General features: G+C 40.8%; 3 protein-coding genes across 12 annotated transcripts; 1 reads left to right on the forward strand and 2 right to left on the reverse strand.

The window, feature by feature from the left end:
* Positions 1-4,267: 4,267 nt before the first annotated feature.
* MANSC1 (MANSC domain containing 1) lies at positions 4,268-24,402 on the reverse strand. Its single transcript, XM_047065955.1, has 4 exons — positions 24,320-24,402; positions 18,079-18,400; positions 14,033-14,173; positions 4,268-6,691 (listed from the first exon to the last, which is right to left on the reverse strand). The coding sequence occupies exons 2-4, from the start codon at positions 18,299-18,301 to the stop codon at positions 5,730-5,732; spliced, it is 1,326 nt and encodes a 441-aa protein (XP_046921911.1). The 5' UTR covers positions 18,302-18,400; positions 24,320-24,402; the 3' UTR covers positions 4,268-5,729.
* An 8,395-nt stretch (positions 24,403-32,797) lies between these two features.
* Positions 32,798-132,634, forward strand: BORCS5 (BLOC-1 related complex subunit 5). Of its 3 annotated transcripts, none has more exons than XM_047066337.1 (4): positions 32,798-32,854; positions 35,698-35,841; positions 106,822-106,979; positions 131,910-132,634. In XM_047066337.1, coding segments are annotated over exons 1-4 (534 nt in total). In that variant the 5' UTR covers positions 32,798-32,853; the 3' UTR covers positions 132,141-132,634. The 3 variants fall into 3 exon arrangements, with proteins under 3 accessions (XP_046922293.1, XP_046922292.1, XP_046922291.1); XM_047066336.1 differs by lacking the exon at positions 32,798-32,854 and adding an exon at positions 32,862-33,247 and having other exon boundaries at positions 35,713-35,841; XM_047066335.1 differs by lacking the exon at positions 32,798-32,854 and adding an exon at positions 32,864-33,247.
* A 6,196-nt stretch (positions 132,635-138,830) lies between these two features.
* DUSP16 (dual specificity phosphatase 16) lies at positions 138,831-228,648 on the reverse strand. 8 transcript variants are annotated; one of them, XM_047067040.1, is made up of 10 exons: positions 227,988-228,648; positions 221,319-221,447; positions 217,254-217,310; positions 184,563-184,604; positions 184,011-184,361; positions 182,926-183,064; positions 165,431-165,594; positions 152,692-152,851; positions 144,391-144,514; positions 138,831-142,580 (listed from the first exon to the last, which is right to left on the reverse strand). In XM_047067040.1, the coding sequence occupies exons 5-10, from the start codon at positions 184,236-184,238 to the stop codon at positions 141,404-141,406; spliced, it is 1,992 nt and encodes a 663-aa protein (XP_046922996.1). In that variant the 5' UTR covers positions 184,239-184,361; positions 184,563-184,604; positions 217,254-217,310; positions 221,319-221,447; positions 227,988-228,648; the 3' UTR covers positions 138,831-141,403. The 8 variants fall into 8 exon arrangements, with proteins under 8 accessions (XP_046922996.1, XP_046922995.1, XP_046922993.1 ...); XM_047067039.1 differs by lacking the exon at positions 217,254-217,310; XM_047067037.1 differs by lacking the exons at positions 217,254-217,310; positions 227,988-228,648 and adding exons at positions 226,386-226,511; positions 226,602-227,578 and having other exon boundaries at positions 184,011-184,604.
* Positions 228,649-256,403: the final 27,755 nt, after the last annotated feature.

A 256,403-nucleotide genomic window follows, 5' to 3' on the forward strand; every position in this document is an offset into this window, starting at 1 on the left:
CTGTCTCTCTCTGTCCCAAAAATAAATAAATGTTGAAAAAAAAATTAAAAAAAAAAAAAGAATAAAATCTTTAGGGGAGCCGGGGTAGCTCAGTCGGTTAAATGTCTGACTCTTGATTTCAGCTCAGGTAATGATCTCACAATTTGTGAGCCCTGTGTTGGGCTGACAGCTCACAGCCTGGGCCCTGCTTTGGATTCTCTTTCCTCGCTCTCTGCCCCTCTCCTGCCCCTCCCCTGCTTGTGTGCTCTCTCTCTCTCTCTCTCTCTCTCAAAAATAGTAAACTGTAGGGGCGCCTGGGTGGCTCAGTTGGTTAAGCGTCTGACTTCGGCTCAGGTCGTGATCTCACAGTCTGTGAGTTTGAGCCCCACATCAGGCTCTGTGCTGACAGCTCAGAGCCTGGAGCCTGCTTCGGATTCTGTGTCTCCGTCTCACTCTGACCCTCCCCTATTCATGCTCTGTCTCTCTCTGTCTCAAAATAAATAAACGTTAAAAAAAAAACTTTTAAAAAAAATAGTAAACTGTAAAAAATAAAATCTTTTTTTAATGTTTATCTTTTATTTTTAATTTTTTAGCATTTATTTACTTTTGAGAGACAAAGGGAGGCAGAGCATGAGCAGGGGAGGGGCAGAGAGAGAGAGAGAGAGAGAGAGAGAGAGAATCTGAAGCAGGCTCCAGGCTCTGAGCTGTCAGCACAGAGCCCAGTGTGGGGCTGGAACCCATGAACCGCAAGATCATGACCTGCGCCGAAGTCAGATGCTTAACCGACCGAGCCACCGGGGCATCCCTAAAAAAAAATCTTAAAAAAAAAATTGGAACCCTCCCCTCCCCTAACGTCCGGGTGGGTGTTAGACTAGTTGCATTATTTCTATGGGGACACACCAGTGCCGACAGTAGTGCAGGGAGGTGGAGAGAATATGGAATCAGAAGGCTCTTGGTTTCAGCTTTGACTCTTGCTAATCACCATTGTAATCTGGGGACAGATAACTTAGATTCTGAGCCTGATTTTGGCCGTCAAAGCACTCTAAAAGTTACCTTTCAACTTACCCAAAAATATAAGAGCACAAACAAAAACAAATTCTGTCAGCTCACCCTCTCTACGGTCTAAGTAAACTGTACTACCTCAATTCTAAAGAGAGACATAAACAAAATCTCAATGCTGATCCTCAGCACATGGTCTTAGTTAAAATAAAAGTATACACTTCAGTACTGTGTACCTGGATTGTATCCCATTCTCCTAAAAAGTGTTTGGAAGTGGGGTGTTGACTGGGTTGTCTCCTCATGACATAGAAGCTGTTGCATGTACAGCTGATCACCTTACTGTCCATTGCTGAAAGGAATGAACTGTAACGAACAGGCTTTAAAATTCACGCGTGATCATTTATCGTGGGTCTACCATGTGCCAGGCACACTCTTAAGGGTGGGGGAATCAGAATAACATTGCTGTCTAACGAATCAGTCTAGCAGTGGAATGTATAAACCGATACGTTAGAAGATACCATGCGAGTGTCTCGCTAATGGTATAAATCCACAGCCATTCCAGAAATCTGGGAGGAATAATACTCACCTGGGAGACTCTGGGAAGACTGGGGCGGAGGTGATGTTTGAGCCGAATCTTGAGAGGTGAGTGGAAATTTGCCAGGTGAAGAAAGAGAAGGGTGTTTACGAGCAGAGGGAATAGCATAGCTCATGAAAGTGCCTGGCACGTTTGAGAAATGGTGAAGAGAGAGATTTTGTGAGGGGGGAAGGTAGACGGATGGATAGCTTGGGGCTAGCACATGGGGAGGCTTCTTAGGCCACATGAATGGCTAATCACCCCTTCAGGTAATGGGGGGTGGGGGGGGCACAGGTAGTGTGGGATGTATTGTGTGTTATGCTTTGTTTTTAAAATTTTTTTTTGTATTTTTTTTTAATTTTTTAAAATGTTTATTTTTATTTTTGAGAGCGAGAGACAGAGACAGAGACAGAGAGAGAGAGAGAGAGAGAGATCGCGCATGAGCAGGGGAAGGGCAGAGAGAGAGGGAGACACAGAATCCGAAGCAGGCTCCAGGCTCTGAGCTGTCAGCACAGAGCCCAACGCAGGGCTGGAACCCATGGACTGCAAGATCATGACCTGAGCCGAAGTTGGATCCTCAACTGACTGAACCACCCAGGCACCCCAAGGTTTTATTTTTAAGTAATCTCTACACCCAGTGTGGGACTTGAACTGAGGTCAAGAGTCACATGCTTCACCAACTGAGCCAGCCGGGCGCCCCGTGTGTGTGTGTGTGTGGTGCTTTTAAGGTAATGGGAGGTCATGTGGAGGGAGTATATAACGTGGGAGTAGAGAAAAACAGGTTAGGAGACAAATAGGAGGTGGGAGCGGGAAGGCTGGCTCTGAGAAGCGTTTCTGAAAGAGAAGAGACAGCATGTGGTAAACACTGGTTGTGGAGGCTGAGGGAGAGGCAGAAATGGAGTAGGACTTTGAAGTTGCTCAGTACAAGGGAGACTGGTGGCTGGTGGTACTGTTCATTGAGGTGCAAGAACAAGCAACAAGATGGGTTTTCTGCTCCAGGGTTCTTCTGACTAGAGGGTGACCACTAACATTGGCACAGGTGGTCAGGGACCAAACGAGAAGACAGGATGTCCGCGGCTGAGAAACTGGAGCAAGCCTGCCTCAGAATGAAACCACAGAGGTCAACTGCCACGCTTCGGGCTCAAGGTAAAACACCCTTTAAAAGCTGTTATCTAGAATATGTCCCGTCTACTGCACACCTCTTTTTTGGTTACGCTGTGCACCATCTCCAGTTGAAAGACTGTGGAGTGGGAATGTCAGAGCCAGATTACCCAGGCAAGTGACCTCAGGCAAGGCGCTTAAACCTCCCTCTGCTTCGGCTTCCTCATATGCAAAATAAGAAGTTCTTCACGAGGCTGTTATAAGAATGATATGAGTTCGTATATATAAATGTGTGCCTGGCACAAAGTCAAGTACCTGATAAGCACTTGCTGTCATTATTAATAAGTAACAGAATGCTCAACTACACATGGTACAAATGTTAGAGACTTACTACGGAACGAGATTGGAAGCGGACAGTGCCAGAGCTGGTGCTGTTGCTTGATAACCAAGTTGTCAAGGACCAGACTCTTCCCAAATCCCGTTTTGCCGTGATCAGCTTGTTAGTGATTTCTCACCTCATGGTGGCAGAAAGACTGCAGTAGCTCCAAGTATCAAGTCCTTACTCAACCAACATTCCAAGCAGGAAATAAGGGGTTGGGGTGGGGGGGGGCTTTCTTCTTTGTGTAACCCTCACTTATCAAGGAGGAGAATCTTTCCTAGAAGCCCCTAGTAGGTTTCCTTTCAGCTAGAACCGGGCCACAGGCCCATCCCTAACTTGAAGAGAGGCTAGAAAAGGATGTGACACTTCTAACCTACAACAAATGAGGCAAAAGTGGAATTGGGGTTGGCTGTTGCTTGTATTGCCTGCCACATTCTGAGAACCAAAGAGTTTCAAAGATGCCTCACTCAGGCCAGGGGTAATTGAGAAACAAGGACATAGATGTATTTATTGAGAGTGAGTCAGCCATAGGGTTCACCTTTCAGAGGCCATCAGCTTTTTTGAGAATAGCTTTTTAACCCAGGTGAGTGTCCTATTGGTAAAATATGGAGAAAGGATATTTTTGAGCAAGGGGTCCTTTCTAGTATTCTTGCTTCTTCTAGGCTGTCACTATCCCTAGGAGGGGGCTCATAATTCAGTTCACCTTTATTTAAAAGGTTGCCCAGGCCATTCACTGTTAAAATTACTTACAAGAAAGTACAGGCCAGCTTCCTTCCCTTTCACTGCCCCTTGCAGCAGTCTCTGCCACAATGACAGGTCTAATGGGCAGGGAGAGCTATGTGAGAAGAGCTACTCTTTCCTCCTTAGAAGTTGGTCTTAAATCCAGCTGTTCCCCTGCAATCCACATCCCCACGCTCACTGCCGGAGTTTGGGCCCCAAGCATCTTTCATCCGGGCTCCTGTTCGAGTTTCTCCTTCGCAAGAAAGAAGGCAATGCAGTAAAGTGGAAAGAGAGCTACGAAGGAACCAGAAGAAAACTTCTGTAAGCACCCAGAGAAAGCCTTATTCCCACTGTCCAATTCTGCTAACAAAGACGAGGAGAAAATTTTAAATTCCAAGGCACTTAGTTACTGATCTGATTCTGGCCTGCATGTGGATATTCAATAAATGCTCGTTAAATTAAATTGATTCAAGGTTTTATTTATTCAGCCTACTTAAAGCTTATGTAAACCCCTTGGAGATTTGTGTCAAGCTGTTAAATTGGAAAATATATGAAAGGTAGTATTTTCACTAGACCAGCTTTCCTCTTAATGAGCTTTATGAGCTTAATGTAGATGGGTGTGCGTGTGTGTGTGCGTGTGTGTGTGTGTCCAGGAGAGAAGCAGGAGGAGATGAGGAAGAAACAGGAGAAAAGCCTGTTTCTGTCATTTCCTACATTTGTCTTCATTGCTATACTTATAAACCAGCTACTGCCCTCTAGTGCTCACTGTATAAAGTTCACTCCCAAATTCCATTTGTATCTTTAAAAACCCTGGTGACTCCAGGGACAACCTCTTCTTTTGCAGATAAGCAAACTGAAGTCCAGAGACTCAGATGTCAAACTGACCCAGGCAGCTTCCTGGATTCTTAGTCACCTCACTGTAATTCGTCCGGCAAACTATTTTTATTAAAGGCATTGCTCAGGCATTTCAATAGCTAATCAATAAAAAATTACAGCATACTTATTGTATGCTGAAACTGATATAACACTGTATGTTAACTATACTGGAATTAAAAATAAATGAATTTTTTAAATGCACATAAAAATTACAGCAATCATTTAACAATAATTGTAAGCATTATCCATTGTTTCCAATGTTATTCCATATAAAGCCAAAATTGACTGTTGGCAAAATTTACATAAGGATTTATAAATAACACTGTTATGTTTTCAACTTGGTAAAGTTTAGAATATTCCTGTATTACTTTTTTTTGCGGGGGAGGGGGGCGGGCAGAATAGTTAACTAGAATGGACCCAAAGTAGATTTGGCTGTTGAGCAAAAGTGACTTATCACTGTCTCCATGTAGATAATAATCTTCTGCTAGAATTCTCCCAAAGGAACCTCTTTGCTCACTGATGGGAAAAGGGGGGGGGTGTCACTTTAACTTAGAACACATATTTTCATCATTTAATCATTTTGCTGGTGGGAATAAACTGAAAGTTATCCAGCTGGATGTGTCACTTACAAGAACATTACTGAGTAACAAAAGATTTATTCAAATATTTAATTGGAAGGAAATACATCTGGAATAAGTTTTATTGGAATTCATATAAAAAGGAAAGTAAATCTATTAGAATTAATATCATAAACAGTTGACTTTATCTGGAACCAGAAATGCTAATGAACTGCAGCCTAGAAGTCCTAACCACTTTTCCTTGCAAACAGCCAGTCATTTTTCAATTTATATGCCAATTATACTTTATTACTTTAGGTAGAGCTTTGTTTTCAGCGAATATTTTGGAGATAGATCACTCAAATTACCTAATTCGTTTCCTTTCTCCCATTGTCTTAAAAAAGCAAGCAAAAAGAAAGTGGTAGGGGGCATTTGCTTGTCTTCAAGACACTTCAAAAATCCTGCTAAGATCAGCACGTCAGTAGAAAGTCACTGTGTTTGGACTACCAGGAAGAACATGAATAAGAGACATCTAGTTTCCCCCTTAGATGTCAACATAGATCCCATTGATCAAATAATCAAGTCTTGAATAGCGTCTCCTGCGGAGAGATTCTGAGAACATTCTACCCAAGAGGACAAGGCCTATGGCTAGGAACAGAACACCAAAGAGCAGGGTCCCAATGAGGAGCCATTTTTCAAATGGGAGGCCATGCTGACTTTCTGGAACACTCTTCAGGGGGGAACCACCTGGACTGGCCTTCCCATTTTCCTGAGAAGCACTTTTATTCGGAGCAGAAGAATCCACATTTGACAGAAGTAATGTGGCAGCAGAAGAATCCACAGTTGACAAAGAAAGCGTAGCAGGGTTATAGGCATCCTCTGTGTTCAAAGATAGGTTGGAAATTTCTCTGACCGGCACTGTTTCTGGGGGGGCTTTCCAGTCCGTAGGTGCCTCAAAGATGGTTGTCGTAGTAACGCCAGCTTTGGGTGTAACTTCGGCATGTGTCAACATTGTAGACAAGAGGCTTGTGGGGGGCTGAGACGTGACCACTGCTAGGGGTGGAGCTGAGGTGGCCCCCTCTGGTTCAAAAGTCACAGAAGGTATCACCGGAGCATTGGTGGTGGGGGGAAATGCAGGCTTTGGAGCGGCAGAGGTGATATGCAGAGAGGAAACAGCCTTGGTAGTGGGGAGTGTTGTCACCTTTTCAGGTAGCAGATGAGCTATGTTTTGTTCTGAAGAAAACCGTGAACTCTGAGAATGGCCCTTTTCTTTATCAACAGGGAACCGTGTACTCGCTTGATCAATCTCGAATAGTTTCTCCAAGTGATCTGAGGACCCCAACTTCTGAGAAAAGGTACCTTTCTGTAAGCTGTCAGTGGACTCTGAATAACCTGTCACAGGAGGGGGCGTGGGAGTGATCACCTGCGGAGACTGGCCATGGATGAGAGAACCTTCTTGGGTTAACTCTTGGCTTGGCAAATGAGTTCTAGCCAGAGCTGGAAAGTCTGAAAATGTAGAGAAAAGTTAAAGGGAGACTTAAATATTTCCATGCGAAGGCAGGTTAAAAAAAGACAAACATATCAGCTTGTTCAGTAAATCCCCAAACTGTTGAAACTTGACATTTCATAGAAACTTGCGCAAAATGGAAAAATACAAATTGCTAAATCAGAATCTGATGACACTGCCTCTCTACCAGATGCTGTGGTTTATTTCTAGAGTGGTGGGACAGAGGAGAAATGTGTGGAGGAGGACCAGGCAAATGAAGGAAGAGCTGGGAGGAGCAGAGCAAGGGGGCTAAGAGGAGTTCAGGAGCCGCAGCAAGAGGTTTAGGAAGATGGAGACACTTAGGGGGCCGATGCCAGGGAAGAGGGCTGGGCCAGGGCGACAGGGCTGGAAGACGAGTGGCAGAGAGAAACTCCCTGGGACTGACAAGACAGCTGGGAAGGCAGCAATCACCGAGAGAGATTTCGTAGCAAGGGCACCCGCAGGCAAGAAAGGCAAGGGGGAGCGGAGGCAGAATCCTTGCAATTTGCCTGCAACAGGGTGGAGGCGGAGGGGCCGGGAGGGAAGGTCTGGTCTCCTCCCAGGGCACCGAGGCCACAGCAGCAGCAGAAGGCTGATGACACAGTGTCCAATCAAAAAACAGGTTTCAGCACCACACACAGGGGAGGGAGGCAATTTGGGAGATTTCATTGTGACTCTCAAGGATTAAAATTTCAGAGCCAATGTCTTAGAGTCTGAGGACTGTGGGACCAAATTTGAAATTAGGATGGCCACAGTGCTGATAGAAAGAGCCGAAAATCACACAATTCTGAGTGCTGGCTACGGAGGGACCAGCCTCACATCCTCCTCACGGTGACAGAAAGCTTAGAATTATGCTCTTAGTCTCACACATCATTCATCACAGCTCAAATTGGGAAGGCTTGTGGGAGCCATCAGGGGCAGGGAAGGATCATTTGAATTGCTCTGTATCACTCTGCTACTTGGCTGATCATTTTCACTTAGATCTGAACTGCAGAAAACACAAGGAAGGAAGAAAAGGAATTTCTTAGCATTTCCTTGTTCATTCTTCCCTGTTCTCTTTCCCCCTTTCTTCTTCAACTCCTCTCAGTGCCAGTGTCTGAACTAGATTCCATTCTCTTCTCTGCTAACAAACATCCAGAGGCGACCTCTGATTTGTAATATCTTCCATTAGTCTGTAAGCATCACACCTGGAACAGGTCCTTTAGAACGGTCACTCCTTAATCCGTCTAGGACAGGGGTCAGCAAATTATGGCTCGAGGGCCAAATCTAGCTTGTCACTTCTCTTTGTATGGCTTATGGGCTAACATATACATTTTTAAATGGCTGACAAAAATAAAAAGGAATAATATTTTGTGACACATGAAAATTATATAAAATTCAAATTTCAGTGTCTATAAATAAAGTTTTATTGGCATGTAACCATGCTCATTTATTTATGCACTGTCTGCCTGTACTTCATACTATAAGGACAGAGGTGAATAGATACAACAGATTGCATGTGGCCCATAAAAACTAAAATACTGGTCTGGAGGGGCTCCTGGGGGGCTCAGTCAGTTAAGCATCTGACTTTGGCTCAGGTCATGATCTCACGGTTCGTGGGTTCGAGCCCCATGTCGGGTTCTGTGCTGACAGCTCAGCTCAGAGCCTGGACCCTGCTTCAGATTCTGTGTCTCCCTCTCTCTCTGCCCCTCCCCCACTCATGCTCTGTCTCTCAAAAATAGATAAATGTTAAAAAAAATTAAAAAAAAAAAAACAGACTGGCCTGGAAAGCCTAAAATACTTCTCATTTGGCCCTTGACAGAAAAAGTCTGCAGACACCTGCTCTAGGATATAGTACTTTACCCCAAAATAGAATTCGGATGATTGAAATTCCTCTTTCCTCCAACAATGCTGGAGAAACGAGTTTCTGTTGCAGGTTACATCACGATGATAGATATAACATCACCATGAGATAAACAGCATCTCTATTTTTAGGTAGCATCAGATATTTTTCAAAAAGAACAGGACTCAACATATTCCATTTTAAAGTTAAAAAAAAAAAAAAAACTAAGTAAATGCGATGTGTGTGAACTCAGAACTTAAATAAAGCCATTGACAAGAATGACCAAAACAGCTGCTTTCTTTCTCAAGAATGTCAGTTCATAAGTAAAGCAAAGCAAGGGCTAGTCCCATTTCTTGATAAGATTCATCTACTGGCAAGGATCCTAGAGGCATGCAGAGATCCTGTGCACCTGCTCCCTTCACCTCACCCGCTGATGTTTGCCATTGGGGTGTGGTGCTTTTTCTCACTCTCACAGAGATGAGCCAGCGGGGACTGCAAAACAGCCCTGTGCCCTCAATCTCTCTTTTGAGTTTCATTTTCAAGTGACTTGATGAAATAAAAAACTTAGGGACTGACTATTACTTGGAAACCAGCTGAGCAAACAGACTCCCAATTTATTGTTTCTGAACTCCCCTATTCTAGTCCTCGGTAGAAATGACACACTGCAAAGCTGGGAAAAAAATTAAATAATTCCAAGTTGCAATGGTTTTATAGAATGAACACAGTACACTATCATCTTTCAAGCTTTTGGTCTGTAAATATTAGCCCATCCATTATAGGAAATGGAATTCATCTGGAAACAAACCACCCAACAGATATCTATTAATTTCACTCTAAACAGGAAGCAGATAATTTATTTTTGTGGGGACTCTCAGTCCATCAACATGGGCAGATTCATAAAGAGAATTACAAACACAATTTGTAAACATCCTGTATGTATAAAGCCTGCAGCACATGATGTCCAGGGTCCATGCCACTTTGCTCTTCAACCTGCTCTGGGCTGATGGCGCCCCCTGGTGGCTGCCACCAGAACTGTTTAATTCTAATCCGACTTTATGACCTTCACAGCCTCCCAGTAAAGATTTACACACATGCCAAAGTTCCCTTTTCTCCCATTTCCACTGGAGAGAATCTTTACCTCATATTCCCTCTTTTACACATGGATTATAAAAGCAACAACATTACAGAAGTATATGGAAATTATAAAACAAATTCAACTATGGTTTTTATCATTATGTCTCAGCAACCATTAACATTTCTGTGTGCCTTAGAGTTAAATTTTTTTTCATGTATTTGAAAAACAACCAGGTGTTTTTCACCTGGAATTTTGTTTATTTATATACCTCAAACTTATTTTTTTTTAAGTTTATTTATTATGAGACACAGAGTGGGAGAGAGAGAGAGGGAGAGAGAGAGAATCCCAAGCAGGCTCCACACCGTCAGCACAGAGCCCGATGAGGTGCCCGAACACACGAACCGTGAGATCGTGACCTGAGCCCAAACCAAGAGCGGGACGCTCAACCTCTCTCAAATGGATCCATCATATTTTATTTTATTTTTTTTAATTTTTTTTAACGTTTATTTATTTTTGAGACAGAGAGAGACAGAGCATGAACGGGGGAGGGTCAGAGAGAGGGAGACACAGAATCTGAAACAGGCTCCAGGCTCTGAGCTGTCAGCACAGAGCCCGACACGGGGCTCGAACTCACGGACCACGAGATCATGACCTGAGCCGAAGTCGGACGCTCAACCGACCAAGCCACCCAGGCGCCCCAAGGATCCATCATATTTTGTACCCAACCATTCTCAGGCAACGGGACATTTATGCTGCTCCTAGTTTTTTACTTTTCAAACTAATTTCACAAAAAAAACATGCTTCAAACCAATAGCTTTTTCTTGTTTTGGTCTTGCTTCTTTAAGGTTTTATGAAAGTAGAATTGCTAGATTAAGTTACCTGTAATTTCTTTAATGTTGCGCTTTCGTTATGAAATAGAAGACAGATACAGGGAAGCGCACTGATAGTAGAAGAAGGGGCAGAATGAAGAAGAGGTAGTGAGAAGGGATAACAGAGGCGGAACGTTGCAGTCCAAATTCCACACGATGGGAGTTCCAGAAGAAGAACAAACATTCCGGTTAGTGTCTTGAGCCCTGACCTCTTTGGACACTAAGACTGGAATATCCATTTGCTGCTGAATTACCACCCCTGGCTATCTAACAGGCTCTGCAATGTTCCAGGTGATCCAAGGGGAACAGCAAGAAGTATCACCACCACACTATAGGCTCCCAGATGATTTACACACAGGCACAAAGGGAAGGAGCCATGAAGATCTGGGGGAGCCAGAAGATCTGCCCACTGATGCCCCAAAAGGGCAGCACGAGACAGTGTCCACAGAAAGTAAGGTTTTAAGTGTTTTGAAAGGCTAATTTGTTCTATGCCTAGTGTTTTTTAAAAATCAATATCTAAAAAAAAAAATGTTTATTTATTTTGAGAGAGTGTGGGTGCAAGCAGGATGATGGCCAGAAAGAGAGAGAGAGAAGCAGGTGACGTGGGGCTCAAACTCACGAACCACGAGATCATGACCAAGGTTTTGGCTCAAGGCTGTTCGTGAGTTGAAGCCCCATGTCGCCTGCTTGGGATTCTCTCTCTCCCTCTCTCTCTGCCCCTCGCCCTGCTGGCGCACACACTCTTTCTCAAAATAGATAAACTTTTAAAAATTTTTTAAAAATTGAAAACTGTGATAAAATGTACATACTATTTACCACTTTAACTCTGTAAGTATACAGTTCAGTGGCATTGAGTATATTCACATTCTCTGCAGCTGTCATCCTCATCCATCTCCAGAGCTTTCTTCATCTAGCAAAACCGAAACTTTTGTACCTTATGCCAGTTTTCTTATAGTTGGTTTATATCACTATTTAGGAAGAATTTACACAAATAATTTGTGCTTTATGCTCCTGTTTTAGGGAATGTTTGATACATCTGGTTCATTAACCAAAACTCAGACACAGGGGACAGAGTGGAGTCTGAGCCCAGGCACCCTGGGCAGTATCATTCCCCAAAGCACCTCACACATAAAAGAGTCACAAGACAATCCTTGAGTGCACTCCCCCTCCCAACCCTAAAACCAGTCTCCTTAATCTTCCCCAGCTCAGTAGATGGTACCACCATCCATCTAGACTTTCAAGCCAAAAACTAGGAAACTAGGACTCAATTCCAATACTTCTGTTTCCCATGCCGTCACAACCATCCCACACCATCGGCTCTTCCTCTGAAACAGCTGTATGTTTACTTCTCTACCTCATCTGCCACCTCCCTGGTCCACAATGTCATGGCCTTCCACTTGGATCTTGCCTCTGCCTCCTACCCAGTCTTCCCACTTCCTCTCTTGCTGCCGCATTGTTGTCCCTCCCCAGTAGAGCAGTCACAGTGAGCTTTGAGAAATCACCTTGAAAACACCATGTTACACGCCTACTGAAAACTTCCAACGGCTTCCCATTAGACACCTAAAATAAGAACTTCCTACCTTGGCTTACAAAGCTTTATGTGATCTCTCCGCTTTTCATACTTCTTGCGTTATCACTTTTTTTTTTAAGTTTGTTTCTCTTGAGAGAGAGAGAGAAAGCAGGAGTGAGGGAGGTGAAGAGAGAGAGAGAGAGGGAAAGAGAAGGAGAATCCCAAGCAGGCTTCACACTGTCCGTGCAAAGCCCTATTCAGGGCTCAATCCCATGAACCATGAGATCATGCATGACCTTAGCCGAAGCCAGTCCCTTAACCGGCTGAGACACCCAGGTGCCCCTGTATGTCACTCTTTATATGGTTCACTCTGAGTGAGTCAGCCAGCTGAGACTGAGACTGAAATCATTCTGCCTCAAGATATTGAAACAGGCTATTTTATCTGCCTGAAGGTCTTCCCGGATCTTCTCACATCTGGCTTCTTACCATTCAGATCTCAGTTGAGGTAGGTTACTTCTTCACAGATGCTTCCTCTGATCACCTACTCAAGAGGGTCCACTCAGTGATCATCTATTACATTGTCTTAGCTCAATCATCAGCCTAACACTTGTGATGATATTTTTCTTGATTACTTTTTTTTTGATTACTTATAATATTTTTCTTGATTACTTATTTAGGATGGTTATTGTCTCTCCCTCCTAAAACATAAGTTCCAGAGGTAAAAACCTTGTTTTCCATGTTTCCATTTTTGTGTTCTTGGGGCAGAAAAAGTGTTTGGCACATATAGGAGATGTTAAATAACATTTGTTGTTTATTGAGTAAATGAGCAAATAGAATATTATTAATAGCCAAGGGTATAGTGAAAAAAAACTGTCTAAGACTTAAATAAAAGGACACTTGATACTGAAAACATTTCACCCTGAACATTAGCAAGCCAGGGCGCCTGGGTGGCTCAGTTGGTATAAGCATCTGACTCTTGGTTTCAGCTCAGGTCATGATTTCACAGTTTTGTAAGTTTGAGCCCCACGTCAGGTTCTGAGCTGAGGGTGCAGAGCCTGCTTGGAATTCTCTCTCTCTCTCTCTCTCTCTCTCTCTCTCTCTGTCTCTCTCTCTCCCTCTCTTTCTGCCCCTCCCCTGCTCACGCTGTCTCTGTCTCTCTCAAAACTAAATAAACAAACTTAAAAAATATTAACAAGCCAAAATCTCACCAAGACATATCCAAATTATTATATTATTTTTTAGTTGTTTATTTTCTAAATTCTGAACAAATATGTTCAGAAAGGAGACTGTATTTCCAATGCCTTGCACAGAATTTGGCACATGGTGGACGCTTAGTAAATACTTCTTGAATGAACCTCCTTTCAGGTCTAGGTAATAAAATCCAGGGTGTTTGATTTCACATAATGTGATTATAAAATAATTAGAACCTAAAGACAAATGTACTAGAATTTTATATACTCACATAGATCTTAACCCTTTAAAAAATTTTTTTTATGTTTATTTATTTTTGAGAACGAGAGAGACAGAGCACAAGTGGGGGAGGAGCAGAGAGAGGGGGAGACACAGAATCTGAAGCAGGCTCCTGGCTCTGGGCTGTCAGCACAGAGACCGATGCAGGGCTCGAACCCGTGGACGGTGAGATCATGACCTGAGCCGAAGTTGGACCAGCTGAGCCACCCAGGCAGCCGGGTCTTAACCCTTTTAAAACAGACCGTGGACCACGGAGACCTTATTCCAGTGCCTCTTACATTTTCTAAAGAGGTGTTTCAAAATGTTTTCATGAAAGGTCTGAGTGCCTTTTATCTCAGGAAGGTAGAAACAAAAAGCTAAACAACACAAAATACCATCATTCAGAGATCTTTCATTGGAAAACAGATGTTTGGTTTAATAGACTGAATTTTAAATCATGAGAGATTTCTGGTGTGCCTCTATATTTGTGACTACTTTTGGTAGTTTTACTTAGATTCTTTTGTAGAAAATCTTTCACATGAACCATATCCTTAAATAATCCCAATCACCAAAGAAAAAGAACAATGCTTTTATTACCTCTAATTATCCTGTAACTCATAAGTCCCTTTGCTGGTTTCAGGGGACAGGCTTCCTCACTGGGACAGAAAAATAGGTAGCAGTTGGGCTGTCTAGTTGTTTTTCGAGTGTCGAAGATCATCAGGTTACATGCTTTGTCTCCTGAAATTAAAGGTATCATAAGCATTACACTGAAATAGGATATTCTAAAGATGATGGCAATTATTTTTTCTGCTGTCCAAACAACCTTTGTTCATGTTGTGCATTTGCTTGCTGACCACTAATTCGTTTCCTCTTCCTTAGCACTTAAAGCAATTTGTGAAGACATTGGGTTAAAAAATCTGAATTAAGGTAATTTTGGCAAAACCCACTTTAAATAGTACATTTAATTCTTTTTTAAAAAAAATAATGCATTTAATTCTTTAGATAAGCCTTCCATTTGCTCAAATATCCATCAAAATACACACAGAAATACTGACTTTGCAATCTTTACACAACTCACAACTGAGTTGGAACTTAAGAAATGGATCTAACCTAATGATTTCATGTATCTCTCATATCCCAAAGGCAGACACCTATATCAGACACCTATGAAGCCATGAGTCTGGCTTTCTTGAGTAGAGTCCCTAAATTTAGCATCACACCATCATTGCCCCCTTCCACAAAGGACCTGAGTAGTGTATGGAGGACAAAGTCTATGTTTTACCTTTATCAGTACCATTCTTCTTTTGATTTTTCTTCTTCACATTTCTATTCTTCCTTATTTCTGCTTTTCCATTTTCCTTCCTTTCAAACTTTTTACTCTTAACTTCATTTCTTGCTTCTTTTTCTCTTCCACCTATGCCCAGTAGAAATCATTCTTTCTATTCATCATGGTCTAGAGCTGGCTTTGGTCTCAATCTGGTGCCATCTCACATCTTGGCCTAAGACCCTTGAGGGATCAGTATACCCCTGGTCAGGATAAGGTTTTGTTTTGTTTTTAATGCTTTTTTATTTATTTTTGAGAGAGAGAGAGTGAGCAGCCAAGGGGCAGAGAGAGAGGGAGACACAGAATCTGAAGCAGACTCTAGGCTCTGAGCTGTCAGCACAGAGCCCAACGTGAGGCTCGAACTCACGAACTGTGAGATCATGACCTGAGCCAAAGTCAGACGCTTAACTGACTCAGCCACCCACGTGCCCCAGGATGAAGGTTAAGAGGCACATAGGCTAATTATTAAAAATGCATGCTCTTTCTAAACACACACACACACACACACCCCCATGTATTAACTAACCTTGTTGTAGTAGTCATTTCACAATATATACATGTAACAAATCGTCGCACTGTATATATTTTCACAATGTTACATGCCAAATATATCTCAGTAAAGCCAGCGGAAAATATTCTGCATAGCTGGCCATCAGCACAACTTCTTCAAATCAGGCAATGGTGAGGATCAACCTTGACTCCCGCATTTGGAAAGAAGACTGTTTCTGTAGGGGTTTTATCATGTCATCTCTCTACCAGGCAACAAGAAAGGTACTTTAGTTTTTCCTTTCTCAGCAATGGGATAATTCTGCAATAACATTTTTGGGGGGCATGGAGGTAAAGGGAAAGGTCCATAAGCCCCCCCCCAAGTTGTATGCAAAACTTTGTGTCCTTTGTACTTCTTTTTTCTTAATAATTCCTTTTTTTAAATAATTTTTTTAAATTTAATTTTATTTTTGAGAGCGAGAAAGAGAGATAGAGCAAGCAGGGGAGGGGCAGAGAGAGAGAGGGAGACACAGAATCCAAAGCAGGTTCCAGGCTCCGAGCTGTCAGCACAGAGCCTGATGCGGGGCTCAAACTCACGGACCATGAGATCGTGACCTGAGCTGAAGTTGGTCACTCGACCAACTCAGCCACCCAGGCGCCCCTGGGCATCTTTCTAAAATCTGTGGTTATGAGCAAATTATCAAAGCACTTAAAGACCATTGCTCAATAAATGAAGAAACAGTCTGAGATCCGTTAAAGGAGACCCACAATTATCTCTACTTACCGTAAAGCAGTAACAGTAATTCTGCTTATACAATAAAACAGCAAACCCTCATTTCTCACTAAACACCCATTACGGAGCTGAAAAGAAATGCAAGGTTTCCTGTGTTGCCAGCAAACACCCACACAGCATTCAGTCCTGTTTGCAGATGATTTGCTACTTCACATAAATGTTGATACCAACATTTAAAGAAAAACTGGAAATTTAAACTAAATCTCTGTGATTTCCATAAATTACTCCTATAGAGAATATCAAAGCACACTGCTGAGTTTGAGAAAACCATTGAAAGTTTTTTTTTTCCTCCTGATGTCAAATATGTGGTATCTTTTCCACACTAATACTCCAATTCTCCAGGGCACTGACTCAATGTCTTATGATTCGATTCAATTCTTACACTAACTACCTGGAGTTAGCATCCGATTCCATAGGTTTAAGGGCTCAGTCCTGTAAGACTGTCCTCACTTAGAGGCCAGTCAAAAGTATCAGCTCCCGGGGCGCCTGGGTGGCGCAGTCGGTTAAGCGTCCGACTTCAGCCAGGTCACGATCTCGCGGTCCGTGAGTTCGAGCCCCGCGTCGGGCTCTGGGCTGATGGCTCAGAGCCTGGAGCCTGTTTCCGATTCTGTGTCTCCCTCTCTCTCTGCCCCTCCCCCGTTCATGCTCTGTCTCTCTCTGTCCCAAAAATAAAAATAAAACGTTGAAAAAAAAAAAATTAAAAAAAAAAAAAAAAGTATCAGCTCCCAGGTTACTCACGCTTCTGCCCAACTTGGCCATAAATCCAGGCTCCCACCACCCCTACTTCAGGTTTGATAATTTGCTAGAACTACTCACGGGACTCAGGAAAAGGCTATACTTACTATGATAGTTTATCAGTGAAAACACAAATGAATAGCCAAATGAAGTGTACATAGGGCGAGGTCCAGAAGGGTCCTGAGTGCAGGAGCTTCCGTCCCGGTGTACCTGGAGTGAACAATCCTCTTGCACATGTGGATGTGTTTGCCAATGTGGAAGCTCTCTAAACCTGTGTTTAGGGATTTTTTTATGGAGATTCCCTTATGTGGGCACAGCTGATTAAATCATTGGCCACTGGTGACTGAATTCAATCTCCAGCCCTTCTCTACCTACAGGTGGGGGTGGAGCTGAAAATTCCAAATTTCTAATCAAGGCTGGGTCTTTCTGGTGACAAGTTCCCATCCTGGAGCTACCTAGGGAGCCAACAACAGTCGTAACTCAGGTGTGGTTGAAAGGGGCTCACAATGAATAACGGAAGAAGCTCCTAGGCTCAGGAAACGGCAAGGTTTTTAGGAGCTCTGACAGGAACCAGGAACCAAGATTATATGCATACATTTCTGACTATACCACACCCATTATACAAAGAAGAGAAACCAAAGATATAAGAGAAAACGTATGATTCGGTTGGCCAGTAAGTCAGGTAAGAAGCATTACTCCAGTGTTGACTAGCTCTTCTAGGCTCCTTGATGGCAAGGCCTTGTCCATGTTATTCATTGTTTTGTCTCCAGCATTCAGCAAGGCATTCGGTGCTCAATAAATGTAGTGTGGGTGTTTTTCTGTGGTTGGTTATTTATTTACTTTTCATTTAGGGAATTAGGACAGGGTCATAAACAACTGAAAAATGACCACTGTTTCTCTTGGGTAAATATTTCTCAAGTCTGGAACTTGAAACATGCAAAGGTATGGCTCAGACCTGTGAGCCTCTTTCCTCTGTGTCATGTGACTGGGTCAGTCCAAACAACTTCCCATGTCCCTTAAGGGTTTTTGTTTCCAGCATCTTAGATGCCTATTAGAACATAACACCAGTGGTTCTCAACCTTTTTTCTACCTACACACCTGGGTGATATACACACACACTCATCAGTAACTTTGACCCAGCTTAGGGGAGGGGAGGACACACTTGTGGCACATGTTCCCAGTGAATTTGTTACCCACATTTCAACCCCATTGAGAATCACTAGGATAAACTATGCAGCCAGATCAGCCAGCTACTTATATCACAAAACACTTAAAATGAAGAGTTGCCAAGGGACTATTACTTACCTGTTATGTTTTTCGTTGAACAGCAAGAATTAATGCAGTCTTCCTGAGTTAATGTATGTACAGGTTCATTGCCTCTAATTCCTTTTGAAAGAGAAGACTGGATGTCAATGACAACATCTTCTAGACTCTTCGTGTGGCAGTTCTGACTGGTGGACAGCCTCAGTGTCAGGCAACAAATTACCACAAAAGTGTAACTCAAGCCCCATTCTTCCCTAAAGAACATTTTAAATTTCAATTTAGCCTAGTCTTCCAAGGTCAAGGATAATCCTCCCTCTGGTCTGAGTTTGCTTCAAGAAGATTGTACAGATCATGGAATTTCTCTCTAGAACAAAAATAGAAAATCATCAATGAGTTTTGTTTCTTTTAATAAATCTCACGAAGATACATTTCATTTCCTTCAAGTCAATGTCAACAGCTCATGATTTACAAAACAGAAATAAACAAGCATTTTTTATGTTTCACTTTTAATAGATCAAGACAACCTTCATTAAAAACTTGGTAAAGAACTAATTAGCACAAACATGTATACTATCCCATCAGTGCTTAAAAGCTGACAAATATCTATGAAGGAAGAGATATAAACAAGAGGCCTACCCCCAAAGTTCTAGAATCCTTCCTCTTCTTGCTTCTCCTAACCAAGAGGGGAGAGGACACAAAATCTCTAGCCACTGATAACAGGCTTGGGCAGAGTTTCTTTCTCAGTACTAACAACCAGCATTTTAAAATCACCTACTAGGTGGTAGGCAATGTGCTATGAAATATACATATATTATCCCATTTAATCCTGATAGTAGGTCTGCAAAAAAAAAAAAAGAGCTACTATTTCCCTCATTTTTTATAGATGAGGAAACTGGGGCTGCCTTTCTTGTGGCTGCCTCTCCTTAAGTATCAAATCAGAGACAGGTAACTCTAATAACCTAATTCTAAGAGTTAGCTGGTCAGTAGAGGGAATTCATTCATTTTGAGAATACAAATTGTTCACTGAATCATACTGTAGAGCAGAAATACTTCCTCTTCAATCTCATTCTCCTCCTCCTCCTCCTTCTTCTGTCATGAACCCGAACCCTTTGGTAGTCTGGTGAGGCTTAGGATCTTTTCTGAGAGACAGAAAAGATTTTTTTTTTTTTTTTTTTTTTTTTTAGCTGGTCAACTCAATCTTGGAAGCCAATTTATTTACAAACAATCCATCTACCACCATGAGAATACAACTGTGAAAATCTTAATTAGTACAAAGCTCAGAAACTCCACTTAGGTTCAACAAGCATGGCTATGGTGCTAAGCAAGTCGTCTTTTTCCATAAAGTGAGTAAAAGGTCAGTTTCACAGAGCATAATGATCCTTGAAGCAGCAATCCTCAGATTTCAGTATGGCCCTGTATGTTTTTAAATAAGCAAGGCTAGAATGAGCAATAGAGTTTTTAAGAGTATGTTGAGTGACAGATGCCAATTATATTAAGTGATCTGAACTAATGTGCATAGGTAACCAGATACTTCACATAGGTAGAATATTAATGCCATAACCAACCCAAATGGCCCCCCGTTTGATCAAGACTACTAGATTCTCTAGAGGAGCAAGAAGTGAACTTTCTCAACTTACCCTATTCATAACTTTTTATTGGTGCAATTTCTACTAAAGCTTGTGGTAGAACTACCTACCATCAGGGTAAATGCTGTTGCCTAGAACAGGATTGCAATTAATATTAGAATCAGCACACGGAACTTGACATGAAAAATCTAGGTCAAGAATCTATAGGAGGAGTCTCAGTTCAAAAGTGAATTGTACAGAGACTTAAGTAAAAACCACGTCAAAGAATATGTGAGCCTTAAAGTTAATAATGTCTCGGAGATGTAGCATGTTAAGAATGCACCGACACTACATAAATAGTGAACAAAGAACAGAAAAAGGTTTTTTGACTAAAGCGGGGGAGACAGTAGAAAAATATTTACAAAAAGTATTCAGAATAAGGTAACATTTAAGGAAAACATAAAAATGAGGGGTGCTCAGTCAGCTGAGTGTCCAACTCTTGATTTCAGCTCAGGTCACCATCCCAGGGTAGTGGGATTGAGCCCTGTGTCCAGTTCTGTGCTGGGTGTGGAGCTTGCTTAAGATTCTCTCTTTCTCTCTCTGCCCTTCTCTTTGCCCCTCTCCCCTGCTTTCGCGCACTCTCTTCCTCTAAAAAACAGCAACAAAAAAAAACAAAACAAAAAAAACCTATAAATTCTTTAAAAAATAAATTAATAAAATACATATATACAATGAAAAATGAAATATATTAGGATTATGAAGGAAGTCAGTTATATGAAATATAATTATCAAAGTAGTTTTTAAAGTGTGCCTAGAGGGGCGTCTGGAAGGCTCAGTCAGTCAGGCCTCCAACTTCAACTCAGGTCACGATCTCATGGTTTGTGAGTTTGAGCCCAGTGTCCAGCTCAGTGCTGACAGCTCAGAACCTGGAGCCTGCTTCAGATTCTGTGTGTGTCTCTCTCTGCCCCTCCCCTGCTCACGCTGTGTGTGTCTCTCTCTCTCAAAAATAAATAAACATTAAAAAAAATTTTTTTTAATATGCCTACAAAACGCTGATGTAAAATATCAAAAAACGAAACTAAACTAAATAAATGGAGAGATGGTCCATGTTCATCAATATTAAGATGTCCATTCTTGGGGCGCCTGGGTGGCTCAGTCGGTTAAGCGTCCAACTTCAGCTCAGGTCATGATCTCACGGTCCATGAGTTCGAGCCCCGCGTCGGGCTCTGTGCTGACAGCTCAGAGCCTGGAGCCTGTTTCAGATTCTGTGTCTCCCTCTCTCTCTGCCCCTCCCCTGTTCATGCTCTGTCTCTCTCTGTCTCAAAAATAAATAAACGTTAAAAAAAAAAAAAAGATGTCCATTCTTCTCAACTTGATCTATAGATTCACTGCAAAGTTTTGATTTTAAAGTTTACATGAAACGCAGAAAGGCCCAGAATGGGCAACATGATGCTGAAAAAGAACAAAATTGGAGAACTGACACTACCTAACTTCAATACTTACTGCAAAGTTACAGTAATCAAGACAGTGTAGGGGCACCTGGGTAGCTCAGTCGGTTAAGCGTGGGACTCTTGATTTCAGCTCAGGTCATGATCTCACCATTCATGAGACTGAGCTCTGCATCGGGCTGTGCAATGACAGCGCAGAGCCTGCTTGGGATCCTCTCTCTCTTTCTCTTTCTCTTTCTCTCTCTCTCTCTCTCTCTCTCTCTCTCTCTCTCCCTCTCTCTCTCTCCCTCTGCCCCTACCCTATTTGTGCTCTCTCTCTCAAAATAAATAAACTTAAAAAAAAAAAGAGTGTGCTACTGGCAAAAGAATAGACAAACAGAACGACAGAACAGATTAATAAGCCCAGAAAAAGACCCACACGAATAAACTGCTCTTTAACAAAAGAGCAAAGGCAATTCAACGGACAGAGGATAGTCTTCTTAAAAATGGTGACAGAATAATTGGGCATCCATATGCAAAAAGATAAATCTAGACACAAACCTTCCATCATTTACAAAAACTAACTCAAAATGGATCATAGACTTCAATGTAAAATGCAGAACTCTAAAATTCCTAGAGGGGTGCCTGGCTGGCTCAGTTGGTAAAACATGAGACTCTCGATCTTGGTATTGTGTGTGCAAGCCCCATGTTGGTGTAGAGATTACCTAAAAATAAAATATTTTTAAAAAACATGTTAAAATAGTTTTAATATAGTAAAAATATAACATAGGAGAAAAATCTTTGTGGACTTAGATTAAGCAATGATTTTTTAGATACAATACCAAAAGCACAATCCATGAAAGAAAAAAAATTGATAGGTTGGATTTCATTAAAATTAAAACATCGAAAGAAAAAAAATTGATAGGTTGGATTTCATTAAAATTAAAACATCTGCTGTGCCCAAGACACTATTCAGAGAATAAAAAGATAAGCCACAGACTGGGAGAAATATTTGCAAAACACACATCTGATAAAGGACAGGTAGCTAAAGTATACAGAGAACTTTTAGAACACAACCCAATTAAAAATGAGCAAAGTTGGGGCACCTGGGTGGCTCAACTGGTTAAGTATCTGACTCTTGGATTTGGCTCAGGTCATGGTCTCACAGTTCCTGGGACCAAGCCCCATGTGGATCTCAAAAGAGATATATAGATAACAAATAAGCATAAGAGGAGGTGCTCAACATCATAATCATTTGGGAACTGTAAATTCAAATGACAAGATACCACTATGCACCTATTAGAATGACTAAAATCCAAAAAACTGACAAAACCAAATCCTACCAAAAAAATCTATGTATATATGTTTATAGTAACTTTCTACATCATTGTCAAAAACTGGAGACAACCGAGACATTGTTCAATAGGTGAATGGATAAACAAAATGTGGTACATCCATATAATGGAATACTATTCAGTAGTACAAAGAAATGAGCTATCAAACCACAGAAGTACATAGAGGAACCACAATTGCATAGTGCTAAGTGAAAGAAACCGGTCTGAAAGATATGACTTCTTGTCAACTATACGACATTCTGGAAAAGGCAAAACTACATCAACAGTCAAAATATCAGTGGTTGCCAGGAGGAGGAAGGGAAGGATGCGCAGGTGGAACACAGGATTTTTAGAGTAGTGAAATCATTCTAAATGATACTGTAACGTTGACACATGTCTTCACATCTGCCAAAACCCATAGAACTGTACAACGTAAAGAGTGAAATCTAATATTGGGGCGCCTGGCTGGCTCAGTCCGCAGAGCGTGGAACTCTTGATCTCCAGGTTGTGAGTTCAAGCTCCACATTGGGTGTAGAGATTAGATTACTTACTAATAAAATCTTAAAAAAAAAAAAAAGAGTGATCCCTAATATAAACAGTCTTTAAAACAACAAAATAGTAAAAAACAACAAAAATAGTTAAACAGCAAAAGAAAAAAAGAGTATATATTACCCATATATAGTAACCACACAAATCCAATAGCTTCCTTGCTGTTGTATCCAACTTTTGTAAACAAATAACAAGTAACATTTATGTTTCTCTCATGCCAGTCTCTATGCTAAGCACTTTACATGTGTCATGTCATTTAATCCTTACAAGAATCCTAATGAAATAGATTCCTGATCCTTATGAGATAGATCCTATTATTAACCCCGTTTTCAGTCAAAATAGAAACAATTGTGGGATATCTGTGCTTCTTTATTAACCTATCAAATATCAAGCAGTACATCTAAAAACTGCCATAATTTTGAAGTAGTGTTGAATGAACAGGATACTTGAGATCTGTGTAATCAGTAATATAATGCGAAAACACCTGTGATTTCTACTGATGGCAAATTACAGCTGCGTCTAACTCTACCAAGGCTTTTGATCACATGCCTCTTAGAGGAAATGTTACATTTCAGTGAGAGGCTACTAAAATACATTTTGCCACTGAAGTTCACAGACTTTCAGAGTACTAGCCGTGGCTCTCCAGGTTAAGAATTCTGGCACAAGTGACCCTTTTTCATGTTGCCGCATCTTGCAAGTCTCTTTTCTAGCCCTAAAGAAAACCAGACAGGAGCAAAAAGAGGAAAACCGGGCCAATGTCTTACTTTGCAAGGATTCTGACAGAATCTCTCCTCAAGTTTTTGCAAAGAAACCAGAACTATGAGAGGGGATGGGGCAGGAACTGTGTTTTCTCTAGGCAGAATCTTCATGGCACCTGGACTGCAAGAAGTTACTGAAGAGTTTATCGCGCTAAGGATACTCGACCTCTGTAATTCTTCTAATCGTTATTACTTAGGCCTTAAAGGTCCACAGTCAAGTTGAATTCTGTTGAAAGCGTGAAAAAGATACAGGTGGGAGGAAGCTCAGGAGGCACTGAACTTTGACGCCTGCTTACTATAGCCACTACAACGCACTTGTGCAAAACCGTGTCAGATATTGGAAATCATTTTCTTTCCCTTCCTTTGAGGAAATGCGTGTCGCTCACTGGGCATTCTTCTGTCTCTCCTGATGACGACGCGGAGCCAGGGCCACTTAAGACAGGTGCTGCTACGCGAGCCTGGAGATCCCCTCTGGGGGCCCGCGATCCCACCAAGACCCCGGCCAGCCCTTCCTCGCCCCAACCCGGTCCCTGGCGCTCCCGGAGAGGTGGAGGGGCCTCGCCCCAGGAGTAGGGGGGGGGGGCTGCACTCTCGGCGCTGGAGGCGCAGCCCGCGGCCGGTCTGGGGGGGGAGGGCCGTGACGCCTTTACCTGGAAGCTACACGACCCGGGGGCTCCCGTGTCCCACCCGCGCGAGGGCAGCCCCGACGCGCTCCCGAGGAAGGAGCGGCAGATCCGCGCGAGGGTATCGGCGAGGGCGGCAGGGATGCTCCGCAGCTCCCGGCCGGCCCGGGGGGCGTGTGCTTCGCCAGTTCCTGCTTCCGTTGCGGAGGCAGAAAGTTGGCCGGAGGCGCAGGGGAGGGGGAGGTGGAAGGGCACATTCCTGCCCTGCAACCCGGAGCTGCTTCCCGGCCACTTGGAGCGCGGTCCTCCGGGAGCCCCTCCCCGCGGTGGCTCCAGGCGCCCGGCGATCGCGCACAGCCTGGGAAGCAGCCGGCCGCTGCCACCCCACCCGCCCTGCTGCGGCCCCCGCGAGGGGCGTGGGCGCGACCCGCTGGATTGTCCGCGGGCCTGCAGCGGCGCCCGCTCCTTCCCGAGGCCGCAGGACGCGCGCCCACACCAGAGGAAAGTCAGACGGTGCAAAATGTGTGCCCTGCATTCTGCCTCTGCCTCTGCCTCTGTGTCCCGGACTCGGTCCCCTCCCAGAGGGGCAACCTCTGAGGGCGGTTTCTCCCTTCGGGACTTTACACTGCTTTCTATCCGGGGCCTGGCTGTGAGAATCTGCTTTCGATAATTCCAGGCATGGAGGGTCCTCAATTACAGTTAACAGTTCTGCAGTTAGCCATCACGCGCAGGTCAAGCCTCAACACAGGCATTCGGATTCTGCCCGGATTTACTGTTTATAAGTATAGATAATAATATAATGGTGCCTGCTATAGTTATTAAAATGTATCCCCTGACATTTAGCATAGTACCTGGTACCTAATAAGTACTCAATAAATATTTAACTAAAATATATTTGTCGAGTGAATGAATGGGAAAGAATAGGGCATAGGTTGTAGAAGTGTGTTTCTGAATCAATGCTTGCTCGCCCACACCTCTGTGTAACATGCAAACCTCTGTGTAACATCCAAACCACTGATACTTAACTCGCCAAAGGTTCAGACCTTAGACAACATCTCCACCTGGTCTGTGTGAAGAACTTTCAAACCTAAAGCACTAAGCCATTGTAACTTATTATGCTGGACATAATACAGCCAACAGCTACATCCTGGTTTTAACCAAGAGCTATAGGAGGCTATGTTGACTGAGAATCCCTGTGAACAAAGGTTGCGTGAAACTAACTCTACCGGTTGTATCCAGAGGATGACCTCCTCTGGAATTACAATGATGTTGCAAATACTTGGCTTTAAAGAGCTATCAAAGGAAACTCCACAGTGATTTCCCATTGGAGTCATTTTCCTGTTGTAGCAAAAGACTGGTAAACAATACATTTTATCTCCGCAGATGATGTACTTGAGGGTCTTGCTAGGAAAAGGTCACATTGTTTTAAATCTCCCTTCACAGCATGGTCCTCGGCTAGGCACTAATGAGACCTTTCCTTGATTTAGAAACTTCAGATTTTGGATTTTAAACAATGACCCTGTTATCGTTGAAGTGACATATTATTTTTTCAGTTATGACAGTGAACAGAGGACATTGATGAAAATAATGATTAAAGAAATTTTTTTCCATTGATATGAGTTAGGTGTTTACATTAGAATTAGTATCTCTTTTCATCTCACTGCCTGAAAAGATTCTTGATCCTGTTCTCCTGATACTTAGAAGTTCCATTTATGTGGAGGCAAAATTTTTTTAAAAAGTATTTTATTCAGAAAACATGGATTAAACACCTGCAGGGAAATTAAAGACCAATAAGACGTTGGATCTACCTTCAAGTTGCTCATAGTGGGGAAGACAATCAAATTAGTTATTGTGTAAAGAATAAATGTAGGGGCGCCTGGGTGGCTCAGTCAGTTAAGCGGCCGAAGTCGGCTCAGGTCATGATCTCGCGGTCCGTGAGTTCGAGCTCCGCATCGGGCTCTGTGCTGACAGCTCAGAGCCTGGAGCCTGTTTCGGATTCTGTGTCTCCCTCTCTCTGACCCTCCCCTGTTCATGCTCTGTCTCTCTCTCTGTCTCTCTCTGTCTCAAAAATAAATAAACGTTAAAAAAATTAAAAAAAAAAAGAAAAAATGTAATGATAGAAGATGCTAACTCAGGAAGCTCAGAAAAGGGATGTATAATCTGGACTTCTGGGAGGAGATAAAAAATTCCATCTTTTTTTGTTTGTTTGTTTATTTTGAGAGAGAAAGTATGGGCGGGGGGAGAGGCAGAGAGAGAGAGAGGGAGAGAGAATCCCGAGTAGGCTCTATACTCTCAGCCCAGAGCCCGACATGGGGCTCCATCCCACAAACCGTTAGATCCTGACCTGAGCCGAAATCAAGGGTTGGATGCTTAGCTGACTGAGCCACCCAGGCATGCCTCAGTCTTTTTTTTTTTTTTTCCAAAGACTTTATTTTTTTTTTAGAGCAGTTTTAGGTTCACAGTAAAATTGAGAGGAAGGTTCCCATATACCTCTTGCTCCCACATATGCATAGCCTTCCCCATTATCAACATCCTCTATCAGAGAGTTACATTTCTTACATCTGATGAACCTACACTGACACATCATAAATTACACAAAGTCCATAGCTTGCGTATGCTCACTCTTACTGTATTACACTCTGTGGATTTGGACAAATGTATAATGAGGTGTATCCACCACTATAGTATCATACAAAGTATTTTCCTTGCCCTAACTGTCCTTTGTGCTCAGCCTATTCATCCCTCCCCCTCTTCACACCCCCTGGCAATCACTGGTCTTTTTATTGCCACAGTTTTGCCTTTAATAGAATGTCATATAGTTGGAATCATATAGTATGAAGCCTTTATGGATTGGGACCTTTCAGTTAGTAATATGCATTTAAGTTTCCTCCATGTCCTTTCATGGCTTAATAGCTCATTTCTTTGTTTTGTTTTCATTTTTATTTTAATATTTATTTAATATTTATTTTAATGTTTAATGTTTTTATTTTTTAATGTTTATTTTTAAATGTTTACCAGTATTTATTTAATGGTTAATGTTTATTTTTTAATGTTTTATTTAATGTTTAATGTTTATTTATTTTTGAGAGAGAGAGAAACAGAGCACGAGTAGGGGAGAGGCAGAGAGAGAAGGGGACACAGAATCTGAAACAGGCTCCAGGCTCTACGCTATCAGCACAGAGCCAGACACAGGGCTTGAACTCAAGAGCCGCGAGATCATGACCTGAGCCAAAGTTGGGTGCTTAAACGACTGAGCCACCCTGGAGCCCAAACAGCCCATTTCTTTTTGGCATTGAATAATAAACATTCCATTGTCTGGATGTACTGGTCTGTTTATCCTTTCACATACTGAAAGACATCTTGGTTGCTTCCAAGTTTTGGCAGTCATGAATAAAGCTGCTATAAACATCCATGTGTAGGTTTTGTGTGGACATAAGTTAACCTTGAAGGATGAAGTTAAGTTAGCTAGAGGGAGAGAAAAAGCCTGAATATTCCAGGCAGAAAAAATGACATGAGTATCCAGGGAATTTTATCCTGACTGGCACGAAGTCTCCCTGTGTACATAGAGGAATAGAGAAAAAAGGCTGGGGTCGGAGCAAGAAGGTGTTCATGTGCCAAATTTTAAACTTGATCCTGAAGCCATAGGGAGTTATTGAAGGTTTTTATAGGGCATTGGCAGGTCCAAAGAACTTATTAATATTCTAAAAATTCTGTCTGCCAGCCACATGTAGGATGGATTGACGGAGGTAAAGCCAGAGGCCTCCTGTTTTCCAAGAAATTGAAAAAGGGAGGAGGCCCTGAACAGGGTGTGGAGACAGAAGAGAAACTAAGGAGAGAGGCTCTCCAGACTTGTGACTGGTTGGATGCGGCGGTAGAGGTAAGCAGATTTATGGCGTAGGAAACCGGTTGGAGTGCCAGGCAATATAAAGATATAGGAGGAGCAGTCTGGAATGGATAAAAGCATAATGAGTTTCAGAGAATTTGAATCCTGGTTTCATTACTTATTAGCTTCATGATCAAGAATAACCTCCTTAAAAATAAAAAAATAAAAAAAAACTCCTTAACCTCTGTGTAAAATCAAGAAAGCATTATCTACGTTATAGGCCCATCATACTGGGCCAATATTAGGAAAGTACTTTATAAACCCCAAAAGCCGGTTCAATTGTTATTTATTATGTATATAGGTCACATAGTTGCTGTTCACGTGGAAATGGTTTTCAAGGTGCTAAAAGGCATCAGTCTCAAATGTCTTCTACCTCTAAAGCCCCTCCAGCAGAATCCTTGAAGTATAAATGCCCAAATCATTTTCTTGCCAACAGACTGTAAGCTTCCTAAGGATGGGGACTGGGTCCTGTTGGATCATTTATTACTAGCCTCTAGCAAGTGCCCAGCACATTTATAGGCTACCAATAAATGCTGAGTAAAGGAATAAAGACATTTTATCTTTCTATATCTTTCCTCTGATAACACCTTTATTGAGATATGTCACATACCATAAAAGTCACCTAATTAAATTGTACCATTTAGTGGTTTTTAATATATTCACAGGGTTGTACAACCATGACAATAAATTTTGAACATTTTCATCACTCCCACAAAGAAACCCACACACCCATTAACAGTCACTCCCCTTTTTCCCTTCCACACCCCTCCTGTTCAGCCTTAGGCAACCACTAATCTATTTTTGTGTCTACAGTGCCTCTTCTGGATATTTCATATAAATGGAATCTACAATATGTGATCTTTTGTGATGGACTCTTTTCCAATAGAATAATGTTTGTAAGGTTTATCCCTGTTGTAGCACATTTCAGTACTTCATTCCTTAGTGAGGGGCACATACTATTCTATTATATGAATATACCACATTTTACTTATCCATTCTGAAAAAAAATGGTGATGTAGGAGATCTCAGCCTCTATCCCCACAAAAAGATTAATCATTAGTTATCCACAACAAAAGCAGCTCTGGGAGAACTCTGGAATTCACTTAAGAAACATCAGCACACAGTACAACAAAAAACTTGAGAATAGTCACATATATAGAGGAGGAAGATAGCTTCATTCTGACTGCATCATCCTTTCCTCCAAGCCAGCACTGCTCAGCACCAAGAGGAAACCTCCCAGCTGGAAAGAGTTCTCCTTGGGGCGCCTGGGTGGCTTGGCTGGTTGAGTGTCTGATTTTGGCTCAAGTCACAATCTCACGGTTCGTGAGTTTGAGCCTTGCACCGGGCTTTTGCTGACAGCTCAGAGCCTGGAGCCTGCTTTAGATTGTGTCTCCCTCTCTCTCTGCCCCTCCCTGCTCGCACTTCATCTCTCTCTCAAAAATAAATATTAAGGGTGCCTGGGTGGCTCAGTTAGTTAAGCATCTGACTTCGGCTCAGGTCATGATTTCAGAGTTCGTGGGTTTGAGCTCCACATTGGGCTCTGTGCTGACAGCTCAGAGCCTGCTTTGGGTTCTGTGTCTCCCTCCCTCTCTGCTCCTCTGCTCTGTCTCTGTCTCTCAAAAATAAATAAAAGTTAAAAAAAAAAATAAAAAAATAAACATTAAAAAAAATTAGAAAGAGTTCTCCTTGCCACGAAAGGAAGAACACAGTGAGTAACCAGCTTCCCCAGACTTTCAGGAGAGTACACAAAGATCCCACCTCAATCTCACCCCACCCAGACTGGCAAAGCTGAGACATACAGACATATGGAGACTGCTAGGCACAAAGTCTTCCTTGGTGCCATGCAATTGGAGCTATTTTGGTTCACAGTGACCTGATTTGTAGACAGACCAAGCAGTTTTCACCACCAAAGACACCAATGACAAGCACAAACTGCCACGGATGCCTTGCAGATCTTGCCAGCTTTTGCCTCACAGGCATTCGTGTTCACTGACATCTTCCACCTGATTCCGTCCTTACTCCCTCCTATCCTCAGCCCAGCCCAGGAACCACAATGGCAGCCAGCCTAGGCAGCTATGCAAGTGCAAGACGCCAGCCTAGACCCGGTGGCTGATCTCCACTGTGTGTGTGCACTCAGGGCTAGTCCCTCTGGCTGCACACTTGCACAACACCTGCCTGATAGCCATAGCCAGACTCCACCACAGTGGAGGAGCAAGGGTACATGAATGGGCAATTTAACAGTGTCAGGGAAACAATACAAGAACAAAATGAGAACTTCAGCAAAGATATAGAAAACATAAAAAAGAACCAAACAAATCCTGGAGCTGAAAAATATAATGATTGAATTGAAGAATTTAATACAGAGCTGCAAACTTGGACTTGACCAAACAGAAGAAGAATTCAATGAACTAGAAGACAGACCAATTAAAATCACCCAATCAGTGGAGCAAAAAGAAAAAAAGAATGAAAAGGAATGAAGAAAGTCCTTATGGGACTTTGGGGGCACCATCAAGAGAAACAATGTATATATCATTGGAGTCCCAGGAAAAGAAAAGGGGAGGAAAGGGGGTAGAAAGTTTATTTAAAGAAATAATGGTTGAGAACTTCCCAAACCTGGGGAGAAATTTGTATATCCAAGATTATAAAGCTAATAGGTCAACCCAAAATTTCAATCCAAAGCAATCTTCTCCAAGACATACTATAATTAAAACTATCTAAAATAAAAAACAAAGATAATTTGTGTTAAGTTTATTTATTTTTGAAGAGAGCGAGTGTGCACGGGTGCATGCAAACAGGAGAGGGGAAGGGGCAGAGAGAGACAGAGAATCCCAAGCAGGCTCCACACTGTCAGCATAGCGCCTGATGTGGGGCTTGAACCTATGAAACTGTGAGATCATGACCCGAGCTGAAACCAAGAGTTGGATGCTCAAACACCTAAGCCACCCATGTACCCCGACAAAGATAATTTTAAAAGCAGAAAGAGAAACACGTTTTCTCTCATATAAGGGAACCCCTATAAGGTGAGATTTTTCAGCAGCAACCTCGCAGGCCAGGAGAGAATAGGATGATATATTTGTTCATTGATCAGTTGAGAATGTTTAGAATGTTGAGAATGAACCTTAGAATGAAGCATTCATCCAATGGGAAGCATAAAAAGCACCACCACATCAGGGTGAATTAGGGCACGGAACACAAGATAAATATAGTCTGATGTGGAAAGGGGGCAAAAAGAGCCAGAATGAGTTGTACTCTCCCTTTTTTCCTTCTCTTTTGCCCACCCCCAAAGAGGGCAAACCTGGGAGAGGAGTCAGGGGCTCTCCAGAAAGGAATGATCCCATCAGCTTGATGGTTTATGTAAACCTCAAGACTACAGTCAAACACCACCTCCTAGGAGCCTGCTTGACCTTTCAGGCAGTTTTTAGTTCTTTCTTCATATTCCCACCAAATACTGAATTTACATTCATTTATACTTTTCTCAGAGTAGGGCAATGGTGAGTAGAGGAAAAAGCATGATTTTGAAATCAGACAGTCCTAAATCCTGGTTCTACCATTTACTACCTGGTGACCGTGAGGAAGGTACCTGTTTGTGGGCCTCAGGGTTGCTATGAAAGTTCGATGAGGTAACATAGGAGAAATGTCTATGGTACTGTAGAATAGAAGGGACTTAATCATACAGTTCATTTGGCATTCCTTCTGAGGTTATATTTATAAATATAAAATGCTAGGACATTTGCTTGAAATTGCATGAAGGAAATGATATAAAATTAATTGTAAAATTCTGAGAACCACAAAACCACCCAACTCCTTGGTGGCATTGCATTGCTAGGTCTCAGTTCTTGATCTGCCCAGTCTTACAGTTTCCATTTTGCATCTCTTGTACTCCTCCCTCACCTTTGCTAGTTTTGGAATGGCCTGTGGATAATTGTCAAGGTTCCCAGAAAATGCCTAGATTATAGGGGCATCCATTTTCCTCTGAGGATACATACACACACACACCCTAACGTGTGAATCAGTATTTTTTTAAAAACATTTTTAAAATGTTTTTATTTTTGAGACAGAGAGACAGAGCACAAGTGGGAGAGGGGCAGAGAGAGAGATGGAGACACAGAATCGGAAGCAGGCTCCAGGCTCTGAGCTGTCAGCACAGAAACTGATGTGGAGGTCAGAACTCATGAGCTGTGAGGTCATGACCTGAGCTGAAGTGGGATGCTTAAAGCACTGAGTCACCCAGGTGCCCTGAATCAGTATTTTCAATTTCTTCATTTATCTCTCATTTCCATCTCCTTCCTTCACCGTCTATATTTTTTGTATGGTTGTCCACGGCCAAACTCCTACCTTCTGGAACTGAAACAGGAGCTTTGCATCCAGACAGCTGTGAATTCTAACCCTAAAACAAACAATCCCCACGCCGCATTTTATAAAGTTCTAACAATAAAGTGCCAATAGCTGGGTGATGCTTAAAGGCAACGCATCATTACACTAGAGAAGGCCTTGCTCTTTGGGGGCGGTTCTGGCTTTGAGGCGGTGGAGCCCTTTAAGGGTGATTACTCTCTCCCCGCCCTCCCCGGGGCGGGGGCGTGGTCGCGGGGGGGTGGCCTCCAACCCGGAACTGACGGCCGCGCGCAGCCGGCGCGGCCAATCCGCGTCCCGGAAGGAGCGAGCTTGCGGCGCAGGAGCGAGTGAGTGAAAGCGGCGCCGCCCGCCGGCCGCTGGCGCGGCTGAAGCTGGGCGCCCTCCACCTCTTTCCTTAGGGTCCCCCAAAGAGAGCGGGCAAATACCGTGCATCCGCGTTACGCCTCTTGGCGCGTCGGTTCCCCAAATAGGGCCTCCCATCCCCCAACGCCAGCGCACCTGAGTGGGCTGGGCGCGTCATCTCCACAAGTCGGCCCTGCAGCGGCGCCCACATTTGGTGTAGCATCCCCTGTCCCAGTCCCCGGCCCCTGCCCGGTCGTCCCGCCGCCGGAGCGGTGACTGCCTGGCCCGCCGTTCTTCCGCTGCCACCGCTGCCGCCACCATGGGCAGTGAGCAGAGCTCCGAGGTCGAGAGCCGACCCAACGATCTGAACTCCTCAGGTCGGTGTCCTAACTTCCACCCTCCTCCAGCCGGCCCTGTCTGCTTGCGGAGGGGGCTGCCTCCCAACCTAGTGGGGACTGGGACCGTGGACACGAACGCACAGAGAGCCCTCACCGTACGTTTTTCTTGAAAAAGAGAAAAAAGTCACTGTCTGTCCTAGCCGTCATTCCCCTGATGGGAGTGCCTGTGACTGCAAGCTAAATCAGCTTGTGCGCCCATGCCCATTATTTATTGTCAAAACAGCTGTTTCTCCCAGCTCTGCCTCCTCTTTAAAAGACGACCTAATTAACTTTTGGCGTTAGTACTCATGCCTGACACCGTGAGATTTGGCTCACACAGTGGATGGATCAGAGACAGAATCTCTAAGAACATGTTACTTTTCAGAAGGGATGTGTGACAGGTCTACAATCGTTTTGAACCCTTGGGTGCAAACATCTCCAGAAACTGCATTTTCTCTTAAGGAGGGGGTCGCGACTCGCTTTCTATTATCATAGGGGTTGGCCAGCACCGCACGCTCTGGTGTTTTTCTCTATTCTTCCCCCGTTCGTAATTTTAAGATTTCTCCCAGCGTTTGAAATAGGATCGGAAGGATTATTGTGCTAGGAATATAGTAAGCAGTCAATAAATAAAATAGTTGATAATTAAGGATTCTATGCTCTGTTGTTGTTGTTAGCGACAAACCCTAGCACAACTGGCTCTGCTTGAGTTGCTAATCCAAATTGGATTCAATCTGAAGCCTAAATATAACATATTAGTTTCAGGTGTACACTCTAATGATTAGATATTTGTATATATTATGAAATTTTAAACAATATTTTACACTTGCAGAGAGGTGTAGATACACTAAGAATCCACAACTGTCGTTTATTCCTGGTAGGATCTGTAATTCAGAAATGTAGACGCTGACAGAGAGTCCACACTGAAGTGTGTCCTTCAAGACTGGTCATTTGGGGGGCTAGATTGGGACACATTTCAATGGTGAACAGCATCTAGCTTTGCTACATTTTTCTATTTCCTTGGAAGACCCAGCACATCTGATCTGTTAATAGCAAACACAGTAATAGTTGTTACCCTTTATTTTCTTGCCCCTATGTCAGGCCGGAAGCATATTTGAGGGGAAGAAGCATGGCATCTTAAAAAATCTGCTTGCTCACCTACTAACTAGCCACCAGCATGAGCTCTAACCAATACTATAGCATACTAACCAATAGCATAGCTTAGAATCTGCCCGATTCCTCTGGGCTAAGTGGTTTGCATACATTTATATTTAATCCTCACAGCGGCCCCATTTTACAGGCAAGGTGATAGAGGTTAGCTAGAATCTAGTGAAATCTGTTTTCCACTGGGGTCTGGGGAAGAAGAAATCAATTTGTAGTAGGAAAGATTTCTGACTTGGGATTTGTGAAATGTGAAGTAAATTAGCAAAAGGGGTTAAGAGATACTTCTTGAAGAGCAGTAAAAGTAGCAGAGATTCTACAAGAGAATGCCAAGCAACAGGAGACTCTAGCCTCTAGGAGGCAGGGCAGTTCTGTGGCCTTCCTGCGTCAACCTTTGAGACATAAGTATGATGAGCCCGCAAATACTACCTTCTAGAGGGTAAACCACTTTAAAGGTTTATTCTTGCTCTAACCAGGAGGATATTGAGCAGAGGGAGGTATCTTGGTCTAGGAAGTTGTTGGTAGTTTGAATCAGTTCCTCCAAATGCTTTGCTTTCTCGCAACATACCTGAAATTGGCCTGCCTCTCTTAACGGTCCCACAAATTTCTGAATTTGGCCTCAGCCTAGAATGGACTTCCTGTTTATTTCTATTCTTCTTAGACTACTGCCTGTAATTGTAAGGGTCAGGGGGCTGGTGCCTCAGGAATAGACCCATCTCATATAGGGTTGAGAACCAGGGGTTTTTTTTGTTTGTTTGTTTTTGTTTTTGTTTTTTCCCCATGGATAGGATCTATTAAATATACCTGGCTTGCTGTGAACTGGTCTGGCCACCAGTTCTGCAAACCTCAGTTTCACAGGGATGGGCCGTGGATACCAACACCCCATAGACCTCCAATTCCTTTCCTAATTCTTTTTCTAGCACTATTGACTTTGGGCAGTTCACAACCAAATCTTGTATGCTTATTTCCTCATTGGTAAGATAGGGACAATGTCAGGAAGATCAAAGAAGTAAAAATTAAAAACATAATCTACCTTATATTTTTATGTGCTGAATAATAAGATATTTTTAATTACAAAAGCAATTTCATACATGTTATAGGTTCCTATAATGCTTTTTTTTTTTAGTAGAAAATACAGATCCCCTATGATTTATCTCCCCTTTTCCAGCCTCCACTGCAGGATGACTACAGTTAGCATTTTTTTGTGTAAAAATATTATTTTTAATGACTGTACTTTAGTGAGACAGAAGGGGCTAACATGCAGCTCGTGAGCAGTGTAACTTTATTTTCAGTGACTCCTTCTCCAGCTAAGCATAGAGCCAAGATGGACGATATCGTGGTTGTAGCTCCAGGCTCCCAGCCCTCACGGAATGTCAGTAACGATCCCGATGTCATCAAATTGCAAGAGATTCCGACCTTCCAGCCACTTTTGAAAGGTAAGCACTTGGGTTTTGTCTTATCTGGACTTGCTGGAAAGGTTTGCACAGCCGCACTACTCTCCCCAGAGGGCGTGTGCCTTCCTCGTCTACTTTGGGTCTTTGCTTAAACGGCATCTTCTTGGTGAAGCCTTCCTTGACTGCCCTATTTAGGATTGCAGCCCTTTTTGCTGCTTTTCTCTGTAGTTTTTAATCACCACTGATCTAATGTATAGTTCACTTATTTACTGTCTGTTTCCTTGTTAGAATGTGGGAGGAAGTTTCTGTGTTTTGTGTGTTGTTGAATTGTAGAGCCTGGTATAAAGCAGGGACTGAGTAAATGAATGAATGAATGATGCTGGAGTTGGCCTTTACCTGTTACATTTCTACAAAAAGATTTTCGCTCCTTTTTTAAAAGTTTTATTTATTTAAGGAATCTCTACACCTCATGCTCAAACCCACAACCCTGAGATCAAGAGTTGCATGCTCTTATGACTGAGCCAGCCAGGTGCCCCAAAGATTTTCATTCTTATTTGTGGCCTGGACTATGCTATCTTTGACTAGCTTAGATCCATAGAGAAAATCTCCATAATCGTTGGTACACTTAAAATTAATTTTGGCAACTGTTTTGTATGAGAGGAGAGGGTATGTATGAGAGGATTAGCATATATTGATTACTGTATACTGAGGTAGAGTTACCTTTTAGTATGAATTTTATTATTCATTTGATAATTTCATTATATATTTTTATGTTAATAAATTTCTTTTCACACCTATTAAGTAGTGGCAATGATTTTCTATTAACTGAACAGGGTTTCTACTATAAGAATCCCTCTTTCTGTCTCTCTCTTCCTCCAAGAGATTAGGAAATATAAATGAACATAAGGTCCTGGTGTACTTAAGCTGGTACAATAGAACCTAAAACATCTTACATTTATAGAGCTATTTCTTTTAGAAGATACCCCCCCCTTCACATACGCACACAAACACCTGCCATCCATTTAATTCTTACATCGTTAAATATGTTAGAATGATTTGTGTCAGATCAGACAGCTGGCAGATAGAGAGGTTGAACTTGAACCTTCATCACTGATTTCAGATACTAGTTACACTGTTCTACACTCTACTTACAAAACAAAAATAAAAACAAATAGTGCTTTATCGAACCATGTATCATCTCATTGCTCCCAGTACGTCGTCTGCTTTACGGGTAAGGAAATACAAGCTTTTGATCTTTTCCCACAGGCCTCAGTGTTGGACTTTGGGAAACTCTTTGGTTCTTCCATGAAACAACACGTTACATCCTGCTACCCATCTTAACAGTTTTCTTTATTTTGAGAGAGAACATGATTCTTCAAAGCCATTAATAAACATTAATAAAATTTCCATCTCCACATGTCCTCATTCAATCAGATTAAAAGACAAATCAGATTTAATTTAGCTGTAGAAACATAGAGGTGGACACTTGTATTCTATACTCCAGCACTTGCAGATATGCATGTGGTCACACTTTCATGCCTCTGCTTCCTGTTAACTATGTCCAAAGTCTTCCAAAGTCTTCTAGTCCTGGCTGAGGCCTTATGGGACCAGTATTGTCCCCACTTTAGGGAAATACCAAAAAGAAGCAAAAACAGAACCCAAAAAACTCCCAGAATTTTGAGATATACTTAATGATTTTCTGGGATAGTGTTTCTAAGCATTTGAAATGATTCTTATTTTATGATAGTAAATTGCCTAGAAGGGGAAGCATCTAGGAGAAGGCTTGGTGTTAAGGGAAACTAACCTTAGATTTAAACATTTTTTTTTTAAGTTTTTATTTATTTATTTTGAGGGAGACAGAGAGGGAGAGCAGGGAGAGGCAGAGAGAGAGAGGGAGATGGAGAATCCCAAGCAGGCTTCATGCTTATAGCACAAAGCACAACTTGGGGCTCAATCCAGGAGATCACGACTTGAGCCAAAATCAAGAGTCGGACGCTCTGCCAACTGAGCCACCCAGGCGCCCCTCCCAGTGATGATTTTAAATCTGAGGTTAGGGGTGCCTGGGTGGCTCAGTTGGTTGAGTGTGTGATTCTTGGCCTTGGCTCAGATCATGATCTCACTCACGGTTTCATGAGCTCAAGCCCTGTGTGGGGCTCTGTGCTGACAGTGCAGAGCCTGTTTGGGATTCTCTGTCTCCCTCTCTCTGTCTCCCCCTGCCCTGCTCATGCTGTCTCTGTCTCTCTCAAAATAAATAAATAAACTCAAAAAAATTTTTTTTAAATAAAATAAACTCATCACTGGGAACCCTAAAAGTGAATAATGACTGTAGTCCAGTTAATGCCATGTAGCTGGACTTGGTTGCATTGATACCGGATTTAAATGGGGCCTTGGCTACCAGCTAGCTGTGTTGTCCTGGCTTTGTTTTTCACCTCTTTGAACCTTGGTTGTTGAGAACATTGAGAATAGGTATGGGAGAGAAGAAAGCTGGTGGGGGGCAGGGTGCAGTTAAGAGGTGATTTGGGATTTGGCTAAGGAAGGTGGAGAAATCACTTGATAAGGACGGCATGAAAATAAAAATGGCAACATGTGGCAGGGGCCAGACTGCAGGGAACAAAAAAAAGCCAGCAAGCATTTAAGGGAACGCTCCCATTTCACTTGTGAAGAAGAAACATCTTAGTGATTAGAAGAGACAGGCAAAGGAGACAGTTGGGTGGAAATAAGAAGGATAATTACGATAATAATAGTAGCTAACCCCTCCCCTCCCTCCTGTACCTCTGCAAGATATTATTCTCTTTCCATTTTATAGATTAAAACACTGAGATTCAGAGAGTGTGAATTCATTGCCTAAAGTCACACGGCTATAAGTTATAGCCCATCTCGAGATGGCATCAGGACATGGAGTTTTCAGCTGTTTTGTACATGGAATGAGACTGTTTCCAATTCTAGCAAAGCCAATTAGAAAGATCACTGGGCTGTAAAAGACAACGGGGCGATGGTTGTGAGGTTGGATTTCTGGGGCAGCGTACAGAGCCTCCCGCTTTGCCGTTGCTCTGCCTGGTAATTTAAAGCTCTGCCGCCTGCCTGCTGGGCTGCTGGAGGGCCACTCATCACTGTCGCCTTTATACTCTACTCTCTTTTTTCGCCCTTTACTGCTTTCAGGATGAGGCTATTTCTCAAAGTAGTAGAAAGGCCACACAGTGAGGGCTGTACCCCCCAGGTTTGATTTCAGAAAGCTTTTCATGCAAGTTAATCACAGTTTATTCTTTCAAAACAATATATTCAAGTATTACACAGAGTTCACTATTGTTCCGTAATGTCATGTGATGTAATGCTAATGCTGGTGGGTGATCTGCAGAGGCAGTGGCTGGGCGAGTTTGGGGCTATTCGGATGACTGAGGTAATGTTTGCATTTTTAATAAGCAAGCAGATTCTTTCTTTGGCCTTAACCCTTTTGGATAGATATAGCAGAGTATAATTTATGCTCTATACTGGTGCCAAATATCTGTTCCTCTTTTTATCTAAGCGAGAAGAATGTCTGTTTTTCATAGCAGTCTCTGAATTAGCAATTTATCTTGAAGTGTAAAACATTTACTAGAAAATGAAAAATTAAGAAATTACAAGTAGCAAAAAATGGCCACAAGACACAAAAGCAAAATGTAGATTTGATGCAAATGATATTCCTGGGGTTAAAAAAAAAAACCCTATAAATCTCTTAACATTCAACCACTTATATTTTTTAATGAATTGCATAATTTTATGTCAATCTATAGAAATGAAGTATTCATAAGAGAAATGCAAAGTTGACATTTTATGTATAAAAGTTATATAATCATTCTGTTCACGCCTGAAGATGAATATATGCACACACACGTACACGTGCTTGGGCATGTATGCACATATGACATTCTTTACAACTGACCTATCATTTTTGTTACTGACCTTGGATACAACATCAGATTGTCTTGCTGCCTAAAGAAGGGACTGTCCTTGTTACCAGCAAGGAAGGTCAGACAAATACAGTGTAGATACTTAAGTGAGACGAAGCAAGTTTGTTGGGAGTTACGCATTTGTTTGTTAAGAACATGATTTCTGTGAAGTCGATTTTGACAGTTAAGAGCCTGGGGCTTTTCTTGGTGGAGCAAAATCTCCTGGAACAGTGGTGAAGGCTCTCAAATCACATGGAACATTGAGAATTAGTGCATGAGGTTGAAGCTGGGAGAGAACGAATCAATGGGAGATGGTAGTAAGGAGAAAGTGAGGGAGCTACATTTCAAATAATCAGTTTATTAACATCTTTCTCACCCACTCATCTGTTAGCCAGACAAATAGAATGAAGGTAGAGAGTCTTGGCGTTTATCAGACACTTGTCTCTGCCAGCTGTCAGACCTTATCTCTGTTTTGGAAAATGGAGGAGGATAAGAGACTGGATCTTAGAGCTTAGTCTTTTCTGAATGACTTAAAGGTGACCTCTGAGCCCAAGGTTGATCCTAAGAGTCTGTTCTCTCCTGAATACCATATTTGAAAAGTTGATAACTTATTCCTGATTACCGTGTGGATTATTTGTGTATGTTAACCTTTTAAACATTGCTGTTAACCAGCAAAGCGTTAGTCTTACTCAAGAGGTGGAAGTACGAGGCGAATGATCGCTTTAAACCAGTTGCGAGAGCAAAGCCATTTTGCAAGAGCAGCCTCACTTTTTTCCTCACTTCAGTGAATGTATACGGGCATCCATTCTTGTTTCTTTCCATCAAATCTCAGAGAACGTGTGTCGATGCCTTTCTCTGAAACTTAATGCTTTTCCATTTCCCTTTTTTCTACACTTCTTGGGACTTTGCTTCTGTACTCTCCTTGTCTTTAGCATCCAGCTTAGTGAACCTCTTTCCTCTTATGTTGATGTATAGATCTTTCCATCTTTTTTTTTTTTTTTTTTTGAGAGAGAGGCGTGCACAGAGGAGGGGCAGAGAGAGAGGGAGAGAGAGAATCCCAAGCAGGTTCCACACTGACAGCACGTATCCCAATGTGGGGCTCCATCTCATGAACCATGAGATCGTGACCTGAGCCAAAAATCGAGTCAGAAGCTTAACTGACTGAGCCACCCAGGCAACCCTAGATCTTCCCATCTTTTATTTTATTTATTTATTTTTTAAATGTTTTATTTAGTTTTGAGAGAGTGGAGGTTGGGGAGGGACAGAGAGAAAGGGACAGAGGGTCTGAAGTGGGCTCTTCGTTGACAGCAGTGAGCCCGACATGGGGCTCGAACCCACACACCATAAGATCATGACCTGCATTGAAGTTAGACTCTTGACCAACTGAGCTACCCAAGCACCCCTGATGATATTTAATTAATTAGTTCTACCACTTAAAAAGAAGTGTTAAAATCTCCAGCTGTGATTGTGTTTGTCTGTGCCTTTCATTCTGTCTGTATTTTTGATGTCTGTTATTCCGCATGCACACGTCGATGTTTATTATATTGACCCTTTTATTATTATGAAGTTGTCCTTGTATAGAAGGCACTATTTCCCATCTTGAAATCTATTTTGTCTTATGTTAATATAGCCACTCCAGCCTTTTCACACTTATTGTTTGCATAGTATATATTTTTTCCATTCTTTCTTTTTGTTTTTATGTATTTGTGTCTTTAAAGTGCATCTCTTGCCGACAGCATACAGTTGGGTCTTATTTCTGTACCTGTGTTGGCAGTCTGTCTTTAACCGGGTGTAAATTGATGTGGTTGGATTTAGGTCTACCATTTGTTCTTCATTTTCTATTTGTGGTCTCCTTTTGGTTCCTTTACTTTCCTGACTTTTTCAAGATCAACTAAATTTTTGTAGTATTCCATTTTAAGTCCTCTGTTAGCTTTTTTAGTTGTATTCTTATGCATTATTTTTTTAGTGGTTGCTCTACAGATTATAATACACAATTTTTTAAAGATTTTATTTTTTATTTTTACTTTTTAAATACTTATTTATTTATTTTTAAGTTGATTTGTTTATTTGAGACTCAGACACAGAGACAGCACACATGGGGAGGGGCAGAGAGAGAGAGCGAGAATCCCAAGCAAGCTCTGTACTGCCAGCCCAGAGCCTGATGTGGGGTTCAAATCCACGAAACTGTGAGATCATGACCTGAGCCGAAACCAAGAGTCAGACGCTTAACCAACTGAGCCACCAAGGTGCCCCTAAAGATTTTATTTTTAGATGATCTCTACACCCAATGTAAGACTCAAAGTTACAACCCCGAGATCAAGAATCACACTCTCCACCGACTTGGCCGACCAGGCGCCCCCATTGTACACATCTTTAACATCATAGTTCACACAGAGTTAATATTGTACACATAAAATGTAAGAACTTTTCAGTGGTATGGTTCCATTTACCCCACTTCTCTGTGCTATAGTTGTCATACTGGTACATCTCCATATACTAGGAATCCCATGTGGTGTTTATATATATTATTTATTTTTTTATATATTATATATATATATATTTATAAGTTATATTTATATATAAATTAAATATATGTTTATTATTTACAAAACTTATGTATTACTGTATTATGTTATATAATTATATACATTATAACAGTTTATATTTTATTTTTTATTACTTATTTTTTATTTTTTAAAATTTACATCCACATTAGCATATAGTACAACAATGATTTCAGGAGGAGATTTCTTAGTGCCCCTTACCCATTTAGCCCATACACCCTGCCACAACCCCTCCAGTAACCCTGTTTGTTCTCCATATTTATGAGTCTCTTCTGTTTTGTCCCCCTCCCTGTTTTATATTATTTTTGTTTTCCTTTCCTTATGTTCATCTGTTTTGTCTCTTAAAGCCCTCATGAGTGAAGTCATATGATTTTTGTCTTTCTCTGACTAATTTCACTTAGCACAATACCCTCTAGTTCCGTCCACGTAGTTGCAAATGGCAAGATTTCATTCTTTCTGATTGTCGAGTAATACTCCATTATATATATATATATATATACATATACATGCGTATATACATATATATACGTATATATGTATACATATATATACATATATATATATATACATATACATGCGTATATGTATATATATATACACATATGTATGTATACACACATACACACACACACACACACACACACACACACCACCTCTTCTTTATCCATTCATCCATCGATGGACATTTGGTCTCTTTCCATGCTTTGGCTATTGTTGATCGTGCTGCTATAAACATGGGGGTGCATATGTCCCTTCGAAACAGCACAGCTGTATCCCGTGGATAAATGCCTAGTAGGGCAATTGCTGGGTCATAGGGTAGTTCTATTTTTAGTTTTTTGAGGAACATCTATACTGTTTTCCAGAGTGGCTGCACCAGCTTACATTCCCAATAGTTTATATTTATTTTAAATGATTATATATCGTCCAAAGAAATTAAGAGAAGAAAGAACTACATATAGAATACAATGTTATGCCTCCCCACATATTTACCATTTCCAGAATTCTTAATCCCTTTCTGTAGATTCAGGTTTCTATGTGATGTCATTTATTTTTAGTCTGAAGACCTTCTTGTAGCATTTCTTGTAGTGCAGATCAGCTGGAAACAGATTCTTTCTGTTTTTATTTATGTGAAGATGTCAGTTTTTGCCCAGGTTCACTATAAAATTTTTACCCCCTTTTTTGGTAAGTTTTTAAGGAGATATTATGGAATTTTGTGAAATCTCATTTTTCAACACACTTTCCTTCACCGGTTATAATATCCATTACTGTTTCTTGTTTGAATTAATTACACAGAGACGGTTGCCAAATAGTGATTTTTCTACCTTTATCATTCCTTCTACATTTATTAGTTTGTATTCCACTGTTAGGAAGAGCTTTCTCTTCTCTCCATTTATTTATTTAAGTCCATGCAGAATGGTGAATTCTTATTTTATTCAATGAGTTACAATCTGTTACAGTCACTATTTTCAATCTCAAAATGCTTCAAATTTAGGAACACATGGCTAGTTCAGTCGGTGGAGTGTTCAACTCTTGGTCTTAGGGTTGTGGATTTAAGCCCCATGTTGGGTGTAGATATTACTTAAAAAAATCTAATCTTGAAAAAAATGCTCCAAATTGAGACAGTTGGAACCCTGTCAGTCTAGTTTACTTTGTCCTTTTGACATATTCTCATTATTCTTTGAACATGTTTTTATTTTCTGGCATGATATAATGTTCCAGACTTTTCTTGTTCTTCCCTGGCTCCAGCACTAGAATCAGGCATTTCTCCAGGAGTCTTGATTCTTTTAGTGGAGAGTGGTATTTAGAAGCTACTCTTAGGCCTTCTCAGTGGATTTAGCAAGGAAATAGATATGTGTGTATATACATAATACACATATTTATACTTATATGTATTTTTATATTTATCTGTATATATTGAATATACTGAGTTCATACTGACGTGTTCTAAATGTTCTTTGATCTATAGGTTTATTGTTTTCATCAAATATTTTGGCCATTATTTCTTCCAGTGTTTTTCTGCCCCCCCCCCTTCCTTTTTGGGGACTCCATTTTCTGTGTTATGCTGTCTCACAGGTCACTAATGCACCTCTCAGTTTTGTTTTTTGTTTTTTTTTGGTCTTTCTCCTTTCTGTCCTTAGTTTGGATAATTTTATTGCTTTGTTTTTGTCTTTCTCCTTTCTGTTCTTAGTTTGGATAATTTTATTGCTTTGTTTCCAGATTTAGGGTTTTTTTTGTTTTTTGTTTTTGTCATGTCTATACTGTTCTTAATCCCATTCAATGTATTTTTAATTTTAGATAATTGTATTTTTCAGCTTTAGATATACCTCCCTTTTAATAAAGTCTTCATGTCTTTGCTTATCATGCCTATGTTTTCCTATACTTTTTGAACATGTAGGGTGCATTTATAATTTATAATTTTAATTCTTGACTGCTAGTCTATCATTTTTGGATCTGTTTTTTATGAAATGAAGTTTCTCAGTATTACAAGTCATATTCTCCTGCTTCTTTGCATTCCTGGAAATTTCTTCACTGTATGCCAAACATTGTATATTTCGTATGTTTCCGGGTGCTAGGGTTTGTTTTATTCCTTTAAAGTATATTAGACTTTGTTCTGGCGTAAAGTTAAGTTACTTATAATCAGTTTGACTCTTTCTGACCTGCCTTTATGTTCTGTGAAGGTTTATCCAGAGCAGCCTTTAGTCTAGTTTAACTGAGCCTCACTTCTAAGGCACTACCCTTCTGAGTGCTTTACCTGCGGCCCATGTGTTACGAAGTCTCACTATTCTCGCAGGTGGGAATGCAAACTGCCCTCACAGTCCCATGAGAATTTCAGACGTTGTTTGGCCTATGGCTTTCCTGCAGTTCTTTCTCCAGCCTGGTGGAATTTTACCGCAAATTCATAGCTTAGTGTAAACCAGAGACTCAGGGTGCCCTGTGCAGTTCCGCAGGTTGCTCTCTTACTGAGCCCTCCCCTCCCCCATATTATTTTGTGTACCTTCTGATACCTCTGTCTCTCCAAACTCCACATTCTCTTTCTTCAACTCACTGAGGCCACTGGTGTCTTTATGGATGTCTCCCCCCACCCCCCGCCTGGAAAATGTTTTTCAGTAATAAACTGGGGAAATGATAGGACTTGCTTGTTTTCCTTCTCTCAAGGATCAAAGCCTGTTAGAGAATATCTGAAAAGAGTGTGTCATATATTTGGTCTGGTTCCTAGTTGTTTATGACTGGAAGGCATAATAGCAATTAATCTTTCATGGGCAGAAGCAGAAATCCTCAAAAAAATGCTTTTTAATCTTTATTTTTCTGTCCATTACCACTTCTTTCATTTTAAACGCCTCATGCCAACAGCCTTCGATTACTACCTTGGTTTATTTCTGCAGTATACATTTGACTCTTGAACAATGCGGGTGTCAGGGGCCTGGATCTCCCTGCAGTTGAAAATCTGTGTATTACTTTTGACTCCCTCACCCCAAACTTAACTCCTAGTAGCATACTGTTTACCAGAAGCCCTACTGGTAACATAAACTGTCGATTAACACATATCTTGTATGTTATATATATTATATACTGTATCCTTACAAAAAAGTCAGCTGGAGAAAAAATTTACGAAGAAAGTCATAAGGAAGAAGAAATACATTTACAGTACTGTATCGTATTTATTGAAAAAAATCCAAGTGTTAGTAGACCTGCGCAGTTCAAACCTGTGTTGTTCAAGGGCCAATTGTAATGGTAAACATTGGTGCTCCTGGTGGTGTTCCAGCTAGTGAAGATACAAAGAATATAAGACACAGCTGCTGTCCCTTAGGGGCTTACAGTTTGGTGAGTGATTAAGATAGGTAAGGAACTTACAGTAACGTAGCATGGGTCATATTGGCCATATGGCCAAAAGATCAGTCATGTGTAGAGAAGAGAATCATTAATTTGGCCTGGGAATTTGGAGGCAGGCTTCACAAGGGAAGTAACAGTCGAGTAGGGCTTTGAGGGTTAGAGGGTAGCCACATGGAGAGGATGGGGTCAGGGAGTGGATTCATGGTTTAAGGGATCATCCATATAATCAAAAAGTTATAATTAAAAGATGCCAAAATACTTCTTGGCCAAAATTATATCTGGGATGTGCTGCTTTGATTTTCTTGTATTACTCTACATACCCATATGTATGCAGGTTAAAATCTGATTTTAATTTTAAGCCATATTAGACATTAACCTACTGGAATAATTGTATACTATTATTCATTCTTTCGTGTTTCTTTAAGCTTTTAATTTGTGTTATATTATTAATTTAAAAAAATATGCATGGTTTACTTTAGTACCCAAGGATGTATCTTTCTAAGCAATATCATTTCCTGGCTAAGCTAGCCAGTTACTCCTGGAATATGACAATAAAGATAGATGTATTTTTTTAAATATATTTCTTTTTAAGGCTCTGTTTTGTTAGTAGTTTTTGCTACATAACATCTTAGAAACATTCCAAGGCTGAATAGTATAAAATTCTGTTAGTCATCTTCAATTTTTCTACTTTTCCAAAAATCACATAAAAAATTCTATTTTTAAAACATTAGCATTTGAGACTGAAATGTTTATTTAGGAAAGCCAACTTTCTAAAGGTGTTCTGAGAATTAAAAAAGAAATTCCTTTTCCCCCACCCCCCAAATTTTAACTGATTATTAGAAAGATTAATGCTGGGGCGCCTGGGTGGCGCAGTCGGTTAAGCGTCCGACTTCAGCCAGGTCACGATCTCGCGGTCCGCGAGTTCGAGCCCCGCGTCAGGCTCTGGGCTGATGGCTCAGAGCCTGGAGCCTGTTTCGGGTTCTGTGTCTCCCTCTCTCTCTGCCCCTCCCCCGTTCATGCTCTGTCTCTCTCTGTCCCAAAAATAAATAAAAACGTTGAAAAAAAAATTAAAAAAAAAAAAAAAAAAAGAAAGATTAATGCTAATTTTATAGTATTTGGAATTGTTAATAGATAAGGCTTTTTCATCCTGGGCAAAAGTGAAAGTCATGTACTCTTTTTAGAATTGTGATGTTTCATATATTATTCACTTAACTAAATTCATTGAGCTGTTGCTGTTTGTCAGATATTTTAGGCTAGAGATACAAAAAAAACATTATTCCTTCCTATGAACAGCTCACAGTCTTGTGAGGGAAACTATATTCTTAACAGGTCATTGTGATTCAGCATGATAAGTGCTTATAAATGTAATGCATTAGAGAACCTACAGGATGGAACAACTTATTCTGAGAGAGGCAGGAATGGTTGACTAGAATCAGAACAATTGAGAAGAATTTATATGTGTGCTCTTGGTATTAATTACTTCCAAAGTTTTATTATGCCTAAAAAGCCATGTGGAAAAACTTACTTCGTTTTATTTTTTACGTTTAGATGGAACATGCGAGCAGGGGAGAGGGAGAGAATCTTAAGCAGGCTGCACACTCAGTGCAGAGTCCAACAGGGGCTCAATCCCACCATCCTGGGATCACGACCTGAACCAAAATCAAAAGTCAGTTTCTCAACCAACTGAGCCACCCAGGTGCCTCGAAACTTTTTAAAAAAAATACTGACTTTAGGGCCCCAGACTCAGAATCTGATTTATTAGTAAGTTCAGTTGTAAGACATCTGTGTGTTAAACTAGCATTCCAAGGGATTCACTTTGGAAAACACTGAGCTAGATGTTTTCGAACTTAAGTACTACTTGAGATCACAGAAGTGTTAGATCATTCAAATAAATGATTTTAGATATTTTTTAAAGAGATGCAGTTGTCAAAAGAGTATTTTAGAGTATGTCATTAGGTTTTTGCTATTTTTGGATGAACTCCATTGTTGAAACTGGTTCACATTTAATGCCTATACATTAAATTTCGGACTCATTGAGAGTTCATTACTTGCTGAAGAATTTGTTAAAAGTCCCTGGGTTTTGGTAATGTTTAAATATTTCTTCTCATCAAAATTTGGTTTCACAGAAAGCCAGTGAAATGCAAAGTGATATTTTAAAAATGACTTTAGATAGATAATTATTTTCCTCATATGAGCTAATGAAAATTATTAACAAAATATTCTAAACACATTTCTAAACGGGTTTATCCACATGTGAAAGTGTTGATAAACAAATACACATAAACAAAAATGGGTTTTGAGTTGCAAGATTTTTGGAGCAGACATACGACAATTGGGAGTTGTTTTGTTCTTCATTCAGTCTTTTTAACCAAGGACTTTTTTCTAACAGTTGAACTATTCATACTTTTATTTCAGTAAATCTTACATCAAGATTAATGTTTACCAGTCTCAAGGGAAGGAAAAAAATGATACATCCCACTGAGAGGAATAAATATAGGCCAAAGAAACATTAAAACATTCTTTAATGCTAATAAATATCCTAAGTCATTCTCATATTTTGCTCCTTTTTTTTATAAGATGGCCTCCCTTTAATGTAGTTGAATTTATCGCAGTGCTGTTTTTAACACCACCTTCGCCACTAGATGTCGCTAGACTATAATGATTAGTAAGTCGGTTCACACAGCTACAACCTGTGGCAGTATTTGCAAAGGCCTTTGGTTAATTAAGTTTACTCTGTAGCATCTGGATTTCTCATAAAACGAGGTCACAGCTTGCTTCAAGCACAAGCTAGTTGGAAAATATGTCAAATTCTGTAACACATGAGTAATCTATAATTAGTTATTTCAGTGTTTATCAGGACAACAAAGAAAAAAATTATTGCTACCGGAAACTTTTAGTGACCTTAATATTTTGGAGTGAAAACTCTATTTTTAGTCTATCACTGTACTCAAAGAAATATTTATTACACCAAATATTTCTCAAGAGTTGGGGTTGTGTTTTAATCATCTCTCATTTCTCAGGACCTAGCACACAAAGCTTGGCACTTGATAGATATTCAGTAAATGTTGTTAAGCATTAAGGTAGTGTGTGTGTGTGTGTGTGTGTGTGTGTGTGTGTGTGTATGTATGTCATAGGGGAAAGAATCCTTGAGTTCTCTTCTCAAAAAGTCTCACTTAGGAGACAAGAATCTGTATAAACATACCTATAGTCCAGGATCGTGTGTATGTACCAAATGAGTACTACAGGCATTAAATTCTGGGATGCCAGAAGATCAGTAGCTCTTGGGCAGTGATAAGAGGTGTACTCATGAAAGCATATTTAGAGATGAAAAGGAAAGGCCAGTACAAGAGAAGAAAGTAATGAGCCAAGGTTTAAGGGTAGGAAAATGTGGGCAGTAAAGATTCAGAAAGGTCCTAAGTTTAAGGCTCTGAATTTAAGGCTTACACTTGGACTTAATACTTTTTAGGGGGCAGGGGACCATTAAGGATATTGGGGTGGGTGAATAATAATATGTTTTATAATGCATTGTAATTTACAAAACACTAGCACCTAAAGAAGGGTGAATGGAAGATGATTACTCTTTGATTTTAGAATGCTTCTGCTCTAAAGTTTGTTAAAGGCACTTCTATTTGAAAGAGATAATATAGGGGCTCCTGGGTGGCTCAATCGGTTAGGCATCGATTCTTCGTTTCAGCTCAGGTCTTGATCTCAGGGTCATGAGTTCAAACCCCACATTGGGTTTTGGGCTAGGCATGAAGCCTACTTAAAAAAATCAGGGGCGCCTGGGTGGCTCAGTTGGTTGAGTGTCTGACTGAGGTTCAGGTCACGATCTCACAGTTCATAGGTTCGAGCCCTGCGTAGGGCTCTGTGCTGACAGCTCAGAGCCTGGAGCCTGCTTCAGATTCTGTGTTTCCCTCTCTCTTTGCCCCTCCCCTGCTTATGCTCTGTTTATCTGTCTGTCTGTCTGTCTCTCTCTCTCAAAAATAAATAAACATTAAAAATTAATCAATGAGATAATATAGGTAGGGGGCTTAGTGCCTGGCCCTTAGTAAACCTTCAATCAATGATTCTTGATAACAGATTATTAAATCAGTAAAAAATATTATGGACATTCTGCAAAATAACTTTCACAAGAGTCAAAATCATGAAAGATAAGGAACGACTGAAGAATTGTCATAGATTGGAGGAAATTAAAGAGATGTGCAATGTCTATTCTAGGACCCCAAATTGGATCCTAGAATAAAAAAGACATTAATGGGAAAAAAATGGTACCTTATGATAAGGTGTATAGTTTGATTGTATTGTACCAATGTTAATTCCCTGTTTTTGATAATTATACTATGGTTAGGTACTGTGTTAATATTAGAGGAAGCTGGTGAAGGGCATATAGGAATCCTTTATTTTATGCAACTTTTCTTAAATTATTTTAAAAATAAAAAGTTCGAGGATGTCTGACTGGCTCAGTCAGTAGAGCATGCGACTCTTGACGTTGGGGTTGTAAGTTCAAGACCCACATTGGGTGTAGAGATTACTTAGAAATAAAATCTTTTAAAAAATATGTAAAAGTTTAAAAATATAGTATCATCTTAGAAAATATTGCAATTCCATATTTGGGATAAGTTTTCTACAAAGAGGTCAGATGTTGGAAGAAAGGTTTTGCATATGATAATTTTTAGGATAGACATCTGCCAGGACAGCTTATGGCAACAATGTGTTACCTTGAAGACAGGGAAGTAGAACTTCTGAGCACCCTGGACTTTAGCACCTCTCTATATATTTTAGCTAATAGATACATTTCCCCAGTGTCCTGTCTTGTTTTGTTTTTGTTTTGAGGAAAAAAAAAGTATAGTTGACACACAATTACATTTAAAAAAGAAATTTATTTAAGTAGTCTCCACCCCCAGCACTGGGCTTGAATTTACAACCCTGAGATCAAGAGTTGCATGCTTCTCTGCCTGAGCCACCCAGGCACCCCACATGTTTTTTTTAATTTTAGGGTTTTTTTAATTGAAGTATAGTTGATGTACAGTGTGACATTTCAATGTCCTGGCCTTTAAGTCCACTTGAACTTTGGCTCTTCAAACTGTTATTTAATACCCCCATTCCCCTTTTCAATATGTTCAGAGTAATCTAATGAGGTTTCCCTGGGCTTTACCACCAATACCCTATATTTTAATAAAAAATACTTTCTTATAGAATTCTGCCTATGGGCCTTCCTTATATGTTGCATCATCTTTATGTAGATTCCTCTGTGGGCCCAGAAGAACAACAAAGGAGCATCTGGTGTTTGTAGAGGCATTGGGTATAATTAGGTTCTAAAATCAGTGCATAAATGTTATATGGTTAACCTTTGAATAACACAGGTCTGAACCATGTGGGTCCACTTACAAGTAGATTTTGTTTTTCAATAAATACAGTATAGTACTGTAAATGTATTTTCTCTTCCTTATGATTTTCCTAATATTTTCTCTTCTCTGCTTTACTTTCTTGTAAAAAATACAGGATATGATATGTAACATACAAAATATGTGGTGTTTGCTTATGTTATTGGTAAGGCTTGTGGTCAACAGTAGACTACTAGTAGTTAAGTTTTGGGGGAGTCAAAAGTTATGTGTGGAGTTTTGACTGCAGGGGATGGGTGGGGGGGTTGACATCTCTAACTCCAGATTTGTTCAAGGCTCAACGGTATATATATATATATATATGATCTTGGAAATTTTTTTAATCCCCAATAAAGCACACTTTTAAAAAACATATATACTCCTGTACTAAAATGTTTAGATTAAGAGAAAAGTCTACATGCACACATCTGGATATTCAGACCTTTTTGACCTATCACAAATTGAGATTAGTTTGTAGTTTTGTTTCATTTTTCTTGAGATGCCTTTAGTATGAGGGTATACTGGATTCATAAAATCAGTTGGGATGTGGGGCACCTGGGTGGCTCAGTCTGTTGAGTGTCCAACTTTAGCTCAGGTCATGATCTCCCAGTTCTGAGTTTGAGCCCCACATCGGGCTTGCTGCTGTCAGCACACAGTCCACTTCCCATCCTCTGTCCACCTCTCTCTACCCCTCCCCTGCTTGTGCTCTCCCAAAAATAAATAAATATGTCTTTAAAAATCAGTGGGGAAGTATTTCTTCTGCTTTTCTGTAAGACTCTGTGAAGGATTGTTATTGATTTTTATTTAAATATTTGATATAATTCATAGTGAAGCCAGTGGGACTGAGATTTTCTTTACTTGGTATAGGCCTTGTCTATTCAGATTTTCTATTTTTTCTTGAGTCAGTTTTGGTAATTTTTGTCTTTCTATGAATTTGTTTATTTAAGTTACCTAATTGTTGGCATGATGTTTTTCATAATATTCCCTTTTAATCCTCTACACTTCTGTGAGGTCAATAGTGATGTCCCTTTTCCATTCCTGATTTTGATCATTGGAGGCTTTTTCTCCTTTTTTCTTGGTCAATATGGCTACACATTTGTTAGTTTTGTTGATCTGTTTGGTGAACCAACTTGTGGTGTCATTGATTTTCTCTTCTGTTTTTATGTTTTCTATTTCATTGCTTTCTGCTCTAATCCTTATTATTTTCTTCTGCTTATAAATATAATTTACACTTCTCTTCCTAGTTTCTTGAGGTATAAGGTTTTTTTTTTTTTCTTTTTTTTTTTTTTTTTTTTTTTTTTTTTTTTTAAATTTTTTTTTTTTTTTTTCAACGTTTATTTATTTTTGGGACAGAGAGAGACAGAGCATGAATGGGGGAGGGGCAGAGAGAGAGGGAGACACAGAGGGAAACAGGCTCCAGGCTCTGAGCCATCAGCCCAGAGCCTGACGCGGGGCTCGAACTCCCGGACCGCGAGATCGTGACCTGGCTGAAGTCGGACGCCCAACCGACTGCGCCACCCAGGCGCCCCTGTTTTTTTTTTTTTCTGAAATAGGCATTTGAAAGCAATAAATTTTCTTCTAAGCATAGCTTTAGCTGTATCTCATAAATTTTGATATGTCTTTATTTTTATTCACTTCAAAACACTTTTTGGTTTCCATTTTGATTTCTTCTTTGACCAACCAGTTGATTTAGAAGTATGTTGTTTAAGTTCAGAATGTTTTGGGATTTCCCGGATTTCTTTCTGTTGTTGATTTATAATTTAATTCTATTGTGGTCAGAGAATATACATTGTATAACTCAAATCCTATTTATTGAGACTTGATTTATGGCTTGGTATATGGTCTGTCTGGAAAATGTTTCATGTGTACTTCTTGAAAAATTGATAGACTTTATTTTCTAGAGAAGTTTTAGGTTTACGGAAAAGTTGAATAAAGTACAAGAGTTCCCATATACTCCTTTACCAACTCCCCATCCAGTTTTCCCTATTACTAATGTTAACTTAATAATGTGATGCATTTATTACAATCGGGTTAAATTTGATACATTATTATTAACTAAGGTCCATAGTTTACATTGGAGTTTACTCTTTGTGTTGTACATTCTGTGAATTTTGACAAATGTATAATGATATGTATCTACCATTCATTTGTTATCATTCAGAATATCATACCATTCAATGTATCATACATTGCCTTAAAAATCCTCTGTGCTTTACCTATTCATTCCTCTCTCTCTACTCCCTGAACCTTTGGCAACCACGGATATTTTTACCATGTTCATAGTTTCTTTCTAAAATGTCATATATTTGGAATCCTACAGTATTTAGCCTTTTTAGATTGGCTTCTATCATTTAGAATATATATTTAAGGTTTCTGTATATCTTTTTGTGACTTGATAGCTTATTTCTTTTTACTGATGAATAATATTCCATTGTCTGGATGTACCATAGTTTTTTTTAATCCACTCACCTATTGAAAGACATCTTGGTTGCTTCCAAGTTCTGGCAGTTAAAGCTGCTTTAAACATTTCTGTGCAGGTTTTTGTGCAGACATTACATTTTTAATTCATTTGGGTAAGTACCGGGTTATTTAAGGGTAGATACCAAATTACTGATCATATGGCAAGAGTATGTTTATTTTTGTAGGAAATTTCCATACTGTCTTCCAAAGAGGTGATACCATTTTGCATTCCCACTAGCAATGAATGGGAGTTCCCGTTGCTCCACATTCTTGTCAACATTTGGTGATGTTGTTTTAGGTGTTACCAAATTGTTGATCATATAGCAAGAGTATGTTTATTCTTGTAAGAAATTTCCAAGCTGTCTTCCAAGGAGGCTATATGATTTTTAGATTCCCGCCAGTAATGAATGAGAGTTCCCATTGCTCCACATCCTTGTCAACATTTGTTGATGTCATTATTTTGATTGTTAGCCACTCTAATAAGTTTGTAACGATATCTTATTGTTTCAATTTGCAATTTCTTAATTACATATGATGTTAAGCATTTTTTCATGTGGTCATTTGCTATCTGTATATCATCTTTGCTGAGATGTCTGTTCAGATCTTTCTTTTGCCCATTTTTTAATTGGGATTTTTTTTATGGTTAAGTTTTAAGAATTCTTTGTATATTTTGGATACTAGTCCTTTATCAGTTATGTGTTTTGCAAGTATTTTGTGGCTTGTTTTTTCATTTTCTTAGTGTCTTTCACAGAACAGAAATTTAAATTTTAATGAAATCTAATTTATTTAATGAAATCCCAATTTTTTTCTTTTTTTTTGGATTGTGTTTTTGATGATACCAAAAAGTCATCACCAAACCCAGGATCACCTAGGGACATTTCTCTTGTTATTGTCTAGGAGTTGTATGGTTTTGTGTTTTACATTTAGGTATTTGATCCTTTTTTTTTTTTTATTTTTTAAAGAATTTTTTTTCAACGTTTATTTATTTTTGGGACAGAGAGAGACAGAGCATGAACGGGGGAGGGGCAGAGAGAGAGGGAGACACAGAATCGGAAACAGGCTCCAGGCTCCGAGCCATCAGCCCAGAGCCTGACGCGGGGCTCGAACTCCCGGACCGCGAGATCGTGACCTGGCTGAAGTCGGACGCTTAACCGACTGCGCCACCCAGGCGCCCCTATTTGATCCATTTTGAGTTAATTTTTGTTTATTTTTATTTTTAATTTTATTTATTTTTTTTATTTTTAAAAAAAAAATTTTTTTTTTCAACGTTTATTTATTTTTGGGACAGAGAGAGACAGAGCATGAACGGGGGAGGGGCAGAGAGAGAGGGAGACACAGAATCGGAAACAGGCTCCAGGCTCCGAGCCATCAGCCCAGAGCCTGACGCGGGGCTCGAACTCCCGGACCGCGAGATCGTGACCTGGCTGAAGTCGGACGCTTAACCGACTGCGCCACCCAGGCGCCCCTATTTATTTTTTTTAAAGTAAGCTCTGTCCAATGTGGGGCTTGAACTCATGACCCCAAGATCAAGAGTCACAAGCTCTACTAACCGAGCCAGCTAGGCACCCTATTTTGAATTAATTAAAAAATATATTTTTAATGTTTTTATTTTTGAGAGAGATAGCATGAGCAAGGGAGGGGCACAGAGAGATGGAGACACAGAATCTGAAGCAGGCTCCAGGCTCTGAGCTGTGAGCACAGAGCGCGATGCCAGGCTCGAACTCACAAGCCATGAGATCATGACCTGAACCAAAGTCGGGTGCTCAGCCAAATGAGCCACCCAGGTGCTTATGAAAGGTGCAAACCATGCACACTTCTAAAAATTGTGTACTCTGCAGTCTTTGGCTGGAATGTTTGGTATATGTCAGTTATGTCACCTTTGTTGATAGTGTTCAAGTCTTATATATATATATATATATATATATATATATACTTACTGATTTTCTGTTTTTACCAATTATTGAGAGTGAGGTACTGAATTATTCACCTGTTATTGTTGAATTGTCTATTACTCCTTTCAAATTTGTCAGTTTTTTCTTCATTTGTTTTGAGGCTATATTGTTAGGTGTGTATACATTGGAATTATTATATCTTACTAATGTAAGATATACATCATTATTATCATTAATCCTTTGTCTCTAATATTACTTTTCATTTCAAAGTGTATTTTATCTGATTTTAATATAGTTCTCTGTATAGTATGTTAACATATCATTATTCATATAGTTATAATTCCTAATGTAGTTATGTTAATACATTACATATACATATATAACATTATTATATTAATAGTATATATTAATATACAACATATAATGTATGTATTATATATGTATATATAATATATAAATAAAATAAATGTATATGTTATATATAAATAATAATTATATATACATATATAATAATATTTTAATGTAGTTCTCCGTATAGTATACATCTTTTTTCATCCTTTCACTTTCAATCCATTTGTGTCTTTGAATCTAAGATCTGTCTCTTATAGAAAGCATGTAATTGAATCTTGCTGTTTTATCCAGTGTGACACTGTCTGCCTTTTGGACTTGAATTTGCCATTTTGCTATTTCTTTACAAACATTCTATTCTTGTCTATTTTGTTCCTTTATTTCCTCCTTAACTGCCACCTTTTGTATTAAGTAAATGCTTTTAATGCACAGTTTTAATTCTTCTGATTTTTTTCTAACTATATGTTTTTTGGAGTTGTTTTCTTGGTGGTTGCTCTAGGAATTATAATACGCATTTTAATTTATCAGAATCTACTTCAGTTAATAATTCTGGTAAAATATATAAGCTTTGCACCATTCTTTCTCCTTCCTTTGTGCTATTACTATATATTATGGTTATTATAGTATTAAGTATCAATGATAAATACATTAAAATATATATATTTTTTAAAAGTTTTTTTTTTCAACGTTATTTATTTATTTTTGGGACAGAGAGAGACAGAGCATGAACGGGGGAGGGGCAGAGAGAGAGGGAGACACAGAATCGGAAGCAGGCTCCAGGCTCCGAGCCATCAGCCCAGAGCCTGACGCGGGGCTCGAACTCACGGACCGCGAGATCGTGACCTGGCTGAAGTCGGACCCTTAACCGACTGCGCCACCCAGGCGCCCCTATTTATATATATTTTAAACCCCAAAATACAGTGTCATGGTTATTACTTTAAAAATGATTACATCTTTTGGGGCACCTGGGTGGTTCAGTTAGTTGAGCATCTGACTTCAGCTCAGGTCCTGATCTCGTGGTTCACGAGTTTGAGCCCATATTGGACTCTGTGCTGACAGCTTGGATCCTGGAGCCTGCTTCAGATTCTGTGTCTCCTTCTTGGTCTCTGCCCCTGCCCCACTCACTCTCTCTCAAAAATAAATAAATGTTAAAAAAAAATGATTACATCTTTCAAGGAAGTTAAGAGAAGAAATGCGGATTTATACATATTTATAGAATCTTTTATATTAACCACATATTTGCTATTTTTAGTGTTCCTCATTTCTTCTTTTGGCTTCTAGTTACCATCTAGTGTCACTTTCTTTCAGCCTGAAGAGACTTCCTTGAGTATTTCTTGCATTATCCATTAGCAATAAATTTTCTCAGTTTTTGATTATCTGAGAATGTCTTTATCTTCAGTTTTGAAGGATAAATCTGCTAGATATGGAACTTTCAGTTGACAAAAGTTTTTCCCAGTACTTCGTGTATGTCATTCAACTCTCTTCTAGCCTCCGTTGTTCCAGATAAGTTGCTTTTCTCTTGCTGTTTTTGAGGTTTTCTCTTAAACACTGGCTAATAACAGCTTGTTTTATATCTAGGTGTTGATCTCTTTTTTTTTTTCCTAATTACACTTCATTGAGCTTTCTTGAATGTGTGTTAAAATTTTTCATCAAACCTGATAAGCTTCTCTCTTCTCTTTTTCTGGCTTTCCAATGTGTATATGTTGGTATATGTTCGTATACTGTGCTATTGCACACATCTCTGAAACTCTTCTTTTTTTTCCTATCTTCTTTCTCTATTACTGACATTGGATAATTTATATTTTCAGGCTCACTGATTCTTTCTCCTACCGTCTCAAGACTGCTGTAGAAGTGCTCCAGTGAATTTTTCATTTTAGTTATTATACTTTTCAACTCCAGGACTTCACTCTCTTTATGGAAAATCTCTATGTATAGATTCATTGTTTCCATATTTTTTTCTTTCATTATGATTTTTCTTTAGTTCTGTGAGCTTATATATAATAAATGCTTTGAAATTTTTGTCTGATTTACCTAGTACCCCTGGGGTACTCAGAAACCATTTCTGTTGGCTGCTTCTTTTCTTGACTTTGAGTCACAGATCCCTGTTTCTTTGTATATTTGTAATTTTTTTTGAAGTTTTTTTTAAAGTTTATTTTGAAAGAGAGAGAGAGAAAGAGAGAGGGGGAGACAGTGTGAGTAGGAGAGGGGCAGGGAGAGGGGGGGAGAGAGAGAATCCCAAGCAGGCTCTTTGCTACCAGTGCAGAGCCCAGTGCGGGGCTTAACCACACAAAACTGTGAGATCATGACCTGAGCCCAAACCAAGAGTCGGATGCTTAATTGACTGAGCCACCCAGACGCCCTTATTTTGTAATTTTTTGTTGAGACCTCGACATTTTAGATAACATAATATACCAGGTCTGGATTCTCATCTCTCCAAGATTTTTCATACTTTTTTCTTAAATGAGAAATATTTGACAATTAAAAATCATATATATTTAAGACATACAATTTGGTAATTTGAAAAATTTTTTTTTTCAACGTTTATTTATTTTTGGGACAGAGAGAGACAGAGCACGAACGGGGAAGGGGCAGAGAGAGAGGGAGACACAGAATCGGAAACAGGCTCCAGGCCCCGAGCCATCAGCCCAGAGCCTGACGCGGGGCTTGAACTCACGGACCGCAAGATGGTGACCTGGCTGAAGTCGGACGCTCAACCGACTGTGCCACCCAGGCGCCCCTACAATTTGGTAATTTGATACACATGTTCATTGTGAAATAATCACCAAAATCAAGCTAATTAACATATCCTATGGTTCCTTTTTTGTTTGTTCATTGTTTTTTCGTTAATAGTATAAACATATAAATTAGTAATGTGTTTACTACATATACATAACATAAATTAGTAACTACATATAAATTAGTAACGTGTTTACTACACCTATGAAATCTCTCTTCCCTATGATTTGTGGCCTTTGATGTTTATTTTTTAAATTTTTAATTTTTAAGTCTGCTTCCCTAGGCTTTGCTTCTATGTTTGCCTGGCTTATTAGTCAGCCAGTGATTAAACAGGAATTATACTGAACCACCTAATCCAGTAAGGTTTGTGTCATCTGTCAGTGGGTTTGTGTGTGAGTATGTAGTACTTCAGACTTCAGGCTGTTTTCAAGTCTCCCCCTTCTTTTATATTTTGCTGGGCTCTTTTACCTATGCTCTTGGCATCCACGTAGCCTCAGTGGCAGCCAGGAGTGTGTGACTGGTTGAATCCCCTTGGGTCTTTGCTATAAATGCAAGCAGCCTCAGCCAGGAATATACTTGTGCCAACCATGACCACAGCCTTGTGCTAAGAGAGCTTTTGGCCCTTCTCACTCGCCTATCTCTGAGATAGTCTGTTCCACTGACACCCACTGCTGGACATGAGTGTTACCCACTGCTCCAAATCAAGTAAGCCTCTTTTTACTACAACAGAAAAGCTGCTTATTCTCATAATCTGCCCCATCCTGGCACAACATCTGCTTCAACTGAGGCAAGACAGATGGGAGAAGCTCCAGGTCCAAATGCCACAGATTCCCACTATTCTTTTTTTTTTTTTTTTAATATTTTTGTAATGTTTATTTATTTTGGAGAGAGAGAGAGAGTGAGCCCGACACGGGGCTCAAACCCCCGAACTGTGAGATCATGACCGGAGCTGAAGTCAGATATTTAACCAACTGAGCCACCCAGGCACCCTAATTCCCACTATTCTTATCCAAGTTAATCTGTTTTTTAGGCATAAATGCGTCTCAGATTATTGTATGCCTTTGGTTAAGTTCTCAAACCTCAAAATGGTTTCTATGAATTTTGTCTAACTTTATAGTTGCTTTTTTTTTTTTTTTCAACGTTTATTTATTTTTGGGACAGAGAGAGACAGAGCATGAACGGGGGAGGGGCAGAGAGAGGGAGACACAGAATCGGAAACAGGCTCCAGGCTCCGAGCCATCAGCCCAGAGCCTGACGCGGGGCTCGAACTCACGGACCGCGAGATCGTGACCTGGCTGAAGTCGGACGCTTAACCGACTGCGCCACCCAGGCGCCCCAATAGTTGCTTTTTTTTTGAGAGAGAGAGAGGGAGTGGGGGCAGGGGAAGGGGGGGGAGAGAGAGAGAGAGAGAGAGAGAATCTTAAGCAGGCTGCATGCTCAGCACAGCGCTCAACGTGGGGCTCTATCCCACAATCTTGGGATCATGACCTGAGCCAAAATCAAGAGTCGGATGCCTAACTGACTGAGCACCCCCCCAGACGCCCCTATGGTTGCTTTTTGTGGAGAAGATTTGTTGATAGCCTCACTTGGCTATAGCAAGAAGCATACCTCACGCATTCATTTGGTTTTAGTCTAGCTATATGTTTATATTTAAAGTGGGTTTCTTATAATCACCATATAATTGAGTCTTGCTTTTTTTTCATGTTGAAAATCTCTTTTAAACGATACCTTTAGTCTTATGTTCAATGTAATTTCGATGCAGTTGGATTAAACTCTTGCATCTTGCTGTTTTTTGTTTGTTCCATCAGTCCATTATTCCTTTTCCCCTCTTTTTGTGTCTTCTTTAGCATTGATCGAATCTCTTTATGAGCTCATTTTTGTCTCCACTATTGGCTTATTATTTAAATCTGAAAAAAAAAATTTTGTGGTTGCCCTAGCATTTCTAATACACATCTTTAATCACCATTTCACATTTAGTATAGTTTTTATTACAGGAAGGTTTTTGTACTCCAATTTCCTTGTCATATTTTATGCTATTGTTTTTATACATTTTTCTTTTACATATGCTATAAACCCACAATACAATGCTATTTTTGCTTTAGAACAGGGGTGGCAAACTTTTTCTGTAAAGGGCCTGTTAGCAAGTATTTTAGGTGTTGTAGGCCATCTGGTCTTTGTCTCAACTACTCAACTCTGTCGTTGTAGTATGAAAGCAGCCATAGACAATACATAAAAGAATGGGTGTTACTGTGTTCCAAAGTAACTTCACTTACAAAAACAGGAAGTGGGTGAGATTTGGCCTTAGAACTATACTTTGTTGACCCCTGCTTTAGACAATTATTTGAAACTATTAAAAATAATTAGAAGGGTATTTTATATTTACCTTTATTTCATCCATTTCATGAAATTTTCATTTCTTTATAGAGATCCAAGTTTGTATATGATATCATATTCCTTCTGCCTGAAAACTTCCTTTAACATTTCTTATAGTATGTATCTGTTGGTAGTGAATTCTTTTAGGTTTTTGTTGGTCTGAAAAAAGTATTTCTCTTTAAGAGATAATCTTATTGTTCATGTATGTATTTCTCTTCTCTGGCTGCTTTCAAGATGTTCTTATGTTTCTTTTTTCTTTTTTTAAAATTAAGATGGAATTTCAATATAGTAAAGTTTACCCATTTTATTTTTTATTTTTAATTTTTTTACATTTATTTATTTTTGAGACACAGAGGGAGACAGAGCATGAGTGGGGGAGGGGCAGAGAGAGAAGGAGACACAGAATCTGAAGCAGGTTCCAGGCTCTGAGCTGTCAGCACAAAGCCTGATGTGGGGCTCGAACTCACGGACCGCGAGATCATGACCTGAGCCGAAGTCGGACGCTCAACCGACTGAGCCACCCAGGTGCCCCACCCATTTTCATGTACAGTTCTGTGAGAGTTAATATATTTCTACAGTGGTATAATAACCCTAACAGTCAAGGTATAATATAGTTCCATTGTTCCCAGAAACTCTTCCTATGTCCCTTTGTATACAAGTCATTCCCCTCCTCACCTCAACTTCTGTCATTGATCTGTTTTCTGTCCAAATAGTTTTTGCCTTTTCCAGAATGTCATTTAAATGAAAGTGTCAGGTATGTAGCCTTTTGAGTCTGGCTTCTTTCACTTAGCATAATGCATTTGAGATCCCATCATGTGGCTGTGTCAGTAGTTTGTTCCTTTTTATGGCCAATCAGTATTCTGTCTTATGCATCTATCATAGTTTGTCTATAAAGCCACGACAGCAACACGTTTGTGGCTGTAACAAGGTATGGCAGGATTGTTTTCCAGAAGGTTTAATAAACAAATCTGTAGTAAAACCAGCAGTATCTGAACATATCAGTTTTATAATATCCAACTCAACACTGGGCATTATTTAAATATATTTTCTTCAAAATGGAAGCGTCTTCTCTTCTGACTATAAGTAATATATGCTCTTTTAAAAGTTGTGGAACAGTCTCTACACAAAGAGTTACAGTTCCTTATATGACAAGATCTGGTGTCAGCCAGCCGTCTGATCTAAAACTTAAACGTACGCCATTTTGCCCTTTTAGAGTGTAGCCCCTAGCACTAAACAGAATATTCTAGGTGTGAGCTGGATCTTCAGCCTTGCTCCACCTGCTGTATTTCTTTGAATGCAGCTCAAGTTTGCAGCCACTTTTTTTGGTAGTTGAGTCCCATCAAATCATCTAGAACCCTAACGTCTTTTTCACATGTGCTAATGTTAAGCCATAACTCTCTCATTCTGTATTTCTCCAGACCTCCAGTGGGAGACTTTACAATCATCCGTAGTTCAGTGTCAGATGTGGCCTGTGTGTCTAGCTTGTTGAGGCTATTTTTTGGATCCTCATGGTTAACCTACAATGAATGAGTTGTTGAAAAATGTTTAACAGATCAGAGAGCCAAAGGAGAACTCATGCCTCATCATAATCAACTCTTGCCATGTGTTAAGAATATTTTTTAAATTTTCTAATATTTATTTAGTATTTTGGAGGATAAAGAGATTACCATCTTATATGTAATTGCTGAGAGGTAGTGTTTAATATTATAAGATTTATTGAGACTCCTTTAGGTATGTTTTAATCAGCACCACGTTTTACTGTGTGTGTGTGTGTGTGTGTGTGTGTGTGTGTGTGTATCATTAATGCAGTATCTATTATGGTATCCTATGTATTACCACTATGTATATTTATTATTACTACCATATTTATTTAAAATGTTAAGGTGTTTTTTTTTGAGACTTTAAACCACATTGTAGACTACAGTTCCCAAACATATGTGGCACCAACCAGAGAGATTAAAAACCACACCATTGAAGAGAGTAAAAATTCTATTTTAAGACCTATCCCAAAGCTAAATAGGATAGCAGTGTCATGGCTGCTGCTAATTTAGATTGCATGAAATTACCAAAGAGGAACTGCTAGCCGGGGATAGTTACCATCTAAAAGCAAAAGAAATAAAGAAGTCTGTAAATAAAGAAGATAAAGTAAGTTTCATCATGGCAGCCATTGTTTATTTCAAGCAGTAGTAGATTAGCCTATTAGTAAAACCACTGTATCAGGCAATGTTCCCTAGTAATACAGTGAGGAAAAACAGGACAAAGCATGAAAAATTAGGAAAGGAAACCAGATTCATAAGGGGTCACATATAAGAAAAGGCAAGAGTCATTTGGAAGTCTGGTCGAGTAGCAGAGAAAGACTAATATTAACATTGTATCCAGATAGGCTTTATCATTCTGCTGTTCTTTCTATTTCCTGCCAATATACTGGAAGATATTGAAACAGAATTATCAAGGTAGCCCCACACATTAAAAGTGTTAGATGGAAAAAAAAATAGTGTTAGATGGAAGTGAAAAAAATGTTCCCAGATTTGAGCATAACTCCCTTTGGTGAAACAACTAAGCCATTCTTTTAGCAAGTGGAAGCCAATCCTCCTCCAGCTTGCAGTAAATTCTGGCAAGAAGCTACAGTTTTGTGACCTCTTTATTTTGGCTTTGTTTTATCCCTACTTTGCTTTAGTAATACTCATGACTCTTAACTCCTTTCAACGTGGGGGCAGGACACAGGTTGTTAAGGCAGATGCTGTGGGTTCAAATAGAAAGTACGTAGAAAGATATTAACTATCCCTGGCCAGGGTTTTTTCCTAAGCCTGTATGAGTAAATACATTTTTAATGACCATTTTTAACTCCTTTTAATTAATTCTGCATACCTCTGCCGGAATCTTTCTTAAGCCTACTTCAAGTTACGTGATTCCTGCTTGGAATATTTAGTTGCTCCAGACTGCCTGCCTGATTCAGGGCTGAGCTCCTCAGTTTGACCTGAAGATCTCAAGAAGTCATTAAGTCCTTATCTCCCACTGCTCACGTGTGTCTTGAGCTCCAGGCCACAGTGGACCGCTTCCTTTGCTTCACCACCTCCAAGCCTTTGTTCACGCTGTTCTGTCTGAAATCTGTCTCCTCTGTTGTGGCCTGCTAAAGTCTTACTATCCTTTGATATTTTGATTGTTCATTTGTTCAATACATATTTGAGTGGCTATGGGAGCTGTAGGCATTGTTCTAGTAGGTGAGCCTCTAGCAAAATAGAAGATCTTTGCTCTTGTAGAGCATACTTTCTAATAGTTCACCCCACTGAGATATAAACCCATCTCCTTCATCATCTTTTTTACTTTCTCTAAATTGATGTGCTGCATATTTACACAAATCATGATGATGAGGAAGAAGAAAGTGAGATATTTGAAGTGATCACTGTGGCTGGACAGAGAACATTCCAGATGCTCTAATTTTAAAAGTATGTATCCTCAGGGGCGCCTGGGTGGCGCAGTCGGTTAAGCATCCGACTTCAGCCAGGTCACGATCTCGCGGTCCGTGAGTTCGAGCCCCGCGTCCGGCTCTGGGCTGATGGCTCGGAGCCTGGAGCCTGTTTCCGATTCTGTGTCTCCCTCTCTCTCTGCCCCTCCCCCGTTCATGCTCTGTCTCTCTCTGTCCCAAAAATAAATAAAAAACGTTGAAAAAAAAATTAAAAAAAAAAAAAGTATGTATCCTCAGTGTAGAATGAAGCAAATGTAAGCAAAGATAGGTATAAAAGAGTGATATGGACTTGAACAAATAGTGTCAGGATATATAAAAGCTAGGATACCCAGAGGCCTCTGAGGTGAGCGACACGAAGGATAACCAGAAATACAAAAGGTTATGTTCAGAGCAGAACAGCAGGGAGTAGACATAGCGAGCTTCTTGTACAAGATGAGGTGATGTTAATGTATGACAGAACAGAACTATTTAACGCCTCTTTTTCCATATTTTCTGTCAAGAAGAAAGCTAACTAACTGCAATGATAGAGCAGCTAAAAATCCCAGATGGGAGACGCTGTAAGTCCAAATAGCCGATCAAAAAGTATTGTTTTCTGGTGCTTGTCTCCTCACCCCCACTCTGTCCCTTCACCCTGGGAGCTGAAAGAACATCCCTCCAGCCAGGGAACTGAAAGAACTTGTAGATGAAATTACTGAACTGTCATCTTTAACGAATTGTAAAGAACAGATGAGGTACCAGAAGTTTAGACATAGAACAAAGTACAGTTGACCCTTGAACATTGTAGGGGCCAGGGGTGCTGGCCCCCTGCACAGTCAAAACTCTGCATATAACTTTAACTTCCCTAAAACTTAACTGCTAATAACCTGTTATTGACCAGAAGCCTTACCAATAACATAAACAATTAACACCTAATTTGTATATGTGTTATATACTATATCCTTACAATACAGTAAGCTAGAGAAAATATTATTCAAATCATAAGGAAGAGAAAATACATTTACAGTACTGTACTATATTGAAAAAATTTGCTTATAAGTGGACCCACATAATTCAAACCATGTTGTTCAAGGTTCAACTGTAGTTGCATTAAAAAGGGGGGGAGGGATGGGGAGATAACGAAATATGCATCACTAACATTCCATCCATTGGTTCCAACTTTGCATCTTTAGAGTTTGCTCCCTTTTAAAATATTTATAGCCTCAGGGCACCAGGGTGGCTCAGTCGGTTGAGCGTCTGACTTCGGTTCAGGTTACAATCTCATGGTCTGTGAGTTTGAGCCCTGCATCGGGCTGTGTGCTGACAGCTCAGAGCCTGGACCCTGCCTCAGATTCTGTCTCCCTCTCCTCTTCCCCTCCCTCCCCTCACTCTCTGTCTCTCTCTCTCAAAAGTAAACATTAGAAAATAATTAAAATATTTATAGCCTATTATTTTGTCTCCATCAGCCTTGTCTTTTGCAAACTCAAAATTTTTCAGGATATGCCCATGAGAAGATTGCAAGTAAGATGCTTCAGGGTTCTGACCTTGACCTCTATCTTATTCAACATCGTATCAATTGACTTAGCTCCTACCAAGGGACTCTGGACGTATTTCATGTTCATTAAAATTTTGTTTATTGACCTTAAATAAAGAGGTAGAGGCATATTAATTAAATTTGCAGGTGATAAAATGTTAGAATACCTAACATGATGCATGACTGATCCCAAGGTTCAGAATGACCTCAACAGACTTGCAAGGTGGGCTGAAACCACAATGACATTTAAAAGGAATAAATGTCAAATCTTGCATTAGATGAAAAAAAATCAGTTGCATAAGCACAAGTTGTAGGAAAACTAGCTCAACAGAATTCAGTGGAAGTAGGGGGACTTTTATTGATACCAAGATCAGAAAGTAGAAACAGTAGTCTCGGCACCGTACGTGACATTGGTTACTCTCTACCTGCAAGAGTGTTCTGGGTGTAATGTTTAAGATCTTTATAATGTTCGTATGTTCTAAATAGAGTGACCAGAAAGTTGTTGTCCGGAAACCTTGTCAAGCAAAGAAGTCTTAAAGCAGATAAGAATTTTTAGGTTGGAGAAGAGATAATTTTTAGGAGATCACATCTGTCTTCTAACATAATATAGCTGCTGAATGGCTATAGAATTAGATTTACTTTTGTGAAGTCCCAGTGACCAGAATGGAGACCAATGGGGAGAAGTTATTGGGAGGGTAGTTTTGGTTTGAAATAAATAATAAAGAACTCTCTATCAATAATCATTATGATGGTAATATTTATTAAGCAATTACAATACATCAGGCAATGAGCAAAGCACTTTTCATGCAGCATCTCGTATTTAATTCTAACAGCAGACTTGTCATATGGGTCCTTTTTGGTCCCTAGCCAAACAGCTATTCTTTTTTTTTTCTTTGTTAATGTTTGTTTATTTTTGAGAGAGAGAGAGAGAGAGACAGAGAGAGAGAGACAGAGAGAGAGAGCGCGAGCGCAGGGGAGGGGCAGAGAGAGAGAGGGAGACACAGAATCCGAAGCAGGCTTCAGGCTGTGAGCTGTCAGCACAGAGCCCAATGTGGGGCTCGAACTCTCAAACCGTGAGATCATGACCTGAGCTAAATTCCGATGCTTAACCAACTGAGCCACCCAGGTGCCCCGCCAAACAGCTATTCTTAACCTAGATCTCACTGGTCTCAAAAGTCTGTGCTTGGGGTACCTGGGTAGCTTAGTCGGTTGAGACTTTAGATTTTGGCTCAGGTCATGATCCCAGGGCCTTGGGTTCAAGCCCTGCATCAGGCTCTGTACTGAGTATGGAGCTTAAGAATCTCTCCCCCCGCCACCCCACCCTGTCCCCCTCTTCCTCTCTCCTCCCACCCTGTTCCTCTCCCCCCGCTTGTGCACTCTCTCTCTAAAATAAAGAAAATTTAAAAATCTGTGCTCATAACCCCTGTGCTATCTGGCAGAATAATGAACTCTCCATTACTATATATGTTTAAGCAGAAGGATCCCTTTTATAACTTAGAATCAATTCTTGCAATTCATAAGAGTATGGAGGGGCAGTGTGGCATTATGGGAAAAGAGCACAGACTTGGAGTTAGTTCAGGGATGGAAAATGTCACACATTGGCCCTGTGATCTTGGGCGAGTGGCTTCACCCCTCTGAGCCCTGGTTTCTTAATCTGTAAAATAAGGATACTAATACCTACCTCAGGGAGTTAATGGGGGAGGATTAGTTTATGTGAGCAGCATGGCTTATGTGTAGCATATATTTTGTACGTATTGAGGGCTCAACAGATAATTGCGGTAATGGTGCAAAGATTCCTTCTGATTTTAACAATTATGGTCAGTGGACTTTGACCACCATCATTTTAACTTTGTACATTTCTCTCTGTATTTTTTAACATTGTCTCTAACTCAATACTTGCTAATATCTCAATTAGAACAGAGGCTTTGGTTGCTAGACTTTATTTTGTTTACTGTTTCGTATAGATCATGTGCATATGTTTACTTTTTATGATTTTTTTCCTGTTTCCTTTTCTGATGGAAAGTAGCAGTCACCTCCTAATTTGCTCCTGTCACCTTGAAAACAAAATAAATTCAGTAAGCCTTTGGGGGTTTCTTGTTACTAAAATACATAGGCATTAGCGCATGAAATTTATAATAACTATTTGGGGGACCTGTGGGCCAATTTGTGTGGTTTTCCCCATTTCTTGACTGTCCAGGGAGTTGAAATTATGAAAAAGTAAGATGCAGTTGGATGTGGCACTAGTTTTGCCCTTGAGGAGTTTTACAAGCTAGTAGAAAAAAAAAAAATCACAATGAACTCAAAGCCTAGAATTTTAGAAGCATAGTGCATAATACCTATCATTCGTTGAATGCCTGCTTTACCATGTGCCAAGTGCTACACTAGTTGCTGTCTGTGCAGTTTCTTTTTTAATCTTCAGAAGAATCCTATGAAGGAGGTATTCAATCATCCTTATTTTGTAGGTAAGAATGCTTAGGTATGACAGTGTTGTGGTGTAGACAACCTGTTCAATTTCCGCAGAGATTTACACTCAAGTCTGTCATATTCCAAAGACCCGGTTCTTTGCATCACACTAGAAGAGGTGGGCCATAGTCCTAGAAAACAACCATGCAGAGGAATTATTAATTGAGCTGATCCTAAAGGAACAGGTGGGAGTTGGGCGGGATGTGCTGGCTTGCGTCAGGAGGGGTGGAGGAACAGAGTCCCTAGGTGGGAGGAAAGGAGGAGCAGAGTGAGCCTGAGTATGCCACTGTTGGGGAGGTGGGGTGGAGACTGTGAGATAGCTGCTGGACCAAAGAGAGGGGTGCATCTTGAGGAGGAGGAAGAAGGAAGGTCAGAAAGCTAAACTGTGGCCAGTTCATAGATGCTTTTAAAAGCCAGGGAAAGGAATTTGGAGGTGATGTTCTAAGAAGCAATTATAGTTTTGGGTGTGTTGTAATGGAGCACAAGGTATTGGCAAGTTGAAAGCTGTGCTTTTTTTTTTAAGTTTATTTATTTTGAGAGAGAGAGAGCACGCGCACATGTGTGCGCAAGCAGGGGAAAGGCAGAGAGGGAGAGAGAGAGAATCCTAAGCAGGCTCCGTACCATCAGCATGGAACCCATTGGTGGTGTTTGATGCGGGCTCGACACTGGGCCTGAGCTCACAAGCTGTGAGATCATGACCCAAGCCACAATCAAGAGCTAGATGCTTAACCAGCTGAACCACCCAGGCGCCCCCAAAGCTGTGCTTTTTTTTTTTTTTTTTCAACGTTTATTTATTTTTGGGACAGAGAGAGACAGAGCATGAACGGGGGAGGGGCAGAGAGAGAGGGAGACACAGAATCGGAAACAGGCTCCAGGCTCTGAGCCATCAGCCCAGAGCCTGACGCGGGGCTCGAACTCATGGACCGCGAGATCGTGACCTGGCTGAAGTCAGACGCTTAACCGACTGCGCCACCCAGGCGCCCCAAGCTGTGCTTTTTTGATGATTGGTATGACAGTAGCCAGAGATGGGCATACAGTTAGGAGACCATTGTAATTTTCTAGTGATGGGCTGATGAAAGTCTGGATTGGTGGGGGCACAGTCGAAGGAAGGGCAAATCTGACACATTTTCAAGGAAGAAATAACAGAACTTGACAGAGTGGATACAGGAAGTACAGGGAGTGGAAAGGAGCTATAGGGTTGTTTGCTGGGAGGAGCAGAATAATGGCAGAACTGGGAAGGGAGTGTTAACCTTAAAAATATAATTGGCAGTTATTTTACCAGCAAAAATGGTTTTGTTCAAGAATATTAAAGAATTGCAATGTGGGACCAGCAAGCTATGGCAAAACCATAGGCACCCTGGAAAACGAAGGAGAGGAACGCTCTTTTATAATGGAAAGAGGGGAGTGGGGAGGGCTGCTATAAACAAAAATGTTCATCGGACTGAACTGGGAGTTTGAAGTATAGTAGTTTTTCATAGGCTGTGTTATGACAGTGTCTCACTGTGTGGGCTGTTGCAGGCAAGGAGAAAATGTTTCTCCCTCCTGCTAGGGTAGTGAAGTATAGTTTTCTTCCCATTGGGGTTGCAAGTTATGTTTCTTTGTGTTGGGGTCTGCACTTAACAATGGTAGGATGTGATAGATTCCCCTAATGACCTTTGATTCCATTGTATTTTATTATTTTCTTAGCATTTATTTTTTTAATGTTTATTTTTGAGAGAGAGAGCGAGAGAGAGAGAGAGAGAGAGAGAGAGAGAGAGAGAGGAGGGCACAGAGAGAGGGAGACAGAGAGAATCCTGGGCAGGCTCTCCACTGTCAGCACAGAGCCTGATGTGGGGTTCAAACTCACGAACCATGAGACCATGACCTGAGCTGACATCAAGAGTCGGACACTTAACCGACTAGGCCACGCAGGTACCGTATTTTAAATTAGGTTTTCCTTTTATTTTCCTTTTATTTTTTACAGGAAATTAATTTTTTAAATTGACCCTGCAAAACTACAGTCAGTAGTAGGAGTCATTCTGGTGCTGCACACTGAAACTTTCCTGGCCTAGCACCATTATAGTGCCCCTCTTGTCATGGAGAACAGTTAAGGTGGTACTGGGGAAGGAGTGGGGTCGGGAGTGTGGCAGGAAGTAGAAGGGGCAGGTGGTTTTCAAAGTTTGCTCTGATTTTCTGACTTGATTTGCTGTGGGTCCATTGAATGCAGTGTTGTAGTCATGGCAAAAGCCTCTATGCTCATGTGCTCAAACACAGATGTAATGTTTTATAAAGGGCAAGCTAAATATCTTGGATGGGAGTTGAGGGGTTTATGAATCTCCATATTATTATTTTACTGAACATGCCAAGGACCAGCTCATCTTTCTGGGTCTGTATCTTTAAACAGAGTCACTGCTAATATGAATGTACGGTACTCATGTTGGAAATTGCTACCCTCATTTAGAAGCCATTAACCTTTATGTTGATAAAATAATGTTCTTAACTGAGCATGTGAAATCTGTGCTGAACAGCTGCAGCCTTTCCGGAACACTAACTTAAAAAGTGCTCGTCATACTTTTTGAAAATCAAAAGCATGTGGGTGGGATGAAGTCACCTGAGCAATTTTCTATAATTACAACTTTCAAGGCCTTTTCCTTTGTCTTTTTCGGGCTGACTTAATACACGCACACACATGCATGCACACACACCCCAGACGTGCAACTTACGGTTTTCTTATTTTTCTCTATAGATTTTTTGCACTTGTTTTTGTTAAATAGTTGCAGTTCCCTAGGAAGGTATATGCTTTCTTGTTCCTTTCCTGGTTTGTTTGAAACTTTGTATTTCTGAAGACTTTGAAACCCCCCCTTATAGAGCTACCTAAAGCCTTCTGAGCCATGAGTGACCCCTTTGAAAGTATGCCTGATTGCTTTGGATCTAAGCCGACCTCTCTAGGGTAACACTGGGAACCCCCAAATGCCATGGCATCCCAGAAAATGAACCAGAAAGATGTTAGAATCATCACACAACCTTTTGTATGTGACTGGGCTCCTCACTGCCCTCGTGGTCAGCAGATACTGGAATTAGAATCGTTACTCATGCCTAGGACCAACCCACACTGGGAATTAATTTCTGCATTCTGATAATTAAGGCAGGTTTGCTGCTAATGTTCCCTCAAAGAAGGGAATAGAGAAGAATATCGTTTCTATTTGTGCCTTTTAATTAACAGAGAAATGGAAGGGACAGGGTTTTAAAGAAGATTTCATGAGAGAGGATTAGTACCTGACATAGTTCAGTAGTTCTGTCATAGTTGGACACATATTGAGAATACCAGCACCAATTTTTCCAATAAGCTAACTGAAAATCTGAATTTTAGCTTCTTTTATGTGTGGAATAAAATTGTTGGCTTTCCAAAATTATTCATCAAGTGGTGCTTTACCAAAGTGATGTTAAACACGAAGTAGTGTAATATATCTGAAATACTATTTTAAGAGTCACTCATTTTTCTTTTCTTTTCTTTTCTTTTCTTTTCTTTTCTTTTCTTTTCTTTTCTTTTCTTTTCTTTTTTTTTTTTTTCCTTCCTAAGTAACAAAAGTTCTTCACCTAGAATAGAATTTTGGGCTTGCATTGTCTATAACATTGGTAGTTCCTTCTTGCTACTGATTAGCAGGGGTATCTTTTTCAGGGAGGTTAAAATTATTAATTTCTCTGGTTATCTTTTTTCCTTTCTGTCAACAGAGGCAGTACATAGTCTTCCTGAAGGTATTTGAAAAGACCCTTGTATACATGTATAGTGCCTTGGGCCAAAGAAATGAGGCGCTATGTTACTTGTTTCAGAAGATACACTAATGCATCAAAAACAAGTGACCGGAAAAACAAACTACAGTTAGTAACCTTGTTGCTTCAAAATGAGCAAACGTTTTGGGAGAGCAAGTTCTCGCTGGACATCACTAAATAAGAATGAGTTGATGTCACACTTGGCAAGAAGCAACTCTTAAATTTTTTTTTTCCATACAAATAGTACAACATGGCGGGGAGGGGGGACTGCGGGCAAAGGGTAAAGAATTATGGGGGAAAATAAGCTAGAGAAGGAATGTGAGAATGAGTTGCTTGCTACAAAAGAATTACTGTGATATAAAAGCCATGTTTGTTTTGTCAAGAGGAATCTGAGCTGGAACTTGAACTGATGAAGGGGAGAGATGTTTACCGGTCTCCTCCTGCACTCCCTCCGAGGCCGTTGTGCGCTGATCCCTGTGGAGGGTTGTGTAACTGCCTTGACTCATTTTCAGGAAAAATGGCCCCTGTAGCTGTTTTGGCTCAGCAGAGTGCTGCATCAAGTATAAGTGAAGAAGTCCCCAAACATAGCGATATCGAACTCAAAACATAGTTATTTTAATTAGGATTTCCAAACACTAGGAGGCAACACGGCCCACTGGAGCATGTGCCATCACCAGCTTCTCCCTTCCCAGAATTCTGTGCAGCATTGGGAATTTGGACAACCTGATGGCCGATTTTACATGTTCCTAAAAGCCAGAAAATGTCAAAATTAGCCAAATATTTCTTGAAATTAGCTGGAGTTATCTGGCACAGTGAATGTCTGCGGTCCAGTGTTTCATAACAAGAGTGGGAGAGTGTGGGCTGGGGGCACTACTGGCATTTTGGGTGGACCAGCCTTCATTGTGTGGGACTGCCCTGTGTATGGGAGGATGATTAACATCCCTTTCCATTAAATACCAGTAGTGCCCCCAGTCTTTGTGACGGCCAGAGAGGCCCTCTTCTTCCCAAACCCCTCCTCACCCCAGGGCAGAACTAAATCAGTATGTGCTTTGCAGTTTTATTAAGCGGCATGGTTTTCTTTGTAATTATTTGCTTCCCAGAGAGTTCTTAGAAAGTCTTAAGAAGTTGTGCATATATAATATAGTACAAGCTTCATTCAGATTAGATTTCATAAAAAATCTGTTGGATTTTTTTTTCTGTTGGAAAGATGGATGGCAGGGAAGGACATCACCAGGAGAGAAGAGTGAGATGGAAGTATCTTCTTTAGCCCATTATCGTTCCTCCAGGTCTCCAGTTCTGTGCCTGGTTCCTCTTTTTTTCTGGGAGGCAGCAAATGTGTAGTCCAGGAGTAGAGACAAGGGCATGAGATAAAGTAGAGGAAGATAACAGGACAGCTGGAGGTGGGGGGGGGGGGCAAGTATGTGTAAGGAAAAGATTTCGATTGGGATAGAAAGGTGGAAGACATGGAGACGATGAAAGGTGATAATGAAATTGGAGCGTTCACACAGCATTGTTCAGCTTAAAACGTTGGTATTTCTGGGACAGTTTTGTGTACCACAGATCTAGAACTTGCAGAGGAAAAACCCACCTGGGATCATTAAATCAGTTGAAGACTTTCACATGCATGTTGAGTTATGGTATTTACTGTTTTTTTTTCATAGGTTTGAGTTTTTAAGCCTCACCTTGGAGAGACTGTGTGCTTCTAGGGACTTAGCCAGCGATTTAGATCCACTGTCAGCTGTTGCTTTCATTACAGGTTTCCTGAGCTTAGTTCATGGAGTCACTGACTGAAAGAGACATACTTTTCCATTCATCTGGACTTGCTGAAAATAATACAGTGCTTTACTGGAAAAGCTAAGCATAAACGTTGGCCAAATAGTAGCATACAAACTAACCAAATTAAATGGTATTAAATAAGAGGTGCAGAGGGAAGTTTTGAGAAGTGTGAACAAAAATCGCACTGATCTTCATTATCAGTCACTCCTTAACTTAAAACTTTGGATTTCTACCAGAGCTCAATTGAGTATAAGAACATTCCTTTTAACGCTTCCAAACCTTTTAAATGAGCTTTGAAGACACTGAGTTGCGTGCATATCGCTGAGTTTTTAGCCTTCTCACTAGTTGTCAAACACTCTGCTGGTCTTTCTTCTGTGGAGGTCTTCTCTTTGTCCCAGGTTATCTTTCTGAGCAGCCAGTGTGTCATTCGCTCTCTAATTGTCTAGAATTGTCTAGTTTTGCTAACTCTTAGCATGAGTAGAATTACCTTGGCACCACATGGCTGGAGAAGGGTATGTTTTCCTGAATGGCTCTCATGGTAACTGAGGATGGAACTGTGGTGGTGTCAGAAGCCCTTGTGGGAGGCAGAACCATAGCTTCCATCGGGTTTGCAAAGGGGTCTCAGACCTGAAAGATTTTAAGAATTACGGCTGTGGCTAGAGAACCTTGTCCCCAATAGAGATTGCCAACTGCTACCTAATTTTTTTTTTCATTTGGAATATTTCAGCATATAGCAAAAATAACAAACACCTGAATCTTCATTTACCAACTTTGTCAGACTTTAGTATTTTACCATATTTGTTTGATATTTTTTGCCCCCCCCAAAAAAAACATTTCAAATAACTTCAAGTGCCCTTCACTACTTTTTGTGACCCTCCCTAACATTTTTTCTCCTTTCCTCTCTATAGGGAATCAATGATCTGACTGGTGTTCATCATGCCCACACATTTTTTTCATGGCTTTGCCTTATACTCCATATTTATAGAACTCTAAACAGTATCTAATATTCTTTTATATGTTTTGACTTCGTATAAATCGCATTCTGTTGTATGTATCCTATATATATACTTCTATAACTTTTTTTTTTTGGCTTATAGAGATTTATCCATGTTGATACACACCTCATTTTTACTGCTGTATTGTGTTCCACTGAATGACTGTTTCACAATTCACTTATCCATTGTCCTGTTAATGTTTGAGTTGTTTCAGATTTTTTTCATTATTGAACAGTTTGTTAGTGGGCATGCTTGTACATGTCTCCTCATGCACATGTATGAAAGTTTTCCCTAGGGTATGTAACTAGGAATAAATTACTGTTTAGTCTGGGACAAATCTTTTCAGCTTTACTAGATACTATGAAATTATTCTTTACGGTGCTTATGCTGATTTATATCCTTACTAGCTATGTTTGAGAGTTCTTGTTGTTCCACATCCTCAATAAAACTGATATTGTCCCAGCTGTTCTTTGTTTACTGATTAATTTAAAGACAGCACTGTGCATAGCAACCATCTCAAACACAGGGTCAGATGCAAACTTATTTTTTTTTTATACCAGGCTTCCTCCTTTAAAGGAATTGTCGCTTTCAGAGTTACGAATCCAAGATAACCAAACAGAGGGGTATTTTGCCCGTGTTTATTTTTTAAAATAGTGTTTCTTTTTTTTCACGATCATAAAATGGAAATATGATTATTTTAGATAATTTGGAAAACAGATTTACAAAAAAAACCTAAAAATTCCACCACTTAGATATAGCTTTGTTAACATTTTGCTATGTATTTCCTTCTGGTGTAAACATATATGTGATACACATTTACTCTGCATTGAGAATTGTGCTGAATTTGTCATTTTATATCACAGTTTCATTTAAAATTATATTGTAGGATTTCCCATGTCATGGAATATTATTTGAAAACACCATTTAATAGCTGTATAACATTTAATCTCCCCTTAGAGGAAATTTTTATATTAAAATATACTGTAGTAAACAGTCTTGGTATATAAATCTTCTTCTGAGTTTCAGTCTGTTTCAGGGGGGTAGATTTCCTAGAAGTCAGTAAATATTTATGGAATTAGACTGAATAGATTATAAGCAAAGCATCCAGGGAAGAAAAAAAAAAGTAGCCAAAAGAGAGGAAAACAGGAGATGTTTCCAGGAGTGTTAGATGGGGGGTAGGGGGGAGTCATCAGATCTATTAATTTAACTTCTCTCATAGTTGAATTTAGTGGCAAATCTGTCTCTTTCCTGAATTTGGAGACCCTTCTCTTAATAGGGACCATGTTAGAGGTAAACTCTATCCTACCGTGGACACTAGAGAGTTGGTTATGCATTATAGTGTTCAAAGATTATAGGATCTTAGAATTGGAAGGAAATCTTTAACGTTTTATCATTCTGGTTGCAGAGCCCCTGAGTTGAGTGTATTTTATAGACTATTTCATCAAAGTAGACTTCTAGCCTTGACTTGCTTTACATCTAACCCCACACAGCTCAGTCATACAGGGAAATTTGCTCCTTTATTGGACAGCTTTGATTCGTTCAGCATGGTTCTTTTACTTAAATCCAAAGATTTTCTGTAACTTTCATTTGCTGTTTACTTTGTTCTTTTAATGAACGGCTCTCTGAAAATAATTCTGGAAATATTTTACCTTTACATGTTTATCTCTTAGCTTCTACTATAATTAATATGAAAACAAACATATGTTTGACCTACTTTTAGCCTTTGTTTTTTTCCAAGGTACAATTTATCTTTATTGTAAAAATGATATATGTGAACATAGGCAAGATAGAAAAACTTTACACATATTTTTATATGTGGTGGACCCTAAAGTTCTGGAATGTTTGTAGAATATATTTCATCTTAATATGTGGTGGACAGAAAAGTTCTGGAGTGTTTATAGAATATACTTCTCATTTTATTACTGTTTATTAGAAGCTGCATATGAGCAGTGATTTTGGTGTATACACAATGCCAGTTCTCTGCTAATAATAACAACCTTTTTCTTCCCATCTGTCTGTCTCGCTTTTTTTTTTTTTTTTTTTTTTTGGTGCCCAGAGGTGTTAACATAAATTATCTCCTTTAATCTCTGCCCAACCTCTTAGGGTAGGCATTTTCCTCTTAGCAGATAAGGCTCAGAGAGGTTTCAAGACCTCTCCTGTCACACAGCTGTTAAAGGTAGGGCCAGCATTTCAACTCAGGTCTAATTCCAAAACCTTTTTATTTAGCCAGTTTGCCTGTCTGCCTCTTGAACGTATGTTAATTTCATAATAAAATCAGATGTGTTTCCGTTCAAAAGATGTTCGTGTCTTTGGGTCTCTCAGTTAGTGTATCACATCGGTAGCGTGTGATACCTCTACTTGCTTCCCTCTCATCATCCCCGTTGCTCTTGCCTTGCTTTGGACACACCAGAGATTTTCTTCGCCTGACTGCCCATCTCTCCCTAGTGCCCTACGGGGCTTCTTCCTGTTTCTGGGGAAACTGAAGCACGGAATGAGAAAAGAGTAACAAATGACCACATAATTTTTTTTTTCCTGAATATTATCAACTGATACATTCGGTAAAGGAGGATGTTTTCACAGCTGTGTGCTTCAGGGATGGTGGGAAAAGTTTGCATTTTTATTGCTTGAATATCTTCTACAACAAAGGCACATGCTTGATGGACTTGGAATGTGAAAACCTGTTCTCTCAGTCAGCCCTGTGATAGTGATCTTTGTGTTTATGGTCACACTGGGATTCAGATATGTTATCTCCATGAACTTCAGACCAGAGGTCAGAAAACCAAGGAGTGAACTTGCTGAATATATGATTTAATTACCCTAGATCAATCAAATTTTGACTTAGTGATGACGGGATATACTGTGTGTGTATTTTATGTAGTTGCTAGGGGAAAGGAACAAAGTTTAATACTTGGTTTTGTTGACCTTTGGTATCACTTTTATCTTGTAGTTCCATATAAAACTGCCTTTGCCAAATATTCAAAAGGCTGCAGTCAAGTGATTTATAGATAAAACCTCATTCACTACTTGCATAAGAAGAGCCCATATCTTCAAATATGGGTGACGTAAGTTTACTCTAGAGACGGGAATGAGTTCATTTCTTTGGAGAGATATGAACAGAATGTCTCTTACTCCAGTGAGAAATAAATTTAAATCAGGACTTTGCTCAGAGGAAGTGGAATGGGGTAACTGGGCAGTTGAGCCTTCAGAAATTAGGGATCTTTAAGCAAGGCCCAAGGGGTACACCAGTTGTGTATTGTGGCACTCATCCAGATAGGAGCATTCCTCAGTACTCTGCAGGGAATGGCAAACATCTATGGAGAACTACTTTGTATATAGCTGTAAGGTGCTTATGTGCCTTGGGTCTTTCAGAGACCTGGGAAGAAAGCAGGAACGTTGATAATAATACACAAAAAGGATTCTATGGTAAGTGCTAATAATGAGCCTTCAAACAAGTGTATTCCAGAGATACAGCCCATAAAAAGTATGATTTATTTATAAAAGGGCTATGTTGCTACTGAATACTTTTTGACATTTTAATTCCAAAGTATAGTCAAATCTCAAATAAGCAAAACTGCCTTAACCGTAAGTCAAGAAGAAAATGCTATTTTAAATTAATTCCTCAAGTAAGTTGCCAAATAACGGACACTAGAATTTCAGGAATTAGCAACTCTGGCTCTCATGGTTTGGCTACTGTATTATCTCCCTTAAATTATAGCAATATTTCTGTCACCCAAAATCATTCATGTACAATATTTTTTCTTTCTGTGAACTCCAGTACATATTTCCATCATGTGATTTGTTGCCATGATTATTATTACTATTAACTCTACTTGCTTTGTATGGGGGATGATAAAATCCGCCTTTTAAAGTCGTGCTGACAGTTAAATAAGATAAAATACATTACATGGTCAGCACAATGCTTGGCTAAGGGGATGCCATCATTAACGTTAACTATTGTTTTTCTCACTCGTGAAATATAATGCTTTATCTGACACCTGACATAGAGTTACATTTTAGTAAATTGTCACAATATTGGCTTATTGTTTACAAAGAGACTTAACATGTGAAAATATGTCAAGGAAACCTAACTCAAAATTATAGTCAAGAAATCATGAAGGTTGCCCTCTTGTGCACATAACACTCATTAGGAGTTGCGTAGTCCAACAGGAAGAAGGAAGATTTCCTCTGGACCGAGCAAGCTGCCTTTCGCCTACAGACCATCAGACGCTACCACCTCCAGCCACCTGCAGCCAATGAGAAGGCACCACCACTTTGAACGCTTATTTTTTTCCCCAGTGAGCTTTGCTTTAAAACAACCCTCCCAACTTCTTTTTCTCCATAGAAAGACGCTCTCCTCCTTTGTTGCCCAGACTTGCCTGTGGTTCGCCATAGTTTGCTTGTTCCAAATTGAAGTTCCTCTGCTATTCCCTAATAAACTCGATTTTGCTGGCTGAATCACTTACCTTTTTCTTCTGAGAGGTTGACAAACATACATTATCTCATTTAATTCTCTCTGCTACTTTCAAGGTATACAGTATTACCCTTAGTTCACTGATAGAGAAATTAAGGTTAAGTGTATCGGTCAAATTTCAAAGTGATAGTGAATAGTTCCAGAATCTCTAGAAGAGCTCTAGAATCAGATTTTGGGTCACCTACCTAAGCATAATGGCCAAAATCGTGCCACAGAACTTAACCATTGAGGTCACTACTGCTGTTATGACCAAACACTTTGGCATGCCCTGTATCACAAACAGTGCTGGCTGGCAGTGTAGACTGAACTTTGCCACTGGTTCTGCTTCTGTTGTTACCTCAGAAACCCTGTTTTTCCAGAAACAGTTGTCACCAGGGAATGTACCTTGTAGAAGGTCCCTATTTTGCAACATTTGCTCCCCATTTAGAGTCAAGGGTGGATGCATCGATTGGTGGAACTTCTGTCATGTGCTTGTATTTGAGCTGCAGGGCAGATGGGGAAAAGGCCCTTGGTTCTTCAGCTTCTCTGTGTAGTGGGCAAGTAGGCTCTCATATGTGACACTTTGCTTTATTGCAGTTCCTTGGGTCTTACCTCTGTATACAGAAGGAATATTCTATATTTCCTGTTAATTGTATATGAGCAGAATAGAAATTGAGATTGTTTTCCCTATTAGTAGGAAATCAGATTTTTTTCTAAAATCTATCTTGTTCCTAGTAATTATCTGTTATCAATCAGCCATATTGCCTCGACTTTTTAAACTGTTAACAAATGAGAACTTTCTACCTGATCAGGGTGTGTTCTTCAGTATAAACAGTCCCATATTTCCCATAATCCATTAGAGTGCAGGGTACGTAATCCTTCAGGGAAACCATGAGGTAATACCCATAAGCAGGGTGACTCCTTGAAGCAACACAGTCGTGGCTTTAGTATTTCAGACGTTTTTGGTTGCATCCTTTTCTTGTTACTATTTTATTTAAAGCGAACCTGCGATTGATCTTTCTGAAAACCTAAAAAAAAAATTTGGGGTCCCCAGTGTGATTGCTCTTGACTCTAAAGGTAGCCTCCCCTCAGTCTTGGTGTGCCTTGCAAAGTCTGTATTTTTAAGAAGTTGTGTATATTTCAAACTACTATAAGTAGCATTACGTGTTAAAATGCAGTTTTTTTTAAAAAAAATTTTTTTTTTCAACGTTTATTTATTTTTGGGACAGAGAGAGACAGAGCATGAACGGGCGAGGGGCAGAGAGAGAGGGAGACACAGAATCGGAAACAGGCTCCAGGCTCTGAGCAATCAGCCCAGAGCCCGACGCGGGGCTCGAACTCACAGACCGCAAGATCGTGACCTGGCTGAAGTCGGACGCTTAACCGACTGCGCCACCCAGGCGCCCCTAAAATGCAGTTTTTAAAAGAACATGTTCAGTTCCTCAAAGCAAACTCTTTTTAGAGGGAAGGATCCTTTGGTGCTCCAACCAACCATCCTCACTTTGTCTGGAAAGCTGCCGTTTTGATATTTCAGCAAGTGGAGAACACCAGGGCGTGGTGAACACTAGCTGCCAAATTGTAGGGAGGATTCAGGTGCTCCATTTTTATAGGCTGGCATTTGTACCTCCAGACACGTGAGACAGTGGACTTCCTGTGTTCATTCACTGAGAGATGTTGAAGGTTGTGACTTCTGAACTATGAGTGTGTGTGATAGACTACATTTATTTTTATACTCAGAGGAAGGGTCTTCTGAATTTAAATATGTTCCTTTCTGCAAAGAATTCTAAATTAGTCTTGGTCCTATAATTAAAAAAAAAACCTGGTCTAGCAGTGTAGAATAATATTTTATCTTCCTTCTCATAGAAACATGAAGTTTTCCAAGTTTGGAAGAAACCATGGTTCAACTCATTCAGTTTTCAGAGAAAGAAATAAGATCTACTGTTCTCTCGATTTATCCTTTTATATTTTAGATTTTGTTCTCTACGGACCACCTTTTTCTTTTTTTTCTTGGCTGCTTTATTAGAGGGGTAGTGTGGAATATTTTTGCTTAGCAAAAATGGAAATCTATCCACTTGACTCTTTTTATTGTGGTAAAATATACATAACGTAAAATTTATCACTTTCACCCTTTTTGAGAGTATGATTCAGTGGCATTAAGTATATTCATATTGTTGTACAACATCACCACCATCCTTTTCCATCATTCTTAACTGAAACTGTATACCAATTAAACAGTCACTTCCTATTCCCTCCTCCCCTCAGTGCCTGGCAACCATTAATCTACTTTTTTTTTTTCCTCCATCAATTTGACTATTCTGTGTACATCATGTAAGTGGAATCATACCATATTTGCCCTTTTGTGTGTGCCTTATTTCACTTCGTATGATGTTCTCAAAGTTCATTCATGTTGTAGCATAGGTCAGAATTTCCTTCCTTTTTAAGGCTGAATAATATAAATAGTAAGTATTTGCCACATTTTGCTTATTTTTTCATCCATTGCTAGATGCTTGGATTGCTTCCATGTCTTAACTACTGTGAACGTAAATGTACAAATGTCTTTTCAAGACCCTGCTTTCAGTTCTTTAGGGCATGTACACACAAGTGGAACCACTGGTAATCGTATGATAATTCTGTGTTTAATTTTTTGAGGACCTGCCATGCTATTTTCCATAGTGACTCTACCATTTTCATTCGCATCAACGGTGCCCAAGGGCTTCACTGTCTCTACATCCTCACCAACACTTGTTTTCTGGTTTTATGTTAATTTGTTTTGTTTTTTGATAGCAGCCATCCTAATGAGTGTGAGGTTTTGATTTGTGTTTCTCTTATGACTAGTGATGCTAAGCATCATTTCATGTGCTTATTGGCCATTTGTATATCTTCTTTGGAGAAATGTCTACTCAGGTCTTTTGACTATTTTGAATTGTTTTTGTTTTTTTTTTTATGTTGAGTTTTATGAGTTCTCTGTAAATATTCTAAGTATTAATCCTGTATCAGATATGTGGCCTTTGCAGATATTTCCTCCCATTCTGTGGGTTTCTTTTGTTACTCTATTGATAGTGCCTTTTGGTATACAAAGTTTTAAATTTTTCATAAAGCCCAGTTTGCCAGTTTTTCTTTTGCTGCCTGTATCTTTGGTGTCATATCAAGGAAATCATTGCCAAACCCAATGTCATGAACCTTTTGCCCTGTGTTTTCTTCTATGAGTTTTATGGTTTTAGGTCTTTGATAAAATTTGGGCTAATTTTTGTATGTGGTGTTAGATAAGACTTCAACTTAATTCTTTTGCTTGTGGAGATCTAGTTTTCTCAGCACCATTTGTTGAAAAGACTCTCCTTTCCCCTATTCAATGATCTTGGCACCTTCGTACAAAATCGCTTGACCATGTAGGTGAGGGTTTATTTCTGGGCTTTCTATTCTATTCTATTGATCTCTACATCTGTCTTTATGCCAGTACCATACTGTTTTGGTTACTATAGCTTTGTGGTAAGTTTGAAATGAGGAAAGCGTGAGTCCTTCAGCTTTGTTTTTCTTTTTCAGGATTGTTTTGGCTATTGGAAGTCCTTTGAAATACCATATGAATTTTAGGATGGGTTTTCTATCTCTGCAAAAAAACATTGGAATTTTTATAGAGGATGCAGAGAATCTATAGATTACTTTGGGTGGTATTGTGAACTCAATACCAACAAAACCCACAAATAATCCAATTAAAAATGGGCAGAGGACCTAAATAGACATTTTTGCAATGAAGACAGATGGCCAACAAGCATATGAAAAGATGCTCGACAGCACTAATCATCAGGGAAATGCAAATTAAAAATACAATGAGATATTTTTATACCTGTCAGAATGGCTAAAATAAAATACATAAGACATAACAGGTGTTTGCAAGGCTGTGGAGAAAAGGGAACTCTTGTGCACTGTGGTGGGAATACAAATTTGTACAGCCATTGTGGAAAACACTATGGAATTTCCTCAAAAAACTAAGAATAGAGTTACCATATAATCCAGTAATTCTACCACTGGGTATTTATCCAAAGAAAACAAAAGCACTAATGTGAAAAGATATATGCACCCTTATGTTTATTGCAACATTATTTACAATAGCCGAGATATGGAGGTAATCCAAGCGTCCATTCCTAGATGAATACACACACACACACACACACACACACACACACACGAATATTAGTTATAAAAAAGAATGAAATCTTGCCATTTGCAACAGCATGGATGGACCTTAGAGGGTTTAATGCTAAGAGAAACAAGTCAGTTAAAGAAAGACACATAGTATATGATATCACTCATATGTGGAATTTAAGAAACAAACACATAAATAAAACAGACAAAAAACAGATCCTTAAATACAGAGAACAAACTGGTAGCTGCCAGAGGGTGTGTGTGTGGGGGGGGGGGAGGGGCGATGGATGAAATAAAGAGGATTAAAAGAACACTTAGCTTTTCTTTTTCCTAATAACTTAATGTCACGTCAGCTAACATACAGCATATACAGTATGGTCTTGGCTTCGGGAGTAGATTCCTGATTCATCACTTACATACAACACCCAGTGCTCATCCCAATAAGTGCCCTCCTCAGTGCCCATCTCCCATTTTCCCAGCCCCATCAACCCTCAGTTTGTTCTCTGTATTTAAGAGTCTCTTATGGTTTGCCTCCTTCTCTGTTAGTAACTTATTTTTCTTTCCCTTCCCCTATGGTCTTCTGTCAAGTTTCTCAAATACCACATATTAGTGAAAATATGTATCTTTCTTTGACTTATTTCACTTAGCATAATACCCTCCAGTTCCATCCATGTTGCTGCAAGTGGCAAGAAGATTTCATTCTTTTTAATTGCCAAATAGTATTCCATTGTATATGTATGCCACATCTTCTTTATCCATTCATCAGCTGATGGACATTTGGGCGCTTTCTGTTATTTAGCTATTGTTGATAGTGCTGTTATAAACATTAAGGTACATGTGCCCCTCTGATACTCCGGTATCCTTTGGATAAATTCCGAGGAGTGCTATTGCTGGGTTGTAGGGTAATTCTATTTTTAATTTTTTGAGGAACCTCCACGCAGTTTTCCAGAGTGGCTGCACCAGTTTGCATTCCCACCAACAGTGCAAGAGGGTTCCTCTTTCTCCACATCCTCGTGCACATCTATTGTTGCCTGAGTTGTTAATTTTAGCCACTCTGACCAGTGTGAGGTGGTATCTCAATGTGGGTTTGATTTGTATTTTCCTGATGATGAGCAGTGTTGAGCATCTTTTCATGTGTCTGTTGGCCATCTGGATGTCTTCTTTGGAAAAGTGTCTATTCATGTCTTCTGCCCATTTCTTCACTGGATTATTTGTTTTTTGGGTGTTGAGATTGATAAGTTCTTTATATATTTTAAATACAAACCCTTTACCCAATATGTCATTTGCAAATATCTTCTCCCATTCTGTTTGTTGCCTTTTGGTTTTGCTGATTATTTCTTTTGTTGTGCAGAAGCTTTTTATCTTGAGGTCCCAATAGTTCATTTTTGCTTTTATTTCCCTTGCTTTCGGAGATATGTCAAGTAAGAAGTTGCTGCGGCTAAGGTCAGAGAGGTTGTTGCCTGTTTTCGCCTCTAGGATTTTGATGGTTTCCTGTCTCACACTTAGTTATTTCATCCATTTTGAATTATTTTTGTGTATGGTATAAGAAAGTGGTCCAGTTTCATTCTTCTGCATAGCTGTCCAGTTCTCCCAGCACCATTTGCTAATAGCTAAAGAGACTGTCTTTTTTCCATTGGATACTCTTTCCTGCTTTGTTGAAGATTAGTTGGCCATACAGTTGTGGGTCCAATTCTGGGTTCTCTGTTCTATTCCTATGGTCTATGTGTCTGTTTTTGTGCCAATACCATACTGTCTTGATGATTACAGCTTTGTAGTACAGGCTAAAGTCTGGAATTGTGATGCCTCCAGCTTTGGTTTTCTTTTTCAACATTACTTTGGCTATTTGGGGTCTTTTGTGGTTCCATACAAATTTTGGGATTGTTTGTTCTAGCTCTGAGAAGAATGCCGATGCAATTTTGATTGGAATTGCACTAAATGTGTAGATTGCTTTGGGTAGTATTGACATTTTAACAATATTTATTCTTCCAATCCATAAGCATGGAATGTTTTTCCATCTCTTTGTGTCTTCTTCAATTTCTTTCATAAGCTTTCTATAGTTTTCAGTGTACAGATCTTATACCTCTTTGGTTAGGTTTATTCCTAGGTATTTTATTGTTCTTGGTGCAATTGTAAATGGGATCAATTTCTTGATATCTCTTTCTTAAAAATTTTTTTTAATGTTTATTTTTTTTTTTTAATTTTTTTTTTCAACGTTTTTTTATTTATTTTTGGGACAGAGAGAGACAGAGCATGAACGGGGGAGGGGCAGAGAGAGAGGGAGACACAGAATCCGAAACAGGCTCCAGGCTCCGAGCCATCAGCCCAGAGCCTGACGCGGGGCTCAAACTCACGGACCGCGAGATCGTGACCTGGCTGAAGTCGGACGCTTAACCGACTGCGCCACCCAGGCGCCCCAATGTTTATTTTTTAAAGCGAGAGAGTGCAAGCAGGGGATGGCAGAGAGAGAAGGAGACAGAATCTGAAGCAGGCTCCAGGCTCTGAGCTGTTAGCGCAAAGCTTGACATGGGCCTCGAAAGCACGGACCATGAGATCATGACCTGAGCTGAAGTCAGGCTCCTAACTAACTGAGCCACCCAGGGGCCCTGCTCGATATCTCTTTCTGTTGCTTCGTTATTGGTGTATAGATATGCAACCGATTTCTGTACATTGATTTTCTATCCTGCAACTTTGCTGAATTCATGTATCAGTTCTAGGAGTTTTTTGGTGGAGTCTTTGGGTTTTCTATGTAGAGTATCATGTCATCTGTGAAAAGTGAAACTCTGACTTCTTCTTTGTCAATTTGGATGCCTTTTATCTTATTTTGTTGTCTGATTGCTGAGGCTAGGACTTCTAACACTATGTTAAACAACAATGGTGAGGGGCGCCTGGGTGGCGCAGTCGGTTAAGCGTCCGACTTCAGCCAGGTCACGATCTCGCGGTCCGGGAGTTCGAGCCCCGCGTCAGGCTCTGGGCTGATGGCTCAGAGCCTGGAGCCTGTTTCTGATTCTGTGTCTCCCTCTCTCTCTGCCCCTCCCCCGTTCATGCTCTGTCTCTCTCTGTCCCAAAAATAAATAAACGTTGAAAAAAAAAAAAATAAACAACAATGGTGAGAGTGGACATCCGTGTTGTGTTCCTGATCTCAGGGGAAAGCTCTCAGTTTTTCCCCAGTGAGGATGATATTATCTGTGGGCCTTTCATATATGGCTTTTATGATGTTAAGGTATGATCCCTCTATCCCGACGTTTTTGAGGGTTTTTATTAAGAAAGGATGAGGGCGCCTGGGTGGCTCAGTTGGTTAAGCGGCCGACTTCGGCTCAGGTCATGATCTCGCGGTCCATGAGTTCAAGCCACGCGTCAGGCTCTGTGCTGACAGCTCAGAGCCTGGAGCCTGTTTCAGATTCTGTGTCTCCCTCTCTCTGAGCCTCCCCCGTTCATGCTCTGTCTCTCTCTGTCTCAAAAATAAACGTTAAAAAAAATTTTTTTTTAATTTAAAAAAAAAGAAAGGATGCTGTATTTTGTCATATGCTTTTTTTGTTAATTAAAAAAAATTTTTTTACATTTATTTATTTTTGAGAGACAGTGTACTAGTCAGGGATGGATAGAGAGAGAGGGAGACACAGAATCTGAAGCAGGCTCCAGGCTCTGAGCTGTTAGCACAGAGCCTGACGTGGGGCTCGAACTCACGAACCGTGAGATCATGACCTGAGACGAAGTCAGATGCTTAACTGACTGAGCCACCCAGGCACCCCTGTCATATGCTTTTTCTGCATCTATTGACAGGATCATATGGTTCTTATCCTTTCTTCTATAAATGTGATGTATCACATTGATTGATTTGCAAATATTGAACCAGCCCTGAAGCCCAGGAATGAATCTCACTTGATCTTGGTGAATAATTCTTTTAATATACTGTTGAATTTGATTTGCTAGTATCTTGTTGAGAATTTTTGCATCCATGTTCATCAGGGATATTGGCCTGTAATTCTCCTTTTTAGTGGGGTCTTTGTCTGGTTTGGGAATCAAGGCAATACTGGCTTCATAGAATGAATCTGGAAGCTTTCCTTCTGTTTCTACTTTTTGGAACAGTTTGGGAAGAAAAGGTTCTAACTCTGTTTGAAATGTCTGGTAGAATTCTCCTGGGAAACCATCTGGCCAGGACTCTTATTTGTTGGGAGATTTTTTTTTTTTTAATTTTGAAAGAGAGTGAGTGGGGGAGGGGCGGAGAGAGAAGGAGAGAGAGAATCCCAAGCAGGCTCCACACTGTCCCCACGGAGCCCAACGTGGGGCTTGAATTCATGAACTGCAAGATCATAATCTGAGCCAAAATCAAGAGTTGGATGCTTAACTGGCTGAGCCACCCAGGCACCCCTGTTGGGAGATTTTTGATAACCGATTCAATTTCTTCACTGGTTATGGGTCTACGAGGACACTTATCTTGATGAGCACTGAGAAATTTATGGAATTTTTGAATCATTATATTGTATACCTGAAATTAATATAATACCGTATGTTAATTATACTTGAATAAAAAAAAATTAAAAATCCTAGTATTAAGTCTTCCAATTCATGAAACACGAGTTGTCTTTTTATTTATTTTTGTCATCTTCAATTTATTTCAGCAGTGTTTCAGAACTCTCATTGTAACTGATTTTTGTGTGCGAACTGTATCCTGCTACTTTGCTGAATTCATTTAATAGTTCTAAAAATTTTTTGTGTGGAATCTTTAGGGTTTCCCCCATATAAAACCATGTCATCTGCAAACAGTGATAATTTTATCTTCCTTTCCAAGTTGTATTTCATTTATTACTTTATTCTTGCCTAATTGCTTTGGCTAGAACTTCCAGTACTATGTTGACTAGAATGGTAAAAGTGGGGATCCTTGCCTTTTTCCTGATCTTAAAGGAAAAGCTTTCAGTCTTTCACCATTGAGTATTGTTTGCTCTATATTTGCTCTTTTATTAATTTCCTTCTATCCTAGTTTGTTGTGTGTTTTTATCATGAAAGCATGTTGAATTTTGTCAGGTGCTTTTTCTCTATTAAGATTATCATGTAGTTTTTATCCTTTATTCTGTTAATGTTGTGTATTACACTGATCAATTTTCCTATGTTGTACCATCATGTCATTCTAGGAATAAATCCCAGTTGGTCATGGTATGTAATCCTTTTCATATGCTGTTGAATTCTGTTTGCTAGCATTTTCTGAAGGCTTTTTGCATCACTGTTCATAAGTGATAATGGTCAGAAATTTTCTTTTTTTGTAGTGTGTTTGGCTTCACTATTAGGTTAATAATGGCCATACAGAATGAGTTAGAGTGTCCTTTCCTCCTCAGTTTTTGGAAAATTTTGAGAATTGGTGTTAGTTGTTTATGTATTTGGTAAAGTTCGCCAATGAAGCCATCAAGTTCAAGACTTTTTTTTGTTGTTACTGGGAGATTTTTTTTTTAAGTTTGTTTGTTTGTTTGTTTGTTTGTTTAGAGAGCATGAGCAGGGAAGGGGCAGAGAGAGAGGAAGAAGAGAGAGAATCCCAGGCAGGCTCTGCACCATCAGCACAGTGACTGATAAGGGACTCGAACTCACGAAATCTGAGATCATGACCTGAGCCAAAACCAAGAGTCAGAGGCTTAACTGAGTGAGCCACCCAGACACCCCCTGGGAGATTTTTGTTTTTTAATTAATGATTCAGTTTCCTTACTAATTAGAGGTCTATTCAAATTTTCTGTTTCTTTCTTTATGATAGTCTTGGCAGCTTTGTATTTCTAGGAATTAGTCATTTCATCTAGACCATCCAATTTGTTGATGTGCAGTTGCTCATACTACTCATTTGTAATCTCTATTTCTGTAGATTCAGTAGTAATGTCCCCACTTTTGTTTCTGATTTCAAGAATTTGAGTTTTCTCTCATTTTTTCTTAGTTCTTCTAGCTAAAGCTTTGTCAATTTGTTCTATTTAAAGAATTAACTTTTGTTTATTTTCTCTATTTTTCTGTTCTCTATTTCGTTTATCTTTGTTATAACCATTACTATTTCCTTCTGCTAACTTTAGGTATGGTTTATTCTTCTTTTTCTAGTTCCTTAAGTTGTAATCTTAGCTTGTTGATTTGACTGCTTTTTTCTTTTTAATTATAAGTGTTCAGAGTTATAAATTTCCTTTTTAGCACTGCTTTGCTGCATCCTTTAAGTTTTGGTAGATTGTATTTTAGGTTTTATTCATCTCTAAGTATTTTTAAATCTCCCTGTGATTTTTTTCTTTGATCCATCGGTTGCTTCTGAGTGTGTTGGTTTAATTTCCACAAGCTTGTGAATTTTTCAGTTTTCCTTCTTGATTGATTTCTAACTTAATTCTTTTGTGGTTAGATATTTTGTATGATATTTATCTTTTAAGTTTTATTGAGATTTAATTTGTGGCCTAACATAATGGTCTGGGAAATGTACTGAGAAATGTCCCATGTGCACTTGCAAAGAGTCTGTATGTATTCTCTTGTTGTTGGATAGCACATTCTGTGTATGTCTGTGAGATCTAATTGGTTTACTGTGTTGAGTCCTCTATTTCTTAATTATCTGTTGTCTGGTTGTTCTGTATGGAGAATGGCGTGTTGAAGTCTCCAGCTATTATTGTAGAACTGTCTCTTTCTCCATTCAGTTCTGTCCATTATTGCTTGACATATTTTGATGGTCTGTGATGAGGTGTGTAAGTGTTTTACAGTTGTTATGACTTCTTGCTATATCGAACTTTTTATTAATTTATAAATAATGTCTTTCTTTGTCTCTTGTAACCCTTTTTGATTTAAAGTCTATTTTTTCTGAATTAGCGTAACAAATCCTTCTCTCTTGGTTACTATATGCATGGACTATCTTTTTCCATCTGTTCGCTTTCAACCTACTTGTGCCTTTGGATGTAAAGTGAGTGTTTTGTAGATATCCTATAGTTATATCATCCTTTTTACAAATTCATTGTGCCAATCTCTGTCTCTTGATAAAATAGTTTATTCCATTGACATTTTAAAAAGTAAATACTAAGGAAGAAGGACTTCTGTGATTCTGCTCTTGTTTCCTTTATGGTTTATAGCCTTTTTGTCCTTCATTTCCTGCATTACTATCTTCTTTTGTGTTGAATAGTTTTTTTTGTAGTGAAATGTTTAAATTCCTTTCTCATTTTCTTCACAAGGGTCTTGCCTTGTTAATGGCTGCTGACCAATCAGGGTAGTGGTTGCTGATGATTGGGGTGGCTGTGGCCATTTCTTAAAATAAGAAAACAATGTAGTTTGCTTCATTGGACCTACTCTTCCTTTCACAATTTCTCTTTGGCATGCAAGGTTGTTTGATGGCATTTTACCCACAGTAGAACTTCTTTCAAAATTAAAGCCAGTCCTCACAAACCCTGCCACTGCTTTATCAACTAAGCTGATGTAACATTCTAAATCCTTTGTTGTCATTTCAAAACTGTTGTACATTTTCACCACCAGTGCACAAGGGTTCCAATTTCTTCACATCTTCACCAACCATGGGAATTATACTTAACACGCTAAAGTTGTAACACTCTAACTTGAATTGATGTCAAATTAACTTCAATAGCATAAAAACTCTGCTCCTTTACAGTTGCACATTCAGTCCTTTCAGATGATGATACCACAAAGTTACATCTGTATACGTTGTCCAAAAACATAAACTAATAAGTTTTAAAAATGTATTAATCTCTTGAATCATGTAGGAAACAAAAAATGGAGTTACAGACTATTGTTATAATAATGCTAGTTTTTATAATTGCCTGCGTGTTTACCTTTACTGAGATCTTTATTTATTCATTGAGCTCAGAGTTCCTGTCCATCGCCCTTTCATTTCAACCTGCGGGGCTTTCTTTAGCATTTCTTGAAGGACGGGTCTAGAGGTAATGAACTCCCTCAGCTTTTGTTTTTCTGGGAATGTCTTAATGTCTTCCACACTTTTGAAGGACAGTGTTGCCACATACAGGCATACCTCAGAGATAGTGTGGGTTCAGTTCCAGATCACCACAGTGCAAACTGTATATTGCAATAAAGTGAGTCAAGTGAAACTGTAGGTTTCTGAGTGCTTATAAAAGTTACGTTTAGGCTGTACTATGTATGGTTTATTAAGTGTCCATTGGCATTAAATCTAAAAAAACAATGTGCATCCCTTCATTAAAAAATACTTTTTTGCAAAGAAATGGTACTATCTGGACTTTCAGCGAGTCAGAATCTTTTTGCTGATGGTAGCAGTTACTGATGATTGGGGTGGCTGTGCCGTTTCTTAAAATAAGAAAACAATGTAGTTTGCCTCATCGACTTGCTCTTCCTTTCACAAACAATTTCTCTTTGACATGGGAGGCTGTTTGATGGCATTTTACCCACAATAGAACTTTCAAAATTGAAGCCAGTCCTCACAAACCCTGCCACTGCTTTATCAACTAAGCGGATGTAACATTCTATATCCTTTGTTGTCATTTCAAAACTGTTGTACATTTTCACTACCACTGCACAAGGGTCCCAATTTCTCCACATCTTCACCAATACTTGTTATTTTCTGTTGTTTGGATAATAGCCATCCTAATGGTTAAGCGGCATCCCATTGTGGTTCTGTTTTGCATTTCCTAAATGATTAGTGATGTTGAGCATCTTTAATGTGCTAAGTGACATTTGTAGATCTTCTGTGAAGAAACGTCTACTAAGTCCTCTGCCCATTTTTGAATTGTGTTCTGGGACTTTTTTGTTGTTCCTACTTTTTAATTTTAGCTTTTATCTGGCACTGCATTGTATTTAACTCCTGCTGCTTCTGGTGATCTGCTTGAGGTGTCAGATGACTTCTTTATTATTTCCTACAGTGCTGGGATATAGTAGGAGGGGCTAGCAAATACTCCTAATATAGTAGGATTCAGCCAGATTTTGAAACCTGCTTATTTGACTGTGGCAACAGTTGGTAGTTGGAGACCTGGGGATGTGAAATGAGTTCCTGTTCTGTGCCAAATACTATGTCAAGTGTAACTTCACATAATTCTCACAGTACTCCTTTAACCTAGATAGTATTCAAATTGTAGATAAACTGAGTTCAAGGAAATTAAATCCTACTCTTACATAACATAGGTAGTAAATGGCAATCTCAGGATTCAAATGCCCAGGTCTACCTGACTCCAAAGCTTCTATCTTTCATTATATAATGCTGTCCCCCTTCCATGGCTTGTAAATTTAACCAGAGAGCAAGGCTTTGAACCTGGAAATTGTTGAAGGAGGAAGATGAGTTGAACATTTCACTTCATTCTTTGGGAGGAAAAAGTGGAGAAGATTGTGAAAAGCTAAGGTAAGTTCATAACAGTGGACAGGATTTCTTGAAGACACCGAGGTGTCTCATCTGTAGAAACTGATCACCTTTGGAAAAATTGTATCTACCTTTGGTCGTAACATTCTCTGCTTTTTTTTCTTTGGTAACATAAACCAAGGTCATTGGCCCATAGATAAATGAATGCCTGGACCTAGATGGATGAACTGCTTTCTATAACTTACCATAAATTCCCTTGAAGCCTGAGTGCCCCTCTACCTCTCTGAGTCTTAAGAAAGGCAAGAATAAAGGGAACAGATATTTGTCAAGATCCTACTGTGTGCTGGGAAAACTGTAAGGGGGAGTGGTTATTATCCCAGTTTTACACATGAGAACACTGAGACCTGGAGATATAAAGTAAACTGCCCAAATCACACAACCAGTAATAATAGGGCTGAATTCAGCTTTTTCCAGGGACCAATAAGCTCCCTGTCTTAGAATTTAATTCTCACAGTTCTGGAGGCTGGGAAGTCCAAGATCAAGATGCTGGTAGATTCAGTGTCTGGTGAGGGCCTACTTCCTCATTCATATAGTCATCTTTTTGTTTTGCCCTCACATGGTAGAAAGGGCAAGTGGGCCCTCTGGGGTCTCTTATAAGGGCAGTAATCCCATTCATGGGGGATCCATCCTCTAATTACCTAATCACCTCCCAAAGGCCCTTCCTCCTCATACTATCACATTAGTGATTAGGTTTCAACATATGAATTTGGGGGGATATGACATTCAGTCTATAGCACCACCTTAATGAGAGAGCTCTTTATCAGCCCTCTGGTAGTTATGGGTAACTGTTAGGAGATTATTTCTATTCACACAGAACTCTTTCTCCTCAGCTCACTCTTTGCTTATGGTGGGTTGGCATATTATATCCAGCTTGCCTGCACTTGGGGTCTCTTCCATCACATGGTTTAATCAAAACCATGATGATAGCCTGTCTGGCTGGTTTCTTCTCCTGGGTGAGATGGTGCTGCTCTGAGGTGACTGAATGGAGGTAAAAGTTCCAAAGGGGGCCGGTTATGGAGTGCACTCTTTTTCTAAATACCCCAAAAGAATTGGTCACCAGTATACATCATAGGATCCTGTCCAAGTTGGGTTGGTATTTTTAGACCCCTTTCCTTTTTTTAAAAAAGAGAACTTTTGAGAACTAAAGTTTATATTGAGTAAAGAACACACATGGCTAATGTGCTTCTGTCTTTCAAATATACAATGACCAATACAGTAAAAAATCTCTTAATAGTTTGGGGGGGAATTTCTTTTTTCATAATCTGTTGCCTTGTTATACCTTCACAGTCAAACTTCCAGAGATTCTGCTCTCAGGATTCTGCAGCAGGAAACCAGCTTCTTATACTGTTTCTAAAATATAGGCCTCACTACTCATAAGACTCATTTTAGTCCTGGAAGTGGCTAAGCCCTTAAAAGTTAAGGAATTCAGTTTGGTAATAGCCTAGGTTAATACCCATATGGTTCTGCGCTATACTTTAAAAAAACGTGTTTTTTTTTCCTACCTGACATTTCAGAAAGAAAAAGATGGCTCAGCAAAATATTTCCCAAATGTTTAACCCTGATGATTTTTCCACTCAGCACTTTACACAAAGAGGTGGGTACAGATGGCAGTTTGCTGGATCTGGGTAATAATCAGTCTTGGTCCTCACCCATTCCCTGGAGCCCACTCTCCATTTCTGTATAAACAAAGTCGTTTCAACAGGGTCTAACAGGGTCTTAAGAAATGTCTCCAGTATTTACCACTTGCAAATATGGAATCTATTAGATCAGGTTTTTAACTCGGTAAATATCTACTTTGAGTGCACCACTGTTTTAAAGCTCAAGAAGAATTAGAAAGCTAAGGGTAATGGTCCTGTTCTCTTGCACAGTAAGGAAGACATAATTTAGAAATTTTAACATGAAAAGCTAATCATAAACATGTGGAAGAATAGAGTATTAGGAGTGAAGTGTCATGAGGGCTTTAATTTTTTTTAATGGCACAGGAAACCAAAGAAGTAGAGAAGGATGAAGTGATAGAATAAAATGTTAGTTGTTGAATCTAGAGGGTGAACATTTGGGTATATTTTTTCCTACTTTTCTATGTGTTTGAAGATTTATATAAGAAAAACTAAAACTAAAAAGTCTTAACCATAAAGAACATTTATGAAACTATACAAAAAATAACTTCAAGATGATATATGGTTCACTCTCTATTACTAAGGGTTTAGGTTATTATTAGAGTTGGTAAGAATTAAAACACAGGTGTAACTGTAGAGGCCCTCAGAGGCCAGGTAATGCGAATGAAGGAAGTTGGCTGGTCAGATAGCAGTAGGAAGTGGTGGGATTGAGAGAGTAGGAGAGTATGCACCTCACTGAAAGCATCTGCACTTAAAAAAAACCTGAAATTCAGAAACGTGAAATTTAAAAAAACATGCATTCAGAAGAAACACAGTCCAAAAGGCTGGCAGTTTGTGGTCTCCTACAAATGACAAAATTTACCATCTCTAAATTTACCCAGCTTTCTGTTCTCCCTCCTCTTTTGATCAGAAGATAATAGGGGTGGTTCAGTCATCAAAATGAGGGAAACAGGTTCCTGACACTTGAGAGTGATGGGAAATATTTGCTTACTGCCTCTAGAATTGGCCTATGTTGCCACAGCTTTGTAGCTTCAGGAGTAGAAAAAGTGGCCTGTCGTCGTGGTCATCGTCATCGTCGTCGTTGTCTCCTCCTCCTCTTCTCTTCTCCTCCTCCCCCCCCCCCCCCCGCCCCACCCCGCCATGATCCTTCTTGCTCCTTCTATGATCTGGAGCAAAATTTGTGGTAGATTTTCAGAGATGGCTGTGAGTCAAAAAAAAAAAAAAAAAAACACATTCTGATAATAGACCCATCTACCTGGGCTTGGCTTTTAGATGATTAGGGGGAGGGTACAATTGTAATTTATAAGGATGATTTAAAGTATAATTTCTTTGACTTTGAAGTTGGCTGCAACTTAAACAAGTCTAGTATGCCTTCTAGACTTGGCAGCCTTCTTAAAATTTCTTTTCTCATTTTTTTTTTAAAGAGAGACTAAAGGTTTTGTTTTGTGAGCCAGAGTTGGGTTGTGGGTCCTCTGCTTCTGCCCTTCAGCCCTCTGGAAGCTTGGGCTGGCCCTGACGTTCCCCAGTCTTTAATACAAGCTCCCAGTAGTCTTCTCAAGCACTGGAAATCTTCCTCATTCACTTTCAAAGAGCAGATTCAGACTGACCAGGCCTCACTCTTAAGTATATGTGGAGAACAGAGTAGGGACCCTGAAAAGGCTTTTTCTCCCTAAAGTCTTCTTCAGCTCACTCTTTGCTTGGAATTCCAGCGGTAGAATGTATCCTCCTAGCCTAATTTGAGAACCTTTTATGTACTAGGTGCTGTATGGCAGACATAAGAGGTAAATAGGTAAGTAAAATATCTTCCCCCATCTCAAAGTTTGTTATGAGGCTTTTATTTTATTTTTTTAAAATTTTTTTAACATTTATTTATTTTTGAGACAGAGAGAGACAGAGCATGAACGGGGGAGGGTCAGAGAGAGAGGGAGACAGAGAATCTGAAACAGGCTCCAGGCTCTGAGCGGTCAGCACAGAGCCCGACGTGGAGCTTGAACTCACGGACCGCGAGATCATGACCTGAGCCGAAGTCGGACGCTTAACCGACTGAGCCACCCAGGCGCCCCTGTTATGAGGCTTTTAATTTAATTGCCGTGGAGAAGATTATGTTTTAAGGTATATTCAGCCATGTCAACCTTGGTGAGAATGAAAGATATGGAACTGGTTTGGGCTTATATAATTGGGAATACTTGGGGCAAGGGATGAGGGGAGGACTGCCCAAGGAGATATTACTTATAGATGAGAAAGACCTTGGCCACTTTTTGTTAAAATAAGTTGATTTACTTAAAAGTTTTTGGAACAAAATACATTCATCTGGTTAAAAAAAAAAAAAGTTAAAATATCCTGTGAAAGTCTTCCCTCCTACCCTTGCTCTCCATTTGTCTGACTCTTGTCATTCCAGAGTTTCTTTATGTAAAATATAAGCAATTATGAATATATATTTTTATTTACTTGCATACCACCCATTTCTTACACAACGGTAGCATAGTCTAAACACCATCCTATATACCTTTCTTTTATTACTTAATATCTTTTTTTTTTTAAGCACTTGTTAAAAAAAAGCATTTAATGCACTTTCCTCCATGTACCTTTGAGCTACCGGGACACTGCACCGCCCTCCTCTAAATCTTCTCCTCCACTCTTCTGCTGAAGAATTTGACCTTCACAATGACAGGCTGCTTTGAGAGCCTTCCCTTCCCCAGAACTTTGTAGTGGCCCGATCGCACCACCTCAGTGATAGGAGTGACTCCAGGCTTGGTTTTGGCAGCATTTAGCCATGTCTGCTCGCTGACCAAGGTCCACAGTTTATCAAGGCTGACAGTTGGGCAGAAGCTCTTGTTCCTAAGTCGTAATACTTCATACCAATGTTCCCAGAGTAACCTGAGTGATGTTTGTTTATCCCAGCCTCCTGGGTGCTTCCCCTGCTTGCCTGCCCATGCAGCCGTGGCTGTGGCTCATATGGCCCGGAACTTTCAGGTCTTCCTGTCTGCATACCATGTTGGCAGCCTAGGTGAAAGAGTTATTACTTAATATCTTATGGAGATTTTTCTCTGTGAATACATATAGAGCTCCTTTATTGGTTTCTCTGGTCATATAATATTTATGGATGTACCTTGGTTTAATTAACAAGTTCCCTGTTGATGGGCATTGAGGTGTTTGCTCATCTTTTACTATGACAGTCACTGCTGCAACGAATAATCTTATATATTTATACCTTACACAACATTTAGCCTATGTGCTAATTTATGTGTAAATTCCTAGTAGTGAAATTGCCGCATCAAAGGCTCTTTGGATTTGTGATTTTGATATCCATGCCAAATTGCCCTCTGTGGGGGTGTTAATGACTTACACACTAATCAGCAATGCCTATTTTCTTCATAGTTCCACCTACGGAGTTTTTATCATACTTTTGGATTTTTACCAATGTGATAGGTGAAAAATGGGCTTGCAGTGAAGTTTTAATTTTTTTTATGATGAATAAGGTTGTACATCTTTTCTTGTAGCTGAGGCATTGAGATTTCCTTTTCTGTAAACTGCCTATTTGTATCCTTTGTCCATCTTTCTTTTGCTGATTCCTTACTTGCCAATTTCTAGGAGCTCTTTACATAATAGGAAGTTTGCTCTTTCTGATATGAGTTGCAGATATTTTTCCCAGGGTTTTTTTGTTTAACTTAGGGTGTTTTTTGTCCATGAGGAATCTTGATTTTTATATTGTTGAATTTATCAGTGTTTCCTTATGGCCTTTGCGTTACCCTGGCCCACTATTGAAAGCACAAAATCTTTCATTCCTCTTTCCATGGCACCTCCTCTCTGTTTCTAATTCTTGGATTGACAGCAGAAAGCTTTCGGTAACCTTCTTCCTCAGGTCTGTTCCTGGGACTGTATCTTTGTCAGTTTTAGGGTAGTCCTTGATAATTTTGTGAGAAGATTTTAGTGGTCTGAAAAATCCCCATCTTATTAATTTCAGGCACTCTAGAAAACTGGCATTTTCTTATGAAACTAAACAAGTGATTGTCACATGGCCCAGCCATGGCAGTCAGTCTCAGGGCATTTATCCCAGAGAAATGAAAATTGGCTTATACACAAACCTGTGCACAACTGTTCATAGCAGCTCTGTTTTTAACCGCCCCCAAACTGGAAACTACCCAAATGTCCTTCAATGGATGGAAGGTTGAACAAACTCTGGTACATACATACCATGGAATACTACCGAGAAATGAGAAGGAGCAAACTATTGATAGATTCAACAACATAGATGATTCTCGAATGTATTATGTTGGGTGAAAAAAGCCAATCCCCAAAGGTTACATGTGTTGTATGATCCCATTTATAAAACATTGTTGAAATGACAAAATTAAAAAAATGGTGAACACGGGGTGCCTGGGTGGCTCCGTCTGTTAAGCCTCTGACTTTGGCTCAGATCACGATCTCATGGTTTGTGGGTTCGAGCCCTGTGTTGAACTCTGTACTGACACCTCAGAGCCTAGAGCCTGCTTTGGGTTCTGTGTCTCCCTCTCTCTCTGCCCCTCCCCCTCTCATGCTTTGTCTCTCAAAAATAAACATTAAAAAAAATTATTTTTAATGGTGAACAGATGGGTGGTTGTCAGGGGTTAAGGATGGGGAGGGGAATGAGAGAGGTGGATGTGGTTATAAAAAGCAGCACAAGAAATCTTTGTGGTGATGGAACAGCTCAGGAGCTGACTGTGGTGGTGGATTCATGAATGTACACATGTGAAAAAAATTGTATAGAGCTAAGTATAGTAGACACCCTTATCCGTGGGGGGATATGTTCCATGACCCCCAGTGGATGCCTGAAACTGAATGGTACTGAACCTTATATATATTAGGTTTTTTCTTAATGTACACACCTGTCGCAAAGCTTAATTTAGAAATTAGGCACAGCAAGACATTAATAATAACAACTGATAATAAAATAGAACACTTTTAACAATGAACTATAATAAAAGTTATGTGGATGTACGCTCTCTCTGGCTTAAAACGCCTATTGTAGTGTCCTCACCCTTCTTGTAATGACGTGAGATGATAAAATGCCTGTGCAATGAGATGAAGCGAGGCGAATGATGTAGGCATTGTTATATCCTGTTAGGCTACCATTGACCTTTTGGCAATATGTCAGAAGGAGAATCATCGTGTGGTTCACCGCTGCTGTACACAGACGTGCACGTACATGAATGCTCGCTCACACACACACACACACACACACACACACACACACTCTCGAGTGCAAGTAAAATGGGGACATCTGCATAAGATCACTGGATTGTATCGCCGTCAGTCTTGCTTGTGATGTTGTATTATAGGTTTGCCAGATGTTACCTTTGGGGGAAGTTGAGTAAAGGGATACACGAGATCCTATACACAGGATCTCAATAAAACTTTCAATTAAAGAATAAATCCCTATTTTTGCAAATAGTGGCTTCATCAGAAGCTGCCGTGTGGAGGCAGGTTTAGCTGGAGTAACTGGTGCTTTCCTCTGTTAGGATCTGCAGTGGAACTGCCGAGGGACCTAAGTGCTGGCAGTGGAATATGGGGGAACAGAGTGGTACCTCATGTTCAACCCTGCCCTTACCTTAGCTCTTTCAGGTGAGATGAAGATCTGAGAACACTGACTGGCATTTCTGAGGATTCTCTGTGATAGCCCAACTGGGTAGCCCATCATATAGCCTGCTGAGGTAGGGGAAGTGGGGGAGGAGAAGACTGGTTTAAGTTCTAGTACCGGAGAAATCAGTGAAAGTTTGACATTGGTGGTTGGGGACAAGAATGGGGAGGGGTTCCTAAGATGAGCTTTGATGTGGGTGGGCTTAAACTGATTATGCTCAGTATATGCCCCATTGTCATATTGATTTTGGTGTACCTTATGCTATATCATTGGCTCTGATATGAGACAGTGTGGCCCTAGCTTAGTGGTTCTCAGAGTGTGGTAGGGCGATCCCTGGGATCCATGGGACTCTTCTAGGGATTCTCTGAGGTCAAAACCATTTTCACAATAATACTTAGGCGTTTGCAGGGCGCCTGGGTGGCTCAGTCAGTTGGGCTTCCGACTCTTGGTTTCGGCTCAGGTCGTGATCTCATAGTTTGTGAGTTTGAGCTCCACGTCCGGCTCTGTGCTGCCAGCTCAGAGCTTGCTTGAGATTCTCTCTCCCTGCCCCTCCCCTGCTTATGCTCTCTCTCTCTCTCTCAAAATATGTAAATAAAAAAAAATACTTAGACACTTGCTAGCTACACTCATTCTCTTACAAATGTACAATGGAGTTTTTCAGAAGCTACCTATTATAAAAGCAACATATTAAATGCAGAAGCAGATATGAGAATCCATATGTTTTCTGTTAAGCCAGACATTGAAAAGACATAAAATTTAAACCAGTGCCACTCTTCTCACTTTTTTGTTTTGGAAAATATCGTTACTTCTTTTAAAATATGTTGTTCATGTTAGCATGTAATGAGGCTAATATTGTTGTTTTAAGATAATTTAATAGGGGCGCCTGGGTGGCGCAGTCGGTTAAGCGTCCGACTTCAGCCAGGTCACGATCTCGCGGTCCGTGAGTTCGAGCCCCGCGTCAGGCTCTGGGCTGATGGCTCAGAGCCTGGAGCCTGTTTCCGATTCTGTGTCTCCCTCTCTCTCTGCCCCTCCCCCGTTCATGCTCTGTCTCTCTCTGTCCCAAAAATAAATAAACGTTGAAAAAAAAATTAAAAAAAAAAAAAAGATAATTTAATAAATATTTAAGAATTTTCTCAGTTTTAATTTTTAATAGGTGACTACTGGTATTAACTACAGAAACAAAGCTCTTTGGGGTCCTCGATAATTTTTGAAAGGGTAAAGGAATCCTAACACCGAGAAGTTTGTGAACTTTTGGCTTGGCAGAGTACTTGGCCAAAAGTTGGTATGTTTGAGTTCTAGTCAAAAGTTTGATGCGTGACTATGGACAACTCATTTAGCCTCTTTAATTGATTTTTTTTCTTACATAAGTGTTAGTAATTATCTTCCTCTACATACTACACCTTAAAGAAAAGTAAGTTAAGTTTATATGAAAGGCTTTGAAAATAAGCGTCCTATGCACATGTCAGGAATTTAATAGTTACACAACAAAACTGATGTTGGAAAAAAACATAACAAAAGTTTCTAGTGTGTTCACTGACATTCTATTCACTTTTTAAATTTCTCCATTTTTGCATCTCCTCCTGATGGGTTCCTTTACATATTATTTCTGTTTCTCAGTTTTTCAAACAGCCATTTAAAAATGTTATTATTAAAGTATAGTTGGCATACAATGTTCTACTAGTTTCAAATGTACAACAGAGTGATTCCATAACTCTGTACATTGCTCAAAGCTCACCACAAGAAGTGTAGTCACATCTGTCACCATACAACGTTATTACAGTATTATTGACTCTATTCCCTATGCTCTACTTTTGATCCCCATGACTTATTTATTTTATAACTGGAAGTTTGTACCTCTTAATGCCCTTTACCTATTTCACCTATTCCCCCGCTCACCTCCCCTCTGGCAACCACCGGTTTGTTCTCTGTACTTAAGAGTCTGTTTTGTTTTTTAGATTCCACATAAGTGAAATCATATGTTGTCTTTCTCTGTATGAATTATTTCACTTAGCATAATACCCTGTAGGTCCATCCATGTTGTCACGAATGGCAAGATTTCATTCTTTTTTTTTTTATGACTGATACTCCTCTGTGTGTGTGTGTGTGTGTGTGTGTGTGTGTGTGTGTGTGTGTCTGTCTATCTGTCTGTCTTCTGAATCTGTACATCTTCTTTATCCCTTCATCTATCGATGGACATTTGGATTGTTTCCATAATTTGGCTACTGTAAATGATGCTGCAATAACCATAGGGGTACATATATCTTTTCAAATTAGTGTTTCCATTTTTTGAGGTAAATTTTCAGAAGCCAAATTCCTGGATAATACGGTATTTCTATTTTTAATTTTTTAAGGAACCTCCATTTTACACAGTTTATACAATGGTTGCACTTATTTACAGTCCCACCACTGTGCACAAGGGTTCCCTTTTCTCCAATCCTTGCCAACACTTGTTGTTTCTTGTCTTTTTAATGCTCGTCATTTTGATTGGTTTTTGATTTGCATTTCTCTGAGAGAGATTAGTGATGTTGAGCACTATTAGCCATCTGTGTGTGTGTCTTTGAAAAAATGTCTATTCAGGTCCTCTGTCCGTTTTTTAATCAGATTGATTGGATGTGTGTGTGTGTGTGAAATCATCTAAGTTCTTTTTTTTTTAATGTTTATTTTTGAGAGAGAGAGAGAGAGAGACAGACAGACAGATGGAGTGTGAGTGGGGAAGGGGCAGAGAGAGAGGGAGACACAGAACCCAAAGCAGGCTCCAGGCTCTGAGCTATCAGCACAGAGCCCAATGTGGGTCTAGAACCCATGAACCGCAAGATCATGACCTGAGCTGAAGTTGGATGTTTAACCAACTGAGCCACCCAGGCACCCCAAAACATCTAAGTTCTTTATGTATCTTGTATATTAGCCCCTTGTCAGATACATCATTTGCAAATATCTTCTCACTAGGTTGCCTTTTTGTTTTGTTGATGGTTTTTGTTTTGTTTTTGTTTTTTGCTGTGCAGAAGCTTTTTACTTTGGTGTAGTCTCAACAGTTTATTTTTGCTTTTGTTTCTCATATCTGAGGAGACTTATCCATAAATATGTTGTAAGGCTGATGTCCAAGAGATAACAGTTTTTTCTTTTAGGGGTTTTATGGTTTCATGTTGCACATTTAGGTCTTTAATTCATTTTGAGTTTACTTTTGTGTATGGTGTTAAAACAGTGATCTAGTTTCATCCTTTTGCGTGTAGCTGTACAGTCTTCCCAGCACCATTTCTTGAAAAGACTGTCTTTTCCCCATAGTGTATTCTTGGCTCCTTTGTTGTAGATTAATTGACCATATAAGTTTGGGTTTATTTCTGGGTTCTCTATCCTGTTCCATTTGTGCCAGTACCACACCATTTTGATTACTGTTGCTTTGTAGTATATCTTGAAATGTGAGCTTGTGATTTGTTCTTTCTCAAGATTGCTTTGGCTATTCCAGATCTTTTGTGGTTCCATACAGATTTTAGGATTATTTGTTCTAGTTTTATGAAAAATGCTATTGGTATTTTGATAGGGACTGCACCCAATCTGTGGATTGATTTGGAAAGTATGGACATTTTAACAATACTAATTTTTTTCCAATCCATGCACATGGTATGTCTTTTCATTTGTATCATCTTAGTTTATTTCAGCAATGTCTTATAGTTTTCAGAGTTTAGGTCTTTCACCTCCTTGGTTACATTTATTTCTAGGTATTTTATTCTTTTCATTCTTTTAAATGATATTTATTTATTTATTTATTTTTTAAAATTTTTTGGTTAAATGGGATTTTTAAAATTTCTCTTCCTGCTACTTTATTGTTAGTGTATAGAAGTGCAACAAATTTTTTTTTAAGTTTATTTATTTATTTTGAGAGAGAGCATGAGCAACGGAGGGACAGAAAGAGAGCGAGAGTGAGAAAGAGAATCCCAACCAGGCTTCCTACTGTCAGCACAGAGCCCAGTGTGGGGCCTCAAACCCATGAAACCATGAGATTATGACTGGAACCAAAACCAAGAGTCAGCTGCTCAATCTACTGAGCCACCCAGGCACCCCAAGAAGTACAACAGATTTCTGTATATTAACTTTATATCCTGCACCTTTAGGGTTTTCTATATGTAGCACCATGTCATCTGCAAATAATGATAGTTTTACTTCTTTCTTACCAATTTGGGTGCTTTTATTTCTTTTCCTTGTCTGATTGCTGAAGCTAGGACTTCTTGTACTATGTTGAATAAAAGTGGTGAGAGTAGATATTCTTTTCTTGTTTCTGATCTTAGAGGAAAAGCTTTTAGTTTTTCACCATTGAGTATGATGTGACTTGTGAGTGTTTCATACTTGACTATGTTGAGATATGTTCCCTGTAAACCACTTTGTTGAGAGTTTTTATCATGAACAGATGTTGTATTTTGCTGCTTTTTCTGCATCTATTGAGATGATCATATGGTATCTATCTTCCCTTTTGTTAATATGATGTACCACATTGGTTGATTTGTGAATACTGAACCACGCTTGCATCTGTGGAATAATTCCCACTTGATCGTGGTGAATGATCTTTAATGTATTGTTGAATTCAGTTTGGTAATATTTTGTTGAGGATTTTTGCATCTGTGTTCATCGGTAATATTGGCCTGTGGTTTTCTTTCTTTGTAGTGTCTCTGGTTTTAGTAATGGCAATGCTGGCCTCAAAGAATGAATTTGGAAGTTTTCCTTCCCCTTCTATTTTTTTGAAATAGTTTGAGAAGAATAGTAGGCATTAACTCTTTTTAAAATGTTTGGTAGAATTCACCTGTGAAGCCATCTGGCCTTCAACTTTTGTTTGAAAGGAGTTGTTGTTGTTGTTGTTGTTTACTGACTCAGTTGTATAACCAATAATTGGTTTCTTCAGATTTTCTATTCTTATTCAATATTGGAAGATTGTATGTTTCTAGGAATTTATCCATTTCTTCTAGGTTGTCCAATTTGTTGGCATGTTTTCATAGTAGTCTCTTATAATTCTTTATATTTCTGTGATGTCAGTTATTATTTTTCCTCCTTCATTTCTGATTTTATTTGAGTCTTCTTTCTTTTTTTTTCTTGATGAGTCTGGCCAAAGGTTTATCAATTTTGTTCGCCTTTTCAAAGAACCAGATCTTGGTTTTATTCATCTTTTCTCTTGGTTTTTTTAGTCTCTATTTTATTTATTTCCATCTAATCTTTATTATTTGCTTCCTTTTTACTAACTTTGGGCTTTGTTTGTTCTTCTTTTTCTAGTTCCTTTAGGTGTAAGGTTAGATTGTTTATTTAGATTTTTCTTGTTTTTTGAAGAAGGTCTATATCACTATAAACTTCCCTGTTAGAACTACTGTTGCTGTGTCCCAAAGATTTTGGACCATTTCATTTTCATTTGTCTCCATGTATTTTTTTATTTCCTCTTTTATTTATTTATTGACTCATTGGTGGTTTAGTGGCATGTTGTTTAGCCTCCATGTGTTTATATTTCTTCCAGTTCTTTTCATGTAATTGATTTCTAGTTTCATACCATTGTAATTAGAAAAGATACTTGATATGATTTCAGTCTTCTTAAATTTATTAAGATTTGTTTTGTGGCTTAACGTGTAATCTGTCCTGGAGAATGTTTCATATACACTTGAAAAGAATGTGTATCCTGCCATCTTTGGACAGAATGTTCTAAATGTATCAGTTAGGCCCATCTGATCTAATGTATCATTCACAGCCATTGTTTCCATATTGATTTTCTGTCTGAATGATTTATCCATTGATGGAAGTGTGATGTTAAAGTCCGCTACTCTTCAGTTTCTTTCTTTATGTCTGTTAATATTTGTTTCATATATTTAGGTGCTCCTGTGTTGGATACATCAATATTTATAATTATTATATCCTCTTATTGGATTGATCCCTTTAATGCCCTTCTTTGTGTCTTGCTGCAGTCTTTGTTTTGAAGTCAGACAGTCATTTTAATTATTAAAAGAAATTGAGTAAATACACTTTCCAAGGTTTTCATTCAAGAAGGGATTTATATTCCTGATACCTTGAAATAGTGTCATAGGGTCAGGAACTGTATTCTGGAGAAACCACTTACTAGTCACTGTGTGACTTTAGGAAAGTTACTTCTCTGTCTTGAGCTTCTTATCTATGAAATAGGACTAATAATTCCTTACTTTCTAGGGCAATTATGAGTATGAAAAATTATGTATAGGAAGCACTTTGCCGAGTGATTGGTGTGTAACAGATGCTCCATAAATGACAGTTGCTATGTTTGTTTTTAGTATATAGGAAAAGATGTAAGATTAAATCTTAGTCTTCTATCCTGTCTTCAGTGAATTTATTGTTATTTACAAAACAAATTTGTTGACAATAATTTCCATCTTATTTGATTTAAATTTTTTCTACTTTGAAGGACTATTGAGTGGCCAGACTTCCCCAACAAATACCAAACTGGAGAAATTGGATTCTCAGCAGGTGTTACAGCTCTGCCTTCGATATCAGGACCACCTTCATCAGTGTGCAGAGGCCGTTGCCTTTGATCAGAATGCTTTGGTTAAACGAATCAAAGAGGTAACGTACTGTGGGAAAATAACATCACCAGCTCACGATTCTCATTTCCTCTGACTACCAGGTCCTTTTCTACTGAGCAGTAGAGCCAATGATCCAAGCTTTATGGGAAGTAGCCATTTTCTTAGTCTTTTTTTTTTTTTTTTTTTTTACATTTTATTTTATTTATTTATTTATTTGTGAGAGAGAGAGAGAGGGTGAAAGTCAGCAAGGGGCAGAGAAAGAGAATCCCAGGAGAGGCAGAGGGAGAGAGAGAGAGAAGCGGGACTCACCTCAAGCAGGGCTCGTGTTCACCCAAAGCAGGGCTCAAGCTCACCCAAAGTGGGACTCGAACTCACAAACCATGAGATATGACCTGAGCCAAAGTCAGATGCTTAATGACTGAACCCCTCAGGCACCCATCTTAGTCTTGACATTTGTCCTCTGTCTTTCCTAGCAGTAAAATGTGTTGGTGAAAAGGAGTAGTCTATGCAGCTGGACTAATCTGGAATTTGAATCCTGATTCACCACTTATTTGCTTGGATAAGTTACTTAACTCGTTCTGGTCTCGGTTTTCTCATCTGAAAAATGGGGTAATAGTAACAATGGGGGGACAGTAACACTGTCCCAAGTGTTGAGTGATGATTAAATTGCTTAGTAAGTGTTAGCTATTGTTAGTGTGTGTAAAGTACTGATATACTAATCTGCTGTAGCTAACATTATATCTTTGAATGGACTTTCGCTGTTTCCTATATAATTTACATTTTGTTTTCCAACAGGGTATCAGTTGTTTGAGAGCAGGAGCCTTGATATCTCTTTCAATTATTTTTTCACTGTATTAGCATGTGAAAAGCTAGGTGATTTTTATTGGCTGAATGGAAACAATTATGCCTACTTAATGCACAAGGTTTTTGTGAGGGAAAGAGCAAGAAAACTCATGTGAAAGTACTTAGAAACCTAAAGTGCATGGTACAAATATTTAGTAATTATTAATAATAGTAGGTACTTCTGTGAAGTACTTAAATATATCATTGGCTGGGCTGCTGCATGGCACAGCTCTGTGAGCACTAAGGCATAGTACATACACTTTCCAAAGTTTTCAGTAAAGAAGGGATTGAGATTCCTAATACCACAAAGTAGTATCATATAAAGAAAAGGGCAGGAGCTCTGTCCTGGAGAAACCACTTATGTTAATGGCACCTCCTGGAGTTGTTTAAATAGTCCTGGTCATTGGCTCAGGCATGAAAAGAAGATGGACATGAGGAAACACACAAGTAAAGGGTTGAGAATCGTTGCAAATTCATTAACAATTAGTAATAGATGTAGTACATCCTTGAGATTACATAGTAGTCACTAATTATATTGATAGATTTAAATTTGCCAACGCCTCCAATGCTTTACTACTTACCTTTCATAAAAAGTATACATATATGCTTCTCTCATGGATTAAGTACTTTCATTTGGAAGACAATTCCAAATTGTCATTTCATATTTGCATATTGGTTGGCATTGTTGTAGTTTTTCAAATATTATAAGCTTATTTTACTGTAGTATGATCTACAGAGATTTCAGTCTCAAACATGATTATGTATTAGACTCTCTTGAGTTTTTTGTTTGTTTGTTTTAATACTGAGTTCTCTCCTGCCAGTAGGTCTAGGATGTGGTCTGTGAATCATTACTTTAATACACTTACCAAATGACACTGAATACATTCTCCATTATGTGAGATTTGGGAATCACTGGTCTCACGCATGATTTTCCAAAATAAATTCTACCAAACTAGTTCCATGTGAAGAAGGTCAACCTTCTTGCATATTCCATCACCACCCTTGGAAAGTCATGATGCATATGATTTTATTAAAAGCTCTTAGGAATTGGGGCACCTGGCTGGCTCAGTCGGAGGAGTGTGTGACTCTTGATCTTGGGGTTGTGAGTTTGAGCCCCACATTAGGTATAGAGAGAGATTACTTAAAAATAAAATCTTAAGGGGCACCTGAGTGGCTCAGTCAGTTAAGTGTCTGACTTCGTCTCAGGTCACGATCTCACGGTTCATGAGTCTGAGCCCCACATCGGGCTCTCTGCTGTCAGTACAGAGCCCACTTTGGATCTTCTGTTCCCCTCTCTCTCTGTCCCTCCCCAGCTTGCACTCTCTGTCTCCCTTAAAATAAATATATAAATATAAAAATTTTTAAATAAAATCTTGAGGGGCACCTGGGTGGCTTAGTCGGTTAAACGTCTGACTTTAACTCATGTCATGATCTTGGGGACAGTGAGTTTGGGCCCTGCATTGGGCTCTGTGCTGACAGCTTGGAGCCCAGAGCCTGCTTCAAATTCTGTGTCTCCCTCTCTCTCTCCCCCTTCTCCACTCATGCTATCTCTCTCTCTCTCTCTCAAAAATAAATCAACATTAAAAAAATAAAATCTTCTAAAAAATAAATTTCTTAGGAATCTTATAGTAAAGAAAGCCAGTGCTTTTCAAACTTACTTTTTTTTATGTTGATTTATTTTTGAGAGAGAAGGACACAGAGCACAAGCATAGGAGGGGCAGAGAGAGAAGACGACATGGAATCCAAAGCAGGCTCCAGGTTCTGAGCTGTCAGCACAGAGCCCAACGTGGGGCTCCAACTCACGAACCACAAGACCATGACCTGAGTCGACGTCAATGCTTAACCAACTGAGCCATTCAGGTGCCCCTTTTCAAACTTATTTGACCTCAGAACCTTTATCTTAGGTAACATCATATAGAAGTAGTGTTTTTAGAACATTCTTTGGGAAATGCTCTTGCAGACACCTTACCATTTTTGACTTCTGTGCTAGAAATTAACCATGATGTTAACTCTTAGAAGATTTTAGAACCATTATTTTGTAATGCTTCTCATTTTCTTATTGGAAGGTCCTCTAATCCATTTCTGTTGTTTTATTTTTTTTTAATTTTTTTTTAATGTTCATTTATTTTTGAGACAGAGAGAGACAGAGCATGAGAGGGTCAGAGAGAGGGAGACACAGAATCCGAAGCAAGCTCCAGGCTCTGAGCTGTCAGCACAGAGCCTGATGCTGAGCTCAAACTCAGCAACCATGAGAGATCATGACCTGAGCTGAAGTCAAACGCCCAACCGACTGAGCCACCCAGGCGCCCTCTACAGGCATCAATTTGTGAAAGCTCCTCGCTCCATATCCCCACTCACACTCCCTGCCACCTCTCCAGTTGATCTATTTGGCAGTAAATCTCAGGCATTTAATTTCATTCACAAATATTTAAGTATGTATCTTTAAAGGTAAAGGACTCTTTTGAAAACTTTCCAAAATTTGAATTAATTTTAGATTTAGACAAAAGTCACAAAAGTAATTTGGGGAGGTCCTGTATATCCCTCACACAGCTTCCTCTAAAGTGAGCATTTTACAGAACCTTAGTACAATGATCAAAATGAGGAAATTAACATCAGTACCACCCTATTAACTAAACAGAGACCTTACTTGAATTTTATCAGTTTTTCCACTAAGAACCCTTTTCCAGAACACAGCCATAATGCTGTTGGCATACCTGAAATAATAATACCTTAATTTATTCAATGTAGCTGAACTGCCTTTAAGAAATAACTGATGTAAAAAAAAAAAAAGAAAGAAATAACTGATGTATATAGGTCTCACTCTGAACCAGTTAGATAAAAATCTTTGAAGGGTGGTGAGTGGGGGAAAGGAGGAAGCTGGGCATTGGTATTTATGAAAGTGCTCTAGATGATTCTACCATGTAACCAGGGTTGAGAACCAGTGTTCTGGAGCATTCATTTAAAGCAAACTGACTTAAAAAAAAAACAAAACTGAGTTTAAAATTGTTTGAGGAACTTTGGGATTCACTTTGAGTAGTCAGTAGTTACCCAGGTTTGTTACAGAACAGGGAACAGTACTCAGTACCGAGCAGCGGTACCTCGGTAGTTCTCTGAAGGTGAAGGTGAGCACTGTTTTAGGGTTTTCATTGGTGACTTGGCATCTTTGTTGGTAGATGCTAACAAACTCCTAGAACATACACATCCAGCTGTGCTCACTTCTAACCTCAGGGTTGAAATTAGTCACTTCCAAATGAATAAAGCAGAGGATGTAGTTTTGATATAACACCAAGTCTCTAATATTATTCCAGATGTTTCCTGGAAATTTGGTTGCAAGTGTGAGGAAGTAACATAATGCTGTATGTGTTGAAAAGTAAGGAACTTAATAACCTTGGAGAATATGTATTAGTGGAAGTGTAGAACCTGGATCAACCAGAGACTCATAAAGTTACAGCGCCTGCACTTACTTAAGTTTGGATCAAAGGGAAACACAGCTATAACTGTTTTCTGATTCCGATAAAAGAAAATCAAGGAGTTAGCTAAGCTTTCCTGTTCCTAACTTTGGATGATGCTCTTGAGTGACAAGTTTGTGTTTCACAGATTCATGTGCATGAGAGAGGAGTAGAAGATAGGGGTAGTCTTCCTTCATAGAGCGCCTGGGTAATACACACTGACTGCTGGTTTCCTTAGTGGCTACTGGGTGACCCCTCCGACAACCAGCACTGCTGAGCAACTATTGCAGACCTACTTAGTGTGAGGTTTTGTAGGGGTTACAAAAAAGTGGACACAGTGCCTGCCTGCTGAGAGCTTAGTCGAAGCGAGGGAACAAAGATACACAGGACAGTAATGTGAAAGATGAGGCACTGTTGATGGAGAGTGCTCAGTTGTGGTCCCTAGGTGAAGTTCTGGAAGAATTAAAAGTCAGGATATCCTGGAGCCAGTGAGATTTAAGCTAGCTCTTCAAGGGAATCCAAAGGTTTGGGGAATGAATGGAGAGAAGTCGGGGAGCATTGCTGGCTACAGGAACAGCTTGGCAGTCTTAGAAGAAAATGAACTTTGGGGCTTCCGGGGACAGTGAAGAAATTAAACTTGTTCAGATCTCTTCTCTGCATTAAGAACCATAGAACATTGGGGATCAGAGGACCTTAAAGGCCTTCTGGTCCAGCACCCTCATTATTCTGATTCAGAAATTGAAGCCTAGTAGAGAGGGTAAGCAATTTATTTATCCAGGGTCACAGAGTGAGATAGTGGCCAAAATAATGGAGTTGAAAGTGAATGGAGATCAAAAGAGGGCTTGGTGTTTGTTTTGGTTTGATTTGGTTTGGTTTTGCAGGTGGTATCCTTGAACATGTTTACAGGTTGATGGGGAAGAGACAGAAGAGAAGAGATTAATGGGGAAGGGTAGAAAGGGTCTTAGAGCAGGGTCCCCAAGGCAGCAAGAGAGGGTGGGATTTACAGACCTGGGGCATCTGTTTTGAGAGAACAGGGAGAACTTGGACAAGTTTATAAAAAGAAGGATACTTGGCATAGATCAGCCACACCCGAGGAGCCTGTGTGTTCTCCCTGAAGAAGAGGGGAGGTTATTCATTGAAAGTGACCAATGAGCAGTAGTACAGTTGTGGATGCTGGGAGTCATGGAGGGCTCAGCTGAGGTGGGATAACGTGTACCTTCTATTTGTGGGTGCTTCCACATAACGGTTCTGAGTGCAGACTCCAGAGCCTTATTGCCTGGGTTCAAATCCTGACACTGTTTCTGACTATCTGTGTGACCTTGAACAAGTAATTCTTTGGAGCCTCAGTTTCTTCCTCTGTTAAATGGAGTAAGGATAGAATCTACCTCAGATAGGTTTTGGTGAGGGTTGAATGAATTACTCTCCATGAGGTACCTGGGACCATGTCTCCCATATGGGAAACACTATAGTGATAGCTCTTATTATTGTTTTTAATATAAATCATGACTAGAGAGAAAAGCCTAACCCTAATGCCATGAATTGGCCTAATGTAGTTTCTTGAGACCAATGGCAGCCTAAATATTGGCTCATTTTAAGGTTTACTCCCAACAGCCCAAGTAGGAACAAGATCTAAGTAGAGGCAAGACATAATTTTTAGCGCACTCTGGTTTCCCTCAAGCCGTGCACAATTTCTGTCAGGCTACAGATGTGGGATATGTGTGATTTTTGTAATTAATTGTTCACCCTGCTTTGTGACTGACAAACTGGTGCTTGGGAACCTGGACTGTGAGAAATGTGAAACTGGATGGCAGCAAATGATTAGTCCTTGACTCCTAGGCTACAGATATATCACTTTTGTCATTTCAGTGATTTTTCTGCTATAGCTCGTTATTTCTACTTGAGGTTCAAGTTGGCAGGCAGACACTTGCAGTTTTAGGTCACATCAGCCATTGAAATTTGGGTTAACTGAAAAGTGCAAGGAACATACATCTTCCTAACGTGGGTGCTTTCCCCAGGGATAGGGGATTTAAGAGAGGAGGGCAGGTGGCAAATTCACAGTCCCAGGAAGACCCAGTTGAGACATTTGGAGCAGCTCTTGTCACTGACCTGGATCATGTTTCTGCCTCACTGTAGTTGCTGTCAATGGGTAAGTATGTTCATAGATTGGAACGCTCTGTTAACTAAGATAAAACCACTGGCTTTATTTTGTTGCAGTTACTGTGTGCTGGCTTGAAGACCTTGAGACCAAATGCATAGTATGATTCTGGTAGTCGGCGTTTTTCATTCTTAGATGTGTCGATAAGCATGCTGTTTTAGCGTAAACCAATATGAAGCATTGAATGGAGTTTCAGATGAACAGATAAGAAAGAGTTTTAGTTCTGAGAGAGCCATGTGGTTACATGGGATTATAAATAGACCCCAAAGTTTCTCTAATGCAGCCCTTTCATTGCACAAATAAAGAAAACGAAGTCCCTGAGTTCTTGTGGGACTTGCCCAAGAGTTTTCTTCTAGTTAAAATGGCTAAGATATGATAGATCATCAGCCCTCTTTTCCACTTTACCATACTACTTCTATTCTACTTCTTTGGAGTACTTCATTTTGATTTCAGGTGTCCCTTTTTCATGCACGAGGCTCTCAACTGGTGTTTGAAGGAGTGAGTTACCAGTCATGGGCTTCACACAGAGCTGGGCAGGGGTTTCTTTCAGGCAACAGTACTGGAACGTTTAAGACCTAGCTAGAGCTAGAGCCATTTTCCAAGTATTTGACCTGACTTCCTGTACCATGTTTCCTCCCATAGGGCTGGGGGAGAGATGGTCAAGGTTAAATGAGTTGCTTACAGTGTTGCACAGAGAATCAGTGTCTGAACTGTCACTAGCATTCATTGTGAGCTCCTTCAGTTAAAAACCTGGTTCAAGTGGACCATTGGCCCCGTGAGGCTGTTACTTCTTTACCACCTTGAACTGAGACTCCTTTACATTTTAGCCGTGTTACATTTCTGTTGCTTTTAAACATACCCTCGCATTGTTTTTGTTGTTGTTGTTGTTTGCTTGACCTCAAATTATAAAATGGGTTTAAAACTACAAATTTGGGGGTACCTGGGTGGTTCAGTCGGTTAAACATCTGACTCTTGATTTTGGCTCAGGTCATGATCCCACGGTTCATGAGTTTGAGCCCTGTGTGGGCTCTGTGCTGACAGCCTGGAGCCTACTTGGGATTCTCTGTCTCCCTCTCTCTCTTTGCCCCTCCACTTGCATATATTTTCTGTCTCTCTCTCCCCCGCCTCACTCCTACTCCCTCTCTCCTTCCCACTCTCTCTCTCTCTCTCCTTCCCACTCCCTCTCTCTCCTTCCCACTCCCTCTCTCTCCCATCTCTCCCCCATCTCTCCCCCGCCTCACTCCTACTCCCTCTCTCCTTCCCACTCCCTCTCTCCCTCCTCCCCCCACAAATAAATAAACATTAAAAAAAAACCTACAAATTTTGACAAGGTCATTGAGATGTTAGGCTTTCTTTTTGCTAATATTTGAAAGAAACTTTTAGGTTCCCTTTCTATCTTACAAGTTACTCTGGTGTAAATTTCAGGTTGAGACCTTACAATATAATTATAGTTCTCCCCCATTCTTGTCCTTTGGGCAACCTTTCTTTTTGGTAAGAAATACAACTGGTCCCTTGGGTGGCAGGAAATGCAGATGGGGGATTGAGCTTATTCTGGTTTGTCTGGTTATAAGGTATGCATACAATACTTCCTTGGGCCTGGCCCCACACTTCCTTTACACCAGCACTGTCCTGCCAGAAGGCTGAAATCCTGGAAAAGGGCCCAATCTAGTTTATTACTTGCCTTTGGAAATGTAGGCTTGTATTTTTTGGCGAAGCATGAGCAAAACTGTTATTTGACTGCTCCAAGATTTAACTCCATTCTAATTCTGGATACTGACATATGAGCATGTGTGAACAGCAGCCCTGTCCCCCCCCACCCTAGTTTGCTTGCCCTAGACATGCCCCTAGACAGATGGAGCTGCCAGCTTTTCTCGTCCTGGCCACATGTGCCAGGTACTAGAGCCCCCGACCCTCATCCTCCCATAGGTCATTTCCAGTCTGCCAGAGTAGGCAATGTTAGAGGCCTCTTTCACTGCCTCTCTTGTGAGGAATGCAGGAGTAATTGCAATCTGTGAGCTAGAGAATAAGCAGCATTAAGGGCACATGAGTTATAGAACTGGAAGCAGGGCTGGGAAAAGCTATTCCCTGTCCTATTTCTCTTTCCACGAAGAAAAACAGAATTTTAGCAAATTTGCATGTTGCTGCATGCTTGGAACAATGCCTGGTGCATAGTTAACATTTAATAAATGTTTGTTAAATGAAGAACTTAATGTATTCTTCATTTATTTCCCTATCTTTATCCTAGTGATGGAGAAGCTTCTTTATTCTCTTAGGGAAAATAAAGGTTTGGGAGTTGTATTACGGTAGGCTAGACTGCAGCTATAAATAGACTAAGAAACGTGTAATGGCTCAAATGCAACAGAAGTTTATTTCTTGCTCGTGTTCAGGGCGAATGTTTCTGGATGTTAGCAAGTGACTCTCCTCCCTTGACTTCAGGGATTCAGGCTCCTCTCATCTGTGTCTCTGCCCTACCCAAAGACCACATCCTGGTAGCACCTGGTTGGCAAAAGAGGAAAGAGAATGGAATAGCACAGATAGGAGATTCTGTGGACCAAACCATAAGTGTCACACATCACTTTGGCTAGAACTCAATCACATGGCCCCAGCTAACTCCAAAGGAGGCTGGGAAATGTAGTCCATATACGTGCCCAGGGCTGTATTAAGTTTTGAGCTACACTTTGAATATCTGTATCATCTTTCAGCTTATATTCCTAAAATGCATCTGTAGCCCAACATTGAGATTCAGAAGGGCACATTTCGTGATAAATTTCACTTAAGTCCATCAATGAAAGGCAAGTGATACTATGAAAACACTTAAGCTTTCAACATTAAGTGAAAAAAACAGAACATGGCATTATACTATCAATATGATTTCAACTATGTTAAATATCCTTTAAGAAAAAAGATTTGAAGGAAACATGACAATTAACTGTGGTTACCCTTTAATGATGAGATGATTGGTGGTATTTGTTTTTAGCCTGCTTCATTCTGTTTTCTGTATTTTACAAATGTCCATCTCGAACATGCATTGTTCCCCCCAGCTTGGAATACCTCTGTTCTTTTTTCTCACAATATGTTAGCCTTATTAGTTCAGTCTCCCTGGCTGTAGAATTTTGACTCACTGAGATAAGAATATGCCTTTCAGAACTTTGTATGCATATGCCTTTACATGTCTACTTAATTTATGAACTCATTCAGCTCTGTGCCAGGCTCTGTTCAAAGTGGGAGGCTGTATCTAGGTTGAGGATATATCGCTGAACAAAACAGACCTTACATATCTGGAGAAACAGACAATAAACAAGGTAAAATAAAATATATAGCATGTAAGATAAGTGCTAAGAATGAAAATACAAAGCAAGGAACGGGATTTGAAATATCAGTGAGATGGAAATTATAGATGGGGTGGGCCAGAAAAGCCTTTCTATGAAGGAATTTGTAATATAAAGATCTCCTGGCTAGTACAGAGTGAGCCAGGAGACTTTTCCTTAACACTCTGTCGATACCTACGATTTATCCAATTTTTTGACCAATGACAATTACAAATACGCCAGATTCTTTTCCTTATTAACAATCTGCTCATTGTCATCCTTATCTGGATGTTCTGAACTGCAGACTTCTTTGCTTTCTCTGTTGTTAGTTGGGAGAACACTTGCAGATCCATACTCCTTTAAAAAAATCTCACTAGATCTTTCAGATCTCAAGAATTCCCAAAGGATTTTTTTCTGGTGTGTTCCTAGAACTTGAGGCAACAGTTAACTTGTTTCTGCCCCTGTTGACAAACTATTTTAATATCGTAAACCTTTAGAAGCCATCCTGGCCTCAGTCCGCAGTTCATCCTACACCTGAGTAGAGGGCTTACTACTTGTCAAGGATCACATCAAACCATTACTAGAAATCGCTCAGGCAGAAAGTTAAGGTGACAGCCTGTAGGCCTAGAGCAAGTGGGATAATGAACGTGAAGGAAGTCTGCAGGACTACAGGCAGCTGTGTCCATGAAAGGATTATTTTAGGGAGTAAAAGACATTTATGTCAAATGCGGCAAGACCAAGGAGGGAAGTGATGCTATTCTGTAGAAGTATGAGTATTAGTGGCACAATGACAGCATAGCCTAGTAATGGTTTCTTCCTAATCCTAAGGCACCTCAGCCGTTCTCTCTTCATTCTAGCCAAAACCTGGAGTCTTTCAGTAAATAGTCGCTCATCTGTCTTTCCAGCTTGTAGTGGTCATGGCTGTTCTCCCAAGTCCACGAAATTCAGACTGCTCCCTGGTCTCTACTCCTGCTCCATGTCTCCTCCAGTCTTCCCTCCTGCTAGAATGTGCTCCCCGTCTCTGCCTGGCGGATCCTTTAGACCTGTCAGTATATGCCAACAGCCTGTATGTAATGCATTCCTGGTTTCCTGTGGTCAGGAAGGATCTCCTGCCTCGTGTCTCCCCCCCACTCCCCCCCCGCCGTGCTCAGAAGTGTTTGCCAGATGAATGTGTGCATTAAGTTGAGTTGTCACCTCAGCCTCTGCACAGGTGATGATCTCGGCCTCTGGTCTCCGGATCAGGCCCTCACGTGTGCGGCGAGGTCATCCAGCATGGTGCTTAGGACTGCACACTGTGGTGTCCACTGAGATATGACACTTTGTGATGTTAGTATTCTCGCATCCTTTCTTCAGGCACAGGGTAGAGAATTTCGACTGTAAAACATCGACCTCCACACCACCACTAAGGTCGGTTCTCCACTCTGAATCAAAAGAGGGATTGTGTTCATACACAATTGGGTGCAGAAATGAGGGAATTATGGAGCACACGGTCCAATTGTTTTAGTCCTCTTAGCTCGGGTTTTAAACTATTGAATCTGTCACCCAGGTCATACAGACTTTTATTCCCCTTTAGTTCTGGATGTTAGGAAGGGGAGTCCAGGCTAGTGACGCGGCCCCCAGATTCTCTTCACCAGCCAGCCACCCCATCTACCTGCACAGCTTCTCCAGATTCTCCCTTAGTACCTCATAGTGACAAGAGTCACAATAATACAGCTGTCGTTTTCTACTTGTGTACCACGTGCTGGGTCTGGGATAGGCATTTTACATGCACTGGCGTCTGTGTCTGACAGAAGAAGAAACTGAGGTTGGAAGGCCTGAAAGGTTAACCGTTTGGCGCTCCCCAGTTGTGGGGTGGCGGGGCTGGGACTCAGACCCACACCCGGGACCCCGAGCCCGTGCTTTCCTGCTTCTTTCCCTTCAGTTCTTTATCCCAAGGCCTTCTACATCCCGCCTCCTCTCGTCGCTTGTGTGTGATGCTCACACGCTTTCCTGGACCCAGTGTTTCTTTACAATATTCCCTTCATAGTTTCAGGATCCACTTTTAGATTTCAGAACAGTTCTGATAGGATGCAGCCACACTTAAAAAAATAACCCTGAAGACCCCACATTTCCTCTGCCCTCACCAAGGCTAACTTTCCATGCTCTCCACCCATTATTTTTGAGAAAAGGGCCTTTAAACCAGTCCGGTGGGGGATGAGGAGTGATGAAGGTGGACAGGGAGAGAGAGGTATAGTCAGGGAGGCCAGAGAGTAGACTCCCTGGAACAGAGACTGCCCAAGGAGGCAGAGATTATAGGCGTGTGTGTGCCCTGAACTACTGTCTTGCAGAGAGTGCGGGGAAGGCTCTCCCAAGGGGGAGGGAGGAGTGGGAGTTTTGCCCAGAACTTTTTTTTGTGCCCAGATCTTTTTTCTTCACTTGCTGCCTTTTCAGAGGCACTCCCTAGCCCTTCTCTGGGGCATGGGGAGGAAGGGGGTCACCTGCCCAACGGCCACATATTTAGCTTGGGGAACTGCTTAAAGGTTCTGAGAGCTCTCACCTACCTTCCCACCTAAACATAACACAGAGGGTAAGAAGGCACGTGGGGAAGTTGGGCAAGTCAGAAATAACTACTGGAACAAAGTGATGCCATTCAAATTCCTGAGGTCCTGATGCGTCTTAACTCTCCTGAAGACCCAAATAAAATGTGTTTCTTTAAGGAGACATTTAGATACCTTGTTTGAAAAAAGGAAACAGGGTCACTTCAAAATGTCCATTACATGGTAATCGATGCCATTCAGCCTGTGGTATACTTAATGAAAACATCGGTGACAGTCTGCCCATTGTTTGTTCCTTTCGCAACAGGAAATGGCAGACTAACAAGGACCAGGGAAGGTTTATGTAATTCCAGAAGGAAGTAGAAACTGCGCACGCTTTGGCCTGATATCCTCCTAATTGCAGATGTAGACCCACCTGAGCAGGTTCCTATTCCTAATGGATTTGGAGATGTTTGATTTGACTTTGACATTCATTAGCAGCAGATTTGGGGGTTTCTTACGGACCGAAAAACTCGCAGGTCACAGTTTTCACACAGTTTAATTCGTTTTTGACAAGGTAGAGCTAACTGTGGAGAAGGAAATGTCACTGGCCAACCTTCGTTCCTTGGGACCGTTGATGGTGACCAGGAGATCTGGAGCCCAGCCCTGGCTCTGATGGTACCAGCCGCATGGGACTGCTCAAGCCCTGTGCAGTAGTCTCCATCTGTAAAGCCAGGGAGTGGGACTGATCTCCCAGGACCCTTGCAGCTGGAACATTCTGTGTTAAAGCCCCCCTGGTGAGGTCAGGGATTGTGAAATGCTGGTACAAGTGAAACGTCAGAGTCCAAAGTGTACAAACAGACTTTGCCAGTGAAAATGTCATTACAGCTTATCTGCTGACAAAGTTCATTCCTTTTGGTCTCCTCTCAGTTTTTGTTTTGTAAATATCCATGCTATATCTGGTAATTTGTTATTTTGGCTCTTAAAAAAAATCATGGTGGTTAAATTAGAAACAAAAGTGTTCTTTCACTCCACTTGAAAACTGTCAAAAGTTGCCATTTAAATGCATCTGTTAAGGATTTCAAAAAAAAAGTATTGAACACGTTGTTCAACATGGCATGTATTTAATTGAAATGACGTTCAAATTAATTAGCTCTGTCGAAAAGATGGGCAAAGATTAGGTGGAAGAGCGTGGGTTTAAAGTCTAGCTTCACTGCTAGTTCTGGCCCTGTGACCCCAGACACATTTTGTGATCTGAGTCCCCAGTTCCACACCTCTAAGTAGGAGAGTGACATTTTCCCCATGGGACTTTTGTGAGGAACAAAGATAATGTGCGTAGTACATAGTACAATGCCCAACATTTAATAGATCCTCAAGGGGTGGTGGTTGTCACTGTTATACATTATTTTATTACATTAATTAAAACAACCAGGGCATCACGGAATATTGTATACTGTGTTCTACCTCCCTACTCATCCTCATATGCACATAGATTACCAAAAGAAATAGTCCCACTACTGTGGATTTCAGTTTTTATTTTTGGTAGATCCTGTAGACAGAGACTTTCCAGAGAGGAGTTCCCCTTCTTGTCTGATTTACAGATCAAAGGTATGGTATGAGAATAAATGGCAAAAGTTTACTTTTATAAGCTGTAAACTATTACAAACTACTGTCTTCAGAAATAGGATCACTTTGGGGTGCCTGGGTGGCTCAGTCAGTTAAGCATCTGACTTCGGCTCAGGTCATGATCTCACGGTTTGTGGGTTCGAGCCCCGTGTCGGGCTCTGTGCTGACAGCTCAGAGCCTGGAGCCTGCTTCGGATTCTGTGTCTCCCCCTGTCTCTGCCCCTCCCCTGCTCACGCTCTGTGTCTCCCTGTCTCTCAATAATAACTAAACTTAAAAAAAAAAAAAATAGGATCACTTCAAAGTGTCCAATTTGTGGTAATTGTTGCCACTGATGTAATTAATGAAAACATCTTCCCATCGTGTGTCCATTGTGCAAGAGACAGGCATCCTAGAGAAGATTGCCACAGAGAACTCCCAAATCCTCTGTGGGAATGATGATCTGAAGGAGGTTCAGAAACCCAGAAAACACAGAGTTGACCCAGAAAGGTTTTTGTCACACCCCAGCATACCCGTAACCTTCATAATCTGTCTGAATCTCCAGTAGGGGTCAAATGGTGGTGAACATGTGGTAGGGATAGAAGGTGGAGGGTCAGCCAGAACATGCCAGACTTTGGTGGAAGGGGCACTTGACTCTCTGAAGTGGAGACAGACAGTCATGTGAGTCAAAGACAAAGTCAGGTGGTAACTGATGTGTGAAAGCCAGAGCAACTAAGCCCAAGCACAAGGTTCTGAGAGCAGAACAATTTTTTTTTTTTTTTTTTGAGAGAGAGTGGGAGAGAAGGGTAGTGGGACAGAGAGAAAGAGTCTTTTTTTTTTTTTGTATTTTTTTTTATTTTTATTTTTTTATTTTTTTTTATATATATGAAATTTATTGACAAATTGGTTTCCATACAACACCCAGTGCTCATCCCAAAAGGTGCCCCCCTCAATACCCATCACCCACCCTCCCCTCCCTCCCACCCCCCATCAACCCTCAGTTTGTTCTCAGTTTTTAACAGTCTCTTATGCTTTGGCTCTCTCCCACTCTAACCTCTTTTTTTTTTTTTTTCCTTCCCCTCCCCCATGGGTTCCTGTTAAGTTTCTCAGGATCCACATAAGAGTGAAACCATATGGTATCTGTCTTTCTCTGTATGGCTTATTTCACTTAGCATCATGCTCAGAGAGAAAGAGTCTTAAGCAGACTGCACATTCAGCACAGAGCCTGATGCAGGGCTCAATCCCACAACCCTGGGACCATGACCTGAGCTGAAATCAAGAATCAGACACTCAACTGACTGAGCCACCCAAGTGCCCCAAAAAGAACAATCTTTTTTTTTTTTTTAATTTTTTTAATGTTTATTTCTGAGAGAGAGAGAGAGAGAGAGCGCGCGAGCAGGGGAGGGGCAGAGAGAGAGAGGGAGACACAGAATCTGAAGCAGGCTCCAGGCTCTAAGCTGTCAGCACAGAACCCAACACGGGGCTTGAACCCACGGACCACGAGATCATGAGCCTAAGTCGGACACTTAGCCGACTGAGCCACCCAGGCACCCCCCAAGAAGAACAATCTTAAGAAGAAGGTACCTCTGGTCTTGGTGGGAATGCAAACCGGTGCAGCCACTCTGGAAAACAGTATGGAGGTTGCTCAAAAAGCTAAAAATAGAGCTGTCCTATGATCTAGCAACCACACTGCTAGGTATTTACCCAAAGAATATAAAAATACTAATTCAAAGAGATACATACACCCCAATGTTTATAGCAGCATTATCTACAATAGCCAAATTATGAAAAATAGCCCAACTGTCCATAGACTGATGAATGGATAAAGAAGATGAGGGGTGTGTGTGTGTGTGTGTGTGTGTGTGTGTGTGTGTACGTACGTGTATAATGGAATATTACTTCGCCACAAAATAGAATGAAATCTTGCCATTTGCAACAACATGGATGGAACTGGAGAGTATTATGCTAAGCGAAATAAGTCAGAGAAAGACAAACACCATATGATTTCACTCATATGTAGAATTTAAGAAACAAAAATGAGCATGGGGGAAAAAAGGCAAACCAAGAAACAGACTCTTCACTGTAGAAGAAACTGATGATTACAGGAGGGGAGGTGGGTGGGGGCATGGTTGAAATAGGCGATGGGGATTAAGGAGTGCACTTGTGATGAGCACTGGGTGTTGCATGAGAGTGTTGAATCACTATATTGTACACCTGAAACTAATATTACACTGTATGTTAACTAGCTGGAATTTAAGTAAAAATGTGAAAAAAAGAAGGTGCCTCCAGTCAGGAGTGAGATGAAGAATGCGGTCATTATGGGGTCAGTTAAAAAGAAAAAAAAAAGTAAATAAATGCAAACATAAAAGAACTGAAAAAAAAAAAAACCACGCAAGGAACTTTTCATGAAATTGGTGAGAACTCGATTTAGAGGTACCTCTCACTCTGACAGTGTACCGTTCAGTGGTTTTTAGTATATTCACAAAGTTATTCCTCTAAAACCACTAATTTCCAGAATATTTTCATCACCATAAAAATAAACCCCATGTAAGTTAGCAGTCGCTCCCCATCCCCCATTCTCCGATTTCCAGGCAACCCCTAATCTACTTTGTCTTTATGACTCACCTCTTCTGGGCATTTCACATACACAGAATCATATAACATGTGGCCTTTTGTGCCTGGCTTCTTTCACTTAGCATCATGTTTTCAAGGCTCATCTCTGTTGTAGCTTAGCTCAGTATTGCATGCCTTTTTATGGCCAATAATATTTTAGTGTAAGGATGTACATTTCGTTTATCCATTCATCCATTGATGGACATTTGGGTTGTTTCTGCTTCTCGGCTACTTTATGAATAATGTTGCCATGAACACTTGTGTACAAGTTTTTGCGTGCACCTACGTTTTAGTTCTCTTGGGTATAATACCTAGGAGTGAAATTGCTGGATTATGTGGCGCTTCTGTATTTAACTTTGGGGGAAACTGCCAAACTGGTTTTGAAGCAGTGCACCATTTTCTGTTCCCAGTAGCAGTGCACAAGGATTTTAGTTTTTCCACCTCCTCACTATTGCCTGCCATTGTATTTTAGCCATCCTATTGAGTAGAAAGTGGTATCTGTTTGTGGTTTCGATTTTCAGCTCTCTAGTGACGAATGATGTTGAACATCTTTTCATGTACCATTTGTACATCTTCTTTGGAGAAATGAATTGGCAGCAGCAGATTTTGCCCTTGGAACAGTACTAGTTTATATAGCTATGCTAATGCTCTCTCATCAGGAGAATTGGTAGTTCTGACATTTAGAAACGTGAAAGTGTGGGCCTTTATGTAAAAACACGGAAGCAGTTGCAAAGAAGGATGTCTGTCCAAAGGAAGAACAAAGCCAAGGCTGGATGTGGAATGTGAGGAGAAGGGCAGACAGCCCTTGCTTATGGCCTCAGCCCTTCATGGCCTCTGCTTCCCACCGCCCCCCCCCCCCCATTCCTAAATTGGCCTCCTTGGGAAACAGGAACTTAAATGTAGAATGGGTGCAAAGAAAGTGAACTATTTATTAAGACCAAACAAAAATTGACCTTGAGGCTTAAGTTAACTGAGAGACATTATGACATTAAAAGCTGAACATTACTTTTAAAGTAATGTAACTTTTTTAAAGTAACTTTTTTTTAAATGTAATCTCATCTGAGTTCTTAAGCAGACCTTTTAACATTTTTTTGAAACTTAAGTAAGGGATAGGAAAAGCAAGAGTCTATTGATCATATAAACTTGAATTTTTTTTAACTGTGGTACACAATTTACCTACTCATTTTTCTTTTCACCTGTGAAAAAGTTAGTTTTAAGCTACTTTTGACCATCTTGTACATATCTACAATTAAGGTTTTAGAATTTAGCAAGTGTACAGGATCGTTGTGAGCTTATTGTATTATATAGCGTTCTAACTTAAAACTATAGACCTTTGTAGTACGTACTTTGAAAACATCACCTTTACTTTGAAAAAGAAGTTACATCAAGCATTTAGATATCTTCCATAGGATGACCCGCCTGTGCCAAACCAGCATCAAAGCTTATTTTGTCAGAAAAAAAAATGTTTTAAAGACTCTATTTTTAAGTAATCTCTACACCCAGTATTGGGCTCGAACCCACAACGCAAGATTAAGAGTCTGACGCTCTACCAACTGAGCCATCCAGGCACCCCTATCAGGAAATTATCTGTAACAACATTTTTGAAGCTATGGACTCCTGTTGGAGAAGGTGTCATTTATCAGAGCTCTTCTGCTTGCTTTCAAAATTTTTTTTGAAAAAATATATATGCATGCATGTACACCTGTATATTTTTAATTTACCATGTTGGGTGGCACCAAAGAGTGGTAGGAGTTACTCATTCTCACGGCTGAACATATAAATCAAAAGCACATGGAAGGGCTTGTAGGTAAATAATGATTTTAGCCGTTATGGAGTATGAAGTGTTTCTGTCGGGAAACTGAGATGAGGAATGTGACTCTGTTATAAGACTTTCAGTAGCAAAAGTTTGGAACAAAAATGACACATGTCAGCGAAAAACACAATGGTAAATTGTCATCTGGGTGACTGTGTCAGCCTTGAGGATAGTTAGTGTAACAGAGATGAGCCATAACAATAAACTCTCCCGCCTTTACAAAAAAGATATATTGTGTCTATTTGGATACCTCAAAATGTCATTTTTTTCCTGCCCTGATTTACTAAATTTACCTCGTTTTCCATTTGTCATGTAAAAGGGGTCTCTAGACATAGTGTATTTCAGTTCACATATATGTTACAATTTGTGGCACTCTGTTTTTCTCGGGGCTCTTACACACATTTTGTACATGTGACCTCATGACTCCTCACATCAGCCTTCTGAAATTGGGACTATCATTATGCCCAGTCTAAAGGTGAAGAAGCTGAGGCTCAAAGAGGTTAAGTGACTGGTTCAGAGTTACAAAGGTAGGGGAGGCCTGGCTGGCTCAGGTAGAGCCTGTGACTCTGGATCTCAGGGTGGTGAGTTCAAGCCCCATGGTGGGCAGGGAGCTTACTTTAAAAAAACGTCACGAAGATAACGAATCACATGCGGAACCAAGATTTTGACCCAGTTCTGACACCACTGTGTTTATCTCTATGCTATATATAGTTGGTTGTAAATCGGGAATGATTACTCAGCCTCACATTAATTTTTTTTTTTTTTTTTTTATGTGTTGCTTCCATCGAAGGCCGCTCCTCACAGAGTGACTCAGTCACTCACTTTGAGCTTAGGAATGCCTTCAGATGTCCACTTAGGTCAATTGCAGTATCTGAACGGTCACTTCATACCTGAGGTAAAAGCTCTGGCTAAACCTTAGGAAGGGAACTACTGAGAATTTAAGCCAGTGGGTCTGAAAGCAACTGAGACCTGTTTTGCCACCCTAAGTCAGTCAAGACAGGAGCTTCCGTGAAACAGGTCTCCCTGAGGTTAGCTGTGCAGCCTCACGAATAGCCACTTCTCACTTGACAGCAGTAACTATGTAGACAAGGGGTGGGGTTTAGGATAATCTTGGTCATGAGCCATAAGCCTCCAGAGTTCTCAGAGTGATTTCAGAACTGACTAGAGTGTTTTTCCTTCCATGCTACGTCAGAGCTTTGCAAGGGAGTTCTTCTGTTGAGACAACTGTTTGGTTAACATCTAGCTACTCCTCTTTCTCCTTTTTGGTTTTTCTTTCTTTCTTTTCTTTTTTCTTTTTTAAGATTTTTAAGTAATCTCTGTACCCAGTGTGGGGCTCAAACTCACTACCCCGGATCAAGAGTCACATGCTGTACCAGCTGAACCAGCGAGGCACCCCCTTTCTTTCCCCTGATCTGATCCCATTTCCAGGTGATCTCCTGGAGGATTCTTCCCTGGCCCCCTCTCCTTTACCTTTCTTTTTAATAAATTCAGTTGATGTTCAGCTGATCAGTTGGAGGCTTACTTTCCTGGAAGAGGTCTTAATTCTCCTTTTGAAGATGTTAAAAGCTGATTCTTTTTTTCCCCTTAGAAATTCAGTCAGTGTTTTAGTGAGACAGAAGCCCCAGGGTAATATTCTTGGAAGGATCCCATATTTGGATTTTTTCTTAATATTACATTGTAGGAGTTCTTTATATACTCTAGATAGGTCTATTATCAGATATGTGTAGTGTAAATATTTTCTCTTAGTCTCTGGCTTGCTTTTTCATTTTCTTAGTGGTGTCTTTCTAAGAAAATTTTAACTTTTGATGAAGATTAGTTTAACCTTTTTTTTTTTCCTTTTATGATTAGTGCTTTTTGGACCTATCAAAGAAACCTTTGCTTACCCCAAGACAGCAAAGGCTTTTCTCCTCTTTTATTTATTCATTTTTTATTTATGTTTATTTACCTTTGAGAGAAAGAGAGAGAGACAGAGGCCTGAGCAGGTGAGGGGCAGAGAGAGAGGGAGACGCAGAATCCGAAGCAGGCTCCAGCCTCTGAGTTGTCAGCACAGAGAGCCCAATGCAGGGCTTGAACTCATAGACCGCAAAATCATGACCTGAGCTGAAGTTGGACGTTTAACCGAATGAGCCACCCAGGTGCCCCTCTCCTGTTTTCTTTGTAGAAGTTTTATAGATTTAGCTACTATGTTTTAGGTCTGTGATCTATTTCATGTTAACTTTTGTGTATGGGGTAAAGTGTAGCGGTCCAGATTTAGTTTTCTTTCCATGTAGATATCAAGTTGTTCTAGGACAAATTATTGAAAAACTTTACTTTCCCCACTGAATTACCTTGGAAACTGTTAAAACAAAAAATCAATCAACCACATATGTTTAGATCTATTTCTGTATTCCTTGTTCAGTTTCATTGCTCTGTCTCTATGCTAATATCACACCATCCTGATTATTGTAGCTTTATACTAAGTCTTGCAGTCAAGTACTGTAAGTCTTCAAACTTAGGGTTTTTTTTTTTCAAAAATCTTTTGGCCATTTTGTATACTTAGAATCAGCTTATCAAATACCTACCAAAAAAATCCCTTCTAGAATTTTGATTCAGATTGCAATTGATTCTATAGATCAATTTGGCAGGAACTGACATCTTAATGATCTTGAACCTTCCAATCCATGAACATGGTATACTTGTCTATTTTTTGAGATTTAATTTTTCACAGCAGAGTTTTGTATTATCAGTGTACAGGTCTTGTAGATATTTTGTTGAATTTTTCCTTGTGTAATTGTTGCTGCTGCAATTGTAAATACTGTTTTTAAATTTTATTGTCCAGTTCATTGCAAGTATACAGAAATACAATTGATTTTTGTATACTGGCCATGTATCTTGCAACCATGCTAAACTCACTTTTTAGTTTTATTAGTTTTTGGTAGATTCCTTAAGATTTTTCTAAGTACACTATCATGTCATCTAAAGATTAAGACCCTTTAGGTATTCCCATGCCTCTTATTTCCTTTTATTGACTTATTGCACTGGCTAAGACTGTTCAGTGTTGAGTAGAAGTGATGAGAGTGGACATCCTTGCCTTCTTTCTGATTGTAGAGAGAAAAGTATCCTTTACCACTGTGATATTAACTGTAGGTTTTTCATAGATGCCCTTTATCAGGTTGAGAAAGTTTCCTTCTGTTTCAAGTTAGTGAAACTTTTCATAATTGAATTTGTCAAATGCTTTTTCTGCATTTACTGACATGTCATATAGTTTTTAACCTTTCTTCTGTTGAAATGGCAAATTACTTTGCTTTCAGATGCTGAAAAAGCTTATATCCCTGAGATAAACTTCACTTGGTTATGATGTGTTATCCTTTTTATATATTTCTGGGTTTGATTTGCTAATACTTGGGATGTTTCTGGCAGTGGACTGACCAGGTGGGCAGATAATCCAAATAAGGTATTTGGAACAAGGTTGAGCATATTGTACAGATAACTAATGCCTTAGTAAAGCCTGAAGTTATGCCCACAAATAATTTCACCTTGTTTTTTCACCTGTCCTTTGAAATGTACCACCATCAGAGACAGTCCATGCATGTGTAGGGCAGCATTTGAGGTATGAATGTAAGAGTAAACAGTGAGTCCCTTGAGGGTAGGGAGTTCACCTCATTCATTTCTGTCAGTACAAGTTAAGTTAAATTGGTGTTACAGAGATCCAAAATTACCGTGAGTGACACAGAATGGACATTTCTTCTTTCCCAGGCCTGGGACTGTTCTCATCCACACAGTCCTCACAGGGCGAAACTTCTAAGTCACTGCTCTAACAACCCTGGGACGTGACCTTACTTATTCTCATGGTCTAAGGCGGCTGCATCTGCATTCCAGCAGGAGCAGAGTGAAGGAAAGGCTAAAGAGGGAGGAGCAAAGAGTACGTGCCAGCTAAGTTTTAAGGAAGATACCCAGAAGCTGCCATAAGAGGCTTCCACACATACATACCACTGACTAGAACTCAGTCATGGGTCACAGCAAGGCATGGGTTTTGAGGCAAGAGCTGTGGAAAATAAACAGCCATTCTCTGTTTATTGGAGACTCGAGTAGGTTTTGTTTTTGTTTTTTTTTTTTTACTGAAATGGATTTTCTGGAATGGCAAAGTTATGTTAATAAAGATAGTACAAAAGAAGAGTCATGTTAGTGGGCACAATAAGCTTTGGTGTCAGTAGTTTGGTTCTCAGTGTCTGTATCCTTAGGACATCGCATGCTGTATGGCACTCTGTCATACTCAAGAATGTCTGTTGATTATATGCATTATATATATGCTTCCTTATTACAATCTCTGCCCAAAAATAGAGGAAAGGTGAATAAGGATACGTTCCAGATTGTCAAAATTGTAAGGTGTGGAATTGCATTAGATACTGACTTCCAACCTAAAGTCTGGTCAGATGTGCTGGAATGAGTCTGTACCGGGGGTTCATGGGTGCCCACAAAGGTAGGGATTAGGGATCAGCAACATTGTTGCCTCGGGAGGGCAAAGGACAGGGACATGAGAAACAGGTATCACCAGTTCTGTTACACTTTTCCAGGTATTAAAGTCTTACTTTCACCAACGTGAGACTTTCCTTGCAGCGGTCAGAAAGAGTGGGAAAGGATTTAAAGGCAGTAACGCCTCCATCATGTTCTCTAATGCCATGCCACGCACCAGTTAGAATCTTATGCACAAGTCATGGCACGCTGTCTTGCGTAGACAGCGTGGGTGAAAGGAAGACGCTAGACTGAGGAGATCTGCGTTCTGGTTTTGGTTCCATCACAGTGAGACCTTGCGGGTCGCTCAGCCTCAAATTTCCTCTTCTGTGGTTTTTTTTCTTCCATGGACTGTCGTGGAATTGACTCGAGAGACATACTTACTGTCAGCCTGTATAAACAGCATGCTTGCACCGAGGCATTAAACATGGAGTGGCTTTGGATACATCAGATAAGGGCCCCAGTCGGATGAGGAAATGTGTAGGCGAGGATATGTCATTTGAACAAATGCCACCGTCTGATCAGGTGTAACTCATGGGGGAAGTGGTTGATTGCCAGGGGCCTAAGACATGATAAATTACAGTCTCGGAGGCCATTTCAGATAAACCTCCCGGGTGCCTGGTCTGGTAGAGTTGGGGGTGGTGAGGGCAGGAACACCACTGCCAAGTGAAATGTAAAAACGCACGATGGTTCTGAATGCCGGAGCGGGCAGTTCGGAGAGTGGGGCTGGTTCTCATGAGGATTTCAGCAAGCTCCCACGTTGCCCGGTGTCTGTCGGAAGGCGGAGTGTTTCTAGTGCCGGATTGAACTACCATCCTGAAAAGGCCCACAGTTGACTCTTACGGACCTTGTAATTTACTGGCCCACTACCTTCAAAGTGCTAAATGACCGAACAGGGTTGCAGAGAACCACCTGAAGGTAGAAATTGTTTCCACAGTATTGGGAGGTTGATGTTTTGTCTCTCCCTCCCTCCCTCCTCTCCCGCTAGCTGGGTTTTTGTTGTGGTGGTGGGGTTTTTTTTTGTTTGTTCGTTTTGTTTTTGGTCCTCTGGGCATTTCAAAACAAGTGAGGAAAGAACCAACATAGAAAAAACAAGCACTAAGTTCTTCTAACACCCCCTTACTCGCCATCCCTTCTCCATCTCCTCCCCACTGCCACACACACACACACACACACACACACACACACACACACAGTCTAAAAAATGGTTGTTTTTTCTTGGGGCTGGCGTTGGTCTCTTCTGCGTCTGCTTGTTTGTTTGGGTTTTTATCACACCATTTCCAGAGGCTCTGGTCACGTGTAGTAGATGCCAGTACTTTGCATGAGGCTGGGGGGCTGGGAAGGGACATGTTCCTGGAATAGACGAAAACGAAGGGCTGAAGTAGCCTTTGAACTTAATTTAAGGGTAGAACTTGGAGTCTTAGTAGTTTGGCTGTTTCTTCCCTACACAGGAGGAGGTGGATACAGGCACCTGACATCCCGGAGGTTCCCTCCCCCACTTTTATCCAGATGATAGGTTCCAAAGAACTTCACCAGGGGAAGAAAATAGTCACAAAATGGTTGCCCAGAGCCTAACCGTCGTCCCACTGGTGATGGGGCGGGGGCGAGGGCATGAAGCAGTCTGCCTGGCGGCATTGTGGTCCATGGTCCGCGGTCCGGTCGTGAGCCTTGCTCGTCAAGGAACGCCACCCCTGCCCCTGTGTCCCCTGCCCCCAGCCTACTGGCTGCAAGGAAGAGAGAGAGGGCTGAGGAATGCGTTTGGAGGCACCCCTGAACCCCGATAGTCCCGCGTTGGATGCGCTCTCTCATTTCATCCTCGCGGCAACCCTGCATCTTGGGAATCCGTTCCCTGTTTTTTGCAGATACGGGCCCTGGGACAGAGAGAAGTATCATCACCTCCAGTGGCAGAGCCACATTCAAACCCTGGCCTTTATGTAGAGAGAAATCTGAGGGTCTCCACAAGGTATAAGAGGCTCACGTGCCCACCACAGAGCCAGAAACCGTCATCCCTTCGTCCCCGTCCAGGGATGACTGTGGGGCAGCGGTCGTCAAGCTTCATCAGGAGGGATTTTAAATCCCCCCAACGCCGCCTCCTGACCTGTGGGGCTCACACTGGACCCCGATCCTCTCGGGAGGATTTGGTTCAACTGGGTTTAACGTATTGCACTTCTCTCCCTCCGCAGATGGATTTGTCCGTAGAAACTCTCTTTAGCTTCATGCAAGAGCGCCAGAAAAGATACGCCAAATATGCGGAGCAGATCCAGAAGGTCAATGAAATGTCCGCCATCCTCCGCCGCATCCAGATGGGCATCGACCAGACCGTGCCCCTGATGGAGCGGCTCAACAGCATGCTGCCCGAGAGCGAGAGGCTGGAGCCCTTCAGCATGAAACCCGACCGAGAGCTCAGGCTGTAGAGCTGCCCACCCTCCTGCCGGGCTGGGCTGTCGTTCTGTGGGGACCCTGCCTGGCCCCACCCCAGCACGCCCCGAGGGCGAGGACGGCTGGAACCAGAGGGCCCTGATGTGACTGGATCTCGAAGCGAAGCCGGTTGGAGGCTTCGGTTCTCCCTGAAGGTCTGACGCTGCCCTCCCCACCCCTTTCCTTGAGGCATTTTTTTCCGTTTGCAAAACGAACCAAACCAAGTCTCGGTGCTAACCGAAGCTGGAACATTTGAATTATTAGGAATCTGTTACAGGACTCTGCATTGGGAATTGTTTTTATTTCGTTTAGGGTTTCGTTGTGTTTTTAGTTGGAAGCGCGTAGTGTCAGGTCTGGCTTGCGGAGTGAAAACACGGAGAGGAGGGGAGAAATGTTCAAAGCAGCTCTGTGTCCTCAGTGCCCTCTGGCCGTTCTCCTCCGCAGCCTTTCCGGGGTCTGAATTGCAAACATAAAGAACTAATTTGCTCCAGGTCTTGGTGTTGTTACTGTTCCTGCCCTGTTTACATCACGTCGGGTCTTTATCTGGGGCACCTCTTCCTGCGCTGGTGGTATTTGTTGGTGCGCTAGGTTACGGTGTCCCTCACATGTCGTCATCAGAAACTGAACACTTTCTCTCAGCATCCTCACGAGGTCCGCCTCCCCCCCCCCCCCACGACTGGTTTCCTTGATGCACGCGTAGTTTAGGATTCTTTTTATCACATCAGCACTGGCGAGGCTCCGAGTTTTGTAACATGGCTTTAACCAGCATTTATTTTACTAGCCTGGAAAGCCTGTGGTGTGGTCAGGGTTTGACATGCCTACAGCAGATATTTATTGAGCCCACTCGATGTGTCTGACGCTGTGCCCCGAATACAAAAATGTCTGGGTAGTCCCCGCCCTTCTTTTCTGAAGACACAAAACTTAGAACGCTACTGAATTTCTATGGGAGTTTGGGAACTGAACTTGAGTAACCACAAAAGTTCTTAGAGCACATCATAAATGTTCCCATGGAAGAAAAGACTGAAGACACAAAGAAATGGAATGTAGGAACAGAGCGAGGCAGGCAAGTGAGACCAAGTGCTGGGGGACACGGGGATGCCTCTGGGGCCAGCCTGTCATGCACCCCGTGCTCCCTTTATTCCTTCAACCTTTACAAGGCGTTTCTTAGACGTCAACAACAGCCTTTGGTATATTTATAAGATTAAAACAGGTCCCACTTAATTTAGCATATCTTGGGTAAACTTGATCTGACTCTAATCTCGGATTTTAATCAGATACTATTTTGTAAGGTTCTTAGAACCCAGAATAAAATGTGGGACATAAAACAACTGGATGACAGAAGATACATGAGCAAACTAAGCTAAGTAAAAAAAATTTTTTTAATTCAGACACAGGAAAAAAATCAACAGCTTCTAGGATTTTTAAGGACCATCCCAAAAATATCAAGATTGTTCATTCCTCTGAGCTGGAAAGACAAGATGGGCCAAGGAAAGAGGTCAAGGTGCACCCAACTGTTCCAGAGGGCAACCTTCAGATCGCATTTCTGCCTCCATGGGACCCGATGCCCTTCCTTCCCCAGAAGGAAGATGGGGTAGAGATGTCCTGCCTGAGGCGATGAAGGGGTCAGAGGGAGTCGTGGGGGACTTGGAAGCCATGTGCTGGGGAGTGAGGACTTTGTTGGGCCGCACTGGTGGAAGAAGTTTGTGTTTCTAATGCCTTTTGATGGTCAGGTTTACTGGGTCTTAAACCATTTCTAGAACAATTTATTAGAGGGTACAAATCAAGAAAGACATTCTGTTTCTTAGAAACCTATTAATAGCTAAGGTTAACGGGAGGGCAACATTTAATGAATAATGTGTCTTTTCTCTGATGGGCAAATGCACATGTGTATCGTGTAGTGATTTCTATCATGTAGTGAATTTCCATATAATTGAGGATCTCGTTCTGAACTACATTCTAATCCATTGATCTTCCAATAGCATTTCGTGCTGTTTTTCATTTTTTCATACTGTGTTAATATAATTTCACAATACATTTTAATACCTGTTATAGCTACTAGACTCGGTGCCCCCTGCGCTCGTTACGGTCTTCTAACTATTTGCTAGTTTCAAATTGGCAGAAATTGGTTTTTGCAAAAAAAAAAGGAGTGCAAGGAATAAATACTTCTGTTCCCTTTGCCGAGACCTACAGGAAGTGGCATTTGTAAGCCACGCGCATCATGGTCTTTTTCTGCGTTCCTGGCGTGTGCAGAACCCAGCTCTGAACGCAGGGCCGTGCCTGCAGCTTTCAGAGAACGAAGAGCTCTGAAAACAGCTCAGGGGTCAGGTGCTCTTACCATCACCGCACTTAGTACAATTTACAAATACAAGCGCAGAACAAATAAATAGGAGACACAGACTAAGCCTCCTGAGGATGGAGCTTTCTCACTGCGTTTCAATAGTTCAAGGCATGAACATGGCAGAAAGGCAGACCTAACACGGCAGGAGAAAATTCTCAGCCAGCCAGCTCTCCATCCAACTCGTTTTCTTACGAAGAAGTTAGACAAGAGCACCTGGCTGGCCCAGTCGGTGCAGCACGTGACTCTTGATCCCGGGGTCGTGAGCTCAAGCCCCACGTTGGGCGTAGAGTTTACTGGAAAAAAAAAATGCATAAAAAGACAAAACTATTTGGGTCCTGAGTACACAGGGGCTTATGTACCACAGGCAAATTCGGTATTTTCTTTTTCAAGAGAATTCCAGTTGATCTTTGTGGTGTGGGGTGTTTTGGCAACATTGTCAACTTGGCGAAGCTGAACTGTTTTCCAGAATTCCCTTCCCTATTCATTTCTGGTTAGGTAGGGGGTGACCACAAGAGAAATTTGCACAAGTTTGGAAGCAGACGGAAAGCCATAGCCATGCTTACTCGCTGAAGGTCGCCGGACACCGTGCCCTGTTGCACCTCGTGCACGTTTTTGCAGACCCGCTGCACCTTTGGTGGGCGCAGCGGCCGGGCTCTCGGCTCCTCCGGCCCCCACAGAACTCTGCCTCCGGTTCTTCCAGATCGGGGGTCAGGTATGAATCTAGCTTCTCCTTCAGGTCACCTGCAGCAGGAGGACGAAGGCTTAGAGAGGCCAGCGCGGGTCCGGCCAGCAAGAGGCAGATGCGGGTTCCCGCGAGTGGCTTGCAGGCTCCAGCTGTCCCGGCACTCCCAGACTGCACTGCCGCCTTCTTTCCGGACCACCCGCCCAGGGACTTCAGGTGAACAAGCAGCAGCTGAACTGGGGCTCTCTTACCAGCATCTGTGATTCAGTGCTGCAGGTCAGTCCTTTACCAACCCCCTGATTCTCTATCAGTGCTAGTGGCTCTTCTCAGATGGATGGACCCCTGACTGCTAATGTGCAATACCAGTCCTTTACCTCCTCAGGATTTGACCTTTTCTGAAGGATTCTGGGAATCTGATCTGCCATTCGAAGAGAGAGTTCTGCTGGCCCTCTGTCCCTCAATGCCCAGTGACCCATCCGGACCCTACAGGATGCTTCGGGGATAAAAAGGCAACCGGTTGTGGTCAGAGAGCCGGGCTGTCCGTTTCCAGCCTTGAATCTTGACACATCACTTAATTTCCCTGAGTCTGTTTCCACCTCCCTACCGTGTGAGCTGGTCTGGGTGGGCTCGCAGGCCCCTGCCTGCTCCAGGATGCCACTTTTGTGACAGCGAGAGGCATCTTCAGCTGCTGTCTCTGAGCAGTGGCCCTTGGTTTTGGTAGTGACTTTAAATTATGAGCTCCCAACAGAGAGCGTCTTTCCTTCTCTTTATTAGAAAGTGTCCAGTGGCTCCCTTCTCTTGAGAATCTGCTTTGCATACCTATCTATGCATCTCTGTCTACGAATGCTGTCAAATAGGCCCCTAGACTGCAGGCTCCTTGCTTGACTTGAAGTAGGAGGCTGGTGGAAGCTGGCCTTCACCCCTTGTATTATGTGCATGGAAGTTTCTAGTAAATGAATTGTGGGCTTGGGGTGCCTGGGTGGCTCAGTCATTAGGCATCCAACTCTTGGTTTCGGCTCGGATCATGATCTCATGGTTTGTGAATGAGAGCCCCCGCATCGGGCTCTGCGCTGACAGAGTCAAGTCTGCTTGGGATTCTCTCTTTCTCTCTCCCTCTCTGCCCCTCTGCCTACTCAAAGTGAATAAATATTAAAAAATTAATTGTAGGGTTAAGAGCAATAGTGTAGGCTTCATGACAGCCTATATAATTATACAGATGTCATGTCTTTGTTTCCCTTAAAATTCTGTCATTCTTTGGAACATAATTTATATTCTTGGCCCAGAGTATTTGATGAAATGAATTTTGGGGACTCCGTATCCAGAGATACAGGAGTGCACTCAAGAAATTAGGTGGGTTTTTTATTAAAAAAATATCTTCTAGGTATTTCTTTGCTTCTTTCCACTGACCTAGGAAGCAGGTTCATTACGAGTATTACCAAACATGCTGTTTCCAAGGTTACATAAAGTAATGGCCCTGGGGGACTGACCTGTGCCACCGCTTTTGTGGATTTGTAGAACTCACTTAGCTTTGGCATTTCCCTCAGCAAGTCCCGGGACAAAACCAGGAATCTTCAGAAATGAGAGCCGTGAGCAAACACGTTTTAAGAGTTGAGTGAAATTGTCTTCCCAATTTGTTTATACCTCAGCTAAACCGAGACCTACACCACGCAGTAGGAAATTACTTAAAATGCTGATCCTGAAGACTGAAGGGTAGAGTGAAGTGACAGTTTTGCTTCTCGGGGGACGTTTTAGGTGAACTGTTCTACATCCCGAGAGAAGATGTCATTGCTGTAGACTGATTTGTAATGAGGAACATTTGATTTTTTGCACACACACAGGGCATGTAGCTTCCATTCAGATGCCCCAACTACAGAGGGGAAGGGTGACCAGATAACTTATCCACAGGCCTCAGACCAAAAAATAAAAAAATTTGGCAGCCAGACCTAGTTGCTTACTAGGGGACCCAGTATCTCATGTGTCGTGCTGACGTGTGCCCATTGCTCTCAGGAATCTGTTCTGGGTTATCGGTGTCAGTGTGAGACCCGAGGGAACTTGCTAATGACCCATTTTCTTCACCAGTCGAGGCATATTCCTACTGCCACCTTTTATTTTTATTCTACAGCGAGGCAGGATTCATGCCAAAAGCTTTGGTGAACCAAGTACTTTAAATTCAGCCTTTGAAACTGTCCCAGTTCCCTTGAGCAGAGAGAACCCCGACCACAGCCGAACTGACCCTCTCTAAGCCGCCCTGTTTGCCTGTGACTCTGCTCCTGCGAGGTCCCATTCAGCATTTCCTGTGGGACCGCGTTTCCACTTTCACTGTTTTGGCTAGAACCAGTGGAACGAAGCTTGTTTTTACATAAACCCGGTTTGATGCCCCTGCACATAAACAACGTGATTGACTTGTGAACATCTTCCAAGGTAGTGACGTAATTTTCCAGTTGATTTCGCAATACTGTAGGATATAACCAAGTATAATTACGCTGCACAAGGATGAATGGGCCTCACGGACTGCTAGAAATAACTCCCTTCCCTCTTCCATTTATAGATGCGGAAGAGTAATATTCAGAGAAAAGCACCTCGACAAATTTTACTAGACCTAAAACATTTCTGCCTCGCGTCCGAGGACAAAACCAGATGGGATATAAAAGAAAACACCAGTGAAGGCTTTGAGGGTAAAGAGTTGCTGTCGTCTGGCCCCATAAGGTACACTCTCCCCATCCCATCTAGACCTTCCCGGTTTCCCCTTAGCCCAAGCCCTGGTCTAATTTTTGTTGTCAGACCCAGACTAGTCTCCAGCACTAGCCTGCCCTTGATGGTCTCTCAAGGGGCCCCCGGTCAGTGCGTGTACGTACACCTTCTCATCCAAAGCCTGTCACTCGAACACCTGCTGCCTCAAGCCACCGTCCGTCTCTGGAGGCAGATTTATTCTACACCCCCTTTTCTCTCCGGTGCCCAACCCTGGTTCTTTGCAAGGTCCTGGCCAAGTCTCTGCCCACCCGGTACAATCCTTCTCGCTTGTAAATTTTCTTAAATTTAGCTTCAGCTCAGAAGCCTGTCACAACCAACTTAAATGACATCACCTGTAATTCTATTATTCCAAGATAATATGCTTTATTATGAAGCATATTGATCTATACATGTAAATGCTTTATTCCCTTGATGCATAATTATTGACACACTGATGGGACTAAGCTGCTAGTCTCACATATTGTCACGTGCAGTGTCATTTATAAGCAGAGGGGTCGTTGAGATGTACGTGGCAAGGATGCAGAACAGACCTTTAATAATTCCTCAGTTTTCCCCACAAGAATTCTAAAACCACGTATACATCCCATTAGAATGTACCACAAATGTGTATCTGGTCTTCTTCCTCCCCTGTACCTATTCTTGATACAGTCAGCAAATATTCGCCGGGTGCCTGGGGTTCTGCACTGTCGTGGGCATGTGGTGTGCATGTTAGAGAACACGGGCCAGCAATGCGCCCTTAGCCAAGCGTCCCGTGTGAATGATGGCGCACGTACTACATCCGACGCCCCACCACGTTGTCTTCAGCCAAGTCCTCTCTGACGTGAGAGCAGGACAGGTTCTGCCACGCACTCCTTTTGCAACTTGGATGTTGCTCTTCCCACCGAGTATAGTTGCAAGGAAACAGTCCTTCTCTTATTTATGTATAAACAGGTACCAGTTTTGATTTTATTTCATATTAACATACATGAACATCAAAATGAGAAATGCACAATTTAACCATTCGGCGGCATCTTACTCCAGAAGAACACTATATGCATATTAAACATTTATACAGTCTTTCCACCTAACTTGACAAATGTTCTAAGCCATTGTCCAGCATTTCTCACACAGAAGTCTAGTTTTGCTCTTTAGAAATCACCATTCAGTATCACCCCGGTAGCCTCCGGGGCTTCCCCAAGATCACGGACTCGAGAGAGCCAGCCACCCCCGCCCCCAAGCAGCTCCAGGGCTTGCCCCTGAGGCATGGCAGTCTGGATCCCAAGAACTGATTATTTGACATTCGCAATCAAGGACTAAAGGTTTTAGTGTCTGACTACATCATCAGTCATAGGAAGGAAGGGGACCGTGGCCAAGAGAAATCCCAAATGACGGAAGGCAAATTTCTGCCCAGAGAGGTGTTAAAACCAAGCCCCCCCCCCCCAACCCTCCCGGGACATATCTAAGATTGGAGCTGTTCCTTTCATTTCTCAGAAACGTTCCACGGTTGTGACCAGACCCTGGAAGAAGGGTGTGTGTATACGTAACACGTCAAAAATTACTCTGTGAAACCTGGAGAATGTCTGGTTACATCCCAAATTTAAATGTATGTGGAAAAACTCCGATCATTGAACAGAACTTTTTCAATATAATGACAGTGACTTCCCTGTGCGGTGTCCTCTCTTCCTGCCTTCTTTCTACACCCAGATCACAGCGCGTTATTTGCGCACAACCAGTTAGGTTACACGAAGCTCAGCATCATCATGAACAAGTCAGCTTTGAGTCACGCCATTCATTCTGTGCTGGTTTCAGCAGTCATCACAGGAAACACAAAGTCACATCCTAGTCAAAGGACTATCCATTTCTCAAACACAGAAAAACCTGAGATATGAGTCAGCAACTAGCTACACTTACAGTAAAGAACGACAACCCCCCCCCCCCCCACACACACACACAAAAGCTGCTGACGTGAATTAAGGCTTCAAAAGAGGGCCATACTATAGTTGACAAGACTCAAGCCAGGGAGTTTAAAAGCAGGTATGTACTAACACTTGTATCCTTGTTCCAATCACCTATTTTCAGCTGCCAGGATTGATTCCATACAGTGATTGTAGGTCAAAGGCTGAGAGACCACCTTGGTCCTGCTCCATTTTGATATGTCCCTTCTACTGAAAGAATACTGGGGATAGTTTCTGAGAATAGCTTGGCTGTAGCTTTCCACTCTGCTCACAACGAATCAAATCCAACCACCTTCCCCTCACTTTCCTATACTGTGTTATTCTGAACACTCCTTACGTCACCAGCCTCTCAGCCCTATTAGTAAATCGGAAAGGGAATCACAGAACTACCACCCTCGTCACGTGCTGAGGAGAAAACCATCGAGAAAAAATTGAGTTTCCTGCTTCTCCTCAGCAACGTTAGTTCTTTAATCTTTCCATAGTTTCTCCCTCTTGATAGTTTCCTATAACATTCTACCTGTTAGATTTTTACAAAACCTATATGTGCGGTGAGACCGAAATGGAAAAAACTGTACTCTGGCTGAGAACTCGAAGGTTCTGCTGCTCTGCTACCGACCCAAGTACATCCCCATCTGGCTGAAACCAAGGTAACAACACCGTTCTGAACAATTCTCGGATTTACAGGGAGGGAGGTAGACTTGTTTAGCCTCCCGACCTTAGCTTCAGTCATTATGCTGCCAGATCCCTGGCCGTTAAGTGGAATCCTAGATGGTTTCCCTTCTCTTCATAAAGCTGAGAAGAAGAAAACAAGGTACCACCTCCATCCAGGCCCTACTGGAAATTTGTGCAGAGATAGTCTGAACTGGTCTGCAAAATGTGCCTAGCTACCTACCTACCCACAAGGCCTAGGACACAGGCTACCAGACTTGGTAGTGGTGAGAGCCCCGACTTGCAGTCTGAGGTACTGGGTGTGCTCCGAAGGAGACCACAGCAAGGCCCCTAACGGTCTGTCCGGCAGAGTGATGCGCGCATCGGCTGCCGGGTGAGCGTGGACGCGTGAATCCGCTTTGGATGCGATCGTTTCTCTTGCGTTTACCATGAGGTTCTGTCCCTAATGGGGTCTACCCGCCCGACCCACGAGCTGGCTCAGTCTCAGCGCTAAGGTGCACTACGGAAGGGACAGGACAGAGACTAGTGCTTGAGATCTCCTGTGGCACGACACGAAAATTAAATGGTAGGGGATTCTGTCCTCCAACACCAAATACAACCGGATTTAGGAAGAACGAGAGGATGTGCAATTCGCTGCAAAGTTTCTCATCTGTCTAGGAGGAAATCTAGCATTTGCCCTTCCACTTTCGTTGAGAGATGTGTCAGCTGATCTCTCAAGTGCAGGTGTGGAGAGACACCTGTGTTGATCCATCTTTTGCTTTTACACCATAGCTCCGTTTTCCAAAAATATATATGTATGTACATATATATACTTCAGATTTACAGGGAATATTTTTTTGTGAACAAGACAAACATTGTCAACAGAAGTCACGAGCGTCTGTCTCCTCAGGAGACCTCGATGATCTCCATGCTGCCTGAAAAGCTAGACTGGCTGCCCACCTTCCCCAGCTCTTCCCGCGACCTGTTCTCGGACATGATGCTCTCGCCAAACTCCATCTGGCAGCTTCTGCGTTTAAACTGCTTTTCAAAGGGGCTCTCTTCGTGCCAGCTCCGCCGCGAGTCGGGCCTGTCGCCCGGCTTGTGCCGCCTGCGCACGGAGTACGCTTGGTCGCTGCCGGTGGGCAGCTGGCTGCAGCTGTAGGCCGAGTAGCCGGCACTGCCCCCGTACATGGCGGAGGCAGAGTAGAAGCGCGAGGGCTCTGTGGCAAAATACCAGCTGTTGGCCAGGGAAGGGGCGGAGGTCTGGGGAGCCAAGATATCTGAGTGCCAGCCCTTGAGGCCCAGCCCGGCGGCAGACTTGGCGAGGTGCTGCTGGCTGGCGGACAGGCCCAAGAGGAAGCTGGTGTGGCAGTTGTCCTCCACGCTCCCGCTTCGGTGCAGCGGGGAGAAGAGGGACCGCTGGGCGGCGCCACCGCCCGTCGCTCGCACCGAATGCAGCCGCTTGCCCTGGCTCTCTGCGGGCCTGGCGGGCTGAGGCTTCTTGGGGAGGTTGGCTTCCTCCTTGTCGGGGCTGGTTTCTGGAGTCTGCTCCGACACCTCCTCGACCGGAGAGAACTGGCAGAGCTTGTTGGTCCCATCCAGAGCCGCGGAGGGTTTGTAGTATTCCAGAGCGTCCTCTGACGAGGGGAAACCGTGCAAGGATGCGGCCACGCTGGCCGAGTACGAGACGGACTTGATGTCCAGAGAGAAGGAGCGCTTGAGCTTCCTGCTGTCCTCCAGCTTGCCGGACGGCAGGTGCAGTCCGCTCAGCGCCTGGACCAGCGGGCCGTCCTCCGGCAGCGGTGGCTGCGAGCCGGGCGCGCCGGCAGGGTGCGCGGGCCTTTGCCCTGCCGCCTCTGAGGTAGCGGAGTTGGCACAGGGTGGACCGAGGCACATCTCGCTCTTCTGTCCACCCTCGGAGACCGCGGGCACAGGTTCATTTGGCTTCTCCAGGTGCAGCAGCTTGAGTTTGCTCTTTGGCCCTGATGTGCCGGTCTGGTTCTTAATCTTCTTCTCGTAGTCCAGGAGTTGGCCCAGAAAATTGAAGTTTGGAGATATGGTAGGTCTTTTTTCTTTCACAAATCTACGAAGAGAGGAAAGAAACAAAAACCTCAAATTTTACAACTACACTTTATCTTAAGAACAGTGTTAAATCAGAGTACTAAGTGAATAAATAAGACAGGAAAATATTAGAGCCTCCCAAATACCTATGGAAGATGACTGGCTTAAAAGTTCAAGGTGGAGAATAAAAGGGCCTTTGCACTGGGAGAGCTTTATACCACGTCCTTGGAGCATGCTAGAAAGAGAGGGCCCAGGGCCCAAAAGCTCTAGTTTTAGCCAGCTTGTTTCCAAGGACCCAAGGTTTCCAATGCAACAGATAAGAGAGGATTCCGTCCTCCCCACCAACTCAGGCTGGTGCTGCCCTCAGAAGTACGGTGTGACAGCCACTCTCCCGCTTCAGTTTCCCAATATCAGGCCTTCTCAAAGTCCTCATAGTCACTTCCTCAGGACATTTCATATGTTTAATTAAGGACCAGAAAAGCAAGTATCAGATGGCCACAGCCTCAAAGCACACACCTGAGCTCCTTCTCTTTGTATCCAGCACGACAGCCAGCACGACAGAATCATCAGCCGTCAGCTGGCCTCTGTGTGCTAAGCACTAGGCCAGTGCATTAAACAGAGTATTATATTCGGTTCCCCAAACTCACACAGCTGAAATTCAAAACCAGGTCTCATGTCTGCATCCATTTTTGTAACCACTGTGTTAAAAAAGAATCTTCAAGGGGTAAAAACTAGTAATAAATAGCTTTTCTATTTAATTGTGGAAACAGACTCCTAGAGATAGTGGAAAAATCCTTCGATGGTTTCTAACCTTCATGGACACACCTCAGAAGATGCAGGAGTGAAACTACATTGAAAATTTGTATTTGAATATGGAGAAAAATCAAACTCCTTGGAGATCAAGTAAACCTAAAGCAAATTAACAAAGCCAGAGACAATTGGCTCAACTGTAACAAGTACAAATGCAGGGTCCTCATAGTAAGACTTCGAAACATGACATAAGAGTGCTTTTGCTTCTGGTTTCTACACAGTACCAGAAGACTTTTAGGGAGAAAAGCCTGAATTGAGGACAAGGGAATTAATGCAGACAAAGGGAGGGTCCTTCTCCAGTCTCATTCCTCAAATGAGAAGCTCTTCAGGTAGCTCATTTCTTCTTTCCAAATTTTCCAATTTGAGAAAAAGTCCAGTTGTCACAATAGGCCTGCTTCCCACATCTATATTTATGGCCGTTTATCGCATGAAAACCAATCCCCGCTATCCACGCAGGGGATCCAGATTCACCCACCAAACTCCGGTCCTCACGCCCATGTCACTTGCCTGCCTTCCATCTGACCAAGGGTGGGGGGAGCAACCCAGTCCAAATGCAGAATCTGGGCTACTCTAGAATGAATGGAGGAAATTCCACTCAGTGAATGGATTTTGACAATAACTTGGTCTTGTACGTAGGGTTTTTCCTCACAGTGATAAAAGCACAAAGTTTGAAGTAGAAGTAGGAGTTCTATAACAGGTATCCTGCTGGAGCTTTTTTCTCCTATGTACTTCCCCAATTAGGAAAAGATACAAACTCACTTAACAGGGTAGAGATCTGTTTAGATTTGTTTTTCCTTAAAATTAAAAAGTAGCTGCAGATGAATCTGACACATGTTCAGGTGGAACTCATGCTGACTTATATTCTTCTCTAATCTTTGAAAAACCATTTAAAAATTCAGTCACCTGTAAAGAATGTAACTAAAATAGTCCTGTTTTGCTGTAATTTGGCTACCCACCCTCCTCTCTCTTCATGTCTCAGGTCCAGTGAAAACCCAATCCACAAGGCATATCCCTGTCCTCACCTGTAAGCTTCGTCTAAGGACATGTTCATCCTCTTCATGATGTAGGCGATGGCGATGGTGGCTGAGCGAGAGACGCCAGCTAAGCAGTGTACCAGGACACATCCGTTGCAGGCTTTTGCTTTCTCTGCAGGAGTCAAATTCGAGAAGGGTCACCATGAACAACTTTGTTCAACAGTGAGATCTTGTTGCCATTTGCTTACTTGCATCTGATAACTCAAAGTAAATCTCCTGTATTCATAATATTCTTCCTTTCAATAGTTTTTAAGGAGGTAAGGGAAGATAATTTCCCCCACCATTTACATACAGGACAATGGGGGTTGGTCCCAATATGTTAATAAGCAATGAGTCCCCGACTCAAGATCGCCTCTTACTTGGTACATTTCCCAATGTGTTTTTTACATTATTGTTTTTAATTTTAATAATTTTCCCTGAGTATAAATCCTACATTGTGATGACATGATTCCATTTGTTTAGTGTAGAGAATTTCATAATTACAGAGAAGTATAAAAATAACACCCCAAATCTTAAGATTTAGCTAATATTTTGTTTACCCATATTGTCTGACACTCCCAACTTTTTTCTAGTTATATAAGAGACACTAATTTTTTTTTCCAGTTTTGAGATATAATTTTCAGTTTTGAGATATAACTGACATATAACATTGTATTTTAGGTGTACGGTATAATGATTTGCTACGTATAAGAGGTATTACATTTTTAAAAATATTTTCTCATTTCAAACATATGTGCCATACCTCACTAACTTAAAAAGCAGGAGGGAGAAAGACTTCATCACGATAGCGCATCAGAAAGCAAAAAGATACCAGGTCAAGCTACTTTTAAAATGCTGACTCATAGAATCTTTCTTCCTATTGTTTCCAATTTTTGTTTAGGAGAATTTTCTGTAGGTCATAAAGTGGCTCAACATAATTCATTTGCTGAGTTTAAGAAAAAACTGTGTATATACTAGGAATCAGGTTTAGCAGGTCACTTTAATGAGGACCAAGGGAACTTGTACCTTTCCTGGATATGGAGATGTTACTGATTGCATCATGTATATTCTGTACAACAGGGTAGGACTTTTGGACACTTTGTGAGAACCAAGAACATTAAGCAAACAGTGCTGCCACCTCACTGTTGTGGGGCTTTAAAAGGCTACTTGTAGGAGTGGGCAAAGTTATCCCACACAGCCTGGAAGCTACTCATATTTTAGCCAATATTATGACTGCCTCGATTCTAAACAACTACACACGTGCTCACCATGAACTGCTGCCATGGAGCTAAATTCTTCCCTTTTCCTTCTTGTTTTAGCTGACGGCACCAAAAGTTTACCAAACCTTATGTTAAAGTTCTTATAATTAACATATCCAGGGAATCTGCTCTGGCTCTGGCAACTGAATAGTAATACAAGGCCATTCCAATCTCACCACCTCTGTTACAAATATTACAAATTCCAGGGTATGTGATTTGTTATTATGTACAAAACACATAGGGCTTTTGGATAGTATATGAAAAATCAGCCTTCCTTAGATAAAGAAATCAAACACAGCGGAATAGTAACAAATGAACACGAATACTTCTTGAAATTAAGAAATATGTATATACAACATAATACTACATAAACCCATGTACATAAAGTCCATTACCTTCCTGGGCCTACAGAATACTCTTCCTTATCTCAACTATACAGGATTTAGCCTGTACTGATCTTAGTATTTCCCCTTTTGCCTTGGCTGCTAAGAAGCTCAGAGCTAAGATTTTCACACAATTTCAATAGGTAACTGTAATTCAGATTATACTTCTTCTACCCCCATATTACTTGATTCTTGCCCTTTTTTCCATTTTAATGTGTATGTGTGTCAATGCATCTTTTGATCCCAGTCTCAGACTGTAAGCTGCCTTAAATTCTTATTGGAAGTAGGCTCAGTTTCAATTTTTTTAAAATGTTGACAATATTCTCTCAGTTATTTAAAATAATTATCTCAAAACAAGTCTGTAAGGATCTATAAGGATCTTGCTCCTAACTACCTCAAAGGGTTTAACATTGGGCACATATTATGCAGTAAACACAGTAAATGGGATATGCACCCACATCTTCCTTTAAAAACAATGTTTATTGACTTGGATGAATGTTGCAGAGAAGTAGGGAGGCATGAAGTTCCTTCATCCTTCAAACACAGCAGTACCAAGGCCAGAAGACTTGGAATTCCAGGAATCTGGGCTACAGAGTGACAGAAACATCTCCAGGGGCCCACAGGGACAGTTTGGCGGGACAGGGATGCATGATTGCAAATTGGGAGAGATAAAACAGACAGCATAGGCACTGACTGAAGGAGGATCTCCTTCAGTGGAGAGACAAAAGAAAGAAAAAGAGAGGCTGTGGAAGCATGGTATTGTATTTGGACAAGAGAAAAGCCTCTCTGGACCATGGACCAGGGAACGGAAAAAAGCAGTTAGTCTCTAACTTGCAAACAGCCTTAGGAGTGACAATCCAGGGTTGTGCAACTTTCTCTGGACCAGGACTGGAGCTGGCTGCCAGTCTGTGCACCTGGCCCTGGCGGGGAGGGGGAGCTGGCCCCAGGCTCGGTAGTGAGCTCAGAAGTGATTTGGGAGAAAGCTGTCCCCCTCCCTCAAGTGCTGTGGCAGAGGGTATATTGGCGTTCCAAGGACAAAAGACCCTGCAGGCACCTGCCAGCCGGCGGTCCTCTATCAGTTGGTTGGGCAGAGTGACACTACCCTGGAACCAGGGTGCCCAGGGCAGGATCCTTTAAAACAATGGGGTGTGAATCCCAGCCGAGTGCCTGGGAGGCATGGGAGACTGCAGCAGGACAAACCAGCCCACTCTCACCCACACGGCACTGTGAGGACAGCCTGAACATTGTGGTTTGGAACACCCGGTCCAGGGAGGAGAGACTGGGGTGTCGCCATTTTTCTCCCCATCACCAAAAAGGTGGGGCTTCAGAGAGGACAGTGGGCCCCCAGTGGAGGTGGGACCCGCCTACACCAAACCACACCCTCTGCACCCGGTAACTGTATATCTGCCAGAACAAAACTGACACTGACCAAACCAGATGGCCCCTCCTCCAGACCAGCACAGCCCCCCTTCCAAGGCATCATCCAATAAGTCTGATGATTTTGCATTTCTGATTTGATTCTTGGTCAAGTCTTATTTTATACACACACACACACACACACACACACACACACACACACACACACACTTTTCTTCTTTCTCCCCTTCTCTATTCTGGTTGTTGGTTTGCTTAAACAGACATTTTTAATGTATTATTTTTACACCTCTTCTGTATCTCCTTCTTTATTTTCCTCTCTTTCTCTCAGGATTAAGCCATATAGTTTCTCTTAATCTCTGCTTGGTCATTTTTTCCCCCCACCCCTGTCATTTCTCTCTTTGTATGAGATAAGGCTTCTTCCACTCTACTCCTTTTTAAATTTTTTCCAAGGTCACTTCAATGAATAAATCAAAGCACACCTGGTGGAGGGTCCAAACCACCACGAGTAGGGAGATAAAGCAACCAGAGTCACAACAACAGAGAGTACACAACACACTCCAAAAACACCTCCTGAAGGGACAGGCCCTGGACAATGTATGACCCCTTTTTAATATAGTAGTGTTCGCAGGTGCAGGACACATAACAAGCTATTAAAGCACGTAAAAGACAAAAAAGTAGCCAAAATGATGAAAGGGAAGAATTCTCCCCAAAAGAAATTCCAGGAAGGAATGACAGCCAGAGAATTGGGTCAAAATAGCTATAAACAATATATCTGAGCAAGAATTTATTTTATTTTTTTTTTTTTAAATTTTTTTTTTTTCAACGTTTATTTATTTTTGGGACAGAGAGAGACAGAGCATGAACGGGGGAGGGGCAGAGAGAGAGAGGGAGACACAGAACCGGAAACAGGCTCCAGGCTCTGAGCCATCAGCCCAGAGCCCGACGCGGGGCTCGAACTCACGGGCCGCGAGATCGTGACCTGGCTGAAGTCGGACGCTTAACCGACTGCGCCACCCAGGCGCCCCTCTGAGCAAGAATTTAAAATAATAGTCGTAAGACTAATAGCTGGGCTTGAAAAAAGCATAGAAGACAAGAGAATCTATTGCTGCAGAGATCAAGGACCTAAGAAATAGGCACAATGAATTAAGAAATGTTGTAAATGAGGTGCAAAATAAAGTAGGTGCAATGACAGCAAGGATGGAGAAAGCAGACAGGAGAAGAAGTGAAACAAGATAAAATTATGGAAAATGATAAAGCTGAAAAAAAGGTAGGAAAATACTAGACCACGAGGGGAAAATTAGAGCCCTAAGTGATTCAATGAAACTGGCATAGCGAAACCGGCAAAACACAAAGATAAAGAGAGAATTCTGAAATCAGCTAGGTACACATGGGCCTTAACCTACCAGGGAAGACACATAAGGGTAGTAGCAGACCTGTCCTCTGAAACATGGCAGGCCAGAGGGAGTGGCAGGAAATAGTCAATGTGCTGAATAGGAAAAATATGCAGCCAAGAATGCTTTATCCAGTAAGGCTGTCATTCAGAATAGAAGGAGAGATAAAGGCTTTCCCAGACAAACAAAAACTGAAAGAGTTCATGATCACTAAACCAGCACTGCAGGAGATCCTAAGGGGGACTCTGTGAGTGGAAACCGCACTGAGATACCACCTTACACTGGTAAGAGTGGCTAAAATTAACAACTCAGGAAACAATAGATGTTAGTGAGGCTGTGGAGAAACAGGAACCCTCTTGCACTGTTGGTGGGAATGCAAACGGGTGCAGCCACTCTGGAAAGCAGTGTGGAGGTTCCGCAACAAATTAAAATAGAACTACCCTGTGACCCAGCAATAGCACTACTAGGAATTTATCCAAAGGATACAGGTGTGCTGGCTCATAGGGGCACAGGTACCCCAATGGGTATAGCACCACTATCAACAATAGCCAAAGTATGGAAAGAGCCCAAATGTCCATCAACTGATGAATGGATACAGAAGATGTGGTTTATATATACAATGGAATACTACTTGGCAATGAGAAAGAATGAAATCTTGCCATTTGCATCAACATGGATGGAACTGGAGAGTGTTATGTTAAGTGAAATAAGCCATACAGAGACAGACAGATACCATATGTGTTCACTCTTATGTGGATCCTGAGAAACTTAACAGGAACCCATGAGGGAGGGGAACAAAAAAAAAAAAAAAAAAAAAAAAAAAAAAAAAAAAAAAAAGGAGGTTAGAGTGGGAGAGAGCCAAAGCATAAGAGACTCTTAAAAACAGAACAAACTAAGGGTTGATGGGGGGTGGGAGGGAGGGGAGGGTGGGTGAGGGGTATTGAGGAGGGCACCTGTTGGGATGAGCACTGGGTGTTGTATGGAAACCAATTTGACAATAAATTTCATATATTTAAAAAAAAAATTGAAAAAGGCTGGAAGGAAATAAAACGATGATAACAGATGTGTTAGGATGCTGAAGTTACAGGTTTCCTTTTCTCTGTTTTTCGGATTTTCTGCATTGTATTTACATTGCTTTTACAGTCACAACATCTTTGAGGATGTATTTTAAAAATCTGATTGAAAAGTGATTTCACTGGATTGGGTTCATTAGAACACATTTCTTGGCAGCAATGTGTGTGTGTGCCAGGCAGCTACACACTGGGAGTAATGAGGCTGCACAGACAACAGTCTGCCGTGTAGGGCAGGGAGGGAACAGAAAGGTTGTAAAGGTGGGGAGCAGGTGCTGGAGGGTCTGGGAGTGTTAGGCTAAGAACAGCAGGTTCCTGAACAGGGGCAACAAAAATACTGATGGTGAAAACTGGAGAGAAGAAAAACAAGCTGCCACCACAGCTATTTGGGAATAAAAATCTTTTAACAAAGGGCAGAGAGGATAACAAAAGGGTAAGGGGAAGCCAGTGAAGATGTGAAGTTACAAAGGCTAAAAATAAAGAAGTAATAATTGAGCTTCTAGAGGACAGCTCAAAGAAAAAGAAAACCAAAGAACTTCTCAGATGTTAATTTTTACAACCACTACTACTTACTAAGAGCCAATTATAAATTAGGCGAGTGGCAAGGTATTCTAGGTACGTTATCTATTTTAATCCTCACAATATCCCTATAAAGTGATACATTATCTTCAGTTTCCAGATCAGGAAACGGAGGACCTTACCCAACATCACTTAACTAGTACCCAAGGAAGACAGGACTCAAATACAGTTTGGCTCCAAAGTACATGCCCTTAGTCACCTCCCTGTATGGCCTACATTTAAACTCAAGAGGCGAGGCAGGAGCCTGGAGCAGCAGCGACTGGGACTGGGGCCACCTGGTGCGTGTCCTGTAGTGCAAACAGGCAACCCGAGCTCACTGCTGCCCGTGTGAACTAAAAACAAAGACAAAACTCCATGAACACTTGAGTCCTTCCAACAAACCCAGAAACTTACTGGAATTTACCTAAATAATAAAAAGAAAAAACACCCGCAAGCCTGGAAGTTTCTAAGCCCTGGTATGAGGGTGCATCTTCACAGCGTGCACTCAGCCATGACCCACCCTCACATAAAGCACCCTAGAGACCAGCAACTACCGTGACTGTGCACTGGATTCCAAAACGTGGCCGGACACTCTGCCCTCAATGACCTGGGTGGGATAAGGACAGTGGCCCTAGGAAATAGGCACAAGCAGGTGAAATACTGAGGAGTATGAGGAGTATAAATATTTTCAGATGTTACAAATAAATGACAATATGTGTACTTGGGTGTGTTTAACCAAGTTGGAACACAGTAAATTCTTTTTGTCTGAATTAAAAGTGGCAGGATGACTCCAATACCTCCCATGAAAGAAGAAAGTAAGTTGGGGCAAAGTTATTCATATTCTCTCTTTTCTGCTAACCCTCCTAAAAGCTTAGACATTGTGATGAGTTAAGAGAATCAGGTTCTCTTCTAAATAGATTCTGAAACTGCACTTTTAGCTGAAATTAGAGCCAAATGTCTTTGGATTGATGTGACATGGAATGGGAACATTAACCATAACGTTAAAAAAAGAGAACGTTTGTTCTCTTTTAAAGAGGCAAAAACTGAATGATATACTGAATATTTCCTAGAAGTACAATGGTGGGGGTGATTAATTTGGGGAGTTTTGTTTGTGAATACTGTAATGTGAATTATCTAAGCCATTTATCTTCTGGCATTTCAAAGACTGCATTCTAATTAAAGATGAAAAGTTTTAGCAATCTGGAATCTTGAAGAAAAAAAAAAGGCAGAACTGTTTTGGAATTACTCAATGTTCCAAAAGCATTATCTAGAAAAAAAAAAATTCCTCTCACAGATGAAAGGGTATAGTTGAGGGGCTCAATTTACAGCGTTTCACATCTTAAAAGGAACTAGTTCTTTTTTTAATTACAGTAACCAATTCAGAGTATTTAATTGTGGATTAGGGTGCTCAAGCTTCTGTGACTGGGGGAAGAAAAACTTCTCACATGGAACATCAAGAGTGAACCGTGCCACGCTGCTCAAAAGCAAACAGCGTACCTCCTCTGTTCAGCTACTCTCCACTAAAACCCCATTTCAAATACACATCGCCAATTTACCACCAGAAGACCTCATCCTGCGGCACCAAAATGTTACAAAGCACCTGAAGCTAGGAGTCGGGAGGCTCCAGGACTAACAGGCCCAGGCCCAGCAAACAACACAGCACAGGACAGATCAGAGCCTATCACAATCAACCCCAAGGAAACGACCGTGTGTGTGTGTGTGTGTGTGTGTGTGTGTGTGTGTGTGTGTGAGAATTCTATTAGAGCCGGTATTACTTGAAATTACTGGCACACGGATTGAAGCTTACAAATCTCATGACATAAAGACTTTAGGTGTAATGGGATTTGTTTTCACAGGATTTGACTTTTCTCTGGGGAAAACATAGCAGCAAGGCAAAAACAGTTTAAGGAATGCCACCAAACTTTCCAAAAGTCTTTTATAGGATTTGAGGAAATGCCTACAAAATTTAATCCCAGAAGTTTAACTGATTTCAAGTGCTTGCAAATATGTAATGACAGATGCCATCAGGCTTAACCCTGGCAGTGGTTTAGTTAGCTATAATGTCACAAGGCCAGTCTCTTAGAGACAGCATGGCACGTCACCTTGGCCACTGAATGAGATAAGCAGCATCATGTGTTGTTTTCAGACTTTTGAAATCTCTGCAATAGCCTCCTTTTCTCTAAAGAGAGAAAAAGGGAGAGAGGGGAGGGGTGCACCTGCACATGAGACTATAAACCTTAAAGGGCTTGTAATACTACCCTGAACTACTTACCGATGAAATCGACTGATTTGTCCAACCACGGCAAAATTTTCTCGCAGAAACTATCATTCACAGGCACGCGCAGGAAATGAGACTCGGGGATAAAGTCGGGCTTAGGACAGGTATTGCTGGCATTTAACACATAACCAATCCCATTCTGTTGCATCAGCTCCTGTGGAGGGAAAGAGCAATTAAAATGTGAGTGCCACACTGAGCACAATCACTTTGGAAGAGGAAAGCCTAACATCATGATCAAAATTACTAGTTTCCTTGAAATCAGGGTTAATTCAATCGGTGAAACCCAAAAACCTAGCGCAATGACATTTAGAGACTTCAGTTTCAAGCAGAATTGTTTTTAAGGGTAAAAAAAAAAAGCTGTTTCCAATGGCATGCTTGAAGAACACACATCATGAATACAACCAATTCTCTATTATCTTCACTGCTGAGAGAGAAGTCGAAGAATACAAAATAAAACCATGACGGTTCGCTCTGACTTTAGAATACAGGTGCACACAACAAGAACATTTTCTTCCCAAACCAAACATGTTGATTGTTCTCAAAGACACAGTCCTAGGTAGTCTTTGAGCTCACAACACTCTTGTGAAAGACTGAATCTACTGCCAGAGCTTTATCAGCTCTACATGCTGACAACTGACTCGTAAATACAGATCCTCTTCCATTTCCGGCCCCTCCTTCCAACCACCTACTGATGTCTCTATTTGTATGCTCCTCTGGCCCTTCAAACTCAAAATGTCAGAAACTCAAACACAGTATCATTCTGTGCCCCAAATACCTGTTTCCTCTTTGGAATCCAAAACTGGTTTGTGGTAATACTATTTACTCAGACACTTGAGCTGGAAAACAGGATCCTTTCATTTCGCTTCCTTCACGACCCCCATCCAAATGGCTGCCACAGCCTTTTGGTAGAACCTACCCTCCCCCTCTCCACCATTTGTCCTCTCCTCTCTGTTCCCTCTGGTTGCTGCTCAGTCAGTGGTCAGCCCTCACCACCACCAGCAACACACAGAGCCACCAGGGAGTTCTTAAAGCTTGCGGGGTTTCATCTCTAAACCATATACTGAACAAGAACCAAAGTGATCTTTCTTACAATCAAACAAGGGCTAAGTGCTTAGTTTACACTTTAATGTCATCATCGTCTCGCTGCCTGCTCTTGCCCAAATCCCCCAACAAGACGTATACGCCCACGCTTCCATGCTGGCATTCACACCATTCCTGTGCCTGTTCCTCCTCCTGGTGACTCTCTTCCACTTTGCTGGCTTTGTGGAAATCAGCCTTACTATGTACTCCTTCCACTGACGCATAATTAACCATTCCGTTCCCTGCCCTTCCAAAGTACTTTGTTCACTGAGCACACAGTTATAATTAGCAGATAATTTTTGTCTCTCCTATTAAATAGCGAGGTAGATCTTGGACTGATTCTCACTTGTTTTTCTACCTTTGGCACCGGGTACGTAGTTACACTCAATACGTGTTTGTTCGACTGATACGCCGTCTACCGTTTTCCAGACAAGCCTACATACACAACCCCCCTTCATTTAGTTCTATGTGTTCTAAGCCTAAAATAATTCCCTTGTAAGCAACGCTGGTCATTTATTCCCTTTCTTGGAATGGCACCTCCTCTCCAAATCTTTTCCAACTACCTGAAAGACAGTTGATGATCTTCCTGTTTTCCCTCCTGAGACATGCCGATTCCCTGAGTCTCTTCATTTACATTTGGCACAAGAAATACATCTTACATAAAAGGCAGACTTAATAAACCCTCTTTCACCTGTGAGATGATGTCAAGAAACGGCTTTGAGAACCAGGTGAGCTTCCTGGAGTGACTGACGCCTCTGTGGTGCCAGAGCCCCAGTCTGCTGATGCTCTCACGTGCTTCTGCTAGGTTAATAACTAGGCTGTGAAGATCTCCATGGTGTTCACTACAACTTTTAAACTTGTGTACATGTAGCAAAGGTCACGTTTGTTTTTCTGCACTGAGATTACTACCATTTGATCAACCGCAGTATCTCCCATGTAAGAACAGCAGCGGGTCACTGGAGTTAAGAGCCTTTCAAGCCTTTCTTGCCAATGGTCCTTAAAAGAGATGAACCATCTTATGTGTCTTTCTCCTATACACCAGCAGTACTACAAAGGTTTATTAAATTAAAAGTAAAGGGAAGTAGTAATGTCGCTTTCCACCCAATTCAGTAATGAGGACCTAGAAGTTTCAGAAGACAAAAGGCAGTTCCAAGAACAAAACATGTTACAAGTGTATAGTGACTGTCAAATTTGATTTTCCCACAGAAAGAACATAACAATGTATACTTCTGACAAGTAGCCTCATAACCTACAGTTTATAGAAATGGCCACTTAACCGAAATTCAGTCAAAAAATATTTGCTGAGCACCTTTGCTAGAGGTTTATTAATAATAATATTATGGTACATGGCACATATGAATAAAATAATATCTAACAGTTAATGAATGCCTACTTTTTCCAGGCACTGTGCTAAGCATTTAAATAGACTGTCTCTCAAGGATGTGAAGAAAAAGAAACCTTCTTGCACTGTTGGCAGGAATGCTAACTGGGGCAACCACTCTGGAGAACAGTATGGAAGTTCCTCAAAAAGTTAAAAAATAGAACTACTCTATGATCCATTAACTGCACTACTGGGTATCTACCCAAAGAATACAAAAACACTAATTCAAAGGGATACATGCGTCCCTATGTTTACAGCAGTATTATTTACAATAACCAAATTATGGAAGCAGTCCAAGTGTCCGTGGATAGATGAATGCATAAAGAAGATGTGGCATATATGTGTGTGTGTGTGTGTGTGTGTGTGTGTGTGTGTGTGTGTGTGTATTGGAATATTATTCAGCCATTAAAAAAGAATGAAATGTTGCCATTTACAATGATGTGGCTAGAGCTAGAGAGTACAATGCCAAGTGAAATAAGTCCAGGAAAGACAAATATCATATGATTTTACTCATATGTGGAATCTAAGAAACAAAATAAGCAAAGGGAAAAAAAGGGAGACAAAGCAAGAAGCAGACCCTTAACTATAGAGGATAAATTGATGGTCATCAGGAGAGGTGGGGGGTGGGGAGGGATGGCTGACTAGGTGATGGGGATTAAGGAGGGCACCTGTCATGATGAGCACCAGGTCATGTACGGACATGCTGAGTCACTATACTATACACTGAAAGTAATACGATACTGCACGCTAACTATACTAGAATAAAAATAAAAAACTTAAATAGACTGTCTTTATTTAATCCTCACAACCACCCTCTGATATGGATACTATTATGATCCCCATTTTAAAAATGAGGAAACTGAGGCTTAGAAAGTTACACAATGTTTGCAGTCACACAGCTAGTGGGATAGAGTCAAAGTTCAAATCAAGAATATCCACCTCCAAAACCTGTCCTTAGTGACCATGCTTTGCTGAAGTTCTGTTTAAAGCAAATTAGGGGTGGTGTCTGGGTGGCTCAGTCCGTTAAGCATCCAACTTCGGCTCAGGTCATGATCTCACAGTTCACGAGTTCGAGCCCCGCATCGGGCTCTGTGCTGACAGCTCAGAGCCTGGAGCCTGCTTCGGGTTCTGTGTCTCCTTCTCTCTCTGCCCCTCCCCTGATAACATTCTGTCTCTCTCAAAAATAAAAATAAACATTGAAAAAAAAAAGCAAATTAGATGGAGCAACAAGGGAATTAGCCTACATATACACATCCTTTGTAACTAATTCAAGTATTAGAATATAAAGTTTAATTTCATTCTTTATGCCCATTTCAACTATCATTAATAAATTAGAAAGTAGAGGGACCACTCTGGCCTGAACTTCTTTGAGGAGACTTTCAGAGCAACTCAGGACACATTTGAGGACACTCACACAAAGTGTTGATTTTGCTCTGTTTCCCCTTATTGTCACCTCAGCTGTTGCCACAGGCATTACAGTGCTGGCCTCTGCCATGTTTGCACAGGTATCTACTGCTGCAGGGGGAGAACTGGCTCCCTGCGTGCAGGTCCACTGCCCTGTGCTGACTGCTGCCACACACCAACCTTCAGCAACACCGCCATGCTGGACAGACGGAAATGTGCAAAGGGCACCATTCTGACCTGACATATTTAAGATACATCAATAATCCAACCTTACAATGCTGTTTATATCTCAAAAGTATTTTTCACTTATAAAACAGTGTACCATAAAAGATGCATTTAAGTAGTAAAGGTGTTTTTGAGTATTTATTTTATTTATGTATTTATAATTTCTACACCCAACATGGGGCTTGAACTCACAACCCTGACATCAAGAGTCACACACTCTTTTGTGACTGAGCCAGCCAGGTGCCCCAGCAGTTTTTTAATTTTTAAATAACTGGCAAAAGGGGAAGGGTGAAAAAGACTAATATATTAAAACTGAGTGGTGATAAAATAATTTAAACACAGGGGTGCCTGGAGGGTTCAGTTAAGCATCTGACTCTCGGGTTTCAACTCAGGTCATGATCTCACAGTTCACAGGATCAACCCCCGCATAGGGCTCCGTGGTGACAGTGTGGAGCCTAATTGGGATTTCTCTCTCCCCTCTCTCTCTGCCCCTACCCAGCTCGTGCTCTCTCTCAAAATAACCTAAAAAATGCATATGAAAAAATAATAATTTAAACATGAAATGAGAAAAAGGAAATGATCTTAATGGTAAACATAACTTGCTTTATAAAAATTTTACTGTAAAAATGTTTATTAAGTCAATTATTCAACTAGTCCCTGAAATTCTTTTTGCCGTAAGATGGGACTTGATAAATAAAACATGGCTAATTTTTTTTTTTAATTTTTTTTTTCAACGTTTATTTATTTTTGGGACAGAGAGAGACAGAGCATGAACGGGGGAGGGGCAGAGAGAGAGGGAGACACAGAATCGGAAACAGGCTCCAGGCTCTGAGCCGTCAGCCCAGAGCCCGACGCGGGGCTCGAACTCACGGACCGCGAGATCGTGACCTGGCTGAAGTCGGACGCTTAACCGACTGCGCCACCCAGGCGCCCCAAAACATGGCTAATTTTAAAAACAAAGAGGCAAACAAAAATCCAAAGACGTTACCATGTAAAATTTAAATACAATAATGGTTACTAAATTGAACACAATATGTAATCTGGTGGCAGTAACTACATCAGTGCAAAAGTCAGTAAAATAATACATATACACTTGAACCACTTTAATTTAAAACAAATAAATGTACATTCATTCACTAACTTCTGATGCTGGACCATGGCTGCTTTTTTTTTTTTTTTTGTATGGTTTAGCTGATGGGAGTTCTTAAGCAAATCACAACCAAGTGCATATACTACTTAAGAGCTTTCATTTCTCAGAAGAGCAAAAACCTGTGAAACAACATCAGTACAGAATCCTGGTTTATGACTGCCCCTCAGGTATTTTACAGTTGCCTTACTGCTTCCTAGTTTAGACAGAAAAAAGACGTAAAGCGATTTGGTTTTCCTGGATCGTCCCAAAACATTTCACCTAAATCACAGAAAAACAACACTCTTCCCTCATTCATATTTCATGGGCGTATGTAATATTTTAATTAATGTGCACAATTATAATAACAAGTACGCTGGCCTAAACAAGTTTGAGAACAAACACGATACCTCCTGGTAAGCACACTGTTCCAGCAGTGGAGGCACAGGAGCCTACTGCTAGCCTAGCCGAAGGCGGGCGGCACCTGCTGGGCCTCAGGGTTGAGAGGTGGGTGAATAGCTGAGTTTTGAAGGTTCTTGTAGCCATACATTCTATTAACTTGCTCTCCGGATTGTTTTTACAAATGTACATATAAGTGGCTCGAGGGCATCTTAAGGCAATGTTTCTGATGATGGTGCTGGGCTGGAACTACTATTAGGAAGAATGGGTCTGTTTTATAGAATGATTGCTTTCATTTGCACATGAATGTCAAGGACTTCTTACTACACTAAAAAGAGATATGTATGGAATTTGCTCAGTTTTGTTTTACACAACTGAAAATTTCTCTGCCCCGTTATTAAGCATCACAGTTTGTAAGATTCTCTGGAATCCCGTTATGCCGTTTAATATGTAGCTCAACTTTGTGCTAAGTCTGTGAACAAATGTTTTCTACTGGCAAAATAATCTTCTCTGGCTTCAAATATCCTTCTGATACCTTGGTCTCTCAGTTCTTTGAACTTCTCACTTTCACCATTCACAAATGTGACCCGGTCAGTCCCGGTCAATACCAACAACCTTGGCCTGTCCCTCATCTTGACCTCACCCCCCGCCCCGACCCTTCCTCCTATCCTTCCAGCTCGCTCTCTCTCACACCACCACTCTTGGAATCCTTTCGTTCCCCTGGATCTACACTTCTCTGACTCTACCCCCTTTTCGGTCCTTCATCTTCATGGTAGCTGTCTGCCTTCCTTGCCCAAGTGAAATTCTGTGGTCCGTCATTATAAATTACTCCTTTGCCTCCACCCTCAACTCCTGTGTCCCACTATGGCTTCTTCACACTCACCCAGCAAGATTACAGCCCTGGGTAAATCTAACTCTCCATCTGGTCTGCCTCTGCACCCACGAAGCCACACCCACACCCGCCTGGTCTGTGTCTGCGCCCATGCAGCTGAACACAGCCAGAGAAAACCACTCAGCAACGCTGCTCCATCTCAATTCCAATTCATGCTCCTCAGCAATCGTTTTATTTCCCTAGGTTCCCTCTCTCCTACATGCCGTTCCACCCATTTCCCCTTTTCTTCAAATTCCTTCTCCTCACTCTCAGCTGACGGAGGATCTTGTTTCCTGGGGTACTGAAAAATGTACACAGTCAGAAGCAAATTTTTGTATATTTCCTCTAACCACATTTACCCTTCTAACAGCACATGCACCTACCTGTGTGCCCTACCTTCCCTCCTGCTGCATGGATGAATGCCGTGTGGCAGGAATAATGAGAAGTGTGTGGGTACTGGACCCAGAAAAACCAAAGCACAACCTAGCATGTTACCGCTTGTTACCTGAATGATCTTGAGTAGGTCGTCTAACCTCTCTCAGCTTCAGTTTCCTCACCTGTAAAGTAAGGCTAATGACGTACATTTTATAAAGCTATTATAAGGACAAAATAACTGGCACATAATATAAGAGTCTCATTAAATGTTAGTTCCCTTACACTTTATCTTATTTTAAAAATAGCTTGTGGGAAGGTAAATTGGCACAGATACTATGGAAAACGATATGGAGGTTCCTCAAAAAATCAGAAATAAAATTACCGTATGATCCAAAAATTCTACTTCTGGGTATGTATCTGAAAGAAATGAAAACACTAACTCGAAGAGACATCTGCACCCCCATGTTCACTGCAGCATTATTTACAACACTCTAGATATACAGAAGTGTTCCATCAATTGATGAACGGATAATGATGTAGTACAGGTATACGATGAAGTGTTATTCAGACATAAAAAAAAGAATGAAATCTTGCCAATCTTGCCATTTGCGACAACATTATGAGGACATTATGCTAAGTGAAATAAGTCAGAGAAAAATACTATACAGTCTCACTTACATATGTGGAATCTAAAGGAATCTACTCAGAGATACAGAGAACATATGGGGGGTGTGGGTGACAATGGTCAGAAGGGACAAACTTCCAGTAATAAGTCATGGGGATGTAATGTACAGCACTTAAAAGTTCTCATCAGAAGAAAAAAAAAAATTGTAACCGTGTGGGTGATGGATGGATTCTTGCTTCAATATACAATTAAGAAAACTTTCAAAAATAACATTTTTGAGTCAAAAATAATCTTTATTTCATTATTTTATTATTCATTATGATTTCCATTCACAATTTTTTCCCTCTCAAAGTTTCTCTCTCCTAAATAATGAAATAAACTTTGCCCTGTAGTTGGAACTAATTTGTAAGTAAGGGTCCTATAATCTGTTGTTGCAGACTATGAAGTAATAAATGGAACACAGATTGATATACAAGCCTTAATAAAACTGCTCTACTTGGCCAAGTTTCCCATGTTCAGCTAGACTGAGGAGAGAGATCACATTAAATCACCACAGGCACTGCAATTCTAGACAATGGAATTGTCACTTTTTTTTCTGAAGTCCATTCAAATAAATATTTTTGCATTTGCCACTCCTTTTGCCTTCAAAACTGACCTTACATCCTACTTCCTCCATCCAGCCTTCCTCAATCAACCACACCCACTGTATCCACCACTCACAAAAGCCTCTGGTATACCCCACCTCTTGAGGACATTGACCAAGGGCCCTGTGAACCAGGAACTGTCCTTGGTGCTAGGGATACGTGATTTCATTTGAACCTCACGTGAATGCTAGAAGGCAGGAATCGTGACAGTTTGTAGGTGACGAAACTGAGATTCAGCAACTTAGCTAAAGTGATATGGATGGTAAGGTAAGACCTGGGAAGCAAAACTGCCCACCTCCAAGGCCAGCTGTCAACCATCACTCCAGGCTGCGTTGGTAGTGGGAGTTCTACAGTCACTCACCTCGTCTTGTACATCATTGTGGAATGAACTGGTCTTGTCTACTCAACTTGAGCACCATGTGGTGTATTTTTACTGATAATTTTGACCTTTGCCTTCCTAGATCATATGGAAACCCTGAAGGCAGTATTCTGTGTCTAGGCTACTAGTTCTGGTAAGAAAACAACAGAGAAAGTGGCAGTCATCCCAGTGGCAGGCAACACAACTGGGCAGCACAAGAAAACCAACTTTGCTGGTTCCAAGAGTGAAATGAGCAACACCAAGAGTGCCAACAGCACACTGTCTGGGGGGCAAGGGGGCAGCAGAACTGCTAACTTACTGCAGATATAGCTCTGGCTTTGTGACTACTGACAACAGATGATTCCATCATACATTTCATGCATTTAAGTGTGAAACTAAAGTCTCTACTGGAAATGTTAAGCGAGAAGGCAGAAAATCAAGAACTTTGGTCTTTCAACAGTAACTAGAGATTCTTGCGCAAATCCCACTCAGTTCAGATGTGAACTGGGAACTGGCAAACTACTTTTAGTACAATAAGCTATTCCTGTTCCAATTCTTGTATAAAGACTAGAGAATAAAAGAACAGACTGTGAGAAACAAAAGTACAGTTGTGAGGGGAAAAGAAATTGAAAGTATTCTTTTTGCTACCAATGACTTCTTACGGTCTTTTACAGAAGAGCTATGCCTTGGAAACCTGAGTAAAATTAAAATATGTTGAAAGTATTGACCTACACTGTCCTCTGTGGTAGCCACAAGCCACATGAGGCCACTGAGCACCTGAACTGTGCCACACTGAGATGGGTAGTAATTATGAAATATACACCATATTTTAAAGACTTAGTACAAAAAATACATAAAATAGCAATAGTTTTTCTACATTGATTGCATATTGAAATAATATTCTAGATATACTGTGATAAAGTTATCAAAATTAACTTCACCTGTTCTTTTTTACTTTTTTAATAAAGCTATTGAAACATTTTAAGTATATGGCTTGTATTACCTTTCTAGTGGACAGTGCTGATACAGAATGTGCTGTAGGAAAACTAGGGAAAGAAAATCTCAGCAGTGACTCAAGAAACAGTTTAGATTATCAGTCCTTCATAACAGCCTGTTCTAGAGAGTTCCAGCTTCTACGTTTTTTTATTTATTTTTGGGACAGAGAGAGACAGAGCATGAACAGGGGAGGGGCAGAGAGAGAGGGAGACACAGAATCGGAAACAGGCTCCAGGCTCTGAGCCATCAGCCCAGAGCCTGACGCGGGGCTCGAACTCACGGACCGCGAGATCGTGACCTGGCTGAAGTCGGACGCTTAACCGACTGCGCCACCCAGGCGCCCCGAGAGTTCCAGCTTCTAGAAGATGGGTATGTCTGGTGTTATATGAACACAAGCCTTAAAGCCAGAACAGTAGCTTGAGTGAGGATGATCTCTGCCACTAACCAGCTTTGAAGTCCATGACTTCCCAGCCACAAAATCTTGGGTAAGTGACAACTCAGAGCCAACCTATGTCTTAATCCTATTATGAGGGTTAAATGCAATAATATAAAGAGCCTAGCATTTTAAGTGGTAAATATGATTTTAATAAAGTTTCTGTGATATGCTTTTAAAATATTTTGGTGTCACTTGATTTAAAAGAAAACTAGGGGTGCCTGGGTGGCTCAGTCGGTTGAGCAACCGACTCCAGCTCAGGTCATGATCTCACGGTTTGTGAGTTCGAGCCCCGTATCGGGCTCTGTGCTGACAGCTCAGAGCCTGGAGCCTGCTTCAGATTCTGTGTCTCCTTCTCTCTCTGCCCCTCCCCCTCTCATGCTCTGTCTCTCTCTGTCTTAGAAATAAACATTAAAAAAAAATTTTTTTAAAAACTAATAAAATTAGTGGTCTTATCATCGACGTTTTTAAAAACTTCAGCTTCTAAATTCTAATAAAAAGGTATGTGCTATTAGGAAAAATTACAAAATCTTCATCTCTGGAGATCTTTGGGAAGAGAAGCAGCATATTATTTCTCCTGGAAAGTTTAAATCAGAGAGCTGAGCAGAAAGATCAGTTCAAGCTATCTGTTCAACAGAGCCACATCTGGTCCCAAAACTCATCTGTTGGGTGTTGTGGAATTCACTTAATGTTTCTGGAATATCAGCTTCCTCATTGATCAAGGAAAGGAGACTGACTGCATGATCTCTAAAATCCCTGTCAGCATTAGGACTCTTCTCAACAATGAATCCAGAGGTCACTATGGGATTCCTGCTCACCATTTTCAAAGCATGCTTACTTCTCACCATCCTTTACATCTGCTGTAAAGAAGTTTCCTGACAGTCTTCCACAAAACCTCCTTGCCCAGGCTGTTTTCCCCTTGAGCTTCCATAAATTTATTCCTTCCCCACAACCACCTCCTCCCAATGCTTCTGTGTACATATCCTCTTCAGCCTGTTCAGTGTCCACTGAGAAACCAGCTGAAGGAGAAAACCATCCTCTCCCCATGTCTTCAACTCCAGGGTCCATTTTAACCGCTAGAGTCGTTAACAGACACATATGTTAAACCTGGAAATAGTACATAGCAAAATGAATGTGCCATTTAACTTGATGTCAAAAGTAACAAAAATGATCTATAACACAATTATTTGTAAAAGCACCTGCTGACTGGTTATGTTTTTTTGTTTGTTTTAACTAGGGGTAAATCGGGACAGGATCCTTAACTAGGATGAATTTTATTTCATTTTCCGATTGAGGATTAACTAAAACATCTTCAGCTTTATCCCAGGGATGCATGTGACTGTAGGAAATTAATTTTGGTTTCTGTGACATAGGTTGCTTATCTCTAAAAGAGAACAATAATCACGTGTTCAAAGGAACTGTGACCCCACCAGAAAGGCTCAATAAAAGTATAAACTATCGGCAGCTCTTCCTGCCTATGGGTCCTGTCCCCGTGCTTTAATAAAATCATCTTTTTACACCAAAAAAACCCAAAACAGTATAAACTATCAATTTTCAAACCTCTCACAGTAAAAGCAGAGATATTAATAACAGTGTCGAGGCAAAATTTTACAGAGGTGGGAGTTTTGAAAAAACAAAAAAAAAATGAAAGAATCCCACACTGCTGGCAAACACAGAGTATTTTTGCTTTTCACGTGCTAATACAAGCCAATCTGGGAGCTAGTTTTATGGTCAGCCCAACTCTTTCAATTACTCAAGGAGAAAAGGTACCTCCCCCCTTTACAAGTAAGTAGCACCTGTGGGGTGCCTGGATGGCTTATTCGGTTAAGCATCCAACTCTTGATTTTGGCTCAGGTCATGATCTCACGGTTCATGAGACTGAGCCCCACAGTGGGTTCTGTGCTGACAGGGCAAAGCTTACTTGGGATCCTCTCTCTCTCTCTCTCTCTCTCTCTCTCTCTCTCTCTCTCTCTCTCTCTCTGCCCCTCCCCTGCTTGCTCTCTCTCTCTCTTTAAAAATAAATAAACAAATAAAGTAGCACCTGTAAGTCACCAACAGGTAAATTAAGATCTTTGATTGCTCTTTTAGAGAAAAACCTCTTTTCTGGGAAGTTAGAGCACAGTTTCCCAGCACTACCAGTTAAGAGCATATAAGCTGTGCAGGCAGGCAGACCTTAGTTCTACTACTGTTACACCTGTACCATTAAATACAGTGGGCTGGATCACTATGGATTCCTCTATTGGGCACACCAGCTTCACGTGTGTGAACCTTTTCAGCAAGTCCGAGCTCCTCCCTCTTCTTTCTCAACGAAGCTGCTCCAGGCAGCCTCTGACGGGGCAGCCTGCAGTGCGTGCTCTTAGCCCTTCTCCTCACCATCTTATTCCCACCCCCATCCCTCCAGCCAGAGGCCCTTCCTCAATCCAAGCTCAGCCTGAGTCCCTTTCTAGTATGCCTCAGTAAACAAATACAGTTACAAATGTGAAATAATCTAGGAAGTATCAGCCTTCCTGAGTGTGCCCAATGACTACAACAGAACAATTAATACCCTAAGAAAATCCGGCTACACTTCTGACAAATCCTGTCCTATCCCAGGTCTCCCGGATCTTTGAGGAACAAGCAAGTGTGACAACATTTACATCTTATGGCAATCAGTAACATCAAACAAAACAGCCCTCCAGAAGCTAATGCAAGTGCCACAGGGAGTCACACTGAGAATGCTGTACTTCCTTTCTGGAAGCGACAGCTGATGGGCAATCGCGATTTCTCCAGCTGCTAACAAGAAACCCTACAATGAAGGATATTTTCAAAGCACCCACCTTGTTGAGGACATCTCGCTGGCAGCCAAGATACAGATTGGGAAGAATTCGGGTTGGCCCAATGTTGGCAACAGGAAGGCAAGGCTGAGAAATGCAGGTAGGGACTACAGCAGATTTTCCTTCACAGAGGCCAGGGAAACAACGGGAGAACTCTGCAAACCCACCTAAAAATACACATAAAATTACTATGCCATGCACTAGGATAAAAATCAGCCTTTCGTTAACTGCTCAAATATAACTCTAACTGGTTAAAAAAAAAAAAGTCAAATCCCACAGATGCAAGTGGACAGCACTACACACGTACTCCTGTCCACAGCTGTCCACCACGGAGCCTGGCATACAGCCCGGCAGTGAGCCTTGGCTTATAGGGCCACGATGGGGAGCCGTACCCCTGAGGACACCTAACTGGACCCATCTCTTTCTCCCTCTCTCCAACCTCACCTACCCTACATTTCCTCCCTGCCCCCAGTCTCCCAAATGAATACTCTCCTATGGAACTTAAAGAGGATTTAAAATAAGTAGCAAACAGGGGCACCTGGGTGGCTCAGTCAGTTAAGCACCTGACTCTTGATTTTGGCTCAGGTCATGATCTCATGGGTTCATGAGATCAAGCCCCACACTGGGCTCTGCACTGACAGCATAGAGACTGCTTGGGATTCTGTCTCTCCTTCTTTCTCTGCTTCTTCCATGCTGGCATGCACATGCTCACTCACTCACATGCTCTCTCTCTCTCTCTCTCTCAAAATAAATAAATATTTTAAAATAAAAAAATAAAAAAAGTAGCAAATAAACCAAGACAACTATTCAGAGAGGTGAAATGGGGATATAAAAACAAAACAAAAACAGCCATGAACTGAGGCCAGATGTTATTTCTTCAAAATAAAATTGATCAAGTTAAAAATGCTAGAGTTAAATTTCAATCTTCCTACTATGTAGGTTTTTTATGTCAAAGGGATCACAGACATATGCGCCCCTACTCTTGCAAATATTCTCCACATCAAGTCCTTGAAATTCCTGGACAGTTAATCAAGGTTCCTATAATTACCAGTGACTCCTGGGATCCACTGTTCATTTTGCTGAGCACTATGAAGAAGTGGTGACAGACCCTAATTTCTTAGGGTACATGAAGGCCTTGTGGCAAGATTCCTACACCCAGAAGAATCCTGTTTTTCCTAGTCCAGTCCTTACTATGATCTGCTCTGTGACCTTCATTAAATCACCATCTTGCCATTTCTTAATGACAAGACATCTACCCAACCATTGGAGGCACCCTCACCACCTCTGAAAAAGAAAAAATGAATATGGTCTTCCCTGGGTTTTCCAATATAAATATTCCTTGCTATTCAAATCCAAACCCAGAATCTAAAGATTCTGATAAATTTTCAGAGAAATCTTCTGCTAGCCAAACCCTCATTACTCACCAAGTTCAAAGTCAGGAAGCAAAGAGATTTGGATCACAGGAAATACTTGTATATTTTTAGTACTATTTAATTAAAAAACAATTAACATGTTATTAGGACAGGGCAGCCCCACTTTTACCTCTTTAATCAAGCCCTAAACAAGATCTTAAAATCTCACTGAACATTTATCTCCAGTTCTGAGTTACATTCTGTTAGTCTTTAGTCCACTTCCAGAAGCAACTAAAACATGTCCTCAAAAACTGCAGACATGCAGGGAGCTGGGAGGGGAGAGTATGTCATCCCTTATTATCCCCTGTAGTATGTTCAACTGAAGTTGAATCTGCTGGACTCCTGTGTCTACTGTCTGTACTCAGTACAGGTTCCACAATGCAGCAAGCTAGGATGGCAAGGGGCCTGTGACAGCTATGGTACCTGCAAAATGCTGAAGTGTCATTCCTAGCCTCCACCTAAGTGTCTGTGCAGTTTTTACTCATCAGCAGTTCTTAAGGTAACCTGATGGAAAGGTAGGCAGTTCCATTACAGAAATCCCATACTCCTTCATGTGATAGATGAGGCCCTCAGGACGTGTTCCTGTATAGTTCCATGGCTTCATTACTTACCATTTCCAAGCACGGCCTCCAGCCACACAAAACCCACTTTCATTTCACACTCTGATGCTGTTCTCTTATTCAGGATTATCACCACCACTACCATGCCCTGTGCATGCACACGCAGCAAGCAAAACACAGACAAGCCCCAAGACTGATGGCAGAGAAAGAGCACAGGCTGAGTTCAGATACATTTAGGACCCAGCCTCACCTGGGAGGCCTTCCTCCACCCTGGATCTGCAGCTATTTGTTTAGCTACATCTTGTTAGGATTCGCCAGAGACACAAAGCGAAAAAAGCAATGCTCTAAGGTTACATTTCCCAAAGTGTGCTCCAAAGCACTAGGGTCCTACAGGAAGTTGACAGACAAGATACTGGTCCAAAGAGTAAGAGAAATACTGCGTATCATATTTCCCTGGGAGAATCACAGCACATATTAGCATATTAAAGACTCCAAGGAAATGAGTTTAATGTAACTCAAATAAGTTTCCCAAACCATTCCCCCCACTGCCTAAAATCTATTTATAGTAAGGGCAACTCACAGTTGAGGAAATGTTACACAAGGGCCATTGCAAGTACTGAAATGGAGCCAGTCACAATTCCTACACCTATGCTCATAGAGCATAACCCACAGGGAACCTCAAGAAAGCGGTCAACCTACCTTGGCCTATGTATAAGAGTGTCACTGATTAGTATTTATAATTTGTTTCTGTTAGTGTTCTGTTCCTTTTCAGTCTAAGTGCATAACACAGTTATTTAAGGTGAGGTGTGTTTTTTTTTTTTTTTCCCCGAAAGTAGTTCTTCTAACAGTAAGTGTTAAAGGGTCTCATCGTTCTTTATCTACCTTACACCTACCCAACATAATAACTGACAGGCACTATTCTGATTACAATTTAATTGTAGGAGTTTAAATATTAATAAGCTTCTGTTAACTTCTCTGGGTCCGGTATTTCTCCACAGAGCTGTTCTCAGATTTTTTTTCTATCGTGGCTCTAAATACAGTTCATGTAATAGCCTCTCATTTAAATCTAACAGAACAATATTTCAGTAAATATTCTCAGAGAAAAGAGAAACAATCCAAGGAAACTCCAGTTGAATTCCATTTTAAATTTATAAGTAATCAGATAAACAAATAATACAAGTAATCAAAGAATTACTTAATAATTGTTAACGTTAGCAAACACTAATGTTTGGTAAGCGACAAACATTGCTCTAAGCACTTTAAAAGTATTTATTCAATCTTTGTAACTATGAGGTAGGTGCTATCATTATTCCCATTTTACAAATAAGAAAACAGAGGTTCAGAAAAACATAGGTAATAACTGGCAGAATTAGGATATGAGCCCCAGCAGTCTGGCCCTAGAGACTATACACTCAATGGCTGTGCTATATCATCACTTCTCCAAATACTACGAGATTAACTCCCTCTTAGGATACGGGGAGAGCCTTGCTGATTTCTATGGGGTCCTGCCCTCACTAGCCGTGACCAGTCAGGTCTCAATACCAGGCTGAAAATGGCCATGGGCCTCTCCCAAACTGATGGCAGAGCCTCATTTCCCCAAAGCTACCTGGTTCAAAAGCTTCAGTGTGGGAGAAAAAAAAAAGGCAAGAGGTCTGACATAACCAGAGACACAAGAAACTCTAAATGCACTTTGCATGAAACCAGTAACAGAATTGACAGATGAATTAGTTACTGGTTTGTTCAGGACCACAGTGTGCAAGGTGGTTGTGAAACTGAAAGCTGTCTTGAGGACTTTCAGGCCATCCTCCACAAAGCAACTCTCAGAGGGGACACAATTTGGCAAAAACCACAGAGTCAGTCACTGTTGGCTGTTTGAGGTCCGGCCTTATCACTAATTACTACCATGATCCTAAATCACTTTTAACTTTTGAGTATCTCAAAAGTGAGTGTGGCTCTAGAAAATTCTAAGAGAACAGAAATAAGAGCAGGAAACCAGTTTTTAACCTCAAAACAAAACAAAAAAGCCAAACAAAAACAGCAATAACACACGGTAAGAACACATTATAAAACAAAAAGAAATCTTTTTTACCTATCTTTTCAATGAATCTCTGGCACAAACCTGAATAGCCTTAAAATACTGAACAGATTTCACTAAAATCAGAGCATACAGAGCTCAGTCTTGACTGAGATGTCCCAAACCATAGTCACTTCCAGAAAACACGACCTGAGCCAAAGAGTACATTTTCCCTGATCTTTATCTAGGACAATGTTCCACTCTGCTAACACCCTCCTTCATTGACAGTTTTTTCCATTCAATGACCTTTCATTCATCGTTGTACTCTAGTGACCTCAGTTTTATTTCATTAATTAACAACAGATGAGACACTGCCTGATTTCCCCGAACTCTTGAAAAACTATCTGTGGCCTCATCAGCAACTCAGTTTTGAAATATGTCTAAAATGTCCTTCTTCCTCTTACAAACCAGATCTAATAGGAAGAAAAATACAATTCATCTACGCAAACTTTTCGTTACAAATGGCTGACAGATACAAAACCCATCTTATTGGCCCTGTCACAACCCTCCAAGGTCCCACAGACTCCATGTTAGATTCCATTACAAGATGATGCAACATTGGCACATTATCCTCCTCTGTTGAAAATGTTTTAAAATACCTTTAAAGTTGTTAAAGATTTAACTCACCATCCAATCTCACCAAATTTCTATCCCTAGATTTTACATTATCACCTGGGAATGTAGAAAATGGAAAGTCGTATAATCCATATGAGCTTCCCTAAGACAGACCTGAGTCTGAATGGTGGCTTCCACTCTTCCCTGTATGCTGAAACACTTGTTTTTAAGAGAAAGGAAGACATAAGGGGCGCCTGGGTGGCTTGGTTGGTTGAGTGTCCGAATTTGGCTCAGGTCATGATCTCACGGTTTGTGAGTTCAGGCCCCACATCGGGCTCTGTGCTGACAGCTTGGAGCCTGGAGCCTGCTTTGGATTCTGTGTCTCCCTCTCTCTCTGCCGCCACCCCCCCCAAGCTCATGCTTGCACTCTGTCTCTGTCAAAAATAAATGAACTTAAAAAAAAAAAAAAAAAAGAGGAAGGAAGACATTCATGCAGATGCACCTGGCCTGCAGAGAAACGCAGACAAGGAGACCAGAGGGTAGACATGCAGATTTGGACTCTACAGATCTGGATGGACAGGCAGTCAAACTACAATTTCTGTTAGTCTTCCACAAGTCCAGCCAGTAGAATGCAGGTTTATACATAAAAATGTACATGTTACTTTGGACACAGAAAACATCTGGTGTAGCTTAAAGGCATTCATAATTATGTATCACCTTATTCTAATTCAGCCAAAAAAACTTCTTCCTTAAGTGACCTACCTCCACAATTCTAGTCACAAATACCATGTAAAAAGTCAATGTGAACTATCATTTAATTTTCAGAGAAGAAAAAAATCTGCCAAGTAAAATAAAATACATATAACTCTACTAAACAATTCCAATTAGTCACTCTTTTCTCTTCCCTCTGACCCTTGCCACCAGTTATAAATCACAGTTTTTTTCTTAACAAGGAATATTTGTAATAAAACAAAAGTAGCACTTTACTACAGCTTAGTGATGTTACATAAATGTTTAAGCCTCAAATTCTAAAAACCGATTCCCTAGTCTTTCTAACTAGAGATGAACGTCAATTCCATTACTGTTAAGAGCGTTCCCTGCAGGGAGAAAGGCAGGGCTTCTTCACTTCCGGCCACTCATTAGAGCACTATCAGCAGAGCCACCCAGGGTGGGAAGAGTTACAGGCAGCTCCCTCTCATATTCTGAATGGATTCCACAGCTCTACATAGAAACAGTGCTTATACAAAGCTCTACTTCAAGACAGACTTTTCTAAAAAGTCAATGCAAATTAATTTTTATATTAAATTTTCACAGAGTTTATATAGCTTCAGTTTTTAAATATAGTCTTCATGTAGTTCAACCTTTGTAAAACAAAGACTCCATTTCTGTGACATAATACAACCCATTCACTTCCTTATTCCAGAATGCATATGAAGGATTTAAGTGAAGTATACCTGCACCTGTAGAGAACATTTCTCTCTGTACTGAAAATAAAATCTGCTACTTTGCTATTGCACAAAGTAGGCAACCCTAATATTAAAAACTAAATTTCTGGGGCTCCTGGGTGGCTCAGTTGGTTAAACATCCAACTTCAGCTCAGATCATGATCTCCAGGCTCGTGAGTTCAAGCCCCACATCAGGCTCTGTGCTGACAGCTCAGAGCCTGGAGACTGCTTTGGATTCTGTCTCCCTCTCTCTCTCCACCCCTCCCCCACTCACTCTGTCTCTGTCTCTCTCTCTCAAAAATAAACACTAAAAAAAATTATTAAAAAAATTAAATTGCTGAAATGTATGTTTCAATTGTTGAAATGTTATTTTGATAATAAATATACATTTCACTTCACAGTGAAGTGACTGACTCAGGCAAACTTTGTTCTCTAGCCACTCACAAAAAGACTCAATTCTTCCAGGGTCAGCAGACTATACACACGGAGAGTTGAAGCTAGTTAAATAAAATGAACAAGAAAATGAAGGAACCATAATTTCACACCCCTAAAGAAAGCAAACAAAAATAAGTAGCTGTACTATTCCAATGTATATAGGTTTGTCTGGGTAAGCCAAGCCACACATGATTGATAAATCACTTCTGAGAGGGTAGATAGAGACCATGGCATATTTTTCTGAACAACCTTAGCAGCATTCCTTCTTTGTCTTATTTAGCCAATCCTCCATGGAGCAGCACTGATGAGAAAAATCCCTAAATAATATAAGGCATTAACTTTAAGCTCTTATCCCATTCACTCTGTGTCCACCAGAGCACAGACCAAGAGGAAAGCGGATAGGTACGCACTGCTGTGGAGACCATCCAGGAAGCCCAAGAAGTAGCCTACATCTCACAAAACTTGCCCATAAATGACACCTCCAAAAAAGCTTACTCTGCATCACTCTATCACCTCGCCCAATCAGGGAATGAAAGATTCTATCTAATCTAATTTGGGGATTAATACACTTATCGCCTAGACAAAAAAAGAATTTTAAAGTTTCAAAGTACTAGCAGGAAAAAAAAAAACCCCAAATACTATAATAATGCAATTCTCTTTATTCAGAATGTCTAGATCTCATTATTCCCCAAGATCTAGATCTAGATCAATTAGCAAAATTCAGAAGTATTGTTTAGTAAAGAACTCTCAGAAGATGTAGAGTGATACCTATTTTACTGATCTTTCAAATTGGCAATAGAGAGCCACACCCAGAAACTCCTCTTAAAACACCCATGACACACAGCGAGGACTCCTAATAAATGCCCTCAAACAAACAAAGATTTTTCTAAAGAGCGCAACCAGAATAACCAAACAAAAGGAATATGGCCAGAATCCACCACTGAGTAAAATCAACAAGTTCTGTAAGAGGGAAGCCAGATTCACAGAGGCAGCCCTGACTGATCCTGCAGTAATGTTAAGGGATGAAGACAACGGCAAGCAAGCAGTGTCCGGGGACTTCCCGAGAAGTAAGAATTTAGGATGCCTCGTCAGCATGGATAGGAAGGTTATTTAAGAAACTGTATTTGCTCATTTCACCTGAAAATAAAGATCTCCAAGTTTGTACTGTTTGATGTCCCCAAATCCAATCTAACACTTTCAACTCCCTTTGGTCATGTTTACTTGAAAGACTTACTAACACCTTTAAAATAAAGTCAAAGCCAACGCCTCCCTCGCTTTCCTTCCGCATCCCCATCCATGGTAGCTCCAGCCTCCTGGTCAGCTCAGCAACATCCAGTTGCTATGCCAACACACTGACTTTCCTTTCAGTCTCTCCTACTGTCCTGCCTTTCCATTCTCCTGCCGCCCCCTGGTCCAGGACCTTCATACCTCACTCAGATAAATTCAGTAACAGCTCTCTCTCTGATCGACTTGCTCTGTTCCCAACTCATGTCCAATCTGCTGCCAGATGAAGCATCTTAAAATAAAGTTTTGATGTAATCTCTGCTCCCAAATATCCACAGGATAAAATCTACGATTGTGAGCAGACATTCAAGACCCTTCCTAATCTAATCCCAATCTATTGTCCAATCTGATTTTCCATGCCACCACCCTACATGTAAAAGGAAAAATCAGTCTTCTCTTTTCCTAACACACCTTTGTTTTCCAATCTTGAGCCTTTGGCAATCCAGTCTCCCCAATCCATTTTGTATTTCCTTCCAAACCATAGGCTAGCCCAGGTCATACCTCTTCTACAGAAGTCTACCAAGGATTTTTTTTTTTTACCATAACTAATAAAATACATTTCACATCAAAACCTTCTGAACACACAGGTGACACCAGTGGCAGCCAGACAGACACAGACAGACAGCTCTGACAGAGCTCTGGAGAGCTGGCCAGGGGCCTTAGGTTGATGCTGGGGGGCCAGGTCCCAGAAACAAATTTCAGGATGCTATCTTCCCTTACTAAGTTGCTCTCCAACAGTTTCAATACTCTTCTGTTGCTTAAAAAAAAAAAAAAAAAATCTTTCCTGACCAGTATATATATGGTCCTGCCAACTTAGAAATTTCATAAAATTTATGGCAACCATCTGGCAGTAAGTATTTGCCACTGACTTGGTAAGTGTGAATTATCTTTGTGTGTGTGTGGTGACCTCTATTTCTCCAGCTTTACTACACTGTGAACTACTTGTGGATAAGAATTATGTCTCACACTCCTTTGTAATCCCCTCAGCATTTAGCACAGTGCTTGGCACATAACTGAAATTCAATAAATGTTTACTGAATCCTTCCTTGTTACAATGAATAGCTGTTGATGGACACAAGTCTTGTATATTTTTGGTGCTCAAAAGGATTTCCTGATTCCATTCAAAGCCTAAAGCTATGCTGGCATGGGCGGGGGCCCAGAATCTGCTTCCTATTCTTGGACCACAATGCCCTAGAAGACTCTCAGGGTGACAGAGGCAGCACAGGGCAAGAAACACTTTTTTCTGCTACTACAGAAAAAAATGTAGAATCAATGAGTGCTACTGTGGTCATTGACAAGCAATACTGAATCCTTACTGTGCTTCCTCCATACCCAATCTTTAGTGTGCTTCTGACTCTACATGAAAGGTAGAGAGAAAATTTTTTTTTCTGATGTCCATAAGTGGCTCAGAACTCCATATGATCCAGAGAGCCCAATCATACCTGCAGGGGTCAGAATTCCAATAATGACTTGGAAGGTCCAATAATACCCCCGGGCTCAGGGTATCAGGGCACGTCCCTTAGGAAATTAATCAGACCAACTACAATTAGGACCTAGATAAGGATGAAGTGGCTGCTGGGCAGGTTTTACAGTGATCATCAAAGCAATGGGTGAAGTGAGATTATAAATTGGGAGATAACTCTATGAGTCAAGAGGAAAAAGGGGTATGAGTCTGGTCTCAAGAGAATGACTCTTAAAAATCAAATTTGACTAACTTATAAACTGTCTATGAATCACCATATAACTCATCTCTCATGCCATTCTACGTGAAGCTCCAAGCCCTCTGAGCTACCCTGTAGAAGGCTCTCCCAAGGACTACTTCTGTGTATTTCAATCAACAGTCTTCTTGGCCAACTGCACAGCCTCCCTGGAGACTTCACAAAGTGGTCAGGAAGAAAGGGATATCTGTTCAGTCAACCAAACAACACTAGAGGCTACTGGAATCACACTTAAGTTAAAGAGATTTAGTGAGCACCTACTGTGAGCAGGACATGGCACTAGGTGAAACAGATGCCCTTTCTGGAATGGAGAGTTTAGTGGGACAAATGCTAACCAAATAATTAGATGAATAATTAACTAATTATAGGCAGGTGGCCAAAGGAATGTGTATCACAGAGAAAACCAACTTTGCCTAGTGGCTAGGGAAGGCTTGACAAATACACTGACTCCAGCAGGAAATGTGAAGGGAGTGGAGGACAGGAGGAGAGGGCGTCTGCAAAGGCCCAGAGAGACTGCCACCGCAGGTTTACAGCACCTGAGAGGAGGCCTACAGAAGTGAGATGGAATGAGGACTTACATGGCATGAGATGAAGTTGGAGAGGCAGACAGGAGCAGCCATTACAGGGCCTTGTGAGTCAGTTATGGATTTGGGAATTTATATGAAAAGCAATGATGCATATTAGACCAGGGAGTTATATAAATCTGGATTACATTAAAATATAAAAGTACAACTTTGGCTCCACTGCGACTGAGGGATTCTGGGGGACACAGCAGAAGACAGGAGAAGACTAGTTAAGAAGCTCTTGGAGCCCTCAGGGAGAGGGAAGTCTTGGCTTGAGAGCTGGTGGCAGAAGAGGAGGAGAGCAGATGCTCCGTGAGGTCAGAGGACCTGGTGAGTGAGAGGTGGCAGAGGCTGCAGCCAAATCCCTGAAGGCTCACACATTTGTCCTCCTGGTTTAAAGGGCTTGTGTCATTTGATTTCATTTTTTCTCAACTCTCACTTCTCCCCTTTGCATAAGAAATCCACTCTAGTCCCCCCACTACCCTCTTCAAGTCGATGTTCAGTCCTGACATTTTGAATCATGTTTCTCCCCCCTCAATCAGAATGCCAGGGTCTGACCCCCACCAAATCTTACTCCTCTTCCCAGGTTCAACTACAATCCCATTGCCATAATCAAATCTTCCCCAACCTCCACAGATGACATTCCATCACCCCGATCACCACATCACGTGGTACAGCGCATGATCATGTGCTCCTCTCTTTCACCTACTCTAGGCATGTTTCCCCAAATTGATCGTTAGGTTCTCAAGGGCAGGGCCGAGTCTTTTGCTTTCCTGGTAGGTCAGCCCTGGGCCCAAACACAAAAGTGCCTGTGAAACACTGAGAAGTTAGACTGGATGAAAAGTCCTGGATCTGGCGCTTCTCCAGAACCACAGGTGACATGACCAGGGCCAGGGAAAATGGAGGCCACCAATGTCATCTAAGGTGCTGTCACTTGGCTTGTGCAAACTGTCAGGATGAGTAACCAAGGAACTATCTTTTTTTAAAAAGACACAGACATAGGCATCATGTCTTAGGCATGGTAGCTGGGCAGTGGCATAAACTGGCTTACCACACTGGCAGGCAGCAACTGCAGAAAGACAATCCAGTTTGGACCGCCTCATGCAAACGGAGGCTCAGAAGCTCAGCAACCAGTGGGCAAAATAGCACCTATACTTAGTCTATTTTCAGTGGCTCTCAGTCACTGCAGCTTTTTAAACTCAAGAACAGCCAGTTCCTGAGTAACTATAGTACTTTTCCTGAGATCCATTCATTTCAGTCTTTTACCAACAACTGCAGGATTTGAAGTGGAGTGACTAAAGATTCTCCTCTCTAGACAAAAGGACCGAAGAAATGCCAAACTAGGTAACAGAACTGTGCACAGCAAAATCCGTAACCAGCAAGATAAGGCTTCCACTATACCTCCATTAGGAAGGACAGTAATTGATTCCATGAAACCAAAGCCATATGTTTATTATACAGATCTATTGACTGAATCCAGATCTCTGTTAAATTGAAAAACCATAATGCCCAACACGTTTTTACTTACTCCTAGTTCTAATTAGACTAGCAAATCTAACTCAAAACAAAGAAATGTGTATTTGGCCTTTAACCAAAGCCAACATTAATCTGTGTTCAGAGACAAAATGTTTATAAAAGCCCTTAGCACTTTACTAACATTGTCCCTAACAGTAAATGCTTAATAAATGGTATCTTCTACCATTATTCAAGCTATATATACTTCAGCACAAAACAGAGTAGTTACACTTTTGATGATCCCCCTGCTAAAATAATGTAATGCTTTAAAAAATTCTACATAGAGTATATTTGTATACATTGCTTCATTCCATAAAATGTGAGTAAGAATAGGACTCTGAAATCCACAAAGAGTCTGAGGAAGAGCTACCAATAAAAGAGCCTTTCAAGATAAGGCTGATCTGAAATGGGAGCCCCTGATTCAGTTCAGCCTCCTGATGAAATTCCAGAAGGTTCTGGAATTATTGCAGATATGGGCCTGGGGAACATAGTGAGAGTGAGAGCTTGGGAGACCCACTCAAAGCTCTGTTACTTTCCTCATTTGTAAATGAAAGGGCTGAAGTCCATGACTCCTTCATGGTGTTTTGCTGTAGGGCTGGTTATCCTGTGCCTCATCACAGGACAGGAAGGAGTGATGCAGAATTAATCAACTGTCATGGGCCCCTTTTGCTTTTACTCAGAATTACAACACAGAAGAAAGAGAAGGAAATAACAGAACCTTATTTCTCATCTGTAGGCTGATCTTTATTTGTACTAATGACCCATTTATTCTCTTTTCTCTATGTTACCAAGAAATCAAAGTCCAAATTCAGTATTTTTCCTTTTTTCCTTCTATATTTATGTTTAGTCTGGCACCCTCAGGAATATAATAGACAAAAAGCATGTAGAATAAAGTGATACACAGTGAATAAGTAAAGGCCAAGACACAAGATTATTTTTTATTTTTTAAGTTTATTTTGTGAGAGACAGAGAGCGCGAGCTGGGGAGGGGCAGAGAGAGAGAAACAGAGAGACAGAGAATCCCAAGCAGGCCCTGTGCTGTCAGCCCGACAAGGGGCTCAAACTCATGAACCGTGAGACCATGACCTGAGCCGAAACCAAGAGTCATTGCTTAACAGACTGAGCCACGCAGGCAACCCCAATATTTTTTAAAGAAAACGAGTTTTCTGAACATTACCTACCAAGACCAAAAACTTGATTATTTGTTTTCTAACTCATAATGATAACAGTTTTTTAAAAAGACTGATATCGAAGATTTCATACGTGTTATTCCATATAAATCCTCCCAATGAGAATCCCCAGTTATAGTCATTTTTGTGAAACAAATGTTTATGTCACCCATTCTGTCACCCTATTAACTCAAATTCTTAAGTCTTATTTTTACAGATGGTTGTGGGAGGATACATGTATTTTTAAACTGTGCTTATTTAATAACTGACTTCAAAATTTAAAAAAAAAAATGGAAAAGATGGTTTTGTCACCATCTATCCAATGATGATGGAGAACTTCCCAAAGGGACCCAAATTCACTCTTTCTTGCTAAGATGAGGCTGCTCCTGATAATCAAATTCTTTACTCCTCTGAGGGTAAAACAGTGCTATGGTTTGGCTTGGCTTGGTTACTGGGAGACTTCCCAATGGCTAAATAGATCAGTTTATATTTACCTTTAAGAATATATAGAAATTGGGGTGCCTGGGTGGCTCAGTTGGTTAAGAGTCCGACCTCAGCTCAGGTCATGATCTCGCAGTCTGTGAGTTCGAGCCCTGCGTCAGGCTCTGTGCGGACAGCTCGGAGCCTGGATCCTGCTTCAGATTCTGTGTTTCCCTCTCTCTCTGCCCCTCCCCTGCTCATGCTCTGTCTCTGTCTCAAAAATAAATAAAAACATTAAAAAAAAATTTTTTTAAAGAATATGTAGAAATTATCACAACCATTCTCAGCTCATACAGACTCAAGGACTTGTATCTTCCTATGAGTGGAGCTAGGTCTCCAGAGCTATTAGCTTTTTATTAAAGTTCAGTATTTAAGGATGACATAAAATTAGCACTGGCTCATCTCAGTATTTTTATTAACTCTTAAAATCGTATTTAAATCTACTTAAATAGATGAAAACACTTTCATATTACTTTTCTGTAACAGCTGTATGTTTGCTCTGAACAAATATACTTTGTAAATCATTTATTTCAAAACAATCTCAAGTTTTCACTACACTTCATATTGTCTCATGACTATTTAATAGAATCACTGATATTCTACACTAAGAAAATGAATCACGTGAAACAGAAATGATACAAACCTACATGTAAGCTAATTTAGATAACAAATATTTACTGAAAACTTAAGAAGTGCTGGGCCTTGGGGCGCCTGGGTGGCGCAGTCGGTTAAGCGTCCGACTTCAGCCAGGTCACGATCTCGCGGTCCGTGAGTTCGAGCCCCGCGTCGGGCTCTGGGCTGATGGCTCGGAGCCTGGAGCCTGTTTCCGATTCTGTGTCTCCCTCTCTCTCTGCCCCTCCCCCGTTCATGCTCTGTCTCTCTCTGTTCCAAAAATAAATAAAAAACGTAGAAAAAAAAATTAAAAAAAAAAAAGAAGTGCTGGGCCTCCTGGAGAACACAAAGATGAAAAAGACATAGTCCTCAGCTTGAAAAAGAATTCAGCAGGGGAGTTAAGCTAATAAATGAAAAAGATAAAGGATAACATAAGGTTTAAATAAGATTTTAAGATAATAATGGAAGATTTATGACAGGATAGCATATGGTTATCAAATGAATCATTTTGTTGACAGTACTGACTGGGCTTCTCAGAAGAAGGGAAAGCTGGTCAAGGTCCCTGGCCGAGGAGGCCTGCAGATGTGGCCAATACAGGTAGAGTTCACTGAAGAACCAGGTTCCAAGTTTCAGGACTAGAAGCGTTGGCAAAATGGTCTCCCTGATAATCAGCTGCCCAAGAACCCCTTTCACCTGGCAGAAACAAGTTTAATAGTCTAGCCCCGTCCCCAAACAGGACCTGTTCCATATTAAGGAATTAAGCCCATGCCAGTATAGCTTCCCCAAACCCAATCCGAATTTCCTTCAGTAATCCTACACTTCTTTGTGTCTATATAACTAGGTCCTCTTGGTAAGTTTGGGTCTCCTCTTATTGGAGGGAGACAGCACATAAAAATGCTTCATCTATCAGTTCTGTGGTGATGTCTTTTTGTTCCCCTTCTCCAAAGTAATTTTTTCCCAGGCAAGGTAGCTAGCCCTCTCTGAGAAGATGAATGGAATTCAGGCCACATTTCTTTAAAGCATCTCACATCTGATACTTGCTTCCTGAATATCTCAGAGTAGCTAAAAGCTCTAGAATGATGGAGAAACCACTGCATCTTTCTATTACCACATCCACATGAGGTTGAAACTGTCTCCAACTGCTGGAAGCAACAGGGGCAGTTTGTAGTGAAAACTGTCTCCACCTACCGTGTCATTTTCTGTAGCACCTGTGAGAAGCTTGTGTGCTTTTCCAGTTAGGCAAGATATTTAAGAAACATCTGTCAGGGGCGCCTGGGTGGCGCAGTCGGTTAAGCGTCCGACTTCAGCCAGGTCACGATCTCGCGATCCGTGAGTTTGAGCCCCGCGTCGGGCTCTGGGCTGATGGCTCAGAGCCTGGAGCCTGTTTCCGATTCTGTGTCTCCCTCTCTCTCTGCCCCTCCCCCGTTCATGCTCTGTCTCTCTCTGTCCCAAAAATAAATAAATGTTAAAAAAAAAAAAAAAAAAAATTTAAAAAATAAAATAAAAAAAAAAAAGAAACATCTGTCATTATGTCCTTCCAACCCACATCCCTGGAACATCCTATGAGCAGCTAGATGTTGGCAACACAACGGGCTGCCAACAGTTGATGGCCATACCTTCCCAAGCATTTTCTTCCACTTCTGCCACTTTTCTGTCCACTCCTGTCACTAACCAAGGGAATTTCCAATTGGTCAGAGGCTTCTGGACAGCTGGAGGCTTTCAACCATTGAGAACCTTCTCTTAGGTTTCATAAGAGATCTGGCTGCTCACTCCCAAACAAGGCAATTCAGTCCCTGAAGCCACCTCCTGAACTAAAAGATACACAGGATTCTGGGGTGTGGATGGGGATATGGTGTCAGCAATACATTCAGTGTAGTTCTTGGTGCTGCCTGGATGGACTCTCATTGAGACCCAGGCAGCATTTCATGTATGATATGGGGATGTCAAGGTGTTCTGATCCAATGTGTCATTCCACATGTCCGTAGGGCTGATCTAGCCGATCGCACTGAGTCCTTTTTCTCCCTTGCCCAAGGAGTGCTCCTCCCACACCAACACACAACTGATAAGAACCTTCCCAGGTAACTAAGGAGTGTTCTTTGGTAAAGGGGAGAAAGGGTATTTAAGGAACTGAAATACCTGTGCTAGAAACTCAGTATGAGCTCACTCCTCCACAGGAGTGTCCATCTGGCCACGCTGTCAAGTCAGAGTCCCTCCATAGGGAAAGCGTCTCAAACAAGAGTGAGGCACAGAGTGTCTTTCCCAGGAAGCACACAGTTGGTGTACCCTCTTTAAAGAATAACCCTGATCCCATTAGTAGGATTCCAAGGTAAAGTCCTCAGAGTGCCTACAAGAAGCATGAAAGGAGTTCCTAAACTCACCAGATGAGTTTAATGGAACTCCAATAACAGCTGTCATATTTACCACAGTTATATCCCAGTAAAAGAATGCACCCAGCAACAAGAGATAGAACCTAACATAATCCTCAGCCACGGAATTCTGAAAACTGCATTCTAAGACACACTGACTTCACGTAAGGAAACCAATGGAAAGATCAGGCAGAATCACAGCATAAGCGAAGGGTATGACAACGGATAATCTATGCCTGCTTTTTGAGACCTGAAGCAAGAGCTGAGGAGAGAGAACTGGAGACATGGAAATCTCATCTAAAGCTTCACAGAGTTTAAGTGTTAACACACCGACAATGGATTCATCCTTTTCTCTGGAAACTGAAATGTTTACACTTCCAACAATCAACTGCCAACAAATTCACGGTATCCTCCTTGCAACAAAAGACTCAAGATGTGAAAATGATAATATCTACCATATTTTATTTTCTTAGGTCACGTTTTTAAAAGCAATCTTGCCTTTCACTGTGGCACAATCTGCGGGCCACAGCAGCTGTGTGTTCAAGGTCACTGTGCACGGTCAAACTGTATCCCCTGCTCTGAGCCAGTGTGAGTGACAGGGCTTTGGTATGAGCACTCTGCTGTAGAATCAGTGAGATGGAACTCTCACACCGCCCCCCCTTCAAGACAGACATAAAATACTTAGTTCTTCTCATGTATTTCATAAAACCATAAGCTTAGTATTTGCAAACTGAGACCTTTTCCAGTTGTAAAAACGAAAGAAAAATATGAAAGTAAATGAGTTTTTAAATTGTCCCCCTAATTATTAGAATAAATAGTCTACATTCTCCCCTCATTGTTCATAATGCCCAAGAATAGTGAGCTCATTGCTGGAGTCCACTTTAACTGTAAATGTTTAATAAGAGTTCAACCCTGTGAAACTCCTCTGCTTCTTGCCACAGGGGGCGGGAACTAAGAAGAGGAGCTGAGAGGTAGAGCATTTCGTGTTTTTAGATCCCAGGTGAATGGAAAAATCCCCCGGCTAAAAGCAGCACACCTGTCTATGTGACATTTCTAGCTCATAAATACCAAATGAAGAGGCATTTGAGCGAAGTAAAAAAATACACTGATGTGTATGCCACTAATGTGGAAGAATGACAATATTCAAGTTAAACAGAATAGTTATGTCAACCGGAAGCTATAAATAAATCAGTTTACCCAATACATTCCCAGTTGTGATGACCTATCTTACGCTGAGCTCACTGCCAAGTACTGCTCACTGGTAGGGCTCGGTGAGATGCGAAGTCCTTTCACTTCTGCCACAAACCTTACCTGCGAGCAGGTGAACGGAGCTGAAGCTCTTCTCCAGTTTACCCAGAAGTACAGTGAGAAAACAGTCTGAAGACAGAGAGGCAACATCTTGGGAGCTTTGATCATAAACCACAACCTTCTGACTGCAATCAATATCAACCTGCAATGCAAACATGAGGCTGTTAGGAAGGCAGCTCCCACAATCCTCTGGTGCTGAAGCAGATAACTGTCTCCCGCTTTCAATTAATAATCTGAATAAAAATGAGACGCAGTCAATTTTCTGGATAAACCTAGCATACAAATGTAAGATACTTGTAAAAATCAACTTTTAAAAGAAAAATTGATGTTAGGTGTGCTCCAAATGCCTTGGTTTAAAATCCTTAACACTGTAAAAGGCTAAAACTCATAAAACAGTATGTAAAATAAACATTAACAACCCTTGAACTAAAGAAACATTTAAAAACGTTTCTACAAAACAAATAAATCAGTTGTTTAGTAAAATTAAAACATGAACTCATTTTCATTCCTGAAGAAAAGAAACAGCTTTACCTACCATGAGGACGACATTTTGGTATCCCAGAAATACCTTCCTCGAAGATAACATCCCTAAATCTTGGAACAATGGTGCCTTCCCTTCCTACAAATAAACAGCACTTCTAATACAATTAGTTTCCACTTTCTTCCCGAGCACTCTTACAGAATGATCTCCTTTCAGTAAATTTGTAGATAATACAAAATAATGTATTAATTTAGTAACTTCTGATACACATATTATAAATTTTGTGTATTAAGTTACTAATAATATTGTGTATTAACTATAACTATTTATTAGTATTTAATTTTTTTTAAAGTTTAGCAAACCATTAATAGGAAAACACAGCATTTGACCAAATTAAAATAAGTTACCCTTTCTGTCTAGTTTAGAAATACTCTGAAATGTGACAGCGTGGTTAGTAAATTACTTGGAGGTATCCCTTAGGTACCAAAGTTTAAAAAGCAACCAAAACTCACTCAAATTACTTTTTCCCCTAAAAATGAGACTTCGTTTTACAATTATTCCTCATTCAGGGTGTCTATTTTAAAAAAGGAAAAAAGCAAACATTTACCTTATGTTTTGCTGAATGCTGGATGAGCTCTGTAATTAACACTTTGTCCTGTTGCAACCTTCGCTTCATAAGCTTGGAGCAGTTGATATTAATGGCTTCCAAAATGTGGGATGTATTGTATTCCACAAATGGCCGGCTATCAATTAGCAGCACTTTTTCCGTTCCACTTTCCAGCAGAGCCACCAACCTCTCAGTAACAATTTGAGTTCCAATCATCTCATGGGCCATGACAACAATAAGTCTTCTTTTCCCACCTCCTTCTTTAATTTGCCACGATGATGTAATGGTGGTGTGCTCAAAGGCTCAGCCACTCCATTGTACTAAAAATGTATGAGGTCAGGCTGGTGGTGACTGGCAAAAGGAGAGTTAAACCCATTTTCAGCAAGAGCCCTCCAAGTGAATGTCCCTTTCTCTTTCCCCGTTGATGTGCTCTTGCAAAGGACTCCTTCCACAAAGCAGCCCCTCACATTTGATTCATAAAGAGATGACTGGAATAACCATTCCACAACAAAAGATGCTTTGGGGCAGCCAGCGCATTACATCATTCTTTACCTTTGCTCCTCGCTCCAACAGCTTTACGCTGGACTGAAAATCCTACACGAAGACAGAGACAGAAAACAAAACATGGGGTCAAAAAAAAGAAAGAGCATCAGATTAGAGAGAGCGTATGATTCATAATATTTACTCCATTAATCTAATTCCATACTTGATGCACTGTTTCATTTGAACAAACAAAAAGGACAAACAGGAATGGCTCCGGAAAATCCCACTGATGGTAATTCACTTTTACATCAAAATATAAAAACCCAAAGAAGATAAAAGAAGACACAGTCATGAATTATAATGACCCGAGGCCCAGAACTACACGCCTGTAGCATGAGATTGAAAGAGCTATAAAAAGATGCTTGAAGTAGTATTTTTTCCAAATGGGTTTTATTTGCTTATTTCCTGAAAAGAGCACAAAGAACAGCCTATGACCAGGTGAGCAAGCCATACTATCAAGACACATCTTTTCTGAAGGCTTCAGAACCTCTGTGACGGTAGGAGTGTGTGTACACATGTGAACGCGCACACACGCGCGCGCGCACACACACACACACACACACACCAGGGCACAACAGCAGCCCCTTTGAATTGCCCTGGGAAAACCTTTCATAAATTTCAGCTGCCTTTTAAGGAAAAGAAGGGACAAGAATGGCTGATATTCTTGTCATACCAACTGCTGAGCTAATTGCTGGGGGACTGTGATGTACCCAGCTCCAACTGAGATAGTCCCACAGCTATTTTGGCCCTGGTTGCTCCATCCCTCAGTTCTCTGATCCTTCACAGACTTACCCCTCATCTTCTGGTGCCTCATTCTTAAGAGAATCACTGACTCGCAGCCTTAGAAAATCTCACATCCCAACCTGGGACTCTAGGTCAGCAACCATACAGCAGACATACAGAACCCTGACTACTAGAACCAGGGCGTCCCTATTCTTGCCAAACTCCTATAATCGACCACTTCCTTTATATTTACATATACATACATATATACATACATATATGTATACATACATATATATATACATACATATACATATATATGTATATATATAATTTTATTTGTATTTGGGAGAGAGAACACAAGCACGGGAGAGCGCAGTGGGGGAGAAAGAGAATCTTAAGCAGGCTCCACGCTCAGCACAGAGTCTGACACAGGGCTTCATCCCCTGACCCTGAGATGACAAACTGAGCCAAGATCAAGATTTGGACGTTCAACCGACCGAGCCACCCAAGTGCCCTAATTGGCCACTTCCTAACTGATACCAGTTGGGACTTTTGTGCCCACAGCTTGGCCCTGACCAATATTCTCAGACTCCTAGCTCCCTGGTCCATCTCTGCTCACTGGAAATCCTCTACACTACATAACACCAGATATCCACTGCTGGCATTCACCTTCTGCAGGGTAAACTATTTGATGGTAAAGACTTTGTATTACATGTCCTGCCTCCATAGTGCTTTGTACATAAGATACTCAATTCACACTGTTATAAGAAAGTAAAATCCTCCACAAATGATTTAAGACACTGAATAAGTATTTAATTAACTGAGTTCTGATCAGGATGGTAAAACCCTCAAACATCACTGGTCCTATTCCTAATTTCAGACTTACAGATTAGAAACTGAGCATGGAGAATACAAAGAGAAGTGGCCATGCCATTTACTTGTTACTTAACTTTGGAAAATTATATAACTTCTCTGAACCACAGTTTCCTCATCTATGAAATGTAGATGTAACATAGGCCTTATCTCTTCACAAAGTCTGTTTGGAGGATAAAATTATCAAAGTTATTTACAGTAAGTAAACATGCAACTACCCAGGCACCTGGGTGGCTCAGCTGGTTGAGCATCGAACTCTTGAATTCAGCTCAGGTCATGATCCCAAGGTCGTGGGCTCAAGCCCCATGCTGGGCTCTGGGTTGAGTGTGGAGTCTGCTTGGGATTCTCCTTCTCTCTCTCCCCCTCCCTCTGCCCCTCTCCCCTGCTTACACTCTAATAAATTAAAAAAAAAAAAATGCAACTACTCATCATAAAGAGAAAGGAGGAAAAATACCTTAAAGATGCCAACGGTGGACAGAGCTGCCTTGCACCTGGAATCTCAAAGATGTCATTTAGCCGATAAACACAGAAGCAACTCCACCCTCCTATATGGCTGAGCTTCAACCAAGCTGCACTCTTTCCCTCAGAGCCAGACACAGAGGGGGTTAGAAGGCTCCTGAGAAACCATTTCTGCCCCCGCACCTTACAAATCAGCTCCATATAGAATACATTATTTGTCCATCTTTTGTCTTATTTTAATGTATTTATTTTTAGTATAGCTTACTGGCAATGAGGTATAAAAATCATCTCTATCTTCAACTGAAGAAATCAGAGCAGAGAATCTGTCCCAGTCAATCAATGAATGTACTTTGGCAAAGCCCCTGCCAAGGATACAGCATTGAATCAAATCCTAACTACTGAGTGACATAGTTCACAGCAGTGTAAGGTCCTGTACTCGGATTATCTGATTCCCAAACCAGGGCTCCTACTACTGGGTTACGCTGTTTTCCCTAAGCACCTGCTCCCATAATGAAACTGGACTGAGAAAGAATGGCTCGACTTGTCCACGGAGGTGCCCGGGTGGCACAGAAAGTGGAAATCTGAGAACAAGAGCAAGTTGATTCCAACCATGGCACTGAATATCCAAGTCTGATTGGCTCCTCTCAATGATAAAATCCGGATGGAACAAAGCAGTTATCTGGGTTAGCAGATCAAGGGACAAAGGGAGGGAGAAGACAGCAAACATGCAAAAGTTGAATGAGAAAGTTCTCATCTTTGCTTCCCTTCAGCCTAATCTCCTGAGCCCAAATCACTGAAACCAAAGATTGACTACAGCAAACAGTAGGGCACATCCTTACCTAGAGAACCAGAATCAGGAGTTCCAGAAGCAGAAAGACCCTTTCCCTGACCAAGAAAAGGTCTGGGCCAAGTGACCCTAATATGAGGATGTAATTGAAGCAAAGCACTGAATGTGAAATGAGGATGAAGTCACATCCTTTCATGTTGTACTCAGGTCAGCTGGAGCTCTCTTGTCACACCTTTATGCCCAAGGTCTGATTTTCTGTAGTTCCAAACAGATTTATGTGAGGCAGAGCCCTACCGAGGGGGCATGGGAGGTGGGGGAACAATTGCCTTAAACCTTGTTTATTTACAGTGAGAGAATTTTGGCCAGGTCCTTGTCCTAGGCTGCAACCCTAATTTAGAAATTTCTGGGCATTCACTGTTCATTCTGAAGAATGTCAGTACCTTGAGATCGGGAACATGTCTGTGACAGTTTTGTTTTTGAAACCTTCTGCATCAGGTAGGATTTAAAAGATGACAAGAGAATATTTTATTGTTGGCAAAACCACAAGCTAATCTTACCCAAAATTTCTACAAGAAGTTAAAAGGAATAAACATTCTTAGAATTGAACTGTAAGGGCCCAAGTGCATATAACAAAACCTAGGACAGGCCAGCTTTGCTATTTGTTGATTTAGTTAAACGTTTAATTTTTAAAGTTTTAACTATTTTCTTTCCATTTTTAATAGGCAACATATTCACAAGGTTCAAAAAAAGGTATAAAATGTATACATACTATGAATATGTACAGTTTATTTTATGTTTGTTACACTTCAACAAAACTACTAAAAATTGCCATGATACTGAAACCCCAACAAATACATGAAAAACATAAATACACTGAAAATCCTTCTCCTACCCTTGTCCATCTGCCCAGGTCTCCCCCCTGCCCTCTACTGGAAACCATGGTCAATAGTTTCTTCTGATTTCTTCCAAAGATTTTTTTTTTTTTTAATGAATACAGAATAAGACACAAATATATATTCCTTCCCTTTGTTCAACCGGTTATGCAGTATATACACTTATTATGCACCCTGCTTTTTTCCTTCACTTAAATACTACAATTTTATTTTTTTCTCATATTTAATTAGAATGTGATATAATCTATGTATCTTCCATACGTGCACTTTTGGAAATCATGCACAGAGAGGGGTGCCTGGGTGGCTCGGTCAGTTGAACATCCAACTTTGGCTCAGGTCATGATCTCACAGTCCATGGGTGCAAGCCCCTTGTCGGGCTCTGTGCTGACAGCTCAGAGCCTGGAGCCTGTTTCAGATTCTGTGTCTCCTTCTCTCTCTGTCCCTCCCCCACTTCACTGTCTCTGTGTCTCAAAAAATGAATAAACATTAACAAAAAAATTTTTAATAAAAAAAATGTTTTAAAACACAGAAATACTTCACCTTAAAAGACAACTCCCCCCTTCCCCCAACATCACACCTATTCAATCAGGGGTTTTACCTGAGGACCCAAAAGCTGAAGGGTAATTCTTAATAGCATGCTTGAAAGGTCAGCAAACTGTTTTATGGCATCCCAATCAGACAGTATCCTCTACAACTACTCCGACTTAAGAGAAATTTAAAATGTGATGTGCACATTCATGAAGTACAGGCTCATCTCTTAAAGGACACCTTGTTGTGACTCTGGCTATTCTCACCCAAAGACAGGATGGCACCATAAGTTCCTGGGAAAGGGGACACCTATCTGGTGGTCATGGGACCGTGGAAGGTGGAGAAGCCACCAGTGTAAAGCCCTCTGAAAAATGCTAAGGGACCCGGGGTGGCAGCACTGGCCCTGAGCAGTGTCTCTGCTGCGGATCCTCATCACACTGACCCAGACAAAGGTGTTCCGGGCCCTCTAGCTGTGCTGCCCTCTTGGCTGCCTGGGGACTGTCGTGAGGAGCCCTGGCCTACCTCCAACACCCAGGAGAAGGGGCAGGCAGCTGGAGCAGTGGGAAGACTCTTCTGAGGAGACTGATGGGGTGCCCCAGTCTACCGCCAAGGAAATCTGGGTGGCATCAGGCTTTTCAGAAGACAATGAAAGAATACTTTTCTATACATACAATAAAGTTTTCTATTTCTCCAAAAAGGAATAAACCAGTATTTATCATACCAAAGACTAGTAACCTTAACCAGAGCCACTAAACAAATATTTGCAAAGTATCCCACTTTCAGAAATCAAGGGTTTTGTTTTTGTTTTTTAATTTTTTTTTTAACATGTTTATTTTTGAGACAGGGAGAGACAGAGCATGAACGGGGGAGGGTCAGAGAGAGGGAGACACAGAATCTGAAACAGGCTCCAGGCTCTGAGCTGTTAGCACAGAGCCCGACGTGGGGCTCGAACTCACGGACCGCAAGATCATGACCTGAGCCGAAGTCGGCCGCTTAACTGACTGAGCCACCCAGGCGCCCCCAGAAATCAAGGTTTTAAAAAACTTTATTTATGAAGGGAAAGAGGCTGAGGCAACATTTTAGTATAAAAAAATGACTATACAGATCAGGGAACAAAATGGGCAAATTCCCTTAAAAAATACCACTTTTGCTTTATTTTGCATTTTACCCATTTTGGCAAATATTTTACAATACTTAACATGAACAGAAGTTGTAGAAGAGCCTTCCCCTGTTAATATTCATACTTTAAAGTTTTTGTGTAATTTATTTTATGTTTTAGATTCTATTTAGTTACCTATGGAAATTTATCTATGATTTTATCATGGAAATTGGTGCAGTTTTATTTACTGTAATTCACTCTACTCTGCAAGAGTATCAATGAAATGAAGTACACTACTGCTGAATTAGTTATGTCAGAGAACCAAAAGCCTGTTTTAAATTTTTTTTCAATGTTTGTTTATTTTTGAGAGAGACAGAGCATGAGTGGGGGAAGGGAAGAGAGAGAGGGAGACACAGCATCCGAAGCAGGCTCCAGGCTCTGAGCTGTCAGCACAGAGCCCGACGCGGGGCTCAAACCCACGAACCGTGAGATAATGACCTGAGCCGAAGTCAGATGCTTAACTGACTGAGCCACCCAGGCGCCCCAAGCCTAACAGTGTTTTAATGATAGGGTGAACAAGTGAGAGTCTGTTTTAATTAAAAGAACAATGTACCGCTCGACTAAACAAAAACTAGTATTTGCCACTAGAGTAATTAGCAAAAGGAAAATTTTTTCTTTTGATTTTCTTCACCACTTGCACATAACCTTAAACATAGTGCCCAAACAAAAAAATTTTTTTAAGTTTAAGGTAGTTTTTAAATGATTCCATTAAGCATCTCCCTCCTGTTCTTAGAGGAGGTGTTCCCTTTTCAACTTCCCAGCAATATCCTGGCTTCCAGGTCAGTCACAGCGACACTTTGTCTATCCCACCAGAAAAAAAGGGGAGAACCTTTTCCACACACAATTTCCCCCTTCTGCCTGCCCATGGCTTACTTTCTGCCAACAGCAACAGCTCCACTGTCACCAAGCACAGCTGCCTTAAAGGCCACATCAAGGCCTACAGCCAGCAGGTAAGGGTGAGGGCTCCAAGAACATGCCCACATGTCTGAAAGGTAGGACCTATGAAGACACAGAGGCCACCCCTCAGAAAGGCACATCTCCATTTGAAAGACTTCCTTTTACAAAGAAATTCTCGGCAGAGAAAGGATGATTCTATGGGTTTGGGGTGCCTGAACTGCCTGTTCAGTGAGGAGAGTGACTGGGCTTTATTTGGCTGGGCTTGAGCTCAAGTTCAAATTCTCAGAGAATTTATGGAAAGGATACAATCAGGTGAGAAGTTCGCTTTTATTAAACTACAAGCTTGTCTTAAATTTTTTTTTCCCTCCAATAAAACTGAGGAAATAGGCAACAAGATACACTAAACAGCCTTTGGCAGAGCCTTAAACATGGACTTTCAGTAACAGGAAAACTGAACAAATCAAAAGGGAAAAAAGCAGGTTATGAAGTTTGGAAACAAGCAAGAACAGCTTAGACTTTGACCATCTACACTGATTAAAGCAACTTTGACTCATATGCTGTGGGCAAACCCTAACAGGAATTCTGAGGCCCAATATTTGGTAAAATATATTAAAAAACAAATACAAAACAAAACAAAAAACCCAAAAAACCACCCTCACCAAAGCCATGACAACTATATAAGCTTAATGTACTTTCAGTCACCTTATTAATGTCTTGACCGTATTTTCTTACCCCAAAATAGAGGACACGTTCTGACAAGTGGGGGCAATAATGGGACAGACTGCTTGAAGCTTGAAGCACAAGTGTCTAGACAGTACTGGACGTAGAGACAGCACTTGTTAGCACCATAAAACCAGCATCTCTCACCAACTTACAGCACCACTGAAAGAACCCACTCCTATCAGAAGCTTAGGTTGTTTATATATACGTCAAGGACCCACAGATAAAGGCTAGAAGAACAGCCATCCTTCAAAGACTAAATACAATGTCTTTTCTTCAGACACAGGTCAGCCCAGGTAGAGTCCAGATCTGAGAGAAGACTTCACCCAGTTTCTGATCAGGAAGAGCACTGCACTCTGGGTACTGGCTCAGCTGGAGCCTCTGTCCTTCTCAGCACTGCTTCCTGTTTGTGCTCACCTGTCTGTCTTCCTAGCTTCCCATTCCCTGATCCTTCAGAGCTCTCCTCCACCTCCCCTCCTTCCACCACCTCCCCTCCTTCCACCACATCATGTACCTAGTCCAGACACACTCCTTGTACCCACGGCTCCCTCTAACATATAATGCTTTCTCCAGGCACCTTGCCTAAAAACTAAGGACTCTACCCTCCCTCTGCCCCAAAGAGGGGCCTGGATATGAGGTGGTCTTGAGGGAATGGGAATAGAAGGATCCTTACATGAAGTCCCTGGGCGAGAGAAAATGTGGTCTGTGGTTGGTTTAATCTGAGACTCAAGGAAAAAATGTGTTGGAAAGGTTATTTGCAATAAAGGTGGACTGGAGGCAGGAGTGGAAAGAGTCAGATCAAACCAAACAGAGGTCAGATAAGGACACTAATGTGTACATCTTGGTTTTCTTGAGCACCTGTCAGGCCTACTGTAACTCATTCAGTCATGTGACAAACAGTTGTTGGGCACCTAGTAAGTGCTAGGCACTGCTGGAGAAATGCAGCAAAAATGTGCTGGGTGAAAACTCCTGTTCTGCTGGAGTTTCTAATGCAATGCCAGAGACAGTAACAAACAGCAACAACACAAGCGCTATGGAGAAAAAACAAACCAGGGGAGGAAGGAGAGTTCAGTTGGGTAGTTGCAATTTTAAACAGAGTAGTCAGAAAAGGTCTTACTCTGATGGTTAAGTACAAGCCATGAGGAGGTGAGAGAGCTAGGTGGATCCTGGGAAGGCTGCAGCTCTCTCTCTCTGTCAAAGACTTGAGGCCAATCAATACGGTGCTGCCCAAGGTAACGCTGAACTGGGCAAGTGCTAGTTAATCATGCGGTAGGTGCTCCGTCCTTCTTCAGTAAAATGGTTAGGTCTATTAGGAATGAAGTATTTCCAGCCACTCGAACACTTTACTGTGAAATACACACACACACACACACACACACACACACACACACACACACACACACAAGTTCAGTAGTTTCTTACTAAAACTACAAAGGGAGAAGCGTTCCTTGGCAAAAGAATAAAAAGTGCTGTATGAAATGAAAAAAATTGTAACAAGAAAGATTACTACTAATATCAATATAATTCTTCCAACTCCACAAATGTACCTAATAATGAAATCTTGATTTTACAGCACAGAATGTAGCAAAAGATCAAAGACATGTTAAACAAGATGTGTGCTTGAATAGATCTAAACAGCAAGGAAGCAGTTTAACGGATCTTTAAATTAAAAAAATTTTAAATGCTTTCATGGAGCTCCCCTTGCTAAAAAGTGTATCAAACACTTAACCACAAGGACTCTGTCAGTTAGGTTACTGTGTTCAAGGGGTTGGTAAGACTAATGTAAGCTTATCATCTTTATCCGTGCACCATCTTTAGTCCACTGCACCCCCAAAACAACAAAATGCCACTACATGAAAGATAAGGTGTACTTTCCTGACAAAGAGTGAAATTACTAATGATATTACAACCAGGGTAAACATCTGGACAATGTGGGATATAGTCTGGTAAAGAGAGGGTATAATTTAATTTTTCCAAAGAAGATCAGAAGGCTCCGGGAACAAGCAATGGAAAACAATTGGGAATCATCAACACCAAACCTTCCACCACTTCTAATTAAGCCCAAGTTTATCACAGTATATTTTGTAATTTTATCTACTTTAAGTCTTTTGATATTAAAATAAGTAAAACCACAAAGCCAAACTATTCTCCTGAAGATACTTTCAAAATGGCTTACACGGATCTTTTCAAAGTGACAAATGAGAAACTGCTTCACCTTTCAGTTAAAAGACATGTGAGGGGCGCCTGGGTGGCTCAGCAGGTTGAGCCTGCAACTTCAGCTCAGGTCATGATCTCACAGCTCGTGAGTTCGAGCCCCGAGTCGGGCTCTGTGCTGACAGCTCGGAGCCTGGAGCCTGCTTCGGATTCTGTGTCTCCCTCTCTCTCTGCCCCAACCCAATCTCATTCTGTCTCTGTCTCTCTCAAAAATAAATAAACATTAAAAAAAAAATTTAAAGACACGTGAAAAATAATGGAAAAGGTCTGCATGCGCAGCAAAAGGAGACTAAATAACCTACAAGTCACACTGAATCCTGCAACACAGTATCATGCAACATTTTTAAATGATGGTGTGAAAGCATACTTCTTGACAATGAAGGATGGTCATGACCCATTAAGAGAATAAAAGCAAGTTACAAAACAGTAAAGTAAAGCAGAACCTCAAACACCCACATACACACATGAGCACATGACGGATACATTCAAAAGGTACTATTTTTTCCTTTCTATAATCTTGTAAGGTACAAAAACGTCTTAGAAAAAGGGCACGACATACACTTCAGAGCCTAAAGTGGCTGTCGCCATCCTGCCTGCATTCCTCCTTACCAGGACCGTTAAGAAAACTTTGGGCTAGGGGCGCCTGGGTGGCTCAGTCGGTTAAGCATCCGACTTCGGCTCAGGTCATGATCTCACGGTCCATGGGTTCGAGCCTCGCGTCGGGCTCTGTGCTGACAGCTCAGAGCCTGGAGCCTGTTTCAGATTCTGTGTCTCCCTCTTTCTCTGACCCTCCCCTGTTCATGCTCTGTCTCTCTCTGTCTCAAAAATAAATAAATGTTAAAAAAAAAAAATTTAAAAAAAAAAAAAAGAAAACTTTGGGCTAGAACAAGGTATAGGATTAACAATACAATAAAGGAAAATTGATGTTTACCCTCAAGATAAAAGCTGGATTTCTACTTCACAGAAGAACTTACAAAGAATTATTTTCAATAACAATAATGTTGGGGGGCAGGGAGAGACAAGAAATTGAATTTTAAATCACACACTTATGACTATAAACCTGGAGGTTCAGTAGGTCCGTTGGGGTATGACTCTTAATACAAAAGCTTTCTTCTTTACACAAAGAATTCATAGATGGTTTTCTCTTTTAAATGAATATATTCCCTAACACTCTTAAAATGTATTTCAATTTATAAAGTTTCCAAAATAAGCCTGCAAGAGGACTTTCATTCCTCTTACTGGAAAAGCACAAATCTTTCAACAAAGTATATACAGCGGCCTCCTCACTATTCTGAGCTCCTAAATAGACACGCACAACAAGACTTGAACACATTCCAGGCGTGGCCTTCAAGCCTGGACCACACCTGCTTCCAAGGCCCTGAGGCTAAAAATAACTCTGGGGCCTCAAAAACGGGACACCAGCCAGGCCCAGGGGTAGCTGCAGGCCCCTTGCTCAGCTCCACTAACAGTAAAAGCCAGAGCTACGTAACTCTACAATCACAAAAAAAGAAAAAAAAAAAAAAAAAAAAAACCCCACGACAGGCTTCTTTCTGTGCCAATCAACCTCCATCCTAAGCCTACTCCTTTTCTTTGCCCCTTGACACCAAAGCAAATCTAGGAATTTAGAAACAAGTAAGGTCTTATGATGCATTGGTTTCAAAAACAACAACTGTGGACCAGGATAAGTCTCCAGAGATGATTCAGGAGACCCTGTTCCTAATTTCAGCTCCTCTACAAAGATACTAAAATGTCACAGCAACAGTCACTTGGCATCCCCAAGCTTGTTTTTTTTTTTTCCTCACCTGTAAAAGGAGGAATCCTGTGATCACTTAACGTCTAAAGACTATTTCAGTAAGAATATGATATCATGGTCAATGCACCTCAGGCCTTCACAAGGTGCTTTAACAGGACAGAGTATCAGGAACGATTTGCTCTTTAAGCAATCATGTCACAGAATTACAGCTTACATCCTACAACACACAAATTAAAATGGATAACTCCTGGGCAATGGGTCCACAAACAGCACGATCATTTCTCTTGTGGTGGGGTATTTCCAAGGTTTGCTCCAAAACAAAGCCTTCCACTTCTCTGCCAGTCCCTTGGTACCCAGGAGTCCCCTCTGGGGCATGTTACTCTACCAGGTGAAAAATAAAGGGAGAGGCCAGGGGCAGAGGAAGAAGGGGCAGTGGCAGCAGCAACAACACTCTTCACTCCAGGCTCCCAGGCTATGCTAATTTAAGTCACTGCATCTGTCCTCACACTTCCCCCTCTGGGGCCCGGGGATGATATCAGGAAGCTGTACCACAGGGCAACGCGGGTGACAAGGCCAGGACCTGGGTGAAAGACTCACATTGCCACAGGACAGCAAGGAGACCAGCAAGGAAGTGGGGCAGCCACGAGAAGAATCAGAATCTTCCCTGTCCTCATCCCAGAGCTACTTTTTCCATTCTGTCCTTTTCAGTCTATCCTTTCCTCATAATTTGGCTCCATCACATAACCTACCTGCAGTTTCTCTGCCCTTATTTGTTCTTAGAGGCTTTGCTGTTCCCCTATCTCCTTCCTCTCTCCTTCTTCTTCATTTCTCCCTTCATGATTTTCTTTTGTCAGGTTAAGCCCTTCTCACGAATCCATTTTCTGTTTTCGGGGGCGGGGGGGGCGGGGAATGCCAAGGCCCTTGATAAGGGTTGCTATCCTAAGTAGTAATCACAAATCACAGACTGCTTTGAAACAGTCATCCACAGATTCGGGTGTTTTATCAACCTTTAAAATCTTTTATTTGTTACTGTAATAAAGTTTTATTTCAGAGAAGAGAGAGGAACTTTTTCCAGTTTGGTGTTTCATACATGGTTATACTGCGTGGAGATGATTAACTTAGTATCTTACGTTTTCACTAGCCCTCCAATGCTCTGATGATCTAGACACTAAAGGTAAAACCCCTCTCTAAACCTCAAAGGAAGACCCAAATTCTCTCTGTTTTCACACTAGACTGCTTAGAAAACAAACAAGATCTGAATTACTTATAATCTAGTGTTCAGATTTTGAAAGCAGAGAGCAAGCTCTGTACATAGGGACGAAGTGGTCTCCACCAAGAGTCTGACTGGCAAGTTCTGACTGGCACCTGCACCAGCAGCGTCACTGCCCTGCCCTGCCCTTCCTCGTCCACCAGCAGCCTTGGGGAGCCATTCATTCTCTTCTCAGTTGAGCACAAGCCCATCCAGATGACCTTCGAAGAGAAGAAGAGGCAGAGTGGAAAATGAAATAACTACAGGCCCCTTATCTCAGCTCCCAGTTCACTCTATCGGCTCCTTTTTAAAAAAGGATTTCCCAGGGGTGCCTGGGTGGCTCAGTCGGTTGAACCTGAGACTTCGGCTCAGGTCATGATCTCACAGCTCTTGAGTTCAAGCCCCGCGTAGGGCTCTGTGCTAACAGCTCAGAACCTGGAGCCTGCTTCGGATTCTGTGTCTCCCTCTCTCTCTGCCCCAACCCACTTGCATTCTGTCTCTGTCTCTCTCAAAAATAAGTAAACATTAAAAAAATTGTTTTTAAAAAGGATTTCCCAAATAATTTGAAAAGCAAAATAGTAATGGATTATAATCCACAGAAAAAAGTAAGTCCAAAAACAAGATTTCCTATAAACACCTGCTGAACAATGCAAGTTTAAAAGGATATTATTCCTATTTGCTGTTTTGTTGTTTTTTTTAAAGAGGTGATTCTGTCATCTTTTGGATGGCACTAAATTCTGGTGTGACGTCGGTCAGGTTCAGGCATGCCACACGCAGCAGGGAAGCAGGGAATATCTTCCTACCAAAGTCTCAATTTCCCACTCTGACAAATACCTGTGTCTGTATTGGTAGGTTTCTAAAACAATATGAGGCACTGTGGGGAAAAAAACAGAATGGATGGAAGGTCCCTGATATTAATTAGTTGAAAAGGGGTATTTGGACAAATGTAAAAAGATAATATGCTAGCAGGGGTACGACAAGTCAAAAAGAAGAAAGTGTCTTAGGCTTTTGAAGGAAAACAGGGACATAAACTGCCAGAGAAGAGGGAAGAAAAATCTACATGAAGAAAACACATTAACAAAGGTAAAGGGATAAATTGTGTGCAGATTTTCCCAGCTAGAACACAGATTATAACAGTGAATAACAAAATAAGTTGGCGAAGGGAAAGAAGTCAGCTGGTGCAGTGTCCTGAAAGTCTAAAAACCATCTAAGTCACTGTGAACTTTATGAAAAGAACACGAGCACACTGCTAGATGCATTTCACTGGTAACTTCCTATGGATTGAAATTAAGAGAAGATGAAAGCAAGGAGACTAGTTGCAACCCACAAAGTTTTAGTTGTCGAAGGATGGGCTCTGCCTAGAATGGTGACTACAAAATCTGACAGGAAAGCAAAGAGCCAAGGAACTAGTGATGGTCTAGATCCAGGGCAGTACACCTGACACAAAACATATCCTTATTAAATAACTGACTTCCTGATTGAAGGTGCCTCGGAAAACGGCTATTTAGACTACAGTATTAAATTATTCTACCAAAAAAATTTCAGAAATAGCTCAGTTACTGTATTCTGTCCCTGCTTCAGATGAACCAGTATCAAGCAAAATGAGCAATAGGTACAAGTTTAAGTCTTACTAGCCAGGTAACTGTTTATAAACAGAAGAATTAGTCATATTAAAAGGCCAAAATAGGGGCACCTGGGGGGCTTAGTCAGGTAAGTGTCCCACTCTTGATTTCAGCTCACGTCATGATCTTGTGGTTGTGGGATCAAGCCTCGTTTCAGGCTCCCTGCTAAGTGTGGAGCCTGCTTGGAATTCTCTCTCCCTCTCTCTCTCTCTCTCTCTCAAAATAAATAAACTTTAAAAAAAAAAAATTAAAAGGCCACAATAAATAAAGCAGAATGTAAAGAGAAGGGAATGCAGAATGTTGGCATGATGGGTGACTACCTCCTACCTATTTTTCAGTAATTTCTAACATTTCCATTATATATATACACTTATGTATATATACTATGCACACAAACACGTATATATGTATATACAAGATACATATCTTCTATGACAAAAAACTAAAGTATATATATTTTAACGAGTCACAAATCATTATGCTCATGCTATTCAGAGGAAGACAGTAAAAATTATTTTACATGAATCATTAATCAAGATAAGTTTTAATACAGAATCATGGGATTCATCCAACAGTGACCTAGTAATGTGAAAAAAAAATAGATTTTTAAATTACTTTTTTTTAAAGTTTTTTTTTTTTTTTTTTTAGTTTTTATTTATTTTTGAGATAGAGACAGAGCACGAATGGGGGAAGGTCAGAGAGAGAGAGAGAGAGAGAGAGAGAGAGAGAGAGACACAGAATCCGAAGCAGGCTCTAGGCTCTGAGCTGTCAGCACAGAGCCCGATGCGGGGCTCAAACTCACAGAGTGTGAGATCATGACCTGAGCTGAAGTCGGACGCTCAACCGACTGAGCCACCCAGGCACCCCTAGATTTTTAAAAATTTAATTACATATCCCTACGACAGCCCTGCTTCAAGGTGCAAAGCATTCATATGTATTCCAGACAAGCAATATAAATATATATAGTTTTAGCACAGACCAATATTCCTTTTCTAAAAGTAACCTGCATGGGAATGCAAGCTGGCACAGCCACTCTGGAAAACAGTACGGAGGTTCCTCAAAAAACTAAAAATAGAACTACCCTACGACCCAATAATTGCACTACTAGACATTTATCCACGGGATACAGGTGTGCTGTTTCGAAGAGACACATGCACTATCAACAATAGCCAAAGTATGGGAAGAGCCCAAATGTCCATCGGTGGATGAATGGAAAGATAAGATGTGGTATGTATGTACAATGAAGTATTACTTGGCAATCAAAAAGAATGAAATCTTGCCATTTGCAACTACGTGGATGGAACTGGAGGGTATATGCTAAGTGAAATTAGTCAGAGAAAGACAAAAATCATATGACTTCTTTCATATGAGGACTTTAAGAGACAAAACAGATGAACATAAGGGAAGGGAAATAAAAATAATATAAAAACAGGGAGGGGGACAAAACAGAAGAGACTCATAAATATGGAGAACAAACTGAAGGTTATGGGAGGGGTTGTGGGAGGGGGGATGGGCTAAATGGGTAAGGGGCACTAAGGAATCTACTCCTGAAATCACTGTTGCACTATATGCTAATTTGGATGTAAATTAAAAAAAAAAAAGAATAGTACCTCAGAGCTTGCCCAGGGCAAAACTGCACTGACAGTCTGCAATCTTTGTTTAACATCAAACCTAAATTAAATCACAGGAAATGACAGTATGAAATGATCAAAAAAAAATTAAGAACTGTTACAATCAATTTAGTGCAACAGATATTGAGATGTCACCAGATTGATACCAGATTGACCTATAATGAATTATTATTAGCATTATTAATTATAATAATTATGAATTATTATTAGGATTATTTCTTCTTTCTCTAGAAGAAAAAGAAGCTAGAAGTTGTATAAAACTTAAGTAAACAATTTTCAGGTTTGTAGACATAAAGATTTCAAACTTTTTGATAGCACTAAATTTTGCTTTAACATTGTCCTACAGATTCAGGCCTGCCAGACCAGTATATCTTAAAATAAATATCTTTTTTATATTTAAAAATAAATAAATAGGGGCGCCTGGGTGGCGCAGTCGGTTAAGCGTCCGACTTCAGCCAGGTCACGATCTCGCGGTCCGTGAGTTCGAGCCCCGCGTCAGGCTCTGGGCTGACGGCTCAGAGCCTGGAGCCTGCTTCCGATTCTGTGTCTCCCTCTCTCTCTGACCCTCCCCCGTTCATGCTCTGTCTCTCTCTGTCCCAAAAATAAATAAACGTTGAAAAAAAAATTTTAAAAAAAAATTAAAAAAAAAATAAATAAATAACCTGCAGTACCAAAGACCACATATTCAAAATTAAAACTGAAAGCACGATCATTACAAATAAAATAAGTTTGCCACAAGTGAAATTTAGTATAAAGCAAACCACAGTATTGTCTATTAAGAATTCAATGACTTAAATACCAAAATATCTAGTTTCACCATCTCATATAAAATGGAAATCATGGCATAGACTCCAACAATAATGCTTACAAGGCTGCGCTGTTTTACCTCACTGCACAGATTCTCAAATAGGTACAAAAGAAATCTATCACCATTTGCTACCAACATAGGTAAGCATCATAAAACACTAAGTATCAGAGACTAAAAGGCCCTCTAACCACAATGCAATAAATGGTCAATTTTTTTCTGTTGCAAATAGTGTTTGCTTTTCGGAATTCTGGGGTTGTGGACCTTGGCTAAAATGTAAAACTGTAGAAAGAACTATTAAATGGATTAGTGGAATAGATATAGGTGCATTTATTGACCACCTACTACATTCAATTTCCTATACAGCAGGTTCTCAGTTTTGTCTAATTACAAGGATCACTTAAGGAACTTGATTTAAAAATATGGTAAAATGGGGGCACGTGAGTGGCTTAGGTGGTTAAGCGTCGACTTCAGCTCAGGTCATGATCTCATGGTTCGTGAGTTTGAGCCCCACGTCTGTGCTGACAGCTCAGAGCCTCTTGGGAGAGGGGGAGGGGGAGGGGAAGGGGGAGGGGGAGAGAGGGGGAGGGGGAGAGAGGGGGAGGGGGGAAGGGGGAGGGGAAGGGGGAGGGGGAGAGAGGGGGAGGGGGAGAGAGGGGGAGGGGGAGAGAGGGGGAGGGGGAGAGAGGGGGAGGGGGAGAGAGGGGGAGGGGGAGAGGGGGAGAGAGGGGGAAGGGGAGAGAGGGAGAGAGAGTATCTCTGCCCCTTCCTTGCTAGCACTCTCTCTCAAAAATAAAACAAACATTAAAAATACATATAGGAGATAAAATGATCACTCAGGTCCCACCCTGGAGAATGATACTTGGGGTCTCAAATAGAGACTGTGACGTTTAACAAATGCCCCAGGAGGTTCTTCCAATTAGGCAAGTTTAAAAACACACTGACCCAAAGATATATTTGGTTCTCTCAATGTTCACATTCAATCAGTTGTCAAGACCTACTGATTTTCAATCTCTCTCTCACCTGGAGGACAAAAGGTACAAAAGCTGTGTTTGAACTGAAAATAATGGCGATGGGAATGGCCAATAATGGGAGGAATGGGATGTCAGCCTGAGACAATTCAAATCTCACAGTTGAAGTAGGAATTCCATTCCATTCCTAGTGCAGACCTTCTGATGGGTTAATTTCTCTCTTACAAAATGTTAAGTACTTGCCCAAAGTCACACAATGCGTTAGTGGTGGAAGAGAAAATAGAGCTCCCAAAGAACACTGCTTTCCGAAGCCCTACAGACTTACCATTTTGCAAATTTTAAAAGGCTCCTCAAAAGTACAGAAAGCAATAGGTTTCAGAAGATGAGAAATAATACACCCTTTTAAACACCTGACATGTGTGGCTGTGAGGAGAGGCCGCCTCACCAAAATGCCAGCCTGCCATGAAATTGCAGATAAAAAGCCATGTGAGGAGCAATTGTGACTCTTGATCCAAAGGCTGTGGGTTAGCACCCCACATTGGGTGTAGATTACTTCAAAGTAAAATCTTTAAAAAAAAGAAAAGAAAAGAAAAAGAAAAAAGAAATAGCCATGTAGGAAGTAGAGAACAAAATGATGAGACAAGCCTCCACAGAACATTCATGAAAAATAAGGAACCCTGAAAGGAGAAGCTTGTCTGCTTCACTGGGTCACTGTGAGAACACAGTAAGTATGCAAAAAAAAAAAAAAAAAAATAGTACTTTATAAATTCTAACACTTGCTACAAAGGGAATAACTCAACACAGGATTAATGGAGGAGTATTTTGGCTAACGCAGTAATTCTGAACCTTGGCTGCTGATTAAAATCACCTGGGGAACTCTTAAATATCCTGATTACCTCAATAAACCAGAACCTCTGGGGAGTAGGATCCAGGCATCAGTATTTTTTACACAAACAGGTAGAGGTAGGTTTTTTGTTTTTGTTTTTTTTAGTTTATCCATTTTGAGGGAGGAGTGGCAGAGAGAATCCCAAGCAGGCTCCACACCACCTGAGCTCCATATCTAGAGTTGGACACTCAATCAACTGAGCCACCCAGGCGCCCCTGGAGGTTGATTCCCTAAGGCCTCCCAAGGAAGGGCCACAAAAGAGAGACCATCTGGAAGGTAGAGTTTAAGAAGGAGAAAAGAGGGGCACCTGGGTGGCTCAGTCGGTTGAGTGACTTCAGCTCAGGTCATGATCTTGCACTCCATGAGTTCAAGCCCCACATTGGGCTCTGTGCTGATAGCTCAGGGCCTGGAGCCTGCTTCGGATTCTGTGATTCCCTCTCTCTGTCCCTCCCCAACTTGTGTTCTCTCTCTCTCTCAAAACTAAATAAACATTAAAAAAAAAAAAAAAGGAGAAAAGAAAAGGGGCCCCTGGGAGGCTCAGTCAGTTAAGCACCAACTTGAACTCAGGTCATGATCTTGCAGTTTGTGAGTTCAAGCCCTGTGTCGGGCTCTGTGATGACACCTCAGAGCCTGGAGCCTGCTTCCGATTCTGTGTCTCCCTCTCTCTCTGCCCCTCCCCTGCTTGTGTGTGCTCTCTCTCTCTCTCAAAAATAAAATAAACGTTTAAGAAAATTTTTAAGAAAGAAGTGGAGAAAATGAGTAACATACATAATACTGAAATTCATCTCACCTATCTTCAAAGTGTATGTGTTATAATATCTGCTGGAAGTCTTGGGTTCTGAACATATCATCAGGTAACAGATAAAATTCTCAATGTCACAGTTTCTAGAATTCCAATACTAATGAAAGACCATGGTTCATTTATAATACCCAACAGAAGTCCACAAGGATATGCTAGGGCACAGAACACATTCTGCCTTAATAAAACAGTTTATGGTTCCAATCCTTCTTCACTGGTTTCTAGGTGTATCAAGAAAAGATTTTTAAAAGTTGAAAGGCGACAAGACAGAGTTCAGTGTTCACCTGTGAATGAACACAAGTTAAATAAATATCTCCACCCAGGAATTTCCCATTACTAAGGGCAAATCACAGGGCATACAATCTTTTGCAATACTTCCCTCTGATCCAATCCTGTAAAACTTCATTTAATAAGCTGATGATGGAAACCAAGATTTGGGCCTCCAGCCAAACAATCTATGTTACATTACATAAAGGACATCCCCACCCTTCTCAAAGTTATGACAGTAGTTACTTCAAAAAAAAAAAAAAAAAAAAAAAGGAGGGGCGCCTGGGTGGTTCAGTTGGTTGAGCATCCGACTCTTGGTTTCCACTCAGGTCATGATCTCATGGTTCGGGAGATCGAGCCGGGAGTTGAGCTCTGCACTGACTGTGGACAGCCTGCTTGGGATTCTCTGTCTCTCCCTGTCTCTCTCTGCCCCTCTCCTGTTTGCTCTCCCTCAAAATAAATAAATAAATCTAAAAAAAAAAAAAAAGTTACAAAAAAAATTTTTTTAAAGGAAAGAAAAGGTAGCACTCAAACAGAATCAGAAATGGGGCGCCTGGGTGGCGCAGTCGGTTAAGCGTCCGACTTCAGCCAGGTCACGATCTCGTGGTCCGTGAGTTCGAGCCCCGCGTCGGGCTCTGGGCTGACAGCTCAGAGCCTGGAGCCTGCTTCCGATTCTGTGTCTCCCTCTCTCTCTGCCCCTCCCCTGTTCATGCTCTGTCTCTCTCTGTCTCAAAAATAAATAAAAATGTTAAAAAAATAAAAAAAAATAAAAAAATTAAAAATTAAAAAAAAAAAAAAACAGAATCAGAAGGTTTTATTCCTAATATACCTTATTAACAAACAATAGAAGAAACACCAGGCTAGAAAATGCTCATTTGACTGTCCCCCTTGAGTACTGGATCTAACCTGTAACTCATTCATTACATAACAGTTTCTGAACATCTCTTTTGTGCAAATCTTTTTGTTCAGGCATCTTTGGAGGATACAATTTAAGACAATACCACAGAAATAAAATTTGTGAACAAGATACCCGTAAGGCTATGAGTGCTCCAAGAGTGGGAGAAGAGAAAGAATTTTTAGTGGTGATGTCTGAAAGGCAACAAGGAGATGATAAATCTCATCAACCTATATTTACTCTGGATGCTCTCCTACCCCAACTCCTTAGGGTGCTATACAATCTCCTTGTATTCACAAATAACTTCTGGCCAAGAGAAATTTGGAGGGACTGGGGACATCACTAGCCAGCAAACTCTTCTACAAACTCTAGAGGCAACTTCTCAGCTGAACCCTGAGGCTGGCTGCTTCCTGCCCGGAAACACTTAACACAGATTTATCTTCAGGAGGAGGCCAGTTTGCAGATTCTCAACACACTGACTTAGTGGAGGGAAAGAGGGAGGGGGAAAACAGTTCCCCTTCCTTCAGGTACACTGTCACCTCCCCCAACACAAATATAAACATAAAAAGAAGCATAAAAGGGAAGTATGGCTTTACAACTCTGACAATTACATCTGACAAGATTATACAGACATTTCTGCCCGTCAGTATTTTCCAAAGAGTGTAAGCAGGAAAAATAAAAGAGGAACTAATTATTAAAACTGGTCCATTTTACTGGGAGGTCCAGTAAGGTAGGCAAAAAGTATAAGCTCTCAGGAGCTGGACAACCTAGAATAGTTGTAGACAGAAGTTAGCTGCCTACACTTTAAGGTCCTCAAGATTTTTGGTCAACAGACCACTTCAAAATAACAAAACTGCCCTGCCTGGTCCATGTCTTCCTAACAGTTGTTTCTCTGACTAGTCATGATCCACTACAAACCCTAAAGGAAACCATGACTAAGAAAGTTCTGCTGGCTGCTATACTGACATACAAAGCCTATATCAGAAAAGAGTAATTAAAACATGTGCAAAAACTTGTTCAAGAATGTTCATAGCAGCATTTATAGGACGAAAGGCTATGCAACTGATGGATATGCAAAATGTAGTATATATCCACACAATAGAATATTATTCAGCCATAAAAATGAATGAATACTGATACCTGCTACGACATGGGTAAGTTTTGAAAACAAAGAAAAAAAAAAAAAAGCCAGACACAAAAGGCTACATATTATATGACTATGAATATATGAAATTCCCAGAAGAGGCAAATTTATAAAGACAGAAAGTAGATAAGTGGTTGCCAGAGGCTACCTGGGATGGTGGGATGGGGGTGATGGGAAGTGACTGTTAATGTATACAGGGTTGGGGGGGAGGGGTGATAAAAATGTTTTGGAGTTAGATAGTTGTGATGGTTGCATAGTTCTGTGGGAATACTAAAAAACACTGACTTTTCTTCTACTTTAAAAGGAAGAATTTTATAGTTGTAAATTAGATCTGAACATTTTTAAAGGGTAAATTTTATGGTATGTGAATTATATCCCAATAAAGTTGTCATCAAAAAGAGAAAGACAAAGAAAGGCCAAGATACTATAGCAAATGAAAGGAAACTAAAAATATACATGACAAGTAAATGCAGTATCTGATCTTCAACCGGGTCCTGTACTAGAGGGAAAAACTGCTGTGAAGAATCTTATTGGATCAACTGACATGACCCAGAATACAAAGGATCGACTGGATGGGGGTATTAAATCAATGTTAGGCTTACTAGGTGGACAGCTCTACTGTGGGTAGGAGGACACCTTTGTTCTCTGGAAACCCACTGATGTGCTTGTGGATAAATGGCCATGATGTGTCCAAATTCTTCCCAAATGGAAAATGTATTATGTATATATGTGAAGAGAGAACAGATGATAAAGCAAAGGGAGCAAACTGTTAATAATTGATTTTTTCTTTTCTGTAAGTTTAAAATTATTTCCAAACAAAAAGCTTAAAATATACATACTCTAAGATACACAAATTCTACTTCCAATAATTTGTCCCATAAGTATTTGCCCAAGTACATTACATGTGAAATATAGTTCACTGAAAAACAGGTTTATAATTATAAAAAGTCAGAAACAAACAATCTCAATGTCAGCAAACAATAAATGGGTTAAATATACTATCATATCAGTGTAGTATTATTCCCTATGGAAAAATATCTATATGTATTGATGTAGAATGGTTTCCAAAAATTTATCTAAGTTCATTTGTTTTAATTAAACTATAGTTGACAATGTTTTATTAGTTTCAGGTATACAACATAATGATTTGACAATTCTGTATATTTCTCAGTACTTGCCACAATAAGTGTAGTCACTATCTGTCACCATACAACATTATTACAATATCATTGACTACATTCCCTATGCTGTACTTTTTCATCTCTGTGACTTACTTCAAAAACCTATTGTTTTGTGAAGAAAAAAAATCAACAAAAAAACATGGATAGAGGAAGAATGGGTTTCTCCCCAGCAATAAAAGCAATTAAAACCTAAGAAGCTCAGGCATGTCTTGTTTTAGTTAGGAAAGAATTTAAAACCATTCTCTATATGTATTTATGAAGCTATTTGTAGATAGAAATAATTTTCTCTCTTACAACACTTGATAATACAAACTTTCCCAGTGAAAAAAGAAACTAATACAATCTGGATGCCATTCTCTCCTAGTTAACTCAAAATATCTTTTAATAAACTTTTAAAAATACAAATACAACATGTATACCAAAAGCATAAACATATGAATATATAGCCAAAGAGCTCTTACAAAGTTAGCATACCCATGTAACTACCATCCTGATCAAGGAATAGAACACTCCAGAAGTTGGCCTCATACACTAACCCATCAATTAATCTCCTTCCCTAAAGGTCACTGCTATCCTGACTTCTTATATCACAAATTGGTTTTGCCTATTTTAGAACTCTTTTCTTCAACGTTATATTTGAGCTCATGTTTTTGTAAATACCAAGATTTTCCTGTTCACTGCTATAAGTATTTCGCTGAATACATGACAGGATATTTTTTCACTCTTCTACTGAGAGGCCATATAGGTTGTTTTCAGTTTACAGTTGTTATGAATTGTGCTATGAACATCCTTGGACATGACTTTTGGTGAACATAAGCACACATTTCTGTTGGATATACACTTACGGGTAGATTTGCTGGATCACAGGTATGACAAGTAGGAAGAGCTTTAACCTAATATGAAAAAATTTCCAAAGAAGCTCTACAAATTTACAATTCTACCATCAGTGTTTGAGAGTACTAGTTGCTCTGAATCTTTCCTGACACTTGCTGCTTTCAAGTTTTTTGTTGTTGTATTTGTTTGCTCTTAAATTTCAGCTATTCTGTTCAGTGTGTAGTGGTAATTTACTGTGATTCTGTTCAGCATTCTTTGATGATTAATACGTTGGGCACCTCTAAGAAACTTTTTTCAACCTTCCACAGTTAGATTTACCATTGACCTGGAATTTACTGATTGACTGACTGATTGATTGTTTAATGGGGAGAGGCAGAAAGAGAGGGGGGCAGAGGATCCCAAGCGGGCTCTGCACTGACAGTGAGCCTGACACAGGGCTTGAACTCATGAACCACGAGATCATGACCTGAGCCCAAGTTGGACATTCAGCCAACGGAGCCATGCAGGCACCCCATATTTATTTACTTCTAATGTTTATTTATTTATTTTGAGAGACAGAGCACATATCGGGGTGGGGCAGAGAGAGAGGGAAAATCCCAAGCAAGCTCTGTGCTGTTACACAGAGCCCGACTCAGGGCTCAATCCCACAAACCTGAGATCATGACCTGAGCCGAAAACAAGAGTCAGATGCTCAACCGAGTCACTCAGGTGCCCCAACCTGGAATTTATTTTATGTGTGATGTGAGTAGGGGTCAAAACTAGTTTTTTTCTGATATGGATAGGATATGCAATTGACCCAGGATCATTTATTTAAAAGACTTTTCTTTCTACATTGCTGTGTAATGCCACCTTAATAATAAGTTTTGTATGTATAGATGTACATAATAAATATATATAATTATATATATTGCATACACACACTTTTATGGGTCTGTTTAATCCTGCAATTTTGCTTCTCTTCTATTACCTTGGCTATTCTTGCTGTTTATGTTTCCATATAAATTTTAGAATCAGATGTGTAATGGTTTTAGAGGACATGTTTTATTAGATTTATTTAGTCCTAGGTATCTGAATTTTTTTTTAATATTTTTGTGAGAGAGAGAAAGAGGAAGAGAGAAAACAAGCAGGAGAGGGGCAGAGAGAGAGGGAGACAGAGGATCCAAAGCAAGCTCTGTGCTGACAGCAGAAAGCCCAATGTGGGGCTCAAACTCACGAAGCAGGAGATCATAACCTGAGCCAAAGTCAGACGCTTAACCAACTGAGCCACCCAGGTGCCCCAGTACCTGAATTTTTTGATATTAGAAATGTCATCTTTCTCAAAATTTCATTTTGTTATACAGAAATACCTATTTTGTATATTAACCTGGTACCTAGGAATATTACTGAATTTACTGTTAACAAAGTATTATTTTTAATTTACATAAAGTAAAATTCATATTTTCTGGTATACAGTTCTAGGAGTCTTGACCGTAAATTCCCCCATGCCACTCCTTTGTAATCAATACCTTCCCCTACCCTCAAACCCTGGCAACCACTCACCTGTTCTCCATATCTACAGTTTTGCCTTTTTAGAATATGACTTAAATTGAATCATACCATGCATAACTTTTCAAGAGTCACGTCTTTCACTCAATATAATGCCTTTAAGGTTCATCTACCTTGTTGCATACATCAATACTTTGTAGGGATGTACCACACTTTGTATATTCATTCACCAGTTGTAGGACATTTCAGTTCTTTCTAGTTTTTTGGTGATTACACATAAAGCTCACAGCCATTTGAATACAAGTTTTTGTGTGAACATAAGTCTTCATTTTGAAGTAAATACCTAGGAGTAGGGCTGATGAGTCATATGGGAAGCACACACTTATCTTTAAAAGACACTGCCAAACTGTTTTCCAAAACAGTGGTACCATTTTGCACTCCCACCAGCAACACATGAAAATTCTGTATGCTCTCCATCCTCACCAGAACTTAGTATCATATTTAGTTAAGCCCTATTTTTCTTTGCTAAGAGCTTTGTATCATTTAATAAATGCTTCATCTGAATCTACTGAGATAGTCATAGGATTTTTCTACTTTTTTATAGTTAATGTGAATTATAATGATTTCTTAATACTATCAAAATGTTTACATATATAGTCCATATTTAATTAGAAAAAGCTTACTTATTATTAAGGAGCTTGGGGGGCTCAGCTAGTTAAGCATCCCACTCTTGATGTCAGTTCGAGTCGTGATCTGGCAGTTGTGAGATTGAGCCCTGGGAGAGAGAGAATCCCAAACAGGCCTTGTGCTGTCAGCTCATGATCTCACGGTCCATGAGTTCAAGCCCCGCATCGAGCTCTGTGTGGTCAGTTGAGAGCCTGGAGCTTGCTTCAGATTCTGTGTCTCCCTCTCTCTCTGCCCCTCCCCCACTCACTCTGTCTCTCAAAAAAAATGAATAAATGTAAAAAAAAAATTTTTTTTAAACGTGGATTCTGAAGCATCTAAAAGGGAAAATAATTTCCATTACAAATGATATTGATGCTGTAATAAGAGTAACATTATACACTTTCAGAAACCAGAAACGGAACTATAGTATAAAAATGCTGTATTTCCCATGCAACATAAATAACTGGATAAATAATGAAAATATCTGATAGTTTTATAGATTATAAATTTATGAAATTCTATCATTTGAAAGGGAAATCTTCTACCCTCTTGATAATGATAATTCCACACCTTTTTGATAATGATGACATTAATGAATTCTGGCCTACTAATTACCAGCCATGAGTTAGTTTTATCTTTTCACTTTACCTGTTTTCCGGTGGTTGTGTTGTTTCACAACTAAACAACCAATCATAATCAGAGAGATAGTGATGAGAAGCCCCACAGGATCTAGATAATCTTTTGCAATGAAATTGTCATAATGTTATCAAATGCATTTTCAAATTCTTGAGTTCTATATAATCTAGGTTAAGAATGACCTACGTGGCTCTGAACATTCTGGCAGCTTCCCACAATGTAGCTCTCTGAAGTTACCTTAGACTCCTGCCTTACCTCCCCTGTTCACACACTCAGCTCTGTTCAGTATTTTGGCAAAAGAAGGGATGGGTAATGTTCCATCAAGACCTGGCAACATACCAGAAAGCAATGTAGATGTCATGGATAGCCAAACACAAAGGCAATACTGGACTGGATATCTTGAACTCTACTGCAAGCACTACGAATTCCAGTCTCTTTCTGGGTCACCATGCGTATTCCTTACCCATTCTATTCAGTTTACTGGATTTTACTTGTTTCTCTTATTACTTCATAGAGTGATGTTAATATTACAGCATTTGATGAACTCCCTTAAGATTGGTTATCTACCAAATAGTATCAATAAGATGCAAAAAATTAAAAATATCAAGTACTTGAAATCTAAAAGTAATTCTAAGCATATTATAGTAGATGACTCAACCTCAACCACCACAATCAGATGACTTCTTTTAATTACTACCACAATATCACTATGAAAGCCACAGAGAATAAATAATCAGCTGGGTAATACTTCTTTAAAGATGGCATTTAACACACACACAAAAAATAGCTAGTTTTACCAAAATAAAAATTCACTGAATTTAGACTGGCTGTTCTGTTTGCGCTATGAATTTAAAACAACAACAAATACACTGCCAAATGAACTTTGACTTCTATTTCCTCATGACTGTGAGCAGGTTTTTAAAAAACAACAACTGCTGTATATCTTCAGGGCAAAGTACAACATACACACTGAAGGACTTGTATATAGCAGTAAAGAACTAATCTTTAGTCTCAGGATTTGAGGGTGATACTACAGTATGAAGAACAAAATAAGTCAAATTAAAAGTTAAAAAAACAAAGATCTGACAAAGCTTTTGTGGAGTGCTTCTTATTAGCCATTAACAAAGATTTCTTAGTCTAGGGGTCAGTGTTACTGAGCTTTGAAGGAAATTTTACCTGCTAGAGGTCAGTTGGTAAAAGGCAGTAACTCTCAAAACCTAAGAATTTTTAACACCTCGGTTATCATCTTGTCTACCCCCATGGTTTTGTAAGTAACAAGGAAGAAGAGAAGAGTAGGAGAATGACCCTGAGACCTCAAATCCTCTTTGGAATACAAAGCCCTCAACTAAGCAAGCTATACTGGTTGGTAATGGCTAGAGATGGGGGAGGCTACTCCCCAGTTCCTATATTCCACTCATTCCGCTTTTGTATCCCTGCGGTATCACACCTGTTCTGAGTAGTTCTAAGTTGCCAATTCACATTTTAAAAAGAAAATGGCATCTTACAAAGAAAAAAATCAAGTAACCCAATTAAAAAATGGGCAAGGGGCTTAAAAATTTCTCCAAAGAGGATACACAAATGGCCAACGAATATAGGAAAACATGTTCATCATCATCACTCAGCATCATCAGAGAAATGCAAATCAAAACTACAATGAACTATCACCTCACACCTATGAGAATAGCTATTCTCAAAAAAACAAAACAGAAAATAGCAAGTGTTGGCCAGGATGTGAAGAATTTAGAACCACTGTGCACTGTTGATGGAGTTATCAAACGGTGTGAACATTATGCAAAACAGCATGGTAGTTCCTCAAAAAATTAACAGAACTACCAAATGATGCAGCTATTCAACTTCTAGATATATATCTAATAGAACTGAAAGCATGGTCTCTAAGAGGTATTTGTATACCCATGTTCATAGCAGCATTATTCATAACTAAAAGCAACTCAAATGTCCGTCGACAGATGAATAAACAAAACATGGTTATACATGAAATGATAATACGATAATCAGCTTTTAAAAGGAAATCCTGTCACATGCTATAACATGGATGAACCTTGAAGACATTATGCTAAGTAAAAATAACAAGTCATGAAAAGACAAATACTATAGGATTCCACCTACATCAGGTATCTAAAATAGTCAAAATCACAGAAACAGAATGGAGAATGGAGGTTACCAGGCAGGGGTTAGGGGAAGGGAGAAATGGATTTGTTGTTTACTGGGTACAGAGTTTTCAGATTTGCAAGGTGAAAAAATTTACAACATACTAAACGTATGTTTTACAACAATGGGAACGTACTTAACACTACTAGTTGAGATGGCAAATTTTATGTTGTTTTTACTAAGAAAAAAAAGGAAAAAATGACAACAGATCTCTTACTTTTTCTTGCTGTGTCCTTCCCAACCTTTCATTCTGTTTTTTAATGTTTATTTATTTTTGAGAGAGAGAGCACACACGCGAGCAAGGGAGGAAGAGACAGAGAGGTAGACACAGAACCTGAAGCAGGCTCCAGGCTCTGAGCTGTCGGCACAGAGCCCCATGTGGGGCTCAAACTCACAAACCATGAGATCATGAACCTGAGCCGAAATCACACGTTTAACTGACGGAGCCACCCAGGCGGCCCTCCCACCCCTCCACACACAACCTTCCATATTCTGAAAGAAGCCAAGAACTGCTGCAGGACCCTGTCTTCCTTCTCCCCAACTACCCTATAGAAGCAGCCGCCTAGCACAATCCTCTGAGAGCAAACACGGCAAGTCTGCAATCATAGGAAGGAAGGGGAAACGGCCAGGAGAGGACCTCAAGTTGACTGGCCTCCACTTCTAATTGTGACTTTATCCCTCAGCCTAGGAAAATAGAGTGTGCTGGACCCCTAGTTGAAGAACCCCTGGGGAAAAGAGTAAGGAGTCTTTTATGGTGATTTGTTTAAATCATGAAAAGTAGAAAATAAAGAGATGGTGACAAGTATAAACTCCTTGATGACCAAGTACATGCTATACTTCTTTGCATCCCTTCTAATACCTCACTCTTAGAAGTCACTCAGTAAATACTTGTTTGTGCTGATAACAATGACATATTGATGACCACTGGCAAAAAGAATGGATCTTTTGTCCAGAAAAAAAAGCCTACCAGACTCAGAAGCCAAAGTGCTTATTTTAATGAATGAATTAAGGTCATTTCCATAATAAAAATCTCCAATGATTTCACAATAACTTTTACTAAAAACTTGTATAAAACTACTTTTTCCTGGCAAGTGAATACCACACTGCCTACATTTTGTACTTGGAAATTCCCCCCCCCCCAAAATACTCTCTTTAAACTAACATCTCATTAATTACATTATGTAATGAGATAGCCACTGACAGCATCTAAGATCCTTCCACAAGGGTCATTCATCTGCCAGGAAAAAAACGCCTGAGTTTGTCTTTCAGTTGGACTGCGGACAAGAGATGGGGTTTTCCGCTGTACAAGATTTTTATTGTTGGTTATAAAATCAAGCTTCCTGAATATTTACATTAACAAGGCTCTTAGTCATTCACATAAGGAAAAATGAAAACAATTGCTTTAATTACATACTTAAGAGGCTTTCTGTAGAAGAAAAAGTTTCTGATATTTGGATATTCTGTGGTAACAAAATTAAATGCCCCTAAGCTACCCCTAAGCTGTTTTAAGCAGCTGTTAAATTGTTATACATACATCCATTTTATTCTGAAAAATACACCCAAAAGTGCAGGTGCCTTTTGGTCCTCTAAATGCCACAGTTAACAGTGTTAATCTCCAGGGTCTCCCAATACTGATAAACCACAAATAAAATGCAGTGGGATCGTTCCATAAGAGTTTTGTTGGATAGAAGATTAAAACTTTTTATGTTAACATTTTAACAGCCTCTTTTATAAGCAAGTGTAATTGCTCTGCAATTTGCTAGAGGTGGGAATATGATTTTCAACTCACTGTATATCCAAATTCATATAAACTTGACAGGATTTTATATGAGAAAGCAGATCACTGCTCTTGCTGAAACACAAGTAGAATCCCTTTTTAAGGCACTCAAAACCTCAAAGTTTCTGCCTCAATCAAGTAAAATTTAGTTGCCATAATGCATGAAGGAGATCACTTTCCTTTGGTTGTCCTTTAATTTTATCTAAAGCAAATACGCAGTGTGAACAGTATTAACAAATAAGAACAAATGCCCAACAAGCAAAAGGGGATGTTCTACCAGGTTTTTAACAATAGAGTTTAAAATGCCTCCTGTTCGGGGCGCCTGGGTGGCTCAGTCCATTAAGTACCTGACTTCAGCTCAAGTCATGATCTAGAGGTCTGTGAGTTTGAGGCCATGTCAGGCTCTATCTATGCTGACAGCTTAGAGCCTGGAGTCTGCTTCAGATTCTGTGTCTCCCTCTCTCTCTCAAAAATAAACATTAAAAAAAATGTTAAATAAATAAATAAATAAAAATTAAAAAATAAAAATAAAGTAAGATAAAATGCCTCCTGTTGGGACAAAGGGCAATTTCTCAGAACACTGTACCCAGGGTGTTTTGATTATAGACTACACACATGTATATACATATTCCTCTATTAAAATAAAAATATTTAGTTTTCATTTTCAGCAGAAACTTGAGGCAGTAGTAGTGTTAAGTAACTGCCCAAAAGTCAAAACCCCATTTTAACTTTAACCTTCTGTGCCATCAAGATCTTTTTTAATTTTTTTTTTTTTTTTTTTTTTTTTACTGTTTATTAAAGCAGGGCTTGAACCCACGGACCGTGAGATACACAGCCTGAGCCAAAGTCGGACATTCGAGTCAGACTGAACCACCCAGGTGCCCTGCCATCAAGATCTTTATTAAAGATCCTACGCAGCTATCAAGATGACTAGGAAACACCATACGTTTTTGTATCTTCTCTCTAATCCTGTTCACTTTTTTGATTGAGAAAAGATAATAAATGTGGAGTGGTCAAGACAGGGAAAAAAAGGAGACAGGAATTTTAGAACTGGAGATTATATCTGCGATTATCTAATACAATATTCTTATGTCACACTAAGACTGAGACCTAACGGTGTTTAAATTAGTTCTAGAACTAACAGATATAGGTCTGTATAACCTTCCACTAAAACAAGAAAATAGATATGGCCTTATTTGAGGAGGAACACTCAAAACACTCTCTAGACTAAAAGAAAGTTGTTTTAGCAAGTTACTTAGTATCCTTTGGGCTTTCCTTTCTGCATATTTGTGACAGACACAAAGCTACCCAACAGACATTGCTTCCCTTCTAACTTGCTAACAGAATCCCAGTTCTTCCTGGGCAGCATGCAACGTGTCAAAGCCTAGGAAATGATACATGATGCACACTACCCCAACCATGCCATTTCCCTTAGCCATACACAGTTCCCCAGCCTCTCCTAGAACTAGGGGCAGTCTTGTAAAATAGTTCAAGCATATGAGACTTCAGAGAAAATAGGATGGATGCCTCCGGGAAAGACTGTGTTCTCTGTCAGGCAAGCACAGGAGGGATTGCTTGCTTGGTTCCCTTTCTTTCTTGCCTTGACAAGGGATGTGATGTCTAAAGTGAGGCAGCCATTTTGTTACCTGGTGGCAATAATGAACATGCAAAAAGATGGCAGAGTCAAAGACCAGAGCAAAGCTGGGGCCTTGAGCACACTGCGGAGCAGCTAAACCAACAGAGACCACCTACCTCTGAACTTCTCTGAACTGTGCAATAATAAACGGCTTATGGTTTAAACCTCTGCTAGTGGCTTTCTGTTAACTACAGCTGAAAGCAGTCCTGAATTTTTTAAAAAATTTTCTCTAACATGCTATGATCTTCCTGCCCAAACTCACCCCCTTTACAATATACTCTGCTTATGCTACATGCAACTAAGAGAGGACAGGATTATATTTCTCCTGCATAGTAAATAAAGACCAATTTAATTACAGTACCTCAACTATATGTCTCTATTAAAATGTCATCAGTAGGGAATAGGGGAAAAAAACACAATTTAGAATCATGTTTGTTCTTGATTATTGACTTAGATCCTTCCTTCCGCCATCTCAAATCCTTTTTGGAAATAAGTACCACATATATAACAAACTGATAAAGGAGATCTATTGGAACTAAACTCTTCGGTCTCCTGTTAGTAAAAAATAAAGTATTCAAATTTCCCTCTTGAATTTTCAGTTCCAAACCTGCCCCGGCCACTATTTTCATATACTGATGCCATAATCAAAGCTTAGAGACTTACCAGCATTGCACCAAACTCATGGCATTGTTATTTTCTCCTATTGTAATTAAATACATGGGTTATAATAATTAAATCTAAATGTTGGTAAGACATAAAAAATTTCAGACTATCCAGTGCAATTATTTAAAATAGTTATTTTAACTGTATTTTGATAGAACTCTCTCAAATATATGTTCAGCTCCAAGACTCCTGTTGCACCCATCTCTGTACTTCTTCCAGTGTCCGGAACACGGGAGAACCCAGTTCACCCCCAGTCTTCTCTGCTCTCCAGTGCTTATCTCTCCACTTCCGTCCACAGCCCAGTTCTGCCTACAGCTATTCCCATGATCGGCAATGGCTATGCCACTCACTCTTCTTTCAGAATTTCTTTCTAACCTCATTTGTCTTCTGTCATCCCTCAGCTTCCTCAGGAAGGAAAGGTCAACAGCCTCCCTAGTTGGAAGAACAAATGACTGTGATGAGCACCCATCCTCTTAATTATGATACTGTCTCTTCTCTGCTCCCCCCACCCCAAAAAATGACCAAGTACTCCTGAGTTCGAGCCCAGACATAAATGAGTATATGAACGTATATCTATAGATGTAAGTATATATGGGCTAATAGCTTTTCTAGTTTACAAAAAGAAAAACAGGAGAACAAATGCTCATTTTTTGTTAAGTTGCAGAATGCTTTTACCGACTCCTCCCTTCCGTCTACCCTTTACCAACCACTTTCTGATGTTCTATGACCTTCCACCCATTATGGTCTCTGGGTCACATGGCTCATCCCACACAATAGCATACTCCCTTCTTCCTGACAAATTAATCAGTCAATACGGAAACATTACTTAATTGCTATAGATGTCTATGTTAGACTCCTCTAAAAATATGATAGGACATGGTGCTAGTTTATATCAGCATTTTTTAAATTAATTAATTATTTTTTAAGAGACATCAAATATGAGTAGGGGAGGGGCACAGACGGAGAGAATCCCAAACAGACTCCACGCTGTCAGCAGAGAGTCCCACGTGGGGCTCAATCTCATGAACCATGAGATCATGAACCAAAATCAACAGTTGGACACTTAACCGAGTCACCCAGGCGCCCCTATATCAGCATTTTAAAAGGGTGATCCAGAGACTCTTGGGTGGGAGGCCCTTGGGACCCTTCTGGGGGATCCACAATGGCAAAATTATTTTTAGTAATACAAAGATGTAATCTGCCTTTTTTGCTCTCATTCTCTCATGAGTGTACAACAGTGAATCCAGAGGATATGTGGTATGTGATGATAATGTATCATGCTGCCAACTAACAGATTCTTATGTTTTTTTAATTTTCTAAGGTAGAAAGTTTAAGGCATAAATATGTACGTTTTCAGAAATTAACTGAGTGTGTTCTTAGTACTTCTATGCTCTCAGCAATAGCAATTTCTGCTAATATCTGCTATCATCTCCACAACTTCATTATCACCCAATGAATTCATCTCGTGTTTAAAGAAATTAAATGTTTTAGTCATTGACACGATGAGCTCTTTAAAACCAAAAGATTTTTCATGTTAGAAATAAAAAAACTGGGCCGCCTGGGTGGCTCAGTCAGTTAAGCATCTGACTTTGGCTCAGGTCACGATCTCACAGTTCGTGGGTTCGAGCCCACAGTTGGGCTCTGTACTGACAGCTCAGAGTCTGGAGACTGCTTCAGATTCTGCGTCTCCCTCTCTCTCTGTCCTTCACCTGCTCATGATCTATGTCTCTCAAAAATAAACATAAAAAAATGTTTTAAGAAATAAAAAGACCACCGAAGCATTATACAAAGTAAATAACCATATTGCACTGGTTGGTATGGTTAACACTGCTGAATGTTGGATGAAAAATTAGTAAAAGAAATCACAGCAGTGCCACTTAAAAAAATGATGCAGTATCTCATCAAATTAAAGATTTTGTTGCAAACATGAATTACAAGTTAATATCTTGCCTTAAGGACGGTACTTATGCTTTATAAGTGGACAGATCTGTAGATGTGGGTGGACTTACTGTTTTGTTTTCACTTTCTAGTATCCATGCCAACTAATCATCGAAGAAGGTCTTCTTTCATGTGAATGGTTGGCAACGAACATAAATGCTGCTGAATTACTCCAAGTATTAAATAATGTTTTGAGTCTCATGATTTATCTTGAAAAAACCATGTTGATATCTGCTCTAATGGTACAAAAGCAAAGGTGGGCAAAACTGCTGGTGCTTTAGCATAAATCAAGGCAGAAGTACAGAACTATACTAGCAATAATTATATCCTTCACTACATCAATCATTTTTTTAAAAAGTCGGTTTCACTTCACAATGTCCTTGCCAAAACAGTCAGAGTTATTATTTTTGTTGCATCTGACTCCTGAGAACTTGGTCTTTTTAATATTGTGTGACAAAATGGTAAGTATACAAGAAACACTTCTGCTGCATACCTACTACAACAGCTGCCTTAAGGAAAAGCATTTATGCAATTGTTTGAGTTGGGAGCTAAACCATGATTTTTTCATAGAATACCATTTTTGCTTAAAAGAATGAGTGGCAGACAATGGCTAATCAGACTGAGGTATGTGGCAGATATTTTCTCTAACATGAATAAAGTGAGCCTGACACTTCAAGGAAAAAACTGACAATATCTGTTGACAATGATAAAATTTGAGCTTTCAAGATAAAATAAGAATTTTTGAAAACCTGAACTTGACAGCAAAATCTTGACCACTTCCTAATACTGAAAGACTTTTTTGATGAGAATAATGGACATATAAAAGAATGTGATTTAGGGGCGCCTGGGTGTCTCAGTCGGTTGAGCATCCGACTTCAGCTCAGGTCATGATCTCACACTCCATGCGTTCGAGCCCCGTGTCGGGCTCTGTGCTGACAGCTCAGAGCCTGGAGCCCGCTTCAGATTCTGTGTCTCCCCCTCTCTCTGCCCCTCCCCGATCATGCTGTCTCTGTGTCAAAAATAAATAAAAACATTAAAAAAAAAAAAAAAGAATGTGATTTGTTAAATACTGTGTAATCAAATATGTCAACATCTGAAAGATCTGCATAACTCAGTAAACCATTATTTTTCAAATCACCAACACGTGATGTTTCAAAATCACATACAAGTCAAAGATCCATCCAAAGTTCAAGGACAGACCAACAAAATTTTAATGTTACAGAGTATAAAAAATTCACTGATATGGTTTCATATTCAATATTGCAACTAACTTAAGAATCTACCACTTGTTGGGACACCTGGGTGGCTCAGTTGGTTAAGCGTCTGACTCTTGATTTCAGCTCAGGTCATGATATCACGGTTCTTGAGTTCGAGCCCCACATTGGGCTCCAAGCTGACTGTGGAGCCTGCTTGGGATTCTCTCTCTCTCTGCCCCCAAGAAGCAAGAGAGAGAGAAAGAGAGAACTAGAGGAGAGAGAGAGAGAAAGAAAGAAAAAGAGGAAGGAGAAAAAAGGAGAGAGAAGAGGGAGAGAATGAATAAAAGACAGAATGTACAACTTGTTGAGTTTTGATGTGACAAAGGATATCCACAATTACATGAAAAGATATTAAAACAGCCCACCCTTTTTTCAACTATATATCTGTATATTGAGGGTTTTCCTCACATAATTCAAACCGAACACTGTACTGCAACAGATTGGATCTAAAAGCAGTTATGGAAATCCAACTGTCTATTAAACAACACAGTAGGGGCACCTGGGTGGCTCAACTGGTTGGGCATCGACTTTGGCTTAGGTCATGGTCTCATGGGTTCGTGAGTTCAGGCCCCGTGTCCAGCTCTATGCTGGCAGCTCAGAGCCTGGAGCCTGTTTTAGATTCTGTGTCTCCCTCTCTGCCCCTCCCCTGCTCATGCTCTGTCTCTCTCAAAAATAAATAAACATTAAAAAAAAAAAAGATCTTTTAATAAAAATTAAAAAAATAACACAGTAAAGCAAGTGGAAAAATGTAAATGTCATACTTTTCACTATACTTTTTGTTTTGGAAGATCTTTTTCATTAACCTTTAATAAGTTTGTCATTTTTAATTTTTTGTTAACATTTACTTACTTTTGAGAGACAGAGCATGAGTGGCAGAGGGACAGAGAAAGAGGAAGACACAGATTCCAAAGCAGGCTCCAGGCTCTGAGCTGTCAGCAGAGAGCCTGATGCGCAGCTCGAACAACCGAACCATGAGATCATGGCCCGAAGTCAGACGCTTAACCAACTGAGCCACCCAGGAGCCCCTAATGAGTTTGTTATTTTTAAATGAGTAAACATTTTAAACATTTCTTGATTTAAAATATGTTGACTATTGATACGGTCCACATGAACAAAAGATCTCTGGGGTCCTCAATAATTTTTAAGGCGTACAAGATGTCCTGACACCACAACGTTTGAAAACCACTGGTTTATAACACCACAAAAAAGAACACTTACAAGAATGTGTATATAAAAAAAGAAGCACCTGAAAATGAATCAGAAGATCTCGGCTCCAGGGCTAGCACCACTTCTTACTTGTTTGGGGATCTGGATAGATTACTTAGTCTAAGGTCTTAGCTTCCTCATCTGTAAAATGGATAACTCATATCTTGTTCTGAGGATAAAAGACAAAATACGTCAAAGCAATTTATAAACTACAAGTATATCATTACAAGGTCTCAAAGTTAAGAGTTTTAAAACACTTCTAAAAGGCAAATTTCTACAAAATTCTTCTTCTAAAAATTCATTACTAAAAGAACTTATAGAAAATGCAAAATGGAGATAATCAAAAATTAGTTCAAATGTCCAACCACATAACTTTACTGTATTAAATTACTTCCTTTACAGTTATAATTGGCAATATATGTTTTAGCTATTATGGGCATTTCCAAATATACATAAAAATACAGAAAACAGTAACAAACCCCAATATACCCATCACCTAGCTTAAAAATTATCAAAAACTTGCCAATATTGTTTTACTTATTTCCCATTTGTGTGTGTTTGTGCCTGTCCTGAAGTTTTTAAAAAACGTGTATTAGACATCATTTCATTTTGCCTATAAAAACTTCCGTATGTACCTCTAACAGATGAGACTTTTTAAACATAACCACAATACTATTAACATGGATAAAAACTTTATGGTTATAATTCTTAAATATCATCTAATACACACTCCATGTTCTAATTTCCTATTGCCTCAAAACAAACAAACAAACAGAACAGTGTTTTTAGTTGGTTCATATCAAAAGATCAGTTACCAGTTCATTTTCAAAAGAACCCTAGATTTTTAGCTAAAGCTAGGAAGGAAAAGAAAATAATACCATGCTTTATATACCACGTACAGTTTACAAAACAAAGTCAAGAACTATCTTCCTGAGGAATATGCCTCTCCCCCAACCAAACAACAAACAAAAATAACAAAAGAAACCCATGATAAGATAGGTCAGACTGGCAACACTTCAGTGTTCTGAGAAGTGACCAGAAGAGGACACAGTTTAGCAACTCAGGAAAAGAAGGAGTTGATAGGTGACAACCCCCCACATCCCCACCCCTACCGCTTTGGACAAGGTGAGGTGAGGTCAGCCGGCATCAGGCAAGCTGGAGGTGAGGTCAGGGTCCAGGTTCTAGAGTGAGTAGACTCCTCAAACAAGTCAGGTGCCCAAGGCTATAAGGCAACCCCCTGCAGGTTTCAACTCAAAGCTCAAACAATGCTCTAAGCTAGAGGCATAATGATCAAAAATACCAGTTCTGAGAATTTATTCAATAAATATTTATCCAAAGACGACTCTACTAGGCACTATTTAGGACAGGAGCTGCAATACAAACAGTAAGTAGCATATACCTCCCTACACATGCCTATCCTCATGAATTTTAAGGGGAAGAATGGAAACGGTTTAGTAGTAATTACCTTGCCATTTACCATCACAATTTACAGTGCATCTTTTTTCTGTAAACTGCAGTCTGCCCCACTCCTCACCCAGTCACTAAGACAAATCTGAGTTCTGCTGTCCTCATACACACCACACACCCCTGGCATTTAGAGCTACAATTCTTCTCTAAATATTTAGTTTAGAAGGAAATCAAGGGAATGCTAAAGAATTTCCCACCTCCTCTGAAAACTTTTCTTTTCCACAGGCTCATCCCAAGTACGTCAGAATGTACTGTAGAAGCACACGTAATATATGCTTAATATAAATCTTTTATCTTAATTTCAGCTATGTACACAAATATATATATATATATATATATACACATACTTTTTCAGTTTAAAACTACAGAAATGATGGAGAAAATGAAGGAACAAATTTCTTAAGGAAGGCTTGAGAAGTACTTCATAAATGTGTCCAAAATCATGAAATAGTCACTAAAAAAATTTCAGTGACACTATAAAGAACATCTTCTCAACAACAAAAGAAAACCCAAAGGTCAGATAACTACAATGAGTCCACACTTCTCCATTTCGGAACTGACATTTCACTCCAAGTTTCTACTATTTGTAGAAAAACAGTATAAAGCTCCTAAGCTTAAGACAGTATTTCCAGCAAGACCCCTAACTCCCTTACAAACACTGAAGAAGACGTAATTACGGACACAGAATACAACGCAGCCCAAAATAGCCACTGGAATCTTGGACTATGTGGACAAGACCTGCAGAGGTGTCACCCTTTACCCTATTTCTCTTATCCGATCATTAAGATGAACAGTTTACTTCTACTGTCTGTACATCTTTGGTTTTCATATGTTCTCGAGAAGGTACCGTCAAAACAACCTGTCCTTGGAATTTAGCTTCGCTTTACAGCACGATGGCTACAGGAATATTGCTTCTGACGGAGAATCTAAGCATACAGCCCAATATGTACATCATTACCCTAGGTAAGCTGTAAACAATCATACTAACATCACTGCAAAAACAGGAGGTTCTTGGCAAATGGTAGCAAAAGAATCGTAGGTAAATTGTTAATGAGTTAAAAACTCAAAGCCTGCATGCTTCAATCTAAAAAACGTTACATAGGTTTCTTTAAAAAAAAAAATGGTTAAAGATAATGTGTAGACTTTTACACAAATTGGTTTGGACTGCAAATAAATACTAAAAAGCTGTATCATCAACATTCATCAGGATACCACACACAAAACAGGTTATTGACAGAATAAGTGGGACTGTAACTAGCCCTCTATAATTTCCTTGACCCTGCCCGTTATTATCTTCATTAGACATCAAAATTTGTCATCAGATTTTCCATGTAATGTTTACTTATTTACTGTCCCTCACTCTTCTCCCACTAGAATGTAAGGCCCCATAAGGACAAAAACTTTTCTTATTTTCCACTGTATGCCCAGTTCCTAGAACGGCGTCTAGCACATAGTAGAGGCTACAAATAAATTTGATGAAGAGATGGATGAATGACCTCCCCCACTTCCTTTCCTCCATCACATGTTAACCATCCTTTAAGGCCAAGGTCAAATTCTATTATCTCTATGAAGATTATCTTCCCATTACCTCCCCCAATGCCCCAATCTCTTTCTCCCTTACACCAAGAATTTGGCACTTCCCAGCTGTCTGATAGCTGTATCATTTCCTATGTACGTAATTCCCTTACAAATTCTTATAATCCTCCTCCCCTTATTAAGGGCATGGATCCAGGTCTCCAGCTTTTGGTATCCACCTCAGCATATGTAAACATTATATCATTAATAAATGTTTTGATTGATTTATATCTGTAGTTAATCTAGAAATCAATTTAGTCAATACTTTCAACTTTTTATAACCTATCTCTCCCTTTCTAATAACTTAATTGAAATTGCAGTGGGTCTCCATTTTAAATTTATATTTGGCAATTTCAAGTTCTAAATTCTCATTTAATTAGGACTTATGCTCATAATTTACTTTACCCATCCCTTCCCCCAAGATTAAATTTTTTATGTAATGAAACTCATGACTTTCTGGTGATACCTATAATGAGGTATCTCATCCCAATTAAGGAGGTGAAGTTTCATTACCTCCTTCTTGTTGCCTTGGTATTGAAGAGTTTTTTCCTTATGCCTTTCTTCTTTCATGCCAAGATGTATCTCATCTCCTTCTTTACCGATCATACCCCTAGCAAGCTTTTATTATTTCTTTGTACTTGTTCTTAGTAATCTGCCTTAAATCCTTCTTTTTGAGTCACTTCTGTTTCCTCCAGTCATTTATTTGATTAAATTTCAAACTCCCTTTCTCAGTGTTTGAGAATGGCCTCCTCTTAAAGCCAGCCAACCTTTATGAACTTTATCCCTTTACATAGCCAACCCTTGATCATCTGGACTAATGGAATGTATAAAAACATGAGATTATCCACAACACAAGAAAATCAAAAAAAATTGACATCTGGCTTTAGAATATATCATATGTGGCTTTGGGCAAGACTTACTTTATTAATTACATTTTTGCTTAAGACAATATTAGTAATATTTTCTTTTATGATGGTGGATATGTGTCTTGGTTTTAAATTTTGGTGCAATTTTTAAAAAGCCAATCAAGCATCCACTGTGGTTTTTCCTATGAAGCCTTTTAACTAGTTTTTCCAATCTGCTGAAGTCTATCATAAAATCTGGTTTCTGTTTCCCCTGATTTATTTCCTCCCTTTTCTTGGGATTCTGATCCAAATCAACTTACTCTATATTAATTTACTTCTTCAATTTAAAGGAGTGTTTCCTTGAGAATGCAAAACATTTTAAAGATACGTTCAGTGAAATTTTTAATCAGTAACACAGGATAGAAAATTCCACTTTTTTTTTTTCTTTTTTTGATAATCTGGGAAAAGTCAGGTTTCTAGGATAAACTCCATGGTAATTCTAGCAAATTATATTTAGAATATTGTGACTGGTTGAAAATAGGAAAACATTAATACTGGACAGCTATGTAAATCAGTTTCATCAATATATAATCCCATATACCAAAACCTCTATGGAATCAAATTCCGGATACAAACATTTATAGAAAACAGCATCAACCCTGGCCCTTCTGACCCCAGCCTAAACTCTGCACCTATCTCAGACCTGATCTCAGCATCACTTCTACAAATAGTTTTAAAACGTGTAAGAAAAAGGAAAAGAACTGGGTTAACGGGACCTTCCCTCTGCCCCCTTTACAGTTACTGCCATTAAGTTTTTGGCCACAGAGACCCCTAATCCTCAATTTTTCATGACTATTTTTACTTTATAGCTATTCAATTATTTTACATGTGAATGTAGGGTTACAGTGCTTGAACCGACTTTCCTTCATACACTATTCATATTACCAGAATTAATAAACCATTTTTAATTTTCCCCCACGTGGAACTTTGATAAGTATACATTATCTTACCCAAAAACCAACTCTTCGGGCTGGTGTTACTTAGTTCAAGTTTTCACATAGGATGTTCAGTGTTAACCACCGCCCCCCCCCCCATTTTTTTTTAACAGCAACCTCCCACAACAGTTTTCAAACTCAGTGAATTCTACAACTTCGTTTTAAAAAAACAAAAACCAAAAAAATTTTCACGGTCTCTCATCACATTCTGATGAAAATACCTACCCAAAGCCACAAATTCCTAGTTTTTCAATTTATTTCTCCAGCTTGCTGTCATCACCAAATACAGAACTCCACAAATCTCAATTAACTACGGCCTCCCAAGCTGTGTGTCCACCAATATACAGGATTCTCAAGGAAAGGTAAATAATTAAAAATTAAGGAAAGGTAAATAATTAAAAATTAACTGGTAAGAATTCTTTTCTTCCTTTAAAAATTTACCTTAACTTTAAAAAGCGCTCTTCTTCATGGAATTTGAAATCGTATACATCCTTTGAGGAAACAGTTGTCACCTAAGTGCACTCTCAATCCGCCCCACAAAATGGGTGGCATAAAGAGGCATTTTTCTGACAGCCTACGTTCCCCAAATAGTAGTTAGAAGGTCTTTCATGGACGGTAAGTTTCTCACACACGTACATACACACACCGGAAAGAAAGAAAAGAAACATACCTGGTCATTTTCTAAACAGGTTTGATAGGTTTGGTTCACTTGTAAGAGCAGAGTATTTACCTATAATCTTTTAAAGCAGAAGTGGCAGCCAGAGCACTGGGTAAATAAAAACTTCAGAGAGTTTTAAAAACCCTGCATCTTAACTCACTTCCCCTCGGTTCAAGGGGACGGCACACCAAACCCCACGGCAAATGAGATTATGCAACAGGTTTTTCCTCTCCACTTTATTCATCGCAGGCTGGTGAGAGGTGTGCTTTCTCCAAAAAATCTGAAAACACCCAGGGCTTTAGGATCTTGGCAGCTGGCATTTAATCAACTCCTTTAGGATTTTGCAGTATCCATTCATTTTCAGATCTACTCGTATTTTCTCAATTACCGGGTTTTTGTTGGTTTGTTCTAGGAAATTAACCCATTATCTGAAAACTTCAGTTTTGCATAAGTATTTTTCTCCCTGGTGTTTTATTACCTGAAGCCATACATGATAAACAGACCCTCGGTTGCCCCCTTGGGCTTTCTTATTTCTCACGTTTTACGGCTAGTGTAAATAAAGAAGTCACGGGCGCGCCCCCAACACCGTGACTGGGGCCCCAGCGTGAAAACCGAGTTTTTGGTTGGTCGGTTTGGTTGGAGAACGCAGCACCGTCACCACCCAGGTGGCCTCGCTGCTTACACCAAAGGCGAATTTGGGATAATGGGAACAGTCAGGCCGGGGCCCCACTTGGCAGGCGTGTTGTGTAACAGTCGCGCCTGGAAGTGAGCAGCTTCGCCCGCGAAGGTACCGCGTCCCGCGGCGGCGGCGGCGGCTCCTCGCGGCGGGATCCGGCGGCCGGGCCCGCTCGCCCCGGCGCGGCCGGGGGGCTCACGGACCGAGACCCCGCGCCCGGCCGCCCGCCCCCTTCCCGCCCGGCCCGGCCCCCTACAAGGCCTACACCCCCGCTCAGACGCTCGTGCAGCTCGGGGCCGCGGTCGCCCCCACCCCGCCTCCCGGAAAGGTGGCCCGGACGCCCGGGGAGGCAGAGCCCGCGGGGCTTACAGCACGGCGCCCACACAGTCGGGGCGCGCCGCGGAGCGTCCATGCTGCCGGCGCGGGCGGGCGCCCCCAGAGCCCCGCGCCCTCCCGCCCGCACGGTCCGCGCCGCCGGCCGGAGGCCACTTACTTTTGGGGCCGCCGACCTCCCGACTCCCTCCGGGGGAAATGAAAGTTGTCACGGCGTCTCCCCTCGGGCCCCCCTCGCCTGCCCGGCGTGCGAGGCGCCGCCGCGGAGCCGGGAGGGCGGCTGCGCTCCCGCTCGCGTCCGTCCCGTCGCGCTCTCCTCCTCCTCCTCTTCTTTTCACTATATTATCTTCTCCTTCTCTGAGGGGTGGGTGGGGGTGGGAAGCTTAGAAAGAGGGAAGACGTTTGCAACTTTTCTTCACTCTTTCTCTTCCACCACCACCACACCCCCCCCCGTCAGCCTTGAAAAAACAATGTTGAAAGGGGTGAAGAACTTGGGGAGGTGAAGGTGGGGGGCCGCGTGGGGAAAGCGGAGGGGGGGAGGGAGAAGTGATAATAATCGTTTAAAAACTGATTAAAGCCCCCCAAACAGTGATACACAGACAGAGGGGGAAAGGCGGGGGGGTGGGGTGGGGGGTTGGGGGGAAAGAGAAAGAGTCGCTGGTCAGGAAACTTCAAGCGCGGATGAGGTCATTGGTTTAAAAATAAAGAGATGGCGTCACTTGAAACCAATCCCAGTGAATGAACTCAGCGGAGCCCCGGGGAAAGGAGGAGACAGGCGAGGGCAGGGCGGTGGGCGCCGGGCGGGGCCGCGCGCCCGCCCGCCCATCCCGCGGCCGCCCGGGTCCGCAGCGCGACTCCGCGCCTCGCTTCGGCCGCTCGGGGAGGGGTCGGGTCACGTTCTGTTCCGGAGTTCGGCGACTCACTGGCAGGTTCCGCAGGCGCCGCTGGGAGGAGCCGGGGCTGCCCGAGGAGGCGGCCCCCGCGGCCTCCTCCTTCCGCGCCCGCGCGCCCGCCAGCGCTGACCCCGGGCCGGGGGCTGCGCCCCAACAGGTATTTAAGCGTGTTCCTCCCCCCGCCCCCAACTTACCCCCGGAGACCCAGAGCTTCTTCCTCCTGGTTGCGCTGTTTCCAGCTGCCTCACCAGCACGAAGAAACGCAAACAATGATTTGAGAGAATTACAATCACTCCTTCAAAAGTCTGATGAATCCCAAATGTAGGGCACTGCCGTCTCTTGTGAAAGAGAAGTTACAGGTACTTTAAGAAAAATCACTGTAGTGTGTTGTCAGGCATTCAGCCATCTACACGTGTTTGTCGTTTAAAGACCCCACATGACTGTTCCTCACATTCGTTATTTTACTTTGTTTATGTTTACTTGTTTACGTTTACAAATTTTAATGAGTGTGGGCAGCATAAAATTCTTTTCTAGCGTGTTTTCTACATCGGGCAGCGCCGAATCATTTTTAAATCAGACCGGAGGTTGACTGTCTCTTGAGAGGTGCAAGCCCCTGTTGATTTAACGCTACACATTTCGTGCATTTTTTTTTAATTTGGATTAATCAGAATAGCTCTCCTGTGAGATTACATTACACTCTTTGGAAAACTAGAGGAGACCTGAGGTGGTGACAAACCAGGACTTGGAATCAGTGAATAGGACAATCGGAGCTTTATTCTAGCGTTCTTTGAGCATTTGAGCATGAAGCTGCTTCTACTGAGAAGTACTCACGTGGATATCACATAACAAAGATGTGATTAACGACGGAAAAGCACACTGCGAGTGGACTGCTCCATGAGCCAGAATTTATGTGCAGGAATAATCTAGCTCCTAAAATATTCCATTTACAATGTGCTGGATTTGGGACATTGGTCCCTAAAGGCATCTTTGTTGTGGAATGTCCATTTGGACACTGCCTGAGGGACTTTTTTTTTTTTTTTTTTAACTGGCCAAAAAACTGAGAGGCAGGTTTGGGGTGGGTTAGAAAGATCTCTGTACTGCTTTTCTGTATTTAAATCCTGCAACTAAAGTACATTTGTTACTACTGATAATCATTTAAGGTTAGTATTGGGGTTAGCCTCTGGGAACCTCCAGCTCATCATTCAGAAGAGGAAAAGGAGCCTAGCTGGAGATGGGAGACCGCTGAGCACTTGGGACAGTCAATTAAGCCTGAAGGCCACAGATGCAGAGCCCACGTTCTTCTGCCTCTCTGCCTTTGACCTCTAAGACTTTTGCTGAGGGGGAAAGCAATCTCTCCCGCGGCGCCCCGGTCCTCTGGTGGCCAGGAGATGTTACTGCAGCTTTAGTGGGATTACCTATGTTCTTCAAGTAAACTTCCAACAATCTGCTAACCATAGACCTGTTCTTTTTAGAACAGCTTAGAAGGGGTAGTTTAAAAGGATCTGCATCTCAAATCTGCTTAGTTGGAGGAGTTGGAGTTTGGGGGAAGGAAGGAAAAGAGAGAATCCTTGTCCTACGATCTTGCCTAGTTGAAAGACTCAGCAAGAACATATGAAATACCCTTTACATACTGAAGCTCCAGCTTTGCTTTAACTGACACATCTTGAAACTTCTCCCCCTTTTTCAAATGCCTTCCATGTATTTGGTACCATGATGATAGCTATTATAGGGGCCTCCCCAATATATATTATCTAATCAGGAAAACAAGGCACAAGTTAAAACTAATTAAAAACTAAATTAGTGATTGGGGGGCACATAATATTGGTTAAGAGTCCAGTGGAGGGGCTCCTGGGTGGCTCAGTCAGTTGAGCATCTGTCTCTTAATTTCTGCTCATATCATCATCCCAGGGTCGTGAGATCGAGTCCCATGTCTCGCACTCACCATGGAGCCTGTTCAGGATTCTCTCTCTCCCTCTGCCCCGCTCATGCTCTCATTCTCTCTCTCTCTCTCTCTCAAATAATTTTTTTTTAAGTCCAGCAGAAAAAAGGAGCAATGTATGTTGGGGCTGTTAGGGAAGGCAGCTTCTGAAGAGCTTTGACCTCATCCTCGAAGGATAGTTTAGATTTAGTTTAGGTTAAAAGGGCTCAGTGGAAAGACTGTTCTGTAGGGGAATGGCACAAACAGAGACATGGAGGTGGCGGGATTAAGGTGTATTCAGGTGAGGGACGAGTAGACCCATCAGTAGTAGTAGAGATTGGTGTGTAGCAATTGGGCTAAGTTAAAGAGATTTAAAGGCACGTTATGAAGTACTTCAATGTTAGGATAAATAGCCTGTTATTAGTCCAACAGGTAACCCTGAACAAGTTTACTTTGTGAAAGAGCACATTTCTCCTTGTTCTACTAAAAGAGCTTCTGTAGATGATAACAACAAACATGTGGAAGCAAATTAAAAACTACCGCTTATGATTGTTCCAAAGAATAGGAAACATTGGGGTATAAATCTAACAAACCATGTATGGGATCTGTATGCCAGAAAATATAAAATGCTGATGAAATTAAAGAAGGCCTAATTAATTGGAGTAACACATGATATTCATGGATGGGAATAATAATTGGATATAATAAATATGTCAGTTCTCCCGAGATTCAACATAATACCTGTCAAAATCCCAGAAAGGTTTTTTATAGGCAGAGACAAGCTGAACCAAAAATGTACCGCTTCCAGCACATTTAAAGGGATGAGTGAGTGCTAGAGTCCCCAAAGGCAGATAAACAACTCATACACTTAGGACATTTCAGTACATGTAAGTGTGCAGTTTAGTCTTGTTTTTAGTTAGAGTTAAATATGGGGGAGGAGTGCCATAATCTTCAGTGCTTAGACCCTCTTAAGTGTTTTTTTTTTTAATCTTTATTTATTTTTGAGAGAGAGAAAGAGAGTGCACACGGGGGAGGAACAGAGAGAGAAGGAGACACAGAATCCGAAGCAGGCTCCAGGCTCCAAGCTGTCAGCACAGAGCCCGACACGGGACTCAAACTCATGAACTGTGAGATCATGCCCTGAGCCGAAGTCGGACACTTAACCAACTGACTGAGCCACCCAGGTGCCCCTAGACCCTCTTAAGTGTTTAATCCACCCCTGGCTGAAGCTTTATCATTCTTCAGCTATTGGTAATTGAGTGCCTGCTACCAATGTGTGCCAGTCACTGTGCCTGGTTCGGAGGGTTCAGTTATAAATAAGAGAAGCAAGTCCCCTTCCCTCATGGAACTAATGCTCTACTGGGGAGAGAAGACAACAAGCAAATAAAAACAACGGCCAGGACAGTGATAGCACTGACTATGTGGGGAGAAAACTGGGTGATGGGATAGCAAAGGATTGAGGGTGGGGGCAAAAGTGGTTGAGGAAGGCATTCATGAGGAGAGGACATTTGAACTCATCCTTGAAGGATGGCAACCAGGGAAAGGGGTCCTGGCAGAGGAAAGAGGTCATTCTGAAACTTCAGTAGAAGCAGAGTGACCTGGAGAGGGTTGGTATGTTTCCAGAGCAAAAGAAAGGCCAGCGGGGCTCAAAAATTAAAACGAGGGCAGGGAAGAGCCAGACTGTGTAGGACCTTATAATGCATGCTAAGGGGGTTCAAATTCTATCCTAAAAAATTTAAGCAGGTTAGTACATGATCTGATTTATGAAGAGGGTATTTATAAGTAAGCATAATAGTTTAGTTTTGAAAAGAGAGTTTGAATTATCTATAAATATTTATTTAATCTGGCAGCTCTCTTTCCAGAAAGGAAGCATTTTTGGTTATTTAATCTCCAGGGATCCCTTTAATGTCCCAATAAATGTTCCTACCCTAGGATTCATGTATTGCTAGGGAATATATGGATGGGCTTCCAAGGGTCCAGGAGGCCCCTAAAATTTTGTGCATATATTCTTATGTGGGTTTTTCTGTGAGTACCTAGCTTTCAACAGATTTTTAAAGGACTATCAACACACACACAAACACACACACACACACACACACACACATCCCACAAAAACAAATTCGACCTACTTTACATTTAAGTCTTGGCTATGACTTTGGATGGCGGTGGCTGCTATTGTCCTGGGGCTCATGGCACTATACAAATGAATCATAGTTCTGTAAAGCAGCAAGTTTTGCCTCAAAGAGATGACACTGTCCTGGAGGGGAGCAGTATTTGTGGCAGAGTAGGAGACACAGTATTCTACAAATACTACAAAATGCTACACATTTTTATCAAACATGCTTCCTTCCTATTTGGAAAGGGAGCTGCCAGATTAAATAACTATTTATAGATTATTCAAACTCTCTCTTCAAAACCAAACTATTAGGCTTAGTTATATTTAGGCTTCATAAATCCGATCATGTACTAACTTGCTTAAATTCTTTAGGATAGAATTTGAACTCCTTGCTATGCATTATAAGGTCCTACACAGTTCCAAGTGTTTGCCCCTGAAGAAACCGCATGAAAGAAACATTTTAGCTATGTAATATGAGAAGTAGAAGATACCTGAGACATTACCTGGTACCATCCCACTCACTTTACATACAAGAAAGCGAAGGTCCAGAGAGGTTAAGTGGCTTGCCCAAAGATGCACAGCTAGTCAGGGACTGAGCTGGGATTAGAAACAGGTTTCCCAACTCTCAGTACAGCAGTCTGTGCTCCTCATCTAAAGAAACAAAGAAATTGCACCAAATGTAGTACTTAAAAGTCTAATAGGAATTCAATTTCATTCGATTAAATTAAGCAAATACATACTGTTTACTAAGGAAATGGAAGGAAAGAAGGAGGTAAAGGGGTTCAAAAACATAAAATCCCAGCTCATGAAAGAGGTGAAAAAACCTCAATGTCAAATTAAGACTTAGAACTGAGAAAAAGTAAATAGCAATAACGCTGTTATCAGTGTATATCTGATCTTTCGGTAGCAAATATGTAAATAGACATAATTAACTATAAAAACTAGATGACCTTTCACTTATCAATTTGGCAAAGATTTTTTTTAAATGAGTAACCCCAGGATTAGGTCAAGAGTGTGGTGAAACAGGCCTTCTCAATGTCACTGGTCAAAGTATAAATTGGTGTAACTATTCTGCAGGGCAATTTGGCAATATGCTTTGAAAAGTCTAAAAATGCATACCCAGCAATTCTACTTTAAGAATTTTATCTTCAGGAAATGATAGTACTGTTTTCCATAGACTTACAAATAAGGATGTTAACTGTAATTTAAGATAACAGCTAACGTTTTTTTGCAAATGATCTCATTTAAATCCTCACAATTACCATTACCTCCATTTTACAGTTAACTTGTTTAATCACACAGTAAATGGAAGAGCTGCAATCTGTATAACATGTCCTACATATCTAAGCATAAACAAGATCATAGAGGCCTTATAAGCTATGCCAAAGGGCTTGGACTCTACTCAAAGCAAGCAGTGAGGAAGCCACTGGAAGATTTTAAGCAGGAGAAATGACAGGATCCAGTGTGCATTTTGTGGCATAAAAAATGGTTTGGAAGGGATGACGTAAAGCAAGACGAGGGACACTTGCACAAGTTAGAGAGTTAAATATAAATGGAGAGAAGACACATGGAAGAGATGTTAAAAAACTGGAATCAAAAGGACCAGTGACCAGTTAGATCTGAACCATTAAGGGGGAAGGCAGTATCTAGGATGACTTCTAGGTTTCTGACTCAAGCAAATGGATGGGTGACAGGGCTACTTACATCACCAGGGGAAAGATAAGTTGAATTCTAAGCGTGTTGAGTTCAAGGTACCTATGGAAAGTGAAGAGGAATAGACTGTTGCATTCATGAGTCTGAAGTCAGAGGCCATGTCCAGGCAGGAGATAAAGATTTGGGATTCGTTAGCCATATTTTAGTCACAGTCATGGCCAATGGAGAGTGAGAGAAAAAAGATGTTGGGAATCAAGGGAATTACTGATGTTTTGGGAAGAGGCAGTCCAAAAGAAGCTCACAGGGATGCTGAGAAGGAGAAACTAGGAAAGAAGAAAAGCAGTGGATCACGGCTGTTACAGAAAGTCAAGAAAAGAGTTTCAAGCAGGGAAAGAGTGTGCTTCCAGTGAGTTGATGCTCAGAGAAGTCTCGATGGTAAGGTCTAAAAGGTCTCTGATTTAGCAATAAAGTGACCGTGGACAGGGTGGTTTCACTGAAAACAGTCTTGCACAGGCAAGATTGCAGTGACTTGAAAAGGGAATGAAAAGGAAGAAAATAGAAACTGGAATAGAATCTATTCTGACAAGAAGCTTGACACTTACGGAAAAGAGGATCATCCCTCGCTATAGACAGATGCGAGACATGTAAACCCGATGAAGATCCTAATGATGTGATAACCAGACTGTTTGTTTTGTTTAATCAAACAATTCATAACCAACAGGTCGAAAAGTACTCTGAGAGATGCAAACTTCTCTGTGTGAGCTCAGGCAAGTTGTAGATGGACTTTTGCTAGTTATAGCCCAAACTTTATTTTCCATTTATATAGAACACACGTTGGGGGGGGGGGGTTGTCAAGGTTGTTTTGACAACTCTTAATAAATGTGAAATAGAATATTAAGAATAAAAGATTTATCATTTCTAACACCAGATGTACTTATTTTCAAAAGGCTTAAAAATTCTTTTATAACCACCAAAAAATGATGGTGGTAGTAGGGAGTAAGTAAATAGATAAAAGGCTAGAAAGTATTTGTGAATTTTGCTTCTTTTCATCTGACCCTAAAGGAAAATAGTTGGAGTAAATACAGCGATATTCTTTTTCTCTGTATTCTTTCTCTGTATTCTTTTTCTCTTCTTTTTACTATAAAGAATAGTAAAAAATTTAAAAAGGCTGTTTTTGAAGGCCAGCAATTTTTAATTGTTTTTCCCTTTTTTTTTGAGTAAATTCAGGTCCCAATGTGCTCAATTTTAAAATCCACAGTGGCTCTCTGGACTAAAAATGACAACATTCAATAACAATATTCCTGTTTATAAATGTAGACATTTACCATTAGGGACAATTTTTTTTACATTTTTATTTATTTATTTTCATTTATTTATTTTTTAAATAGTTCATTGTCAAGTTAGCTAACATACAGTATATACAATGTAGTCTTGGCTTCAGGAATAGATTCCCATGATTTATCGCTTACATACAATGCCCAGTGCTCATCCCGACAAGTGCCTTCCTCAATGCCCATCTCCGATTTTCCCCACCGCCCCCCCAGGTCTCCACCTCCATCAACCCTCCATTTGTTCTCTGTATTTAAAAGTCTCTTGGGGCGCGCCTGGGTGGCGCAGTCGTTAAGTGTCCGACTTCAGCCAGGTCACGATCTCGTGGTCCGTGAGTTCGAGCCCCGCGTCAGGCTCTGGGCTGATGGCTCAGAGCCTGGAGCCTGTTTCCGATTCTGTGTCTCCCTCTCTCTCTGCCCCTCCCCCGTTCATGCTCTGTCTCTCTCTGTCCCAAAAATAATAAAAATAAACGTTGAAAAAAAATTAAAAAAATAAAAAAATAAAAGTCTCTTATGGTTTGCCTCCATCTCTGTTTGTAACTTATTTTTCCTTACCTTTAGGAACAATTTTTAACCAGTAACTGAACTTCTTGTTCAATGTTGATTAAACAGCAAGAAAGGATATTCTGACTAAATAGCAAAATAATGGGTTTTTAAGACTAAAAAAAAATTTTTTTTTATGTTTTTATTTATTTTGGAGACAGAGAGAGACAGAGCATGAGCAGGGGAGGGGTAGGAAGAGGGGGGAGACGCAGAATCTGAAGCGGGCTCCAGGCTCTGAGCTGTCAGCACAGAGCCCGATGCGGGGCTCGAACTCATGGAGTATGAGATCATGACCTGAGCTGAAGTCAGACGCTCAACTGACTGAGCCACCCAGGCACCCCAAGATTTTTTTTAAGTAATCTCTACACCCAACGTGGGGCTCGAACTTATAACCCTGAGATCAAGAGCCACATGCTCTACCAACTGAGCCAGTCAGGCATCCTGTAAAATCCCGTTTTAATTGAAAAATTCTTTTTAAATTTGTGTAAAGCCAGTTTTTGTATTAAAGAAAAAGGTCTAGTCCTCTTTAGGACACTGAGTCTTAGGAATATCTCAAACCCCTAGTATAAAGAAACTAGAAATTAAGTGGAATTTGAAAATAAATATCACCATGTTAAGTCAAATGCACAACAATCAGCTCTTTTGTACCAGGTATATATTGAGTTTTTAACTCTCATAACAACCCTAAGAGTTAGGTATTGTTATTACCTAACTTGAGGTCGAGAAAGGTTAAGGAGTTGACTCAAAGACAAATAGCTAGGAAGTCACAAGTGAGAACTCACACCGAAGTTTTCTCACAGGAGGTTTTGTTGAGAAGATAAACAAAAATGCAAAGTATAAGTAATTCAAAATAGTATTATGAGCAATGCCACCATCTTGGAATGCACGTCTGTGATTACTGGTCAAACTTACTCAGATAATGTGCTACAAAAGTTGGAACAAATGAGATTTCCCTGAGCTGGGGAAGAGACAGCCATCCGCAAATTCCAGCTCTATCACATACTGGCTGGGTGACTTGAAGGAAACTTAGTTTCCTCATCTGTAAAATGAAGGTAATTAATGCCAACTGTCAAGAGCTGTTGTGAGGTTCCAATGAATACCACATAAAGTGCCAAATATAGTACATAGCCCACATGGTGAATACTGACTACTGATTCCTTCCTCTTTAGGAAAAGCTGTATGTAGAACTCACTTAGATCTGGAACAATAGATTGAATTGGGATATTAAAAGAGAATGGGAAAGCTCATTCCAGGAAGAGAAAACACACAGTCAGAGACACAGCAGGGAAAATGTGCTTAAAATAGTTTAACTGAAGCAGAACATTTGTATTGAGTAGTATATAATAAGCCTGGAAAGCAGTTTGGAGCCAGATTACATAGTGCCTCAGCCAAAGAATTTAGCTTTTATATTGTAAGTAGCAGGGAATGATGGAAAATGTGGTTCCTTTTTAAAATCACGCTTTATTAGCTTTATTTTCTATTATAAAGCAGTACCTGTGCATTGCTAAAAGTCTGTAAGTTACAGAAAAGTGTGAAGAAGGAAGTACAAATCACCTTATTCAATCTTGGGAAAGAAATGTTTTTATTGTTATATCCTTTGGTGGTATTGTGTTTCAGTTTTTCTTTTACCATGTACATCAGTTATTTTAATACTAATAATGATGTTTATAAATACATGGAAAACACTAAGCATATTTACATAACTACTATGTTAGTACTATGTTACTACGTAACTAACTATGCAAAAGCTTGTCTCTAAAAAATGGAATTGTATATTTAGGATGGTCAGATAACTAGTGAGAACTCTCTAAACTAGTGTTTGCTTATCTTTGTGCTGTATCTTGTCCTATAATTTCAACCTAAAAATTATAACATTTTTTTTCCTTTTAATTGTAATCTAATAAAGTTATTTAATTTTTCAAAAAAAGTATTGCTACCATCATACTAAGGATGATGTCTGGGGACATTTGGCTATATGTCCTCTAGTTTAAAGGTTTGAACTTGGAAATGGATGGGATAACTGGGTTTTTAGGTGGCTTAGTCTGACCGAAGCATATTAGAAAGATCTAAGGAAGGAAATTGTGGAACATGAGAGACCATATTGGGCACTGGCAACAATTCAGACCTAAGTCAAAAAGGGCTAAGACTGGTGCAGTGGCAATGGACAGGGAAGGAAAGCAACGAAGGCAAGAAATAGTACAGAGAGAGAATTGAGAAGACTTGGTGATTCATTTGCTATGGAGGGTGGAGATGAGTAATGAAAGATGATGCTAAGGTGTCACCTTTGGCGGTTTACATAAGTTTCAATTTACGCATCTATAAAATGGGGCTAATAATTGTACCTTCCTCATAGGGTTGTTGAGAGGATTAAATGGATGATGTCTAAGATGCTTAGCACAATAACTGGAATGTGTTCTCAGAAAGTGTTAGCTGTTATTGTTTATGTAGCTGTTGAGTATAGATGACTGGATTAACAATGACATTCTTAAAAGAACTAGAGGGGTGCCTGGGTGGCTCAGTCTGCTAAGCATCTGATTCTTGATTTTGGCTCAGGTCATGATCTCGTGGTTTGTGAGATCAAGCCTCACATTGGGCTCTGCACTGACAGCACAGAGCCTGCCTAGGATTCTCTTTCTCTCTCTCTCTATCTGTCCCTACCCTGCATGTGTACTTTCTGTCTCTCTCAAAAATAAATAAATAAACTTAAAAACAAAAAAAAAAGAGGGGCACCTGGGTGGCTCAGTCAGTTAAGCAGCTGACTCTTGATTGGGTTTAGGTCATCTCATGGTTCAGTTGGTGAGATTGAGCCCAGCCTCAGCACAGAGCCTGCTTGGGATTCTCTCTCCCTCTCTCTCTCTCTCTGTGCCCCTTTCCTGGTCTTGTACACACGCGTGTGCACTCTCTCTCTCTCTCTCTCACTCTCAAAATAAATAAATATTTTTAAATTATTTTTTTAATGTTTATTTATTTTTGAGAGAGAGAGAGCACAAGTGGGGGAGCACAGAGCACAGAGAGAGAGGGAGACACAGAATCCGAAGCAGGCTGCAGGCTCTGAGCTGTCGGCACAGAGCCCGATGTGGGGCTTGAACTCATGAACTGTGAGACCATGACCTGAGCTGAAGTCAGACACTTAACAGACGGAGCCGCCCAGGTGCCCCAAAATAAACAAACATTAAAAAAAAAAAAAAGAAATAGGAAAGTCTCGGTTGGAGGTCTGATTAGGGTAGGGGAGGTGGGTTGAGCTATATTTTAAACATGTCAAATTTAGGTTTTTGGTGAACAGTGAATTAAAAATGTTTGCAAGAAACTACTACTGGCCAGTGATGTTTTTGACAATAGGTATATTTGAGGAAGATTCATGAAAACCAGGCATCTGGAGGATGGATGTTCACTGCTAAGTATTCTCTGCACCTCTCCCCACAACCTCCATTTATTAGTAGAAACTACCCTGACTAATGCACAGCCCCTACGTGAGTTGAGTTCCTGGCCACACAGCTCCAGGCAGGACAGATATCAAAGTAGTGAAATGCCTAGGCTCTGTAGTCAGATCTGTTTGGATCCCTTCTCTTCCACTTACTACTGTCTGATTTCAGGAGAATTAGCAGTCTAAACTTCAGTTTTCTTATTTACAAAACGGAATAATACCAGTTTCCATCTCATAGGACTGGTGGGAGGACTAAATGAGACTATTTCAGCATAGTCCTTTATAAAGGCATATAAGATGTGATGTAAATAGTGAATATGGCTATTCACAGACAGGAGGCTGTGAGTTGTATTTATATTTTGTATCCATCCCTTGTGGTGCCAGACATGAGAAGCACTCTCTTCTAACTGCTGATCACTTTGCCCCCTTAACAATGGTCTTCTGCCTCTCCCTACCTCTCAGGCCCTTTGGAAACCTTGTTGCCTATGATTGTGTGAAATCCTTGAATGCGAGGCAGCATCTTTGGGGCAGGATAGTCTGTCAGCCTTTGGAGAAACCCACTGTTGTGGTTTTCTATGGCTGCTCTAAACAAATTACCACCTGCTTAGTAACTGAAAACACCACAAATGTATCTTCTTATAGTTCTGGAACTCACACATCTGAAATGCGTCTCAGGGCGCCTGGATGGCTCAGTTGGTTAAGTGGCTGACTCTTGGTTTTGCCTCAAGTCATGATCTCATGGATTTGCGAGATCAAGCCCTACATTGGGCTCCATCATGCTGACAGTGCAGAGCCTGTGGGAATCTCTCTCTCCCTCCTCTCTCTCTGTCCCTCCCTGGCTTGCATGCACACACACATGCGTGTGTTCTCTTTCTTTTCTCTCTCTCTCTCTCTCTCTCTCTCTCTCTCTCAAAAAAAAAGGGGGGGGTCTTACTGGGCTAAAGTCAAGGTGTCAGTAGGCTATTTCCCACTCTAGGGGAAAATCCATGTCCTTATTCTTTCCAGCTTCTACATGCTGCCTGCATTCCTTGGCTTGTGGGCTCTTCTTCCATGTTCAAAGCCAACAATGGTCGATTGGGTTCTTCTTACATCACCAACCCTCTCTCTGGGTCTCCTCTGTCCCTCCTTCCTCCCTATCAAGGACCCCTGTGATTACATTGGGCCCACCTGGATAATCCAGAATATTCCCCTTATGTTAAGGTTGGCTACTTGGCAACTTTAATTCTCCCCACCCCTTGCTATGTAGCCTAACATTCACAGGTTCTGAGGATTAGGACAAGGACTTTGAGGGATCTTTATTCTGCTTACCACAACTTCTATGAAGAAAACTTCAGGGAGGTTTCCCCTGCTTTGTCCCTCTGCCTTGTAGGACCTAACTGATTCACCAAATAATGAATCATCAATCACAATTTGGTAATTGTAATAGTCATAATTAGGAGACATTTCATGTTAAGATTTTTCTTCTGGTCTGATCCTGATTCTGCTTAATGCAAAGATATATTTGCAGCCAAACACAGTGAATATTAATTAAAATTTTTATTTAATTTGTTTTCATTTTTTTAAAAGCTTATTTATTTTAAGAGAGAGAGAGAGAGAATCCGAAGCAAGTTCTGCACCACCAGCACAGAGCCCCACACGGGCTCGAACTTCCAAACTGTGACATCATGACCTGAGCCAAAATCAAGAGTTGGACGCTTAACCGACCGAGCCACCCAGGTGCCCCTTAGCTAAAATTTTTAAGAGAAATAATGATCCTCATAAACCTTCTTCAGCATGGGAAAGAAACGTTCACCATAAAGTATTAAATTTTATAAATGATATGAATGTCCATTCCATTTCTGAGACTAAACCACCTCACAAGTCTGCCATGATCATTACCAGTGCATTTCTTATATCTTTACCAGAACCTCAACAGCCATGTTTTCATTTTAGCTCCAATTAATGATTAATGGACTGCAGAGTATGTCTTAAGAAAGACAGGTGAAAAATATCAGGTTGCAAGGCAAAGCATGTAAATATATCAGAGAATGGAATTTTTTTAAGGGGTAAAAGGCCATCAGTACTATTTTAAGACACCAGGAGCTCAAACACTGTAGCTGAAAAGTGGGTAAAACCTCAACACCTTTGAATTTCACTCTGAAATTCAGTATTCCTGTCTTTTAAGCTCTTTCATCTCTAAGTAATATAAATGTCCTCAAAATATATTGGTCCAAACGCTCAGTGAAGATAACTACAAAACACTTTTAATCGCTGATACTAATTTTCCAGCAGGTAGAAGGCCAGCCTTAGTATGTGACTGAAAAATATATTTAACTTGAAAAACGGGAGAGGCCAGCACTTTAAATTTGGGCAGGACACTCAAGAAAAAGCAAGGAGAGAGAGCCAACAAGTATGAAGCATCTCTTATTGCCAAACACTGCATTTACATGTATGATCTCACTCAATTCTCACAACTCCAGGCGGTAGGCATTGTTCTCCCCCACTCCAAAGATGAAGAAATTGAGCTTTCAAGATGTGAAGAGACTCTTCCACAATCACACAGCTAGAAAGCGGCAGCATTGGGATTAGTGTCCAATTCTACCTGACTCAACGCCCATTCATCCTCTTCCTACCACCTTCAGCTATGCTTCCCTGAGTCCCAGTTTCCTCATCTACAAAATAAGGGAGTTGAGTCAGATGATCTCCCAAGGTCCCTCACGGCTCTGACTGTATGGCCTCTGTGATTGGGAGCAGAATGGGGAGTCAGGAAGGGGTCTCAGGCACCAGGCAGAACATCCTTCTCTCTTAAGTGGGAAAGCACTGGGACCTTGTGTCCCACCTGTATGTCTTGAGTCCCTGACCTCTGAAAGGAGGCTGCCACTGAGGACTGCACCACAAATGATGAGGGGACTGCCAACACCTGCCACTTAAAAAAAGAAACCAGTTCCCCCTAGTGGAGCTACTTTTTGTGAATTTACATTTTCAAAAACAAATCCATCAACACTCATTGTTGGGAATCTTGCTGTGCCCAATAGAGTTAAATTGTATCGAGAGGCTCCATAGGGGACACCAAAGACAGAGAGATGGTCTGCATTCTCAAGAAACTGAGCTGGGGGACACAACTCGTAAAGCAATGTTCAGAAGACAATGTGTAATGCAGGACTGAACTGTGTGGTCAAGACAGTAGGTAGTACAGGAGCCCAGAGATGGGAAGATCATCACAGGCTACAGGACAGAGAAGGCTCCGTGAGAACTAGGGCAAAGACCATGTTCTTTACCTTCCATCCTGCACTAGTCTTCCTTGGCCTTCTCTGAGATCATTGTGAAATGCTGGTATGAACCTTTCGCATAGTTCAAACATGCTCCGTTTTGGAGGCTGCAGTGATTCCCTTCATACCACGTCATCTGAATGTCGCTTCATCTTTATTGGCACATTTGGGAGGGGTAAAACCCCAATGGTATGCAAACACCGTCATGGATACTTGCTTCAAGCCATGGGAAGTTTCACGCAAAACCAGTTTCTCAATAGGGCAAGTGTTGTGTAAGGTGTAAGAAGCTTGAGAAACTAGTTAAAGGCAAAGCCTGTCACAGCAAGAACCAGATTTGAATGGGGACACTTTCCTTGTCTTAGTCACCTCTTAGTCTGCCTCCAGCCCCTTACCTGCTGAGATGCCATGCTTAGGTATTTCTTCAACACTTTGCCCCCAGAGGCCATAGGACCTTGTCCCATGTAGTGGGAACTCCTTATCTCTATAACCATCTACCCCCAATCTGCCCACCCTCATGTGCACACTACTGATAAGTGACTCTAAGTCTGAAAAATTGGTTCAAAATTCTGGATCCTTCCTCACCCTTGGACAACGAAGTGTGTGTCCCTCTCTCCAAATTCTACCCTAAATATAATTAAGGAATGTGATCCCAAGAGGTGGGCTGAGTTGATACAGTAGTCTAGGAGATTAAATATTCACTATATTTACTGTGTCTTCTGAAACAATGCTGAAACAATACTGTGTATACTGAAACAATGCTAGAGGAATATTCTCCAAACTAGTTGAAGACACAAAATGAATATACAGGAAATAGTATCTAAGTGTACCAGATGCTAAATCAAGGGTAACTGGTTCAAAAGAGCGAGAAATTGGTTAAGTACAAAAATACTAAGAGGGATGCCTGGGTGGCTCAGTCAGTTAAGCGTCTGACTTTGGCTCAGGTCATGATCTCATGGTTTGTGAGTTCGAGCCTGGCATTGGGCTCTGTGCTGACAGCTCAGAGCCTGGAGCCTGCTTCAGATTCTGTGTCTCCCACTCTCTCTGCCCCTCCTCTGCTCGCACTCTGTCTCTTTCTCTCTCTGTCTCTCTCTCTCTCTGCCTCTCAAAAATAAACATTAAAAAAAATTTTTTTAAAAGAAGTACTAAGAAAAAGATTTATGGAAGCAAGATTTAGAATAGACCTTGAAAAACAGGAAGAATTTAGATAGGCAGGGAAGAGAAATCATGACATTCTAGAAAAGAGAAATACTGTAACCAAAGGCAAGAGAAGTGGAAGATGTATTCATGGAAAACCAAGATAGTCGGTCTGGAGGAAGGGTGACAAGAATGTGCATAGTAAGAATTAGTGGGAAATGAGATCATATAGATGTGATGAATTCATCAACAAAGTTAGCAAATATTTTTTAGGTGCCGGTGTTCAGCACTGTACTAAATCTCTTGCACATAATCCTAATAGCTTACACCTATTAGAGTTTATAGTGTGCCAGGAACTGTGTTAAGCACTTTAATATATTGTCTCAATTTAATCATCACCATGGACTATGACATATACATTGTTAATATCTCCATTTTGCAAACAAAAAAGATGAAGCCCAGCGAGGTTAAGGAACTTTCTCCAGGTCACATAGTTATTGAGCGGAAACGCCTGAATTCAAACCTAGGGAGTCAACTTAAATGTGGGTTCTAAGCACAATGTTAATTTGCTTCCACACACATTATCTCATTAAATCCTCATAAAGTTCCCTATGACAGAACCATTATTATCCCCATTTTGCAAATGGGGATCCAAGGCTCTGAGAGTCAGTGAATTGCCCAAGGTGGTTCTGCTGAGTACAGAGCTGGGATTTGAAAGCAGGCCCACTAATTCCAAGTCCATTAAACTTTCCATTACAACATAGCTGCCTGGCAGAAAGATTGTCTAGAATGGGAGCAAATTAGAGGAAACCTGAATAGCTTGAAAAGGACAAGAAACCTGTATGATAGGACAAGTTAAGAACTTCAGGGTTTTGAACAGGCATGACTTGATTAATAAAGATAGGTCTAGGCCTGGCACGGGAAATTGAGTGGGGGAAAGAGTAGATGTGAGCACTAGATGATATGAGAGGTGGTAAGGACCTAAAAATGGGCATGGGGGGAGGCAGAGGAAGGACAGAAACAATGATCAATATTTGAAGGAACATCTGAGTGTTCTTAAGGAATGAATGGCTGAGGGCAGTGAAGGGAGATTAAATCAGAGAGGATGTTGCTTCTGGTCTAAATGACTTAATGGACTATTGACAGGGAATGAGAGGTTATAAAAGCAGCTGGTTTGTGGCAAAAAAAAAAAAAAAAAAATGAAGGTTGTGTTTAAACATGTTGCAATCTGGTTGGCAGAAGAATGACTGGCACATTCCAGAGGAAATGACCAGTGGGCAGTCAGAGGTGTGGGGCTGAAGCTCAGGTAGAGAGCAGGAGCTGTCAGTCACATCTGACAAATAAGCTATGCGAGACCACTGAAGGGGCAGACAAGTCAGATCCCAAGGAAAATAGGTTTTTCAGAGTCAGAATAAGCCAGGAGTCTGCAGAGAACAAAAATGCAGCATAACAAAAGAAAGCAGGCCCAAGGGCAAGCCACAGGTCTGGACAAGTTGTTAGGGCCAAGGCAGAGAGATAAAAAATTAAAGGGACACAGCAAGAAATGAGATCTCCCTCACATCAAGGAGAAATGACCCCTGAATGATTTCCTGTCACATTTCTGGTATTTTTGAGGACTTCCCTGTTGCAGGAGCTAACTAACCCAGCTTAACTGAGGAGCCCCTGCGATCTGACCCTGAAGAAATTTGCTAGCAAAGGACTATACAGTCTACATCAGTATGGGGAGAGAACTGGAGTCATCAGAAAAGTCCTCTCCACTGGAATGTACCCTTAAAACCAATTACGATGGTAAAATTCAGGTTGTGTATCTTGTACCACAGTTTAAAAAAAAAAAAAGGAAGGCCTTCCCCCGCCCCCAAAAACAATTGTCTGTGGATCCCACAAAAATTTCCAAAAGTCCATTTAATTTAGCATCTCTTGGACTTACCCTTTTTTGTCCAAGATCTCGATTTCCCAAGTTGGTGGCTGTGCAGCTGAGGGAATGAAGGTAACTGAAGAAGTCAGGGGTGCTATAGCAGTTCTTACCTCCCTTCCAATCTGGAAAGAGAATGGACTGTGGTCAATTTGCAGTGGAAACTCCTCTCCTGGACTTTCTGCTACCTCTGTCCTTTTTCCAGAACGTTGAGAACATGATCCATTGGCCATAGCCCCACCCTCTCTGACCTCTTCTGCCTGACAGAATTAAGAAAGTGAGACACAGAGCAACTCAGCCAATACCTGGGAGGGACTGATGTGAGACAAGAACCTGGGAGTCCTGTGATTTCAGTTCTTGCGTATTGCTTTTCTGACACTTCTTTTTAAAGTTCTAGGGTGCTTTTTAATAGGCCTCACAGAGATCACCTCCAAGCCTACATACGTTTCCTTTCCTGCTCAGGATACAAGCTGGTCCTAGTTCGGGGGTCCTAGGCTCTTGGAAGTAGCTAGGTGTAGGGTTCCTCACCATTTACAAGTAAGGAAACAGGGCCCAAGGTTGTTGAGTGGCTTGCCCAAGGGCATGCACCTGCTTAATTGCAGGACTAGAAGGAGATTCAGGCTTTCTGATCCACTGTCTAAATCTCTCTTAGCTAGACAAAGAGCTCCCAGCTGAAATGTTTGGAATTCTATTTTTATTAAAGCTTTGCTGTCCCCACGATTGGTCTCTTCTGCTGCCTTTTTTCTCAAAAGATGTTTGAAATGCCTGAAAATGCCAGATGAGGGGTCCAGAAGAGAATGGTAGCAGCAGGGATGGAGTGGGGGAGCTCATTGGTAACCCATAGGTTACCTAGTATGTTGTGGCTAAAACTCAGATCCATACCCTCCCTCAGCCCTCATACAGCGGAGCCTAGTAAGGGGACCTTGGGTATGAGGGCTCTCTAGTCCTTTCTGCCGTTGCCCCATATTGACCTTGATCTCTGCCTCTGAAATCCTTGATTACCAAAGTCAGTAAGCAGCCGGTTGGCTTGGGAGGGGCCCTCCGAGGCTATGGCAAGATAGAAGGATGACAGTACAGCTCATCATAAACATATTTATCAGGCAAACTTCAGGAAAAACTGGTTGCTCAAGCTCGCCACCTCAAGAAAAATAGTTTTGTATAAAGCTTGACATGATGTGAACTAGATGTACACAAGTTTATTCCATTGCCACACTCATTTTGGGAGCTCTCTGTGGGTCTCTTCACACAAAAAGATTATTATTTTTTTTCCTGGAGATAATTCAAACTGTGAAGTTAATCAGAGAAATGGATTATCTGTTTTCATCAAGCCTATAAATCTTTTCCATGGTCATTACCTGAAAATGTAGGAATTCAAGTTTAGAACTTGAAAGTCATAGTCATATACTAATAAAATAATAGAGCTGTATGGGACTTGGAAGCCATCTAATCCAGCCCTTAATTTTGCAGATGAGGAAACTGAAGATTTTCATTACTAAGGCATGCAGCCTAAGATTACATTCATTTCTTTATTTTATTTTATTATTTGTTTGTTTGTTTTTGAGAGAGAGAGAGAGAGCAAGTAAGGGAGAGGGGCAGAGAGAGAGAGAGAGACAAAGAGAATCTTAAGTAGGTGCCATGCTCAGCATGGAGCCCAACATGGGGCTTGGTCACATGACCCTAGGATCGACCCAAGCCAAAATCAAGAGTCAGATGCTTAACCAACTGAGCCATCCAGATGCCCCTATACTCATTTCTTTTTAAGCCAAAATTGCACTGTTGGCTCCATTTTTCATATAAACACTCCTCAGCTAGATTTTTCCCACCCCAGGTTTATACCATAAATTTTCCAAAATTTTGTTCAGGAGTTTACATTTTCCTTTTCCATTCCTTTTTTTTTTTTTTTTAATAGTTTTAACTCCATATTTCAGTCTATGGTTTGAATTCTGATTCCGTCTTGAGTTTCCTAAGGGTGTTTTGGAAAGGGGAGGATCATTTGCTAATACACACTTTGTAGTGTGCTTGGTGTCATATTTAATAGCTCAGTTGTTATAAATAAAGCTCTATAAAAAGCACTCAATTTGGAGGATCTTTTAGATCCTCAAGGAAGGTGGATAATTTTTCTCCCTTGTTACACGAAAGAGCTTTAGAATGAACCTTTCCTCCACAGGGCAAAAGAATATTCTCACAGCTAGTATTTTATGGGGAACAGCTATGCCTGGGGTAATGTAGAGAAGGGCCACCCTCTCAAGTCCAGAGTAAAGGAATCTTTTTTATGTCCATTTTGATGTATCATTTAGTGATTTATATTCCATTAGCCATGAAATCTGGAGGAGGCAAGAAATTTAGGAATACGGAGGAACAAGGTTTTCCTAATCTCTTTTGTACTCAAAAGGATTATCTGTTGTATGCAAAAGGAGAATTAACTTGAGAAAATACTATGATTAGTTAATATATTATAAATAGCCAGCAACCTAAGAATTACCCTGACTTCTTCCTCTCCTTCATCCCCCATCTCTGATAATAAGAACGGCTAATACTTAACAGGCACTTGCTATGTGCCAGATGTTGTGCTAAGTACTTTATAAGCCTGATTAATTTAGTTCTCACAGCAGTTATCATGATTTAATAGATGAGAAGACTGGTACTTTGATGAGATTGAATTATTCACTTGAACTCACATATTTAGAAATGATACGACCAGGTTCATACCCAGGTTGTTGTGACTCTGGAGCCTCAAAGCTTATCCACCATAAGTTTGGTCCAGGTTCTCCGGGAGAGCATCAAACTCTGATATAGGTTGGACCCTTATGAATCATGGAAGAAGCGAAGGAAGGAAGGAAGGAAGGAAGGAAGGAAGGAAGGAAGGAAGGAAAGAAGGAAGAAGGAAGGAAGGAAAGAAGGAAGGAAGGAAGGAAGGAAGGTAGGAAGGAAGGAAGGAAGGGAGGGAGGAAGGGGACAGGGAGGGAGGAAGGGAGGAGGGAGAGAAGTATAGAAGATTGGTTGAGTGGAAAAATCTTAGAAGATTGGTTGAGTGGAAAAATTGGTTGAGTGGAAGATTGGTTGAGTGGAAATTGGTTGAGTGGAAAAAACTGCAGTGCAGTTCTTTGAAAGTTCAGCAAAGCTGATGGAACATTTGGAGCTAAAACTGCTTATCAGACAAGCCCCACATCTCCCAGGAACGGGCCTGCCTTAGTATCCCTCCAGTACTCAGTAATAAAGCAGCCTGCTAGAAGCATGACCTAAGCAAGAAGCAGTGATGGGCTTCAGACCACAGAAGCTGGGCTTATCAATCAATTGTGATTCTTTCTGAGGCACAATTTCATTGCTGCCTTATTATGTTATTATGTTACACTAACTGTTCAAGCAAATCTGCTGATTTTGTCCTCAACAGATACCTCTACCTACTTTCCTAGTTCAAGCCTATGTCATTGCTTACCTAGACAATTACAATAATGCTTTAAATTATTTCCCTACTTCCAATCTCAATTCCCTTAAAACGTTTTCCTGCAAGGCTACCAGGATGATCTTTCCAGTACATAAATCCAACTATGTCAAAACCCAGTTTAAGCAGCTAGGTAGAGACTTAATCTTAGAATAGGCGTGATGATCCTCTAACATATAAATGGCAAAAATCCCACCAGCTTTCATTAATTAGGCTAATTTCAAAATTGTCTTGTATTTTTTGGTAAGGTCATCATTACAATATTTATATGGGGGCTATTCCAGTTACCATATATCATTCATCTGTTTAAAAACCTTCAGTCAGTCAAGCATCTGACTCTTGATTTCAGCTCAAGTCATGATCTCATGGTCCGTGAGGTCGAGCCCGACATCAGACTCTGTGCTGACAGTGTGGAGCCTGCTTGGGATTCTCTCTCTCCCTCTCTCTCTGCCTCTCTTCCTGCTCACATGCTCTCTCTCAAAATAAATAAATAAACATTAAAAACTCTTCAAACATTTGTAAGATAAAACCCAAGTTTTTGATCATGGCATACCAGGACCCTTAGGACCTAACTACCCCTTACTTCTCCAACATCATTCCAACCATATCTTACCAGGGATTCATTGCTCCAAAAATAAAGTACTGAAGTATTTGTAGTTCCTGCTATACTGTATCGCATGTCTATGCCTTTCTTTATATTCTTCCCTCCATTTGGGATGCTAGTCTCTCTTCTTCCTCTCCCTTCCTTTTGTGCTTAGTTGAATCCCATTCTAGATTTGGCTCAGCTGCCATCTTCTTGGGGAAGCTTTCTATGAGCCATACACACCCCAACTCAAAGATCAGTTACTTCAGCTTCTGGCCCAATTCAGGAATTCTATCTAAGGAATCCAGGCAGAAGGCAATCAGAGGGAGAGCTCATGATTTCACAAGGCAACTGGCTTTGGCCTGTCCTCATGGTCGTGTGAAACAGTCAAAGCTACTTCTTACTCTGTTTCATGAGGGAATCTATCTGTTTCTGTTTCCCCAGCTCTTGTGTGGATAATGGTTACAATAGTACCCACCTGAAACTTCAAGATGAATGGGAGTTAGAAGTTGGAAGCCTAATGAAGAAATTCTCTTGGCCAATCCTGTAGAGGTAATATCTAGCTTTGAACTTCCAGATTTTGTTGAGGGGAGAGGGAAGAGGGGTGGTGGAAACGATGGTGAGGAAAGACAAAGGTTGCCAAGAAGCTATTTGTCATTTCCTTCAGGTTGTAATTTCTGAACTTTTTGGTTTTGCATTTCTGAACCTCCTAAGTGTAACTCAGAGCTGTTTCAAGTGACCTTCAGAATGTCTGTGGACTTCAAGAGGGAGGATGTAGCCTATAAACCACATAAGGGTTACAGTTTGGCCACAGTGACTGCAGTTTCTGAGATTTCAGATGGTGCCTTTGTGCTTTTTAGTAAAGCTGTCTTCTACCAAGGCTAAAAATCTGCATCTCTAACTAAATACACAGATGGGAGATACCTGGTATGGAGAAGATAGTGAACAAAAGCTGATTCTGGGACCCTACACTTACCGGGATTGTGGGGTAAGAAACATGAGGAACATGAGCTTTCTTTTTTTTTTTTTTTAAGTTTTTATTTATTTTTGAGAGAGAGAGAGAGAGAGAGACTGAATGTGAGCAGGGGAGGGGCAGAGAGAGAGACACAGAATCTGAAGCAGGCTCCAGTCTCTGAGCTGTCAGCACGGAGCCCAACTGTCAGCACAGAGCCGAAGTCAGACGCTTAACCTACTGAGCCACCCAGGCTCCCCAAGAACGTGAGCTTTTTTTATCCACATTCTAGCACAGATCTAGAGTTTCCAATTTTCAGTAGGCACTGCCTGCTTTCATGAATTTTAAAGGGTTCAGTATGGTGGTGGAATAAGCACTGGGATATCATCCAGGACTTTCAGCCAAAAGTTTATTTACACAAGAAGAAATTATAATACATACTGTCAAATCAGAAAAATAGATATGAATCAATGTTGTTTATACTGCAATATTGGAAATGAAAACAACATAAAAATCACATGGGCTATTAAAAATCATTAAATTACGGGGGCGCCTGGGTAGCTCAGTCAGTTAAGCATCCGACTTCAGCTCAGGTCATGATCTCACGGTTCGTGGATTTGAGCCCCACCTTGGGCTCTGTGCTGGCAGCTCAGAGCCTAGAGCCTGCTTTGGATTCTGTCTCCCTCTTTCTCTGCCCCTTCCCTGCTTGCTCTTTCTCTCTCTATCTCTGTCAAAAATAAATAAAAATTAAAAAAATTTTTTTTTAAAGAATCATTAAATTATCTCACCATCCATTGTTACTCAGTACAAACATATCATACAATTACGTTTCTTATTGGCATTTGAGTATAGATCATCTGGAAGTATAAACATGAAAATAAAGTGATGAAAGGGAATTAGTTCTGTTAGAATTTTTAAATTTTAATTTCATTTAGCTTTTTAAGACTTTATTTTTCCAGAGCAGTTTTAGGCTTACGACAAAACTGAGAGGAAGGTACAGAGAATTCCCATATACCCCTACCTCTCACACATGCATAGCCTCTCCCATTGTCATCACTCACCAGAATAGTACATCTTTAACGAAAATGTTTATTTATTAAAAAAAAAATCTGTACCCTACAGTATATTAAAAAAAATGTTTATCTATTTTGAGAGAACAAGTGAGCAGGAGAGAAGCAGAGAGAGAGAGAGAGAGAGAGAGAGAGAGAATCCTAAGCAGGCTCTGCACTGTTAGTACAGAGCTCAGAGTAGGATTTGATCCCACGATCCTGGGATCACAACCTGAGCCGAAATCAAGTCAGATGCTTAACTGACAGAGCCACCCAGGCACCCCCAGGATAGTACTTTTTTTTTTTTTTTTTTACCAAGGAAGAACCTACTTGACACATCATAATCACCCAATTGCCATACTTTACTTTAGGGTTCACTCTTGGTATTGTACAGTCTATGAGTTTTGACAAATGTATAATGACATATATCATTATAATATCATACAGGGTATTTGCACTGCCTTAGCCATTAGATTTTTTCAATGTACTATAAAGCTACACTAATTAAAATAGTTGATATAGTGCTGAAATAGATCAATGGAAAGAGGTAGACGGTCTGGAAATGGATCCAAGTGCAAACAAAATAAGTTTATGATAAGAGAAACATTCCAATAAATAGGAAAAATATTCAATAAATGGTGTTGGGATAAGTGGTTCATTTTTTAGGAAAAATAAAAGTAGATCTGTACTTTTCTCTGAACATCAAAAATAAATCCCAGGTGGACAAAAGACATATAAAAATGAAATCATAATAGTACTAGAATAAAACAGTGAATTTTTTTCATAATCTTGTCATGGAGAAGACCTTTTCTAAGTATGAGATAAATTCCAGGAGTCATAAAGAAAAGATTAACAAATATGACTACTTAAAAATGGAATCTTCTGAATAAGAAAAAAAACAATCAACAAAGTCAACAATCTGGGCAAGAAAAAAAAAAGGTTAATACATATAATATCAGTGTAATTCCTTTAGTATATAGACAGCTTTCAGAAATCTATAAGAAAAAGAGCAACCACCCATAGAAGAATGAGCAAAAACATGAACTGGTAGTCATTAGAAAAAGAAATATGAATGCCCCACCACACACACACAAAGAATAGCTAACCTCACTGCTAATTCAATACATGCAAATTAAAATAGCACCAAGATACCATTTTTAATGTATCAAATTAGTAAAGCTTTAAAAGTTTGATAAAACGCATTGTCTGGCAAGTAGGGAGACATGTACGACTGGTAGAAGATTACATTTTGTTATCCTTTTGGAAGAAAACTTGGCAACATCTGTCAAAATTCAAGTGCACATATACTTGACCTAGAGATTCCTCTTCTAGAAATCTGTCCTACAGAAAAGTTCACACAAGAACCGAAAGATCTATATTTAAAGTTGCATATTTCTGCATTGTTTAACTAGTAAAAATAGAAACTAGAACAAAAAGTAAATTCTGAAAGGAAAGAAAACAATGCTGACGGAAGAAGATAGTGTCTCACACACAGTGATAAGGAATAATATCCAATACATGTTGTTAATTGAAATATGCACAACAGTGTGTTTTATGTAACTCTATTTGTGGGGCACCATCTGTGGTTCAGTCAGTTAAGTGGCTGACTCTTGATTTTGGCTCAGGTCATGATCTCACAATGGTGAGATGGAACTCCACATTGGGCTCTGTGCTGACATCATGGAATCTGCTTGGGATTCTCTCTCTCCCTCTCTCTCTGCCCCATCTCCCACTCACTCTCTTTCTCTCAAGATAAATAAAACTGTTTTTAAATGTTAAAAAAAAATTAATGCTTATTTTTGAGAGAGAGAGACAGAGTGCAAATGGGGGAGGGGCAGAGAATGAGGGAAACACAGAATCCAAAGCAGGCTCCAGGCTCTGAGCTGTTAGCGCAGAGCCTCAGGCAGGGCTCGAACCCACAAACCGCAAGATCATGACTTGAGCCGAAGTCGGATGCTTAGCTGACTGAGCCACCCAGGTGCCCCAAAAGGTTTTAAATTAAAACCAAAAGGTTTTTTTAATTAAAAAAAAAAAAGTTGCTCTCCCTCTCCCTCTGCCCCTCTCCCACTCGTGTGCGCATGTGCACATATGCACACGTTCTCTCTCTCTCTCAAGTAAAAAAAAAAATTCCATTTGTATTAAAATGAAAGGGAGATACCTATACTTTTTGTAGTGTGTAGAAACTTTCTGGAAAGATATACAGTGGTTAACTCTGGCGAGTGAGAGAGATGGAGTAGAGGTTTTCACCATTGACCTTATAACTTTATTGCTTGAATGTTTTATCAGGAGCACATGCTACTTTTGCAATAGAAAGCTAACTTTTTTTTTACTTTCACAAATGAAAAAGAGAAATTCCATCTGGTTAAGGAAAATTTGTGTAGAGAACATTGAGTTTTATTTTATTTTGTCACCTTTCTTTAATATATTTTCAACTCTAATGAATAAATGGAAGAGTCTAAATTCAGTCCCTCTAATCTATCACTGCCTCCATCTGCTCATCCGTCACTTGTTGGTAGTACATGTTATAGGCATGGCGTGGGGAACTGAAGAGCATTGATAATGTTTAATCCGTCTTCTATGTGGTCATTTTAGGTATCATCCACCTTGCAAAATGGACATAGTTCAGTAAAGCTGGGAATAAAAGGCTTCTCTGGAGTGAATTCCATGACTTACTAACATTGTCAAACTTTCTGTCCTTTCCCAGAGATATAATGTTAAGTTGAATTACAATTCTGGGTGACAGAGGGGTTAAAGTAATCTCTGGAACATACATTTGGCATGGTCGTGTAGCTGCGATGGAGACATCCCAACACTCCTTTGTCACCTGTTGCTTGTGCGTGATAGAGCCTACCGAGTCAGGCGGTTTGGCTTACGGCTCTGCTAATACTACTCACATCTGACCAAGAGTGAGAGACTTATGTCAGACTCTTCATTCGATCATCACATAGTAAGAGTATAGGCCAGGCCGTTATACTCGAATATTAAATTCCATATGCCATATACCACACCGTCATATAGCATATACTACGAGTATGGCATGACATAGTATAAAAAATGTTTTAAAATAAATAAAAAGTGGGGCGCCTGGGTGGCGCAGTCAGTTAAGCGTCCGACTTCAGCCAGGTCACGATCTCGCGGTCCGTGAGTTCGAGCCCCGCGTCAGGCTCTGGGCTGATGGCTCGGAGCCTGGAGCCTGTTTCCGATTCTGTGTCTCCCTCTCTCTCTGCCCCTCCCCTCCCCCGTTCATGCTCTGTCTCTCTCTGTCCCAAAAATAAACGTTAAAAATAAATAAAAAAGTACTAAGGAGGTGTCAATTGCATGTGGAAGAGCCACGTCCCCCCAGATTTAATTATTACTCTCCTGCTTAAACTCTTTTTTTAAGTTTATTTATATTTGAGAGAGAGAAAGAGAGAGGGCGCGCGCGCGCGCGCGCGCGCGCAAGTGTGAGCGGGGGAGGGGCGGAGAGACAGATGGTGAGAGAATCCCAATCTGCGCTGTCAGCACAGAGCCCAAGGCAAGGCTCCATCTCACTAACCTCGAGATCATGACCTGAGCCGAAATGAAGAATCAGATGCTTCACTAAACTGAGCCACCCAGGCGCCTCTCTCCTGCTTAAACTCATGAGTGCTTCCCATACACCCTCAAATTAAGTCCCCCCTCTTCACATTCTCTCCCGTCTACTTCTTTGGCCCTAGCTCTTTTTTTTTTTCCCAGCGTTTGTTTATTTTTGAGGGACACAGAGAGAGACAGAGCACGTGCAGGGGAGGGGCAGAGAGAGGTGGACGCAGAATCTGAAGCAGGCTCCAGACTATCAGCACAGAGCCTGACTCCGTGCGGGAACCCACAAACTGCGAGATCATGACCTGAGCGGAAGTCGATGCTTAATCGATTGAGCCACCCAGGCGCTCCTTTGGCCCTTGCTCTCGACACTACTCTTCCCATTTCCTGAGATGCCTAAGTTACAAGGTAACCAAACTGCTTGCAGTCCCCCATTGTTATTTCACACCAGTATGCCTTTGCCAATGTTTCTTTGCTTGCCTGCTTGAAAAACGTGTACCCACCCTTTGAGACCTGGCTCAGAAATCAGCCCTTTCAGCAAAGACTTCCCCTAGGTCCTCTTTATATTTTATATATACCTTTGTTATTACACTTAATGCGCTCTCATGCACTTATTCATTTACATACTTTAGAGAAGTATGCAAATGAACCCCCCTTTAGTGTGTAAGCTTCTAGAGGGCAGATCTTTGTGTATGTAGCTTTTGGCACAATGCCTGGTGAGAAGGAGCTGCCCAGTACATTTCTAAATGAGTGGATGGATTAAAAAATGAATTAATCATACTCCAACTGAAGGATTTCTTGGTAGCATGACACTTCTTAATAG

Source organism: Lynx rufus, unplaced genomic scaffold, assembly GCF_022079265.1.
Source record: "Lynx rufus isolate CCGP_SWC_20201006 ecotype Redwood Valley unplaced genomic scaffold, mLynRuf1.p SCAF_7, whole genome shotgun sequence".
NCBI lineage: Eukaryota > Metazoa > Chordata > Mammalia > Carnivora > Felidae > Lynx > Lynx rufus.

Excerpts from the sequence above, each read along its gene's own strand:
- BORCS5 (XM_047066335.1), top strand. The coding sequence starts at position 33,190 with ATGGGCAGTGAGCAGAGCTCCGAGGTCGAGAGCCGACCCAACGATCTG. Across the intron at positions 35,842-106,821 it reads CTTCCAGCCACTTTTGAAAG|GACTATTGAGTGGCCAGACT; the intron begins GTAAGCACTTGG and ends TCTACTTTGAAG. Across the intron at positions 106,980-131,909 it reads TGGTTAAACGAATCAAAGAG|ATGGATTTGTCCGTAGAAAC; the intron begins GTAACGTACTGT and ends CTCCCTCCGCAG.
- DUSP16 (XM_047067043.1), bottom strand. The coding sequence starts at position 184,238 with ATGGCCCATGAGATGATTGGAACTCAAATTGTTACTGAGAGGTTGGTG. Across the intron at positions 165,595-182,925 it reads CTCCGTTCACCTGCTCGCAG|GTGGGTTTGCAGAGTTCTCC; the intron begins GTAAGGTTTGTG and ends GTGTATTTTTAG. Across the intron at positions 142,581-144,390 it reads TCCTTAGACGAAGCTTACAG|ATTTGTGAAAGAAAAAAGAC; the intron begins GTGAGGACAGGG and ends CTCTCTTCGTAG.
- MANSC1 (XM_047065955.1), bottom strand. The coding sequence starts at position 18,301 with ATGTTCTTTAGGGAAGAATGGGGCTTGAGTTACACTTTTGTGGTAATT. Across the intron at positions 14,174-18,078 it reads TTCAACGAAAAACATAACAG|GAGACAAAGCATGTAACCTG; the intron begins GTAAGTAATAGT and ends CTTTAATTTCAG. Across the intron at positions 6,692-14,032 it reads GAGTTACAGGATAATTAGAG|ACTTTCCAGCTCTGGCTAGA; the intron begins GTAATAAAAGCA and ends CTACATTTTCAG.